Source organism: Tenrec ecaudatus, chromosome 1 (genome assembly GCF_050624435.1).
Source record: "Tenrec ecaudatus isolate mTenEca1 chromosome 1, mTenEca1.hap1, whole genome shotgun sequence".
In the NCBI taxonomy this organism is placed as follows: Eukaryota; Metazoa; Chordata; class Mammalia; order Afrosoricida; family Tenrecidae; genus Tenrec; species Tenrec ecaudatus.
In genome coordinates, this window is record NC_134530.1 from 248,262,737 (window position 1) to 248,551,094 (window position 288,358).

Below are 288,358 nucleotides of genomic sequence, written 5' to 3' on the forward strand. Positions count from 1 at the left end.
AAAATTCCAACTGCATAAACGAATTTCAGTAGGAGACTATATGATGGAGAGCAAAATGGAGTAACCTTTTATCATTCCCTTAACGTCAGGATGAGACACTGCATGTAGATCAAGCTGGGCCGAGAGGAAATAAGCACAACACAGAACATACTCGAGGTCATTTCAGAGAAGGCATTAGATTGTCACGCACTCCTTTTGTGTATATTACTTATTCTTCTTGAGTTTTATGAAATATTTCGTTAAAGAATCATAAACCTTAGGAAGTAGTGAAGTTATGGAGCATTAGTGTTTGTACTTTATATTTAAATCCAACAAAACCTTTTTAGAACCAGTAAGATTATCTAAGGAGACTAGCTACGTGTCACAAACAAGCCACGTGTATATACTGCAATTTTATTTCAATCGCACAAATGAAGTTAGCGTGTAGGAAATTTAAATGAAACAGTATGGTAAAAATAGCAGAGAAATGAAAAAGAAAAACCTAAAAAGGAGGTACAATCTAGAGCATGAAAATGCAACATTCATTAGTGTTTCATCTTCAGTTTTGATTGACAACACTTGATGCTTACAAATTTTAAACAGACTTTTAAATCATGATGACTATTCTGAAGAGATTCCAGCACCAGCACTCAGAGTTGTACATTCAGTGTGTTTGCAATGGACTTGTCAGCCATTTACAGAGTGGACAGTACAGATTCGTCACAGATCGGATCACAGTGTTGAGGAAAGCGGTACCTTCCTGTAATCAGGAAGGAGCCCCTGAACTGGACTCAGCTTAAGACATCCAATGTACAAAAGCACAAAAACCATCATACTTGTGTGGCTCCACGAAACAAGAGCTTTGATAATAAGGAAAATAACTTAAGTTTCTGCTTCCCATTTCAATCACTGAAATCTCTAACAATAGCACAACTGCCACGGTGACAACAAATGTGTACAGGAAATCAATCTAACGTCTTGGGAAGAACACATTTAGCAATCTGGGTTTACTTAATGCAAAATGATGGAAAATATAGTGTGATTCAACACTGGTTCTTTTTTGTCATTTCACACAGACATCAGGTTAATATTAGACCAAGGCACGAAACGTTTAGTGCAGAAACCAGTTTTGTTGTTGTTTTTTTAAAGATCTAGCATTTTATTTGAGTCTTTTCTCTTACTTTGGACCACTTGTACCCAGTATTCTATCCTACTATAGACTATCTCACTTGACCAACAAAATCAAAAGTGATTTCGGACCAGATTCAGAGGGGACATAAATGTTGGTATTGTCAGTTTGTCTGCATAAATAAAAGGACACTAAAGATGGAAATGCCTCCTAGTTCTTCTAGGAAACAGTCCTTTGTAAGCCGGCGGCATCTTTAATTCTTTTACTACTATTGCATGACAATGAATAGTTGCTAGAAAAAAGAACTGCATACTTGGATTACGATAGATAGCTCATCCATCACAGTTTAGTCTTAAAATGAAGTTTCTACAGAAATAGGAACTATTTCAACAAGGAAAAAAAAAAAACCCCATTCCTTCATTCTAATCTCCTTGAAGTGGTAACAGCTGCAGTACTGCAGCTTTTAGAACACTACACGATCAGCAAGCTTCCACCTAACGAACCAAGATGTGGGAGATCTAGAAAGCCAACGAAGACAAATTAATTCTCCAAATATTTAGTAAAACGTTGATAACCAAAGATTTCAAAGCAAATATGGCACTCACGACTCCTTCAGCATAAATCAAGGTGGAGAGCCTAGAGGGCTTCTGATTTGCTAGACTTTCCAAAACGCCAGCAATGCAACAGAGTATTTCAATCTTATCAGTTTCAAAGAAAAGAGAGTGGCTCACACACGTGTGTACATGTGTACACACACACACACACACACACGGTGGTAAGTAGAGTATCTAATTCCTTCTTCCTATCACATAACCCTTGCACACTTTATTCATTAAAAAAAAGTATGCAGAAATATTTATCGGTTTCCTTTTACTTAATGATTTCTGTGACTTTAATTGCTACCATCGCTGTTATTTCTTGTATCTCAACAGAAAAACATTCAAAAACAGCAGCTTGGGTCAGGAGCCTGTGCCTGACCGCCAGTGTCACTACAGGGGCACTCAGGTCACCAAACCCGCCAAATCCCAGGACCAAACTTTAATGTTCCACAACAAGGTGAAGCTGGGAATCGTGTTCTGGGCTACTGAGATTACAGAAGTTAAAACACAAACAGCTGACAGCGTGATGTGAAAGATTAAGTACTTGTTTCTGTTAGCATATTTACCAATTAAAGTCACGAAATAGTCCTCTTTATTAGTCATGCAGGTAACTGAGAAAAAGATAGTGCAGAAATTAAAAATAAAAAGTTATTCCTTCCCATCCCTCCCCGCCACCCCCCTTCCCTAGACTACAAAATGTTTTCCCTGGGACCAGGCCTTGAAAAGCCCACTCCCTATTAGTGTGTCATGCATTACGGCCTGCAATTAAAAAAGCTAACTTTGTGGTGGCTGTAATTACATTATAAAAATGTCCACATGCATAAATCTAAAAAAGATTGAAAACCTACAGTCAATCTACAATATACTGTTTTACATTTGAGCACTGGTTTGTTATGTAAGAGTCATAGATTTGGTAAAGCATTGTAACAATCGAGGAAGGCATCTAAATCTTTAAATTCTGGATGAATTGTATGTTTTAATCTACAAAATTGCATGAAGGCTAACTCGAGAGACTTCCTATCATTCTAAAATTCCTCAAGCTGAACATATCATTTTCAGGATGCTTTGTTATAAATACCACCCCATTGGAAATACACACAAATTCCATTTGTTCCACATTTACGATCTTAACCTAGACAGGCTGAGCAATTATTCATGGAATATCAAATATGATAGGAAGACAAACCTGAGAGAAACATTTACAATACAATTAGTGTAACTTGCTAACTTCTTCATCAGCACTCTCTGGGTGGGGGATCCTGAAGCCTTTCTCCGCTTTATGTTAGCAATGGATTATAGGAAATATGCGGTGTTTATCTGGACATGAAAATATTTCTGTGTACTGTGATCTTGCCTGGCGAGTGTAATATTTTCTGAATAACTGTTACAGGAACTCTGATACGACGACTCTCCTCCATCTTGTAAGGGTCAGGGAAAGAAAACAAAAGCAGCAAACTAGAAGGGAGCTAGCTTATGGCCGGAGTGAAGGCTTTCGGGAACGGCTGGTTCTTCCTTCCTTCCAGCTGTTTGTCTCCGTCCTCTTCTCCCAGCTCACGAAACGCAGGGGTTGGTTGGTGCTGTCAACAGTTTTGTTTCTGGGTATTTCTTTTCTCCAGAGTAAAGTCTTCTCCGCCTTAGTGTGTTTCTCTATGTAGTGTTTGACTTGCTCAGTTCCTGCCTGATTGCTAGTTAGAAAAGGCACAAACATTTGAAAGTCAGTGTCATGATCAGGTAAAACAATGAGTGGATCATTCCTAAGTAATCCTAAGGCCTGTACACACACTCCAACACTGCTTTCGCATCTCGCACAACCTAGTAGCATTGTTTTCTTATGACAAAGGGACATTATTTCCATGAGACTTTGTCTCGTGCGCTTTGGATATGTTATCAGAAGACCCAGTCCCCAAAGACGGCCGTCAGGGTTGGTGAAGTGGAGGGTCAGGGAAAAAGAGGGAGATGGTCAAGCAGGGGGATTAACACAGTGGCTGCAACAACGGACTCAACTGGCACAACGGCTGTGAGGACAGGGCAGGACTGGGCAGACTTGTGTTCCGATGGGCATGGGGCTGCCATGAGTTAGAACCGACCCGATGGTACGAACAACATTTCCATGCACACGGAGTCATGAGAGCAGCCCTCTGGTACAAGGTGATGCCATGAAATCCATGGCCTAAATCACAGAAGTGCAGTGGGAGGGCTGTGCGGGGGAACCTTCAGATGGGTGCTCATCGGGTCCCCTCTAGTGCTGTTCCATTTCTGCAACTGGAGAGTGTTGCTTTTCCTACAAATAGCACGTTTTTGTTTTTGTTTGGGGGGGGGGTTGCAAAAGGGAAAGCAAACTGCGCAAGTCCCTTGTATGCATGCATGCACGTATGTGTTGTTACATGCAAAGCTATGTAACACGAGACTGTCTTCTGACAAAAAAGTGAATTGTACACAGGACACTATAGAAAAGAAATTGCTTTAAGCCCACAGATAAGAAACTAAGTTTTTCTTAAGGACATTTTCTTTATATGGTTTTTTTTTAAAAAATACATGAAACAGAAGTAAAATGGTCTTTCTTGAACATTATTTTAAAGGAGTGGTAAATCTAATTTGATACTCACCATCAATGAGCTCTTCTTTTAGTTTTGTTAATTCTTTTCTCATTTCATCTAAAATATCCTAAAATACCAAGAAGAAATCAGAAATGTAGAAAAGCGAATTGCCACTAAAATATCCCTGCAAATATATTTGAAGAATGTATGAAATATAGTGTGTGGCTTTGCTTCCACAGTCACAATTCTATTTCTTTACTCTTTTTACTTAAAAAACTTTTAAATCCTTTTATTTATTATTCTTTTTTAACAAACGGCCCCAGGGATGGGGAAGCAGGGGAGGGGGAACGAAGGGAAGCGAGGCCCCAGCCCCACAGGCCCTCCCCAGCCAACAATTCTTTCTTAAAAGACTAGCCTTCACCTACGGATGAGGGGGCTGTAAAATGGTGCACCCACTATGGAAATGGGCATGGCGCTTCCTTAGAACGCTGGAACTAGAGATACTGTATGACACGGCAACCCCACTGTGAGCTGCGTGTCCTGAAACAAGAGCCTGGACACAGACAAACAGACGCACCCACATGCATTGCAGCATTCGTCACAACAGAAATGCCTATCAGTGGAGGAATGGATAAACCAATTATGACACATGCTACCCAACACTGAGGATGAGGAATCTAGGAAAAACCTTATGGCATAGATGAAACTAAGTCGATCACAAGAGGAAGGGTAGAAAGGACTATAAAGGACAAGTTCTCTCTCTCTCTCTCTCCTTCCACTTGACATTAACCTAAGACTGCCAAGATAGCCGACAGACCGCTTTTTGAACAAGCCACTCACAACCAGTGAAAGGTGAGACACAGGTACTTTTTCCTTCACTCAATCTGACTTTACAAATCTTTTGATAGCATGAAAACTAGGTTTCTCTGAAATTATTGCTAGTATTCCGCTCTTTAGTTTCTTCGTAACTTTGATTTTGAACTCACATTGTGAGTTCCACGAAAACATTTGCTAGCATAAAAATATAAAAAAAAAAGAGTATGGGAACGGAAAAAGCAGGGGCTTGGGAAGTAGTACTGGGTTTCCTTCTGACTCAGCTCCAACTGAGGCACAGGGCTCGAGGGCCTATGTGGAGGCCTCTGAACTGCAGACAGACCATGAGGAGGAGGGACCGGTGACATGCTAAGGAACTTACTTAGCAAATGCCTGCAACAGACTCTATCACAGTCAACTGAGTGTTTAACTACCAATGAAAAACACTCATGTGTTGTATTTACTTTTTGAGACCATCCTGAAGTACAAAGTCAGAAGATGAAGATTAAAATTTTTATTGCAATCCCATCTACATGGCTCAATAATAGTTTTTCCTACCACACATTGATTTCAATCTTTGACTTTATTTTTACCAAATAAAAAAGTCATCACCTTTTTAAAGAATTAATTTTTTTTAAGTACACAATCTCATCCCTAATGCCCGTTTTACTCCTTGTAGGTATCACCCAGAAGGCATGTGCACTCAAAATAAGGGCAGTAATCTTATCCTTTTGAATTTGAGCTAACTGTACATAATGTTTTGTTATCCATCTGATTCACCTAATGTGGCCAAGTGCTCACAAATCACTGCCACGTCTTTATTCTAAGTTATAATTTCAGGGTGGCTACTGTACAGCTGTGGGTGGTGGTGGTGACTTGCTTATTCTAACTCATGGTGACCTTGTGTGTACACAGAACTGCTTCACAGACTATCAACCCTGCCTTCCGAGGTGCCTTTGAGTGGGGTTGATCCACCAACCTTTTAGCTAGTAGTCAAGGGCTAAACTATTTGCACCACTCAGGGGCTCTTTTTTTAAGTGTGTACTTTTATAGAATTTTCTTAGCATCAAGTCCTGCAAGTGAAATTGCTGGGTTCAGGTAATAACATTTATCTGAGAATTTTGATTCGTTTCCCAAACGCCCCCTTCAGAAAGCATTAGAAATAGACATGAGTGCCAGTGAAAAGCAGTGAAGCCCTTTGTTTTTTCTTTCCCAAAGTAATTGCTAAGCAGACACCAGAGTTAAATTTTTACACAATGACCCCCCTGCCCTCCACCTATGTTGTAAAAACAGAGTTGCAAAAATAACATACAACTAATGTGAGTGCTCAATTTGTATAAAAATACCTAAACTTTGGGTTCAAGTACAGCCAAGTCAAAAATATGGCTACGAGATTTTAAAAAAAGAAACCAGTATACATGGAGGCAAGCTGTCACTGAACGCATACCTGCTTCAATCTGTCGTAGTCTAGTCCCTCTGGCTGGACTCCGTTGGCACTGGGCTGTGATGAGGGGGCAGACTTTGGTCTGTACAAGGAAATTCCAGGAGAGAGTAAGCAGCACTTTAGAATATTTAATGAGCTTTTAAGTGAGTTTTCCCAACACCAGAATTAAGCACACTTGGTAAACAGAACACACTGTGTTAAAAAGTTAATTTGTAGGCAGGGCTGGTTAGAACATAAAGCAAAATATTTTTCACTTTTCTCAGGATTTCCAGTTATATTTATAAAGAAACTAGAAAAAAGTGACGGGATGAGAAACTTCTCTGGGAAAGAGGAGGAGATATGAAGCAGGTAGGCGGTGAGCAGCCTGGTGACCAAGGCACAGATGCAAAGGCCAGCGGGAACAACCAAGGCCCAGGAAACGCAGCTTGCTTTTTCTTCTCGCAAAATCTTACATTATCTACCCAATACCTGGTACACCAATAGAAGGGAAAACATAAAGAACTTGAACATTTTACTCAAATATTAGTTAGTTCACAAATGTCTCAGTTTGAGAATAAGAGGCCAACAAAGCATTTTAAGAAGATTTTTTTGGTTCTATTTCAAGCATCAAAATAAACAAGAATTTTGGAAAAATGACTATTATGTTAGAATTTAGATTCAGATTCCATCAGCAATGTATTTCACTGTGGAGTTTGATGGAGCTGTTTATGGAATGGCATATTTTTGTAGGAGGACTACTTTCAAACACTTATTTTATAAAAGCAGGAAATGCCGGAGAGATGCATGCTGTCAATCATCGCTGGACTCTTCATAGTTAAGTTGAAGTTTATTAAATTTTTTACATGAAGAAACAAGTTTTACAAATTAGGTATGATTTAAACAAAAGTTTCAATACCAAATAAATTAGTCATGATTCCCTCCCTCTCCAATTCTGGCACCAAGTCCTCCATGAAAATCCTAATGCTTTTGTTGGGTTATTTTCTATTTTCTGGCTTAGCACACAATATAGTTTAGTGGTCACTCACTAGGGTCCAGAAATCAATGCAAGGTGAAACCATTCATCAACTCATGTCTTTCCAACTTTGCAGAGTACTAGATAAGACTGGAAACTCGAACTCAATAGATATAACAACTTTTTGTTATAATTAAGATTTCAGTTTTTATAAGACATATTGTATCCAACCATAGGACCTGTTGTGAAGATGCAATAGTGAGCTAATTTATTATTAAACATATGTATATTGCAGTTTAAAATTGTTATGAAGTTGGTCAACCAATTTTTGACTTATCTGTTTCTACAACTTAGATGAACGAAGAAAATATTAACTTTCAGAAGGTTAATTCTTACACTAAGTGAGCACTCGTCTAGGCCCAGTGGGGGATACAGACTTTTACATGACTAATTTCCTGTCCTGTTTACTTTAAGGAGCCCTGGTCTTGTAGTGGTTATGCTCTGGGCTGCTATCTGCAAGGCCAGTAGTTCAAAACCACCAGCGGCTCAGAGGCAGAAAGATGTCCATAGTAAGTTACTGTCTCAGAAAAGCCTGGGCAGTTCTACCCTGCCTTAGAAGGTCGCCATGAGTCAGAATTGACTTGAAGGCAATGAGTTTGGTTTGGGTTATTATTGACTTTGCTGAGGTGACTCGATCCTTTACTCACATGAAAGCTGCTGAGCTCTTTGTGGAGTTGGGCTAGAAGCATTATTGAAGAACAGGCACACTGTGGATTTCACATACCCATGCCATCGCTTTCTGCTCGCTAGAATTAAGGAACTACTAAATAGTGTGCCTTCTTTCACATTTTACAGTCGAGTGGTGCAATTGTTAGTTATCTTCTCCCAAGTTATACAATGAATACCTCTTACACCAATTCAAATGAACAAACGTAGCCTGATACTTAACCTGAAATATTATTAATATGTCCATATTTATTAAACAATGGCAAAAATCTTACTGTTGTTATATAATAAGCAATTGTGGAAACATGCATTACAATTTTTTTGATTCATGCTAACATGCAGTCCACCACCATCACCACCACCAAGGTAATTAGCTAAAGGGGGGAACTTTTCATACTGAAGGAAAGAAGTAATCACCACTTTTCTTTTTTCGTGAAAGGATTATCAACGTCTCCCCAAAGGGCACTGCGTACAAAGCTGCCCAGCTTCCTGCAGCCTCGCTGCCCCATGCTATCAACTCCATGTCCAGCACTGTCAGAGTCTTCAGTCAGAACATGGGGGTGGGGGGGAGACTAGGGAAACTGATTTTTCACTACTACCATAAACATTTTATGGCAATTTAAGCCACTAACAAAATAAATTTATGAATGGTTTTAATCATCATTGGTGTGAAAACAATTCTGGCAAAAAAGGGATACAGTCTCTTTATAAAGCCCCTAGTGATCATGGCGGGTACTGCGCCTGCACCATGTTATGTGTATTCCGGCAGACGCAGTCCTTGAAAATCAGACACAGGCAGGACCATGGTGACAGTATTTACTGTCAGCAGTGCTGCAGTAAGAGGGCTTACAGAGGTTTTCATCGCTTTCTAAGTGTTGTCTCTTAAGCACCTTCCTAAAAATGTACAATAGTTAAGTCCTATTCCGCCACATTAATTCTAAAAGTACTTTAAGTATTTGAGGATTTGTCACCTTTTTTTAAGTTAAAAAAGAAATATATGGTTCATATCTTAAGCCTTTTATATACTGTTTTAAGGCATACTCAGGCTGCTCGTCCTGGAGAACCACAATCTGCTGACGCAGATTCTAGAAGCTGGCTGTTAAGAATTCGCAAGCTGTTATAAAGCATCCAGGGAACAAGAAGTCCTGAGGGAAAACCCCCGAATTACCCAAATGTAATTATGTACATTGTCCTGTGTTCTGACAAAGGGGCCCACGTGAGTAGTAGTGACAAGTTGGGCTGTGAACCAAGCATAAGCTAAGCAGTTCAAAACCACCAGCTGCTCCTCAGGAGAAAGACTGGGCTTTTTACTCTGCGCTAGAAGATCGCTATGAATCGGGATCAACTTGATGGCAGTTAACTTGTTTTGTTTTTTGGTTTGAAAGCCATATAGTCTAGATAGTACAAGTCTTAGGTTCTCATCCATTATCCTACTCAAACCATAAGGGATGGCAAGAAAATGGATACTGTTTAAATTTTTCTAATTAAAGCTACAAATCCAGGATAAAAAAACAAAGCCTTCTACATAAAGCTACAATGGAAAGTTTCAGGCTCCCGCCTATTGTCCTTGTGGTGATTACCAATCCAGGTAGAAAAAGCTCAGCCCTATCCTGATCAAGTCATTGAAGTCTCAAATCACAAAGGCACAGCAGGGGATACCTGTGTAATGAATCATAGGACCTGTTGTCAAAAACAATCTGATTTTTCCTTGGAGAATCCCGTCTATGAAGGGGAAAAGCCATTTAAAGGAGCATACAATAGACCTTTCAGAAATCAATGTTACGATTTTACAGGGTTCTTAGTCATATAGCACTCAACATTTAAAGGAGACCATTAACCTTAGTGGTTTTTTCTTTCAAAAATCAAGAAATATTTTGAGACTAAAGCTAGTTTTATGAAAATCGCTAACAATTATAATAAAGTAAAAAAAATTATCACACAGTAGCTACTTTTATAGCAATAAAACCAACCACACAGATTTAGCAAATGCCAGAACACAGCCAAAGACCTTTCTAGGAAATTGCGTATGAAGCTACAGCCAAGGAGAAGCACCAAAGGCATTCACTGCAGCTGAAAGTACCCAGAACTCGCTCCTCTCAGGAGGCACCAACAGGGCCTTTTCCCCCACGTGGGGTAAGCTCCTAATTAAACCACAGGAAGGTTCCATAAACGTGCCCAGATGCTGCATTCCAGACATAATGCAAGGCACGCCGAACGAAGATATTCTGTCTTTATTCCACTATGTGACATCTTGATGCAATAAACACAGTATAATGCAGTATCTCCTACATTTTAAGATATGAATCTACCTTCCACTAATGTACCTTTGATGACTATTCAGGAGAGAAAGAGGCTCTTTTACACAGTGCAATGATCGGACATACTGAAACTTGGGAAGAAAAGCCTTTTAAGCACATTTGTCTTATTGATAGTTGGTGTAAGACTGTTTTCAGTGACCTCCCAAAAGTTTTATGACTGGTCAGAAAGCAAAGCTGGAAAGGATTTCTAGTTTGTGAAAGGAGCAAGATACAATCTACCATAGAGTGTGATTATAAGGAACTAGTGGACAACAAGGAGGCCTGGTGGGGAGTGGTTTCGAGTTGCGCTGTTAACCACGAGGTCAGCAGTTTGAAACTACTGGCTGCTCCCCAGAAGAAAGATGAAGCTTTCTACTTCCCTGAAGAGTTGGTCTGGGGAACCCATGACGGCAGAGCATTTGCTTTTTTGGTTTTGGATAATAAGGGGCCCGGGTTGTGTAGTGGATTACTTGCTGGGCTTTTAATCACCAGGTGGGCAGTTAAGCACCACCTGCTCTTTAGGAGAAAAATAAGGCTTTCTACAATCTTAGAATCAAGGTTAGACTAATCTCCACAATATATATATAAATATAATGCTGAACATTTAGTGAACTTCATTTAGAAGGCTGAACTATCATTCCATCAACAAACTATCTCTCATGTTCTTTCTGAGACAGACTTTTGGCTTTATGAAAGTTCATCAGGGATGAAGGGTCATGGCAAACTGGAGAAGGAATTCTTGCTCACCACCATTCACGGCTGCAGAGGCCAAGCAGCACAGTTCTGAGCACTGGGAGGCCCGGAATAACCAGGCCTTAGAATGTGCCCTTTCCCTATTCGACTGTAAAAAGATGACTATGACGAACAAATCCCCAATTTTCTTCTAAAATCAAATAATTTTCTTTCAAAAAAAAAAATCAAAAAAATTTTTTTCTGTCAACTAAAGAAAGAAAGTAAGTTTCTTTGGATCACCATCAAATTTTCTCTGCTACCAGACCCATACGAACTCCAAACCCAGATATAGTTGCAGGCTCCTACAGAACAAAGGTTCGTCCTTATTTTGGGTTTTTTTCCTTATTAGGTTTCTGTGATTACAGGCAAGGTAGTTTTTATGAAGCATAATAAAAATAACAGTTAAAGCAAAAATACCTGTTTTAAAAGTCTCTAAATACATATTTCTTTCCTGGGAACAAGAATTTTAAACTTTCGCAATAACCAAGGATGTTTCACCTAGCCTCAGTATCTAAATGTGATACACATTTAGTCATAACACGGTATATTCCTACCTCAGGAATGCTGCACCTGCTTGGCCACGTCCACACGACCATGCGCAGATGTGCACCAGTATTAATCAGTCTATTGTGAATGCTAGCGTTTCTACATCCGACAAGGTCAGAGTTTAGTTTGCTCTCCACCTACCATCCTTGCAAAGAACACGCCATGAAGGATGTTACTGAGGCCACCAGAGAAATCTGGATATGTTGGATACATTTTAATAAGCCGCTCTGGTAGCAGAGCGGTGTACGCAATGACAGTGGCTTCAGCAGTTTGAAACCACCACCTGCTGTACAGGAGAAAGAGGTCTTCTACTCCCATGGTGCTGTCCTCTCAAAACCCCACAAGGGTTCTGCTCCGTCTTCTGGGGTTGCTGTGAGTCAGAATGGACGCGATGGCTATGAGTTTGGGTTTTTGAGGTATTATTTGTTCAGTGTTAAGATTCTTGAAAGTGGAAATAGTATTATGGTTACGTAGGAACATGTCGTGGTTTTTGCGATAAATCCACAAGTACTTGGGGCGAAGCAGGATTGTGTCCGTAACTTACTTTCAAACTGTTGGAGTGGGGCAGTGTAAGTATGTATACGAGAAATTTTTTTTTAATTGCTACTAGGTCTAGTTCATACATAAACAGATTTATTCCAAACACAATGAGCTGAAATGTGTCTCCATAGTACATGGATGCAATACACCTGGTCTAAGTCTTGCTAGGATATCTTAAAAAACAACAAATAAGAGGCCCACCGAACAGCGGCTTCCCAGTGGATCTGGTGATAGTTTCTTTTATTCCAAAAGGGTAACCCTGATTAGATTTTCTTGAAGGACACAGACCTGTCATGGGAGTTCTTTAGGAAGAAGTTTTAAGAAAATTGACAACTGGTGGTGGTAAGAAAAAAGGCCGGAAAAATGTGGTGAGGAATTTCTTCCCCATCACAATGCACCTGCTTATTCTTCGACAGTTAATAAGCAAGGGCCGTCCCAAGACAATTCCACTGGGAAACCTTACCCTGTCTGCCCTACAGCCCTGACCTTGCCTCTTCTGAGTTCTTTCCGCTCCCTAGACTCAAACAACACTGAAGAGGAGCACAGTTTCAGACCCTCAGTGATGTGAAAGCTGTCTTTCAAAGTGGCAAAACTCAAAGCAGCAGAGACTTCTTTGGGAAAAGGTTAGCGAGATGGAAACACACCCTTCGGAAGTGCACAGAGCTAGGTGGAGGCAAGGCTGAGGAACAAGAGCTTGGTATTTTTCTTTAATAAAAGTTTCTACGGTTTTGACGAGCAATAGTTTTAACTTTCTCTCGTGTGTGTGTGTGCGCGCACGTGCATGGGTGTGTATAGAGGGAAAGGTGGAGGGGAGTGGAAAAATAAGTATTAAGGATTTGTGAATAAAAATTAAAGAAAGTTTTTCCTTTACTTTATTTGTAGTCTTGAATTTACCAGACATCAGGAGATATAAAAAAATTCCAGACAATTTAACTAATAAGGATATAGAGCACTACTTATCAGACAGTCACCACTAGTAAAAATATGAGCCCATGAATGAGAAACAAGAAGCTATTGCTTAAGGGGTATAGGGGACAAAATCTGGAAATGGACAGTGGCGATGGCTGCACACATGATGAATGTAATTAATGCCAATGAACTGTACATGAAAAAAAGGGTTTATGTGTTTAGTTATATATATTTAGCTACAATAAAACGCACACATGTATCTTTAAATTGCCTAACATGAGTGGAAATCTGGGTATCTTATTTGCTCTTCTGTATAATTTTAAAATCTATAACTTGACAATTCCTATAATAAAAATTTACTTAATTCTTGTCAGATACAAAGAGGTAATATTAAACTTAGGGGGAAAAAATGGATACCTGGAGATAACAGGAGACTTGCTGCCATTCATGGTATTTGTTCTTTCCCAAGGTTTTCTTGTTGGTTCTTGAAAAATAAAGGACACCAGTTACTAAATACCACCCAAGTGCCGAGTTACTATAACGTCAACAGCTAAAGCCATCAGACAGGCTTGTATGGGAATATGAATAACTCCTCTAAATAAAGTGAAATCCTCAAGCATGACAATTTCCCTTAGAAAACACTCAGATGATTACATTCAAAACACTGTCATCTACCTCTTGTTGCTTTCCTGGAATGGCCTGTTTTTGCGTGTAATAATAAACTAATAAAAACCTTAATGACAGTGTAGTAATGAGGTCAAGGGAGGTCATTTTTACTTAGAATAGAAGCATACAAGCTATTGATTTACATCAGTTTAAATAATTTTCAAATCACAATCTTTGCAGTATTTATGTACATCAACATCTTTTCCAAATTCAAACAGCCCTCTTGGAGAAAAAGTCAAGTAAGTGAAAAACCCAGAAGAGAACCTATTGTAATTCCTTGCTTCTCAAACCAGCAGCCCTGGGACTTGGCAGACAATTCTGTTAAATGTCAGTTTGCTCTATGTTCTTAGGAGGAGTTTGAGTGGCAGGAGCACCCAGCATGCCATGGAAGCAAGGCTTGGTGATCTGCTTCCATGGAGATTCCAGAAAACCCCTGGAGCAGCGGGCCTCTGAGATACAGAGGGTCACTGGGAGTTGAGAATCGACTCACTGGCAGCTAAAAACAATCACAAACTTTTATTATAAAAGACACGTATGCTGACAATTGCTTTGAATTGTTTTCCAATTTGGGCTGAGTCACTGGTGTCCTCATAGGCCTCAGGGGATGGTTGGGTGAAAGCAGAAGTAGAATCTTGCTGTGAAAGAGGGCCCCTGAGCGCATTGTGGAAAGTCTTTAAGTAGGACCCTTTGCCCAGTTTCCATGTAGCACACCCCACCCCAAGGGCTTCTGTACACACTCATTTGGTCACTAGCTTGTTTGCACTTCAAATTTGCATAAGCAAATTCTCCAGTGAAAGCTTGTTTTTGTTCTGATTTCTATTGCATCTAGGAATTTCTGAGTAATCTTGCTTTGTTCTCATTAACCAATCAATTCCTTCCCTTTCAGTTATACAAGGACTTTTTTATTCGTCCTTTTGTTTTCTAACACATTCTCTCAAGAACCAACACAGTGGGGGCAGGTTCCATTTGGGCAGGAGAAACCAAATAATCAGATCAAAGGTCTAGGATAATGCTCACAAGCCCAGTGCATGAAAAGGAGGAGAGCCCTGGATGATAAAGTAGAACACGGCAGGTAAAGGAATGGTCAGTGGGATGGACGTTTTCAAAAAGGAGGAAGGTAGAAAGCTGAGGAAGTAATTTCAAAATTGCTAAAACATAAACAAAGGGCACAAGAAAAAGGCAATGCTGTCCACAGTGTGATCAAACAGAGAAGTCACTAGGTCCAATCAGGAAAGCAGGGTAGTTTTAATTGAAGAGTACTGATATCTAGTGTCCTCAATGTTATATATGTTGGGCTGTTAACCACAAGGCCAGCAGTTCGGAACCACCAGGTGCTCCTTGGGAGAAAGATGAAGCTTTCCACTATTATAAAGAATTACCCTCTCAGAAACCCACAGGGGCAGTTCTACCCTGTCCTATAGGGTCACTACAAATGAGAATCAACTCGACAGCAGTGAGGGTTTTTGGTTTAGTTTTTTGATATCTAGTGAAAATTTGCACACATTAAAAAATATTTCTTATAACTTACCAGGTGTACTTGTGGATGCCTTAGAAGTTACAGGCTCTGAATCTTCCTAAATATATATAAATAGATGTTAACAATATTATACCCATATAGACAGATAATCCATGTCTTAACATTCCCATTTCTAATATTCTCTTCATGCTACGTCCCACTTTTCCCCTTCATCTATCTTTTCTCCCATCCACCAGCTTTCTTTATTCACTGTCCAAGTATTCCTATTGACTTCCCCCAAAGCTTCTTTCTTCCTATGGTCTGAGCGAGAACGGCAGGAGGTCGAGATGTAATAGGCTCACACCACCCCTTTCTTTGCTGACTCCCAATTCTAGGAGAGCTGGCCTAGGAAGAGGGCATGGAGGATGCACATCTTTGAACCTAGGAAGAGCACATGGAGGGTGCACATCTTCTAAGGAAAACAGTTAGAAATGGCTGGTTCAGTTTAATTCCCTCATTTTAAATGGAAAAGTTTTGGGTCCCCAAGCGATGAATGACACAGTTATAGTCTCATTAGTAAAAGGCAAGATCCTTACTCTGTGTGAGGCAGGGTTCGATAGAGAGTTAAGATCTACAAATCTAACATTCACGGCTGGATTTCCCCACAGCCCCACACATTCAACCCATTTTACAAGGAATGCCATTAAAAATTTCCACACACCACTCAAAGCAAGCCCTTTCTCATATCGGAAGGCTTAGAAACACACACATGTGAGGCCACAACAGTCATTGTGCTCACACAACTTCTTGAGTAAGCTCTGCTCTGACGGCAAATTGTGAGGTGTGGCAGTTCACTGTGCTAGACTTACATTTCTGTCCTCTTTCTGTTCTGCTTCCACGGTGGATCCCTTTTCTGCAATCCTTCTCCTGGAAAAAGGCAAACCATGTTTTTAAAAACAAATCCATCTATCTCAATATTGAACTATTCTGTGCTGAGGGAAGAGGTGCATCTAGTTAAATTGCATCTAGAATAAAATGAACAAACCCCTCTCAGAATCCTGGGTGCAGTCATGATAATGAAATCTCCCACTCACCTCCGGGCCAGCAGGGCACTCATTTCTTCCATTAAACCACTCCCTCCTAAGGGAAGGGGTCCATTTCCACGACCCGTTTCTGCTTTAGACGAGGCTGAATTCACACCAATGGTATTCCCTCCACTTGGGCAAGAGGCATCCTCCATCTTAACGAGAACACACACACTTAATAAGCCCACGTAGTACCGCGGCCATGCCGTTTACCAACACTCAGCACGTCCACAGAAGGACACGTCAGCAATAATGCTGATGCAACACCAAAGGGGTTTCTGTTCGTTTAACCTTTTTTTAAGAGCCCAGGGAGTGTGAATAGCATTAACTTCATATATCAATGGGAGGCTTATCAAAGTTAGCTACAGCAAAACGGGACAATAACACAAGCTAATTCAGTAGTATTCTTGCTTCCTACTTGCCCTCCAAGAAAACATAACCAGACCCTCGTCTTCAGCTAACCTCAAACTGAGGAATAATCTAGAAAATGACTTATAGTTTTCCAAAACTGTCAAAACCATAAGAGAAAAGTTGAGGGAGGGTTACACATTAAAGAGATGTGACAAATAGGTGTGACTAGCAGGTAGGCTTGGGCAAGAGAAGCACATTTGCCATAAGATGGCATTTGCAGAAGGTCTGTGGATCACAGCACTCTAGCAATATTTGTTCTCCTGGTCTTTGATAATTCACTGTGCTCCCATAGGGAAATGACTTTGTTCTTACAAAGCAAGCACTGATCACTATGGATGTGTGTGTGGAGTGTGAGAAGAGTAGTACGAGCCCCCAATAAAATGATTTTAAAAACAAACAACACTCCCACCCTGACACACTTAGAAAAGCAAGGGCACAACAGCTCTGACTTACTTGTAAATAGGAGAGAGCAGCGTGTGCAGAAAGAAACTTATACACAGAAAGAGTAATAAAGCCAATCTGAGTCATGGGTTCACAGGAATGTATACTGTTCTTTCAACTGTTTTTAAAATGTGATTTTAATTTTTTAAAATTTCAAATTAGTGACATAGGGTTCATGAAATCAGAGCACAAAGAATCCGTTATTTGAAGTACATTAAAAGCTAAAAGACATACCTGCGAGACACAGGGAATTAGAAATGTACCTACCCGCGACACTTTTCTCAGTTTTGCTCCGGCAATTGCAGCTGCAAGTCCAGTTAAAGGGCGATTGTCTTCTGACATGGATCCCACAAAAAATCCGGATGCAGGGAGGGGAGGGGCAGGCGGTGGGGGGGGTGGAGGGGGGACTTGGTTAGGAAGAGGGGGTGGAGGAGGTGGGGGTGGAGGCCCAGAGGATGGAAGTGGAGGTGGTGGAGGGGGCCCTGGAGGAGGGGGGAGTGCTACAGAAGCCTGGGCAGGGCCTGGTGGGAGTGGTGGAGGGGGTGGAGGTGCAGGTGGTCCCAAGACAATGCCTAAGGAAAAGCAATGTTACATAAGACCATCAATAAGAGAGCTAAGTGGTATTGTTACACGTACAAAGGAATGTAAGAAAGTCATGATAGACTGATACTTACTAAATTTACCAAATACTAATAGTGCAATTTACTAAAACGCCTGAAGTGGAGATCAGTATTTTTAAAAAGGTATTCTAAGATTAAAACAAACCCAAGTGTACAGCCACTCACTGTCGTATTAAGAGTTTTATTAGAACTGTACAACAAATCATCAAATTAAGATTTTTGTTCTGCATGGTGAAATAGTAAATAAAGTAAAAGCTTATGGGAGTGGGCAGGGAGGGAACCATCCCTGAAAAAACCAAACGAGGGTACACGGATGCCTACAGGTCCTGTCTGAAATAAGAGAACCGAACGATCCACGTCAACCTTCAGTTCTGGGGCGGTAAATTCTAAATGGCAAAGATATGCAGTTAGTTAGGTTATGCACTTATCGAGAGCCAAAGTGGCTGGATTAAGAATATAAAAAAGGAATGGGTCCCAGGCTGAAGTATTTAAACAATAGCTCTCATTTTAAAGGCAGGGTAGACAACCACTGAAGCAAAGAGCCTACTGGTAACAAAGCAAAATCTCAAAATACCTCTCAGAATTAAACAGCATAGCATTTGCTGTAGAGCTTGCTTTCAGCTTGGAGACAGGGCAAGAAGAGAAATGCCCAAATCTTGGCGAGTCACAAAGGGAATGAAAACAAGAGCTGATTTAGCGCCAGAATTCGGAACCAGTCTACTCCGCCTTCCTTATGGCTTTAAAGGGGTATTTGAGAACAGCTAAAAGGCTATTTGCACACTGGACGGTAACATTTGAAATCGCTCACTTTGAGGAGTTGTGCAAGTTGAAGACATCATTTGCTTAAAGGAGAAAGAGTTAATGGACTGTCGATCTTCCATGAACTGTTACTTGCTAAGGAGACAGCAGGTAGATCTTTCGATCTTGCCAGGCTGGCGGCCTCTTCCAGTGTCCCTGTCCCAGGGACACTCAAAATACTGGAGTTACTGACTCAACTTCTAAGAATATTAAGTCAATGACAAAGTATACATACACACAGCAATAACAAACATTGTTATTTTAACTTAGAAACTAAGAATTTTTAAGAGGCATGCAGGTTCAAATCCCGACTATCACACTTGGTCCTTTGTTAGTGTAAATTGTGTCAGAATTCTTCACGTAGTCTTCTCTAAATACTACTTAACAAAAAAGAGCGAATTAATTACTCACAAAATCAGTTCCTTTGCTACTTTAGAAATAATCCAAACTTAAAAATTCTTCTTTCCCCCTTCTCTTCAAACTAAGGTGTGTGTGCCCGCACATGCGTGTACACATGGGTGGGAACTGGGGATGAGTGAACAGGATGCTAATTCATTCTCTATTCACTCTCTCCTATGGTTTCTTGTAACTTTGGACCACAGAGACCTTTGTGGAATACACTAAGCCTACCAGTTACTTTACACACCCCGCAAAGTCAGGCTGCTCCACAGGATTTAGAGTGCTAAGTCAAAACAGAATGCCGTTCCAGATCAAGACGATTCCAGATGAAACTCTGATCTAGCCAATGGCTGCAGCTGGGCACTAAATAGATCTCTATGTTTTCCAGAAATGAAAGGAAAATGAGTTCCTCACAGGTCTTTCTTGTGAGGTAGGTCCAAAAGTGTGTTCAGTGGGATGCGTAAGAAACATATTATGGATTGAAAAACATCTTCAACTACAGAAGACACCCAAACCTAGTTCATTATAGAAATTTTAAAAATTGATCCTCCAATTGTAATTAAAACAACAGGGTAATGAGATTGTTTTCTATTTTAGTTTAAAATTATATATATATATATATATATATATATAATCTCCCCCAGAGATGTTCAACAATTAAAACCAGGCTACCCATCCTTATAGGCAAGTAAAGCTGATGCTACATATTGCATTTTCCAGTGGCTCGTGGTTAGTGGCAATATGGAAGCCTTACCCTGTGGGGCTGGTGTCTCGGCCGGCTGAGAGGCTGCCTGCAAGCCTGGCTCAGAAGCAGAGGAGTCTCCCAGCACAGAGTTTAGAGGAGTCTCAACAGAGGCAGGGGCAGCTGCAGAGGGAGAAGGGAGAACACTAGGCTTGGATGAGGGAGTTGAGGCGACAGGGGTGCTCGGAGGAGGAGCTGCTTGAGGTCCACAGTGTGTGAGTGATGCGAGGGAAGGCAGTGGAGGCGGCGGTGGCGGCGGCGGCGGCGGCAGAGCTGCAGGCCCTGAGGTAGGCGGTGGAGACACTGGATATGTTACAGAGTCAAGCAGCCCATTGGGTGCTGTTGGTGATGGAGGCATTTGGGGCACAGGAGAAGAAACACAAACAGGGAGGACAGGCCTTGGACCAGTAGCTTTGCCTGGGGGGCTGCTAATCATTACTGGTGGAGACGGAGGGAGGGGTGAAAAATTGGAAGTAGACCAGGCACAGGATTTTGCAGTTGGAGGCTGAGAAGAGGGTGTGCTCACAGGAGAAGAAGGTCGAGAGTTTTTGTTCAGCGGACGCGGAACTGTAGCATAATGGGGAAGAACAGGGTGGAAGGCTGAACCTAACGATGTTGCAAAACGTGTCGCTGAGTGTCGCAGTGGTGGTGTAGGGGGTGTGGAAGTAGGTGGCAAAGTGGTCACTACAGCGTAATCAGGAGTGGCATCTGACACTGGAGCAGAGATGACTTTAGCGTATGATGGAGGAGGTGCTGAAGGAGGCTGGCAACTGGAATACTCAGGAAGTGGAGCGTTATACAGGGAGCTGTCTGAAGATGGAGCTGGACAGAAGGTAGAAAGCAGCAGCAAAAGACAGGATAAAAAAGGAGAGAGAAAAAGGGAGCTAGTGAAGCCACAAAACCAGCAATCAGACAAAATGTATAAATGTAGACTAAAGTTAGCACCAGAGAGTCAGGCACATGTGCACATAAGTACTTTTACCTGAGAACATTTTAATTAACAAATGCATTTTAAGACCCTAGAGATCTTATTCAATAAGAAGATTAATTAAATTGATTACTTTATCCTGTGTGATGAGCAAACCGTTTCTAAATCCTAACACATTACGTATGTAGTCCACTAAAAGGACATTCGAATTACATGACTAGAGCTATAAACAGAATACGTTGTTTTACTCAAAGCAATACATGGCAAAACATTTAGTATAAAAAACTAAGAACCCTTATTCAAAGCTTATTTGTGAAAAAGTTTCATTCTTGTTGGCCATAACCCCAGCAAACACTTATTAAGTATCATATATACTCAAGTATTAGCTGACCCAACTACCACCTGAGGCACCTAATTTTATCACAAAACTGCATTAAAAATGTGCTGGAAAACTCAGCTTATACACAAGTATAATCAGTACTTAAAAACAGATAAATTAATTCAAACAGCTTAAACAACACCTCCCCCCAATGCTTAATCAATATATACTGAGGGTTTTAATATATAGGCCATATATACAAGAAAACCTTAAATCTTGTAATAAATGCTAATTTGAAGGAAATGTCAAAACACATAAAACGTTTAGCAATATTTCAACTCTCAGGTATTTCAATAAATTCTATCAAAACCAGTCCTTTTCACAATGGAAAATATTTATACTTAATTAACTATTTTAGAGAGGACATTTTAAAATTTGGTTTTAAATTATCCTTTATAAATTAAGAATACAATAAAGCAAATTGCTGCTTGTAGCATGGTAATATAAGATCACATATTGGTGAAGAGTTAAGCAACCTCACGAGGGAAATATATTCCAAGTTCATCCAATTTTAAAAATCCCCCATAAAAACACACTTGCTAACATTAGTGCCAATTTGTGGGGAGATGGGCAAATGAGAATGCCACAATAAAAACTTCCAAGAGCTCTCTCTAGGTCTCCGAGCAATAAAAGCAATAGAGAGATAAAAAGGAAATGCTGAAATAATCATTGCTGCTTATTTTTAATAGTTTCAAAAGCAAAATAGCCTAATATTCAACTACAATAAAACAAACAAACCGCCCTAGTTCAGCACTATCAACAACAGGGAGTGTCAACTTCTTACCAGCATTTGATATTCTCCGCTCTCTCTCCCATTCCAACTGCTCCCTTTCTAACTGTTCCTGCCTTTCCCGGTCAAGTCTCTCCAGTCGCTCCCGTTCTTGCCTCTCCCGCTCCAGGCGTTCTTGCCGCTCCCTCTCTTGTCTCTCTCTCTCCAGCTGCTCCTGTTCCAGTCGCTCCCTCTCCAGCCTTTCCCTTTCTACCCTCTCTCTCTCCAGCCTCTCCCTGTCCATTCTCTCTCGCTCCAGTCTTTCCCGTTCCAATTCCTTTTGCCGTTGCTGCTCTTGCAGTTGCCTGAAATGAAAACAGAATAAAAGAAAGCATTATGGTTCAGTCATGATAAAGCCAGTATACTTTCCCACCAACACATGACTGGCTGACTCCTGGTTCAAGTTCAAAGCAAGCAGAGCATGCAATCAACCCATCTATCTTCTCACATGAAGGAAAGCTATCTCAGAGATGACACTTTCATAATAACAATGTTGGTTATTGGGATTCTTGCAGGCTTACTGTCTCGGCACACTTACACTACGTAATGCCTCAGTTGAGTCTACACTTTTCATGAAAAAAGTACTCAGAACAAGTGAATTTTCCAAGTAACTAGATATAATAATTTAAGAACTGAATCTTTTTAGTAAGTCATGAAAAATACTTCTAAATTGTAACTGCCTTCCTAAAATATAAAACATCAATGTTTAATTGTACAAGAAGCATACTGTCATCTAAAAAGACAAAAGCAAAAACCAGGGTTGGACTTATCAATAACTCAAAAGATGTGTGGCAAATAAAGAACAAAATTAAGAAAGAAATGAACATGAATCGTGTGAAATAAGAAAAAAACATGGCATCATCTGAAATATAATATCTAGAAGCAGAACAAAAATCATATCATTGTGTGCTCATCTCCCTGATATGATCACTGAAGACACATGGGTGCATAGCAAGTGTGGTGAAGAAAGCTGATGGTGCCCGGCTATCAAAAAGATAGAGTGTCTGGGGTCTTAAAGGCTTGAAGGTAAACAAGCGGCCATCTAGCTCAGAAGCAGCAAAGCCCACATGGAAGAAGCACACCAGCCTGAGTGATCACAAGGTGTCAAAGGGATCAGGTATCAGGCATGATCAGAACAAAAAATCTTACCATAGTGAATGAGGCAGGGAGTGTGGGGTGGAGACCCAAAGCCCATCTGTAGGCCACTGGACATCCCTTACAGAAGGGTTTCGGGAAGGAGACGAGCCAGTCAGGGTGCGATGTAGCACCGATGAAACACACAACTTTCCTCTAGTTCCCAAATGCTTCCTTCCCCCCACTACCATGATCCCAATTCTACCTTGCAAGTCTGGCTAGACCAGAGGATGTACACTGGTACAGATAGGAACTGGAAATGCAGGGAATCCAGGGCAGTTGATCCCTTTAGGACCAGTGCTGAGAGTGGCAGGCAATGCTGGGAGGGTGGGTTGGAAAGGAGGAATGGATTACAAGGATCTGCATGTGTCCTGGGGGACGGACAACATAAAAGTGGGTGAAGGGAGATGCCGGACAGGGCAAGATATGACAAAATAATAATTTATAAATTATCATGGGTTCATGAGGGAGGGGGAAGCGGGGGAGGGAGGTGAAAAAAACTGAGGAGCTGATGCCAGGGGCTTAGGTGGAGAGCAAATGTTTTGAGAATGATGAGGGCAATGAATGTACAAATGTGCTTTACACAATTGATGTATGTGTGGATTAGGATAAGAGTTGTATGAGCCCCTAATAAAACGATTAAAACAAAAACAGACAAAAATATCCAAACTATCAATAATAAAAAAAGAAACGGGATCATACACTATTTGCCTGGTGATGTATTTCTCTTAGCATAATGCTTTCAAGGTTTAGCCATGTTGTAGCATGTATCAAAACCTCATTTCCCTTTCTTGGTGAATAATAGGCCATTTTAAGCATAAAAACAAAATAAAACAAAGTATCTAAAGGCAACTACATTTAATATTTTGGAGATATATATGGATAGGCTACAAAACAGTATTACTACCAGGGTTTCCAGTTCATACACACAGCGTTTACTTCAAAGAACACATGTTCGAGTGTGCTGCTGTTCAGTGGATGGCTACAGACAAGTTCTCTTGTAAGAAACCCATCTGACTCGCAAGTAGGATGCCATCAAAAAGAGTTTTAAAAAGTCTCATCCAAACTGTAGTTTCTGCAGGGCCAGTTAAAATCAAGGGAGACAGGACAACTCAGCAGGTTATGGTGATTTTTGGGGGTGGGGGTGGGGACTCTGAAGAGGATTTTTGATACAGCTTCTCAAAGGACATAAAACTGGTTCTTTTTAGAAAGAAATGATAAGAAAATGGGTCACTGCACTGGTGAGGAAAAGGCCAGAAAAGTCGCACTGAGGAAATTCCTCCCCATCCTGACACACACTGACTGGTACCCATTCCTTGAAGGGCGTTCCTAGGAGAACATCATGGAGAAGCTTATTCTACCCACTCTACAGCCCTGATCCTGTCTCTTCCTTCAAGATTTCCTTCTGTTTGTTTTTTTGCTCCCCAAACTGAAAGAACATTTCAAAGAAACAACTGAAGTTCCTAGAGGACATCAAAACTCCTATTTTGACATGATGTGAATAGATGAGCACAGAATTCTTTGGAGAAGAGTTAGAGAGATGGAAACCGTCTTCAGTTTATAAACTCAGAAAATATGCTGCAAAACAACAACCTCACATTTTGATTTGTCTGTTTGATAAAAGTTTCTACATTTTTATACTATAGCTAGTATTTTTAGAGCATTACTTTTTGACTCAACTGTCAGATTTTTTCTCATGTAAAAATGCACTTAAAGGTTAAATAAAATTAAATAAAACCACAATGAAATGAATTACTACTTCCAGACCACTCTGAAATCTGCTTTATTCCCTTCCACTTAATATATTATGCAAATTATTCTAGTAAAAACCGCTCTGTATCATTACTTTAACTTATAAATAATTTGACTGGGGGCTCTTACAGCTCTTATAACAATCCATACATACATTCACTGTATCAAGCACATTTGTACATATGTTGCCATCATCATTTTCTTTCTACTTGAGTCCTTGGTATCAGCTTCTCCCTCCCACCCTCACCCTTGTGAATCCTTAACAAATTATAAATGATTATTTTCGTATTTTACACTGTCTGCCGTCCCCTTCATCTTTGACTTTTTGATGACAGAGGATTAATTCTGTCATACCACTATCCATCGTTCAAGCATTCTCTATGGTAGACATACACCATCTTAAAGCTATTATTAGCACTGCAAGGCAAACTGCCTTCAACTGTCTTTGAAGCCCTAACTAGGAAGTAGTTAATAGATCCATATAATGGCACAGATTTGCTAGGTGGAAGGTATAAAATTTTGAAGTTTCCTAATATATGGTTCCAATTTATCCACAGGAAGAGTTGGACACTAAGTAACATCCCCAGCAGCCTTGCAGTATTTGATTAATGCCCACTTTCTTTCTCTCTCACCACCGTGGGCACAATCATTATCAGTTTTTGCTCGTGGAGACTGGCATCACCTAACAGTTTGCACTTCTTTGGCTAGTTCATGGGACCCGCCTTTGCTAGCTCTATCTTTTTTTTTTTTATCGTTACATAAATTAACCCATTTATTACAGGCCAGAGAGGTTTCAGATAGTGGAGCTTCTACTGGTCTTTCAATTCCTTCAGCCTTCTGATGGCAGACTTTACTATGACAGCAGAGAGGTCCAGGCCCCACCGGCGACTGTCTTCATGCAAGAACCGCAGTGCCAGATGCCCACGGCGCATCTCTTCATCTTGGTTTTGCCGCAGGAGCAAGTGTACTTGGCATGTTGGCTGATTTCAATTTTCTTCACCATTCTCCTGAGGGAGGCGCCGTAACGGGTCCCATATTTGCCCACGATCCCGACCTTCTTGGTGCGTTCCGCCATCTTGCCGCAAACTAGTCCCGAGCCAGAGAGCGCTAGCTCTATCTTTTACGTAGCCCTTTCCTACAGTAAGATTGCTTGATGGCCCACACGTCCTTTGGATACTTTTATGGTTTTATTTACCTGAAATGTATAAAGTTTGCAAAGAGGTCAACACCTCTTGCCACTTCTAAATGACAGTGTTTATTGAATAATTGATGGCTTTAAGATATTATCTTTATATGTGTTGGTGGTTTGGGAACTTCTAGAACATTCTAGTTCTAGACCTGTTTTGTTTTGTATGACAACAGTATACTGACGTTTTTATAATATACTTTAATATAGAATAAGCTGTATCCATCCTTATTACTTTTTTTTCAATTAAATTGTTGCCATGAATGGGTTTAATCTCTACCGCCCCCCCTCTTTTGACAGCAATGATCAAAGAATGTTTTAATGTGAAAACCTTTTCTTGACTTTTGTGGTAATAATTTATTTTAGAAGAATTAATATCAAACTACTCCTAGGGAGGTAGGGATTAAATTTGTCACAATTGTCAAACTTTCTCAAGATATCATACAGCTTCATTTTTCCCACTCCTCCCCGTTAACATAGTCCCTCGCGTCCCTAGGTTCTATAATGTGCTGCAGGATCTTGCAGAACTCACGAAGCTTTCGAGAAGATGCTGCCCATGGCTATGTGTGCCGGTAAATGTCCAGTCTAAAGGTCAGGTGTCTGCCTGGAGGCTCTGCCTCATGCACAAGGCTTCAGAAACTGGTAAAATCAGGCCAGGGGATAGACCACAGCACAGTTCCACGAACCAGAGGTCACATAGAGGCAAGCCAGATGCATGTCCAGAGACAGAATCAAAGAGGTCTAAAAGTTGAAACAAGTCTTTCTGCTTCTACCTAGGAAGCTTTGTTTCATCTAGGTAGCCAAAAACCAAAGTCACAGCCTTTGAGTAGATTCCAGGCACAGCAGAAGTCACAAACACAGTAGTTATCTCCAGATAACTTCAGATGTAGTTATCTCACAGCAGACCATACTCCAAGGGAACACAGGGAGTGACTTGAGTTACACCCTGAGCATAGCAGAGAACCCCCTCCACAGTGGGAGAATGGCCACAAGAGAGGTTAGCATTTGCAATACATCACAAAAGGGCTAGAAAGGCCATAACAACTGACCAGTTCCCAACTTACTACAATTGAGACTTCATACCGCATTTGTCCTTTTGTGGTATGCTGATTTTACCCAACAGAATGCCGTCTAGGTTCATCTATGTTCTAAGGTGTTTCACAGATTCATCTATTATTTTTTAATGTTGGATAGTATTTCACTGTGTGTACATGACAAGGTTTATTTATCCATCCTTAACAGATGGGCATTTATGTGGCTATTGTGACTAGTGCTGCCTTGAACATGAGGGTGCAAGTATATTCCTGTCTTGGCCCTTACTTCTCTACAATAGATACCAAGTAGAGACACTGCTAGGTCATATGCTACTTCTATTCCCATTTTTGTAGGAGGCATCGTACCACGTTTCAGTGGTTGCGCCATTTTATAGTCTACCAGCAGAATGTGAGGCTTCAATCTCAATCCTCTCACATCCTAATGGGCAGTGTTGCTTCCTGGTTATTCTTTTTAACTTGCATATCAATGCTGGGGTCAAGTGCTATCTCACTGCTGATTTGATTACACCTTTCTCATGGCACACAAGTATTTATTCATGTTTGCTGGCCACCTAAATGCCCTCTTTGGTGAAGTGTCTGTTCATGTCTTCTGCCTATTTTTCAACTGGATTAAAATGTTTTTCATGGTGAAAAGTTTCCTAAAATTTTTTAGATCATTCCCTTGTCTAATAAGTCATTTTCCCCAGTTTTGTGGGCGTGTTTACTCCTCTGGGACCATGTCTAACTATGAGTTTCCAGCCATCCATTTTATCTCCTGTTGTTTGTGTGTTTTGTTTTGCTTTTAAATCATTCTATTGGGGGCTCGGACAATTCTTATCACAATCCATCCATCCATCCATCCATCCATCCATCCATCCATCCATCCATCCATCCATCGTGTCCAGCACATTTGTACATTTGTTGTCATCATCATTCTCAAAACATTTGCTTTCTACCTGAGCCCTTGGTATCATCTCTTCTCCCCCACTCTCCTCTCTGTTTATGTGTTTTATGTTTGATAGTGAGTCTTTGCCATCAAACAGGGTTAAGTTTGACCGTCTTTCTACTGATGATTTTTAGAGATCTAGGTTTTACATTTAGGTCTTTTATCCATCTTGAACGTGTGTATATGAAGTGAGATATAGGTCCTGTTTTCATTCTTCTACCAATGGACAGCCAGTCTTACCAACAATAGTCGTCAGACTATTCACATCCCCACTGAGCTGTGTTCTGGCCCTCTGTCAAGGATCAATGGTCAATGTTGTTAGGCGACATCGAGTTGGTTCCCCTATTGCAACCAAATGCACAACACTACACTGCCCAGTCCTGCACCATCCTCACAATTGTTCCTATGCTTAAACCCATTGTTGCAGACACTGTTGACAGGCAGATGGATGGATTTACTTCTAGGTTTGGAATTCTCTTCCATTGGTCTATGTGTTTGCCATTTTTCTAGATAATTCTCATACACTTCTCTATACAAAGTTAGGACCATTTTGTTACATTCAATTAAGACTTTATGCTATCACCTTAGCTTCTCAATTCTAGGATATTTTATTAATTATGAAGATTAACTAGAAAAAATATGCATACCTTTTTTCCCGTATATGAGAAAGTGTGGTATATCTTGATATTTATTTATCTATCTATTCTTTTATGCCATAACGGTTTCCTTTTTCAGACTTCCAACTTCAAAAGCTAATTATAGAATCTTTTTAACATTTTTATCTGCCATTAGTGGACTATTCTCTTATTTTTAAACTCCATCTTTAGCACTAACATTTTAAAGTCCCCTGTAATTCAAAGCATTGTGGGGAAGATTAAATGAGGGAAAAACACTAAAAGCTCTTAAAGTACTGGGTACATAAAAACAACAAGTATGAGGGAGGGAGGGGGGAAAATGAGGAGCTGATACCAAGGGCACATGTTCAAAGCAAATGCTTTGAGAATGATGAAGGCAACAAATGTACAAATGTGCTGGACACAATGGTTGAATGTATGGATTGTGATAAGAATTGTATGAGTCCCCAGTAAGATTATTTTTTTAAAAAGGTGACAAGTATGAGCCAGGACAACTCAACCCCAACCAAATTAACCCAACCCAAGTCACTGCCAAAGTCAACTCTGACTCATAACAACCCTGTAAGACAGAACAGAATTGCCCCAGTAGGTTTCTGGGACTAAACATGCTTGCTGGGGCAGACACAGACAGACTCATCATTCTCTTGTGAAATGGCTGGTGGGTTGGAACCATCGAATTAGGTTAACTGTCAGATGAGTAATACATGGTACCAGCAGGGGTTCTCGAGCTATGATGATGAAGAATTATGAAATTGGGGCCTTCTGTAGATTAGCTGATAAACTCACCGCCATCAAGTTGATGTAGACTCACAGTGGCTCTATAGGACAAGGAAGAACTGCTGTGGGTTTCTGAGATTAAATTTTTACAGGAGTAGAAAGCCCCATCTTTCTACCAGCTGATAACCTGGTTGAGCTCTAATTAGAGACAGAGCTGAATGACAGAGTATGATATTTCTGTCCCTTTTAGTAGTATTAGTATTTTTCACTGATCTTTCAAACAATTTCTTGCTGTTATGTTTTCTAAGCTGGCAATAAAATGAAGGAAAGGCTCATTTGGACCAGTAAGTTAATTTTCCTTCTCTCACAAAAAGACACAGTCTCTTTCTCTGGACATAATATCACCATATCTAACAAAGACTGCAAGAGAAAACAGAATTACAGCAGTACTAATTATAGCTAATAGTTATTTAAGACACCAATTACTATATGATTAAATTCAATTCTCAGCATATTACGCCAACTTCATTGACCACGTGACCAAATGCTTGCTACCAATTTTTGGAGAGTATCCCTGCAGGGATGAGGACAATCAAATGGCAGTATTAAGAAGGCTGTTTTTAATAACAAATGAAACAAAAAAAGTTCAGTTATCATTTTCTGAATAACCTGCATCTAAGAGCTCTGGTGCATACTGGGTGGCAAACTGGCTTATAACCTCAAGGCCCATTCTACTCTTTCCTACAAAGTCTCGATGAGTTAGAATGAACTTGATAGCGAGTTTGCGATGGATGAGTTTTGGGATTAACAAACTTACTCAGCTGAGGTGCATATTAAACTAAAAATTAAATTTAAAACACACAACAGGATTTTTTAAAAGGGATCACTAAAGTGTAATATTGTATCAGTTTGGCACAGAGGGCAAAAATAACACTGATAATAAATATAATCATAATATACATAATAAAGTACCAAAGGCAAGGGAAGGAATTTAACTTTAGAGCATGGAGGCTATACCAAGAAATCCAAGTTATTGGGTTTTATAAAGGTACTTTTATATTTCTAGGTGGCTTTAAAATAAAATAAAAATATACATGCTTATAGTTTTAAAAACTTTTTTTTAGAAATAATCAAAATGTTATTTAATCAAAGCGTAATTTTTACTTATTTCTGTTATTATTGGTTTTCACCATTATCAACATCATTTACCAATTTTTAAACTATCTTTCTCTAAATTAAAAACTAATTTTATTTTTGTTGTTGTTTTTTTTTGTTTTGGGGGTATAGTTTTAAAAACTTTTAACAAAACCAGTAGCTCACTGCTCTAAACCTTTCCCCGTTTCCTATACTTCAGAAGCAATTATTGCTAACTCCGGCTATTTTTAATTTTCCTACATTTATACTTTAGATACTAGCTAGTGACTTTCTGATAGGAAATGTGGCTCTCAAGTCCCTCACCACACACAACCGTTCCCCCCATTTTATCACAGGAGCACATTATTTTCTTTGTTTAAAATCAACATTTCAGATTTGTATTTTCAATGTAACATGTCCAGACTGTTTGCAAGATTAACCACAGAGTACTCTGTCACAGAAGGAGCCCTCATGGCAGAGGGGCTGGGCTGCTGAACACAGTTGGAAACCAGCAGCAGCTCCACAGGAGAAAGACGGGGCTTTCTACTCCCATGCAGAGTTCTAGTCTCAGAAACCCACAGGGGCAGTTCTAGCCGGCCTGTCCTACAGGGTCATGATGAGTCAGCATTGACTAGACAGTGAGTTTGGATTTGGGATCCTGTGACGGAATTTCTTTTCTAATCGAAGCGATTAGTTTATTTAACCCGCAACTTCAAGGTTGCTTCACTAAGCAATACAATGCTCTTAATATTAAAAAAAAAAAAAAAGTTACTGTGAGAAAGTCAGATTTGATGAGGTGAGGTGACCCTGAAAGAATTGTTACAGTAAAACAAGAGTTGTTCTATAAGTCCTGATTTCCCAGGTTCTCTGTTTTTAAGAGTAGGCAGCAGCACAATGCCAGGGAGATCCTGCCAGTGCCAGGGTTCAGGCAGTCCACACGGCTGGAAGAGGAACTACTGCCTGTATCTTGTTTTGATGGTAGGACAAACAACGGAAATCTGCCTTTTAGTCTGCTCAAAGAAAAGCTGCCCATCTACCGAGTGCAACAGACCATTTCTGCCTTGGCTGTTTTAGTTGTTACGGAGATGATCCCGACTCACGGCGCCCTCAGGAGTACCAAGAAGAACTGCTCCACAGAGTCTTCAAGGGCGGCCCCCCTGCAAGCACACCGCCAAGCCTCTCTTCCACAGCACCTCTGGGCAGGTTCTAACCGCCACCTTACGGCTACATTCGCAAACACGGCACCACCGAGCCGATTCCAACTCCTAGCACGCAACTACTACTGGCATTCACACTAGAAGTGCACGGGTCTCTTCTTCCCAGAGTTCTGGCTACAATTGATTGGTCTCTTCATTTTTAAAAAGAATCAACCTAAAGACTTTTTCAAAGTATAAATGCCGGAATTCCTAACTAGGAAATTTTTCATACTGTTTTTCCCAATTAAGATTATGAATATTTAGGAACATTTAAGCAGCTGAAGAAAAAACTTGTTCAGAAACAGTTATAGTGCAACTGCCAAAGACTATAAGCATGTACAGCATTTAATGAGCATCACAATGATTCCCATCTCTAAAGTATCTGTTTCTTTCCCCAAATAGTAGAGGCATATGAAGCAGAGCCCCACAATGAGATTATGAACGTAAAAAATAAAAATTAAACATGTAGCTTACACTGACTCAAAGATTTTTTTAAATCAAGCAATAACAAAAACATAAGATACATTTAATTCAGCCTTATCTCTAATGAACAGAATTTGGGAAATAAGGAGTGACTTAAATTTTGACATAATAAAGTAGGAGGGAATACCAGGAAAAATATTCGATAATTACTAACCCCTTGGTGGTACTGACATGTGTCAGGAAAGAAAAACTAGATAAGTGTTTTGATTGAAAATGTGGGCAGTTAATTCTTCTATATTTAAACAAATGAAACTGGATAAACATTAATAAGATCAGTTCAATTCAGAATTGTAGAATCCTGGAACAAGAGGCCATACTTACAAAAGAAGGCGGTCAACTCTTGGTCCATCCTGTCTCTGAAGACTAAATGGTGGGCTATACACTTTCATTGTTTCAGCTCTCTGTTCTGTGTCAGGTTAGAATCACCCCCTTTTATAACTCTAATGTAGGAACAGTGATTTGTGAACTATTTATAGATATTAACTAAGTTAGGTTCTGTGTTGAAACTAAAAGGACTGACTCATGCTTCTTAGAATACATTGCTTTCATTACAGTTAAGCCGAGGAAGTAAAAAATTACTAATGAGTAGGAACCCCAAAATGGTATCAACAATGAGATACACATGAATAGATAACTATACTATCATGTTAATCCAGTAAAGCTATTAGACCACTAACATTTAAATCATTGTTTTATTCGACTTTGTGCTCATTAAAATATTATGTTTTTAGGTACAAGGATTATATTAAAACTGTAATCCCCTTCTACCCGTCACCCCAAACCTTTCCTTTCCAGTTCTCCCAATAAGATCGTAACGTCACTTTAGACACAAGCCAATTATAGTACACATTAACTTTCCATAACAGCTTCTTTCTCACACTATTATCTTGGGATCCTCCCCAGGTTTCATCACCTTTGCTTTCCTCTCATTTGAATGGGAAACACTATGCAGTATTTTTGCATAAAGGAGTACAGAGGTGGTTTTGGATGAGAAGATAAGACTGGAAATCATTTCTCTGAAGATTCCATCAAATCAATGACCCTTTGTATACAAGCTATTTCTTCCTCAAGCATTTAATAATTTTAGAATTCCCATGTTCTGAAATTCCAGTGCTATATGTCTTAGTAGGTGTCCTGGTGGTGAATGGTTTACACATTGGGCTGCTAACTGCAAGGCCAGTAGTTTGAAACCACTAGCTGTTCCATGGGAGAAAGATGGGGCTTTCTAATCTTGTAAAGAGTTACAGTCTTGGAAACTCACAGGAGCCGTTCTCCATGTCCTACAGGGTTGGTGAGTTGACATCAACCCCTTGGAGGTGAGTTTGATTGTTTTGGGATTATGCCTTAGTGATGATGGATCTTTTCTTGTTTTCTTACTTATTGGATTGGGCACCTGGTGAGACTTCCCTATCTAGATCAGCAAACTACAGTCAGAGGGTCAGGCAAGGCCACAGCCATCCATCTAAACAATGTTTATGGTAAACTCCATAGGAAGAGGAGCCCTGGAGGCTCAATGAGTTAAGCAATAGGCTGCTGGTCTCAAAGCCGGCTATTCAAACCCAACAGCCACATATTGTGGCAAAGATGAGACAGTGCACTCTTGTAAAGAGTTACAGTCTCAGAACTCCACAGGGTAGTTCTACGCTGGGCTTTTGGATAATTCACTACATCAGAATCAACTAAATGGCAGAGGCTTTGGTTTTTACAAAGGAGGAGTTGAGCTAAGGAGATACTATGGCGCCCACAAAGCCTAACATATTTATGATCTAACAGTTTGGAATGAGCTCTGGTGACAATGTTAGGCAAGCATTAGATTGCTAATCACAAGGTTGGTAGTTCAAACCCACCTTAGGAGAATGATGAGGCTATCTTGCTCCCATAAAAATCGACAGCCTTAGACATTCTATCAGGTGTTACTGTGTGTGGCAATGGACTCCATGGCAGTATTTTATTTTTTTAACAAGAAAAAATATGTAGACCCTTGATTTAGAAAGTCAAGCCATTAAGTTCCAGGAAATTTCCTTATGTTATCTATTTGAATGTTATAGCTTACAAAATAACCAATATCAGTTAACATCACATGCCTCACCAAAGAGAAGCAGTTCCAGCTATCATATTAGGGGTGAGTTAATTAAATGTTTGACCAGTATGGCCCTTGAATGATGTTATAAATGGCCCTTGGCTAAAAAAGGTTCCCCTGCTGTAGAGATCCAAACTGAACTGAGAAAGGTTTTCTGTGAAAGACCAGTCAGCATCCTATTGCATATTCTTTTCTTCCTTTTAAACAAAACTTTCAAAAATGTAAAAGCCAATCTCAGCTTGCAGTTGTATTGCACAGGTATCAAGGCCAAATTTGGTCATGAGTTATCGATTGATGCCCCTGGTCAAACTGGTATTGTTTTGTTGTCCAATAGAGTAGATACCAGTAACATAGCTTACCTTTAAGCACTTGAAGTATGGCTAGATGGAATTAAGATGCACTCTATTCCACAAAAATACAAACCTAATTAAAAAATGAAGTCTACTAAGAAGAATATAAAATCTCTAAAATGCTTGTATCGATTACCAGTTGAAGTAATATGGTAGGGTACCCAAAAAGGCTGGAACACCCCCCCCCCAAAGCTAAGTATTTAAAATTTTTTAAAAACTAAAAAACCACAGCGTCTTCAAAGTACTCTCCATTATTCTTAACACATTTGTCAAATCTGCGATGCCATGCTTGGAAACATTTTTCAACCACATCTGTTTAGATGGCTGACAGCATCTCCTTCATTTTTTTCTTCACCTCTTCCATGTCATTAAATCGCTGCCCTTTCATGTTCTTCTTCATTCGCAGAAACAAAAAGAAGTCGCACAGAGCGAGGTCAAGTGAGTAAGGTGCATGGAGCAAGACAAAAACTGACAGAGATGATGGCTATATGAGTAGGTACTTTGTCGTGGTGGCAAAACCAGTCCCGTCTGCCACAAATTTACCCTATCTTTTCAGAACCTCTAAATAGAAAGCTTGATTAGCAGTCTGACCTGGTGGAACAGACTCCAAATGAACTATTCCCCTCACAAGGAAAAAACAAATGCGCATCGTCTTGATCTTTGATTTCACTTGATGAGTTTTTGGGTGAAGTGACAATGGCGTCTTCTACTAGCTTGACTGATGCTTGCTTTCAGGGTTGTAGGAATAGCGCCATGTCTCAGCACCAATAATGACCTTGGGAAACAAGTCTGGGTTGCTTTGGAGCTGTTCTTTCAAAGTGCGACATGTTTCTATTCAGTGCTCTTCTTCCTGGTCAGTCAGACCCTAGGCACAAATTTCACAGCAACTCCTCTCACTCCCACATCCTCATTTAAACTTCGTTGAACTGATCTCCAAGACAGTCCAGACAGCTCCCACATCTCTTCAATGGTCCATGTCGGTCCTCGAGCATAAGTGCAAGAATTCTGTTGACATTTTTGTCTGTTCCAGAAGTTGACAGACATCCAAAACAAGGTCTGTCATCAATCGACATTTGACCTTTTTTGAAACGAGAAAACCACTCATTCATTTGAGTTTTCCCCACAGTGCTATCCCTGTAAGTGGTGTTCAACATAACAATAGCTTCTGTGGCATTTTTCCGAAGCAGGAAACAAAATTTCACAGCTGCACTGTTCTCTATAGTCCGCCCTCCATCTCTCTCTCTCTCTCTCTCTCTCTCTCTCTCTCACACACACACACACACACGGTTTGATTAAAACTGCTTTTATGAAAAAAAAATTCACTGTGACCAGAGAAAACCTTTCCGGATGACACTACTGGGTGTCATCGAGTGAGTTGCTCGATGCTCGCCTAGTGGGAAAAATGCATACTATGAAAGCTCCGCTCTGCGGAGCTTTGTTCTTTTTTTTTTGGGGGGGGGTACTCCCTCATATTTTAGGTACAATCAAACATATTATTAAAAGAAAATTCATGTATCTTTTCTATTTAAAAAAGATGTAATTAATAAAAAATTTCAAAACCACATATGGTCAGCCCTCTATTTGTTAGGGAGCACAGGTGTAGCGCTTCTCGAGAGTAACATGCAAGTCTTTTGTTTGGGTGTGGTGGGAAATCTCAGTACCTACACACTCCTCAGGAGCCCTGATGGTGTAGTGGTTGGACCCAAAGGTTGGCACTTCAAACCCAGCAGCTGCTCTGAATGACAAAGGTGTGGCAGCCTGTCTGAAGAACAGCTGCACCAGTCATTCACCAACTCTTGGCTCCTTCCTGAATTTTAACACAGAGAACTATTTTGTGGTGAAACTGAACAAGGTGCCCAGGCTCCTGAGCCTAATTGCTCCCCGTCCTTACACGGTAAAGAAACTCGGGCCAGCCTGCCAACTCTGGCCACTGACACAGCCCTCTCATCCAGGGAAGAAGAACCCACCTGCACAGTGCGTGAGGGATCTATGCCCAAGGCTGGTAGCATTCAGGAATGGCATTCTTTTTAGAATAAATGGACCACTCAAGATCACGGATATTTAAAGAAAACCAACAAGACAAACAAAGAAACTCTAACTCTATAGGAGGGAAACAATTCCAGCAAAGAATGAGAAACCGGAGATTTAGAATGCAGCCATGAATTTAGAATAAGCTGTTATGAAAGGGGAGTAATTAAAAAATGAGAAAAAAACTCTTAGAGATTAAAATGAAAATTTCAATAGAAAATCTACTACTGTGCTGTCTAAGTAGGTAGGCATGAATGAGCCCCTTGCGGCTTACTGACCACTTAACTACTTGAAATGATACTAGTCTGAACAAAAACAAAGTCCTACAACAATAAAGTAGATATCAAATTTTGAAAAATTACTACAAAAAATAGAATGTAAGATAGTTTACAACTTTATTGATTCCATGTTGAAGCAGTATCGTAATATGTTAGATATTTAGGCAAAATAAAATGCATTATTAAAATCCATTCTACTTCTCTCTTTTTTTTAATACCACCACTATAAAAGTCTTAATTACTGTGGTGGTGCTGCTGTTGGGTAAGCACTGCACTGCTGTCTGAGAGAAAGGTGTGGCTCTCTGCATCTCAGCATATTCATCACAGCAAAAAGATGCACAAACATCCATCAGTGGGAGAACGGGTAAACTTTGGCCCAGACACACATGGACTACTACACACAGAGAATACTGATGAAATCATGAAGCATGCACGGTGTTGACAGAGCTGGAGAAAGTCAGTCACAAAAGGACAAACATTGTATAAGACCACAGTTAAAAATTCAAACTAAAGATTTCATACCAAAACAAAGAGGCTTTGATGGTTACAAAATGGGAGGGAGAGGAAGGGAGGACAGCAATGAGCTAGATGGCAAAGCAGTGTTTTAACTTGGTAAAGGGAGGATAGTGTTCTACAAGAAGGAGGAGAGAGAAAAACAAAATGGGAGGTGGGCAGGCAAGTTATTGGGAGATTTGATAAATAACTTACGTTGTTGAATACAACTTGGCAAGAATCGCCCCGCCACCCCCCCTTGATGATTATCGAAAGTCAACAGCTATTTGCTAGGAGTTGGCAATGGGATATGGGTCCAGGAGGTATAGTAATTGCCAACAGCAAGGTAGGAGGTGTGAACCCACCGCCTGCTTCTCCAGAAGAAAAGCTGACAGTCTAGAAACCCCGAGAGGCCGTCCTACACGGTCCTGTGGGATCTCCACGAGCCAGCATTTGTGTAGACTTGTCAAGACACAACATGATTCATTGAGAATTAAGAACAGATTATTTAGCCACCCAAACCCAAGTATCAAAAGTAGAAAATGTTTATGGAAACACAGGGAATCCAGGACAGATGAACCTCTCAGGACCAGTGGTGAGAGTGGTGATACCGGGAGGGTGGAGAAAGGGTGGGGTAGAAAGGGGGAACAGATTACAAGGATCTACATATAACCTCCTCCCTGGGGGACAGACAACAGAAAGGTGGGTGAAGGGAAACGTCGGGCAGTGTAAGAGACGACAAAATAATAAACATTTATAAATTATCAAGGTTTGATGAGGGAGTGTGGGAGCTGGGAGGGAGGGGGGGGGAATGAGGAACTGATCCCAAGGGCTCAAGCAGAAAGCAAATGTTTTGAGAATGATGAGGGTGACAGGTGTACAAATGTGCTTGACACAATGGATATATATATGGATTGTGATAAGAGTTGTATGAGTCCCCAATAAGATGATTAAAAAAAAAATAAAAGCAGAAAAAATTTTAAATGATTAATTTTGGAAATAAGAGGAAAAGCACAATTGTGTAGGAGCCCCCTTTCCCCACCAACCTCAACTTTAATACCCTTCTGTATGGTCTGAGGTTTTCTTTGTCACATGCACAGGAATTTTAAAAAAAAATTAAACTGGCAGCAATAAAGTGGGGAATCGGCTATCAAAAGATAGAGCATCCGGAATCCTAAAGTAAGGTGACCAGACTTCCCGATTTTTAATAATTTGCCCCGTAACCCGCGGCATTTTAAAAAAGTCCCGATTTTTGGAAAGAATGCACAACAAGCTAGGGAATGGCGGAAGAACGGAAAGGGAATATAGTTTTCGGCTCCATGTGACCATTTTGCCAGGATATGAGTTTTATATTATTTTTGTTAATTTTATAATGTTAACTTTAATAATAACAAATATTTTTGAGAACTGATTATCGAGAACTGCTTATCAAAGTTCACATTGTTGATCAGTTGTTAGAATTAGACCACCGTTGTTTGGACTTAAGGACCAAGGGCATTTTTTGGCACTGGCAACGACGAAAACATTTTGTAACTGTCTCAGATGACACACACCGTACTGAGTGCTAGTGTGAATTAAACAAGTGCTGTCAACCAATCAGCTATAATGCTGTCTTTTTTTTCGTCTCCATAAGTTGCTTTCTGAAAAAATTCCTGTATTTTGGAGGAAGATGCAGCAGTATTTAAATATCTTTTGTTTCTGTGTCTCCAAGTGCTTTGAAATATCATTCTTAAAATGAGCAGCAGATATGAAGGGCTAAAGTAGAAGGCAAATGTTTTGAGAATGGTGATGGCAACAGATGTACATATGTTCTCGACACACTGGATGTATGTATGGTGATAAGAATTGTACAAGCCCCCAATAAAATGATTAAAAAATAAAAAAAGAAATATCATTCTTCCCACTATGCAACAAACATTAGCTCATATTTCTTAAAATTTCCCATATAGTAATACTTCTGAAAAATGCTCTTTTTAATGAGGTATCATTATTAAAAAAATATTGATAAGGAAAGGTTAAATCTTGGACATCAGCAATAATCACAATAGAGAACAAATGGTTAGAAATATTTCATCATTTTGAAACAAACCATGTTCCATACAATAATGCACTATAAATTGTGGAATACACGCTGCCCTTACAGGAACTATTGCTGCGACTGAATGCATTTTTTCTATGGTAAATAAAGTGTGGACATCAGAAAAATCACAATAAGTGTTCAGACTTTGAAAGCCATTTTATGTGTGAAATATAATTGAACAAATTCTTGTGAAAAATCTTATGACCTTTTAAACAATGACAGAAATCTGCTAAAAAAAATCCACTCAAATGAGAAATATGCCAAAGAATAAAATAATACTATATATAAATTTTAATGTATATTTATAAATTGAACTAATGCTTAACTTAAAAATATATATTACAATATTATTTTTGCATTCTTTTTTGTTGCTCCATATAAACCAAATTTTTAATCAAGAACACCCCCACCCCCGGTCAATGGTGTCCCACTTTACCAATGTTAAAATCTAGTCACCTATCCTAAAGGCTTGAACCTAAGTAAACAAGCGGCCATCTAGCTCAGAAGCAACAAAATCCACCAGTCTGTGTGATCATGAGGTGCTGAAGGGATCAGGTATCAGGTATCAAAGAACAAAAAATCATATTATTGTGAGGGAGGGAGAGTTTGGAGAGGGACCAAAAGCCCATCTGTAGGCCACTGGACATCCCCTTACATCTGATCGTGGGGAGGGGACGAGCCAGTCAGGGTGCAGTGTAGCAACAATAAAACATACAACTTTCCTCTAGTTCTTGAAAGGAACTGGAAACACAAGGAATCCAGGACAGATGATCTCTTCAGGACCAGTGCTGAGTGTAGCAATACCAGGAGGGTGGAGGAAAGGTGGGGTGGAAAGGGGGAACCGATTATATAAGGATCTACATATAACCTCCTCCCTGGGGGATGGACAACAGAAAAGTGGGTGAAGGGAGACGTCAAAATAATAATTTATAAATTATCAAGGGTTCGTGAGGGATAGGAGGTTGGGAGGGGGTAAAATGAGGAGCTGATATTAAGGGATCAAGTAGAAAGCAAATGTTTTGAGAATGATGAGGGCAACGGATGTACAAATGTGCCTGACACAATGGATGGATGTATGGATTGTGATAAGAGTTGTACAAGTCCCCAATAAAATGATTTAAAAAAAATAAGAAAGTGGAGAATTGAAAGGATCTATGGTAACACACAGAAAATTCAATGAGGAAACTACAAGAATGATAAATGTATGAGATTAAGTAGCAAAGAAAGCTATTAGGAATGGAAACATCAGAACAGGGACTCCACCAGGCTTTTAGAGAAAGAAATAACAAAAGCGTACTTGAGATATTGTGAACGAACACATTTAGACCTTCAAAGCTAGAATTTTGGGAGAAAAATGAAAGGATGGAAGGTACATGAAAAATTAGGTCAAACATTTTAAATGGAGGCATCAGAGGATGTCCAAATCTATGAGGTCGGCACCAGGGATTCTCATTGAGGACCACTACTGGAATGCAGGAATATGTGTGCCATCAAAATCACAAGCAAATGTTCATGTGTCACGTGCATCCCTGCGGTTGAAGAGAGGGACAGTTTAGGCTAGGTGGTAGCCTAAATTCAAAAGAGGCCATCAGTGTCCAAACTCTTTTAAAGGATCTGCATACATACAAATAGAAAAACCTCAGATTCAGATGAGCATTGCTGGGGCTAGCATTTTGATATGAGAATAAATCTAAATGAAGCATGTTTCTCATTAACAATTACTAGAATTTACTAAGTACCCACAATCCAATGATAACAGTGAGCTGCTAGGTGCTGACAATCGTCTATGCTGGGGCCTAATTGTGTGACACTAAATAGCCACCATTAAAGGCATAAAGGTATCCTTGTTGCAGACTCGTTTATATCTACTAGTCAAATAGTTGGCAGTTCGAAACCAACCAGAGGATCTTCAGAAGACAGGCCTGGCAATCTGCATCAGAAAGGTCACTGCCTTGAAAAGCCGATGGTGTTCAGTTTTATACTGGTACACATGGGACTGCCACGAGGTGGAATTAGCTCAAAAGCAACCAACATCAGCAAAAAAAGTAAAATGTATGCTAATAAGCACATCTTAAAACAAAACAAACAAAAAACCCAAACTCACTGCTGAGTCGAAGATTCTGATGCTCAGTGACCTGATAGAACAGGGTGGAACAGCCCTGGGAATTTCCAAGGCAGTAACTCTTTCTGTGGGTAGAAAGCCCTGCCTTTCTCTGGGGGAGCAGCTGGTGGCTTCAACCGCTGACCTTGCAGTGAACAGTCCAATTCAAAACCACCCCGCCACCAGGGCTCTTTAAAAACATCTACAATAGTTTAATTCACCACGAATGTGATTTTTACAAGAGAGCAGATCAGGAATCTCAACATTTTTGGACTAGTATTAACAAGTACCTACTTATACTGTTTATTCTAAACAGTAATATAAGAATAAATGCTATGGCTTTTCTATGGCTGACAAAACACAATCTACTTTCAATATTAGGATGTTTATTGTTCAGTCTTGTGCCCTACAAAGAAAAGGTGCAAACAGTAATATACACTTACCTTCTTTGAATTTCCAATTCTTCTTGTGATGGGCCATTCTGAACTTGGGCAGGTAGCTGTGAGTTCTGCCTAGGCAATGTTGGCCCTACACAGGGAAAGGGGAGACATTACAGATGCCCATTAGCTTTACACTTAACTGGACAGAGGGGGGAAAACCATGAGAATAACACAAAAGTCACATATTTACAACAAATGCACCTTCTTTTCATCTAGCAAAATAAAATATAAGCTTTACAGAACACACAGCAAATGAAAAGACTGCAACATAATACTGTCATCATCCCCATAGGCTTACTTGAAACAAATGGAAAAACATCAACAATAAGGAAAAAAGAAACATTTATATATGAAGAGCTTGAGTAAAACAAGTGTTTAATGAGCATCTGAATAGGCACCTAAGCTTGGCATTTTCTAAGACAATGACACATTCTTGTTGGGGTAATTACTCATGGAGTGGAGAGGGAAGTTAATGAAAAATCAGAATTCAAAAACTCACCTAAATAGAACACTGGAAATGAAAAACAGGAGAGAGAAAGCATGAGAACCTTATTACTGGACTGAAGTATGCTACTGCATTTATCAAACTTGCTCAATTTAAGGTGCAATTTTTGTTTAATGGGCTGGCATTTCCAGGACTGGTGAAAACAAGCATTTGCTCAACTTCTATCAAATAATTAACAACCTACTTAGCTGATGCAATAGGGCTGATCTTAATTTTCCATTCGGGACAAGGAAAAACAGCTACATTACATCAACACGGTTCTATCATGAGAAAACAATGCCCAATCACTGCCATGTAATCATACAGTGCTAACCCACTGACAGCATCTGAGAGGATCACTAACTTAAAGTCCCCAGTTTTAAGAATGAAGTGTGTCATACAATAGGGTAAAGACATTTTGGGCCTAATAAACAATTGCTCGGGTGTAAGTAAAACAATCCAGAAATCTAATCCAGTAAACAACAAAGAAACACTAATGAGTGTCCACCCATGGGGAAGAGTGTGAGCAATGACAGACTGCACTGAATTCTGAATTCTAATGTGGCTGCAAATGTTCTTAGCAGATACTTACAGACTACTAGTATTTGAATCAATAGATAAATGTAGTAAACAAAGAATTGCTATATACTAAAGCAAATTCTTGTCATTTTAGAGAGACAACAGCACAAAATACCTAGTTTTCACTACTGAGGTGACTTTAAAACCAGAACACCAAGATTCCTTAGTCTGGAATGTGGTACCGTACGTCCCAAGCGCAGAATATCAGAAATAATTTGCTCTAAACTTACCTAAACATCTTTTCCTCATCCCTTTCCTAATGTTTTTAGATTAACAATTTAAAGTGTCCTCTAAAGACAACTGAGACGACAACCAGTGCTGGATGTCAGTATATTTTCTAAAAGAGCCTGCTATTTTAAGTAAGCAAATAAAAGAAATAGAAACATATACTAACCCCAGGTAATCAGTCGTTAAAAAAAACTTTAAAAATAAAGTATACATTTAAATGTTTGCATAAATGAAAATATACAACCGTTACCAAAGTAAGATTGTAATCCTTTCCTTAGGAAATAAACATAATGATATAATGACAGACTGTCATTTGAAGCCAAAAACTAGTTCCTAATACTTTACAGGGGAAAGCGGTCTCTTCTAGCAGGAAGAGGGAGCGTGACAAAATAAACCTGAGAAAATGAAAAATATTTAGAGGGGAGCACTTCACGTATTTGAAGTTATTAAAAAATGGTTAATGCAAACATTTAGCATGGGCAACTCATTAGACTATTTGGCCTATTTTTAAAAATAGTTTTGAGTACTTTAATGAAAATCTTATTATTAGCTGAATGGCAGCAAGTCTGATTTGTTGTTTTAACAATTATCTAAGAGAAAAATGAATCTTACTATTTTATCAATTAAGAATATAATGCTACTTTCTAGGACAGGCATCCTATCAATAATTATTCTAATTACTATTAAACTTGTAAGTTTTCATTTTAAAAAGATGTCAACATTTTCAACCCAACCCTACTGCTTTTATTAAATAGACTTTTTAAGACATATAACATTTTTGATATGTAAATGAATTTTGAAAGTAAATGAGAAAGTATTGTTTAGCAATTTATGCAAACCTTTGAATTTTTATTTTACTTAAGGTAAAAGCTTTTCAGCAAACTTTTTCATGAAGGTGGTTTTAAAATGTGGGTAATTATTTTATGAGTAACATCATTATAAAACAGGAGTTATCTTATTCATAGAGCAGAGAAAGAAACTTCAAAGATCCTTTTTAAATGGGGAGGAATTTTTATCCAAAAACAACTGTAATTATTATCTAGCTGGTTCTTTGGATAATGGGTTCTGTTCTTCCATAAATAAATATATTTTAAACTGAGGATGGAGGGGGAGCATTTTCTCACAGCTTTATTTAATCTTGGTGATTTATTTGTTTCTTTTTTATTATTATTGTCAAATTACAATAGTAATAAAATCACATAAAAACTGTGCATTTGAAAAATAATATAAACACACTTGAAGTATGAAAGCTCCAAGTACACTCTGGAACTTGAAGCACACAGTTACATCTTTTCTACCCTGCAGAATATGTTAATAAACTGTAAAAGGGGAAATAATACCAAAGGCAACACAAGTTACCATAAACCCGCAACTGAAACGGAGTGAGGCGAAGTTGTCTGTTGCCACTCTATTTGCTGAAACACATTACTTCACACAGGTCATATTCCTAAATGAGTAGGGTATCTGTTTTCCCACAAGATATCAAAAAGGGTACTTTCCAAACAATTCCAGTGGGCAAATGACATTATTTTTGTAAGTATCGCATGGTTATCAGTAATGTTTATTAAAAAGAAAAAATAACGCTTATTTAGAATAAAGAAAAAAAGAGACCAACTAACCAACCAAATTTAAGAAATGTGTGAACCTGTCTTTTTCCTACTAAAGCACAATAGCTGTTTGGGGACTTAACGTTTTCTCCCTGTGCCAAAGACAGTGATTGATCTTAATTTGAACTGGTTAGAAGAAAAAGATGCACACACATACCTTATAGAAAAGCATGTGAATTACTTTACTGTTTCTAATATAGAATGAATGGCCATGGGACTGAGATTAGATCCTACAAATGATAGAAATAAGATTAGAATAACTACACCAAGCACGGCATTTCCTTTTGCCTTGAATGCTGAGTCTTGGCTAGAGCCCATTTCATTTATGTCATATTGACAATGTCACAAATAAGCCTAGTTTCACAGTTAACCACGGATTAAGTAAAAACACAGGTCTAGATGGCAAATAGGGGTGTTAAAAAATATACACAACGCAATCAAGTTTAAACTTAGCAAGGTGGAAACATCTTTAAATCCACTAAGGTAATATTGGTGATTAAGGATTTATTGGCAAAAATATTAAATCAATTAAGACCATACATTATTTTGCAGGTTTAAGCTTTCACTTTTATTAAAGTCAAAGCAATCTTTCCCCGGCAATAGGGTAATTGAGGAAATCTTCAAAATGAGAAACAAAAGCACAAATACAAACACAATCGCTGGTGACTGGCGCTGACTTAGGAGAACCTCTGGGAAGAGGCAGAAAACTCAGACATAAAAGTCAATGATTAAATACCTTCTCTACAAAGCTTAATTGTGGAATTATGAGGAAACAGCTATTTATAAAGAACCACACAAGAGTCTGACCAGCTGTTCATTGTTGTTACCCGGATTGATCATACAACTTAAGGCAGATTTTAAAATACATTAAGATTTTTAATTTGGGGAGAAAATTACCATACAAATTTGCCTAAGCCAGTAACTGAGTATGTATACACATTTTGAAACATGTAATTCTCTTTGAAGGTAAAGAAACCTTATCAGCAATATTGAGAGTCAAAGTTCCAAATCACATGGACAAAAATTAATAAACAGCAGCATTCTTCACTATTCACATAAAATTTGAGCAGTACATGACGTTGTAACACTGTCTCTCAAGTAAAGTAACCTGGCTCATCAAAGTACACAAAAGCAAAAAGGAAAAAAACAAACTCAGAAAATCAGAAGTTGTTTTTTTGGAACTTGGATTTTAAAAACAGAAAATTTTCAGACAAAATTGGGGTACAGGTGCAACGTTAAAGTCAAAGATTAATGCTTGCTAGTTTGGAGTGGGTAAGTGCTGAATCAACTTGAAGGCAGTGAGTTTTCTGTTTCAATTTTAAAAGGTGGATTTAGTTTGTCCATGCAAAAAATATGCACATGTGCACACATGTGTGATGAAGGTGAGAGAAAAGACTTGAGAGCCTAATTTCTTTCCCAACCACAGGCATCTAACCTTGTGAATAAAGGAGGCTGACAACCCCAGATCAACCTATAAACAAAAGTAAGCTTACAGCTGCCTCATGACATGCACACCTAAAATTATTTCAAGTTAAACAAAACGGTTCTGTAATGCAATACAAATGAGTCATGCGCACATTTTTCCAAATCACATTAAGATAAACAGACAAAACTTAAAAAAATTAAAAATTTAAGTGTTTTGCTTCCAAGTAAGAGTTGAAACTAACTACAAATAAACCTCCCCTTCCCTTTTGTGTTTGGGTGGGTGGATAATAATTAATTAGAAAGCCTTCATTCTAACTTAATCCTCACTAATAAGCCAATTCCAAAGCTGACCAAATCACCTACAGGAACCACAACAAAAATCACAACATTAAAAACAGGAGCTTGGCTCTATCTCCCCCAATCCCACAGATCAAGCTACGGCCTAAGGAAACAAAAGTTATGGAAATGTGCAAGTATGTACCACAGCTTGAAAAAGTAATGTAAACATGTTGCTTACCACAGAAAATACATCGCAAATTAGTGCTGTCCTGGGTAGCAGTAACCTTGCTCTGGGCTGCAACAGACACCTTGGTGTTAGAAGCTTCAAAGGACAAACGGGGGCCATCTGAAGAACTTCACACAAACTAAAAGGTGCTTTGAAATGTTCAAAATGTATTTATACATATGTTCTAACTAGATCCTCATCCTGGAAAGCTCTGTAGCCTACTATTAAACATTTCTCCTGTAACATAGCTTTTAAAGAAATGTTGTACACATAATATTATTTTTGGAAAAACTTGTAAGCCAAAAATCAAATGATGCATTAATGTAATTAATGTAATTGCTTCCTAAGTTATAAAATTAAAGTGTGCAATCCACATTTTATGATGACATATTTGTAAAAGTAAGGGAGGATGAAGTATGAGAAGTCAAGCTCTATGGCCATTAAAGTTAATCTCATTAATTCTAATCACATTAGGGTTAATTCAAGTTAAGGACTACTCATGTAGATAAGTTTAATTTTGAAAAATATTTGTAGGGGGAAATGTTTGGCATTAATTTGAGAATAACTGATTTCTAACTGACTAAAAAAAGATCAAAGTCACTTAAGAAATATAGATGACAGCAACTAAGAACTTTTTATTCATTAATGAAAAAATGAGCCTACAGCCTCATTTGCTTTGCACTTTGAAAAATTAAAGCTATTCCATATTTTTCCAAGCCACATTTGATTCTTTAATATGCGTGCATGTATATATATATACACATATTGGAAAAATACCATTTAAAAATGTATGGTAAATCAAATAGCTGCTTAACAATTCAGGTTATTTGCATTAATATTTATCTTACAAGTTAATAAAGTATATTCTCTTTAGGAGGACAAAAAACAAAAACAAAAAAAGAACAACTCTATAAGAAGGCAGTAACTTATGAAAAATTAGTTTGTCCAAAATCAGGGTCACAGTAAAAATTGAGTTTGGAAAAAATCAAAAGTAAAATATTTTAAAATAAGTATAGTAATAGTGACAGCCAAATATCACATCAATAATTTTCTATAAAATCCCAAGAAACTTCTTTTCAGCATTAGAAAGATTTTTTTCCATTGACATTAACCAAGAAACAGGTAATAGGTTCAAAATACACTAGCTAAGAAAGACCATATCAAGGCAAAGGCAGTCTTTTGACTCCTGATCTCACAACTGTATTCTTTAAGCAATACAAGTTTATGCTAACTAAAATTTCCCACAAAATCAGACCCAATTTATATTTTTGAAAATGCACATCTGAAAACAGTAGTAAATCTTAGTAAGTTTTGAAAGAAATTAGATTTAATACAAACTACCAAATTTATCTTCATTTAAAAAATATTACACACAGCAGATATTTTCAAATTAGCAAAATAATTAAAATTTATAAGCATCATTTTTGCTAAGTACTTCTGGCTCCCAATCTATTACTATATTACTAAAATTGCATGCACAAAATATTTACAGCAACAATACAAGATATAGCAAGACTGGAGGCATATATAAAACTTTTACACTATTAGGAGAGAAACAACTTATAATAAACTAAATATTTTTAAGTTACAAGATCCCTAAAAAAATCTGTTTTAATAATAACTATTGTCAAATATTTACTAACTAAAAAGAAAAAAAGGCCCAATCTTCAGGTTTTACCCTACAGTTCTTTTAATCCATTATTTAATGAAAAATACAAAACTTACAAGAAAAATCTGAGAAATGTTCTCGTCTCTGGCAGCAAAGAAACTGCCACATGACATTACCAATCATTGTGGCAGAAAGTCATCAGTGGCCTCCTGACAATTGTCAGAATGCAGAGAACGCATCATTACTGCGTAAGACAAAACCGTTCCAAACCAAACCACCCGCCCTCCTCACAAACTATGATAAACATTGAACCATTACACAACAAGCTCACACTTGGTATCTGCAAAAGCTGGCTCTTTCTACTGCCTTTCCCTTCACACTGCCAGGTAAAATATTGATTCAAATTCTGATAAGGTTGCTTGAATTCTACTGCAGTATGCATTTCCTGACGATACTAAATTATTCATTCCATCATATGCATAAGGCAAACAAGCACTTCCTGTTTAATACTGGTGCAATTAACCCTTCCAGCACTTAGCTGGGGCAGGAGGAAGGAAGGTGAGAAAGAATATTCAGTGTGGAAGTTTGGGTAACATTCAGTAATATGGTGGTCTCACCACATTTTGCTTTAGGACTAAGCACATACACATCCCATATGCCTTTATAAAATACCCCCCCACTGTTTTTTTTTTAATTTTAACAATTTATTGGGGCTCATACAATTCTTTTCACAGTTCATATATATACATACATCAATTGTATAAAGCATATCTGTACAGTCTTTGCCCTAATCATTTTTTTCTCTTTTCTTCTTTTACATTTTATTAGGGACTCATACAACTCTTACCACAATCCATACATATACATACATCAATTGTATAAAGCACATCCATACATTCCCTGCCCCAATCATTCTCAAGGCATTTGCTCTCCACTTAAGCCCCTTGCATCAGGTCCTCTTTTTTTTCCCCTCCTCCCTCCCCATTCCCCCCTCCCTCATATGCCCTTGGTAATTTATACATCGTTGTTTTGTCATATCTTGCCCTATCCGGAGTCTACCTTCCCCCCTTCTCTGCTGTCCCTCTCCCAGGGAAGAGGTCACATGTGGATCCTTCCCCCCACTGTTTTACTGACACATAATCCACATCACACAATTCAACCGTTCAATCACGTCAAGAATTGTACAATCATTACCACAATCATTTTTTCTTCCCCCCCCCCATGATTAAACCACCTTTAAAATGAATGTGTAATCCCATTCAGTTCTAGTGCTCCCTCCCCCTCCTGCCGTCACTGTTTACTCCCCAAATCCCTCACCCTTTCTATCTCCCCACTATCCACAACTACATCCCTTACAAATCCTTGAGTTATTATCTCTATGCATCCACTCCTGTGCTTCACAAACTGATAAACCCAACAGAAACAATAGTAATATAAAGATAAAAATACCAAAATGAACAAGAAAGAAAAGACCTCCACCAGTCTTTAAAAAGCCAGGGAAGGAATTTATCTCATGGAACAAGCAAGATCCTTGTACCTAAAATAAATTCAGATTGGGTCTAGAGCAGTGGTTCTCAACCTTCTTAATGCCGCGACCCTTTAATGCAGTTCCTCATGTTGTGGTGATGCCCCCCCCCAGCCATAAATTTATTTTTGTTGTTACTTCATAACTGTCAGTTTGCTACTGTTATGAATCGTAATGTAAATATCTGATATGCAGGGTATATTAGGCAACCCCTGTGAAAGAGTCGTTCCACCCCCAAAGGGGTCATGACCTACAGGTTGAGAACCGCTGTCTAGAGGGAGGTCAACTGGCCAAGTATCAAGTTAGATCCAGCATAATCAGGCTGACAATGATCTATGTTTGATAGTAAGGCTATTCCAGACCCTGTCTGTAGCTAGAGGGGACCTGCCAGTGGCTTAATCTGACTAGATACTCTGCAGATGGGTTTGGGGCTCCCACTTTCCACTACAGCCTGCAGCAAATTGGGTGTTCACAATTTTAGCTCTGATTCTTTTCCCTTTGTCATATTTGAATTTTGTTATCCTTGTCTTTGGATCACACACGCTGGTGTGCTTCTTCCAGGTGGATCTATCTGACTCCTCACTTAGATGGTTGTTGTTTGAATACAAGTCTTTAAGACCCCGACACTACTCAGATTGATAGCGGGACCTCATCTGCTTTCTGAATCACCACACTTTGCTGTGGCACCCTGATCTTCAGTGCCATATGTCTTACAGTTTACCCATGAAAGGACACTTCTCTTTAAGTAACAAACCAAACCTCTCGCCTTAGAGGCGACTGACACTCACAGTGAGGGACTCCGGCAGGCCAAGTAGAAATGGTTTCCTCTGGGAGTTTCCGAGGCTGCCCATCTTTATGCAGGTGGACTGCCGCATCTTTCCGCCGGAAAGTGGCTGTAGGTTCACAGCAGTAACCTTCTGGATAGAGGCCAAGTGCTAAAATCCTGCCAAATCATGGCTCCATCCCAAACAAAACTCCAAACTCACTGCTTTCGGGTCAATTCCGACAATCGGCAGCCCTATCAAACAGGGCAGAGCTGCTCCCTGCGGATTTTTGAAGCTGTACGCCTTTTCATAAGCAGAAAGCCTCATCTTGCCCCTTAGGAGCAGGCCTGCTGGTTTCCAACTGCTGGTCCTTTGGTTAGCAGTTCAACATAGAACCATGCCCCAGGGATCCCTCTCGGTAAAAAGTTAGGCTTGAGATATTCAAAAAATATTTAATTTAGCATCTACATCAGATGTTCAGAGAAGAAAAATAGCCATTCCCACCAGCTCCTCTGATCACAACTATTCAACTTCTTTCTCACTGTTTGACAAGTAAGAGATTCTCCAGGCTCTCCCCCTTTCTTTGACTATCGGGGCTTTGTATGAACGAGAGAATATCGCGATCGCAGGGGGGATTATAAGTAGTACAAAGTGACAGATCTTCCCAGCATTGGATAATTACCATAGTCGACCCTTTCAACATTAGTGGCTCCCACTATGGGCAGTTAGTCCCAGTGCAGTTTGTATTGGGGCTATTAGCCATTACAGTGTTTGTTTAAAGACTGGTTTGGATTGGATTTGCACTCTCTGGGAAGCTGGACTACTAAGTGGTTGAGTGCAGCAAGCATCAGTCCGTGTTCACCCTTCCGACCATTAAGAAGGCCCACAGGTATTGCAAACGTTTACTGTTCACATTTTAGACCATGCCGAACACATCTGTGCTGTTTTCCTCTAAGGTGTGTGGAATGGAGTGGAGGAAGATACTGCGGCTGCATGATTGCCTGCACTTAAAACACACCATACTGTAAGGAACCGAGCAAGATATGAAAATTGCAAAATTTAAATGCTATTCCTGGTGCTGGCATATTTGAAGCAGCATTTTGAAACATTAAAAAAAGTATTATTTCAATTTATATTTTAACATACGAGGTGTCTTCAAAAGGTTCATGGAAAAATCCAATTATCTTTCAAGTCCATTCTTCCACACACTTTTTGAAGCTCTTTCAAAGGTAAATGAAAGGTACTAAGAGATGTAGAAATCTTTACCGAACAAAAATATTGAAATGTGAAGCTATTGTTTCTCAACAAATGCTCCACCTGGGTCCATATCCTTTAAAGGCAGTGTCTGCCTCCTCAAGGGACTCAAATCATGTTCCTTTGAACATTCTTTGAATTTTGCAAACAGAAAGAATTCTGATGGGGCAGGAGGTGATGGGGTAAGATCACCTAACAAAAATACTATGACAACCCTTTCAATCCTCCACATGTACACTGTCTTGCTAGAAAGCATTTCTCAGCACAACTTTCCTGGTCTTTCCTCATCAGTGCAGTTTCAGTTTTCTCAAAGTGTCTTTATATAAACCCTCAGGAGCATACTGTGTTCCTCAGGTAAACACATCAGGATAATTCCTTTGGAATCCCCCCCAAACAGTCACCATCACTTCGGCTAACCTCTCGGCCTTAATTTTCTCGTCCAGTAGATTACTTTGGAGGCCACTGTTTGCAGTGGAACCTTCTTTTGATGGCACCCTGAGGGTAAGACAAGTGTTACTACTGAGAGAACCTGTCTGCAGCCGTCCACTGATCCCAAAGACATGTTTATACATTTTATTTGAAATAAGCACGTGTAATTAAGAACTGGAAACTTAGTAGCAATACTTTTTGGCTTTACTCTCACATTGATATAATTTTAATAAGAAAACCCTTTATATAATCTTAGGAAATAGAGTTGCATATATAAACCTCATATTAGAAATGTAATATAGCACTTGAAAAATAAATGACAAGAAACACTCGATCTTAGGCAGCACTGTAGAGAGTACTTCCAAAGGCTTCTTCCCAGTCTAGTAAGGCCAATAAAATGAAACTGCTAAGGATTCACGTATGAACACTGTGGTGACCATTCGCAATAACCACCGCAGAAAAAATGATGTGTCTGAACCGTGCTAGAAACTTACTTTTTCTCTTAGAAAACAAGGTGTGAAAAATGAAAACAAGGGAACTGATTACAAGGACCCACATGTGACCTCCTTCCTGGGAGAGGGGCAGCAGGGAAGGGGGGGAAGGGAGACTCCGGATAGGGCAAGATATGACAAAATAACGATGTATAAATTACCAAGGGCACATGAGGGAGGGGGGAGCGGGGAGGGAGGGAAAAAAAAAAAGAGGACCTGATGCAAAGGGTTTAAGTGGAGATCAAATGCTCTGAGAATGATTGGGGCAGGGAATGTATGGATGTGCTTTATACAATTGATGTATGTATATGTATGGATTGTGATAAGAGTTGTATGAGCCCCTAATAAAATGTAAAAAAAATGATTAGGGCAAAGAATGTATAGATGTGCTTTATACAACTGATATATGTATATGTATGGATTGTGATAAGAGTTGTATGAGCCCCTAATAAAATGTTTAAAAATAAATAAATAAAATTATAATAATAATTAAAAAAGAAAATGATTAGGGCAAAGAATGTACAGATGTGCTTCATACAATTGATGTATGTATATGTATGGATTGTGATAAGAGCTGTATGAGCCCCTAATAAAATGTTTAATTAAAAAAAAAGAAAAATGAAAACACGGTGTGTTGTGTTATTGTTGATCTTGCCAAGCAGCTAAATCTCCTAAACAGAGTTAGAAACACGGATGCCCTTTTCAAAGACCATGGCCAATCATGCTGATTTCAATGTGTGTCACTTCCCACAGCCCTGGCAATAATTCAGTCCTCCACACCAAGCATCTGCAAGTCTACCATTCCAGGGATTTGCCTCATTATTTTTCCTATTCCAATTATTGTTCTGCTTAATCCAAATTTTAAAATTCAGGTCTTCGATTTTACCTCATTAGCCATGACTGAACCAGCTCACATGGCCATCAAATCCTTGCTTTACATTACTTAGTGCCATATTCCAATGCTTCGTGCCCATAATCTGACTGCTGCCTAGCACACCCAATTCAAGTTTTCACTCTCTGTGAAACAGGCATACGGGTCTTCCAATTTCTCAAATGTGCTCTATGATCTGCCCCTCTCCACCCCCTTTCTTACACAAACACATGGCCTTGTGCCCATGATACTGCTCTCTTGCTCAACTAGTATACTTACTTTTTCATGAATTAGAATGTTCTGTCAGGCAACTCTCAATCGCAGTTGCTATCTGTCCCTATATAACTAAGATGGGCATGTCTCCCTCCGTTGCTGGAAATTCTTATTTTGTACTTCAACAGTTTCATTTATGTGTGTGCACATATCTATATATATGTACATTTCCTCTATTAGCCATTTCAAAAAATCTTAAAAGATTAAGCATAATATAAAATTAAGCAATATTAAATTTCTTAAAAAGTGTAAGGAACCAGTCTAAAGACACAAGAGGGAAGTTTTAATATTAAAATTAGGCAGAGATTCAAGCTTAAATGTGTGTGGGCAAGTATAAAAGGGGGAGTTTATTTTGGTTTCTTTTTGCCATGAATGGGCATGCGAGGCAGAAAATTAGGATGCTACAGTCCACAAATGGAGGTTTAGGGGAAAAATGATAAAGATGCCCAATTCTCGGGGCAAGGCTCACTGTGTGTGTGTGTGTGTGTGTGTGTGTGTGTGTGTGTGTGTACCCTCAAAGAGCTGGCTGCCTCAGACCACTGGGACAGAGGAAGTATAAAACTTGGTCATATATGGGGCAGGGAATGTATGGATGTGCTTTATACAATTGATGTATGTATATGTATGGATTGTGGTAAGAGTTGTATGAGCCCCTAATAAAATGTAAAAAAAGAAAAGAGGAGAAGAAAAAAGAAAATGATTAGGGCAAAGAATGTACAGATGTGCTTTATACAATTGACGTATGTATATGTATGGACTGTGATAAGAGTTGTATGATCACAATGGCAGGCATGACACATCCTACGGGATGTATGTATCCTGACAACGTTATGTTAAAGCAGCCATTTGCTAAAGAGCACCTAGTGAGTGACTGGATGGAGATGAAAGAGCCAGAACCAGTACATACATAGGTAGGAAGTAGATTCAAGGATGCCTGTGAGGCTACAGGGTATGAGGGGAGGGGAGGGAAGTGGTTATGGGTTGGCAGCTAACAAATTCCTTTTGGATGATGAAAATAGTCTAAATCTGATTGCAGTGGTTGTCACACTATTCTGGAAACTAGAAAAAGACTGCATTGTAAATCTTAAGGTAGTGAATAATAAAGTATTACTCTATAGAGTTGTTAGGTTAGGGGGGCTGACGGAGGGAATGTATACTTGCATTCCTCATCTCAGACTATTTTATAACACAAAATAGGGAGGGGAAAAAGCTCAATGCCTATCACTTTTTCACTATTAATAATATTAAAGCAGATTATTTCTGAGTAGTTTTAAGGATGTTCATTTCCGCCTTTATGCTTTTTTCTATTGCATTCATTTTTTTATTAGTAAACATACACCTTCATATTCAGGGGAGAAAGGTATTTTCATTTGAGAAGCAAAATGCCGGGGCTGTCAATCAGAGTTCTAATAACAAAAAGGGCTTCTTGACAGGCAGTGCTCTAACTGTTTCTAGTTTCTGACAGCGAACTGGCCATAAAAAAAGCTGGAAGTGACACCACTAATAAAACCAGTTTGACCTGGAGCATCTGGAAGGGCCGCAGACCAGAACCTGAATGCCCTTTCCAGTCCCAGGGCGCCCAGCGGCTCTTCAGCCATCCACGGGCTGCTTTCCAACAGCAATCAAAACCAAAGGCAGCTCTCAGGTCATGATCTCTGGGTACATATCCACTTAGAATGGTACATGGAAAACCAGGACTGTCCTAGTTAAACCAGGGCAGCCGTCTCTTTTTCCATGAGCACCCTATTGTCTTTTTCCTTCTCGGTTTCTCTGCATAATGATTCATGAAGTTTCATCTGCAAAACCAAGATGCAACCTCTATTTAAAACACCATGGGACGGTCTGGAAGGCTGGCCCCAGCACCAATAATTTAAGTGGATTCCTGCCCCTCCCCCAAAAAGAATTTGTTCCAAAGGACGACATTGACTCTGCAGCTCCGGGAGATGGAGATATCTGATCAGAGCACACGGGAACAGATGAAGGGGCAGGAGAAGAGAGTGGAACACAGCCTGGCCCTCCAGGCCGTGAGGATGATGTTCCTGAGTAGAGCAGCCAGTCCACAGAGAGAACAACATGGCTGGCCCCACGATGAGAAATGATGCCAATCAGTGACTAAGGGCAATACAGGGGACAGCACCGGAGACACAGTGTGGGAATTGCACCTGACCTGATCCCACCACACCGAGGCAAATCACTGGGGGAGTGCGCGGAACAGCAAGGGAATGGAGTGACAAGGTCCCCAGGGAATGCTGAAAGTGGACTTTGGGGCCAGGGCGTGGTGCCCCAACAGACTGGACTGGAAAAAGCTCCTAAGGGCCAGCAAACGATCCCTGAACTAACTAAGAGCTTTTCTCTTGTGAAGTGTTTTGTATTGTTCTTTGTCAATGGTTTGTTTTTGTTGTTTGGTTGTCTGGTTGTATACTGTTGCTTTGTTTTCCTCTGTCTTGTTTTCGTGCATGTTAGTGTCTCCACAGGTCTGTCTGAATAGGACAGGCTGGATGAACTATCTGGAGGAAAAACAACGGGACCGACAGTTCCGGGGGGGGGGGGGGGACTTGGGGTGTGGAGGGGTAAAGGGGTAAGGAAGTGGTGTTAACAAACACAGGGACAAGGGAACAACATGGGACCCAAAATGGTAGAGAGGGGGGAGTGGCAGGCATGGTGGGGAATGATCAAGGGTAAGGTTGCGTAGAGAAGAGGTATACTCTAGCCCAGGTGGTGACGAAGCATGGTAGTAGGGCAGGAGGAAAGTCAAAGGAGATGGAGGAAAAAGCTAGGAGTCAAAGGGCATTTATGGAGGTCTAGACAAAGACATGTACATGCAATTATATATAGGAGGATAGGGAAATAGATCTATGTGTCTATATTTATAGGTTAAGTATTAAGGTGGCGGAAGGACCTTGGGCCTCTACTCAGACACTCCCTCAATGCATGAATACTTTCTTTTATTAAATTGGAACTCTATGATGCTCACTCTCCTGACACAACTGCTGGAGCCAAAGTGGGTGAACAAGTAAATGTGGTGAAGAAAGCTGATGGTGCCCGGCTATCAAAAGAGATAATGACTGGGGTCTTAAAGGCTTGAAGATAAACAAGCGGCCATCTAGCTCAGAAGCAACAAAGTCCACATGGAAGAACACACCAGCCTGTGTGATCGAGTGGTCCCGAAGGGATCAGTTATCAGGCATCAAAGAACAAAAAATCATATCATTGACTGCACACCTCCATGATAGGATCGCTGAAGACAAATGGGTGCATAAGCAAATGTGGTGAAGAAAGCTGATGGTGCCCGGCTATCAAAAGAGATAGTGTCTGGGTTCTTAAAGGCTTGAAGGTGAACAAGCGGCCATCTAGCTCAGAAGCAAAAAAGCCCCCATGGAAGAAGCTCACAGGCCAGTGCGATCACGAGGTGCCAAAGGGACCAGGTATAAGGCATCATGCAAAAAAAAAAAAAAGATAAATGTGTGTATGTATGTGTGTGTATATATGTATATATATGTATGTATATATATATACCATAGTGAATGAAGGGGGAAGTGCAGAGTGGAGACCCGAGGCCCAAGTGTCGACCACTGGAGATCCCCTCACAGAGGGGTTTAGGAAAGGAGACGGGTCAGTCAGGGTGCGACATAGTACCGATGAAGAACACAGCTTTCCCCCAGATCCTGGATGCTTCCTCCCCCCAACTACCATGATCCGAATTCTACCTTGCAGGACTGGATAGGGCATATGGGAGCTGGAGGCACAGGGAATCCAGGGTGGACGATACCTTCAGGACCAGGGGTGTGAGGGGCGAGGCTGGGGGTGTGGAGGGTGAGTGGGTTGGAAAGGGGGAACTGATTACAAGGATCCACATGTGACCTCCTCCCTGGAAGATGGACGGCAGAGAAGGGGGGCAAGGGAGACTCCGGATAGGGCAAGATATGACAAAATAACAATCTGTGGATTATCAAGGGCTCATGAGGGAGGGGGGAGCGGGGGTGGGGAGGGGGATAAAAAGAAGAAAAAAAAAGAGGACCTGGTGGCTTAAGTGGAGAGCAAATGCTTTGAGAGTGATTAGGGCAAAGAATGTACGGATGTGCTTTATACAATTGATGTATGTATATGCATGGATTGTGATAAGAGTTGTATGAGCCCCTAATAAAATGTTTTTAAAAAAAACAACACCATGGGACAACCAATATCTAAATGACAAAGACATCCACATTTACTTTTGGAACTGTAAAACAAATTTAATATTTATTTTTAAAACATTGTGTTGAATCCAGATATAAACACACACATACATATATATATATTAATAAACTGGACTTGTTTAGCTCACATGGGGTTTATGATTAGATCTAAAAATAAATGCTATACAAATTGAACATCATTAACTTCAGTATCTGAAATGTACTTATACCCAAACAATATTTACCCTTCCTGCATTACTCCTTTAACAATGGATTGATCGCCTAATAACCAAAACTAAAGAAAACAAAAATAGTTCATGGCCATCAATTCAATTCTAACTCACAGTAACCTGACAGTACCATGTAAGTTTCCAAGACAGTGTCTGTTTCTCGCAGTAGAAAGCCTTATCTTTCTCTCACAGAGCTGGCTGGTGGTTTCAAACGACTGACCTTGTTAGGTTTGTAGCCCAGTGTACAACCACTACATTACCAGGGCCCCTGGCTTTATGACCAGCAGGATGTAAATTGTAGCATGCAATTTCAGCCAATGATGGTATGCTTCTTCAGGAAACACTAGTATATTTACATGGAGAGGAAAAAATGGAGGAGGGGGAAAAAGCACCTATGTTGCCAAACTTACAAATAATTATAAACTATTAAAATAGGAGTGTCATGTTTCCGCTTTTATTTAGAAGCAATAAATATTTCCTAAAGTTATTCTTTTTTTAAAAAAAGGTGTATAAAAGCTTATTAAAAGTTACATTTTTAGTTCAATCTACAGGCTTATTCTAGTTTCTTCCTAAGACATTTTCCATGTTAAATTACTTTTTTACTGCAAACTCTCAAAGATAACGGAGCACCAGTAAGCAATTTATTTTTATTAAAAACCAAAACAGTAAGTGGGAGGGTGGCTGTCAATATCAGCTAAAGTCTAAAAGGAAACACAACATAAAGTCCCAGTACTAAATGGTAACTGGTAGAAACTAAGCTAGTTTCCCATTGAACATATGACTGCTAAATTATTACTTTATATCAGGGTATCCACTGATCAGCTGTTTGCCTTGCTGAGCACAAAGGTAGTCAGGAAGTACCTTATGAATCTGCTCTCCTGAACAGTTGGTTTTGGGGGTGCTTTAAAAAAACCAGAATTGATGCAACACAAGGGTATACTATCTGGTAGCTGTATTCCAGGTACCTAAACCAATCCACTTACATAGTGCAAATGAGGATGGAGGGGAGAAGAGAGAATACATAAGCCAATGAATAATTTAAATATTACAGGGTGTAGTGAGTTATGCATTGAGTTGCTAACCAAAAGGTTCATAGTTGGAAACCACCAGCCATTCTGTGGAAAATCAGCTGCTACTTTAAAGATTTATAGCCTCGAAAACCTTTATAGGGTCACTATGAGTCACAGTCAACTCAAGGGATTTGGTTTTAGTTTGTTCATATACATAATACTAATTACTGCATTAAAGATGTTTGAGAGCTACTTCTGCATCACAAGATTCTTAGTCTAGATTAATGGGATTGTCGGCTGACTGCATTTTAAATGTTTAATGTTATATGTTTCTGTCTTTTGGTCCACAGAGATACTTCATGTAATTTCATCTTTATGCACAAATGAAATCTGCCAATTTAGTGCCACAGGAGCACAGTGGCGCTGCCCGGGAAGTACTGCGCTGGACCCTAACTTCAAGGATGGAGGTTTGTAAATGCCACCATAGGAGCCTTGGAGGAGTAGTGGTTACGCATTGGACTGCTAACCCCAACGGGAGCAGTTCGAAACCACCAGAAGATCTGCAGGAAAGAGACAAAGCTTTCTATTCCCTTAAAGAGTTACAGTCTTGGAAACCCACAGAGGCAATCTCCTATTGGATCACTCACTATGAGTCAGAATCAACTCAATAGCATCATCATTAACTTGATTTTGGTAAATTTATTTATACAATCTAGGAATTTACAGCTTAGGAATTGTGAGAAAAAATTAAGGAATAGAAAGCCTTAGATTCATCTAAAAAACTCACTACCAAACCTAGATTCCTCACTAAACTAGTATCTGACTTTTTAGTCACTTACCATTTCTACTTTAGAGTAAGACAAGATAGCCTAAGTCCCAGCTCTTAGGAGCAAAGTCATGCTCACCAAAGTACACTGTTCAAGGTGAGCTAGCTATGTTCAAACTACAGTGGGTTTTTCCAAACAGCCAGTGACCAGGGGTTTAAGAATTTAAAAATCTACCTGCACGATATAGATACTATGGCCTAATTGTCAAAATCACAAATGCACCCAAGGAACTAGAATCCAGAGGAACCAGGGTACAGCAATCAAGTGTTTGCCTAGTTACTGGGTAATTTTCCTATTTTCAGCATGAAAGAGGTCACTAAGCCTACATTTTTTCCCTTTCAGTGATAAAAAGGTGAAATTATGAATAACCTCTGCCCATTTCTGTGACTAGCTATCCTAAACGGCACCCCTAGATGAATTCTTCATGGAAAGCCAATGAAAAGCATGAGGAAGTTTTTTTAAGCAAGAAGGAAGGTTTCACTGTACAGTCAGACAATGCTGAGCATGCCCATCTCCATAAAAAGGATAGAAAAACATAAAACAATTAATTCCCCTCCCATAGCCAACCTTCACGTTTCTTTTCTAGGATGGAAAAGAGCAAGGTACAAAACAGAAATTGATATCAGCTCTCGTGATGGGTTTCAGCAGACACAGCAGAGGTTGAAAAGCATGTTGGGATGTCAAACACTGAAGATCCTGAAGAACTTTTCCTTATGCAGATTAGGCCTATTAGAATTTACTATATTAAATGCTGTAATATAAAAATTCCTGTCTTGGTTTCTATTACTCCAATTGAAGAATAACAATTTTTTTAAACTAGGGGGAAATTTTTAAAATAAAACTAGATTCTGCAGATCTCTTTAATGTTTGGCTTAACAGAGGCAATTGGATGGTTTGTTTCTGCATTCAAAATATCACAGTATCTTTTCTTATTCTTTCACAGGATCTTTTAAAATTGAAATATATGGAGCACAGAGAGGATCTTGCAGACCTTCTGAAAGAATCTCGAAGGAGTTCCTCAACCTTGGACCTGAGTGTCTCTGAGTTAGGATTTTAAGACTCCTGATTCCGTATCTAGTTTGGCCCAAAAGAAAATCAAGAGTACAGAGAGCAAGCAAGTACACTGTAATCCAGGCATGAATACCTCTAAAATAAAGAAGTTTGTAAATTTAATAGTAGCAGCTAATAATAACTATTTGTAGGCCTCTTATGTCTGCTTGTGATTAAGAATTAGATGTAGAATTTTTGCCAATGTGAAGTGTTAATCAATATGAATATTAGAAGATTAGGCTAGACTGGACAAATGAGAAAGATCTGAGATCCAGGGAATTCTTACTTAAAGCTCACTATGGACATATCCACAACTACTTTCTTAGATAAATCTCCACGCAACAGTATCTCTATAACCAAAAGCAAACTCACTGGCATCAAGTTGATTCTGATTTGTAGTGCCCCAAAATGACAGGGTAAAACCACCCCTCTGGGTTTCTCAGGCTGGGAATCTTTATGGGAGTAGGAACAGAAAGCCTATCTTTCTTCCACAGTGCAGCAGCTGATAGCTTCAAACTGCTGGCCTTGAGGTTAGCAGCCCAATGCGTAACCACTACTCCTCTAGGGCGCCTTGTACACACATTGCTTCCAAAAATTATCTCAGACCTGCTGTAGAAGTTTTGTGGGTACCAAGTGGAAATCACAGCTCTAAACTGAACTATCTCCCAAGGAAAAGGAAGGCCACACATGGTAAGCATGATTACTGTTAATTAGTTACTAGGCTTATAATTAATTTTACTTTAATTGATAATTAAGACATTAATTCTCTTGGGTGAAAACGCAGGGGGAAAAAAAGAGTTAAGCAGGATTTGGGGTTTTCCATCAGTGATAACCAAAGGGTGGGTGTTGCCAACTTCCCCAAGAGTGAATCTGCCCTAAGATGAGCCTATGTTCCCATAAAATAAAATGTTAAACAATTATAATTATGGCATTAATGGAGTGTCCTTTAATACACTATGAGCTATTTAAAGCCTAAGTGTGTCTTTTTTCCTAAAGTCTAAATCAGGTTTCACAGTAAAAATGCAAACATAAATTTAAAAATGAACTTCATTTTCACTTTTCATCTATTCTCAACTGTAAATTTCCTCGATAACGCACACATCATTGTAAGTATCACATAATCTATAAAACCACTCTGATACTTTCCTACAGAGTCCTGAAGCCAAGGGGATTGAGGACAACCAAGACAATATTGGTTTCTATTCAACCTCATCTGATTCTATCACTGTACTCTTCTGTATTTGAACTTTAGTCTTAATATTTCTGCTTCCATTCAGGAACTTAAGGCTCCTCTCTACTACCCATAGTTCCCGAAAGCCCCTTTAAAAAATAATTTTATTTGGGGCGCATACAACTCTTATCACAATCCATACGTACACCAATTGTGTAAAGCACAGTTGTACATTCGTTGCCCTCATCATTCCCAGAATGTTTGCTCTCCACCTAAGCCCCTGGGATCAGCTCCTCATTTCCCCCCTCCCTTCCCTTTCCCTCATGAACCCTTGATAATTTATAAAGTATTATTGTGTCATATCTTGCACTGTCCGACGTCTCCCTTTACCCACTTTTCTGTTGTCTGTCCCCCGGGGAAGAGGTTATATGTAGATCCTTGTAACCGGTTCCCCCTTTCCAACCCACCTTCCCTCTACCCTCCCAGTATTGCCACTCACACCACTGGTCCTGAAGGGGATCATCCACCCTGGATTCCCTGCGTTTCCAGTTCCTATCTGTACCAGTGAACATCCTCTGGTAAGCCAGATTTGTAAGGTAGAATTGGGATCATGATGGGGGGCGGGGGGAGGGGAGAGAAAGCATTTAGAAACTAGAGGAAAGTTGTATGTTTCATTGTTGCTACATCACACCCTGACTGGCTCATCTCCTCCCCTAGACCCTTCTTTAAGGGGATGTCCAGCGGCCTACAGATGGGCTTTGGGTCTCGAGTCCACACACACCCTCATTCACAGTGACATGATTTTTTTTTGTTCTTTGATGCCTGATACCTTCTGATCCAAGCAACACCTCATGATCACACAGGCTGATGTACTTCTGTGTGGGCTTTGCTGCTTCTCAGCTAGATGGCCACTTGTTTATCTTCAAGTCTTTAAGACCCCATATTCTATATCTTTTGATAGCCGGGCAGCATCAGCTTTCTTCACCACATTTGCCTATTCACCCGCTTTGTCTTCAACGATTGTGTCGGGAAGATAAGCATCATAGAATGCCAGTTTAATAGAACAAAGTATTCTTGCATTGAGGGTCAAAGGCTCTTCTTAATTAGACATATCTTGTGACTTTATCCCACCACCAAACAACTCTTGCTCTAGAAACACATTCTACTCACTGGACAACCCCCCCCCCCGCGCCTCACTTTGGAACACATATGCTATCTTCCCCAGCCCAGTATCTTTCTCATCTCCCCATGCCTCTATTTTATCCATCTTTCAAGATACAGCTCAAAAAGCTATCTACCTCATTGTTTAAACTTGCTCCTATTAGAAGAAATCTCAGCCCTTTGAAACCCACATGGTATTTTTATCTGTACTTCTGATGACCTTTCCTCTTCTATTATATTATAGCTGTGTTTTATTTCCACTAGAAGAGCAAAAGATCCATAAGTGCGAGAATCATGTCTAATTCCCCATGTATATGAGGAGGTAGCCCTACCCCCCCGCAAAATCCAGAATTTTTTCCCTAAAGCTATGTAATTTTTTTCAGAAAGCCACCTTGTCACCTTCAATATACTCTCCATTACACCTAATGTCAAATCTGTGATTCCATTGTTGGAAACATTTTTCAAACACATCTGTTTGGATGGCTGACAGCACCTCCCTCGTTTTTTTCTTCACCTCTTCTAAATCGTCAAATCACAGTCCTTTCATGTCCCTCATCATTTGCAGAAACAAAAAGAAATCTCCTGGAGTGAGCGAGGTCAGGTGAGTAAGGTGTGTGGGGCAAGAGAGACATGTTGTGTTTTTTTTGTCAAAAACATTGGCTGTGTGAGCAGGTACATTGTCGTGGTAGCAAAACCAGGCCCCTGAGTGCCACAAATCAGGCTTTTTTGGTCACAACGCTGTTACACTATCTCTTCAGAGCCTCTAAACAGAAAGCTTGATAAACAGTCTGACCTGGTGGTACGAACCCCAAATGCAGTGTCACCTTCACATCAAAAAACAAATGAGCATTGGGTTTTTTGGGGGTACCCCCTTGACTATGCCCAAAGCCTACCGTTATTAAGTTGTTTCTCACTCATGGTGAGCAGAACTGCCCAGCAGACTTTGAGATCTTACAGGCTCAAACAGCCTCATCTTTCTCTTGAGGAAGCAGTTGGAAGGTTTGAACCAACCGCCTGCTATTAGCAGCCCAATGCTTCCCCTACTATGTCACTCTGGCTCCTGACACCAAGGCCCATGTCCCCACTGATCAATTTTCTATAGAAAAGATAAATATACCTTTACCTGTTAGTAAAGACATTTTAAGAAAATGTGAAAATAGACTACATTTTCCGCTAGTTAATACACACTCACCCTCAAATTCACTGCCATCGAGTTGATGCTGACATAGGAACCCGACAGGACAGAGTAAAACTGCCCCAGTGAGTTTCCAAGGCTGTAACTTTTTAGAGGAGTAGAAAGCCCATCTTTTTTCTGTAGAGCAGCCGGTGGTTTCGAACTGCAGACATTTCAGATCGCAGCCCAAAATGTAACCATATGCTACCAGGACTCCTCGGTCAATCCACACAGGAGCAGGGAAAAGAAAACACACAAAACCCAATCCCATTGTTCTAAAATCAATTCCATTTCTGGAAAATCATACTACAGTCACCGGTGGCTAAAACTGGCATTCACGGAAATTATCTTAAAACTGTACTTTCTCTTTCCTTATCAGCACATCAAATCTCACTGACAGCTGGAAGAGGTTGAATTCTTAAAACAGATCCAGATACAAATTTAAACCATTGCCATTCATACCAAACCCTGACCTAGGTCCCAATTTCATCCAAAGAATAGGATAATACTATCAATCTCATAGGATTGGCTTAGAGATGTTCAGTAATCTCCATCCAAGGTGAGACCTGGCACACAGCAGGTACCCAACAAATAAAACTGGTCACCATCACACATGAACTCTCATCCTGGCAGCCTCAGGCGGGTCAGAGCACAGCTGTGCTCCATAGGGTTTTCCAGCATGAATTCCCAGGCCTTTCTTCCAAGTCATCTCTGGGCATGCAAATCTTCATTCAACACGTCACACTGGTCCTAAAGCATCTAATCATGTAAACACTCACTCGATGTCTCTCCACCACTTAAGTGATAATGGCCACACTCCTCAGTGAGAACAAAGGGCCTCCCCCAAAGGTTTTGCGCTCTCTTTTGCCATTTCCCGCCAAATAAATTCTCATGTTCGGACCACAAGATGACAGGACTTCCATTTTAGAACTGTTGTAATTCTCATGACTATCTAGAACAGCGGTTCTCAATCTATGGGTCACGACCCCTTTGGGGATCAAACAACCCTTTCACAGAGGTCACCTGATTCCTAACAGTAGCAAAATTAGTTATGAAGTAGCAACAAAAATAATTTTATGGTTGGGGGTGGGGGGTCACCACAACATGAGGAACTGTATGCAAGGGTCGCAGCATTAGGAAGGTTGGGAACCACTGATCTAGAACGTTCTGTGATCACTGATGAAGCCTACACATTGATCCAAACATAGCTCAAGTACCACTGCCTCTTTTACCTGGACCCTAGAGTTTACTGTGGTAGGCCAAAGGACTTTCTGCATACACCAGTCCCTAAAATTCATAGTTCATTCTCATTTTCCAGAAAGGCAAGAGACAGATTTCATGCTGTCTTATTTTCAGTATACAGCACAGCATCTATGCTCAAAGTATGTTTATCTGATGACAATTTGGTGCTATAAGCCTAATATTGCTCCCCAAAACATACGTAAGCTGGAGGACTGAAAAGTTAAAAGTGTCACAATAAAATCTTTTTTTTAAATAAAATCTTTATAGATACTTTTTGACATATTTTGGCTCCACTAATCCTAAAATATAAATCACAAAGAGATTTTAAATTGCTGGTAAGGTTTATAAACAAATGTTTACACTGGAAGTCAAGCCAGGTCAACTTTTCATTAAAAAAAGAAAAAGAATGAATGAAACATCAATCCAAATGAAACTCATGGCAAATGAGTCAATTCTGACCCATAGCAACCCTGTGGACAGGATAGAACTGCCCCTGTGGATTTTTCAAGATTGTAAATCTTGACAGGTTCAGAAACAGTTTTCCTGCAGTGGCTGCTGGGTTCAACCTGCCAACTTTGTGGTTACCAGTTCAATTTATAACCCACTGACTGCACTATCAGGGCTTCTAGAAACATCAATACTAACTATAAAATCTGATGAAAATATGGAACGTAATGTGGATTCCTTTGAGTATGTTCTCATATTCAATCGATAAGGTCTAGAGAAAGAAGATTCAATGATCTGAGGTTGACTGACTGTTTCTCTTGGAATGAGATGCTTAATCTTGGTTAAGCAGAACAAAATCAGCAAAATGACCTTTCTGGTTCTACAGATTATTTTCTTTGGGAAGTAGGGTAGAGAAATAAATAATTTCCTACTTTCAAATAACTATTGAGTCTTTTCCAAAGTAAGTTAGGTTTATCTCCACCAATCATCATAAGGCATGACTTTGTATTTTGTATAATCCATAATTACAATCTATAAAAATGCTATAAATGTACATGGCAAATACAGAACCAAAAATATCAGTCCTGATAATGCATACTGAATGTACTCAACTCAAATCAAGTGAATTTCTATTTATACTGTACATGGTAGTATTTGGTATGAAAGGAAGAAAACTAAGCCAACTTTTAAAAAATGTAAGAATATGTGAATATTTTTAAAATTCCAAATATAACTCACTGTTTTTAGCACCTTCTGTACTCTACAGTATATTAGATAATTGCACAAGTTAAAAACAAAATAAAGGAAAACATTCCTGCCTCCCACACCCTTTACATAAAAGATACATACAGAAACCTAATTAATTTTTTAAAGCTTTGAAGATTGGAGGGGCTTGAGGGGTGAGGGAGAGAAAAGGGAATTGCCTGTCCACTCATTGTGGCCATTTGCAATTCCTACTCAGGAGTCATGGAAGTGCCCCAGGGGTTCTGTCCTCCCAATCCCCACTTTCACCACGGAAGCTTGATTTTTCTTGTTTATGCGGAGCTTCTGTCAATGTTTCGTTTGCTTTGAACAAAGGTGTCCATAATTTTAAAACATTCGAAAATCACTGAGACACATTAACTGATGGCATTCAATGGACAATATTGACATTAACACCTAGTAAAAATCGGAACAAAAATTTTCAACATGGAAAAACCATAATTCAGTAGTAACCTGTTAAGAAATAGTCAAAACTAGTATCTGTAGTTAGTTTATCTGTACAAAAAAGTGTGTTTCTTTTACTTCTGATAAGAGTTACACTGGGTATATTGTATGCTAAGGGAGAGGACAAAGAGGTTAAGTTTTGGCACAGATATTACATGGTTTTGCGCAGGGAACTTGGCTGGGAGCCTAAAGCAAGCCATCTTGGCACAGGAACATGTGTATAAACTGAAAAACTACATCGGGGCTGGGTGTTTGTTTATGTGAATTGAGAAAAGGCTCACAAAATAATTCCTGAGTGAAGTACACCTGACCTACTTTGACAGGTGTACCCGTTCCTTGGCATCTACTTCCTTCTCATGCCTCCGCTTCCAAGCCAGTTCATGGCATCAAAAATCAGAAATGAATAACCACAAAATTTATTTAAAAATATTATTTCCTTTTAGAAATTGCATAATTTAGAACATCAGTTTTTGCATGCTTTGCTTATTCCAATGGAAAAACTACAGTGCCTTGATCGCTGGCAATCAGTAGGCTGCTAGTATGGCCCAGCGACACTTCCCTGTCCTCAGTCTAGAGGATTACTGTTTGAGATTCTTTAAGAAAAGAAAGTTTCAAAACCATGCCACTGGGTTATTGCCTCAAATTAAAGTATAATTATGTGTTCAAGTTGTTTATAGAGATCCCAAATTTCTCAAAAGAAGGTCTAATATTAAACATGTATTGGTATATAGTATTTCTATAAGGCCCAAAATTTCTTGCTCTAATAGTTTATGCTTAAAAAATAGACTATGTTTGAGCCAGCTGCGCCAAACTCTTTTTGGAATGAAACAAGGCACAAATATAATTTTATTTTATAACAGGTTTTGAAATTCTACACCTTCATCAAAATATCAAATTTTAATCTGACAATATCTTTTCCCTCTTAAAATATGTAAGTTTTGTTTATGTCACATATCAGGATAAATACTAAACACAAGACATTATCAAGGGTAATAATACTTGTATGTTATTTTAAATCCTAATTTACTTGTGGGTTTTTTTAAGTTAATTACTTTTACATATCATCTTTCAAACCAACATGCAAAAATACCAGGAGATGCAATTCACAGCTTGTACCACCTGAGGGCACCCCTTTTCAACAACTTCCTAGACTCCATTTCTACCCACTGCATCTTCTCTGGACTTCAAAAGTCCTTGCCACAAAAGTTGTTTCTGGTGTAAAATGAACACTATTCAGTGATTTCAAATGAGAGGGTTAGACAATTACTAGACTACTCAAACTCAGAGAATTATCCTTTCCGATTTATATGTTTACTATCAACAAATACAAGTCTACATTTTTGCAGCCAACAATAAATTCAATTACTTTAGATATGTATATGACTTAAAAGTTGGTCAAAAAGACTATAAATGACACTTCAGGAGCAGAGTAAACCATGGCTAACTTACCTGTTTCTTGCGAATTTAACACTTCTAAGGCATGCATCATGGCACTTGCGAAGACATTGGCATCCTCTTTACTGCCAAAGTTGAGACCATACACCTGTCTAGCATCTCGCCATTGGTGGAAGGTCTGGGTAGCTTGATTGTACTTCAATCCTTTGGGAATGGCACAATTTATCACGACCTAAGAGACAGTAATTCTTTGTAAAGTCAACTAATAGATGGCAATCAAGTCAACAAATCCTGACTGGACATATTCATTTAAACTTGTTCCTGACTCAAAAAGAATTCACTGCCATTGAACTGAGTACAACTCATATTGACCCAGTAGGGCTGGGCAGAACTGCCTCAGTGGGTTTCAGACACACTAACTTTTTATGGGAGTAGAAAGCCTCATCTGTCTCCTGAGGAGCAGCTGATAGTTTTGAGCTAGTTGACTCTGATGTTGGCAAAAAACGGCTACCACAATTATCCAGAATAAAAATCAATCTACAGAAAAATTTCAGAAATGTTTCCATGTAGCTGATACCTTGATTAAAAAATAGAACATTAGCAAAACAAGGCCTTCTCATACATCCTAGTGACATATATTAATTTTTGCCATTCTCTGTATTTTAATTAATAGTTACACAATATGCATTAATAATGTATCTATTCCCTTTCCATCAAAACTGTATGTATGAGAAACATCCCATTTATTGCATGTGGTTATCGCTGGTTCATTTCCATTTCACTATGCTATTGTACAGCAAAAAAAAAAGGTTGCCCTTGACTTACTATAAATATTTTAGCAATTCCGACAAGTATAAATACTATATAGGAATAAATAAATACTGTTTATTAATTCTAATAGTTTACTTGCATATTAATACTGTCAGTTTCAAATGACCGCTTTATCCTCCAGTTCAATCCTTGCACATTTGATTCCTTTTTATTACCTTAACACTGTGGCTTAGAACTGCAATACAATACCTTTAAGAAAACAAAGGTGGTGAAACCAGATCTCTCGCTCTTTTTTTCTGCTCCTAAAGGAGAAAGCTCCATTTACAATTAAACACGATTGTCCATGTACTTTTCAATGTAACCACATTGTTCCCACTCCTTACCTGTGCTTATCATTTCTACTGTCCTTCTTTCCTTCCTATCCCTCCCCGGCCTTCTAAGCTTTATCCATCCTTGGGAAAATGTTGCCCTTTTCATCTCAAATGGCTGATTGTTCTCATGAATGCATACTTCCCTGGTGTTATTGTTCAACATTTTAAGTCTGTGTCATTTGGCTGAAAGTTGAGCCTGAGGGTCAAGTTCTGTTCCAGGCTTAAAAGGATCTAGTCCTAGGGGTCCCACTGGCTTTTGTAAGACTTTTGTATGATTTTGAGTTTTATTCCACATTTTTCTCCCACTCTAGCCAGGACCTTCCACGGTTCCCTTTTACAGCAGTCAGAAGGGGAAGCCGAGCCCGATCTAGTCCATTTGGTCTAGGGTCACGGAGGCTGGGGTTTGGGTCTACCTATCCTTTGGACTGTCTCCATGCACCTTTCATTTTCTTTACTCAATACTCCAGCCAGAGAGGACTAATAGCTACACCCGGGAGTTGTTTTTTTGAATCACTTCTTGGGAAGAGTTAGGAGTCCGGCGCGTTATCCATTGCGCCAGAGCCCGGCTAAGGGAGCTGTTTTGTTTTTAATCATTTTTGGGGGGACTCTTACAAATCTTATGACAATCCATCATCCAATTGTATTAAGCACACTTGTACATATGTTGCCATCAACATGTCCAAAACAATTTCTTTCTACTTGAGCCCTTGGTAGCAGCTCTTTTCCCACCACCCTCCCTCGTGAATCCTGGATGAATTATATATTATTGTTGTCACTTCGTGTCTTACACTGTCCATTGCTTGTGAGCTTTTTAAGACCTCCCAAGGCTACTCACTGAAGCAGGATGCCCAGCAGTGTTTTGATCCAGGGGGTCTGTAAAAGCAGATACCTACAACTTTATCCTGGATTATGGGTTGTAGTACATCTTTTAAATTACCAGGACATTGTTTTTCTTTCAGGGCTTTACATATGTCATCATATGCCTTCCTGCCTGCACAGTTTCTCTCAATACACCCGCATTTAGTACCACTGGTTTTCCTTTGTAGGTGATTTCTCCTGCCCCTTAACTGCTTTCCGGATTCTTTCTGTCTTTGTTCTTGGAAAGGCTGATGATTAGTCTCAGTGATTTCCTTTTGGGGTCTGTAGTATTTGAGGTGCATTGAGCTTTTTGAATACACAGCTTCTCATCTTTCATAATATTTTCTTCCAGCTAATCTTCAACTATTTCCTCAGTGCTTTACGGTTTCTTCCTTTCTGGAATTCCAATCACAAGACACATGTAAATTACTACTCTTTAAGGGTGTTTCACATAGTTCTTAGGCTTTCTTATTTTTTTAAAATTGTTCCTCTAAGGAAATCAGTATGAAGAGCCTTGTCTTCCATCTCACTAATTCCATCTTTCCTTTCTTCAATTCTTTCTTTGTCCTTTCCCTGCCTTACCCATTTCTGAAATTATACTATCTTATAGACATCTACTTGTCATTTGGTGTAGTTTCTAACTTGATCTTTTCTTTCTTTAAATTCTTCTAGCATTTTAGTTTTGTGTGTTTTACTTGATTTTCTCTGAGGTCTCAAGCCTGCCCTCGAATCTTTTGAGTACCTAATTAGGTAGTTCCAATAGCAATTTTACCCATGGGAAATTTCTGGCTCTGTATTTTGGTCACATGGTTGAGCCATCTTGTCCCAGTTTACTGGTTTGTTTTGGTGACTGAAAGTTATGTTACCTCTGAGACATTTTGGTATTATTGTATTAATTTGTTGAATTGTATGTTGGTATGCTTCACCCTGATATTTTGCTTCATTTTTCTTTAAATACATCCAAGCATTAGGCAGGTGTGTTACTCTGGTCACACTACTTTGGCAGCCCTAAGGTGCTGATTACCAAACTGGGTGGACTTAGCAACAGTTAGGAGCCTGGGCACAATCTCTGAATTCTGATCATGCAGAACAGCTGAGGGTGGGTGGGTGTTGGCTACGATATGTTGTCTGTCCAGTGGGGGGGGGGGGCGCGCAACAGGGACAAAGAGTAAGACTCGGCAGGGTCACAGTCGTTTGCGCACGCTGAGGGTACACGTCACCGCTCTCTGGTCACTGAGCACTGATGCAAATGCTGGTGCAGCTCTGTGCAAGTGGTGCCAGTTTTGGGTTCCTGGTGTGATTAGAACACTAGTTGAAATAAATCATGACCATGTTGGGTTGGTTGGCAAGTTTACTTTCATTTAGTCTCTTCTCCTCATTGGTATTTAATCTCTCTTTATTATTTGAAGCTTTCAGTTCCTGAGTTGCCTGTAATTATTTTACTTGATGTCGTATGTCTTTGTTATATAATGTCTGAATAAAAATCTCACACCCTGAATGATGAAGTAAGCATTTCATCATTATGAAATGTCCAAATTTTCTTAACAACATTTAAGGATACTTGGTGCTAAACAATATAGCAGAACTGGGTCTCTATAGTGAATCTCACTGATCCACCATCTTGAATCCTGCCTCGTGTAATGTTTTTATAGATAGTGATTATCACTTAAGGAAGTATCCCTGTACTGCTTGATAGTTTAGGACTTTTATTATAACTGGTTAAATCTCATTATCAAGTGTTTTTTGGTATCTATGGCTATGATTGTTTAGCTCTTGTCTTTAATGTGAATTACATTAAAGGATTTCTCTAATACTAAAATAACCATGTGTTCTAGGATAAATAGCTTTGCACCTGTGAATTGTAAATTTTTCTGCATTCCTGGATTTCCATCTGCTCTTACTTGGTTTTAAGATTTTAAAATAGTCGTGGATGAGATGAAATCTATAATTTCCTTTGTATTATATCAGATTTTGGTATCAAAACTATTCTGGACTCAAAATTAACTTAAAATGCATCTTCACTGCATTCTCTTGGAGTATTTATCTAATGTTGATGTTAGTTCATTAAAGTATTGGTGTAAATTACAGATTTAATTTCTTTAGTAATAGTATGATCACTCAAGCTGGTTCTTCTACAAATTTCTTCTCTTCAGTTTTGGCAAGTTGTATTTTCCTAAGAAACTATGTATTTTATTTAAATTACCACGATTATTGGCATAAAGTTGTTCCTTTAATCACTTTACTGTCTGTAGATCTGACACTGATTACGTGTTTTGTTTCTCGAGCAGCCCCTGTAGAGTCTTTTCAAAGAATCAACCCTCTTTTTTGTTTGTTTGCTTTCCATTGTATTCATTTCTGCTCTTTATTAATGTTTTCCTTATATTTTATTTGGTTTTAATCTATTCTTCAACCTCTTGAGATGAAAGCTTCAGTTGAAAAGTCAAGGATATTTCTTTTCTAATATGCACATTAAGTACAATTTTAAGATGCCTGAGTCCTAGTGGTGTAGTGGTTATGATTTGGGCTGCGATCCATGTGGTCGGCAGTTCAAAACCACCAGCAGTTCCACGGGAGAAAGACTGGCCTTTCTGTTCTTGAGAATAGCTAGTTTCGGAAACCCACAGGGGTCGCTAAGAATCAGTATTGACGCCATGTGGATTCTTTTGTTTTGTCATCAATTTTAAAATGTCATAATTCATAATCATTCGGCTCAACCTATTTTCCTAAGATCATCATGGTTTTTGTTTTCACATGAGCTAGCTAGAAATTAAATCCTAACTTCTAAACTTAGGGGGCTTGTTTCCATAGTTATCTTTTTGTTACTGGTTGCCAGATTAATTCTACTGTGGCCAGAAAATTTTGTAATCTTACCCTTGTGAAATTTGTGGATATTTACTTTATCGTTTCAAAATAGGTGTTATGTATTTTAAAGGTATGTATATTACATGTAGGTGAATTAGGTTAATTATGGCAATTTTGTTCAAATCTACATCTTACTGCCTTTTAAAAAACTGTTGTCAGTTACAGAGAAACGATTTAAAATATCACATCCTTGTACAACCGTTTTTGAGGAAGGTGCTACCTCAAACAAATGGGAATAGAAACTCCATGACCCCAGCCAGACTTCTGCTGGAAATATCCTAAAGAAGTCAGACCCATAATGTTAACAGACATAATGCAGTTCCATGTTCACAGCAGCACTGTGCACAAGAGCAAGGAACAGTCCTAATGCCCACCAGCGGGAGAATAGATCAAGAAATTCCAGTATAAATACACCATGGAATACTACATATCCCTACGAAACAATGACGGAGCCACAAAACACCTTAAGACACGGATGCACCTGGAGAACACTATGCCGAGTGAAGTTCGTTAATCGCAAAAGGGCAAATATTACATGACACCACTACTGTAAGGATAAAAAACAAGACAATGACTACAGACCAAAGGAAAGAGCTTTAGAGATTCTCACGGGAGGGAAGGAAAGGCAAGCAAGCGTGGGAAGATGAAGCAATGAACTAGGTTGATAGGTACTAACAGGCGAAAAAGGCTAGGACGGAGGCCCGTAACAGGGAGAAGAGAAGGCAGGGGAAGGAAGGTGAGATAGAAGAGTAAAGAAAGCTATAGGTATAAGTGGTTTAACAGCTGAACGCAAAGTTGATGCATTATAAGCTCCCATCCAGTACTAAATCCACAAGAAAATTTTCATTAAGAAAAAAATCTCATACCCTGATTGAAGTATTTCATCATGAAACATTCACATGTTCTTATTAACATATTTTGCCTTAAAAACTACTTTATGCAATACAACAGCAGAACCAGTTCTTTAAAAAAATTATTTTCCTTAAGGTGTCTAAGTTCATCTGTTAAAGAGATATGAAGAGCATTTTAAGAAGTTCAACTTCTGAAAAATATATCAAGTTCTGATGAACTATTAGAGCATACTGGTTATGTTTGTGAATAAACTTAATATATTACTCAAATTATTTTCTGTTGGTTAGTATTTTCAGTGTATTTAACATTTTATTTTCAGCATTTCTATATGCTTATAATGAGGATACATCTACTGTAAACAGCAAAAGCAAATTTTCTGTTGTTTATCCAGTAAGCCAGTCTCTACTTTTCACTGGAATGTGCGGTCTATTTATATTTTATCTAATGTAAAATTTGGGCTTAAACCTGTAACACTTTACTATTTGCTTTATATCAGACCAGTCTACTCCAAATTGTTTTTCTGGCCTTGTTTTAGAGTTTATCATAATTATCCCATCCTTTAGCTTGCTATTTATACATTGTTTCATTAATCTTTGACTAATTAAGGGGCCCTGGTGGTACCCTGGGTTAATCACTGGGTTACCAAACAAAAGGGTTGGCAGTGTGAATCTAACAACTGCTCCACAGGAGAAAACCGAGGCAGCCTGCCTCTGTAAAAATATACATCCTAGGAATCGCTAGAGTAACTACAGGTTGAGGTCAACTAGTCAGCTGTGGGCTACGACAGGCATCTTAGACTTCAATAGAGACAAAGATGAGTCTGCGCTTTTACCTTTTCCTCAGTAATTCAAAGCTCCTCCAGTAACACTTCCTCCCTTGTGTCCATTCCTGAATCCCTATATATTCTTTGATGCATATTTCTCTATAGTAAACACAATTAACCACTTGTCCCTGTATATTCTTACCAAGTATTCTAATCCTATATAAAATTCATATGTCAATAAAACATTTTTGGCTTTATACAATCGATGTTCACTAAGGTGTAACTACTATTTACCCTTTTGATTCTTTTAATTCCATTGGCCTTTCCAAGTTTCTGCTGGGATCATTTTGCTAAAACTTGAAGAACGTATTTTAGAATTTCTTTCCATATAGATATCCATTTTTATTCATCAGAAATGTCTTTATTTCAGCTCTACTTTTAAATATCTTTGGTTTCTTTTTCTTTGATATCTACTGTTCTAGATTTTGTTCATTCTAAGGCAGCTGATAATTTATTGTTGCTTCTTTAAAATCATCTTTCCTTTTTTAAGTGTGACAACTGCTCCTAAGATTTTCTTTATATTTAATTTAGCTATTTTTATTTAACATAATAGGCTTAAATATGGATTTCTTTGCATTTACCTTGCTTATGGATCATGGCATTTCTAAATTGCTAACTTAGGGAAAATTCTTGTTCAGTATCTTCAGTTATAGCTTCTGCTCAATTCTTTCCTTTCCTTCTTGAACTCCCAATTATTTTAAAATCCTATTTTCCCACTGTACTGTTTCTTTAAAACTCTTTTTTACAGAGAGGCTTCAAATTGTTTGTGGGAAAAAATGGAATTAAAAAGGAATGGAATCTTCCAAAATATTTTTTGAAGCCCCTTATATGTGGGTCTTAATTTATTATTCTATTATTTTCTCTCAGGGCGTCAGCCTCTGTCTATATATATTTTCTGTCCATATTCCAGAATTTACTACTTAATTCTTTTTCAGCTCTAATCACTTATAAAACTTATCTGTCACAGAATGAGTTGCTAACAGTACTTACTTTCTTTTTTAATCCTAGCACTTCCATTTGGTTCATTTTCAAATTTCCAGTTTTCTGCTGAAATTCTCAATACATGAAATATATACATAATAAGCCATTGAAGTCCATCTAATAATCTTATTAACTGAATTCCCCAGTGAGTCCATTACTCTTTTTCTCACATGCCTAGGTGTTCTGATTTAGTGCCAGATATTATGTAGGGGCTGCTGTGGTAAAGTGTTGGTGTTTTTATTATTACAAAGAAGACTCACAACCAACCAGGAAAATGAACAGTTCCAATGCAAATAAGTGACTGCAATGATTAGGGGCTAGATTTCAGTTCCCATAAATGCCTGTCCAATTCTGAATCAAGATTCCTCCCAGGGGGCAGAGTTTCTGGATCCCAACTGGCCTGGAAGACTACCAAGTCATTCTTCCTTCCCAAGCCCCACTGCCTTTGACTCAATTCCAACTCATACGGATGCTACAGAGCAGAGTAGTACTGCTCCATAGGGCTGCTTACGCTGTAAATCCTGACAGACGTGAACTGCCTCATCTTTTTCCTGTGGAGCAGCTGCTGGGTTTGCTGCCAAGCGCTCACCCATGTGCCACAGGACCCCCTCTCCTTCATCAGCAAGCCCGGAACTGTGTTTCTAGCAGCGTCTCAAGAGTAGCTTCACTCAGCTTTTTGGTCCCTCTCTCAAAGTAGATACCTACTGCTTGGTAAGAAAAAGGTCCAAAAGGCTCTGTTCTTCGCTCCCAAATCACAGGCCCATATCCTTCACTGCCACAGAAGTTCACCAACTAAATGTTTTAAAAAATATATTCTGTCCAGCTGTTTTACTAGTTCTAATGAGACTTTATTTAAGTTACCCAGTCTACCATTCCTAACTCCCCGCCACCTTCAAAATACGATGGCTTCTAAAACACTAGAAACCCAAAGCCACTAAATTTTAACATAATCAGAAAATTATAAAGCCTACTTGAAGGTAAACATGTATTCCTGCTTGGCAAAAAATTGATTAAAATGGCAAACAAGAAAAGATGTTTTTCAGTTTAGTCGTAGGGTGTTAGTGTGTTGAGGAAAATACTACTATGTTCAAAATGATAGTATTTAAATGACTGGGTTTTCCAAAAGAAAAACATTTTTAATGTGAATAAATTATCTCATTCACTTCTCACATCATTGCCAATAATCCTAACAAGCTTAAAAAGGAAGGAGGATGGACACATTTTCATTTAATAATTAGTTAGGGGAATGTCCATTAAATGTTATCAGGATTGGGCTTTATCACAGTCCTAAATTCTATACTTAAAACTCGTGTCTATCTTGCTGTTAAGGGACAGTGAGTTGAAGCCAATGTACAATGACCCCAATATAACAAAGTAGACCTATCCCACAGGGTTTTCTTAGCTGTGATCCATATATATAAGATCATCAGACCATTCACTCATAGCAGCTGGGTGGATGTGAATCTTAATCTTTCCGTTCGTAACTGAGCACATGATAAATAATTGCACCACTGGGGCCCCTTTATGTTTACATGAGTGGGGATGCTCTATCCTAACTGTCCATCTATCATGAGCCTCATTCTATCAGTGAACGTACACTCTCTCTATGTGACATGGCTCAAGATCCTCTATTGTATGTCCCATGAGCTGCATGCGTCCAAGTGCCACCGTGTTTTAATAAAATCTAGAATAAATATTGCAATATGCAACAAGATAGACACACATATTCATTTCAATTTGTTATTTTAGAACTTATTCGTGTCATTTTTGTTCACTTTTTATTTATTGTATTTTATTTTTCTCCAGTTTTAAAAAATATATCAAGTTCTCTGTTATTGTGTATATCTACTAGAAATAAAACTATTAAAATGTTTTTTCTTTTTAAAAGAATCCTATTTTGTCTATGAAGTTACCCTGGACCATTTTCTCATTTTTCTCAACAAAGTATTGATTTGTTTATCTTTCGTGTTATGTTTTTAAACTTATCAGACTAATTAAAATACTGTAATGTCGTTTTTTTACATACTTATAATCTCCTTTCATTCTTACAGCTCTCATTTGAAGTAAGGAATGGCACAGTACCTAGAACTTAATAAATGTCAAGCAGAGAAAAGGAATCTTTTGGTATAACTTGCTTCAATGTATAAGAAAGGTCTGCCAATCTACTTCCAAAAGATCAGTCAATGGAAACCATATAGAGTGCAGTTCTATATATGAGGGGATTGAAAAAAAACCTGGAGTCCCCCCACCCCAAGCTATGTTTTGCTTTTGTTTTTAACAAAACAACCTCCAAAGTACTTGGTTAAATCTGTGATTCCATTCTTGGAAACATTTTTCAAACTCATGTGTTTGGATACCTGACAGCACTTCCGTCGTTTTTTATCGTCACCTCTTCTATGTTGTCAAATCGCTTTCCTTTCATGTCCCTCTTCATTAATGGAAACAAAGAGGAGTCACCCAGAGCTAGGTTAGGAGTGTAAAGTACATGAGGTACAAGAGACATGCTGTTTTTTGCAAAAATTAGAGCACACTGAGATGGATGCACAAGCAGGTGCATTGTCATGGTGGCAAAACCAGGCCCCCGTCTGCCACAAATCAGGCCTTTTTCTGGCTGCACAGTTATGCAATCTCTTCAAAATCTCTAAATAGAAAGTTTGATAACAGTCTGACCTGGTGGAACGAACTCCAAATGCACTGAGTCAACATTTTCATCCCTTTGGGAAAGTGACAAATGTCCAGAATGCAGTTTGTCATCAATCAACATTTCATCTTTTTTTAAACAAGAAAAGCACTCTTACACTTGAGGGTTTTTTCTCCCATAACGCTGTCCTTTTAAACTATGTTCAACATCACAACAGTTTTGGCAGCATTTTTCCTGAGCAGGACACACAATCTCACAGCTGCCTGCTGTTCTCTTAAGTTGGCTATCATAAAATACGAAGTTCGAGCAAAACTGCTTTTATGAAAAAATTAACTGTGACCAGAGAGAACCTTCCCAGGTGATGCCACTGATGCACTAACTCAGAGAGACCTAGGAGGAGAATGTGTTCTACAAAAGCTCCACTGGTTATGGATCTACTATGTTTCTATTTTGTCAGGTTTGAAAAATTACTGTATCCACTCAAGTACAAGCTGCGTTTTTCAGCAGATTTTTAATGCCGATTTTGTGGTCAAATTAGGTGCCTCGCTTGGGTCAGCTTCTACTCAAATATATACGGTTTATGTATCTGTAAAATGGTCATAATCTTGTTAAAATTTTATTTCCTTACTACAACTATATCTCTTTTTAATTCCTAAGATTTGTGCCTTATCTTTTTGCTTCATTGCCTATTTTGTTAGTCTACAGACATTTTCAATGAAGTTGCTTTTCTGTTAATGACCTAAATTTATTTTGGATAACTGATTTCTTTCTCTTCTTTTTGGGTTAAGTTTATTAATTTTATTCTATCATTTTTCCTACTATCCACATAGGTTCACCCTATAAATATGTCATATAAGCAGTATCTTATCACTCAGATATGAGTATTTTCTAGTCTCCGGGTGATTTTTTTGAAAGTGGATATTTAAATTTCCAAACATTTTAAGAAACTCCATTGTGTCAAAAAATGAGGGAAGACTTAATTTTCTTACTAATAAAAAAATCAGTGCTTTATATAGGAATTTCTTGGCCTATACAAGTTCCTTTCTCATTATTTTTAATTATCACTTTCTTTTTGCTAACATTTAGATACTTTTAGATGTTCATCAATACACTCAAATGGTCAATTTGCTACCAAAATTTCATGTACTTAACTTACAGGTATTTGTTTGTTCAGCAAAACCTACATCAAAGTTTTAGCCGTCCAGCTTTCTTCTTTGTTTTTAACAGTATCTTAGGGACTATTTGGTTTGTCTGTGGCCTAGTACAGCAAGGGGACACTGCTGAAGGAAAGACAAGAGGAGAGAATGTACTCAGCATTCAGTTCGGAGATGGGGACACCTGATAATGGCTGGGCAGCCAGGAAGCAGTGGAGGCCCGTGGGAAGAGGAGAGACTGGGAGTGAAGTGTCAGGGAACAGGGACAGGCAGAGAGAGAAAGGAATCTCAGAAGGCACAAAGAGCAGCAGACGGGAACTGTTTTTATCATCAAACCAATAGATTTGGTAAGATCAATAAATTGCTCTGTTGACTGTTTTTGCTGCATGTCCTAGGAGACTCCTGGCCTGGGGTTGGTTTCTGTTAATTTCTTGTTTCGAGCTGTACAAATGAACGAGAGGGCTCCATTCCTCAGGAAACCAGCTCATACAGGAAGACACTCCTTTGCATCACTGTACTGATAGGTACGACACCTGTGAGAGGTCCAGTTATGTGCAGAGATAGCAGTTACAACCTTGTCGCCCATGTTAGCTATGACTCCTCCCAGGCGATAACCTCTCCCACCCCAAAACTCAGGGTCGCTGCACCATCTGTTCACACACTGTACCATCACTGTTTCCCAGTGTAAATCCAGGGGCCATCCTTCCCTTCGTAAAAGCTCAGATAAGCATTGAAAATAAAATTAACATACACCTTTCCTACAACTTATAGCAGTATAGTTTTATAATGGTTGATACTTACATCTTATCCAAACCATACTTTCATAAATCTATACATTTTATAAAAGTTCTTGCTGCTGTTTAGCATATGCAATAAAGACTGCAGAAGGAAAATTCAAGTATTTTCCGCAGAGAAAAGCTGTAAAACTGTACTCTAACTCTGCTGGTAGCCTTAACAGCTACTATTTTTCTATCAAATGTGCATTTTACAATATTTTCTGATTATTATTTACCCTTTTAACTCCTTCAAACCCCATACCAATATTATCATATTCGACCACTATTTAAGTAGTATTGTGGATTGAATTGTGTCCTCTGAAAATATGGGCTGTAGTTCTTAATCTCTATACCTGTGGTCAAAATCCTGTTGGGAATGGGATGTCTTTGTTCTGTTCATGATACAGATTTGAGGAGTGTCTGGAGTCAATCTCTTACAAAATATTAAAAGAACAGATCAGATGGGCAGAGATGAGGGGAAACGGGTGCCCAGCACATAATACAGACTGCACAGGAGGAAAACTCAGAACAGACCAGGGAGTTCCAGAAGCAGCAGCAGCAGAGAGAAGGAAAGTCTTCACTCTGACTAGTAGCCTTCCTTCCAATTCTAGCGTCCTGAACTTTGAAAAACACATTGCTGTTTGTGAAAGCCACCCACTGGTGATATTTGGCTAGAGGAGCAGTAGAAAACGAAAACAGTGAGGTGCTACTCTGACAGCTACAGTGTGAAATGAGTTTAGAACTGGCTAACGAGTAGATGCCTTATAGTAAAGGTTCTGATTGCATGAAAAAAAACTTGGTAGAATTGTGGGTGTCAAAGGGAATTCTGGGGAGGATTCAGAGGAAAAAGTGCAAACCTACAGACAAGTCTCTGTCTTAAGAGAACCGATAAGAAGCCAGCAATAGAATGTTGCTACAAATATACTTCTGGTGAGGCTTTAAGAGAAAATGATGAACACGTGACTAGACAATCAAAGAAAGATGATGTTTTTATATACAGTGGCTAAAACCTTGTCTGAAATGGCCAGAAGAGAGGAACTTACATCTTTGGGTGGTGTTTTTTCTAAGCATTAAGAAAAAGATGGGCTTAAGAAAGAACTGGGCAAAGTGAAAGCAACACTTAAACAGCGGGGAAAATCTCTTGTACAAACTAAGAACATGTAACCTAAAATTTTCACCCATGATTTGTCTAAACAATCTTTTATTTTTAATTAAAAGATCATTTTATTGGGAACTCTTATAACTCTTATTACAATCCATACACCGATTGTGTCAAGTGAATTTGTACATATGTTGCCTTCATTCTTTCCTAGACATTTACTTTCTATTGAGCCCTTGTTATAAGCTCCTCCTTTTTTCCCCTCCCTCCCCCATATCCCATGCTCACAACTCCTTGATAAGATTATAAATTGTTACTATTTTCTTATCTCACACCAACTGCTATCTCCCTTCCAGGTTTTGTGTTGTTCTTCCCCCCTGAAGAGGGGTGTATGGTTATGTGTCAATCATTGTGATTGGTTCCTCCTTTCTCTCCCCCCACTTTCCTCTACCCTTCTGGTATCACTATTCCTACTCCAGTTCCTGAATTCCATGTGTCATGAGCCCCCATACCCTTTCTATACCTATGTACATGTTCTGATCTGGTTCAAATTAAGAATCAACACAAGGGCCATGATAGTGGGAGGTGAGGAAGCCTCAAGGAACCAGAGGAATATTGTGTGTTTCATCGGTGCTCTACTGCACTCTGGTTGACTCAACCACTCCCTGTGGACCCTCTGTGTGGGGATTGATCCATTGTCTACAGCTGGGCTTGGGATCTCTGCTCTAATCCCCCTCGTTTTCAATAATATGTTTTTGTTTGTTTGTTGTGTCTTCTATGTCCATTACCTCTATTTTTGTGGATTAATGTATTGACTTATGTACACCACTATGCTTATACCTCTATCCACTGCTTTGCTTACACAATCTTTTGTTAAAGAGATTCGGCCTAGAATAAATGGATATAACCAACTAACACAGCCAAAAATCCATCAGCTCAATATCATCAGCCTGAACTAGGCCAGGAACAAACCATCAATTGTTCTTAAGTAAATTGAAGTTGAAAAACTGTGCAAGTGCACTAGAGTCCAAATATGACCTAGAATACATCCCATTTGAATTTGGAGAACATCTCAAGAGTAGATGGAATATTAATAACATGATGAGTTATGGGAAGTTATCAATAACTGCATGCATTAAGAAAAGTATACTTTAAAAGTAAAGAAATGGTCAATATGGATGTCAGAAGCGACTCTCAAACTTGTTCTTGATCATGGAGTAACTATGGTAAATAGAAGAAATATTAATTAAAAAAATTAAACAGAAAATTTTAAGATATTAAAATGAAATGTATATAGGATTGGAGTTTTGAAAGCCAAAAAGGAAGAATACACTCAACACATCTCTAGCTGAAATGGCTGAAGAAAAAAATTGAACTCCAATTTACAACATCACAAGAAGATGGAGACAATACACAAATTGACTGTATCAAAACTAGTCAATTTTCAAATACTTCTAAAGGTAGCATAAAATCAAAGATTGATGGTAGTAAGGTTCCAGGAATTAATGGAATACCAATTGATAATGTTTCAATAAGCTGGAAGTATTTATTTATTTATGCCAAGAAATGTAGAGATCACCTACCTGGCCAACCAACTGGAAGTGATCCATATTTGTGCCCATTTATCTTAACAGTATAATTGATATCACATTCAAAGAAGTTTTACTGAAGACAGTTCAAATTTGCAAAGTACATCAACAGATAGTTTACCAGCAAGAATGCTCCTTGGAAATATGGATAGCAAGATTGCATCTCACTTACTTTGGACGGGCTATTAGGAGAGACCAGTATCAGAGAAAATGAGGAACACTCGTAACAAGATGGACTGACAGAGTGGCTGTAATAATGGCTGAACTATAATAATCGTAAGGTTGACAGGTTTGTGCAATGTCTCACTCTGCTATACATAGGGACAACAGGAGTTGAACTGACTGAAATGCACCTAGCACCACCACCACCACCACCACCCACGCCACAAGGGTACCATGCCCTTTATTTACATTATTAATGAGCTATCCAGTCCTTTTGATAAGTTACAGGTGCCACATATTTGCACAGAGAACTAGGGATATCACTGCTGATGTAGAGAATACCACAAAGATGGCTGCTTATGTTTTATTGATAATGCAAACACGTTTGACTGTGTGGATCTTAACACACTATGGATAACCCTGAGAAGAATGAGAATTCCAGATCACTTCACTGTGCTTGTGAGGAACTTGTACATGGATCAAGAGGCAGTTGTGCACACAGAACAAGGGAATACTACATGATTAAAATCAGGAAAGGTGTGCCACAGTGTTGTATCCTCTCACCATTCTTAATCTGTATGCTGGGCAAATCATTTGAGAAGCTGGATTGTAAGAAGAATGTGGCATCAGGATTATTGGAAGGCTTATTAACCACCTGTGTTGTGCAGGTGGCAATCAATACCTTGCTTGCTGAAAGTAAAGAGGACTTGAAGCACTTGCTGATGAAGATCAAGGATTGCGGCCTTCAGTGTGGATTACAAGTAAAAGAAGACCCAAATCCTCACAACTGGACCAATAGGTAACATGATGAATGGAGAAAAGGCTGAAGTTGTCAAGGATTTTGTCTTGCTTAGATTCACAACAAGTGCTCATGGAAGCAGCAGCAAGAGATCAAAAAGGCGTATTGCATTGGGTAAATCTACTGTACAAGATCTCTTTAAAGCACTGAAGAACAAAGATGTCACATTGGGGACTGTGGTGTGCCTGATCCAAACCATGGTATTCTCCATTGCCTCACTGAAAATCGACACATTTGTATTATGGTGCTGGAGAAGAATATTGAAATTTAGCAGTACCATGAACTGACAAAGGAGAAACAGATATGCAAACAGATATGGTAAAAGGAGAAACAGATATAAGAAGTAAGAACAGAGTGCTCAGTAAAGGCAAGGATGTCAAAACTTCCACTTAGATACTTTGTCAAGAAAGACCAATTCCTGGAGGACATCCTGTTTGGTACAGTAGAAGGGCAGTGCAGAAGGTCCTCAAAGAGATGGGCTGACCCAGTGGCTGTAACCATCGGCTCAGGCACAGAAACAATCGTGAGGATGGCACAGGACTGGGCAGTACTTCATTCTGCTGTGCACAGATCACTATGAGCAAGAACGGATTTGATGACCCCTAACAACACCATCTAATAATTTGGTGGGAATTACAAACAGTATGCAGTAGTCACTGCAGCACTGAAACCCTTTATTTGCTTGTGGTTTTAATCCCATTTGAGAATAAGGTGTCTTTATTGTGTTGGTGAGACATGATTGGTGTGGGTGTATTTTGAGTCAATCTGTGCAGACTAGATGAGCGTATATTGGAGAAGAGCAGTCAAGCACATGAAGACTGCACAGAGCGAAAAGCTGGAAAGAGATCTTTCTCCACAGCAAAGAAAGCTTTGCTCATACCTGTTACCCTATATTCAGATTCTAGCCTCCAAAGTGTGAAAATTCATTTCTGTTTGTTACAGCCATCATTAAGGGTGTTTCTATTACAGCAACTCAGATAACTAAGACAACAGTACTTTATTTTTGTCTTAAATTACTTTAGATTCTGGAAAGTACCTAAATGGGAAGTCAGAGGTTATAAGAAGAATCATAATAGAAAACGGGGAGCATTTATGTTTTTTTGAATAAATTAGGTCTAAGCTTTCATCTAAAAGCATGCTTCCTAAAAGATGGAGAGGGGTACAATAAAAAACGGAAAATCTACATTTCGTTTTTCCATGGAGGCTATTTTGATGTAAGTTTTATTTTAGTGAACATACCAAGACCTCTTTTAATTGTTAAGTAATTTTAAAATAAGAACTTTTAACAGGCCCTTACCTGATGGTCCTGAATCTTCCTGCCCACCACTCTGAATGTGTTGTTGCCCGTATGGTGATATATATGAACTCTGCTGAACCCAGTTGAGCCACCAGCTGGCACCCACTTCTTATTGGCATCATCATAAACCATCACAGCAGCTCTTGCCTGACAGATACTCTGTTCACTGTGAAAATAAAATGTATATATTTAAAACTTAAGATCTGAAGATTGCAGTGAGTACCTTAGATAGCCACGTAGAAAGCAGGGAAGGTAAACCTAGCAGTCAATCACTAATGGCCGCTGTTACAGTTGCTGGAAACAACAGAGAACAAGACCAAGGCTTTCTGCCTTTATAAGGAGAATCTATAATGGACAATGAGCTAAAACTTGAAGGGTAATGAGAGATCAGAGGAAGAGATCAAGAGTCACATAAATGGTTATTCCAAAATTGTGTATCTACTTCACTCTATTAAGCTTACAGGTACATATTTAAACCCACCACACCATGTTAAATTCCATATACTATTACAACGGTGAACTTGTTTTTGATTTTCCCTCTGTATTGGCAAAATATTTTTATTTTCAGTCTTGCTTCAAAGTCTGTATAATAAAGTTTTAGATGCTCTATTGCCCCCTTGAGGTACTGGGTGTGGCTACCAACAACGAAGACCTATGACCATTTCTTTGACACACACACACTATTCATCTACGTAACAGTGCTGTAGTACAAGCTCCAGACAAGATGCTTAATATCCTATACTGACTATTAGCTTAATTAAAGAACTCAACCTCATCTGATACACAAACAGTACTGAGTGGAGAGGGTCCTGACTAGCTCAGAGTGTTGCTCATACTATTTTATCTTCAAAGATTTCAAATAGTACATAAAGCAGGTTCTCGCCATATACGTCCAAAGGCAAAAAGTGATTTTCTTACTCTCCCCTTTTACTCAAGCCTCTGTTCCATCTCTCAGCACATGTAGGACAGGTAAAGGAACTTTGGGCAGGTGTTAAGTGTTTTATTCTTGTAGTCTGCCTTGATGGAAAAAGACCATTGAAGGGCTAAAGAGTTCAGCGCATCAAGCAATAAAATTTTTTTAGAACTAAAAAGGGGAGGTTTCCCTTTTCCATTAGAGCATTTTACAAAAGCTAATTTGTATTAGTTATTTATACAACACAAATATGGAAATAAGTCAAGTGGCGTCTACATTTTTATACTATTTAAATAATTTGGTAAAATATTTCTGGGAATGATAATAAGCTACAGCAAAACGACTCAGCTTAATTTCAAGAAACAAATTTACTGACTATAAATAGAAAGTCAAATAAGCAGATCTGTAAATTAATATAAAACTTTAATTTCTAGTTTTCAAAATGAAAACAATTGGACTTATAAAACATTTCCCAGGGTTCAAGAAATAACATCTATTCCAGAAGTCCCAATATCTTGTACAGTAAAGTGATAGTTAAAAGCCCATTTTATAAAACTTGGTCACTCCATGACTTGAGGTGACAAGATGGATGGGCACAGTGGCTGCAACAATGGGCCCAAACATAAGAACAACTGTGAGGATGGTACAGGACAGGGCAGTGTTTCTTTCTGCTGTACACAGGGCACCTAACAACACATCTTGGGAGTGTGTGTGTGTGTGTGTGTGTGTGTGTGTGTGTGTGTGTGTAGGGGGCATTTTAAAAGGGAAAACATATGAATACAGAATGGGAGATCAAAAACTAGTTTTGCATAAGGTATCTCAAAATTTCCCTTCATCTTTTTCTCCGCTGTTGCTGTTCAATGGGTTACTGGACACATCACCAAAATTAAAACGTGGTTAATCATCAGATGGTTTTAACTTAAACTCCAAAAACTATACTGATGGCCCTCAAGTTAATTCTGACTCATATAGGATAAGGTAGAGCTGTGCCTATGGGTTTCTGAGACGGCAACTCTTAACAAAAGTAGACAGCCTCATCTTTTCCCCATGGAGCAGCTGGTTGGTAGTTCCAAACTACTGATCTTGTGGTTAGCAGCCCAAAGCATAACCAACCCACTCTATCACCAGGGATCCTTAACTGATAAGTATAAAAACCACTTAGCCCACAATCAAGTGTCTGGTCAGGTCTCCTTGGGAAAGCTATAACCTTAGAAGCAAAAACATCTCCAAATGAACACATTCATGTAATCAAGAAAGGCCAAAGATATAAAAATTAATTTATTAGTTTTCTAATGAAAACCAAATGCCAAGACCATAATCCTGCACTTAAAAAATGTCAAGAAGTCTCAGGAGAGGCCAACAATTAAGAAAGAAAAAAAAAGAAACGTGTAAGAGCTAAGTTGTGCTACAGGAGAAGTAGTAACAGTGCCATGGATCTGTGGTGGGATGGCTAATTCCAAAACTCTGTAGTTCTAGAGAGACAGCCAGTCCTCAGAGAAGCCATGGAAAGGCCCAGCCAAGAAGGGATGGCACTGCCCACAGAGGTTCCCGGTGACAAAGGCAAATGAAGCCCTTCTGTCCCTTCTCACAGCTTCTAAGGAGATCTTCTCAACTAGGACATCAATTCCTATCTTGCGTGTGGTGCACAAAATAAGCCAATAGAACCCAGTTTGGGATTTCACAGAATTATAAACAACAAAAATAGATGGAACGATTTCAAAATTGACTGTGGTAATGATCGTATAACTCTCTTTGATATATTTGAACCACTGACGTGTGTATGATTTTACAAAGCCACACACACACACACACACCCCTGGAACTAATCAATACAGAATTGGTGGCAAATATTTTCCCTTACCAGGAAGGCCATTTAAGAAGAGGTAGGGGTAGGGGTGGGAGGCTATTTTGGCCAACTAAAAATAGGAATAAAATCTCAAGGAAAAATCGTTCAATATAATCACTTTGGCTGCTTGTACAATTCTCTATACTATCCCCACCCCCACCCCCATCTCTCTGCTCCAGTAAGAAAAACTTAAATCCAGGCCTGCTTTAAGTGGACTTAGCTACAACCACAAAAGAATTACAGCCTGTATGTTAGTGTAAATACAAACTAAAAAAGAAATTACATTCTTTCAGTTCAGACCCCAGCTATTCTGTGCAGCTCTCCTCTCCCTCTCACCTCACCTCCACATACCACACCAACACCCCCCTCCCCAATACGCACACCCCAGGAGCAGAGTCTGAGAGCACTGACTGAAAGCTTGGGGACCACATAGCTCTTTCCACTGCAAACCAGTTAGCTCCTCCTGGTCCTTTGAGTGTAACGGTTTTCTGGAAAAATTCGGGCAGCTCACCAAACCTGATAGCAACTTTAATATATACAAATGAGACACATGGGCAACATCTATTCATGTGTTATAAACTAAACTGTTCACGGGGAATGCCATTTTTAAGGACTCCAAATTTTAACTGATTCTTTCATTTAACCAATCATTCTCTCTTGTAAGCATCACATTAGACACGAGTTGCTACTATCACATCCATTTATTATTAAATACCGGATCCTTTTGAATTTATTTCATTGAGAAAATGGTTAAGAATCAGAAAAAAAAGAGGAGCTCCTACTTGCTACTATCAACCCAACAAAGCACTGTGACTGCCACGGACAAACATCAAATGAAGGCAGCCAACAGAAATATTTTCTGTAAGGCAAGAAAGCCATGTTCTCTGACAGACAGCAGAAGGAGACACACAATCGGGCAACAGCAATCACCTCCGGGTGACCAGACACTCAAGGTGAACAGGTGTGGGAAGGAGAACGGGACTATGCCCACGAGTATACAGGGGCTTCAAATGAATTTGCGGAAATGTTTCATTATCTCTTAATTCCATTTTTCTGTGAAAGTTTTTCATCTCCTTCATGTATACATGAACTTAGTAGGGCACACAGTGGGCAAAGTTATGGAAAGGTCTCAGCTATAACCAAAGAAGGAAGAAGGCACTGGGCCTTGGGGCTCGGGACCATAGTCTCGGGGCATACAGGTCAATTGGGTAACACAGTCCACAATGAAAATGTTTTATGAATCCTACTTTGGTGAGTAGTGACTGGGATTTTTAGAGCTTGTGAGCAGCTTGTGAGTAGTAAAGTGTTACTACTGCTCCTGTTCTGAGCAAAGAGTGAAGAAAACCAAAGACACTGAGAAACTGTCTGTCCAATGGACTAATTTCTAGACCACTCCAACCTAAGCTTCCAGGACCCTGAGACCAGACGAATCAGATGGTGCCCGGCTAGCACTCTTGGTTGTTGCGACAGAGACCACATTACAAAGTCCTAGGCAGAGTGGGGGAAAAATGACTCGGCCCTTTGTCACCCTGTAGGCTTGGAACTGAATTTGGAAGCCTTCCACTTCCATCCACCTCATCTCCCTCAATTTTCTGCTAAACAACAGACAGGTCTCTAAGGGGGACAGTACCCTCAGTGAGGTAAGCACTGCATAGAATAATTAACCATTTGAGATTAAAAGAGTAGCATTTGTTCGAGACCAAAGTTCAGAAGGCAGAAAGGGTTAGAAAAGAAAGAAATGAAACCAGGAAAGAGTGGATTAGATGTTATGTGTGAGGGTTGTAATCAATGACATAAAAGCAAATGTACGTGAATGGAAACCTGGCTCCCTCTATAAGCCTTCACCCAATTCACAATAAAAAGTTAAAAATAAACTATAAGAAAAAACCATCTGAGAACCAACAGCTCCAAATATGCACAAAGGAAAAATTTCTCCTTAAAGAGAGCACAGTTGTATATCACTCAACCTCTGAAAAATACTAAAGTTCTATAAAATGGGGTAAAAAGGGGCCTTTCCAATGTCATTACTAAACTCTTTATCTCTCATCTATATTCATGTGCTAACCACAAAGGCAATCCACTAAAATAACATCCAGAATCACCAAAAATGTTAACATGATTAGGAAACCTAAAGTAAGATCTCATGTTTTAGAAAACATTCCAACAACTGTTGGAGCATACTACCCAGAATAAAACTTTCTTGAAATTGGGAGAAATAACTAAGCAATATGCAGACACGGATCAGAGATATTGTGAGTTTGGTTCCAGACCACTGAAAAAAAGCACATCACAATAAAATGAGTCACATACGTTTTCTGGTCTCCCAGTACATATAAAAATTCACATTTACACCATTGTTGTTGCTGTTGTTAGGTGTCATTGAGCCAGTTCTAATTACGTATGTTCTAAAGCATACTGTATGTACAACAGAACAAAACATCACCGGTCCTGCACCATCCTCACAATTATTTTTGTGTTTGAACCCATTGTTGTAGCTACTGTGTCAATCTGTCTTGTTGAGGGCCATCCTCTTTTTCGTTGCCCCTCCACTTTATCAAGCACGATGTCATTTTCCAGGGACTGGTCTTTCTATAAATATACAACTGCATTATGAAAAAGGCTGAACTATTATGAAATTACCAAAATGTGACTCAGTCATGAAATGAGCATGCGTTTTGGGGACAACGACACTGCTACATTTGTTCAATGTAGGGTGAACAAAACCTGGAACTTGGGGTTTTGTTTTTATATCTGCAAATTACAACCACACAAGGTATGCCTGTATAGGAAAGCACTTCAGTGGCGATGATTCAAACTCACAGTAATTCAACAGGACCAAGCACAGCTATTCTATAAGTTTCCTGACACTTCTAAGTCTTGTACAGGAGCAGACCACCTTCTCTTTCTCCATTAGAGCAGCTCACTCCCTCACAGCTGACTCCCAGTGACCCTCTAGGGTTGTGTGGAACGTCCCCCTGTGGATTTCCGAGACTCTAACTCTTTGTTGGACCAAGAGGACCTCGTCTTGGTCCCTTGGGGTGGTTGGTGGGTTCAAACTCCTGGCCTTCCAGGTTTACAGTCAAGTACTTTTGCCACGTCATCAGGAGGACTTCTACTGGAATGGATTTATAAGAGTTTGAGTAACTATTGTGGAGTTAATTGTGACTGTTGGTGGGTGAAGTGAAAGATGTAGTCACGCAGGGCAGGAAGTAGGAGATAAAATAAGCTTGTAATAGTAAGAATGTTTTGGATCGAAACCTGCCTCAAGTGCACAGCTCTAGTTGAGCACGCACTAAAGGACACCTGGCCTACTGCTAAGACACCAGATGTCAGGTTCTCACACGCTCCTGTAAAACTAACAAAAACAAGGCAAGCATTACTTTAAAAAAAATGCCTTGAGACTCTACGATAAATATTTTCAGAACCTATGTTCCAAAGCATTATATTACTACAGGCAGAAAAATCCCAAGAAAAGGATTGGATTCAATGAGGGGAAAAAAAGTGTATGTACACACACACACACACACACACACACACACACACACAAAGACCCCAAATCTCTTGGCTTACATTATGAAAGACCTAAAACCCAAAGACATTAAGTGATATAAGGTAATTCGTTACTGAGGCAGAAATGCAATGCTAATGAAACTGAAAATAAACACTAATGTTTACAGCTTACTGTGTGCTTTACCCTTATTAATTCATTTATCTCTTCAGCAGCTTGTTTGGTACTCACTGTCATTATCCCACAGAGTCACGGAGAGTTTGGGTTTGTCACCTTGTTTGAGTTTTCTTTGTTTTAGCTTTGTTTGGTTAACATTCCCCAGTTTAAAGATGGGAAATTGGGAACCCAAGAAGTAATTTGACCAAAAAAGAAATACAAGGAAAGGCCAAAAAACAGGGTTCAAACTAGCAAGGAAGCTAGAGCATCTGGACTTGTGAGTTTCATTTTAATGAGAGTTAGATTCTACCAAACTACCAATTGTATGACTACTCATTGCCATCCATCAAGTTGATGGTACCTCATAGAGACCCACAGGGAAGGGAAAAGCTGCCCCTGTGGGTTTCTGACACGAACCTTGCCCTGTCCTGCTCCCCTCGAGTAGCTGGTGCTTTCAAACTACTGAAACCACCAACAGCAGCCCAACAAGTAACCACTACGTCACCAGGGCTCCTCTCAATTATATTAGTTCCACAAAATCACTTCCTAATAGGTTTCTTTACCTCCATAATGTGTTTCATCTTATATTTAATTTGAAGCTAAGAGAAGGGTTGGGGAAGAAGGGCTGAGATCATTGATGTTAGTGTTTTATAAAACAAGAGGGTTTTTTGGAGAGACCACTATTGAATATGTTAACAATGGATAACAAAAACATGTCTAAAAAATAAATAAATAAAGCATGTCTAGAATATAAAAATGTAAGGCAGTAGTAAAAAAATTATTCAAAAAAGTAATACTCCAGGGCAAGTGTCCTTCAAATGAAATCTCAACTTTCTTCAAAAAATGCGAGAGATAAAAATCTGTCAGAAATATTTTAGGCAAACTATAGTTATACATACATAAAAATATAAAAAACAATATGGCTTTTGAAACAAGTCATAAAATTGCATACCTAAGCTCAAGCCCACTGCTATTAAGTCCATTCTGGTTCATAGCAACCCTATATGCGATTTCCAACACTTTATTTTTATATGAGCAGATAGCTTCCTGTCTTCCTCAGACTAGCTGGTAGGTTTCAACTGCCCAACGTGTGGTTAGTAGACCAATCACTAATCCAAAGAACCACCAAAGCATCATAAAGTAGAAGAGTAACCACCAATCCATTATATCTCTGACTTTGTAACTATCCAATGGATGGGTATAATGTTACAAGGGATATATATACTTTAAAATATTATTAGCCCATTTAAACAATATGACCCCTTTTTCCAAAAAGGACGTAATTTTAAAATATATGATACTTTCAGTCAATTTCATCAGAATCGGTACTGGCTAAATTATATCTTAATAATATGTATATTTTATCTTAAAAGTTTCAACCTAAGATTATAGGGGGGAGGGGCAAAGGACCTTGAATAAATCAAAACAAAATGAGTTTTTGCTTATGGATACAGGATCAACTACAATATGTTATATATTAATTTCTTACCAGCTAGATAGGGACATGCGGAACCATGTACTATTTTTATACTAGGTGAGTGCCTAACAATAGGAGTGCATTGAATCTCTGTTTAATCAAGTGCTTAGTGTAGGCCAGAATGATTATTTTAAGAGTACAGTATAAGAAACCTTCAGTTTATGGCCAAGGGTAAATTGCCAGAACTCTCACTTCTAAAACAATGTGGCTATTTTACTGTCAGTTTTCCCTAAAATTAGAATAGCCTCTCTTACAACCTGAATCCAAAATGAATGTGGAAAATATGACAGGTTGAAAGACAGTGTAATCTGGTAGGGTGCATCTATGTATTTTCAAGTCTTTTTAAAAATAACAAAACCTCCCTGTGTCTTAAATTACAATCCTGCATTAGAATTAACCTTTAAACCAATCTTTGAGAGATGTTTTATGAAAGGTTGGTCTTTCAGAGAAAAGAAAAAAAACAAAGACAAGTTTATAACTTGGTAAAATTTAATAAAGCAATGAACTATTTAGCTATCTATTATCAGTAGGGACTTCTAAATTAGGAGAAATCTCTCATGTGGGATACCAGCCCCCACAATTGAATAGGGCCATGGGACGGTTGTGTAAATTGAGGAGTAAAATTAAAGAGACATCAGACAAGATAAGGCATGTAAGGGCTCACCTCTGGGACCAACCATGACTTCAGGAGCCAGGTCTGCACAGAGAGAATATATATCCAACCAAGGGTTATATAGTTGGTGTGTGGGGGTGGGGTTGCATGCAAGTCCTCCTAATTGCAGGTAATCACTTATGTAATAGTGTCTGTACCCTACTCCTAAAGGCGCCTGAGTACATTGGAGGAGTAACCTAACACCAGTGCCCAGGGCAGGTAAGGGGGCGTGGCTGTCTTCAGAGTCTAGAGAGCAATAGGACTTGTCTGCTCCTACAGTTACACAGCAATCAGCCACATGCTTGAAATAGGTAAGCTTAACGCAGCATTATTAAGGGAGGATATAGTGGAGGACAATATTAATTATGAGAATATGACTGGGACTCACCTCCAACTCACAAGGATAAAGGCCTCCCTCCACCCCAGAAACCCAGTGTGGCAGGCTACTTTATATATGAGAATAAGGAATTCATCCATATGCACTGTCCCCATTCTCTGCTTCCCACATCTGCTGAGCTTTCTTTTACTAAAAATTAAACTAAGGACGATTTATTCCCATTTATACCTGTGGTTCCCAATGAGCCCTCAATTGCTGTTGGGGTGCCATCCAGTTGAATTTCAACTCAGCAATCCCATATGACAGAGTAGATCTGCCCCATTGGATTTTCAAGGCTATAATCTTAGAAAGATCTGAAGATCCACCAGGGCTCAAATGATCTCTACTCTACTGATCCTCACACCTTTGTGAAATCCTCACCCCACACCCTGGCCTGGTGTGTGAGCCAGGCCTAGTGACTTGCTTCTATCAGAGAAAGGCAAAAGATATAGAATGTTAATTTCAGGATTAATTTATAAAGACTCTGGTTTCCATCTTGCTTGCTGGCTTGTAGAAAACCCCCAACAAAGCAATCTACCAACCATGTACTTAAGCAACCGTTACCTCAGATTTCATATACCCTGTAGCTTTAAGAGAAGCTCTGGTGGATTAGTGGTTATGAGTTGGGCTGCTAACCTCGAGGCTGGCAGTTTGAAATCACCTACCACTCTCTGGGGAAAAGATGAGGCTTTCTACTCCTGTAAAGCGTTATAATCTTGGAAACCTACAGGGGCCGTTCTACCCTGTCCTATAGAGTTGCCATGAGTCAGAATCATCTCAATGGCGATGAGTCTGATTTTTGATAGGACTGAACGCATATATAAGGTGTGTAGAGGTCCATCTCACCATCAATCATTGCTAAACTGGACCTGCAATTTCCAATTCATCCACCCACCACCCGCAGCCACTGAGTTGATTCCAACTCACAGGGACACCATAACAGAGTAGAACTGTTCCCTGGGGTTTCCAAGGCTGTAAGTCCTTACAGGTACAGACAATCTCACATTTCTCCCTCGGAGTACACAGTGGGTTCAAACTGCTGACCACCACGCCCCCACAGTTCTTTCCCAATGCACCAGAGCAAACATAAACCTTCAATTAATAGCAAGACAATGGTGAATGCATTTACATCTAAAAATGGTCACAGAAAGAAAAAATATATAGAAACACTTCACTTGGCCACACAGATCATAGTTAAGCCCTCCCATTAACAAACTTCCTCAAAGCAAACAAATAGAAACCATTTCATCTCTAGATAACTATTTCATCTTCCAAGGTTTTTGCTTCACTTTATTTTTATCAGGCAGCAAAGCAACCCCAATAGCTTCCAAGCACTGCTCAGTTAAAAATACTGAGTTTGGCTAATTTTAGCTATAAAGACATAAGACAGGCCAGGTTAGGACAAATTGGGAAGTGGAAACCAGTGAGGGGGTGGACGAGAGGGGACATCATTTTCTTTACATTCTTACTTTTCAAGATTATTAATTTTCTAAATTAAAATTAATTAAACACATGTAAAAGGTAAAAGACAGGTGCCGTATAAGAGCAAGAAAGAAAAACTGAAGCAAGGTATTGTAGGCTCTCAAAACCCTTTTCTGGAAAATTATGCTTAAAACAGACGAACTAACTAAACAGAAGGGCTCACTTTTGCCCAAGTAATATAGTGAAGTAAGCATCTTCCAGAATGGTCCTCCCATAGATACACCAATAAACTCTGGACTAAACAGATCAAACAAGACAACATCAGAGACTGGAAAGGAGTCATCTCAGCAGAGAAATTTAAAAGAAAAAAACCTGAAGACATGATTATGTAAAAATACTGTCTAAAGTTTAAAATTCTGTGGATTGTCTTAATCTCAGAGTGGAGATAGGAAGTAGGCGAGAACTGGTGAACTACATGACACATCTACTGAAATTATCCAATCTGAAGATGCACGGGGAAAACAGATCAAAAGATGAATGAATGGTCAATGAACTCCAAGATTTGTGGGACACTAAAAAAGCTAATGTACAAGTAGAAAGAGGACTGAAGGGTGGGACACAAAGCATGATCAATAGGTAGCAATAGTAGGTTTATTGTGCCAACCTGGCCAATGAACACATGTGACATTAATTCATTATTTTCTTGTCTCTTGCTCTTTGATGACTGCCAGTGGTTGGTTTGCCTTAGCTGGTTCTCTGCCTCAACTTGCAAACTACACTACCTTTGGTACACCTAACACATGGACTGTGTTGCTGTAGTTGAGGTTCTTTCAAGACCTGCTTCACCATGCTACTGAAGTATACATCACTTGAGCTGGGGAATGCGGGACCCGGTCATCTGGCTGACTGTTGGTGACCTGTAATGCTGTTTGCTGCCTATGGTCAGATAGCCAGAATTGCTCTACAGAGGACTCATCTGTCTGCTTCCTTGACTTGGCTTCCAGCCGCCCTCAAGACTTGAAAGACTACCTTACCTCTTTACTAGCTGTCACACGGAAGTGAGTTGCACTGAACCATTTGTACTGTTCTGTAGACTAATTAGCTGTTTACTTCCTATATTGTATAGTCATAAGTATCCTGGTTTTGTTTTCTCTAGAGCACCCTAACATACTACATACAAAAAGAAACATTACATACAGGAAAGCAACACTTTGAATGATCAAAGAGTGCTTCTTATTCTTTCTACATTAGTTAATTAAGTGATGAAACGCTAAGGATATAAACCCTAAAAAAATGACTAAGGGAAAAATAATAGAAAGAGGTAAAGACAAAAAGCCAATAGGACCTGTAATCCAGATGTTGTTGAGGTGACTCAAGATTCATGGTGAGACAAATTAAAATGGAATTCAAAAACATTTATATTCAATGTATCCAAAATAAGAGAGGGAAAGAAGTAAAATTCTAAATATGAAGAGAAACCAAGGATATCAATAAAAATATGAAACATGAATGACAAAACACTGATTAAAAGTAGAGGTTTTGATAATCAGTTTGTTTTTTAAGTTCCAATTACATGCTGTCTATAAGATTTAAACTTTAAATATAGGGACACGGGTTAAAAGTAAATGTACCCTGTGGGATGTGAAAAAAATTACTTTAATCAAAAGAATTTGGTCTTTGTCCATATTTTAGGATCTTTAGTGACTGTACTCAGTTATGCTAATGAGTTGGCTGAATAAGTAGGGCTCAGAAGACGAATCAACCAGCCTCAAGAAAGAGTTCTACCTCATGGGCAAATGATTCAAGGATGCATGCTTATTCAATGAAGCGCTGATAAAAACTGCGGACACTGAAATGAAGGTGAACACCTGGTTGTGAGAGCTATCAATGAATAGGAAGGTGACGTGTCTCTGAGGTATCAGGAACTTTCACAGGCCCTGTTCTATATTATCTTCATTTGCATCCTTTTTGCTCCTTCTCCTCGACAGTAGACAAAACAAAGTACATAGAAGATGCAAACAATACTATTATCCAGTTTGACTTCATTGCTATTCAAGTCACTATACCCAACAACTGAAGACTATGCATTCTTTCCAAGTCCACAAAGTGTGATCAATTTAAAACTCTCAAAACCAAACTCACTGCTATCAAGTCCATTTTGACTCACAGGACCCTACAGGGCAAGGTAGAGAACTGCCCCTGTAGGTTTCCAAGAGTGTAACTATGTATGGGAGTACAGTGCCTCCTCTTTCTCCCATAGAACTGGTCTCAAAACACTGATCTTTCTGTTAGCGGTCCAATGCGTAACTACTAGGCCACCGGGTTCCTTAGTATGATCAATAATCCTCAATAAGTGTTTTTAAAGTGAAAACCTTATAAATTGTGTACAGAGTTGTACTGTTTACTTCTAGCCACCTTACTGACCACTGTTGGAGTTACCACACAATATGGCTTTACACAACAAAGTGTGAGTGTGTGTTTCTCCCAGTATTGATGCTCCCATGTCTAAATAAAGCTATTAGTAAAACTGAAAGAAAATAGAATTTTTCCATGAACTTTCTGAATGCCCCTCTCATTTGAGAGAAATCAGTGTATTATTTAAAATGAAATCATAAAAAGGGCAAATCAGAGGATTCATGAATTAGTAGAAATTTCTAAGCACTGTTTAAAGCCGTGTTTAGCTCCTAAAGGGCAACCACCAGATCTTGAACTATTTACAGCCTTTTCTCTCTTTTTTTGTAGTTGGTTTTTGTTGTTTTGTTTTCTTTTGCTGTTTTGTTTTTTGTGCATATTATTATCTCTGCAGGTCTATCTAGATAAGATAGGCAGAATAAACAATCTGGAGGAGAAAACAATGGGACTGACAGTTCCAGGGGGACTAAGAGAGGAGGTGGGGGAAAATGAAGTGGGGTTAACAAACCCAGGGACAAGAGAACAAGTGATCTAAAATCGATGGTGAAGGGGGTGTAGGAGGCCTGGTAGGGTTTGATCAAGGGACTTATAACTGATAGGAATTACTGAAACCCAAATGAAGGTTGAACAAGAGGAAAGTAAAAGGAAGTAGAGGAAAGAACTAGGAGGCAAAGGGCATTTATAGAGGTCTAAATATATAGGCATGTACATATGTAACTATATTTATATAGGATGATGGGGAAATAGCTCTAGGTGTATGTATTTATAGTTTTACTATTAAGGTAGCAGATGGATATCGGACCTTCACTCAAGTACTCCCTCAATGCAAGAACACTTTGTTCTATTAACCTGGCACTCTGTGATGTTCACCTTCCCCACACCATCACTGAAGACAAAGTGGGTGCATAAGCAAATGTGGTGAAGAAAGCTGATGATGCCTGGCTATCAAAAGATTAAGTGCCTGGGGTCTTAAAAGCTTGAAGATAAACAAGCAGCTATTTAGCTGAGAAGCAACAAAGCCCACATGGAAGAAGCATACCAGCCTATGTGATCACGAGGTGTCAATAGGATCAGGCATCAAAGAACAAAAAATCCTATCATTGTGAATGAGGACGGAGTGTGGAGTGGAGACCCAAAGCCCAGCTGTAAGCAACTGGACATCCCCTTACATAAGGGTTGCAGGGAGGAGACAAGTCAGTCAGGGTGCAGTGTAGCACTGGCGAAACAACTTTTCTCTAGTTCTTGAATGCTTCCTTCTGCCCACTATCATGATCCCAATTCTACCTTACAAATCCAGCTAGACCAGAGGATGTACACAGGTACAGATAGGAACTGGAAACAGAATCCAGGACAGATAAAACCCTCAGGACCAATAATGAGAGTAGCAATACCAGGAAGGTAAGGGAAAGGTGTTGGGGGGGGGGGGGGAGGGAACTGATCATAATGATCTACATATAACTCCCTCCCTGGGGGACAGATAACAGAAAAGTGGGTGAAGGAAGACATCGGACAGTGTAAGACATGAAAAATAGTAATTTATAAATTATCAAGGGTTTGTGAGGGAAGGGAAAAATGAGGAGCTGATATCAAGGGCTGAAGTAGAAAGAAAATGTTTTGAGAATGATGATGGCAGCAAATGTACACATGTGCTTGACACAATGGATGGATGGATAGATTTTGATAAAAGCTGTATGAGCCCCCAATAAAATGCTTCTACTAAATAAATAAAAGTGTTTAGTAAGAAATTTATAGTTGCAAGTAGTTATACCAGGGGGATTTTAAAAGTTTGTGGGAAATTGAAGCGGAAAGAAAATGGAGTTTTCCCATGAACTTTTGGAATTTCCCTCATATTAGGAAAGAAATAAAGCCAATTATATTTTTCAAACTAAAAGAGAAAACCCTACGCAAATAAAAAGAAGCACTAAAGAGCCTTGGTGGCGTAGTGGTTACACATTGGACTGCTCACAACAAGGCCAGCAGTTTGAAACCACCAGTTGCTCTTTGGGAGAATGAGGAGACTTTCTCCTCCCAGAGTTAAGAGTTTCAGAAACCTATAGAGGCAGTTCTACCCTGAATCAGGTCAATGATACTAAGATCGACAGCAGTGGAAATCCAAAATCTATTTGCAGGGTCCCCACATGGATGAAGCCTCTAACGAACCCCCTCTTAGGATAGTCCAGGGATGTGAGCAGCCTTGCTGTCACACGGAACTCTCACTGGCATCAAGTCAATGCTGACTCAGTGATTCCAAAGGACAGGACAGAACTGTCCTCTAAGTTTCTGAGACTGTCATTGTTAATAGGCGTAGAAAGCCCCATCTTTCTCCTGTGGAGCGGCTGATGGTTTCAAACTGCTGGCCTTTGGATTGTAGCCCAAGTATAAGCCCTAGGCCAGTCAATTATGGTAGCTGCAGTTAGGTTAAAATATGTAATATCTAATCATTTAATTTCCCTTTGGACCCATTTTAAATTTGTTCCTATTTTTAGTATTTGCTTTCTTTTCTATTAAGATTTTTGTTATTTTGACATTGTTTCTAGGGTTTGCCTCTTGTTTTTGTTTTCTATGTTTTTCAGTATATGAAACCCAGGGTGTATAAATCTATAGAGGCAGTGACTGGATTAATTACCTAGGAGGATGGCCACAAATTTATCAAACTAAATGAAATGGGGAAAACACCTTGAAAAATAAACTAGCAAGTGAATATTTGAATAATTATGTTTAAAAATATATAGAGTTTCCCAAAAAGAAATCTCCAGGCCCCGCTCAACTGTTATTGAACATTCAAGGAAAAAATACAATTTTCATACAAATTTTAAAATCTACTTCCTTTTTAAAAAAAGTCTTCTGGGATTTTGATTGGAATTGCATTCAATCCAATGGTTAATCTGGATGAGACCTGACAGAATTTTAAACAAACTCTCAGAAAAATAAAGGAAAGACCATTTCTAGCTTACTTTATAAGGTTAGCATGACTCTGATATAAAAAAAACCCAAAACAACGAATTACAAATAAAGACCATTTAAACCAATATCCCTCAATAATATAGGCCCTTAATAAAATATTATCAAATCAGAGGGCATCTACTAAAAACTCTACAACTAACATCAGACTTATCAAATATGGTGTGCTATTTCCCGTTAAAATCAAGAGGAAGGTAAGGAAGACTATGTTTACCGCTTCTGCTCATCATTATATTGGCAGTCCTAGCCTTCACACTAAAACAGAAAAATAATAGAAAGATTGGAATGGAATAAACCCATCTCTTGTACAGAATATTTCAAGACTTATTATAAAGTTTCCCGAAACCACCCACTGCCATTGAGGTGATTTCGGCTCACAGCAACCATCTACCCTGCTTCATCTGTTCTGTTCGCTGTACATAGGTTTACCATTTGTGGGAGCTGACTTGGTGGCGCCTAACAATAGAACAACAACAATGCTTAGCATAGTGTTCATTATGGATTCTCATTTTTGACAACTTCCAGTTTTCCTAGAGATATGTTTTATGCACTCCATGTCTGATTATTAATGTATATTTACAGCTGTCTCTTCTCATTTTGAGTCATGTATTTTCATTTTGAACCCTCATTAATGATATACATACCAAAATACTTAATAACCAATAACTGCAATTTACTTTTATGAAATGCGCACACATATCTACAAAAGAATAAAAGTTCAATAGAATGGTAGGTAACTATGCTGTTTAAACAAGGATAGTAGAATATTAATGACAGACTCTAAACTCTGGGAATGCAGGCAGTCACTGTACAATCCTTTCAATGGTTTTGTTTGTTGTTTTGGTTTTGCTTCTTTTCCCCCCAAAGTAAAATTCTGAGAGAAAAACTAATTACACATTCATTCCTGTGCAGCCTTATCCAAAAAGCATATAATTATGGAGTCTTCAAAACCATAACAATAATGTAATACAGTACAGTTTTGTCTTCATTAAAAAAAGACTGGCAAAAAAGATGTTATATTCATTCAAATGAGAATTCTAAAAAATTAATTGAATGGGTTATAGAAATAATATGAAGATGAAAATAACCAAAGCTGAGTCGACAATATGGTTCTAAATCCTCTATTTTTTTCATTCTGTTTCTTACACACACCACCTCCATGACCAAGGCTTAATTAAATTAAACAGAGTCCCATGGTCACAGTCTCCACGAACACCTATTAAGAGCCAAACGGCTTTTACAACCCATACTTCTCTCTTAAGTTCTAAACCCACAAAGACAACTGCCTAATGTGTATTTCTACCTAGACATCACATATTTGCATCACAACTCACTCACTCTCTTCCCTCTCCCTGTCTGCTCCTTCCTCCTATTTCCCACCCAGAGTGAAGGGTAGCAGTAACTCTATCATCCGGCCTCCACAAAAAACCTTTGTGCACACTAGGATACCTCCCCTGTCCTCCTCACATTGGTCACCCAGTCCTGTCAATTTCAACAACCAAGAGTTGCCACTAATCCCTCTTCTGTCCCACGGCCACGGCCTCACTGCAATTGTTTCTTCCCTGGACCACTCTAGGTCTCCTGGCTAGCATTTCCTATCTCCAGCCGTTAGGAGAAGGCCACCAGCACTTTCTGAACAAGACAAACATCTTTAACATTGCCTGGAACCAAGTCTGATTACTTCTACATAGGCAAGTCTGTTAAAATATAGTATAATTCAGACTTTAGCAAAATGGATTTACATTTCTGGTTTTACTAATCACACTTTCAGATCAGCTTTTATCACATTACCACATCACTCTTGTATTCAAGATTTTATGACAATAGTGACCTTTGATTGTTTCAGAGCTGTTATTACGCTATATATGACACCGCACATTCTCAAAAGCACTGACAAAGGGATTATATTTCTTACCTTGTATGACCTGTCATTTATTGAGGCTTTAAATTTTCTGATATTTTCCCCCACCAGTAGATTCTACAGTACAGAGAGATGCACTAGACCAGTGGGGAACGTCAAGGCGATCTTGAGCTGCCAGTCTACTCATTTGCTAGCATGTGGCCTTGGAAGGTTATCAGCCTCTCTAAGCCTCAGTTTCCTATTTCTAATAGAATACACCTACATCTCATGAGCTGCAGTGGGAATAAGGCCATGTACAGAAAACTTATACTACCTGGCACACAGCAGGTGCTCAATAAATGTTAGCCATATTACTATTAGATTAACAACAGTATTTTGGTAAAAGAGGAAAGCAAATAATAAAAAGATCTGAAGTGCTGAAGAACAAACCTTAAGACCCACAGCACGTATTTCTCCTACAAGTGAGAGAACATACAAATATAATGTTTAGGTACGTTGGATGCTCAAGACAATTGGGGATTCTTGTGCTTAGATTGAAGAAAGCTTGGTTTTCCTATTATTGTAAAGAAACCCTTACTTTAAAAAAAACTGTTTCTTGGACAACCACAGTTCCAGGCAGATATTTATATAGTTTGGCAAAGATACTCAACATCCACCAACTGCCAACTCCTGCTCAAAACTACTTTATAAAATTATGACATTCTGCCCTGAGAAGTCTGTCCATGACAGCTGAGAAAGCACGTTCCTCTCGTCTTCCTCCTCAGAGTTCCTCCACAAAGAACAGGAATCCAGCCCTAACCCTCAGAGATCACCCTTGGTGCATGACACGTAGTAAGTAGGTCTTCAACACACAAACCCTGAAGAAATTGTAGGAGCCCTGAAGAGACTACAGCAAACAAACTTATTAATAAGTCACAGTCCACTCCATTAGAAGCTGTTTAACATAATGTTCTCCCAAGAGATCTTACAGTAAAACCGACTCTCCAAGTCATTGAGACATTTGTCATACGGTCAGCATACCACAGCGATAGAAGTACCCCAACATGAGAAAATTTAAGTATCAGAGGGTGTTAGCAATGCTCTAGGAGGAAGCCTGAATGTGTAAATGAATACCAGAACTTTCCAGAGGACCAGACAATTTGTCCTTAACACAGCAGTTCTTTCTCAATATTCAAAAAATCATTTATTCACTTTTATCCATTATCTATAATCATCTCTCCATAGGAGGCACAGTAATGTACTGAGCAGCCATGAGCCACCTCATTAGAAAAAAGATGAGGCTTTCTACTCCCGTAAAGGGTTCACAGTCTTAAAAACTCAGAGGGGCAGTTCTACCTTTTCCTAGCAGTTCACTATGAGTTCTAATTTTCTCAACGGCGGTAGAATTTGTTTGTTTTTTTATTATCTCCAAATCTTCCATTACTGTGCTCTGATCAACATTTACACATTTCCAGCAAGCTGATTACAACTCGTGGCAACCCTATATAGGGTTTTCCAAAACTAGACACCTTTATGGCAACAAATAACCACATCCTCTGTCTCCCAAGAAGCGGCGAGTTTGAACCTCCAACCTTGGGATTAGCTGTGCACCTGCTGACCAAAGATGGATCAGCCTCCCTGGAAACTTCAAGCACCATCATTTTCTAAAAAGGGCCCTGGTGACATGAGTTCTAATTTGGGCTGCTGACTACAACCTAAGGCTTCCTATACCTGTCAAGAGTTTACGGTCTCAGAAACCAACAGAGGCTGTTCTGCTCCATCCTATGAGGTCAGTATGAGTTGAAATTCACTCGCTGCCAGTGAGTTGAGTAAGTGTTGAACTAACCGAAAGGTCGGTGGATGGTTTAAAAACCACCAATTGCTCCCATGGAGAGGGAGAAAAATTAGCCTATTTACTCCCCATAAATATTTACGGCCTCAGAAACCTTTATTGGGGTTGCTCTGAGTCCAAATTCACTCAATGGTAGTAGTTTGGTTTTGTTTTTATCTTTATTTACAACGAATCAAGCGTGGAGGTTACATGTTGGCTGCTAACCACAGGGTTAGTAGTTCAAACACACCAGCTGCTCTGTGGGGAAATGGTGAGGCTTTCTGCTCCATAAACATTTACAGCCTCAGAAATCCACAGGGGCAGCTCTATTCTGACCTACAGGATCCCTATGGGTCAGAATTGACTCAATGGCAATGAGTTAGCTTGTTTTGGGTTATGAACCAAACACGGTGCTAATGGCAGAGTTTGAGCCAAAAACAAGACAAGACACAGAATATCCCCTGCGCTTATGGAATTTTTTTCTTCTGAAACGGGTAACGGGAGAGAGGGGGAGCATATAACAAGGTCGGTCAAAAAATTTTGCTGCTGAGGCTCCAGTTCACACATGAAAACATTTATTCCAAATAAAGCCTGCTTAAACATGTCTGTGTTCTCTTGGCAATAATCTGGTCTTCATTTAACTACGATGCCCTCAAAAAGCAAACAGATACTTTTTGGGGCATCAGGAAAAGAAAATGATCTTGAAGTCAGGGCTAATATCAAATTTTAAACAATACTCAAACGGACATTTTCCCTAATCACTGAACCTTTGCAGCAAACTTATGGGACTGCTGCCCAAATTGAGTTTTAGCTGGGTAAAGCATTTTAAGGAATGTTGGGAATACCTCAAATAAGACTTCAACAAAGAAGAAACTGACTAAAGTCTAGAAACTGGTGGAGGAAGATGGTAGAGTCACCACTGAATGATAGCTACTGAAGTTGGGGTTTCAATTTTAAGGCGCATCTGGGCCTCAGCAAGCCAAAGTGATAAGCCAAAAGAGCTGATCGTTCCATCCATCTTTTACGGAAGTATCAAAGCTAATGAAGACAATTTTATGGAATGAATCATAACCGGAGATGTTCTATCAATTAGATTTACCAATATGACCCAGAAAACAAGTCTAATCAAAACCAGTGGCTTCCAAAGGGATCAGCTGGGTCAGTTAAATTCAAGGCAGTGCCGTCAGCTAGGGAATCTGTGTCAAAGCACAAATAATGATCACTGGGGCTCATTTATGAAGAAGTTTTAAGTCAATGGAAAACGGCATTGGTAAGACAAAGGCCAAAAAAGGGGCCTTTTATTTCAATCGGCAACAGCAAGGGCTGTTGGACTTGTGCTTTACTTTGAGAAACCACCCTTCACCCATGGTCTTGCCCCTTCAGACTTTGGCCCCCAAATTCAAAGAACACTGAAAAGGAGCACAATTTGAGAATCTCAAGGGTGTCAAAATTGCTGTTTTGACATGGTATAAATCAAAGGAATGCCGGATTCTGCTGGGAAGGATGGAGAAATGGAAACACTTCCTTGGAAATATGTAGACTGCAACTTAGAACCTGCCAAGAAACAAAAGATTCACAGTTTGACATTTTTGCTTCATAAAAGTTTCTGTGATTTTACACCAGGGGTCCTCAAACTTTTTAAACAGGCGGCCAGGTCACTGTCCCTCAGACCCGTTGGAGGGCCGGACTATAGTTAAGAAAAAAACAAACTATGAACAAATTCCTATGCACACTGCACATACCTTATTTTGAAGTAAAAAAACAAACGGCAAAAACACCCGCTGGGCTGGATAAATGTCCTCGCGGCCCGCAGGCCATATTTTGAGGACGCCTGTTTTATACCAATACTTTTTGACTTACTGTTAGATAGCCTCATTGTAACATAACATCAGATGGAAAGATGAGGTTGTTATTTCAACAATAGCCAGAGCAGAAAAAGCCTCCAGAGGGAGACGGTATCTGGACTAAGGCTTGATTTAGGAGCGGGGGAGAGCTCATAAAGCCTGAGGTAGAACACGTTCCCAGCCAAAAGAATACTAAGCATAACCACCCTGAGAGGGATGAGGAGTGCAGGCTCAAGAACAAGAAAGTGACTTGGGCCCACAGAGTGATCCATTTAACTTTGCTCCCACACTCTGCTGAGTGTTGAATACACCTGGTAGCGAATCTGCAAAATCATCGGACACAAAATCTATGTGATGTTTAATGATCAAAACCCATCCTCTTATCTTTAGATAACAGTGTCTGTAGTCTTTATCTCCCCCTTCCCTCTCTAATTTTTCCACTGTGACCTCTGCATTTCAGTTATTTTTCTAAATCCTCACCCTTTTCATGGAACCATACTTCATATCCTTGCCTTGAATGGCTCCCCTATACGAACACTTACCCTGCAAACTCTGCCAAGACTTAGTGCAGAGTAGGGCATGCTTACCACTGGCAGCACCCCTCATGTCAATTAATCTTGTGTAAAAACACTCTTATTTCCCATTCTCCATAGAATTCCAGACATTCTCAACTTTCTTCCACACTCCCTAAGCAGGTCCCCACTTACTGAGAAAATACTAGTCACTAGAGAAGAGCCCCCTCACTTTCATTTCTACCCATTCTCTTGCCACAGCAGAAGCAGGACTGCGCTCTCTTTCTATGTTCTACGAAGGCCTTGGAAGGCCTCCTAGTGTTAAATTTTCTCTTTCCTGGATCTTCAAATTCTCTGACGCCTTTTACCAACATTAAATCCCCTCAAAGTTTCTCCCACCTAAGATAAATTTTCTTCTTTACTCCCATGTCCTCTCTAACTGAAAATGGCATGGCTTCATCCTGTCTTAGACGAAGCTCTGGAAAGAACCAGTGGCTCAAAAACGATTTTAAAACCTTACCCTTCATAAGAATTTGGAAACTTTATACTTTTAATCAAGGGCATTAAAAAAAAGAAGAAAGCTAAGCTAACCACTTTAAAACAGAAAGTAAAATATAAGATCAACAATAAGGAAATTGGTGGAGGGAAGGGAAAACAAAGGCGCTATGGACACCAAGAGCTCAAATAGAAAGAAAATGTTTTGAAACTGATGATGGCAACATATGTATACGTGTGTTTAATACCAGATTTATGGGTTGTTATAAGATCTGTAAGAGCCCCCGATAAAATGATTAATAAAAAATAAATAAGGGAATTACCACAGAATAAAGAATAGCCTTCGCCAAGAAAGGATACAAGGAGTTTTGGGTGGCACTGAAAGGTGCCCTGGTGGCATAGCAGGTTATGGGGTTGGGTTGCTGGCCCCAAATCAACTCAGTGAGTCTGATTTGGAGTTAAACAGCCACCTTACACAGATACATTTTTAATACACACAAACAAAGGAGAAGCAGCGTTTGCCAGAAACTGCCAGTCATCTTTAGCTGCAGTCTAAGTCTTTAGAAAGTTAGATAGTTAAAATCCTACTTTGTTTTCATTTCCTAGCTAGTATCCTGCATCAGAGCACCAACATCGGTTATGTAAGTGTCTTGGAAGTGCATCCAAGGGATAAGGGGGGGGAGACCCAATTTACAAATTGTCTGATTCTGTATGTAGTCTTATGCAAAACCGACTTACCTGAGATAAACTTTAAATGAATAATAGCCTTCTCCCACATTACCAAAGGAAAGTGCATCTTCACCCATCCCAATTCTTAACATGGTGGATTGCCCAAGCCAAAATGAGGAAAACTCTCTAAAATTAATGAGGGACTCCAGAGGTCATAATTATAAGTTCTCTCTGTTGCATACATATTTTTGTCATGGATGAAGCTGCTCCTGCTAGAACTATAAAGAAACCAAAGACCAAACTTACTGCCATCAAGTAGACTACAATTCATGGCAACCCTACAGGACAGGGCAGAACTGCCCCGGTGGGTTTCTGAGACTGTAACTCTTCACGGGAGTAGAAAGCCTCCTCTTTGGTCTACAACATTTTAGCCTACTTAAATGTTCACAATTCAAATTGTATCCAGTCAGCTTTACCTCTTCTTTCTCCCCAACCTTGGCCCCCAAACGCCATTATGAGAGACTCTTCAATTACATGCTTAAAGAAACACTAAAAGCTAGAAATCAATTTTTGCGAAGTACGTAATCATAAACAATTCCATTCAGGACATAGCAAAGAAGAGCAACTCTAAATAGATGAAGCAGTGTAAGTTTTAATGTTCATTGTGTGTTTTGTTTTAATTATTTATGTATTTACTGTGAAATGCAGGAGTTGCCTGTTTTATTTTGTGTGTTTTCCCCTCAAAATTATCAGGATACATGGATAAAATGTACATATAACTTTTATGTACACATTATTGAGTTTATCAGATTTTATCAAATCACAGAATTATAATTACCACTAGCAGTCATCTTTTTATCTTGAATAATACCACTATATTACCAGGAAAATAAATGGTCAAAATAATCATGATATCAGCAATATGTACCTTCCCTTTTATTAAAGGCATAGTGTATGTAATCACGACTTATGAGATGTACTTCACCAAAATATTAATTTTCTATGCAATAATTATTTTTTAATTTTAATTCGTTTTTAAAGATCATTTTATTGGGGGCTCTTACAGCTTTTATAACAATCCATCCATCAATTGTATCAAGCATATTTGTATATATATTACCATCATTATTTTATAAACATTTACTTTCTATTTGAGCCCTTGGTATCAGCTCTTTTTTCCCTCCCTCTCCCCCAGTATATGCAATAATTATTTATCACATTTTGTAATATGCTTATGTTATTAAGAGTTTAGACCAACGGCAATGAAACTCAATCCAGAGAATTTTCTTTCCCTCTTGGAGATTTACAGTCATAAGAAATTTAAAGAGAGATCAATTCATATACCAATTTATGTAGTAAGCATCATCAGTAACAATTTATTCTTTTTTTATCATTTTATTAGGGGCTCATATAACTCTTACCACAATCCATACATACATCAATTATGTAAAGCACATTTGTGCATTCGTTGCCCTCATCATTCTCAAAACATTTGCTCGCCACGTGGGCCCCAACCCACCCGCCTCCCTTTACCCTCCCAGTTTCACCACTCACACCCACTGGTCCTGAAGGGATCATATTCGTCCTGGGTTCCCTGTGTTCTCAGTTCCTATCTGTACCAGTGTACATCCTCTGGTCTAACCAGACTTGCAAGGTAGAATTGGGGACCATGATAGTGGGGGGCGGGGGAGGGGTAAGCATTTAGGAACTAGAAGAAAGTTGTATTTTTCATTGTTGCTACATCGCACCCTAACTGGCTCATCTCCTCCCCAGACCCTTCTGTAAGGGGATATCCAGTGGCCTACTAATGGGCTTTGGGTCTCCACTCCGCACTACGCCCCCCTCCCTCACTCACTATGGTAAGATTTTTTTGTTCTGATGATACCTGATACCTTCGACACCTTGTGATCACACAGGCTGGTGTGCTTCTTTCATGAGGGCTTTGTTGCTTCTGAGCTAGATGGCCGCTTGTTTACCTTCAAGCCTTTAAGACCCCAGACGCTATACCTTTTGATAGCTGGGCACCATCAGCTTTCTTCGCCACATTTGCTTATGCACCCATTTGTCTCACAATATGATTTTTTGTTCTTTGATGCCTGATAACTGATCCCTTCTACACCTCATGATCACACAGGCTGGTGTGCTTCTTCCATGTGGGCTTTGTTGCTTCTGAGCTAGAAGGCTGCTTGTTTACCTTCAAAACAATTTATTTTCAACTAAAGCATTTGAAATATATTTTGTACAGATGGAAAGCAACTGACAAGTTACAACAAATATTAAGAGTACTTTTAGCAGCACGTTATCCTTTTTGACCCCACAAAAACATCATTTCACTTTTTAATAAACAAGATAGTATATTTCTTATCTTCGGAGAACTATTCATGCATTATCACAGCATTAAATGGTAAAGCCTTTAGGAACTCAACAAGCCCTAGAATATCTCAAGCAAAATATCGGTTTGATGACTGAGGACAAATTAAAAAGCAAACTGTCAGCTTTGGTACATATTTCAAAATTTTACAAGGCAGAAGAGAAAATCCAAACCCATGTACAACAATAACCATGGCAATGAGGTTAATTATGAGAACATGCTACAGAAAAATGAAGCATCAAAAAGCTGCCTTGTCCTTAATAATTAAGAGGACTTTTATCACTGTTAAGGAAATTTCTTAAAGATATAAATCTATAAATCAAGACATAAAAATCCCCTAGGGAAAAGTATATATTGTTGCAAAGCCTTTGTCTAAATCGTATTTTTCTATGTAAAAAAAAAAAAAGCCAGTGGTAATTTTAAAGTTGTTCCTTATCATGCATCATATGGAAATAATCAGCAGCCTTTGCCAAGCCTGACAGCACAGTGTCTTAATGATGATTACTCATACTCTGCTTTACATGCCTGCACAGAGAATTTTGAGTCTCATACAAGGGGCAAGGGACTTCAAAAAGTCTGTGGAAACCTGAGATTAAGAGAAAATGGGATTTTACCACGTATTTTTGAAACTCCCTTGTTCAAAAACAGCATACTAACTCTTTTTCTGAAGAATTCATGGACCTTCTATTGTCACTAACAAGAGAATGTGCATGATGAAAGCTGAGTGATTTAGGAATCACCAGCATATGATGTTTTGTTCACACACTTCAGCAGTGTGTTCAGAAAGTAATTATAGCACAGAATAACTGGAGGGAGTTACTGGTCATAAAATGAAAAATAGCAGCCCACTTTTTATCATTCATGTTCAGACAAATACAAGTGGCATGGCATTCATCCATGCTTCAGAGGACAGGAGTATTTTCGAGGCTTAGGGGCCAGTGTAGTTTGTTTTGCAGTGTTGGGATTTGCTTGGTGCCTATGGTTTCTTCTTTCCCTACAATTACTTCCCCATTTTAATGGTTAATACATCTACCTTGTAATTGTATCCCAAATTCCAAAGTGTACTGTATACTGTATCCCAAATTCCAAAGGTTCACAGATGAAGAGGAATTTTGCCTAAATATCTCGCTTAGAGTTGTTGATGATTCAGAAGATAATTCTTTAGACTTGATTATTTAAGAATCTTTTGGATGATATGATACAATTTTAACATGTTTGTATGTTGAATGAACAAGAACTGGAAGTAGGGGGGTCAAAAAGGGCAGAATATTATGAATTTAACTAACTGTATCACCCAAGAATATGTGTTATAAATCCTAAGCCCCATAACTGGCCCATCACTTCCTGTCAGTTTGTATGCTGCTGCAATGCTAGAAGTGATGTCATCAGTATTTCAAAGACCTGCAGGAAAGCCTAAGGTAGACAAGTTTCAGTGGAATTTCCAGACTACGAAGAAGGTTGTGGCAACCTAGTTCGAAATAAGTTGGCCACTGAAAACTGTATGGCCAGCAGCAGAACACTGGAGGTACGATGCCCATCTGGCTGCAGAACACTCAATAGTCAACCAGGAAAGGCCGCTGCCTCTTCAAATTAGAGCTGCCCTTAAGGCCTAGATGGAGTAAAGCTTTCAGGATCGGCATTTTCTAAGATGACGTGACTCAAAATGAGAAGAAATTGCTGCAGACATCCATGAAAAAGCAAAACATAGAGTATACTAAATAAGAATTTAAGGAAACTAGATGTTGTCAAAATGAAGTAAAATACTAGAAGATCAGTATCGTAGGCATAAGTGAGTTGAAATAGAGTGGTGCTGGACATTTTGAATCATATAGTCTACTATGAAGGGAAGGACAATCATCACAGTCGTCATCAAAAAGAAGACCTAGCCTAAGTACAAGGCTGCAAGTGAGGATAATATCCACAAATCTACATGGAAGTCAGGTTAATACATCCCTTTCAAATTTACACACAAACCGCTAATGCTACACGTGAAATCAAAGACGTTTACCGACTTCTGCAGTTTCCAATTGACCAAACGTGCAATTAAGATACACCTATGTTTATAAGAAATAGGAAATAAAAAAAGGATTAAAAGTTAAAAAAAACATGGCCTTGGTGACAACAGAACCAACAAATTCTGAAGATCGCATGGTAGGATTTTGCAAGATCAACCTCACTGCATGTACTTTTTTCAACAGCATACACAGCAACTACACAAATGGACACCACCTACGCAATGCACAGAAATCAAATCGACTACTTCTAAGAGACAATGGAGACGTGCAATATCATGAAGGAGGGTAGGAGCCAAAGAAATCTGCTGCAAAAGGCCTCAAAGTGTCAAAGAAGATGCTCTTTAAGTACTCTAACTCAACATGAACTGACCATATTTGTTTAATCACAGTCCTAAATGTTAGGACCCTGGTTCTCAACCTTCCTAATGCCGCCACCACCCTTGAATACAGTTCTTCATGTTGTGGTGACCTCCCAACCATAGAATTATTTTTGCTGCTACTTCACAACTGCAATTTTGCCACTGTTATGAATCAGGCGACCCCTGTGAAGGGGTCGTTCAACCCCCAAAGGGGTCATGACCCACAGGTTGTGAACTGCTGCATTATAACAAAGAACTACAGTATGTCAGACCCGAACTTGGTATTTTCAATTGCCTCATTTGCTGGACAATGAAAAAGGTAGTGTTGATACCTTTGAATTAAGGTGTTGGTAAAGAGTATTAAATGGGCCACAGACTGCTAGAAGAACAGACAAATCTGTCTTGGAGTTAAGAACAGCCGGGATGGGATGCTCCAGAGTGGCCCAAATGGTGAGCCTTTATCTCAAGCAATTTGAACATGTTATGAGGAAGGACCAATCCTGGAGACGGGCATCTTGTTAAAATATGGATAAGCAAAAAAAGATGATGATCCTCAACCAGGTGGATTGACTCAATGGCTGCAACAATAGGTTCAAAGGTGGCAAGGTTGTGAAGATCGCAGAGGGCGAGGCAGCGTTTTGTCTTGTTGTACATAAGGTCACTATGAGTTTGGAAAAACTTGGCCGCACCAAACAACACAGCTGTGGCTATAATTCCACTGAGGAATGAGGTTTCTTTATTGGTAATGAGGCAGTGCTCCAACAGGTTGGAAAGGTAATTAATATAGTTTCTAACGGTACTTAACTAGGACACCTTCAAGTAATGCTGTGCTTTTTATATCATATGAATCAATGGTTGCTTGCAGAGAAAATTGTTATAACTTCTGGCTCAAAAGACTCACTGCCCTCAAGTCAATGCTGACTCATAGCAACTCTACATGACCAGGTGAGTTTGAGATTGTAACTCTTTACGGGAATAAAAAGCCCAGTCTGTCTGTCTGTCTGTCTGTCTGTCTGTCTGTCTCTCTCTCTCTCTCTGTATGGCTAGTGGTTTTGAACTGCTAACACTGTATTTAGCAGCCCAACAGGTAACTATTATGTCACCAAGGCTGAAGAAGTAATCAAAGCTATGTGCCTTGGGAGTTCCTGCATTATTCTTACAGGAGATCAGCTATAAACATTCTCTTTTCAATCTAATTTTAGAAAGAAGCTCAAGTTGGTGTGTACACAATAAAAGTTGAGGTGAGGCTAGATAAACTTATCTTTAGATCCAGATATACTGCTCTTCTGGCAAACTGCTAGATTCAAAATTTAAGGATTCTTAGCCAGTTATTAAATGGTCATAAGCAGTGACAAGCACATGAAAAATTTTATTATTTCTGATTTAGTGACGATATTTTCTTCAAGTATTGCACAAAGCCTCAGTTTAGGGGACTGCTTCAAAGAAATTGCATTAGCACAATCTACTAATCCTATGGTCCTCATGAGGACCAGTAACAGCCATCTCTCCATTCCTTTAACCATGCGAGGCAAGCCTGTCCAGAAAAACCTTCCTTTTCCCCACCCCACCTTATCAATTGTTACAGCTCAATTGCTCTCTATGGCTCATGTACCCACAGAACTATATCTGTACTCCTATCACAGTATGATTCTCACTACAATTTGCTTATCGAACAATAAGCTTATATTAGCATCTCTATAGTGCTAACAATTGAAGTGTATTCAGATATTTGCCGAATGGATGAGTAAATGTACCACAATGACCTACATAAAACGTGGTCAGTCATTATTTGAATATTTATTAGAGACTCTTCCTATGGAAAAAATAATGCAATTTAAGGTTAGTGGGAAATTTTCTCACTATAAACATTTTTCTATGGGCATCTTTCCTGAAAGAACAATTAATGAAGGTTAGAAACTACACGTACCATATGTTTTAAATAAACACAAAAGAATTAACGCCACTAAGGAAAAACAGGCACAGAGAAAACTCAATACATACTTGTTCAGACCTACTTAAACGAGGCTGAAGTTGGGAGCAAGTGAATTAGCAAGTTAACCAAAACACAAAGATTCAACCTAAATATTTGTACTAAACAATTTTAACCACACAGAATGTGGACATTGAAGCTTATTTGATAAACTATATTTTGAATGCATAGCTTGTCGCACTTACTGTCATCCCTAATGAAATTAGGAAATACTCTTAAGCTTTCCAGGCACAAAACCAAAAGCCGGTCTCTGTGTTTTGTCACAACCAACAGGAAGGTGACCAAGACATGGTCGGCTGGCCAGCACGACACGGAACATTTGGAAGGGTGATGTCCACACCCTTTGAAGAATTTTTATTTTTGTGTATTGGCTTCTTTTAATTTTGTAGCAGCTGACGATCAGCTGGCTTAGGAGCTAAATCACATCCTATTGCTCAAAGTAATTCACAAGCAGCTCTAACCAACAGCTGTGTAGTTTTTATAGCATGCTGTATCTAAAAATATAAGGTTCAAAACATTAAGTGAATTTCATCTAACATTCAGGAGTATGACTAAACAAAATACAGTCAACTCAATCCATGGTAAAGGAGTAATTTAGCAGAAGGCAAGATGCAAAATGATGAATAATCCAATTCATAAAAAATAAATTATGGACTGCATTAATTTTAGAAGTTTCTTCCTTTCCCCCCAAGGTATGCAATGCCTGCAACTGTGCATAAACCATATTTTTATTTTTCTTAAAAGAGGATATTCTTTTCAGCTTCAGTTTGGAAGCTGAAGACCAGTTTTAGCAGTAGATTGGCATGTTCATATGTTCTCCTATAGCTTTTGCTTTTGAGAAGACTTTCCAGAAGCTAGCTGATCCTGTCTTTCCGGGCTGGCCCATAACTACCCACTGCCTCCATGGGAAAAAAACCTGGTTATTATCTCCTGCCCTCAAAAATACAGCCAAGAAAACCCTATGGGAGCATTCTACTATGCCACGTGGGTTCTACGAAAGCCTCTAACCACAGTCCCCAAACCCACTGCCAATGAGTCCATTTAGACTACAACCTTACAAGGCAGAGGAGACCTGCTCCTTAGGGTTTCAGATATTCAATTTTCATGGAAGCAAACAGTCTCATCTTTCTCCCAAGGAGTAGCAATGGGCTTGAACGGCTAGCCTTGCAGTTAGCAAGTTGGTGCTTAGCCTGCTGCTCCACCAGGACACCTTTAACAACAACCTCTTACATAATGGACACACAGGAAAACTATGAATATACTTCAATTAACACAAACAAACAAAATCACTGCTAGCAAGTGGATATGTACTCATAGCGACCCAATAGGACAGGGCAGAACTGCCCCTGTGAGTTTCCAAGACTAACTCTTTAAAGGAGTAGAAAGCCCAGTTTCTCTCCCAAGGAGCGTCTGGTGGTTTCAAATTTCTGACCTAGCAAATCACAGCCCAAGGCAAAACGAACTATGACGGTAGGGCTCCTTCTTGAATTAAACATTCTAAAAGGAATGATTTAGCAGGCATCATTCTAATTCAATTAATCACTTTAAGGAAATTTGTTCTAGAAAAAACGTTGAAAACCTGGTGTTACAAAGGTCTCATTTCAAAAGCCATGAAATAAACCATCATAATCAGGGGCTACAAACACAAGTTGGCACAGCAAAGGGTTAAACATTACCAATTATCTTGAAGTTGTCTCAAATGAGAGACTATTCTCAAACACAGCTGTCATCCTAAGACTTCAATCTTTGTCTAGATGCTCAAATGAAAACGTAAACATCTGACCAATGAGATAAAAATGGTAAATAACTTGCCCAAATGGTCACAGCTGTTAAGAATCCTCTTTTCTGTCATCCTGATAAGAGGTTTGGAAGACATAGTTATCCAATTTTTTCCCCTTTCTCCTCTCATCCACATTCTCCTAACAGACAACAGAAAAATGTTCCCACATATGGGACATATACCCAAAGTAACTAGGTATTTATGTTTCTGTTCTGGCAAGAAAAAATTCTGCCAGCGAGAAAGTGTAACTACTTAAACATTAAAGTCATGTTAAATCATTATCCACGGCTTTTCTGTCTTTTGTAATGGCATTATGTTAACCAAACCAAACTCACTGTGATCAAGTCAATTCTGACTCAAAGCCACCCTACAGGAGAAAAGAGAGCTGCCCCTTTGGGTTTCTTAGGCTGTAAATCTTTACAGGAGCAGAAAGCCTCATCCCTCTCTTACAGAGCAGCTAGCTGGTGGTTACAAACTGCTGACCTTGTGGTCAGCCCAATGCACAATCTACTCCACCTCCAAGTAGTATCTTAGACTAAGGCTAATAATGAAGCAAGATGCTGATTTGGTGAACGTCATTGAAAAATAAATATGGTCTTTTCCCATCAGAAATGTCAAGGTTATGAAAGGCAAAGTCTGAGGAATTGTACTATATTAAGACACGAAAGAACGAAATCCTGACTGAATCCTGGACCAGAAAATTTAGAGAGAGAAAAAAAGCAGCACTTGTTTTTCTTTTGTTACTCTAAAAATGAACAACATTTTAGCAGATAATGTATAATGCTCTGCTGTTGGTATTTGGTCCACCGAGCTAATTCTGACTCCTTTCTGCTTGATGTTTACTAGAATTATTATATTATTAAATAGTTATGTTTCTACTACACTTCTATCATTATAAAACCTCTACAAGGTCAATCATGTTGATTCTTTTTAAACCCTTTCATGAACCCCACCCAGGGCAAATGAAGGAGTTTCAAAAAATTCTTGGGAAAATTCTTTTGGCATGTGGAGTCTTTTTCTGGAGGGTATGCATAACTGAATCTAAGGAAATCGGCCTCCTCCCACCACACCAGCCCCAGTACCAGAGAACCCTCAAGTCACATGTGGCCACGCCAACTATCAAAATCCGTATTACCTCAAATCGAAACAATTTTTTAAAGTCTCGTTCAAAATGCCTTCCATAACTGAAAACTCATGGTTCCAATATAAAATTCAAAGCAGAAAATATGATCTTGAAAGGGTTAGATAAAGAACAGCTGTGAAGAATTAAAGGAGTCTAAGCATAGCCAGATGGGCCGAAACCCCTTAACCAGTAAATATCGTTTCCTCATGGATGCGGTAAAGTTAAAACAAACAAGAACAAGAGTATTCTTAAACTTTTATACCTGAGTTTCAAAACTTACTCTTTACTTGGGACAGTTATCATTTGAAAAGAGAACATAAAGTCAAATGTCTGTCCTGTCACTTGTAATAGAGAAAACCGAACAACAGGAACAACAGACACAACAAAAACAAAAACCAGAAAATGATGGGGACAGTAGGGAGAGATGGGGGGAGGGAAAGAGGGTAGGAGGAGAAAAAAAGAGGGGAGGGGGAGGGGGGAAAAAGAGAATAATTATATTAAAATGAACAAAAGAAATCCTAGATAATATCAGTTTGATTGGAGAGACCTCACCTAAGAACATAAGAGTGCTTGTCTTATGAAACACTTATCTTATTAAAAAGAAGATACAGACATTGGTAAATTTTGAAATGATCAGGAGCCAGACGTATACATGCATGTACATGTTAAGTTAAAGGAAAATGGTCAGGAGCACACCTATACAAAGGAAAGTATAAATTTACAACCAATAGAGAAAAGGCCCATCTAGCCAACAGAAAGTGGTTTTATTAGGCTGGGTTATCTAAAGAAACAAAGCCAATTAACTCACATATGTACACAAAAAGAACTTTGTACCAAGAAGAAATTTTGTCATCCCAACTCAAGTCCATAGGTTCAATGCTAACAGGAGCCTTCTTCAGATTCAGGCAGCTTCGGGCCAATGACACAAAGGTGTTGCTGGACGCAAAATCACAGGTCAGTGGGTGTAGAATCACGAGGATCCAAAGCTGGTGGAAACATGGCAGGGTATGGATAGCTCTCCACAGGTCAGCAGCCAACATGCTGAAGACCCGCCCCTCGGGCAGACACAAGAGACCCAGCAAGGGTGAAGGTGAAGGTCAAGAGAAGTTCCCAGTATCTCTCATATAAAAGGTCACACCCCTGGTTGATAGACTGAACTCCCCACCTACACTTTCACACAGGTACAAGTTGACAAAATAGTCTAACTCCCAAAGTGGTGATAAGGAAGGTCAAATGAAAATAAAAGGTGGGGAAAGATGAAAAACATGGAAGCTGGAGAAGCAATCTTAACAGCCAATGAAATATAAATTAAGGCAAAATTAGTTAGGTAAGAATGAAGGCTAGCAAAATAATTGAAATGGAAAATCATTTTTAACTATTGTAATGAAATGTGATTCCAGCAAAAACCAACAGATTCTAAAACACGGAGTTAAAAATTTACTGATTACTCACTTAGGCCAAATACATCATTCCACAAATCACAAAGAAGCTACAAAGAGACAATGATGCCTTTACATAGGAGAGATTTGGTGGGCACCAAATCTTAACATAATCATCAAATATCCCAATATTATGAAAATGTGTCATCCTGGGCTCCAGATGGGCTGAAAACAAAATTACTCTGTAATACTCCTGCCCACAAATGTTTCACTTTAATCTATTCATGAAGAAAAGAATCAAACGTCCCAAATAGTGGATATTCTGCAAAGCAACAAGCCTAGACTCCCTAAAAGTGGCAACCTTAAGAAATGAAAAAAGACTAAAGAACTATTCTAGAATATAGATCAAAGGAGACTATAAAGCGTATCAAATATAACTGATAAAATCCTGAATGGGAGAGGAAGAGAGAGAACAGTAATAAAGAACATTAATGGGAAATCTTACAAAACCCGAATACCGACAGTACAAGGTAAGTATGGTCATTAAATTTCCCAGAGCAAACGATGCTACTATGCTTATATAGGACAGTATCCATGTTGTTTATGTTTACAGTTAAAGTGCTGTGTGCAACTTAAATAGTTCAGTAAAATACACACAGATGGGGGAACCAACTACAACTATCTACATATAACCTCCACCCTGAAGAATGGACAACAGAAGCATGGGTGAAGGGAGACATCGGAAAGTGTAAGATATGACAATAATTTATAAATTATCAAGGGTTCGTGAGGGAGGGGGAGGGAGGGGGAATGAGAAGCTGATACCAAGGGCTCAAGCAGATAGCAAATATTTTGAGAAGGATGGCAGCAAATGTACAAATGTGCTTGACACAATGGATGGATGTATGGATTGTGATCAGAGTTGTGTGAGCTCGCAATAAAATGATTTTAAAAAAATACACACAGACCCATTGCCATCAAGTCAATTTCAATTTAGAGCATAGAAAATTTAGTAAATATTATATTCTAGAACCACTCCACAGGGTGTCCAGACTATAAACTTTCACAGCAGCAGACTGCCCCACCTTTCTCCCAAAGAGTGAATCTCTTACTTTCACTGCCATCAAGTCAATGTTGACTCAAAAGCGACCCTGGAGGGCAGAGTACAACTGCCCTGTGTGGTTTTTAAGACTAACTCTATGGGAGTAGAAAGCCTCCTCGTTTCTCCTTTGAACAGCTGGAGGTTTCCAACTGCTGAGCTTGCGTAACTCACGACACCACCAGGCTGCTAAAAAGTGAATGATGGGTTCAAATCTCCAAACTTTTATTTAGCTATGAAGGCTTAACCCACTGCGCCACCAGGGCAAGGGTACCATATGGAGCGACGGTGAGGGTAACTAATTGCTTAATCAATAGTTCAAGAGTGTTAAAAAAAAGGGAACACATTTCAATTTTAAAAATAAAGTTAATTTCATAATTAGTTTCCTAAAAAATATTTAAATTACAACTTGACCTTGTGTTCTATTAAAAAAAATTACTGCTATCAAATCGAGTCTGACTCATAGTGACCCAATAGGACAAGGAACAACTACTGCTGCAAGTTTCTAACGCTAACTCTTTACAGAAACAAAGTCTAGTCTTTGTCCCAGAGCAACTGGTGGTTTCAAACATCTGATCGGGTGGTTAGCAGCCCTATCTATGTAACTGCAAGGACACCCAAGGTCCACAGAATTCTATCATAAACTAAAAATGTTTTGATTTTTTTCTTAAAATACAGATAGTTCTTTCATTGGAGTTTAAGGTACATACATAAAAGGTGTGTATTATAAAATAAGTAATTTGAGACATGATCATTTGTGACTCCTATAAAATGATTTATTAAATTGACGTGGAAAATTAGAAAAAGTGTACCTTAAAACATAATCCCACTTTTCTTTTTCTCCAAACTGTGGTTCAAATTTAACATTACTATCAAGCTTCCAAAAGGGAAAGGATTGCTATGTTTACTCTACCACAGCCTCAAAACGTCCAGAAAGGCATTCATTACAGGCACGTTCCGGCTGTAAGTGTTATGAGTCATACAGCTATTTTCAAAGATAACAGTTATGCAGTATCAATCAGAAAACACCACAGCTAAAGTACATTAAGAAAACATTTGTTTTATTTTAAGACACTGGATATTTACCAATGTAAAGTTTTAAAAAGTAGAACATGAGCTAGCATATGAAAGCGTAAAACAGAAATCATTTTCTATAAAATTTCACAAGTTGTAGCTCCGTATGATTATGGGCTTGCATGGTCAAAATTAAAACTGCTGATCTCTCGGAGATGGTAAAGAGCAAAGGATTTTGGTCAAATCGGAGAGGTCTTATATAAAGTAAATTGATATACTCCCCACAGAACTTCACATATCATGTTTTTGAGAAGCCATTCTTATTATCAATCATATTCATTCAACTATAATACATTGTAAAAAACTTTCTGTGAGGACTATCATTTCTGTTAAAAGCTTGGAATGAACAAAAGCTTGCAGTTATGCAAAAAATTGGTAATAGCATAGGCTTTTTGTAATATATATTTATATATATATATATATATATATATATATACTGACTAAACAAGCTCAGAAACAGGCTATTTTTAGTGACAGACATAAAAACTCAAATTCCTTCTTATTTAAAAAAAACACGGTCGTATTCTAGACATCATTAAATTCTATAATGTTTCAGTTTTTGACCAGTGAAATTATTGCTGTTTATTTTTACTTTGGCTAATGTGTGAGACATATTCAGAAAGAATGGGCAAACAGAATTAAGGCTTTCACAGAAAAGGGACATGTAACTGATGGGAAAACGTGCGAGAGAACCTCCTACCAAATGACTTATTCACCAAGAATAAGAAGCAGGTTTAAAAACAACATAAGACACTGGAATCTATTAATAACAATAGGTAAAAGGCCAACTTTTACTACCCCTCCTCCTTTATTCAATAAATATGACAACACTTATTTTTAAATGAGGAAAACTGAATTTGAAAATAAGTATAATTTAGATTGCTTAGCACACCCCCAAAGAGAAAAGTGTATGTGCTATTTTCAAGCTGTAAGGGATTAAACATTTAATAGGGATGATGTAATCTATTAAGGTTGATTTCTCACACTGCTTATAAATAAATAAAGCTTAAGACAGATGCTGAACAGAAATATTACACCTGCCTTTTGAAACACTTAGTCTTGCTATGCCATAAAAAGTACTAAGAATGACAAACCAAGTAATGGGTGTATTACAATCTAATTTTTAAACAGTGGCTACCATATATACTCATGCATAAGTCGAGTTTTTAGCACAGTTTTAATGCCGTTTTTGTGGTAAAACTGGGTGCCTTGGCTGATACTCGGGTCGGCTTATACTCGAGTTTATAAGTAACTTTTAAAACCTTATTGCTAAAAAAAATAAAAATTAAAAATTTAATACTGCCAATTATTTTATAAACCAGGCAACATGATTATCACTTAAATTTATGTCAACTAAGTCTCGTGATTTGCAAGCTTGAACTGGGTTGTATTGTAATGTAATCAAAAGCAGAGAGAAAAACTCATGCACTTTCATTGGTCAAATTACTGATCTATACTAAAATCCAATGCTGACTTACAATAGAAACTCCTCTTATTAAGGTATATAATATTGCATATTACTTTAAAATATCACTAGAAAAGCACAAGCAACTAAATAAATGTATTCAAGCGATCTTCTCAAGACTAATTATGATTACCTGGAAAAGCACACTCTGTCTAGAAATTTTAAAATGGCCAATCCAATTTAGGGTAAATACTTTCTGTCTGAAATGCTGATGAGATTTCTAGAGAAGAGTTATGACTGCCAAGAACAAAGGGCACTGAGCGGAGGTTCTATTCCCACAGCCATTAACTAATCGTATTACTGACAGTGGTCCTTCAAATGAGTATTAAGTGCCATGCTAGAAGCATTACAGCCACTGTCTCCTTCAATTCTAATAATCATATGAAATGAGTACTGCTATTATTCCTACTTTGCTGATGAAGAAATTGAGGCTTAACAGTTAAACATCTTGCTCGGGGATATAAAGCTACTAAGCCATAAAAGTAAGATTCGAACTCAAGCAATCTGCCCCTAGAATGCTTCTCTAACTGCATTTGAACGCACCTTGGTCTTTTCTCCTCTCAACTTCTTTATCCAAGAAATCAAAGATTCCATCCCATTAATTTAATCAGCAAATGGCAGCAACAGACCTTTCAACTTATAAATGAGAAAGCTATGTGTAAGAGATCTTTCAAACCATTGAACACACAAACACTCCAAGACTGAAATAGGCAACTCACACAAATGTTTATGGAAGGCTGATTTAACTATAACCAATACTCAAGCCCACTACTAAGCAGAGAAATCCAAGTTCAAACAAAATATCCTTCTAAACTTGAATTTGAGGAGAAAACAACTTGCTGATAAAACTGAAATGGCAAAAAATAAAAATAATTTTTTAAGACCTGAAACGGCATAAACTTTGAAGAGCTGTTTGTCTTCATACATCAAAAACCTTTGAAATATAGATAGCCAATAACTTAAGAAAGCATAAATCTATAGAGTTCATACAAATCTGATGTGTATATAAACATGTTGAAGCAAGAACTATTCACAATGATAAAAGGTTCCAATAATAATAAAAAGGATAAGCACATTTTAAGTAAAACCTTATAAAACTATCACGAGTCAATCACTTGTAAACAGGAAAAAACCTGCAATAATTTTATGATCAGATCTACATTTAAAATGCTATTTTTATATAAACTGGATGAAAATACAATTACCAAAAAAATTTTTAGAATAAAAAATTCCAAAGAACAGTAATATTAAAATATTTGAATGTCAAGTCTATGTCAGGCAACTGAATCAGAAATAAACTGATAAAGTTGCCCCACAGGGTTTCCAAATCTTTATGGAAGCAGACTGCCTCATCTTTCTCTCACAGAAGGGCTAGTGGGTTCAAACACCCAGCCTTCCAATTCGTTTACATAGCCAAGCACTTAACAACCGGGCCACCAGAGGACTCCTTAACATAATTGCTGACATCACCCTGTACGGGTCTGCTAATCCCAGCTCACAGAATTAGAAACAAGGCTCAGAGAGGTTAAATAATCCAGGGATTCGTTTCACCAGGCCACACAATACACTTCCTGAAGTTTATTAGAAAAAGCATAAAATAGATCATATACACTCAAGTATAAGCTGACCCGAATATCAGCCTAGGCACCTAATTTTACCACAAAACTGCATTAAAAATGTGCTGAAACACCAGCCTGTGAGATCACAAGGCATCGAAGAGATCAGGTATCAGGAATCAAAGACCAAAAAACAAACCAACCATAGCCTTGTGAATGAGCGGGAGTGGAGTGGGGACCCAGCGCCCATCTGTAGGAAATTGGATATCCCCTTGCAGAAGGGCTGCTCGGAGGAGAGGAGCCAGTCAGGGTACTGCGTAGCAATAATGAAATATACAATTTTCCTCTAGTTCTTGAATGCTTCCTAGCCCCCACTATCATGATCGCAATTCTACCTTGGACCGGAGGATGTACACTGGCACAGACAGGAACTGGAAACACAGGGAATTCAGGACAGATGAACCCCTCAGGACCAGTGGTGAGAGTGGTGATACAGGGAGGGTGGAGGGAAGGTGGGGTAGAAATGGGGAACAGATTCCCAGGATCTACATATAACTTCCTGGGGAGCAGACAGCAGAGAAGTGGGTGAAGGGAGACATTGGATGGTGTAAGTTATGACAAAATAATAAAAATTTATAAATTATCAAGGGTTCATGGGGGAGGGGAGAGCTGGAAGGGCGGGGTAAAATGAGGAGCTGATGTCAAGGGCTCAAGTAGAAGCAAGTGTTTAGGGACTGATGATGGCAACATGTACAAATGTGCTTGACAAAATGGATGGATGGGTGGATTGTGATAAGAGTTGTAAGAGCCCCCAATAAAATGATTTTTTAATGTGAAAAAACTTGGCTTATACTCGAGTATGTTTAGTACTACAAATACTTTGTATCTTAGAAACCTAAGTTTCACATTATTATTTGATCCATACATGTATACGAAATGTCCACAACAGGGAAACCACTGTCAGAAAGCAATTACTGGTTCCCAGGAACTGAAGGGAGCAGGAAATAGAAACTGACTAAATTAATGGATACCAACTGGGTTTCCATTTGGTGTGATGAAAAACTTCTGGAACTAGAGCATGGCAATGACTAGACAATATTATGACTGTACTTAAAATACCGTTAAAGTGTTAACGGTGAATTTTATGTTGTATGTATTTGACTACAATTAAATAAAAAGGTAATACTCATGCTGACCAGGATACAGTAAAAAGTACTCACTCTCCATATATTAGTAATTAGAATATAATCTAAAAACAACCAAATTTTACAAAGTATTTTAGCAATAAATAAGAATTAAAGCATAGGCCTTTGTCCTAGTTCATATTTATCATCCCGAGACACAATCCTAAAAGTCAGAAATTATTTTTTGAATAAACTTTAGATCCAAAAGTGCTCAATTTTTAAAAATCATTTTATTGGAGGCTCATACAACTCATCACAATCCATACATACATCCATGTGTCGAGCACATTTGTACATTTGTTGCCATCCTCATTCTCAAAACATTTGCTCTCCACTTAAGTCCCTGGCATCAGTTCATTTTCCCCCTCCCTCTCCACGCCCCACCATGAACCCTTGATAATTTATACATTACTATTTTGTCATGTCTTACACTGTCCGCCATGTCCCTTCACGCCCTTTTCTGTTGTCCGTCCCCCCAGGGAGGAGGTTATATGTAGATCCTTGTAATCAGTTCCCCCTTTCTACCCAAGTGTTCATTTTAACAATCTTTATAATGTAAGGAAAAAACAAGACCCTATGTCACCCTCCAGTATAGACATGAACTAACTGCCATGATTCAATTTTCAGCCAAACAATAGGCACTCAGGAGGTAGCACATCTTAGATCAAGCATTAAGATCAAAAGGGCAGCGTTTACTCAAGAACAGAGTTCAGACAATTAGGAGAGGGGGAGGAATAGAAACAGAGACATGAGGGGGAAGTGGGGCGTGTGAAGTTATATTATGGGATTGCAATCAATAACATGAAGCAAATGTGTATGCATTACTGAACGGTAAAACTGATCTGTTTACCTTCATCCAATTCAACAATAAAGTCAAAAATAAAGACACTCATTATCTAATAAATGCGCTTCTGTTATGAAACAAATGTGGGGGGGAAATGACATAATACAAGTTCTATATAAACAGAAGCCAAATAAATTATGCATCAAAAAAGAGTCAAACGTTTTTGTTATGATTTTGCCTATGGACAATTGATTTCCTTCCTGCTTTATGTCCCCTAAACAAAAATAAGCTCAAGGCCTTTAGACCTGTTATTCTTCTCTTCGGAGTGCCCTACCTCCTGATCTCCACATGACTGCCTCTTCATCTTTCAGGCCAACTCAAGTACCAACCCCTAAAAAATGCCTTCCCAAATCACCCAAAACAGAAAAGAGCTGACTTATTGTTTTGTACATCTTTCTCTCACATACCTTACTAGGAATAGAAGCTCCCTGGAACGGGGCCTCTTGATTAGTTTAACCCCATAACCTCAGCTCAGAGAACAGTCCCTGCCACTAATGATGAATATGCAATGCTAACCACATGGTCTCAGATTCAAACCCACCAGCCATTCCTCACGAGAGATGAAACTCTTTGCTCCTGTAACTGACAGTATTGGAAACCCTGTGATCCCTAGAAAAGGTCACTGTGAGTCAGAATAAACTAGATGGCAGTGGGTAGTCAATATTGGTTGACTGGCTAATCTGTTCCTAATTTTCGAAACTTTGTAAATTTCCTATCTAAGCACATCATTCTATTGTAAAATATGAAACCAATTCAAGGGACACATAGTGCTTTTATCAAAGCATAGAAAATATGTAACTTTGCTGGCTATCTCCTCTCGATAAGGCAACCACATCTCAACCACAACAAAAATAACTGTAACTGCAAACCTTTCCCAATAAAGGAGAGTCCTCTAGGGTACCTTATAGAATATTTTAACTATTTCCAGAAACATAAGAGGGCTGCTCAAATGACTGACTCCATCGGTACTTTAATAACTTTTCTTCCTCCACAAACCCTACCTCTACTCTACCAGCCAACCTCAGTCCCTGTACCACTCAAACCCTGAGCAATACTTGAAAAGTCATTCATTAGATATTTTTTTCCAATCAAAGAAGTTCACATTAAAATACACCATTAAAAGATTGATGTTTTCTGCTTAACTACATCTCCTCTTCTATATTGATTTGTAGTTGAAATATAGTTTCACAAGTATACATTTATATATGGCTTTTGTAACTCTATACTGTATCCAGATTTTTAAAATAAAGGGGAAAATAACATTTTCTGAAGGAAAAACCTAGTTGATGTTCAAAAATCCGAAGTCACTGCAAAAATTCAACCTAAATTTTGAATACAAGCATTGAAAATTTACTTCTAACTAATAATGACTGAAAAATTGCACCCAACCACTAAATCCAACAGTCAATGACACCTAGACTAAATGTGGAACATCCACTGAGCACAACCAAAGACAACTTTGAAGATCAGAAAAATAATACTTCCATTCATCATTGTATGAGTTTGAAATACTGTACCAGTCTGCTACCAGCTGTGATAAATTCTAAAGTGAACTTTATTTCTAGTCACAATGGAACATCCAAACCACATGACAAACATTATCTCCAAACCCTTGTACAAATACCTTTCTAGGCTCAGAGAACATTGAGATACCACAAAAGCCCTTCCAGTGGTAGGTCAAGCCTGAAGATTGGGTTATTATTAAGATCCTGGCTCAAAATCTAGATGTTACCTGATATACTGTGAAACATTATAACAGCTGAAACTTGATGGGATTGCCCTGTTTTCCTAGCTCTATCAAGTTTTCCACCTTTATCAGGATACAGTCTTACCACTTTTCTATTCCCCATTTTAGTGGAAAATAGTTTGGTTTTCCTTCTCTGGTAGGTTTCCACCTCATGCAGGTTTAGTTTCCAGAAGCTTTACTGTATAAAAGTCAGTACATACCCAAGTAAATTGTGTCCACTGCAAATTCTTTTTTTCTGTAGTATTATGTAAGCATTCACTCATATAACCAATAGGATCTGGCCAAACAATGTGAAGTAGGCAATGGTCATTGGCTAGCAATGAATGTCTTGTCCGCATTATTAAGACCATTAGTCTCATCACAACTAGTCAGATTATCAACTGCTCTGAAGGGAAAGTTCTGGATAAAGTGTGAAACAAAACTTAGTCATAGAAAAGACCGGGGTTACTGGCCAGTGTTGGTGGAACCCCTGAGTCTATGGTATGGCTCTAAAGTCATCCTTCAGGTCTGGAAATGGTCTATCATCAGCCAAACAATAGACAGGTCTCCCCAGGGAACAATAAGATAGTGAGGTAAGCACACCTAAGAATAATCAATCAGCTGAGATCAAAAGGGCAGTAGCATTTACCCAAGGACAAAGTTCCAATGAGTTAGGAAAGAAATAGAAATGGAAACAGGAGAAAGTGGGGTACATGGTGGGCATTCCAATGAATGACATGAAACAAAGTAAGTATGAACTGCTGAATGGAAAACTGATCTGCTCTGTAAATCTTGACACAATTTACAATCTAAAATAAAAAATAACTAAAAAGAGCTAGCTAATACGACCTGTGTATACAGCCCAACCCACCAGACTGTGAGCCAGCTTCTAAAAGCTTTTCAAGCTTCAATACAAATTATAGATTAATTTTGTTTGATATTGCCACGCAAATAATCAGAAGGACTCTTCAGTCTCTGCCGTTACTAAACTGGTTGATAACAGGCAGCTTAACCTTTTAATTCAAATGTTCTGATACCATCAACTTAAAAAGGCTAGCAAAAACTAAGTGAAGATAGGATCAACATTTTAAAATTGCATCTAAAACTCCACGGCTTCCACGTTGACTCTAAGTCACTGTGACCCCACATAAAACTACTCCATTGGGTTTCCAAGACTCTAAATCTTTAAGGAATCAGACAGCCTCATCTTTCTCCTGAGAAGTGGCTGTTGAGTTTGAACTGCTGGTCCTGTGGTTAGAAGTCCAATGTTTAAAGCCACTGAGTCACCAACTATCAAATACTCTTTCAAGGAAGTTCCTTTAAAGAAAAGGACTATCAATTAGAAACACTAACAGCCAGAACTAAGTGAATGTAACTGGAGTGAGCAGGAGAACATTTATCCTTGAGGCAAACAAACATAATTTTAGGAAACAGGAGGCAGATTTCGACTACATACCAAGTTGCACCTAATCCCCACACAGAATGCTCAGCAACTGTGGCCCTTGCCAAAGTAGCCTCCGTTCTCATCCAAATATCCCCCTGGAGGAAAATGACAACTCCCCCAAAGCAATCAGCTTTTGCAACAATCAACTTCTCCAATAACTAGGGAAAAAGACAGAGTGAACCATGAGCCAGTATCCCTAAAAACAAAAACCACCAGCAGCAGCTCCAATTCTGCAGCTCTTTATCTAAATAGCTTCCCAAAGTCTCTTAAAAGAGAAAGGCCATCCAGATACAAAACAGGCCACGGGGACTTCTTATAACCACCACGTTGCCAATTTGGGATTCCCTTTTTATTCTTTTTCTTTCCCCTTCCAAGAGAGTCTAGTAAACAAATATGGTAAAGGAAATCACCTCTCCAACCATCACTTCTGTTTCACTGTTCACTAGAAGTAGCTCAAAACTGTCTCCGTTGGTCCATCCGTTCATTTGTTCCATAAACATAAATGCAGTGCCTACAAAAAGTCAGGTACTATTCTATCTTGCCTTCCTAAGAAATCGAAAAATCTTCACTAATCTCTGTATAAACACCCAATTCAGTAAGTTTGACTGTACCTGCAATACTGAAGTAAAAAAAAGAGCTCAAGTTGACTTTTTTAGTTTTGGGTTTTTTTCTTTTTATCTTCTTTCCAGGATTAACAAATCAATCTTAGAATATAGTAAGATATTTGTACATTATGTGCATTTACCTTTGCTATAAATATACCCATGAATGTGGTAGAGTATCCAGGAATGGGGGGGGGGGGACAAAGTTATGAAAACTTCTAAACACAGTAAGGGACTGAGGCGCCAGGTCTGGAGGATCGGGACATTAGTCTAAGCCAGGGTCAACTGGCATAACATGGTCCACAAGACAATGTTCTACATCCTACTTTGAAGAGCAGCAAGTGAGGCTTTCAAAGCTTGTGAAAAGTCAAAGTGCAGCCACTGGCTTCTCCCCATCTGGAGGTAAAGGAGATTGAAGCAAAACGCATGGAAACAATTTGTCAAAAGACTAATGGACCACAAGGACATTAGCCTCCACAACCATTAGGCCCAAACTAGATGGTGTGGGATTACCACTACCAACTGTTCTGAAAGGGGTCATAGTCAAAGGTCCTAGGTAGAATGGGAGAAAAATCACAGGACAAAACTCAAAATCATAAAAATGATCGGCCTTACTTGTCAGGTAGAGACTGACAAGTCTCCTCCCCTTCGCCACTCTTCAGGTCAGCACTTAACCTCACGCCAGTGACTCAATTTTCAGCCAAACTATAGACAGGACTAACAGGAACAAAACATTCGGGAGGTACGCATGCCTTAAAACAATGAAAACCAAAAGGGCAGCACTGACCAAAAGACAAGGTCCAGAAGGGTTAGGAAGGAGGGATGAAACAAGCACAGGGAAGAAGGGGGTAGTGGCGTTACATTGCAGGGATCACAATCAATGACATGACACAGAATGTACATGAATTGTTGAATGGAAAACTGATTTGTTCTGTAAGCCTGCACTTGGTTCACATAAGTTGAAAGATAGAAATGAGGGAGTTTCCAAAAGTTGGTGGAAAAGTAGAATTGAAAGCCAACGGAATTTTTCACCAACTTTTTGAAGTCTTCTCGTACAACCAGAATGTTCTTTAGAAGCAAAGATGGTGAAACATCAGCTTACTTGCTTTAGACATGCTATTTTAAAAGACATTCCCTAGAAAAGTAATGGTTCAGCAAAAATGAGAGAAGTCCTCAGCAAATGGGCTGATACACTAATTAAAGCAAGACTCCAACACAGCAGCAACTACAAAGATAGCAAGGGACCAGGTGATATTCATTCCGATACACTGGTCACTGGGAACCAAACTGACTTGACAGCAATGAACAACATACTAGCAACAAGCAGAAACCCATTTTTAAAAAGCTTCCAAATGGTTCTGTCTTGCAAAAGACTCCTTTATTACCCACCAGGAGAAGGAAGACTATGTGCTGTACTTTAGAGGAAGAGCTTGCGGGTACAAGTGAAAAAGAAGAAGCTATCATTCTGGCTTATGTAGATTGAAAACAAGAAAGGGTCAGTCAGAAATCCCCAAACCACTACAATGACTTAACCTCCCTCCACCCTTAGAATGCTCACCCACTCAATTCATTTACTTACCACTCATACAAAAACTCAAAGCCATGAAGTCAATTCTGACTCATAGTGACACTACAAAACAGGGTATAACTGTCTCCGTGGATTTCCAAGACTGTCACAGTTTAAGGGAATAGAATCCCTCATCTTTCTCCCGCTTACTAACCACAGTATCTCTCAAATTTTTAAGAGTAGCAATAAACACACTATATAAAGCAAGGATGTTACTTTGAGGACAAGGGTGCATCTGACCCAAGCCATGGCATGTTCAATCACCTCATGTGCATGTGAAGGTTGGGCATTGCAAAAAGAAGACCAAAGTAAGATCAATGCATTTTAAGTATGGTGTTGGCAAAGAATATTCAAAGTACCATCAACTGCCAAAAGAACAAACAAATCTATCTTGGAAGAAGTATAGCCAGAATGCTCCTTAGAGGCAAGGATGTTGAGACTTCCTCTCACAAACCTTAGTCATGTGATCGGGAGAGACCAATCCCCAGAAAAAGGCATGGTAAAGTGGAGGGGCAGTGAAAAAGAGAAATACCCTTAGGGAGATGGATTGGCAGAGCGGCTCCAACAATGGGTTCAATCATAAGAACAATTGTGAGGATGGTGCGGGCAGTGTTCCATTCAGCTGTACATAGGGTCGCCAAGAGCCAGAACCTAGCAACATGTACACAGGCACACATATACAACTAAGCGAACTAAAACAGCTTCACAAAAAAATGTTTTTATGAAGCAATACTTGCCCTCACCATGTACATGTGTAGTGATAGTATTTCTACTCTTTCTCATTTAAAAAAATGTCATTAAGAACTCAGTTTGAAAATCATTCCTCTAAAATACTTCCTCCTTCTCCCCACTCTCTGGTTTTATTTGAGGTAACGGGAGATAACTGTTAGAGAAAAGACCCATCAGAATTGTGGGAGGAAGAAAATCCCTGGTCCCTGAGCAGGTGAGAGAAAAACAGAACATCAAAGGGAAAGGGGGAACCCTCCACCTTGGCCATCCCAATTCAAAACTAAATCTATGGTTCCTGAGAAATATTTTTAAGACATGCATGTCAGGTCAATTTTATTGTCCCATTCTGTAACATGAGGCCTGGCAAAAATAAATCCTGTCCTAAATACGTACATGAAAAATGTCTGTTGATAAGACTAGCCCTGGTGGCATAGTGGCTTACCCGCTGGGCTGTTAAACCACAAGGTCAGCAGTTTGAAACCACAAGCCACTCGTCAGGAGAAAGATGAGGCTTTCTACTCCCATATAAATGTACAGTTCTCAGAAACCCTCCGTAGTTCTACTCTGTTCTATAGGGTCACTGTGCGTTCAAATCTACTTGATGGCAGTGAGCTTGTTTGTTACAATTTTATAAATAAATTCCCATTTATTTCACTGGTTTTGAGTTCTAAAAACAGTAGTTTCATATGGATCAACCTAACAGTGTAATCAATACTTCAGGACATGTGTTAAATTACCTTGTACAAACTAGTTTAAGAAGCTAATCAACCTTCATTATGATCATTTCCGCAGAGATGTGTTCTAAGTTCTTCCCCAAAGCACTGATTTCAAAAGCTGAGACTCTGGAGTAAAGCTAGCACGTGATCGAATGACTCGGAATACTTGCTCAAAGCAATCACAGTCGGTTTCTCTTCTTACCCACCACCAAAGTGCCAGGTGTCTATGGAAAGTCCCTTACTTTTCCATGCAATTTAGGATACTTGATTCCTTCTGGAGCCCCAAATCCTGCCCTCTACTTCTTACGATCTCATCTTATTGTCTGAAGATATAGTCAACTCCAAATAATAGATTGTAAGCTCTTTGAGGGTGGACACAGTCCTTTTTAATCTTTGAAAACCCACTTCCTTGAGGAATCTTGCAGATCAGACAATGTGTGTCCTTAGCTCAAACAGGTCTCCAGAAAAGCCTTGCCTCATTCAATTTGCCTTGGATCTTTTCAGAAAATAATTCTATCATTCTACTCATGACCCAGTGCCAGACCTTACTATACCTAAACACACTGGAGTCGTTACTACATCAATGCTAGTTTATCTACACCCAAAAAATAAGCTTCCCATTACCACCATTCTTCTACACTCCTGGCTGTGAGGACTACCTCTTTAAACCTTTTAATCAAACACTAAAATTACTTTACACATAGGTAAGCAGTGAGGATTTCCTGTACACTTCCACCTTCCAAACTCTATTACTTATTGCCATCAAGTTGATTTCAACTTGAATGAACTAAACTAAATGAATCAAATTCAAACTCCTTCCACCTGCTACAAGTGCCTTCCACAACGGAATACATCTCAACCATCTTACCATTTACCTCAGCCCACAGCTTCAGTCTGACTTAATGAAAACTCACTAGCTCTCTGCAGCACACCTGTCCTCCCTCTCAGAGCTCTTCTAACAGCCCTGGGAGACAGGCGTGTTTGCTCTCGGAGGGAGGGTGCCATTCAGAGGCACTAAGCTCTCCTTTATTCTCTCCTTGCCTCCCTCTTCATCTCTTACTACCAACCAGTTCCCACCCCAACATGAACAAAATCGGGTACTATTAACAAGAGATCTACCAAGACGCCGTTGTTCAACTTTTATTTTATTTTTTTAATTAGGGCTCATACAACTCTTATCACAATCCATGCATACATCAATTGTGTAAAGCACATTTGTACATTCAATGCCCTTTTCATTCTCACAACATTTGCTCTCCACTTAAGTCCCTGGCATCAGCTCCTCATTTTTCCCCTCCCTCTCTGTTCCTCCCTCCCTCATGAACCCTTGATAACTTATAAATTATTTTTTTGTCATAGCTTGCTCTTCACCCACTTTTCTGTTGTCTGTCCCCTAGGGAGGAGGTCATATGTAGATCCTTGAAATCGGTTCCCCCTTTCGAATCTGCCCTCCCAGTATCGCCACTCACATCACTGATCCTGAAGGGATCATTTGCCCTGGATTCCCTGTGTTTCCAGTTCCTATCTGTACCAGTGTACATCCTCTGGTCTAGCCAGACTTGCAAGGTAGGATTCAGATCATGACAGCGTTTGTGTGTGGGGGGTGTGGGGGGGGGAGAGGGGGAGCTCGTCTCCTCCCCAAGACCCTTCTGTAAAGGGATGTCCAGTGGCCTACAAATGGGCTTTGGGTCTCCACTCCGCACTACGCCCCTCATTTACTATAAGAATTTTTGTTCTGATGATGCCTGATACCTGATCCCTTTGGCACCTCGTGACCGCACAGGCTGGTGTGCTTCTTCCATGTGGGCTTTGTAGCTTCTTTTCAACTTTTATTAAGGCCATATAACAACATGGTAATTTGCCCATGGTAGCATGTCAAGTGGAAAAATATATCAAAGGGTATGCAAATCAAGTATTAGGCTTAAGGATGACCCTCCACATTTTCTTCCTTCCAAGTTTTTATTGACATGCTTAAATTAATTATCTTTAAAACTGGGATGATTGGTATGTTTACTATATTGAGTATAATGATGGTTTCAGACACATATGCATGTGACTAAAGTTATCAAATTGTACATCTCTAATATAGGGCATTTATTGTATCTCAATTATATCTCAATAAAGTTACTAAAACGTTAGTCATACTTAATGTTGAACTAACTGTAGTAGAATGAAATTAGAACAAGCTCCAAGCACATAGGAAAGAGCTGGCATGGGGAGTTGTTCAGAGACATATTTGCTCCAGAAAATCACTCAAAAAGTGAATTTCAAAAGGAAGAAACTAAAAACCAAACCATGAGAGACATGCTGCTAACAAGAAATTTTCTGCTCAGTTTTCAGAATTTTCTTCTACCTGAATCAAAAGCTTTTACATTAAAATTTCAGAAGAACTTATGTATTGTCGGAAAAAGTCTCATTACTCTAAAATCCAAAAGGAAAGGAAAGTCGCTAAGAACTTTCAAGCTATTAGGGTTCTTTCCATGGACTTAGAATCTCCACACATACGTCATCATTTTTTTCTGAAAGGATATATGCTTAGCTTTTAGAGTCTGTTTTCCTTTTTGGTATTCTATGTATAATTAGCAAAATAAATCAGTATTTTTGTTTACTACTTATCCCAGTTTTTGTTCTAGTATTTGCAAAATGCTTCCTCAACAACTCTCATATTAAAAGCTAACCCTTTCTTCTTTGTTGGTTTCTTACCGCCATGGAGTCAATACTGTCCCTATAGGACAGTGTAGAACTGCACTTGTGAGTTTCTAAGACTGTAGCTGTTTATAGGAAGAAAAAGTCCAGTCTTTCTTCCAAGGAGCAGCTTGGTGGTTTTCAACTGCTAACCCTGAGGATCACAGTTCAATGTGTAACAACCACTTTGCCACCAGGGTTCCCTCTATGTAGTTTAACAATTGCTAAATAAAAACGTCTTTATTAACTGTGACAGAAATGAAAAATGTCTTTTTTTTAAAGGAAATGTTTACTTTTTAATCAGAAACCTTTAATTTCATATGTAAATTTAAAAGTACAATATTTCCATGAACAAATTTCTTGGAAAATACAGAAATTTTAAATGTTAAAAGGTTCAGAATTGATGATGCAGTGCGTCATGCATTAGACTAACTGCAAGGTCAGCAGTTCAAACCCCATTTTGGTTGCTCCTTGGGAGAAAGATGAGGCTTTCTGCTCCTGGTAAGATTTACAGTCTCAGAAACCCAAAGAGGTAGCAGCTCTGCTCTAGCCTTTAGGGCCACAGAGTTGGAATCTTGATGACAGTGGGTTTGGTTTTTGGTTTTTTGGGGTTTTTTTTTTGGGGGGGGGGGTTAGGCAATAAAATGTTTGGCCTGCAAGGGATGAGGAAGCGATGATTAAGGCCAACACTATACTCCCAGGATCCTGATGTTTGCATTAATGGCCTGTCACCACAGGGTAGATGCTTCCCAAGCTATAATCATATGCAATCTCTGTCCCTAATCACCAAAATAAGTGGGAAAGCTAACAAACAAGTATCCGCCTAGGCTGGAGAGATAGGAAATGGCTCCTTTCGCTGACTGAGATCTGGTGGTCAAGGACCATGGTCAACATGGCAGAATGCCCAGTCATGGAATTGGAGTATCCCTACTCTCAGACAGAAGCCTTTCCTAAGAAGCATGTGAACACAGCGTGTGTAACAGGTGAGTAATAGCCTTAAACTGGGTTTTCACAAAGATAAACATTATGCTAGGAAATAATCTGGGAAAAAGGAAACATATTGTGCAATTCCATTTACACAAAGTATCTAAAATAGATCATACATAGAAGCCAATACTTATGAGTGGTTGTGAGGTGTGCTGGTGACAGTGTGGGTTATCCATTGAGCTGCTAACCATAAGGTAAGCAGTTTGAAACCACCAGCGGGTCTTTGAGATAAAGATGGGCTTTCTAATACCTTAAAGAATTACTGTCTCAGGAGCCCACAGGGGCAGTTCTACTCTGTCCTACATGGTAACTATGAGTTGGAATCAACGTGATAGCCATGAGTTTCGTTCTTTTGTCCTGGGGCAAGAGGGAGTACGTTCCTGGTGAGGATGATGAAAAATTCTGAAACAGTGATGATGGTTGCACATGTTGAATATAATTCATACCCCTAAATTATACATGTAAAAATATTGAAATGACAAATGTTTTATTCTATATAAATTTCTAACGCAAATAAAAAATTTTAAATACAGATTTTCATTCCAAGAGTTAAAAAAAATCCAATCCTAGTTAGGAAATGATTATTTATTTTTAAAGACTAATATATAGACAACCACTTTAAAGGAGATAAAATTAACTCAAAATACAGATAAAATTAGTTTCTTACTTGATATTCTAGTGGGCTTTTTTCTTTTTTCCCCTTGCTTACTTATAGCAAATGTTAATAGACAGAAATTATTTTAAACAAAAATAACTACTTGCTCAGAGATTTCATAAAGAAATGAGATATATTACCAATTTTCTTTAAAAATTCTTCTCAGGGTAAAACTTCTAGTCTCTCTTCTTCTGGTAAGTAAAAGGCATATTGAAAACAATGCTTTTTATCAATCTCTATGACCTTAAAAATCTAGGAGCTCACTAAAATATGAATCTTGGTTTTTTTTCCATCACAAGACTTTACTTGTTAAAAATGTTTCCTATATTTTCTTGTGCATGCCTTAATTTCATTATGGTCCCTTCACTGAATAGTCTCATCCTGATGGTCACCTGCTGTTGCCAGCATTGCTTCTATCACTCTGTTTAAAGGAATTGTCCATTGGACTTTATCTTCAAATACATTTTCTTTAAAAAAACAAAACACTTTCTGCAGAGATAAAAAAATATCAGCATTGGGCAATCCAATTATACAAAAATATACTATATCTAGTCTGGAGTAGGTATGTTTTCAGTGACAAACATTACCTATCACTATAAGGTAACTAACATGAAACCACAGAACTGTAACTTCGATAAGGGCCTTTCTGGCTGAGTATGTTCTCAAAAAGTTGGATGTCCACTTCAGAACTATGCCCATGAAGCCCATTTAGTAGGAGAGTTTAAGTGGTGACTCGCCAGAGATCTTGCACCTGACAGGTAAGAGGCAGGACATGCTAGTTATAAAAAAAAAAAAAAAAAAAGAAGAAGACCTGATGCAAAGGGCTTAAGTGGAGAACAAATGCTTTGAAAATGATTAGGACAAAGAATGTACGGATGTGCTTCATACAATTGATGTATGTATATGTATGGATTGTGATAAGAGTTGTATGAGCCCCTAATAAAATGTGAAAAAAAATGCTGAATGCTTTCTTGGTGTAATGGTACTGTCTGCTTAAAAATAATTAAGTCTGGATGCAATGAAACAAACACTACTGAGACATGAAGTTATTATTAAGCCTTTGCATTTGAGTAGTCTTAACAATTGAAAGGGATCTGCTTGTATTCGAGTGATAAAACTTCTGTAAAGTGCATGTGTAATTAGTATTAAACGATCTGTCTGCTATTACCTCTTTTAAAAAAAAGGAGCCTAATTCACTAAAGTTACCAACTTTCCTCTTTCTAGAAACAAGTTCAGAAATGCCTTGGATTAGCTACTGCGTGTCTTGGGTGGGAGTGCAGAGGAGGCTGTTAATGTGTGTCAGAGGGCCCTGGTGGGCCAGAGGGGTTGGACATCATTAATAATTCTGGTTGGCTTCTATAATACTGGTAGCAAGAGGACTTTTCATCTGTAATCTTAAGTTATAGATATGTGAAGAAGGCCAGTAATCATACACTGAGATAAATAAACAGTGCTTCTATCCCTTAGAACACGGCTTCTCCCGGCCATCCTACTGGTGCTCATCACAGTACCCCAACCCCTACTGGAAAGAAGGAGCAGCGACCCAGGTAAGGCTTGTCACCTGTCTTATGCATTTTAAGAGGGGGGAGGTGAGGGGGTGGATGTTGTTTATCTTTTAACTGAAAACATTACAGCAAACATCCTTTGACTTTCAACTCACAAAGCTGGGAAAATGGGAGCCTGAAAAAACCCTGCCGAGGAAAAACCGCAAGGACAAAGAATAAAAGGCAAGCAAAAATACTCGAGAGTGACTCCGATTCCATCAAAACCGCCAGTTGTTGCAGCCCTTGAGCTCCTACAGTCGACTGGCTCCAGCCAACCTGGCTCTACTAGGTCCTTCTGAAACTAATTTCAGCCAAGTTCCTGTCAGGGAAGGTCACCGGGGAGCACAAAGGAGCTGCACTGGCCCTGGTGGCGTAGTGATTCTGCACTGGGCTACTAACTGCAAGGCAGAATTCCAAAACCACAGGAGAAAGATGGGGCTTTTGTACTCCCCTAAGAATTACAGTCTCGGACACCCAGACAGAAGCAGTTCGGCATTGGCCTATAGGGTTACTATGAGTCAGAACAGACTCAACGGATGAGAGTTCAGTTTGAGGATTTGCACTAACCTAAAGGGTTGGCAGTCTGAACCTACCCCCTACTGCCTGGTGACTGCTCTGTAGACTGCTGTCTAGAAAACATTATGGAACTCAGCTGGGCTACGTAACATATGGTATTACTACGATCAAAGGGCAACGAGTGTGGTCCTTAGTTTGGTTTTTCTTTTTTGTTTTGTTTTAGTTTTCTGACCACGACAACGAATCACATCTGATACACAGATTCTGACTACCATTGTGACAAGTTGGTCTGAGTTGGTATATGACTGCTTCTTGATATAAATGTGTTTCTTCTATGTAGATGAGTGTCACTGGATGTTTCTCTAGACAACCCGGCCTAACAAACTTATGAAATGCCAGACTGGGAAAAAAGGAATAGTGTATTTAATGGTATAAGCATACAGCATAAGAAAGCTCACATCAATTGAAGACTATACCTGGAATGAGAATTTTTGCGGCCAGTAATTAAGAAAGAAATGGTAATTTCTTGTGCCCCACCATAAGAAAAATTATGGGCTCTAACGCTTACAAAACAAGAGAAGACAACATTCATTTTTGTATTACAAATCTTGTATTTGTATCAAATTATACTTTAGCTCCCTCTGCTATTTTAATAGTTGAAAAGTATGAAGAAAAAGATAGTGAAATACCTGTTGATCAGTAAAGATGTGAACATCTCACACATTTCAACACTGGTCATTTAAGTTACCTATTTGTTTTAGAAAAGGATAGATTATTATGTGGAATTCAGGGTAGAGTTAGCTGAAAAAGAGAATTTGGGAATTGGTCTAACAAAGATATAGCAAAGTCCAGGGGCAAAAAATAAAATTGGTGGGGTGGGAGGGATGTGGCAGAGTGAAAGAGAGCCAACGTGTAGGGGTGGAGCAGAAAGAGGGTCTAAATGTGGTCAACAAGGTAAAGAGCGAGCTGAAAGAACTTAGAATCCCTGCCATCAAGCATGGTTCTGCTGTATAGAATACTGTTATGGGAGGCCATGTTTTTCCTTCCAGTGGTGAGAGGGGGCATGGAAGGGCTCTATTAGTACTTACTGTTGGAGTCAGCTGCCAAGGAGTTAGCCAACCTCATGGAGACTTTTATTGGGATCACGAGACCACACTCGGGAGACCCACAAAGAGACTTTTTGGGAGTAAGATAAGCCTAGCTTTTCTTTCTAGTCTATCTTAGTCTGGAACCTCCACTGAAACCTGTTTATCATCATAGCAACATGTAAGCCTCCACTGATGGATGAGTTGTGCCTAAACATGAGGTTGGTATACTAGTCAGGAAATGAAACGGAGACGCCTGCACTGAAGGTGAGAATTCTACTCCTGAATCGCCAATGCCCCCTCGTCAGCACTTAGTACTTCTGAGTTCTGTTTTTCAAGTTTAGGGAAGTCACTTTACCTCAGAGTTTTTGATTTTTGAAGTAAAGACATAATTCAATGGCACAAGGACTGGGTGTCCCTGAATGTGATTCCAGGTGTCTCTACTGAACCACAGAGTGCACACTGGCAGGGTGGGAGTGCCGAATCTGTCCCTGCCCCAGCTTTCAAAGGAAATATAATTTCAAACACACATTGCTTGTCTCTATCACCTAACCTTACTAAAATAGTAAAATAACAAAAAATGTTAAACTCACTGCCATCGAATTAATGCTGATTCATAGCAACCTCTGTGGGTTTCAGAAGCTGTCAACTGTTTATGGGAGTATAAAGCTTGTCTTTTTGCCAAGGGGCTGCTGCTGATGGTTTCAAACTGCTGACCAGGCAGATCGCAACCCAACTAGTAACCAACTCTATCACAAGGCTCCTAAATAATAACATGAGGGGTAAAAAGTAGAAACCCGGGGGTCTCATGCATCCAAAAGGATGCAACACGAAAAGACACTAACCAGGCTATGACAGCATCAAAACCAACCAGAAAAGGCAAGGAGATGAACCTGGCAGTCAAGTTCCTCTCCCCACCACAATTCTAACTCTAGAATAATTCAGGACAAAAAGCCCGACAGAGCTATAAATCAACTCTTCTTATATCTAAAGGTCAGCATCAAAACAGTCTCTGTTGCTGCTGATGATGTTGGTTATCGTGAAATGGCCCTCCAGATATTTTACCAGCAGGCACGAAAACTGGTACACTCTTTTGGGAAGCATTGTGGCAGTATGGATGAAAAGCTTTTAAAAACTGTTTCAACTTTTTCAGAGACAAACTTTTCTGGAAATCTATCTAAAGAAATTAGTCTGCAATTAGAAAGGGGGAAAAAACTTGGGCCCATAAAAGTATTAATCATTACAAAAATTACTTTAACCCATGTAAAAGGAAATTGATGAACCTATTGAGACAGCAAGTTGAATAAGGCTTCCTGGGGGGTCAAGTAGGGGACTGGGAGATAAAAAGTTTTTGATGTCAAGAAGGAAGATAAAGTTTTGAAAATGATTGTGGTAGCAATTGTATTTAATACTGCTTGATGTGATTGAACTATGGAATGATATGATATATGCATTAGCTCCCAGTAAAATGGTTTTGGGGAAAAAATAAAATAAAATTGTGAACAATTTTTTTAAGTCACAGAAAATACAAAGACTATCAAGTAAAAAATTACATTGCAGAATACAATCATAAGTATATCTGAATACACAAAATAAGAGGAGGAACTTTCGTAAAAGGTGATACAATACAAACACAAGAAAACCAATCTGACAAAAAAATGTATCTAGTTAAGCAAGACGGGTAATATATAAATTCCAGAAAGGTCGAAGTCCAGACTTATCAAGGTAGTCGGGGGCTTGGGGGATCAAAGAGGAAAAGAATGGTCCTTGAAGAATGGGAACAGAAATATGCCACCCAGCTGAAGAAGGCAGTGTTGGCAAATGCCTGTTTGTTTGTATCAATGGAAAACTCCAGTGACTCTTTGCAATGCTATCTCTTTTTCAGTCTTGCCTACTGCTTACAATTAACTAGATTATCCATGTGAAAGTATAGATTTGAAAAATATTACAAAGCAAATGATACAAAGGCCATTTGGCTTCAGACTTTGGATGGGATCATACTGAATTATCAAATAATTAAGTGAATCTTATTTTTGTTTGTATCAAGCTACTAGAAAGTTATCTGTACTCTCTATACAATCAGAATGATTGTCCAGAAAAAGAATTAAAGCTCTCTCATCTAGTTCACCACAAAATACAAGCATCCCTGGGTGGCTCAAATGGTTAAGCCGTGGACTGCTAACCAAAAGGCTGGAAGTTCAACCTTACCCAGGTGTGCCTCAGAAGACCTACAGATCTGCATCCAAAAGGTGATAGATACCCTATGGAGAATTCTTCGCTGCACATATGAAGTTGTCATTAGTCAGAATCAACCAGACGTCAAGTAACAATGACATTAATACAGCCTGCATCCTTTTAAAATATTTAGGAATAATAATGTTCAAATGATTACAGAGAATTTAAAGACAAACTAAATTTGTCAATTGCCAAAAAATGTTGCTAAAGCATATTCTACTTGAAAAGGTTGCAAAAAAGCAGTTTAAAAAGCAATCATTGTTCCAAGACTAGGAAAGCAGGGATTCCCAGAGAGGGTGACATCAGAGTGACTGAGAGCACAGCTGAGTCAGGTGGCTTGGCTCTGAATCCTGGCTCCACTGCTACAAGGTGTGTGTTTCTGGAGATTAACTTGACTCCTCTGGGCCTCAGCTTGCCCCATGGAAGATAACAGCAGTACTTACAGGGTTAAGGAGACTAAGTGGATTAATTTATTTAAAAGCATTTAGAAGACAAAGTTGCTAACTGGGACCAAAAGGCTATTATAATATAATTATCAATCATCTACTTGCTATTAAAACATTTTAATCACTCAAGAAAAAAGTAAAGCTACCAGACTCTACATAACCCTCCACAAAATTCAGAATTTCTATACTATTATTATCAATTAAGGTATTTTTAGAATGGTAATTATCAACTTCTAGGCCACACTTTTCCAAGGAAATTTCAAAATAATATGCTGTGAATATATAACTTGAGCTATCAAGTTATATGTGAGGTTATATAACTTGCACTTACTTTTACAATAACAAACACATGCTGATTTAGATTGAAATAATTTAGAAATATATATAAATCCTTTCTCTGAACAGAAACATTTTAGTGTATCTCCTACAGAAGAACAGAAAGACTTCACAAACCTTAAAAATAACCAATTACGAATAGCAACAAAAATTCTTAAATGCCTGTTTTAAAATAAAACCTTGCAAAATAGCCCCAAACCACTTCTCTCAGATTACAAAATGAGCATGTGGTGAAAAGGGACATTGAGAATACCAATTTACTATACTCTATACTGACTGACAATGTTTGCTGCATAGCAACCAGATTCTGCAGTCTGAAAACAGAACTCCTTTTCTTGAATTGCCAAGCCACGATTAACTCCATCACTTCTGATTAAAATATGCAAAAACAAATTTCCATAAGCTTCTACCAATATTAGACAGCTCACTCACTGCCATCAAGTCGATTCTGACTCACAGCAACCCTATAGACAACTCGTGATAGAAACTAAAACTCTAAAACCGCAACTCGAATGCTAATCTATTTATAATTTCAAAGTGCTGGCATGCCTTCACTCTCAGTGTTTCTATATGTACTGGGGAAGGGGGTGGGGCTCCAAAAGTTCATTTTTGGATCCCATTTCTTCTTAAAGCAGCGTCTTAGAAAGTAACCTACCCACACATCTCGTGTCTTAATTTTCTTTTTTAAATAATACTTTAGAGACAGGGACTATAATCTTTTTTAATCATTGTATTGGGGGCTGGTACAACTATTGTCACAATCCATACGTACATACATAGTGTCGAGTGCATTTTTACATTTATTACCATCACATTCTCAGGGACTATAATCTAACACTGTTTTTCTCTTAAAATTTGTTTAAACTAGTTTTATGGACAATCTACACAGGTGACTAACATATCACAAAACTTTTTTCTTTCTTAAACAGAACACTACTTCATTCAAAGAACAAAAAAATAAAAGATTGCAATCTCCTGGCAATAGTCTTAAACATATTCATTGTTCTGAGATTTCCCCTTGTATTTTGAGGAAGTTCAATGACTTCAACACTCACCTAAAAAAATCCAGTCAACACTAGTTATTCATTGCAGCTATGTTCTCTAAAGCCACTGTCAATACTGATTCAAGGAACACAGATCCACAGCTTTGAGGCTCTGGTCACAAAGCCTTCTCAACGGTGCCTGTATGTTTCTGTTTAAAGCCACCATGTTTTATAGATATATGTATTAGTGATACACTAATATTGGACCCATGGCCAACAGCCCTGTAACTCATGCAGCAAAGGCATTCATCTGACACGTCTTTCCTCCTAAAGCACAACAAATCCTTCTTGAATTCAGCAGTAGACAGCAATTTACTGGGTGTTCCAAAAGCTAAATTACAAAAAAATATTAAAAAGTAAGAAAAGTATGGTACTAAATAACAGCAAACAGGATACTTGCTTACAGCCTGAGAGCTGAAACAAGAAGACAGCATCACCTTGCTCTACGTCAGGAGGGAACGTGCACACAGGCACGTTCTGTTCATGGGCTGCCCAAAAAACAGCCAGAATGCCCCTTGAGACAAGAATGGCAAGACTTACCTCAAATACTTTGGACATGTTGCAGGAGAGACTAATCCCTGGAGAAGGACATCATGTTTGGTAAAGTAGAGGGGTAATGAAAAAGAGGAAAGCCCACAATGAGATGGACTGACATAGTGGCTACAACAATGGGTTCAAGCAAGGACCTGTGACTATGGTGAGGGACTGGGCAGTGTTTGGTTCAGCCGTACATCGGGCCATTATGAGACTGAACTGGCCAATTAGACAACACCCAACAACTGTTCATGACTGCCGAAGTGTTGGTTTTACAGTCCCAAAATCATTCTAGCAAGGTAAACTTGCAAACATGGATCCAAGGAATTACAATAGCTTATGTAGATTAAATACATTTAAGATCAACTACAATGGTGGTTACTTCTCAAAACTTTTTTGAAGATCCCTTAACTTCATGATAGTTCTACCTTAAATTTAAAAGCCCTTTGAATTTACTTTTAAATGGATCGAGACATAACCATGGCATCCTTGGATGATGCAAGAAATGTAATGCACTCAATAGCTAACGGACAGGCTAGAAGTTTCACTTCCATCAGAGATGCCTCATAGGAAAAGCCTGTCAATCCATTGTGCAGGTGCTGTTAGGATCGGGCAGCTGCTGCGGAGATGGAGACGGTTCTAATTCATATTTGAAATAGAATGCATATGAAGGGTGGCGTCTGGATTACAGACACTTGGTGAAGCCAGGGGTTCACCAGGCGCTAGAGCTGCCTCCAGGGCCCACAAATTCTAAGTCAATCGCCTGGAAAGAAGCCCCTTTGTGACACAAGTGATTAAACAAGGCCGGTGATTCAGACCCAATTGGATGTGCCAGCAACAAAAAGCTGGCAATCTGCTTCCAAAAGAGCCAAGTCTTGAAAAACACGGAGAGGGAGGGAAAAAAAAAAAAAAAAGAGGACCTGATGCAAAGGGCTTAAGTGGAGAGCAAATGCTTTGAAAATGATTAGGGCAAAGAATGTACAGCTGTGCTTTATACAATTGATGTATGTATATGTATGGATTGTGATAAGAGTTGTATGAGCCCCTAATAAAAATGTTTTTAAAAAAAGAAAAGAAAAACATGGAGAACTCAATTCCACTCTGCCACACTGTAACACATCGGGTGGCAATGGGTCACGACCGACTCAGCACTACCTGGGTTGGCTTTTGGTTAGTCTACTGCAAAAGTTTCAAACATTTTGAAGACAAGACCAGTGAAAGTACCTACAGCCTTAGACATGAGACAAGGTTGGGTTCAGGTCCAGGCTCTTCCACGTGCCCTCATGCAAGTTGAGGAAGGAAGTTAATGTCTACCCTGTAGTGTAGTCTAGCCCATATGTGAAATGCATGACCTTCAGTTTAAGGACTTGGGAAGTACTTCCTCCATTTACCTGTCACTCAACAACTCATACAACCAAGTGCCCATCAGCCTTATTTTCCACTACTTTTGGGGCAAACTCCAAGCCAAGAGTTCAGACATGATTTTAAGGATGGAAAACTGCAATCGTGAGATACAAACAGCACTCGACAATTATAGGCCATAGAAAGTATTGGGAGTAAGATCTTTGTGGTTATGCATGACTTTGGTTTGACTCTCCGCCATCATTTCCCACTAGTTTGACTTTTAACCAAGACACGCATTCTCAGTGAGTCACTGAAACATTTTAGCGGTTAGAGGTCAGGAGTGCTGTTAAACACCCTACAATGGACAAAATAGCCCCTGCAACACAGAATTGTCTAGCCCCAAATGTCAATAGTGTTGAGGTGAGAAACCCAAACATTGATGGGGGGTAGGCAGCAGGGTGGAATATTAATGACTTAGGAACTTGAGTGCACAGCTCTTTTTAATATAGTCAAACCAATGCATTGCATGATACATGAATTATTATATCAATAAACTGTTAAAAAAAAAACCTCTATTAAAAAAAAAGACCTAGACCTAGGACCTAAAATTTACTTGATAACTCCTGCTATGTTGTCTTTTCTTCATATAGGAAGATTTAGGATAAGTAAATCTGTATCTGGGAATGAAATTATGACTTAATTTAGCACAGGGTCATATAAATAAGGAGCTCAGTAAACTTAAGGTGACGATCTAAAAAAAACAAACACTGCCACTGAGCACACGCTGACTCATGGCGACCCTGAACAGAGCAGAACTGTTCCCTGGGGATTTCCACGACAGTAAATCTTTACGACAAAGGCTAGTGGTTTCAAACTACTGACCTTGAGGTTAGCAGTCCAATAACCCATTTCACCACGAGGACACTTAGTGTCAGGAAAACTGGTGGCTGGTTTAGAAATGATGAGAGCATTTGGGAAAGAAATCTGGAGGCCAAAAAAAAATTAAACTACCTCTCTATAATTACGTCCCAGCTTTATGTATGCTATTGTCATAAATTTTCATTTTATAAAGTTTACTGAATGCGTTTTTAATTTTAATACTTTTTACAGACTACAAGAACTGGGAAAGCTAAACTGTTAAAGGGAAACAGGATTTCTGGTTGAATAGTAGGACGGGAGCTTCATATAAGATTTCCAGGCAGGAAAAAAAAAGTACATTGTTAGCCATGCCATCTCCACTTGCCACTGATTAATAACATTAAGAAACTTTATTAAAAGAATATCAAAGCATCTTGTGCTTTGCATGAAATTGCTCAAAGTACTGTTCCAATATCTTTATGAAAATCAGATGTGCCATCAAAAGAATTAAAATGAGAAGGCCTAAAATGGGTTTAGTTTTTTAATGTATTCAAAAGTTACTGGAAGTCCCTGTTTTGCATCCAGCATAAAGCACAGAGCTTAGGGAAATATGCCCCAAGTAAAATGAGCTTACACTTCATTTTTGGAGGGAAAGTTTACATCTGGAGTGCCAAATAAGTTGAAGGCCAACAGATGCTATGAATTCAAGAAGGAAGAGCAACTTGGCCAGAAGTGATCAATCACACAGGAAACTGAAGCAAGGGTAAGGCTGAGGTGAGCACAGGAGAGAAATGAGAAAACACAAGGAAATTAGAGGCAAACCCCGTTGGTGTGTTTGAGCAACAGCAGAGGCCTAGCCAGAGTGAATCCCCAAGGGCGCCATGGCCAGTTCTGTGGAGAGCTCTGAACACAACCTGCGACACCTTCTCTCCTGTGAGTATCACAGAGGCAGGAAACACATTCTGAAAACGTTCAGGAGAAAATATGAGGATTCTAAAGAGTTCATAGAATAACGGAATTGTAAGATAAAAGAGCTGTCCCCCCACAAACTGTTTGAAGTCCCCTCCTAGATGACCCATTGGAGGTCAGGTATTGCAAGGCAAGGGAGGGATCTGAGGGGGCCATCATTGGAGAAAGGACACTGAATTCCTAGTGACCCAAATAACACTTCTACAGTTCAGGGGGCCCTTTCTAATCTAACAAATCATCTTACATTTTAAAACATTAGAAAATATAGTAATTCTTTAGAATATAACTGGCTCCATACTTTTCTAAAAGCATTTTTTAAAAAGGCATATTAAAAGCAAAAGACAAAAAGAACATCCAGAAACCTGAATTTGCTATTTTTTAAGTAATACATAGAACACACTAACCCTATTCATCCTCTAAATAAATTATGGTTTCACACAAGTCACAATAGAAAGTTTAGATTCTTCTTTTAAAATAGACAATGAATTATGAAGCCCATTGTGCAGATAAAGCAATTCAGACACAGACCAGCCAAGGCCTGAGTCAGTACACTGAAGAATGTTAAAGCCATACTGCCACTGCTAAAAGTGACTATCTCCCAACAAGATGAAAACATATTGAGAAGCTTCTGCATTCATAAGAATAAAGTAAAAAGATGCTATTCGGAGGGATTTCTCTTGAATTAGACCAAGACAAGGCATTACTGGGGCAATACAAAATGATACAGGCAAAGTACTATAAGGCATAAATACTAGGGGATAGTTCAGCTAACATTAGCTAGAAAGGCAATGTCCAAAATTATAATGGCCCCTATCCTCATGCTGCTGCTCTCAACTCATGAAAATGAATGCCTCCCCCCCACCCAGTGAACAATAAGCATGCTATGGAACAGGCTGTGTCTAAGCACATCGCTTACATTGTGATTTCTGAGAATTCACCTTATTGGGCCATTTGGCTGACTTAGGGATCAGAGAGCAAGGGGGAATCCTATAGGGGGCTTAGATCATGGTGAGGAAGAGTCTGCTTATAATTTTAAGAACAGGAGACCATTAAAAGTAGATTAGACATGAGGTTGGACTGATCCGATCAATTTCAGAAGCTCCCTTTAACTACTGCTTAGATCATAGGATGAAAAGGTATCATAGAATGAAACAAGAGTACAGAAATAACATACATGTAAATAAGAAATGAAGGATAAAATCCTATTATGAGTGCTCATTTGACAGACACCCTGTCAGAAGCTGACCGCTTGCCCATGAAGCAATGTAATCCTCACTCAAAATAACCACTCATGAACAAGAACCACTTCTATAGTCACCACCCTCAAACATTCCGCCCAAGACAGTATTCAACTCTATGGTCCATTTGCCTGTTAAGCCCTCCCTGGAAGTCTCAGTAACTCTCAGATATTTCAATTATAACCAATTGAGCAGCAAGCCTTTCAAAAGATAAAGGTCTTTATGATGTCACTGAAATGATAAAATTTATCCAGGCACTAGCAAGGCCACTGACAAATTGAAATCTGAGAGGACTACTGACTGGGAAGAGACACCAGGAGGCCTTCTGGAGGTGAAGGGTAAGTATGTTCTGTGTCCTGTTCTGTTTGGTGGTGAGCTTTATGTACACGAGGATGAATTTCTACAAAACCATAGAAACCTTTAGTAAACCACGTTAGTGTAGTTTTCAGACATATACTCCATCTAGGGTTATATGCTTCAGATGGCATGTTTCCACCTCTCTAACCCTTCCCCACAGAATCTGTTCTGTGCCAGTCACACCACATTAACGCTATTTTGGCATCCTTGAGGGGCTCCAAATGGGCTCCTTTTAAACGTTCTTTGAGTTTGGGGAACAAAAAGAATTCTGAAGGAGCAAGATCATGGCTGGAGGGTGGATGGGGTAAGGTCTCCCAAGAAAATTCTTGTAGACAGCCTTTGCTACCTTCAAACAATGAGCAGTTAGTTACACAGGCACAGTGGGGACAGAGGGGGGGGGGATCCGTAACACAACTTTTCGTGTCTTTTTCTTCACCAATGCAATTTTTCCATTTTCTTGAAACTTCTTCATAATCCTGTGATCATCCTGTGTCGTTCCAGAAAAACTCACAAAGATTATCCCTCTGGAATACCACACAGCAGTCGGCATAATCTTCCAAGCTGACCGCTCTGCCTTGATTTTAACTGGTCCTCGGAAAATAGTTTTTATTGGACTTTTTTTTTAAAAAACATCCTAGTAACAAGTGTATTAAGGCATGTAAAAAGTGGAACCCTGGTATCAATATATTTTTCTAAGAATAAAAATTCACTAAGCAGTATGTACACTTAGGACTTGAGCGTTTACCTATATGTAAATTAGAGCTTAAGAAAATGTTTTAAAGCACAAGTAGACATGATCTTCCTGCCCCCAAGAATTACTGGGCCTGAATGTTACACCTGTGAAGATAAAGCCAACAACAAAGACTCAAAGATAATGTGAGCCATGCCTACAGCCCACCCAACCTCCGGACGTCCAATTCCATCGGGTGAACTGTCTTCATGTCTAAGCACTTCATTCTGTTTACTACTTGCTGCTAGCTGAAAAACACTTTATATAATCATTTCATAATTGGAAAAATTAAGGTTAAAAAAATAATGTGAAGGTCAAAATGAGACCCTCTAGGGAAACTAATAAAACTTTGCTCTTGAAATTCAGGCAAAGATGGTTTCTTTATGATCATACAGAAAGTCTATCATAATGTAGAGTATAATTCCATACTATCTTGTCATTTTGATTCTAAAGTTATGCAAAAATAAATTCATTCTTCCATTCTAAGAGGTTAACATAGTTGCAACCACAATGTGTGTATTTTCATAATTTTGTTTCATTTATCAAGATTAAATCCAAATGAGGTCTTTTTTCAAGCCTGTTCTGTAGTATTATCTCTAAAATGTTGCTTCTATTCTAGGTCAATTTACTCTACAATGGCCTTACTCTTGTACCACTTATTTTCAGAAAATAAAAATCTCTTGTATAACCAACTCATAGGAAAAAAATTACTCACTGACATCAATAATTAGAAAATCTTAATACAGACCCCAATTCATCTGGACTATTCCGGACGCCCCACGTTGTACTGGTGAAAAGGATGGCTTGGAGGGAGACACCCTGGGACTCACTCTCAGACTCCAGTTTTCTTACTAGCTAGATGGCAAAGGGCACGCCACTTAACCCTCTCTGCCTCCTTCCTCGTCTCCAAAAGAGGCTGAATGGCAGCAGTTCATAATTTATAAGAAATGTTAAATGAGTTACTGTGAAAAGCATTTCAGGCAGCAAATACTGTTCAGACAGTATATTTCTAAATAGTGTCTAAAGCTCCCAAGAAAACTGAAGCAAGTCAAATTAGAATTGAGCTAACTAGCGAAGGAAAAGTTGGAATACAGAGATTTATATGCTTTAAACCTAAGTGAATACATATTAAAGAAAAATAAGAATATATGTATATCAAAAATGAGCTTCAAAGTTTAAGCTCTCTTTTAAAAACATGCAATAAGATTAATAAACCTCTACGAATATATGCAAAAAATATGTACAATAACACCTAAGGGACAAAATGACCACCAGATTAGGGTAGAAATAGTTCATTAGAGAAAACATATTAAATCAAATTTGAACATTGATCTTCACTAAATGTTAGCAAATTAAAGTTTTTAAAAGGTACCATATCAAACCTTTTAAACTAGGAACTGTGTGTGCACACCACGGTACTTTCTTTAATAAAGATAAAATAAACATCTATACAGAGGAGGGAAAAGGGAAAGATTCAGTCACATTTTTAAGACAGTCAATCCTCTCCCTTACATTAACACAATTTTGATTAAAACCCAGTAGATTTGGGAGTTATTTTTCTTATTTATATCAATTAATGGTGATTCTAAACTAATCTAGAAATCTATGAGACTAGCACAAAAAGCTTTGAAAGAAAATAAATGTCTTAAGAAAAAACAAGTTATGGAAGTTAAAAGTGAGGTACAAATACAGAATGATAGCTATATAAAAAATAAGTTCCAGGATCAAGCTAAGTATTTATGGGAATTTGGTACACTGTGAAAGTGATGTTCCACATTAAGTGATCTAAAATCGATGGCAAGGAGGGTATAGGAGGCCTGGTGGGACTTGATCAAGGGCAATGTAGCCGAGAGGAATTACTGAAACCCAAATGAAGGCCAAACCTGACAGTGGGACAAGAGCAAAGCAAAAGAAAATATGGGAAAGAACTAGGAGGCAAAGGACACATATAGGTCTAAATACAGGCATGTACATGTTAAGTATTAAGGTAGCAGAAAGACATTGGGCCTCTACTGAAGTACTTCCTTAACACAAAAACATTTTGTTTTAACAACCTGGCATTCCTTAATGGTCATCTTCCCAACAAGATCCCTGAAGATAAAATGGGTGTATAAGTAAATGTGGTGAAGAAAGCTGATGGTGCCTGACTATCAGAAAATAGAGCGTCTGGGGTCTTAAAGACTTGAAGATAAACAACTGGCCATCTAGCTGAGAAGCAACAAAGTTCACATGGAAGAAGCACACCAGCCTGTGTGATCATGGAGTTGATGGAGTCAGGTATCAGACATCAAAGACCCAAAACAAAAAATCCTATCAATTTGAATGAGGGGAAGTGCAGAGTGGAGACCCAAAGCTTATCTGTTGACAATTGGACATCCCCTTACAGAAGAGTCACAAGGAAGAGACGAGCCAGTTAGGGTGCAGTATAGCACTGATGAAACACACAACTTTCCTCTGGTTATTGAATGCTTCCTCTCCCCGCTATCATGATGCCAATCCTACCTTACAAATCCGGCTAGACCAGAGCAAGTACAGGATACATATATGAGCTCTCAACACAGATAAACCCCTCAGGACCAATAATGAGAGTAGCAATATCAGGAGGGGCAGGGGAAGATGAGAGGAGAAAAGGGGAACTGATTACAGGGTCTACATATAACCCCCTCCCTGGGGGATACACAACAGAAAAGTAGGTGAAGGGAGACATGGGTCAGTATAAGACATGACAAAATATTAATAATTTACAAAGTATCAGGGGTTCATGAGGGAGGCGGGGCAGGGAGGGAGGGGGGAAAATGAGTTGATACCAAAGGCTCAAGTAGAAAGAAAATGTTTTGAGAATGATGATGGCAACATATGTACAAATGTGCTTGACACAATGGATGTAATGTATGGACTGTGATAAAGAGCTGTATGAGCCCCCAATAAAATGAAAAAAAAAAAAAAAGCAAGTGATGTTCCAAATTAATTGTAAACAGATTATTCAACAATTAATGTTGAGAGATTACTATATTTGATGGTTACTTACATACTTACATGCGATCAAAATAAATTTCAAAATAAGCTACCAAAATAAACTTCAGCTAGATTAAATTTTAATGTGAAGTCACAAGTGTAACAATAAAAAATGTAGGTACATATGTATGTAATTTTAGGTTGAACAAGGCATGATACCAAAGAAAGAACGGTAAAAGGAGTCTGACAAAATATTTTGTTTTTTGCTCTTTAACACTTTCTTTTTCAAAACTTTTTACCATAAAGTGGGAGAAGGCTTATGTAAGATTTTTTCCATTCAACAATTCATACACAGTTATTTCATCTCAGTGATTTCAATATCGAAAATGTAGCATCAGTTATCCCACACTGGCTTTCTGTTCCCATGCCTTCTTTCATAACACTTCTAAAGTTTAACCTTGGGCAAAACACTACTTTTAAAAATTCTTCAAGTGGTTAATTATTCTAAGATGTGTATATTACCCAGTGCTGTTCCTCCTTGTCTATAATTCAGTTGAAAATTGAGGCAACAGGGGTGAGTTTGAGTTCATTCATTTCGAGACCTGAAAGGCCATGGTCTCAGGAGTCCATCAGTAAGCCTGGTTTCTTTTATGATTTTGACTTTTGTTGAGCCTTTTTCTCCCACCCTATCCAGGGCACAATGGATGGATGTATGGATTGTGAAAAGAGTTGTACGAGCCCCCAATAAAGTGATTTTAACAAGAAAAAAAGGGGGGAGGGCAGTTGGTAATAGAAGCTGGGTATCATCTCCTTCTCCTGATCCTGAAGTCATGCATGAATTGTTTCCGTGTGCCTTTGCATCATTCTTCTTCCCTTCGAACAGAGAAAGATCAATATTTGCACCTTAAGATTGCCACTCCAGATTGTAAGGTCCCTGTAAGACCGCCAAAGGAAGACAGAGACCACCTTTGTGGACTTTATATATTATGCCGATGGACCTTGGTGTACCAAGTCTATAATCCTGATCCCCCAGGCCCAGCAACTTATTCCCTCAAAGTATCTGGTTATTTCAAAGTTTTCCTAACTCTGCCCCTTAATCTCCTCCACATTTATGGGTATATCTTTAATAAAGATAAATACCTATCTACAAATATCCTGTGATGTATAAACTCTCTCACACACACACAGACTGACATAAAAATTTAAAACATCTGTACTAAAATCAGGATTTTCCAATTCCATCATGGCTCGCAAAGTGAAGCCAGGACAGACTGGAATTCACAGTGGTAGCCAGAATAGGAAATACAACGGCCAATGGCCTGCTATAAACTTAAAGAAGATTGCTTTCTCACTGCACAGCAACCAAAACGCTTGACCACGAGTCTGAAACTACTATGTGCCCTGCACAAAAATGGCAGCCAACCACACCACTTGAATGTGTGCCACTCTCTGGAGTCCTGGCAATAATCCAGTCTCTCACATCAGGCTCATGAAAGAGTTCACTGTGCCTTTTCGAAGTCTCTCATGTCAGGATTTCATCCTCTAATTTTCCTGATTCTGACTACTGTTCTAGGCGCCCACATTTGACAAATTCTAAGTTATTCCAACTTCACTCCATCTTCCATGATTGAACCACTTCAAAGCCCTGATCAAAACAAACAATTAGCAGTCAAGTAACAAACTAAAATATTATGGAGGTAGTTTTTAACATGTGCCTTCCAATGAATCACACTGGCTCTGGCCTTGACCATGTCACTTGTTTTGCCCAAGCAGACAGAAGCCAAGCAGGACACAAGCAGAGGTATAATAGGTATGTGAATTAGGGTGCAATGGGAGATGTTCTCAGGGAAGGTTGCTATTCACCAAGTTAAGAAATCTGGCGTCGAACAGCCAACCCTGAGGATCACAGGCCAACACATCACCACTACACCACCAGGAACCCTTAAAAAATAAAAGAAATCTGGCCTAGTTTCCTTAAAGTGAGAATAACTGCACACAAGCAAGGAGAAAGACCCACCCTACAGATGAGCCCAACTTCTAAGCAAACCTACTAAGTGTCCTTGTAAAAGTTCAGGTTGAAACCAGCAGAAGAGTTGGCCAGCCCAGCCCACAGAATCACACAAAGTAACAGTTATATATATACAAAACATATATATGTTTTACTAGGGGTTCAAGTGTTATGCAGCAGTATATTACTACCTTTTCTGCACTCCGAAGGTTTAACATCCTCATTAAAGACATTCTAAATCATTAAGAAAACAAAAAAAACCTCGAGACTTACACAAAATCTTGTACACAAAAGGCATATAAAACATGCAATTTACACCCAAAAAATAAGTTGATAATGTCATGCTTTGGCCAGAGTGTGGGGACAGTGGCAGAAAAGCAAGTCAACTCCCATGGCATATGCAGTAATGTCTATCAGAAACTGATAAAATTCTCTCCCGGCCCCAGACCCTGGATGCTTCCTCCCCCCAACTACCATGATCCGAATCCTACCTTGCAGGGCTGGATAGGGCAGAGGCTGTACACTGGTACATATGAGGGCTGGAGGCACAGGGAATCCAGGGTGGATGATACCTTCAGGACCAAGGGTGTGAGGGACGATGCTGGGAGAGTGGAGGGTGAGTGGGTTGGAAAGGGGGAACTGATTACAAGGATCCACATGTGACCTCTTCCCTGGGAGAGGGACAGCAGAGAAGGGGGGAAGGGAGACTCCGGATAGGGCAAGATATGACAAAATAACGAGGTATAAATTACCAAGGGCACATGAGGGAGAGGGGAAAGGGGAGGGAGGGGAAAAAAAAAAAAGAGGACCTGATGCAAGGGGCTTAAGTGGAGAGCAAATGCCTTGAGAATGATTGGGGCAGGGAATGTATGGATGTGCTTTATACAATTGATGTATGTATATGTACGGATGGTGATAAGAGTTGTATGAGTCCCTAATAAAATGTAAAAAAAGAAAAGAGGAGAAAAAAATGATTAGGGCAAAGACCGTACAGATGTGCTTTATACAATTGATGTATGTATATGTATGAACTGCGATAAGAATTGTATGAGCCCCTAATAAATTGTTAAAATTTAAAAAAAAAAATTCTCTCCCGGCATGGTCATTTTGTTTTTGTTATTCAAATACTGATTGCTTCTTGAGCAAATGTTTTGAGAATGATGAGGGCAACAAATGTACAAATGTACTTTACACAACTGATGTATGGATGGATGTGATGTTTTATGAGCCCCCAATAAAATGATTTTTAAAAAATACTGATTTCTTCTCAGAGGCTTATGCAACATCTAGAGATAGAGCCAGGTCAAGCAGGACCATAATTCTGTTTTCATTATTAGTTTGGAGCTTATTCTGAGAGCAGTAAACTGCCATTAAAAGCATTAGCAGGAAAATAAAATTTTAAAAATTCAGTTCTGACTCACAGCGACCCTATAGGAGAGCAGAGCTGTGCCTGAGTTTCCGACATTGTAACTCTTCTACAAGTAGTAGAAACACTCGTCAGTCTCCCCAGGAGCTGGCTGATGGTTTCAAACTCATCCTGAAGCTACAAACTCAATGTTTAACTATTAAGACATCAGGGAAATAAGAGTTTCCAATTTCCAGTCAGAGTTATAAATGATTCAATAGCACCTAAGTACAATTTTTAGTTTAATATTCTGGGAGATTCATCGAAAGAACTGGGGTCAAGAACAGAAACCCGGAGATCAATGGATCAACAGTCGCCTAGACTTGAGTGGTGAAGCGTGTGCTGGGCTCCTCACCGCATCAGCTCAAACCCATTCACAGGTGGTAGGAAGAAAAGACAGATTACACCCAAGAAAACTCTGTAGCTCAGTTCTTCTCTGTAACACAGGGGTCACCATGAGTCGGAACCCATTTCACAGTAATGTGCTTGGCTTTGGGAGCTGAGTGGTGTGGGAAATACGGAGAGAAGCAGAGCACGAGAAAACGGGTAAAACTTGCTGACAGACTACATATGGAAAAGGGTATTATCAAATATTACTAGAGGATTTTATTTCTAAACTGACCCTCAAACATAGTCGGATACAGGTACAAAGACACGTGGGCGGATCTCATTGCACAGTGCTTCACTGACGTGCTTACTAGTTTCTAACTGAAGGTTTGTGGCTACTTGGTGTCAAGCAAGTCTATTGGCACCATTCTTCCAACAGCATGTGCCCACTTCCTATCTCTGTCACATTCTACTAAGTCTCACAATTATCTCAAGCGTGTTCAAATGCTGTTGCACATTTAAGAGACTATCCCAAGCCCATTGCCATCAAGTAAATTCCGATTCACAGCAACCCTCTCCGAGGTTTACATGGGCAGGTAACTATCTTTCTCCCCAAGAGTGGCTTGCAGGGAGCAGTCCATCACTGCCCAGCAGCACCTCCAGGGCTCTTGTTAATAGACGATGGTATTGTGTAAACAGAACTTTTATATGCACTGAGAAACCAAAAAAAGTGCGACTTGCGATACTGACAGTATTGCACTGATCTGAAATGGGACCGGCAACATCTCCAGGGTTTATCTGTATCTAAGATGTTCAGAGCATTGTTGGTTTGTAACAAAAATAGTGTGTGTGGGGGGGGGGGGAGAATCTAAACATTTATCTCTAAATAATTAAGTAGATTATGGTCATCCAAAGCAATGAAAGATTATGCAGTCACTTAAAATTATATACATCCAAAAAAAATTATATACATCTATATTTGGTGACAAGAATTAGGGGCAGGGAGGGGGGCGGTAAGAAAGTAAAAGGGAGCCGATGCCAAGGAGCCCAGGAAGGAAGAGAATGCTTGGAAGCTGAATGTGGTCGCAACTGTACAACTGCTTGACGTGATGGAACTATGGAATGATGTATGTACTAACTCCCAATTAGTAATAATTTTTTTAAAGAATTATGTAGAAAGGGGCCAATCACAAAATATATAATTCCATTTTTAAATAGACCATCTTACATTTATTTAAAACGTATTCATACACACTAAGAACATTTGTGGTTACAAACCCACTTTTTTTTAAAAGCCCCCAATAAAATGATCTCTAAGAAATAATATATATATATATATATATATAATTTTACAAATCAGAGAGGTATATACATAAAAATAGTATATTTTTGATGGTTTGGATTTGAGTGATTAACATCTTGATACTTTCCATACTTTGAAATGTTTGCAAAATCTGTTCAGCTTTATAATAAAAGGAAAAGTCATTTTCTAAAAACAGCAGCCAGACATGTATTAGGACAATAGAACTTGGTTGTTGCCCATAAAAGAGACTGCAGAAGCAAAGAGACTACAAAGAAATAACTAACTTTTCCTTGAAAACAACATTTTTACACTCACAATTGTACTTGCTATATTATTTTAAGATGTAATAAGGATTTGGTGAGCAGGGGACATCTCCGGATTGAAGAACAAAGGTGGCATTCAAATATAAACAATATTTAACTATAAAACATGCATAGAAATATAATTTCACTGTAAAACAAAGCAATTGGGTTTCTTTAATATTTAACCTAAAAAATTTTTAATAAATAAAAGGAAAAAAAGAATTTAACCTAAATAGCTCTTTATTTTTTTACAAACCATCTCCCGTCCCAGGTTGAATTATGTAATAGATAGCCCAAAAAGAGTAGGCAAAAGTGAGCAATTTCAAAGAGTAGTTAGTAATTTTGACTTCATGTTTTTTGGGGTTTTTTTAAAAATACTTTTATCTATTTCTTTATTTTTTTGTCATTGGTTTTTTCTTTTGTTTTCATTTTGTTTTCTTGTGTCCTTTGTTTTTCTATGTCTTTTTTGTGCATGTTATTATCTCTGCAGGTCTGTCTAGCTAAGAGAGGCTAGATGAAAAGTCTGGTGGAGAAAACAAGGAGACTGATGGTTCCAGGGGGACATGGGAGGCGGGGGGAGGGGGGAAAGGAGGTGATGTTGACCAACCCAGGGACAAGGGAACTGTAACAAGTGATCCAAAATCAGTGGCAAGGAGGGTGTGAGAAGCCTGGTAGAGACGGATCGAGGGCAATATAACAGAGAATTACTGAAACCCAACTGAAGGCTGAGCATGATAGTGGGACAAGAGGAAAGTATAAGTAATAGAGAAATAAATAAGGGGCAAAGGGCATTTATATAGGTCTAAATACAGGCATGTACATATGTAAACATATGTGATGATGGGGAAATAAATCTATATGCACATATTTATAGGTTTAGTATTAAGGCAGCAGATGGACATTGAGTCTCCACTCAAGTACTTCCTCAATGCAAGAACACTTTGTTCTATTAAATTGACATTCCATGATGCACACCTTCCAGACACAATCGCTGAAGACAAAGCAGGTGCATAAGCAAATGTGAAGTAAGCTGGTGGTGCCCGGGCTATCAAAAGACATAGCATCTGGCATCTTAAAGGCTTGAAGGTAAACAAGCGGTCAACTAGCTAAGAAGCAAACAAATCCCACATGGAAGAAGCACACCAGCCTATGTGACCACGAGGTGTCGATAGGATCAAGTATCAGGCATCAAAGAACCAAAAATCTTATCATTGTGTGCCCACCTTCCCGATAAGATCGCTGAAGACAAATGGGTGCATAAGCAAATGTGGTGAAGGAAGCTGATGGTGCCCAGTTATCAAAAGATATAATGTCTGGGGTCTTAAAAGGCTTGAAGGTAAACAAGAAGCCACCCAACTCAGAAGCAACAAAGTCCACATGGAAGAAGCACATCAGCCTGTGTGACCACAAGGTGTCAAAGGAATCAGGTAACAGGCATCAAAGAATTAAAAAAAAATCGTATCACTGTAAATTAGGGGGAATGCAGATTAGGGACCCGAAGCCCATCTGTAGGCAACTGGACATCCCCTTACGGAAGGGTCGTGGGGAGGAGAGGAGCCAGTCAGGGAGCAGTGTAACACCCTATTTCTTAAATGCTTCCTCCACCCCCACCCCCACTATCATGATCCCAATTCTACCTTACAAACCCAGCTGAACCAGATGATGTACACTGGTACAGATAGGAACCAAAACACAGGAAATCCAGGACAGATGATCCCTTCAGGACCAGGGGTGAGAGTGTTGATTCCGGAGGGTGGAGAGAAAGGAAAGGTAGAAAGGGGAAACTGATTATAAGGATCTACATGTAACCTCCTCCCTGGGGGACAGACAACAGGGAAGTAGGTGATGGGAGACATCGGACAGCATAAGATATGACAAAATAATAATAATTTATAAATTATCAAGAGTTCATGAGAGAGGCGGGGAGGGGAGGGAGGGGGGAAAAACAAGCTAATACCAAGGGCTTAAGTAGAAGGCAAATGTTTTGAGAATGAGGGCAACAAATGTACAAATGTGCTTGACATACAATGGATGGATATATGGACTGTGATAAGAGTTGCATGAGCCCCCAATAAGATGATTTTAAAAAAATTAATCATCAAGGCTACCTCATTCCCCAAAGACAAACCCTTCTCTAGTGTGTAAACTATATTATAAATGAACCCCCCCAAAAAATCATTAGTGGATTAAACAGTTTTAAAATTCTGACAGATTTGTTTCATTACATTTTATTGGTGACCTTAGCCACCCTTATCCCACCAACTAATAACTAAGAGGGACCGTAAAAAGGGATAAAAATATAACAAGACTAGGTTAAGTGATGGTGGCTGTCTTAGAAAAGATACAGCTCTCCAAAAGCTCTGTGGGCCTTTCAAAGGCACAGCTATCAACACTGCCACTTCACCACTGACCTGCCTCGTGCCCTGCAGAGAAAAGGGCAGTTGGTGGTTTTGTCGCTGAGTTAGAAAGCTTGAAGATGTCAATTTAAAATATTAGTCCATTATATGTTGTTATTGGGGTCATCAAGTCATTTCTGACCCATAGCGACCCTGTGCACAGCAGAAGGACACACTGTCCAGTCCTGTGCCATCCTCACAACCGTTCCTGTGCTTGAACCCACTGTTGCAGCCATGGTGTCCGTCCATCTCCTCCCGGCCTCCTCTTTGTCGCTGCCCATTTGCCTGTCAGTTTCTTATACTGTGGTGGTTTGTGTGTTGCTATGATGCTGGAAGCTATGTCACTGGTGTTTCAAACGCCGGCAGGATCACCCAAAGTAAACAGTTTTTGGAGGAGCTTCAGACTAAGAACAGACAGCAACAACAGACAACAGACTTCCTCCACTTAGGAGGAAGTCGTCACTGAAAACCTTACGTATAGTTTAATCTCACATAAGGGCCAGAAACGACGTCAAACAAGTGAAAAAGGATTGTACTGAAAACTCAATAGAATTCAGTTCTATTCTGAAACATATGGGGTCACCGGCAGTCAAAAGCAACTGCATAGGATCAGGTTTGGTTTGGTCTGTTATTATCTATTGAGTAAGTAAATGAGAATAACCCAAGGATTGGGAAGGTGTAATAAAAGATGGGTTTCTTGTGGAGATATGCAAAGGTGCACACTAAAACTCTCACACCATCAAGTTAATTCTGACTCATAGTGACACTATCATAGGACAAGATAGAACTGTCCCTGTGGATTTCTGAGACTAACTCTTTACAGGAGTAGAAAGCCTCATCTTTTCCCCAGAGTGTGCTAGTGGTTCGAACTTCTGCCCTTGCAATTAATAGCCCAACTGGTAACCATGACGTCATCAGGCCTTCTTAGAAGTGTATGGGCCTTCTTTAAATAGAATCCACATGTCATAAATTTCACTGTTTTAAAATGTAGAACTATGGGTTTTAGTATATTCACAAAATTGTGCAATCATCGCCACTACCTAATTTCAGACCATTGACAGCACCATATGAAGAAGCCTCATTCCACTCCAGCACTGGCAGTCACTAAACCATTTTCTTTGTCTAACTAATCACCTATTCCAGACCTTTCATATAAATGAAGCATACAATATATGGTCTCTGTCTACTTTGTTAACCTGGCTGTCACATCTTATGTTTCCAAGTCTATCTATGTTACTGTGTTATCCCTTTTTCTGGCCAAATAATTTTCCATTGATTAACACATATTTTGTATGTCCATTCATCAGCAGGAGTATCTGGGTCATTTCTCCTTTTTTACTACTTTATGAATAGTACTGCTATGAACAATTTGGGTACAAGTTTTTGCATGAACATGTGTTTTCATTTAGCTTGGGTAATATACCTAGAAGCAAAATTATTGAAATTGCTGGATTATACTGTAATTATGTTTATTTAACTTTCTGGGGAACAGCCAAACTGTCTTTCAAACGAGGCTGTACCATTTTGCATGGTTTCTCACATTCTTAACACAATCACTAAGGAGCCAGTCAGGCTGTTACCCAAATGATCAGCAGTTTAAACTCACCAAGTGCTTTCCTGGAGAAATATAAAGCTATCTGCTCCCACAAAAATTTAGACTCTCAGAAATCTGACATAAGGTCACTAGGAGCTGAAATCAATTCAAAGGCAAGTGGAACACAACCTTAAGGTATCAATTTTATGTAAGAAATTTACTCAGGTTCATTTTATGTACCTACCACACATTATGTATGCCAACGTTTTATATAATTCCTGATTTAATTTCCCCAACAACTCTATTATTCAGAAATTATCTCCATTTTGAAGAAGCAGCTCAAAGCACAGAAAATGGTTGTAACCTACTCAAAAATAAAATTGGGCTGCTAACCACAACATCAGCAGTTCGAACCACCAGCCTCTCCGCAGGAGAAAAATGAGACTTTCTACTCCCATAAAGAGTTACAGCCACAGAAACTCACTTCACAGTTCTACCCTGCCCCACAGGGTCATCATGAGTCAGACTGACTCAATGGCAGTGAGTTGGAGTTTTTGTTTTTGTTTGGGGGGGGTTTCTGGCTTTTTTGGTGGATACTGCTGAATCAACTTCAATGCATAATGACCCCGATCCCCTACAGGGTTTCCTGAGTCTATAAGGAGGGTGCAGATTATCCAGTCCCACAGGTGCTGTAGACCAAAATGGATTCTTCAGAAAAGTTGCACATAAATTAAGTTTATTAGAACCATAAACTTTTAGAAAGGTTATTTCCAGAAAAGATCAATGATCCTTTGCATAAATCAGCCCTGTTACCAAATTTTCTTTAGTAAATTATTTCTACATATATCCAGTTCTCCAAAAGCTGATTATAACTCATAGTGGCCCCATGTGTGTGGCCCACAGGTTTCCATGGCCAGCTTTTCAGTAGTTCACCAGGCCTTTCCTCGGAGGTGCCAGGATGGAACCTCCAACCCTTTGGTTAGTACAAAAAGATGTTAAGCATTTGTAACATCCATAAAGTTACGTAAAACCTATCTCAAATTCACCTAAGCTTTTATAGGTTGTATGCACTGATAAAAAATCTGGACGGCCTCCCTCAAGACGACCCATTCAATGGGATTTCAGCACTATTAAGAATCAAAATAAAATAGGCATTAAATGGAGTTAAGAAAAGCTAAACCAATTGCCTTGAATAAGCTTGCAGCTCAAAAACATTTACATGTTCTAAGATTAAAGAGACCACGATAGAATTACTAATTCGAGATTTAATGAAAAAGTCAAGGAAGCAAGGAGTCCTCAAAAGGGTTTTGGGTTTGAAGTTAGGAAACCTAGGCTTGACACTCTGGCCACTCAAATGCTGGGATGCTAGCTTTTGCTTTTTAACCCACTATTAAATAACATTTACTATATGCCCTGGTGGCTTGCTGGTTGGTTACACATCAGGCTGCTAATCATAGAAGTCAGCAGCCAGAAACCACCTATTCCTCCAGGGAGAAAGACAAGGCTTTCTACTCCCTCTAGAGTTATAGTCTCGGAAGTGCACAGAGACAGTTCTGCCCTGTCTTAGGGTTGCTATGAGTCAGAATGAATTTACTGGCAGAAGATTTTTTTTCATATGCCAAATACTATACTACCCCCACACTACACACTACAGATTCTAGAATATTATAACTCCAAAAACGTGGTCACTGTTGTTAGTGAGTAGATTCTGGAAAAGAAAACCACAGTAGTCTGGGGTCTTAAAGGCTTGAAGGTAAACAAGTGGCCATCTAGCTCAGAAGCAACAAAACCCATATGGAAGAAGCACACCCAGCCTGTGTGACCACGAGGTGCTGAAGGGATCAGGTATCAGGCATCATCAGAACAAAAAATCTTATCATTGTGTGCTCACCTCCCCGATACGATCGCTGAAGACAAATGGGTGCATAAGCAAATGTGGTGAAGAAAGCTGATGGTGCCCAGCTATCAAAAGGCAAACATGCAGCCAACTAGCTCAGAAGCAACAAAGCCCACATGGAAGCAACACACCAGCCTGTGCGATCACCAGGTGTTGAAGGCATCAGGTATCAGGCATCATCAGAACAAAAAATCTTATCATAATGAACAAGAGGGGGAGTGTGGAGTAGAGACCCAAAGCCCATCTGTAGGCCACTGGGCATCCCCTTACAGAAGGGTCTCGGGGAGGAGACGAGCCAGTCAGGGTGCAATGTAGCAACGATGAAACATACAACTTTCCTCTAGTTCCTAAATGCTTCCTCCTCTCCCACTACCATGATCCCAATTCTATCTTACAAATCTGGCTAGACCAGAGGATATACACTGGTACAGATAGGAACTAGAAATGCATGGAATCCCTTCTGAACCAGTGATGTGAGTGGCCATACTGGGAGGGTAGAGGGAGGGTGGGTTGGAAAGGGGGAACCAATTACAAGGATCTACATGTGACCTCCTCCCTGGGGGACGAACAACAGAAAAGTGGGTGAAGGAAGACACCGGACAGGTCAAGATATGACAAAATAATAACTGATAAATTATCAAGGGTTCATGAGGGAGGAGGGAGGGGGAAGGGGGAAAAATGAGGAGCTGATGTCAGGGGCTTAGGTGGAGAGCAAATGTTTTGAGAATGATGAGGGCAATAAATGTACAAAAGTGCTTTACACAATTGATGTATGCATAGATTGTGATAAGTGTTGTATGAGCCCCTAATAAAACGATTAAAAAAAGAAAATGTTTTGGAAATGATGACGGTGACATATGTACAAATATGCTTGATACAATTGATGTATGAAGTTATAAGAGCTGTAAAATCCCCCAATAAAAAGATTTTTTTAATGTTCTAAAACATTGTGGTAATGACTGAACTGTTTTGATGTGACTGAACTACTGAATTGTATATGTGAATTATATGCCAATAAAACTGTTATCAAGTGCATGGTCCGAGATGGAGGGTATGGTGAGAAACAATAGTTTCACATTGTTATATTGTTTAATAAAGGTGTATGTGATTTTGTAGTGAAAAAAAAAGACGACCACAACATTTATATAAGCAACCACTGTTGACAAGCCTTGTGCTGACACCATGAAGATAAAAATGCAGTCCTTGCCTTCAAGGAGCTTACAATAATAAAGAGGGACAGAGACATACAGAAAACTAGAGTTATTAAATGCAAAAACCAAGGATATACAATGTGTACAAAAACTCCGAGGACTAGAGGGTCATTACGTCTAGGACTACTTCCTAGATGATCTGAAAAGAAATTAATTCCCTTCCTGTTTTCTATTCCAGAAAATTCCATCAGCCTCTAATGGAAGAAGCAGTTAGTGAGCTCAGCTCAGAGTCTCTCTTTAACTTGTGTTACTGTTGCTCTTCACCTTCTCTCACTGTTGTGAGATACTGTCAGGTCCTCCAACTCAGGGAGATGTCACAGACCATGGAACAGTTCAGGATCAACCATGGTAATCCACAAGGTTTTCATTAGCTGATTTTCAAAGTAGATCTCCACACCATTCGTTCTACACTATCTCAGTATGGAGATCCTGCTGGAACCATTCAGCATCACAGCGACAACAAAGCCCATCACTAAGAGACAGGAGACTGCACATGAGAAGCAGCACTGTCTGGAAATCAAACCCTGGTCTCCTGACAGAGGGCTTGAACTCTACCACTGGACCACCAATATTATTTCCACTCAATTCTGCCCACCAATTTCAACAAAAGGGGAGAAAGCAAAGAGGCAAAGACAACTTAAGCTGGCAGAGAAAAGAAGTATCCATTTCCTCCCTCTTAATACCATAAAAATGGAATCACATTTTCCAAGTCCTTCTTACACTCAGATAAAGACCAGGTCGGTATATTTCATACATCACCCCAGTTCATTAAACTGCTTCTACAGTAAATTACCGAATCCCACCAGTCCAGTATGTCATTGATGCTACACTAGTCAAATAGGAAATACCCGGTTATCTCACTTATTCCAAGAAAGCTAAACAAGTATCAAAAACCGTAAATACCGTACAAGCATCAGTAAACGTTCTGTCTTGATGCTATCCATTGGGACTTCAGTGTCCTGCTGTCCACTTTTGAGGAATTAGCCACTGAAGCCCCTATGAATCGCATCAAAACAGAACATTTACTGATGTTCATGTAGTATTTAGGGTTTTTGACATTTGTTTGGCTCTCTTGGAAAGACAGCCCGGTCCTCTTCAGAGTCTGTTCTTCGTCTGGACGCTCGGCTGAGACCTATTCACTTCATCGGAAATTCCAGAGACAAAGCTCAACTAGAAGAACAATGGTGGGGATGGCATAGGACCAGGTGCTGTTTCGTTCTGTTGTAGCTGGAGTGGCTAGGAATGGGAACTAACTCAACAGCAGCACATGGCAACAAATTTTCTGTTGATTCATACTCTTCAAGATTTATTCACTTAATAAATATGTATTAAAATACCCATCAGATCCAGATAAAAGGGACTGACAGAGAAAAATGAAACTGTGGCTCCTGCTCGTAGACTAATAAACCGCTGTGGGAAAGTCGCACATCCAACAGCTATAACAGATACAAATGAAGACCCATGGGAGCAAAGAGACTATTTGTATCCTCCTTTCATGAGTATCTCACTTGACACAACGAGCCTATGAAATAATAGAATTATTGCCACTTTGCTCATTTAACAATGAGCTTGCACATAAAACTTGGATCTCTGACCATTCATTGTATAATATTCTAATTTGTTTATCAAGACCACAAATGATGATAACAAAATCACTTACAATAAGATTGTCAAATAGAATGATGGCTGAACATGGTAGTGGGACGGGAGGAAAGTGAAAGGAAACGGAGGAAAGGAGTAGGAGGCAAAGTACATACAGAGAAGTCTAAATACAGACATGTACATATGTAAGTATATTTATGATTACGGGGGAAATAGACTTATGTGCATATATTTACAGGTTCAGGAGTAGGGTAGCAGATGGACACTGGGCCTCCTCACGCACCCTCCTCCAATACAATAGCACCTCACCCAGCTAAACGGTTATTGCATGATACCCACCTTCCCGACATGATCACTGAAGACAGACATGTGCACAACCAAACGTGGTAAAGAAAGCTGATGGTGCCCGGCTACTGAGAGATATAGCGTCTGGGGACTTAAAGGCTTGAAAGCAAACAAGCGGCTATCTAGCCCAGAAGCAACAAAGCCCACATGGAAGCAGCACACCAACATGGGTGATTGTGAAGGGCAGAGGAGACCAGGTCTCAAACAACAAAGGCGGGGGGGGGGGGGATCACATCACCTATCACCATGAATGAGGGGGAGTGCGTGATGGGGACCCAATGCCCATCTGTAGACAGCTGGACATCCCTTGCAGTGGGGTAGTGGGGAGAAGAGGAGTCACTCAGGGTTCAGTGTAGCAACAATGAAACTCAAAACCTTCCTCTAGTTCCTGAACGCTTCCTCCCCTCCCAACTATCATGACCCCAATTCTACCTTGCGGACCTGGTTATACCAGAGGATGTACAGCGGTGCAGTAGGGATCTGGAAACACAGGTAATCTAGGACAGACGAACCCCTCAACACCCGCGGTAGGAGTGGCGACACCAGAATGGAAGGGGGTGTAGAAAGGGGGAACCGATCTTGGAGATCTATGTGTAACCTCCTCTCTGGGATATGGGCAATGGGAAGGTGGGTGAGGGGAGACGCCAGGCAGTGTAAGATAAGATAAAATAATTATTTATAAACTATTACGGGAGCAGGGGGAAGGGGGGAGCGGCGAGGAAGGGGAGGGGGAAGGAAACCGAGCTGATTCCAAGAACCCAAGTGGAAGGCGAATTTTGAGAATGACAAGTGTAATGAATGTATAAGGGTGCTTTGCTCAAATGATGTATGTATGTATTGTGATAAGAGTTGTATGAGCCCCAATAAAAAGATTTATTAAATTTTTTTTTTTAAGATTGTCAAATGGTCAATATACCTGCAGGGAGAAACCTCAAAGGCTGCTCTCCTCACCTATAAAAAAAAAAGGCTGGGCTAGATCACAGATGGCAAGTTAGCCCCATTTCACCAAATAACCTCCAATGTGAGACCCATATACCAAACAATACTACACCTCTCACCAAGCCCCCAAACCGTGCATTGGTCCTTAACTACCAAACAGAACAACCAAAAACCTAACTCACGGCCATCAAGTCAATTCAGACTCACAGGGACCCTTATCGAAGAGAGTAGAACTGCCCCTGTGGGTTTTAGAGACTAAGCTCTTTATGGGAGTAGAAAGCCCCTTCTTTCTCCCTCGGAGTAGCTGGTGTTTTCAACTGCTGACCTTGTGGTTAGCAGCCCAACAAGTAACTCACTACACCACCAGGGCTACAGTCTATTTGCCATACTTACACGAAGGCCAGGAAGGTGGAAAAAATTGCCCCAAATTTTCACAATTAGTTCTAAAGCAGAACTAGACCTGGAAACAAGAGGATTACTATAACTCTCTATTGCTTACAAACCCACAAAGCACTTCTCTTGTTATACTCTCAGGATCCCGTACAGAAGGCCTGGTGGCCCAGCGCTTCAGCACTAGCCTGCTAACCAGTCAGCTGTTGGAACCCACCGGCAGCTCCGAGAAAGGAAGATGTGACCTAACTGGCTTCTGTCAAGATTTACAACCTGGGAAATCCTATGTGGTAGTTCTCTGTCCTACAAGGTCACTGAGTCACTATCAACTTAATGCCAATGACTTTAATGTTGGGGTGGACCTAGTAAAGAATTAGCCTTATCTGATATATATACCCTACATTATGTGATTAGCTCAAAGTCATCCAATAGTAGATGGCTTGGGCAAATGATCACAGCCGTATTATGCTTTTTTACATAAGGAAGCAAAACCTTAGCAAAGTCATAGTGATTGGAAGTCTAGATTATATGATAATCAATCCACAATCTCCTGGGCCCTTCTTTGCCACTAGGATACATCCAACTATTTTAGATCAAGCAAACTCCTTTCTTTAAAAATATAAATAAAACTTAATTAACCAACTAATAAAAACTGCACTTTTGGGGGAATTTTTTAAATGTCATGGCTGTTATCAAGTTACTTTATTTCTGCTACAAAATTCACCAGGAAAACATACTGCAACAATCTAGTAATAAAGCAAATCTTTACCCAAACAACATCATATAGACCTTTTAAAAATATTCATAATTTATCACAAAAACTGCACTCAGTTAAAAGGCATATACTATGTTATTTTATATACATTAACCAACCGCAAATCACAAAACATCTCATACGTATGAAACCTTACATAAACAAAAACAGTAGTTTGATTTTTGCGGGGGGGGGGGGGCGGGGGGAGTCCTCAACCCTTCCAAAGACAAGTAACGAAATACTCTTTTTCAATTCCTTATTTCTCATAGTTATGCAAAGTATTAGCGAGTACTTCCATATATACCACTCTACATGTGTCAAAAAGTCTTTCTGACAGTTTCAGGAACATAAAGTAGTATTTGGTTTTCTTCTGTATAAGAATTACTTCCATGATACCAGTAACCATGCTAATCTCAATATTAAAGTCATTTGAGAGTGCTGAACACATACACTTAAGTCACAACATATTCATCCTGTCCTCTTCAGAATTCTGACCACTGTAAGAAGGAATTCCTGCCCAGGCATTCCAATTTCTGACTGGCCTCCTAAACATCAGAACTATTCCTTAGCATACCCAAAAAAGGCACACAATTAAACAGACTGGCATGCATGGTGTGTAGTACCTGAAAACATCACCGAGATTAATAAAAAACTCATTAATATAGTTTGAAAAGTCTTCACTAAGCACTCAAATATCCCCAAAGCTTTTGCAATCAGCCGCTAAACTTTTACCCCTATCACCAGGCCCCCGACTTTATATGTACCTAAGCAGATATGTATACAGCCGAGTCACACAAACTAATCATCCAATGCCTTCCAAAGTGAAAAGCTGATCCTCGTTTCTGCTTATCAATTATTCAAAATTAGCCCACAAAGAATTACTGTCCACTGCCTACAAACTTTTCAGACCTGTGCACCGACCAAGCTCTGCACTGAAAAGCCTAGGTGTGACCCCTCCTCCCTCCTCCCTCCCTCTCCACACTAAGGACTAGAGCAAAGAGCTGGGAAAGCAGAAGATAATTTTTATGGGGGGGGGGGGGAATTTCTAAGTGAAGATTTCATGTACCAGTGACACACGGACAACTCTATACGACAGTTTAAACTTCTCTGAATACCAAAATCTCTAACTTTCGTATTTCGTTCACAACCTCTGAATTGGGCAATTTTACACAAGCACTTTTCTTGAGCTGTCCCATTTTCACTGTTTTTACAGTTCTTAATGTTAAGATAACATTAAAAGTGGGGGTGAGGGGATGACTTTAACCTCTGGCTGTTTAACCTACCAGTACCTCGCTAAAGCAGCAATCAACCGTGTGTGTAAAAGAAACATACATGTATGTGTGTATATATATACACATACAAATATATAGGTTATATAAGAAATTATTAGAGTATATCTTGTTATTAATTCCTGAGTTCTCAAGGACATCAGTAACTTGAGGAGCACCATGTGCGAGCATTTCAAACTAGCTCAGAAAGACTGTTTTCTGGAATCAACGTGATGGCAACAAGTATGCCGTCATTTTAAACTGATCCATTACATTTGAAAATCTGTGTGAAATCCCCAAGGAAAAGGGTTCACTGAGCACTAAAAACAGAGCGTCATAGAGCTCTGTAACTTGGAGTAAGAAGAAAATATTTAAACTCACAGTAAGCTGAAGTGAAAACTCAACACAGGCAGAGGTTAAAAATACCAAATAGGAAAAATGGTCATCCTTGAGAAAAAAAACACCATGAAAACTAAAGTTTACAATGGAAATTTCTCAAATTAAGTGAGAATTCCAATGACATGACATTTTCTTGCCAAAGCAAAGGAATTTGTACATCCTTCAAACCTCACTGTCTTCCTTTATAAAGGTCTTGGCAACTGTGGGCCATTAATCTTTAACACAAAGGAGATTCAAATCCAAATGAACTGTAAGACTCTCTTCCCAGAGACATGGAAATGGAATAATGTGCTTATCCCCAATTGTCGAACCTAAAGGGAGGCCTATACAGATGATAACGCACACAGAAGAGATCAGCATGCAGTGTACCAAGTCCCATTTCTCACGAAGTCTTGCACCAATCCGAAGAGAAGGTTACGGGCAACAAACAGGCTTAGGAAAGGCTTTGGGGGGGGGGGGGGCGAAGGGAGGGGGGGAGTAGATACTCCAATGAATGACACGCCACATCACGGTTTATTCTCTCACACAATTGGAGAAACAAAAGAGAAAAAGATCACACCATATGTTTCATCGTTGCAATTAAAAAATGTTTTACGACGGTCCGTTCAATTCTTTCCTTTGGAGCTAAAAAAAGAACGTGGCTTCTGTTTTATTGATTACACAGAGAAAAGGGGAGATGCTGCTGCAATGCAACACAGGCTGCTGCTGCTGCTGCTGCTGCTACCGAGAAAGGGGGCTCGGGCTTTTCCAAACAAACCCCGGCCCCCCTCCCGTGTCCGCCCCCCCACCAACTTCCTCCGTCCTACCTTTGACAGTCCCCCTGCGAAAACAAAACAAAACAGCAACAGAAACGTGTCGGAAGCTGATCGATCGCCTCCCCGCCGTCTCCGCATCGTGAGATTTCACCTTTGCCGGCGCCTTCCCTACCTTACCTGGGGACTTTCATTACCGCAGGGGGGTCAGGGCTCTCAAACTTTTCTTCTCTTCGTTACACGCGAGAGGTTCGTAATTAAAAGGAGAAGGACGTTTCTACGGCTATCCCGGAAAAATACCTGTTTGCCAGCAACGTGCTCGCTCCGGTTCGCGAGCCCCTCCCCATCACCCGGGGCGGCCGGCGGAGGCGAGGCTGGGGGAGGGGGCCGGCCGCGGACGAGAGGGCAGAAGGGAAACCCGGGGCCGGAGGGGAGGTCTGAGGGACCCCGAAGGGAGCGCCGCGCGGCCCCCCGAACGAGCGGGGTGAGGAGGGTGACCGGGAAGAAAGAGAGATGAAGGGACAAAAGGGGGAGGGGGAGGAGAGACCGGGAAGACCCGCCGGGAGGGGGAAGGCGGGGTCCGGGGAAAGCGGGGTCGCAGCTCCGGCGGCACAATGGCCTGCCTGGCCCCCGCCCCGCGCGCCCCGCGCGCCCCTCACCTCATGGTGCCGGCGGCGCCCAGGCTTCCCCAGCAGCCGGGAGACGCGGGAGCCGAGGGGGGGTCTGTCCTCCAGGGGCGGGGACGCAGCTCGGAGACGGCAGACTCGGCTCCGGCTCCTCCTTCGGGCGGCGAGGGCGCTACACCATCTCGTCGCCCCGCACAAAGCGCCGAGGCCCCGGCCGGAGTGTGAGAGGAGGGCGAGGGGAGGGCTGGGGAGGGGGCCGCGAGGCCGACGCGCGGAGCAGGTCCCCGGCGGCCGCCGCTGCCGCCTGCGCTCGGAGCTTCCTCGGCCGCCCGCGGAGGGGTGCCCGCCGGGGCCGCGCTCGCCGCCGCCTCGAGCAGCCCGCGTCCGTCGCGCCCGCCGCCGCCGCCGCCGCCGCCGCCGAGGCCGTGTGCAACCGGCAGCTGCAGCAGCCGCGGGAGAGTCGGGATCGCCGCGAGGAGCCCGGGAGGGGGCGGGGCGCGCGGCGGAGGAGCACGCAGGCGCCGCCCTCCTCCCCTCCCTCCCCGGGGGCGAGGGGGCGGCGCGGAGCGAGGAGGCGGGGGTGGGGCTCCCCCCCTCGGCCGCCCGGAGGCCCCCTCCGGACTGCGGAGAACCTGGCGGGGCGGGAGCCGGCTCGCGACGTGGGATCGGCGAGGGCTCTTTGTTGTGCCCCGCCCCGCCCCCTCCAGCCCCTAGGGATCCGGGCCGCCCTCCCCGCGGCCTGGGGTTCCGCGCCGTGTTGTCCTTGGAGATCGGCCCCCCAGCTAGCCGCGCGCTCCCTCGCCGCCCCTCCCCGCCCCCCGGGACGGGCCCGACTCAGGCTGGAGGAGCTCGCGGGCCTCGCTGCCCACGGTCCGAGTGCGGAGGCTGCGGCGCCAGGACCTCCGGGACGTGGGAAGCCGGGGTGCGTGGCCAGGCACCGCACTTGGCTGGTCCGCAGCTCACCCTGTTGCTCTCCGAGCACCGGGAAGGAGGAGCCCTCGGTAGGCAGCCTGGCCCGCCGCGCTGCCGGTGCGGGAGATTCCCGCCCCCCCCAGCAGGGAGCCCCAAGAATGTACAGTGTGGACATTCATTGTTCGCGTCTCCCCTTTCCTTCCCAAGGAATCCCGGCGTGCGGTGCCCGTCTCACGCGCTGGTGTGCACAGTGTGCACAGGGATGACCTCATCCCCCAACGCTCGCAGCCAGACTTGCGGGGAGACGCGTGCGGAGCCGTGACCGCGTCACTACCAAGAAGGGAATTCCGGGTCGGGAGCGGGCAATGTGAACTAATGATATTGTCACATTTCCCATCGTTCCCCTGGTCCTTAAATCGCCGCCTTTGAGCGGTAGCTGAAGACTTTGGGCGAAGCAAACTCATTTAAAGTTCATTGATCTGGGGTCATTTCCGAGGCTGAATTTGTCGGTGTGGAGATTTTTCGGCATCCCCAAATAAGCCCAACAGTCCAATTAAAATTCAAACGGAGTAAGTTGTAGCTCTTTCAAATCCCATTTAGAGAGGACGCCTTTTTCTATGAGGAAACTGTCTTGAATGGACAAGATGTACTGAGTTCCTATTACTGAATGATCGAATCCAAAATGGAGGACAGAACGGTGACTCCAGGAATCCATTCAAAAGTTTTTTTGGGGGGGGAGGGGTTTAAGAGGGTGGGGGACGGGGGTGCAACTCTAATGATAAGGATCGAGATAATTGACACTTTAAAAAAAGGTCAGCAATTTACAGTCATCCTCGGTCAATTACCGCTTGTCTGTAATAGAACTATGAGGTCCAATTTTAACTATCAAAGGCTTGGTTTCAAAGCTCTGCACAGAGCTATTTTCCTTTTCAGACCTGCAGCCTCAGCCTCAATAGCCCTTATAGAAGCAATGACCTGGAGCGATGGCTCAGGACCAGGGTGGCCTCTGATAGTAAAAAGCAGGATGCCTCTGCCTTATACAGCGTGTACTTTAAGAACACTAATTTCCACCCACAGAGCTAATTACAGTTTACCATCACAGAGAGCATTTTATTCAAGGATCTCCAAACCCTGGAGAGAAAACACCCTTGCCAGTCAAATGTCCTCGTTGCCACATTACACGTAGAGACAGAGACGGAATTACAACAGCTCATGTAACTGAATGAGTTCATAAATAGGCATGATTAAAAACCCTAACTGCTAATTTGGAAGCACATTGCCTTAATATAAATTACTCTCTGTAGGTGAAAACCCGTGCATCTCAAATTTTATTCTTCAAAATTAACCAAAGAACATTTGCCAGGGAGGTGGGTATTTTTCTTGGAAAAATATTCAAAAGATGCAAGTATTAATAAGATATAGTCTTCCACAAAGTATTAATGATATAGTCTCCCACAAAGAAGTAGACCCATTTGCCTTAATCCATTCATAGCAATACAATAAACCCAGCAGAGCTGATGTTTCAGGGAAACCTCTTACCAAGGGCCAAAAGGGGTGGAGGTTTACTGTGATGACTCAAACTATCTCCTGCCAGAGACAAGAGGCAGGGGGAAAAATTCCTTACAGATGATTTCATAACCTACTTCCCACTTATGAAAGTTATCTGTGCTGCGCTAAATACGTGGTATATCACATCATCTTGATCCTAACAGCAAATGTTCCGATGGTATGGCCGCCAAATTAAGCCATCCAAGTGGAAATGCTGTTCTTGTTTTCTATGTTTATTAAAAATGTACCAGCCAAGAATTTTGGCTGCCTACAATCATTTCCATCCTTTGGGATGGCAGCCTGCCAGCTCGCGAGTTGGTCATACCATTGCCTTTGGATTGAGATACTGTAATGGGTGGCCTGACCTCTAAAGGTTATTCTGAAGAAGGGCAATTGTTGGCGATGACAAAATGTTATTGTTACTTGTGCATATTTGGTTTAACCATCAGGGAGGGCAAAGGAGAAACTTGAGCTAGAAAATATAAAGACTAATTATGGTCACAAAGGAAACTCTGTGGAATGTGTTATCAGCTAGAATGAGAGTTTTTAGAGATGGGAGTGATCTTACCAATCAAGTCCACCAACCCAGTCCTTTATACAAAGGCCCAAAGAAATTTCACACCTGCCCCCCAGGGTACTCAGTTCCATACTGGTAGAACTGGAACTCAAACCCAGGATTTTCCATTGTTGGGCCATTGCTCCTTTCACTGCCTACGACATAAGTGAGAGTGGGCTTAGGACAGCAAATGTAAAGCTGATTCTGATCCTATGAACCCTGATTCAAAAATTAACTGGATAGTGGGAATTATTTGAACCCCCTTTTTTGAAATAGTACACAGTCCAAATGCCTGGCCCACTGAGGTACTAGATGTTTTCAAGGAAAGAAACAATTGAATGAATGCTGTAATCTGATAAATTATTCATCCAAGGAAATATACTCTTCTTAACATCAAGCGCACGGACCTCAACTTTCTCCCAAAGGACCCCTGCTCCACGCCCACGGTGTGCCTGGCCACCCGGAGTAGGTTTATACGACGGTTACAGCAGTGTGCCTCCAAGCGTAAGAAGGAACAAACATGCTTCTGTTAAAGTGGGGTATGTTGCAGGAGCACCTCAGTCTGGCTCTGAGGAGTCTATCAGAACATGTCTTATTTAAATCCTTCTGATAGCATCAGTGTCGGCTGGCCCTCCATTTATGGGCATAAGGAGGATGCATGACTAATGCCACTCAGCAGTTAGGAAATCAGAGCTGGGGATTGTAGGCTCAGTTTCCCCCTCCCGCCAAAAAAGGCCCTCCTTTTAAAAATAGCTGTTACATGGGGGTGGGAGAGAGAAAAAAAGCGAAAAGGTAGCTGGGAGTAAACTTGATAGTACACGTGCTATTTGTACATCACAGTAAGGTAGTGGTGTTTATGGGGGGTTAGTCCAATTAGTTCATAGTGTAATTTCATCTCCTCCAAAAGAGAAAAAATATAATGTAGAACATGATAAGTCCAACAGGATTCCAGATATTTTTATTACTCATCTTTTAGCTTTAGTTGTCATATACTCATATAATCTCAGTTCTAAAACATTATCAGGCAACATAGACATTAAAGAAATTTTCCCTGTGGGCCGTTTGCATTTTTTCTTCTGTCCTTTTTTTTCCTCTTCCAAATTGGGTTTTATTCCATTAGTTTCATATCCTCTTCCCTGGAATCTCTTTTTTTTCTTAGGTGTATGCTATTTAAACCCAACAGAAGATTCCCAAAGCCTAAATGGTTTTGGATTGAGAGTAATCGGTAGGGGTCATACCCTCTAAAATGCAATGAATCGCTTCCACCAAATTCTGTCATGTCTGCCATGTAAGAATAAGGCAGATGGGTTCTGTTTCTAGATAAGATCCAGATCATAGTGCTTTAGAAACTGGATCGAAAGGAAATGAAGTCCTAATCTAATTCTGACCATTTATCTCTTATTTTATAGAATCTATCTGGCAGTATGTGAAGAAAAAACAGTGATTGCCCCTTTTGTGCATTGAATTGGTTTACTTGTCCCAGTTGCTGGTATCAAACTTGAGAAAACAAGTCAATTTTCTTACTGACATTATGATCAACTCACAACTGACCTTGGAGTATTTCCTCAAAGGTGATCAGAAGAAAAAGTTAATAAAAAGGTTATTAATGAAGAAAGATACTACCACCACAAGGTATCCTGAACACGGTGTCTGAAATTAATTCACACTGCTGAACACTACATCTTTTGTAGCGTTTATCTAACCAGGTAAATTTCAAAGCTCATTAAAACTCCTAATTATCTTTCTCTTTCAAAACTGTTGCTAAGCACAGTGACTTGACCTAATGCTAGTTTGAGAAATTATTTACAAATCTTCAGTCTCCTGAGTTGAGTGTGAAATCTTCCTAAAGTCAAAAGAAAAGAGCAACCATTATAACTTATAATCATGCCGTGTCATTAGTCTTAATCCTTGGCCTCCAAACATGTTAACACCCTTACCTTATTTATCATTATTACTGACTCATGATGCAGCAAAATGGCATGGTATGTTGCACTTCTATTTTACGTAGCGAATTGAGTCTTTTAATCAACGTAACCAGTGGCTAACTACGAAATTTGGTAGTAAATTGGTTGGCATGTTAAGGAAACTTTAAAGCCATGGAGGGCAAGATTTAGACTCATTCCCAACCCCTCTCTGGATGGGGATCGGCTTCAGAGGAACGTGACATATACACAGTTTGCATTTGAAGAAATTACATTCTTGGCGGGAACAAGAACTGTAAGAAAACTTCCAAAACGTTCATGGGAAAAGCCCATGACCTTTCAATTCCATGATTTCACAAACTTCCCAGCCCCTTTGTAGGAGGAGTGAATAGAGCTTAAAGCACAGGTACACTTGTGAGGATGGAGCAGGATATGGAAGTGTTTCTTCTGCTGGGTGTAAGGCCAGTGCGGTTGGAACTGACTTGATGGCGTCCACACAGCAATAGCTAAAACCGAGTGGCTGGTCAATAGTTATTGCTACCAGAGTAAACCCTTCATGCTGTCGACTGGGCTAAGCTTCATGACATTCCTATGACATGGCTGCCATTATGGTTACCCTTGCTCTTGAAGGTGAGTCACAGAAGGGCTAAGAGAATTGCCCAAGCTCCGTCAGCAAGGAAATCTAGGGGCCACGGGCGCCGCACTTAACCTTTGGCCAATACTGCACTTTCTTCTATTTACTTTTACTTTCTCTCGTTTAAAAAAGAAACCACTAAAGGTCCCTGTAGGAAGTCATAGTTTAAAACATAGGAATAAAAACGGTCAAGTCCCTTACCTCTTCATTCTGCCAAAGGAAGATTAATGAATTCCTCTGTTAGGCAGCGATTTGTATCCGTGGTGCCTAGATTTCTGTCTTAGAAGCTTAGTAAATGAGTTGAGTCTCCAAATGAGAGAACTTCAAAGTGAGCTAGACCTTGTATTTCTAGAATCTTCATGCTATTGCAAAGGACCCAAGATAATTAATTCATCAGCCCTTCAGTTTAGATAGCCCAGGAATATAGCGCGTAAAGGCTTATCGAATTTTATATTTTCTTAAATCCCCTCAGTTATCCAACGACTTTCATAGAGTGTATTGGCTAACACTTTTTGTTGAAGGAATATAAAGTAATAAATAAAATGAATCCAAGCCTATGCATGTTTTAAAAGGCGGTTAGAAGAGTATCTACATTTGCTTGAGATGCTAACTAATATCAGAGCTGAATATTACCAATTCTAGCTTGCTGTTTGGCTGTGTGCTCAGCAGTTAGGTGTAAGTCTTAGTCGAGGATTAAACTTATTTCTTGACTTTAGAATGTCACTAAAATCTTTGAAAATGACTCAGCCATTTCTTCATTTACCCTCTTGTGGAAGAAAAACACATTATTTTTTAAGTCTTGAATTGTATTTGCATTTAAAAGTAGCACCAATGCACATGGTTATAATGTTTCCAGGAAAGACCCTGAGACCCTGCATAGGATGCTACCACTTTAGCTTCCCATTCAGGTGGCATCTCACAGTTTCCTTTGAAGGAGCTGTTCCTTTTGATGTGTGTGTTCTGCAACTGCCTTTACTGAGAATCTTATTGGACTTGATTTTATTTGGTGTCTCTCACTTATAAATAATATTTCCCTTCAAGTCTTCACAGTTTGAGTTTTTTCCTTGTAATTTTTCACTTGATTTCCTCTCCTACTACTAATGAGATGGTGATTCTTCATTTGTTTTATTTTTAAGTTATTTATATCTTCAGGCCTCTGTTTAGTACCAAGTCTGGTTTAGTGTTCTTTTCCTGCTGAGTGATGGCCAAATTAAGTTAAGAAACCATTCCTAAGAATGCTAGCTTGTGATTCATGTTCTTCTGGTGTCCCAAGCACTGGGCAGCCTGTTTAATGTTGAAAGCTGATGTAGCTAGCCAAGTTCATAGTTTATGTTAGGCTTAGCTAAATAGATGCTTCCCAGTATAACCTTGTTCTAAGATTGGATGGAGGGGAGGGGGCAGAGGATACAGGTAGGAAAAAAAGAGTAAAAGGAGTGTAGTTGTTGTGATTGTTGGTTGTTGTTAGGTGCCAAGTTTGCTTTCAAATCGGATAGACCCCAAGTGACAGATTAGAACTGCCCTGTGGGACATTCTAAGATGAATGTTCATGACAGAGCCACTAGGTCTTTCTCCTGGAGAGCCCTGGGTAGGTTGAAACCACCAAAAATGCAGTTAGCTTCTAAGTGGCTTAATATTAATTATAAATACATAAAATGTATTTTCAAGGGGTAATTTGGTCTCTTAATTAACTCTCACTGATTTGGCAGCAATCCTAAGATATAAGGTATCTAATTTACCTTCCTTTTTTTAAAAATCATTTTATTGGGGCTCATACAACTCATCACAATCCATATATCAATTGAGTAAAGCACCCTTATGTATTCATTGCCCTCATCATTCTCAAAATTCGCCTTCTGCTTGGGTTCCTGGAATCGGCTCGTTTTCCTTTTTTCCTTTCCCCTCCCTTCCCGCTCCCTCATGAACCCTTAATAATTTATAAATTCTGATTTAACTTACCTTTCTTAATGGTGGAGTTCCTAGTGAGTGGTCAGAAACACCACTAGGCCCTAACACTAACTTCACTCCTCCCTCCATCATCATCACCTCATCAAAGAAGCTTTTCTGCTCTGGCCTTCTAGTAGGACCCGTTTGTTCGGCCCCTGGTTACAAGTGACAGGAAGTCCATTCAAAGGAGCGTAAGTGGAAAGAGGCGGTGGTTTGCTCACCGGTCTGTCTGTTTCAGGGGTTGTCTTCAGGCTAGCTGCATCTGGGGTTGCGTCAAGGTGGCCGGCTCCATCTCTTGGTCCTGCTTGTTTTGTATATGATTTGATCTTTTTCTCTCATACTTCACTGTTCTCCCAGAAATGTGACCTCAGAGGGACACAGTCTAGCCCGTGGGCTGGCCAAGGGCGGTTATCAAGGCATCTGGGGCCCTTTCAGTAAATACATGTGGCTCTGAAGTAAAATTGAACATTTTTAAAGGATATTATTCAGATAATAGTGATTTCACTTATTTGTAAAAATACTCAATTAATTTTTAAATTGTTGTGGAGGCCGGGACTGGCTCATCTGTCTCAAAAGTTTGCCAACCTCTGGACTCTAGCCAAACAGTTTTAACAAAATCAGTGCTGGAGAGGACTCTGATTGACCTAGCTTGAGTCACATAGGCATCCTGAGCCAATCACTATGGCCAGTGGGAAGAGGCTCCCTCATTGGCCAGGAGCAGGTCATGGATGCACCCTGGGGGAAGAACTCTATTATTCCAAGGGCCTGGGAAGGAAAATAACATCCTGAGTAAATAAATCCAAAGCTACTCACTCACGTAAGAGTTCTGGGTGAGTGGGAGAGTGTATTCTTAAAGAAACAAGTACACATTCTTAACTTGCATGGGGGGAACGGGTAAGAGGATGTTGAAAGCCAGTTTGCAAAGACTAGAAGCACAAACCTTTACAGGTCATGTTTCTTTGGGCACAAATAAAACATAGCTGTTTCCACAGATGCCCTCAGCTACTGGGAAAGCCAACTTTTGCCAGCGGCATATGAAGAATTACACAAGAATATGAGAGACTTCAAATAGTGGGGAAACGGAATGAAAAGATAATGAGATTTTCCACCAAGTTTTTGTAGCCTCTCCTAGGCCAGAGTAACAGAGGGTACAATCCCAGAGCCCATCTCTCTCTCTCTTCCTTTAATGTATGTACCCTTCCACACAACTATCATAGTGTGTGTGTGTGTGTGTGTGTGTGTGTGTGTGTAAAAATGGTCATAGTGACTATCCTCAATATCCATGTCACTGCGTTGGCTTTTCCAACATGGCCTCTGAACTTGACTGTGTGACCTGCTTTGGTCAACGGGACAGTAGAAAATGTGACCTACACAGACACTTGTAAAAAGCTTGTGTAGTGGGATCTGCCCTTTGAGCACCTAAACTGGTCATGGGAAAAAGCTTAGGCCAGTTTGCTAAAGAGAGACCACATGGAATAAAAATAACTCCTCTAAGCTGGGTCCCAGCCATCTTAAACTACCCGTCCCAGCTGAGGTGATCCAGAGCAGGTCACAGCCCAGTCAACTGGCAGAATCATGAGAAACAGTGTCGGCTGTTTGAAGATCACTAAGGTCCTAGGTTAGTTTGTTATACAGCCATAGTTCATTGGTCTACCAACTATCTTCTTCAAAAATTTCCCACACGTCTTTGAGTAAAATAATGGCGGCTTCCCTTGCGATTGATGCTCTTTCTCCAGTAGGAAGTTGTTTGCTTTTGTCCAGGATCTTATAGAAGATGATGCTCCAATTACTTCCCAGAGTCCAAAGTGCATGATACGATACGACTCACTACATCAGGTCAGTTGGTTGATGCACTCTGGAGTTCTCCCTCCGGAAGGAGACATGAAATTCAAGATGGAGAAGCATGGGCGGACAGTGTTATTTTTTTTAAAAAAGCTTTTGGGGGTTTCAAATTACCTGCAGTTAAGGCAAGAGCTCCTGGAGCCAAGTGCTTGAGCTGTCAAAAGCAGGCGTGTTTGTCTGGATCGCTATTTCTCTATTTATTTTGCTTTTATTGTTCATAAATCTTTGGTGTTTGAATTTCTCAAACTGCTCTCAGTTAACCCACAGGATACTAAAGGACCTTTGGGATCCCTGGGTGGTCAAAGGATTTATGCTTGAATACTAATGTAACAGTTGGCAGTTCAAACCCACTCATCAGCAGTGCCGAAGAAAGGCATAAGAATTACGGCCAAGAAAACCCTATGGAGTAGTTCTACTCCGTAATGCAGGGCGTCACCATAAGACGGAATCAGCTCCATGGTAACATCTGTTTTCTCTCCAGCAAGCATTTAAGCAACAACTTCTACTCAGCTGTAGCTGGCAAAGATCTCCGCGTGGGACCATGGTCTGTGTGTCATGCCACTGGGGCCAGATAGAGTTGGAATGGAACCCATGTTTCTCTCCAATTTGATTTTTGGAAAAAAACAGAAACACATCAAAGTTATCCTGCAGGAGAGTTCAAGAAGCCCATTTCTCTCGAAAAAAGAAGAAAGAAGGAAAAACGTCTCGTTCAAAGTCTTTGGAGCAATATTTTAAATCTTTTTTTTTTATCTTTTTTTTAAACAATTTATTGGGGCTTATACAATTCTTTTCACAGTTCATACATATACATACATCAATTGTATAAAGCACATCTGTACGGTCTTTGCCCTAATCATTTTTTTCTCCTCTTTTCTTTTTTTACATTTTATTAGGGACTCATACAACTCTTATCACCATCCATACATATACATACATCAATTGTATAAAGCACATCCATACATTCCCTGCCCCAATCATTCTCAAGGCATTTGCTCTCCACTTAAGCCCCTTGCATCAGGTCCTCTTTTTTTTTCCTCTCCCTCCCCATTCCCCCCTCCCTCATATGCCCTTGGTAATTTATACCTCGTTATTTTGTCATATCTTGCCCTATCCGGAGTCTCCCTTCCCCCCTTCTCTGCTGTCCCTCTCCCAGGGAGGAGGTCACATGTGGATCCTTGTAATCAGTTCCCCCTTTCCAACCCACTCACCCTCCACTCTCCCAGCATCGTCCCTCACACCCTTGGTCCTGAAGGTATCATCCACCCTGGATTCCCTGTGCCTCCAGCCCTCATATGCACCAGTGTACAGCCTCTGTCCTATCCAGCCCTGCAAGGTAGAATTAGGATCATGGTAGTTGGGGGGAGGAAGCATCCAGGATCTGGGGGAAAGCTGTGTTCTTCATCGATACTACCTCACACCCTAATTAACCCATCTCCTCTCCTAAACCCCTCTATGAGGGGATCTCCATTGGTCGACATTAAATCTTGACTTACTAAACACTACTTCCAACAGAATGATTGCAGAGAAGCTAGGGTATGTGAGAGATCCAAGAAGGTTGGAAGAACAGAACTAAGAAACCTCAAGACACTTAGGTCTGAATGGTAGCCAACATCTGAGTCAGAACGAGGAATGATGGGAGGAGGAGAAGGAGGAGGAGGAGAAATCTGGTACAAATGCCTGGGGTGCAGGGGCCTGGAAGGGGACAGTCCAAATATATTGTATATCAATATATCTCTGTCCTTGCTGAAGGAGCCCTCAAGCCACTGTGAGAGAACACATGGAATACAATCAGTACGTACAAAAAGGATGTGCTGGAAATGTCGGTTGGATTGTCATTGCCAGGGGAGGGTAGAGATCTACATTAATCACAAATCTTGTGTGTGTGTGTGTAATCACATCTTTTTTAAAAGGTTGCAATGAATAGAAAATCAGCTTGAATTAAGGGAATTATATCCATATAATAAAACCTCAGGATGACTAGCATCTCAAGCCCGGTCTGCACTCTTCTCTGGCTTTCATTTTTACCTCTCTGTGCGTATTAGTTTTCTCTCTCGGCATTACTGCAGAACAAAGCTGTATCCACAGCTGTCAGCAGTGCCTGGCTCTTACCAGAGAAAGGGACAGGCTCCTATCCAATAAACCAGTTGCCCTGGAGTTGATTCCAACTCATCGTGGCCCATATGTGTCGGAGTAGACGATTTTTTGATGGCTGATATTTAGAAAGTGGATTGCCAGATCTTTCCTCCAAGGCACCTCTGGGTAAATTCAAATTTCCAATCTTTCACTTAGCAATTGAGTGACCTTTCCGGTTGTACCATACAGGGCTCTTCAAGAATGTAGAGAGACTCTGATTGACTTCTTGGGTTGTGTTCTCATATCTGACCCAAACATTGGACAAAGGGTGGAAGCACTTTCTTTAACTGGCCCAGTTTGGATCTCATGTCCTGTTGGAGAGCATGCTTGCGGAGGAAGGAAAGGATGCCGCGAGGTTTCTCAAAAAGTGGGACAGGCTATTACCTGAAGCTGGTGAGAAAAGCTTTCTCTGTTTCTTACCAAGTTCCCAGTGCGTCATCTACGGAATAAGGTGGAAAAGATGGAAGACAATAGACAAAATGCTACATCATGTCCTTGGAATGAGATCTGAGCAATCTCTCTCTCTCTTTTCACTTTATCTCTTCTCATGTTTCTCTTTCTTCCCCCATGAATGTGTTGTAAGCATTGAAATTAAAGATCCTAAAGAGTAAAGAAATTGTGAAAAACTAAACCAAACCAATATTAAATATCACCCAGTCTCATCCATCCTGACAGCAGAGGCTAGAGGAACTCGGGAGATACTCTTTAAACTGTGAGCTGAATTTACTTCTGGGGGTCAGCTTCCAGTGACACAACAGATTGATTCATAAAATAAACCGTATCACCTGTGAGCAATATGCTCCTTCAAAATAATTTTTTTTAATTTGAAATCTCGATATGAGATCAATAGTCAATATTGACTCTAAAGCAAGGGAGCAAGGAAGCTAGAACACTGGAAAGGGAACAGAAATAATGAGAATGTGGACCCAATGTGGAAAATGTACATAATATCACAACAATATATTCAGGAATTTTCCAATTAGAGCCTAATTTGCTGTGTAAACTTGCACCCCAAACTCAATAAGACAGTTTTTTTAAAAAAAGGATAACCCACTCATTTTATAATACCTAAATACATAAAATAGCGATGCATTTAAAATATAGAAAAAATATTAAAACAATGTTCTTACTGCCAAATTGCTTCCCCATTGATGGATCGAATGGTGCTTGTTAGATGATGCTGGATTACATTGCCACCAGCAGTGGAGGAGAGTTCCAGCTGGTCCACATTTTTGCCATCCCAGTGCGTACGTAGTGGGGTCCCCCTGTGGTTTCAATTTGCACTTCCCTGTTGACTAACGATGTAGAACATCTTTTCATGTACTTTTTGGCCATCCATGGATCTTCTTTGTTCCACATGATCTGCTGTCTGGGGTATCCATTGCTAGCTCATCTGCAGTGTAAGCCAGGCTCTGATCCCTATTTGATTATTTTTTAAATTTTAATAATTTAAAATTCCTTATTCATTTTAAGGAAATAAAAGTAATAGATCAATGGATGTAAAATATGTAAAGAAAACTTTTCTTTCCCAATGTTTATCCAAATTTACTCTCCTGAGGTAATCAAAATTGGTAAATGTAACACTCTTCAAAACTACTTTTAGATCCATGTTGTTCGCTACTGTCCAGCCAATTTCAAATCACCTTGACCTTATGGGAAAGAACTGCCTCATAGGATTTCCTAGGCTCTGATTTTAAAAAAATTAATAATTTCTTTCATATATAATCCATGTATCATACCATTCAATGTTTTCAATGTATTACAACGAGTTGTACACTCTTTACCACGATCAATTTTAGATCATTTCCTTCATTCTTGTAACGATTATTCCAGCTCCCCATTTTCCTCCTACTTCTCTTGTCATAACCCTAGGAAACTATTAATAGGCAAGGGAGGGGTAGAAATGGGGAGCTGATATCAGGGGCTCAAGTGGGAAGAGAATGCTTTGAAAATGTTGATGGCTACATATGTGCAAATGTTCTTGACATACTGGATGAATGTATGGATTGTGATAAGAGATGTAAGAGCCCCCAATAAAAGTATTTAGAAAAAGAAACTTAATCTACATACTGTCTCTCTAGATTTACCTATCCTGAGTTTCATGTGAAGAAAATAGCAAAAACAAACCCAGAAAATAAAACACAGGAAAAACATCTCAATTCAAAAGAAAGTAGAAAATAGCAAAAACTAGAACAAGTTGTAAAAGGTCAAAAAGGGAAGCAAAGAGTAAGATGTGAAATTTTAACCTAACTGCAGTGATCCACTTTCCAATGTACTCTGTCTGAGGATGAGACTATTCACATCCCGGAGCAATAATGATTCAAGGGAGCTCAGTGGAGCTTAATCCACTTGAGGACTGCAAATGAATTTGCGGCTTTCACGGTCACCCATAGCCTTCTGCATAGAGCTCTATTTTCTCAGAATGAAGTTCATTTTTCTTAATGGAATAGTCAGGGCTCTTACCAATAGACGCACACAAACCCGGAAAAGGCCAATTTCCGACCACTTCCTTCCCCACCTTGTCTTCCCTAACCCTGACAGCACCCACCACCTACTGCACCTGAGCCCGTTCAAAACCAACTCAAACTCTGCCATGGAGCAGATTCTGACGCACAGCCACTCTAGACCTGCCGGTGGGTTTCCAAGACTAACTCTACAGGAGTGGAGAGTCCAGTCTTTCTCCCTCAGAGCAGCTGGTGGTTTCAAACAGCTGACTTTAGCCCAGAGTGCAACCTCTAGGTCCCCAGGGCTCCTTTGCCCTTCGCTCATCTCTACGTGACAGAAAGCTTGTTCTCTGGCCTGCTTCAAAGGTCTCCTTCCCCCAGAAGCCTGGGCTGACCTCATCAGGTAGAATAAGCAGCCTTTGTGCTTGAAGGACTAGTCTACATGGCTAACAAGGTCGTCATCATGGTCTGCTGTGGTCATTGGCTGTGGAGCACTCTGCTTCTTGCTGAACTTAATGCCTTAACCCAGCCATGATACTCTACGCTTCAATCTGGGGGCCTCATACAGAATCAAGCAGTCCCGGTGACACAGTGGTTAAAGTGCTCGACTTCGGCAAGATCAACAATTCAAACCGGCCAGCCACTCTGCCAGGGGCGGGGAGGGGGGGGGCGATAAGGCAGTTTGTGTCTGTAAAAATTACAGCCTTGGAAACCCCGTACAGGACAGTGGTACTCTGCCCTGCAGGGTCACGCCAAGTCAGACTTGACCAGCGCAACACGCTTTTTGGGATTTTGCATTAACCCTGCTTCGTACACATTGGTGTCTCTCAGTGTGCACAAATGACTGGACAAGTTGTTTCCTCTCGCTAGACCTCTGTTTTCTCATTTACCCATTGAGAAAGTAAGGATAAAAAAAAAAGAAGAAGAAAGTAAGGATAGTTGATTTCTTTTTTTATTAAAAGACCATTTTATTGGGGACACTTACAGCTCTTATAGCAATCCATACATCAATTGTATCAAACATATTTGTACATATATTGCTCTCATTATTTCCTAAATATTAATGTTCTATTTGAGCCCCTGGTATCAGCTCCTCTTTTTCAGTCCCTGCCCCCCTCATGACTCCCTGGTCAATTATACATGATTAATTATTAGTATTTTCATATCTTACACAACCTCTGTTTCCCTTTCCCCATAGTTTCTGTTTGTTCGTTCCCTTGTGGTGGGTGGGGGGGAGAGTTGATTTCTAATATATTTCTGGTTCTAATATTTTTATTCTACACTTGATCTTAGACAAAAGGCCGAGAAGCGATCGAATGCTTTTATTGGATATTTATGTTTCTAAATCCAGAAAAGCAATCTGCTTAACATATTTCACAACTGCAATATGGTGGGTCAAGTGGTGCTCGTTAGCTCATGATACTTGGAGGAGCAGCCTCTTATTCACTACAAAGTGATAACATGAAAATAGAAAACTCTTTTCAAAATACAGTTTTGTTAACTTTGCTACCAGATGTGATCATGAACAGCTGCACCGTCTTTGTCTAAACCTACAACACAACGGCAGCACATTCTCACATATTCCTATACATATTCCTATACGTGTCTGTTTCTATATCTTGTGTGTGTGTGTTTCATTCACAGCTTCTAGGAAGATGAAAGAAGAATGAAAATACTTAGGAAAGCATGGTCTATCAATTTAGCTGGGCAGTCACACTTGAAGCAATCTAGTAATTGGTACTTAAATGTTTATAAGCTAAAATAAAGTTGTTTACTTCTGTGCATCAAGTTAAACATCAAGGATGAAGTTTTTCCTCTCCATATGAGATGTGACAAATATCATTTTAAATGATGAGAATGATCTCTTGTGTGGTCTGACATATAAATCCAGAAGTGTCTTTTGCACATGATAACTCTAGATAAAAGAGCCCTGGTGGCGGAGTGAGTTGTGCGTTGGGCTGGTAACCACAAGATCAGCAGTTCAAAACCACCATCTGCTTCTCGAGAAACAAAGGTTAGTCTCGGAAATCCACCAGGGCATTCTACCCTGCCCTAGAGGGTTGCTACTGACTTGGAATAAACTTGACAGCGGTGAGTGAGGAGTGACTCTGGATAAAGGAGCTCTGGTGGTCCAATGGCTAAAACACTCAGCTGTGAGCTGAAAGATTGGCTGGTCAACCCCCCCAGTGACTCCATCATAGAAAAGACCCATTAATCTGCTCCGATAAAGATTATCACCTGGGAAATCTTATGCGGCAATTCTCCTCTGTCCTATAGAGTTATTATGAGTCAGAATCGACTTGATGGCAGGCAACAACCACCCTAGATGTAGAAATATTCTAAAGAATCTATGACAGCTTCCTAACATCAGTCCAGTATTAAGCATTTGCTAGCAGGACAACCAGGGCCAAATCCTCATTTTGGATTTCAAATCTAGTAAGTGATAAATCATTTCTAAGACCCAAAATACACAAAGCTGCAGGAGTGACAATATCCTCCCCAATCATTTCAGGAGGCTTGAAGCACAACATTAATTAATTGCTCTATAGAAAGACAATACCCATGGAAGCAAACCAAAAAAACAAACGAAACTCACTGCCATTGAGTTGATTCCAACTCGTAGCGATCCATTAGGCCAGAGAAAAACTGCCCCTTTGGGTTTTCGAGGCTGTAAATCTTTATGAGAGCAGAAAGTGTTATGTTGTTCCCCAGGAACAGCTAGTGGTTTCTGACTTTGCAGTTAGCAGCCCAACACAGAACGCCACCAGGGCTCCCGACCCATGGAAGCAGCAGTCACGAACTCAACACATTGTATTGAGAAAATCTGCTGCAAAAGACCTCTTTAGAAGGTTAAAGGCCAAGATGTCACTCTGAGGACCACAGAGCACATAACCCAAGTCACGGTGTTCTCATATGCATGCCGACGGAAGACCAGAGGAGAAGGGCTGCCTTTGAACTATGGGCTGGGTAAAGAACAGTGACTATATCATGGGTTGCCAGGAGAATAAACAAACCTGTCTTGAAAGCACAGTCAGTGTGTTCCCTAGAAGGGAAAATGGTGAGCCTTCTGTCTTACATACTTTGGACATGTTACTAGGATGGACCAGTCTCTGGAGAGGGACACTGTGCTTGGTAGAGAGCCAGTAAAAAGGAGGAAGCCTTTCAAGAAGATGGACGGACATAGTGATTGCGACAATGGACTCAAAAATAGCATGCATAGATTTCCCCACAAGTCAACTGACTCCAGGCAACTGGCTTATATAAGCTAGACTGGTGTGTTAGGCAGGGTTCTCTAGAGAAGCAAAACCAGGACACTTCATTATAGATAGATAGGTAGATAGATAGATAGATAGATAGATAGATAGATAGATAGATAGATAGATAGATTTATACAGCAAGAAGGAGTATGATGACTGACTAGTCCACACAGCAGTACAGAGGACTCAGTTCAACTCACTTTCATGGGACAATTAATATACTGGAAGTCCTTCAACTCACATGGGCTGCTGGTTCCAAGTTCAAGGACGCAGACAGCAGAGTCTTCCCTCAGACAAGACAGATAAAGACTGCCTACAGACAGCAAGGTGGGTCAGCAACAATCAGAAACATGGGGGCGTAACAAAGCAGGCCTGGTGTGATCTTGAACTCAGGTGATGTACTGCCACAGACTGCACTAGCTTCAAGCTCAAGCAATGTGCGTACCAGCAGCATGGTGAAGCGGGTCTTGAAGGAGCCTCAAACTCTAGCAACACAATCCACGGGTTGGCTTGGCCCGCAGGTAGTGTAGCACACAAATTGAGGTAAAGAACTAGCTAAAGCAGCAGCACCACCCCAATCCAATCACCAGGGAGCACGAGAGATATGGGATGTGGCCATCTTCATTTATCTCAGTTGACCTCCAATCAAGCTGCGACCTAATCAAACTCCACCCACACGTTCCTATTGGCCTCGTTGGCATAATAAGCCTAACTATGACAAACGCTATTCGTCAAAATGTTAACTAAAATTATATTATTGACAACTTGTTACTTTCATTTTCCAAATGAACACATAAACCAAAAAATCAAAACCCATGCCATCACATTGACTCTGACTCATAGTGACCCTTGTTTCTTAGGGCTTCTGCGACAGTCGATTGTTACAGGAGCAGCCAGCCTTCTCTTTCTTTGGCAGTTAATAGCCCGTGCTTTCCAGATTGAGAGCTCCACACACTGAGCGGTCCAAGCAAGGAGCAGCAAGGGAGTCTCAGCAATAAGGACCAAGCGCTCAATTAAACTGCACTTAAAAGGGAATACATTAAGAACATTTCAGAAACAACAAGGTTTACATTTGCAGCTTAGGCTCCTTGACGAATAAATGCCAGTTGTCTAGAAATTTATTTGAGAAGTTAATTCTAGACAAACTATAGGACAGAGGAGAATTGCCGCTTTTGCCTCCTGGTGTAGCAGGTTACACGATGGGCAGCTAACGTCAAGATCAGTAGCTTGAAACCAGCAGTTGTTGAGGGGGCAAGATGAGGCTTCCCACTCCTGTAAAAAAGTTACAGTCTCAGAAAGCCACAGGGGCAGCTCTATTCTGTCTTATAGGGTGGCTATGGCTAAATCTACTTGATGGCAGTGAGCTAGGTTTTGTTTTGAGGGCATTGTGGGAGCTGCATAGGTCCAACCTACAGAAGGAAGCATATATGTGTTAGGTAGCTTAGCCTAGGGAATTGGGAAGTCCATTACACATGCCCAGGAGAGCCAGCAAAAGACAAAAGCTGGATTTTCCCGCCGGTGGGCTTGGATGGGCGTTACACCTGGAGCAGCCCACCTGGGCCGGGTGATTGCAATTCAGCCAATGGGATCGACCTGGGGTCGTTCACCACACCTCCCCCGGGAACCCCTGAAAAGGCAGGGACAAGAAAGGAGAGGCTCTAGGGGCTCTTGGTCTCTTGGTCTTGTCTTGCTTGGGTGGTCTGGTGGTCTTCGTGGGAGGGGAGAGATCCTTGCGTGACCCGGAGCAGTCTCTGCCAGGCTGCATGGTCAAAGGAATCCTATGGGTGCCGCGTAAAACCTGATGCTTCTTTGAACTTTCATTAAATTCACTTGGATCACGAGCCCGGCTTCGGCGTGAAATCTTTCTCGCGTGGAGCCAAGGACCGAGGCTGAGATTTAGGCCGGAGAGAGAAACCTAACATATGCACATGAGGTCACAAACCACACACACACCCTTCAGGAAATGGGAATCCTCTCTCCACTTGGGCCACAGATCACTAACTATGTATGTTCATGTCATTAAATGCCTGCAAGTCAGTTCTGATTAATAAAAATTCTTTAAACAACAGAACAAAACACAGCCTAGTTTGTGACAGCCTCATAATTGTTAGGTTTGAGTCCTTTGTTGCAGCCAATGTGTCAATCCATCTTTTTTTTTATAAATCATTTTATTGAGGCTCATACAACTCATTACAATCCATACATACATCAATTGTGTAAAGCACCCTTATACATTCGTTGTCCTCATCATTCTCAAAATACGTCTTCTGCTTGGGTTCCTGGAATCAGATCATTTTCCTTTTCCCCCTCCCCCTCCCTCCCCGCTTCTCCCTCCCTCATGAACCCTTAATCAGTTATAATTTTATCTTATCTTATTTTATCTTATCTTACACTGCCCAGCGTCTCCCTTCACCCACTTTCCTGTTGCCCATCCCCCAGAGAGGAGGTTATATGTAGATCCCCGAAATCGGTTCCCCCTTTCTACACCCCCCCTTCCCTCCCGGTGTCGCCACTCTCACCATTGGTCCTGAGGGGTTCATCTGTCCTAGATTCCCTGTGTTTCCAGATCCCAACTGTACTGCTATGCATCCTCTGGTCTAACCAGGTTTGCAAGGTAGAATTGAGATCATGATAGTTGGGGGGACAATCTATCCTGTAAGGGACTTCCTTTTTTAAACTGACCCTCTACCAAGCATGATATCCTCTTCCAAGGACTAGTCCCTCCTGATACCAGGTCCTAAGTATGTGAGACAATGTGTCACTCTCCGTGATTCTAGGGAGCATTCTGGCTGCACTTCTTCCAAGACAGATCTATTTGTTTTTCTGACAGTCCATGCCATAGTCGATGTTCTTTGTCAACAGCATAATTCAAATGCATCAGTTCTACTCCCGCCTTCCTTATTTTCTGTCTAGCTTTCACATGTATATGAAGTGATTGAAAATACCATCGCTTGGGTGAGGTACACATTAGTCCTCAAAATGATATTTTGTCCTTGAACACTCTAAGAGGTCTTTTGCAGCAGATGCGCCTCATGTAGTATGTTGTTTGATTTCTTGACTGCTGCTTTTGAAAAGCGAATAAGAGTGAAACATCGTCTGATTTACTGCCAGAGGATGAGCCACTCAGGTTGGAAGGTGCTCAAAATACAACTGGGAAGGAGCTGTCACCACAAAGCACAGTCCACCTTAATGACATGGGGGCCAAGTTTCCGGGATCCTCATTTGCTATTGAGGCACAACTCTAGATGGAAAGGAACAACTGTCAACATCCATTAATAATTGACATATGGGATTATGAAATTTAAATCTAGGAAAATTGGAAGTTATAAAACATGAAACAGAATGCATAAAGATCAATATCCTGGGTATTCATGAGCTGAAATGGACTTATACTGGCCATTTTGAATTGACAGTAATATGGTTTACTCTGCGGGGAATACAAAGTTGAAGAGGAATTTCATTGCAATCACTGTTGTGTTAAAAAAAAATAACATTTCAAGATCTAGCTGGAAGTACAGTGCTGTCCATGATGGGATAGTACCCACACACCGAGAAGGGAGACGAATGAGTACAGCTATTATTTAAAGATATGCACCAACCACTAAAGCTCATGAACAAGAAATTGAAGAATTCTACCAAGTTCTTCAATCTGAAGCTGATAAAGCATGGACTCGAGATGCGTTGATAATGGCTGGTAATTAGAGTGTGTAAAAGTGAGCCATGAGGAAGATGCACTCAGGCTGATGAAGACTTGTACACGCCCGTGTGGACAACGCCCCGCCCACCAGAGAGATGTTTTGATCCCCCTTCCATCTGAGGGTGTTTGTCTTGATTAGTTGTAGTTCAGAGGATATTTTTCTTCACAAATATAGAAACAGCATGCTTCTGCTTCTGCATTGGAAGTAAAGGTTGGGAATTCTTCAGACTGACTGCTTAGGTTAAATTCTGTGCTCACTAGCCCCTGGGCAAGGCTTGAGTCCTACTTCCTTAGGATAAATGATTGCGATGACACGTGATAACTCAGGTGGAACATTTAGCTCATTGCTTCACTTATATTTAATGCTCAATTAAAAAAAACCCCAAACTCTCTGCTGTCAAGTCAATTCCGACTCATAGCAACCCTATAGGATGGATTAGAACCGGTCCATAGGGTTATAAATCTTTACAGGGGCAGAGGGCCATATCTTTATCCCTTGAGCAGCTGGGGTGGGGCAGGTTGTTCAAACAGTTAATCTTTGGTTAACAACTTAAGTGGATTTACTGCACCGCTTGCATTCCTTAACTGCTCAATAGCCCATCCAAAAACCAAACTAAGCTCATGTCCATCGAATCAGTGCTGACTCATGGTGATTCTATAGGACAAAATAGAACTGTCCCTATGGGTTTCCAAGACTGTAACTCTTTACAATAGTAGAAAGCCTCATCTTTCTCCTTTGGAGCAGTTGGAGGTTTTGAACTAGTGATCCTGTGGTTAGCAGCCCAGCATGTAACCTACTATTTTCAATAGCCAGTAGTTTGTTGGGTTTTTTTAAGCTGAAAAACCATCACTTTAGTGTGTGAGGTATGAGAAGAATCCATATTGTATTAAAAATCAAATCATTGGTAGCAAAGCCAATGCTTACAACTTGCAAGTTATGAATATTTCACCCAGTCTATAGTGTGCCTCAGGAACCATGGGACCATAGTTGTTACTTGGGCTGTGAACCCCAAGGTCAGCAGTTCAAAACCACCAGCTCCATGGGAGAAAGACAAGGTCTAGTCTCTCTCATAAAAAGTTATTCTCTCAAAAGCCCACAGGGGCAGTTACACCCTATCCTATACAGTCACTATGGGTCAGAATCCACTCTGTGGCAATGAGTTGTTGAGTTGGAAGTACAATTCAGACTCTCTCTGCCTCTTTCTTCATGATTAAATACAGCTGATTTAAATAAAGGACATATAATTTAATCAGAAGGCCTGGTTTTCAATTCCAAAGTTGCCACTTCTTAAGTACTTAACCTTGTGTATGAGCATGAATAATTTCTTTCAGCAGGATCAGCACAAGGCTAGTCCACAAGGTGGAAGGTGTCCAACTTTTCCAAACTGTGGTACCACTCTGTCCATCATCTCTAACATCAACTACTCCTCAAAAAAACCCCACCCCAATCAAATTGATTCTGATTCATAAGACCCTATGCAGAGGCTGGAGATCTGTAAGCTAGCAGATACACTCAGCTTTCTTTTGGGTTGTGGCTGGTGGTTTTGAATTATGAATCGCACTGTTATCAGTCTAATGCTTACCTGACGATGCCCCCAGTCCCCCTCCTTTCCCAAGCTCAAAACTCAAAACCAACCTCACTAGTATCAAGTTGATTCAAAAAGAGTAGAACTGCCTCTTTGGGTTTCCAAAGCTGTAAATCTTCATGGGAGCTGACAGCCTCACTTTTGGCCTGGGAAGTGGCTGGTGGGTTTGAACGGCCAACTTTGTGGTTAGCAGCCCAGCGAGAAACTCCCTACACTGGGCCAATTCACTGCAATGTTTCGCAGAACTCACGGACCATCATAGTAACAGTTGACAAAGCTGTGGAGGCTAGCAAGTCCTAAACCCATGGGGGGGAGGGGAGAATTTGTTTCAGTCACGTGATTGCCTGAGCCGACAATCCAAATCAGCAGGCCAGATGATCAGGTGTTGACTCACAGGCTGTTGACCACACTGGTGAACCATTTCAGATACGCTGCTGTTGCAGGACCTGAAAACCAAACTCCAAATTTACTGCCATTGAGTCAATTCTGACTCATAGTAACCCCATAGGACAGGGCTGAACTGCCCCTGTGAGTTTCCAAGACAGAAACTCTTTAAAGGAGTAGAAAACCACATCTTTCTTGCATGGAGCAGCTGGTGGTTTCGACCTGCTAACCTTTCCGTTAACAGCCCAATGTGTAACCCACGACACTACCAGGGCTCCTTTCCAGGCCACAGGAACCCCAAATCATCAGCCAATTAAAAAAAAAAGCAAGTAGCTGATTCACAGAGCAATGGAAGCTGTCAGTTCAGACTACAGACTGCTGATTCACAGGCTGCCCAAGCTGGTGAATCAGATCTGACTATAGGCCACCGACTGCGGGGGCATCAAGGAAATGCCTCATGCAATATGGAGGCTGGTAAGTCCCAAATATGTGAGTCAAGCATCCCGCGGTCTTCTCCCGAGACATGTGGCTAAACTCGAATCAACAGGTCAGACGGTAGGCTGCTGGTTCAAGCCTCAAGAACTGGCAGTTAGATGAAGATGAGCCAGATGCAAAATCCAGAGCAAGAAAGTGAAGTCAGCCAGAGCATTCCTGTAGCTCGAACCCCACCCACACCTCCAAGGAAATTAAGAGTGGGAATTGAGTCACATCCTCTACCAAAATGGCAACTCGTGAGACAGCCCACCCTAATCCTGCTTCATTAGCATAACTAACAACTCAGAGTATGACCACCTACCTAAAGGCTAGGATTTACTTAAGACATCACCAAAAAGGAGAAAGGACCATATGTTTTAGAGTTCTGGGATTGAGTTTCCTCACATGTGAAAGGTTGGTATTAATTCCTGCCTTGATTTCTCATACCAGGCAGTTGTGAAAGTCAAATTAAGTGACATGGCTTGTGTTCATGCTTTTCCAATATCTAGGCTGAATATGTTGAAATACCAAGATTATGAACATTTTTACTTACAGCATGTCTTGCACCCTGAGCTGCCTAAGACCAAATGCTCTGAAACGCCTTGCCCTGCTTCCCTTTATTATTATTGTTAATTCAAGAAGAACTTGTAACAAGACCCCATTTCAGTCAAGCGGAAAACTCAGGTTAAGCATATTGCTGTTTAGAGGTAGTAGGGGAATTGAAGCTCATATTTCCTAACTACTCATCTGGTATGGATCAAGTGATCACACTGGGTTTCCCAATTCTGTCAAGTTATTTTTGGTAGACTTTATTGGAAATGTATTTAGAAATGTTAGTACAATTCCAGAGTCACGTGCCAGAGGCTGGGCCTGAATCTCCCTTTAAACCAAGATTCTAAACATGGAAATCAAAGACAACTACTACATGGAAGAACCGCTACTGGTAAAACTTTCTGGAAAATGTTGCCACGGTTTATGTGGCCTCTCCAGAGAGCACTGCCTGAAACAAGCTTGGCCTCTCTGCCTCACTCCTCACAGGCACTTGGCTGCACACGCTGCCTCTTCTTCGTCCCCTGTCACTTGTCTTACTTTCAGTACCTTCCTCTAGACTTCTTACCCAATGATCCACAGGTGTCAGAAAATGAAAAGTGAGGTCTGAGGGGCCAACCTCAATCCCATCTACATGGACAGCCCCCCGCTCCCCGCCAAAGAATTCACTTCAGAGGACAGCAAGGGGACCAGAGCAACAAAGTCCCAAAGGAAAACCAAAAACAAACTTTGGGGCCAGGGCATGGCACCCCATCAGACTCCACCAGGGACAAGGGAACAAGTGAGCCAAAAATCTATGGCAAGAGGGTCATAGGAGGCCTGGTAGGGCTTGATCAAGGGCAATGTAACTGAGAGGAATTACTGAAACCCAAATGAAGGCTTAGCATGATAGTGGGGCAAGAGGAAAGTAAAAGGAAATAGAGGAAAGAACTAGGAGGCAAAGGGCATTTATTGAGGTGTAATAAAGGCATGAACATATGTAAATATATGTATATATAAAGATGGAGAAATAGATCTATGTGCATATATTTATAGGTTTAGTATTAAGGTAGCAGATGGACATTGGGCCTCCACTCAAGTACTCCTTCAATGTCAGAACACTTTGTTCTATTAAACTGGCACTCCATGGTGCTCACCTGCCTGACTAGATCACTGAAGACAAAGCAGGTGCATAAGCAAATGTGGTGAAGAAAGCTGATGGTGCCCAGCTATCAAAAGATATAGCATCTGGGGTCTTAAAGGCTTGAAGATAAACAAGTGGCCATCTAGCTGAGAAGCAACAAAGCCCACATGGAAGAAGCACACCAGCCTTTGTGATAATGAGGTGTCAATGAGATCAGGTAACAGGCATCAAAGAACAAAAAAAATCATGTCATTGTGAATGAGAGGGAGTATGGAGTGGAGACCCAAAGTCCATCTGTAGGCAACTGGCCATCCCCTTACAGAGGGTCTCATGGAGGAGATGAGTTAGTCAGGGTACAGTATAGCACTGATGAAACATACAACTTCTCTGTAATTCTTCAATGCTTCACCCCCATCCCCAATATCATGATCCCAATTCTATCTTACAAATCCAGCTAAACCAGAGGATGTACAGTGGTACAGAGAGGAACTGGAAACACAGGGAATCCAGGACAGATAAACCCCTTAGGACCAATAATGAGAGTAGTGATACCAGGAAGGGCAGGGGAAGGTGGGCTAGAAAGGGGGAATCAATCACAAGGATCTACATATAACCCCCTCCCTGGGGGATGGACAACAAAAGTGGGTGAAGGGAGACATTGGACAGTGTAAGACATGAAAAAAAATTATAAATTATCCAGGGTTCATGAGGGAGAGAGGGGGAAAATGAGGAGCTGGTACCAAGGGCTCAAGTGGAAAGAAAACGTTTTGAGAATGATGATGGCAACAAATGTACAAATGTGCTTGACACAGTGGATGGATGTATGGATTGTAATAAGAGTTGTATAAATCCCCAATAAAATGATTTCTTTTAAAAAATGAAAATAAGAAGTAGCATCTCTTAATAGAAAATGTAAGGGCCTATGGTGACATTCCTCCCTCCAAAAAATAGATCTAACTGACAACCTATTTAAGTTTCCTGAACTGAACAGAATTATTAGAAATTAAATGAAGTGCTTATTATTTCTCCAGCATATCTTGTTTTGATCTGGCTTAGCCTGTAAATTATATCTGTATTTCTCACTCACAAATCAACAGGAAACATAAGAGTCTAAGGAGGACTTAGAGTCTAAGCTGAGGGTATAATTGCGCTGGTAACCTGAACTCAAGTAAACACTCTTAGCAATTCAGAAAACGGTTCGCTACTTTACCGCTTTTCGCAAGGTCATGAAGTTTTCAAAAATTTCAGTTGTTTGTGAACCCTGCAGAAAAGTAAAAGAGTATTGGTGTGCTTGACTGCATAGACCAAAAAACCGACTGCCATAGAGGTGATTCAGACTCTTAAGGACCCTGCAAAGCGTCTCTGAGGTTGTCAATTTTTACAGGAGCAGATAAATGCCACTTCCTTCCACGGAGCCACTGGTGGGTTTGAACTGCTGACCTGGAAGTTAGCAACCCATCACTTACCTGACATTGCCAAAAATGTATTTGTATTAAAAGCAAATGATTTTGATGGGATTCCCACACTTAGTTATTTGAAACATTTATACTCACTCTTGCACCACCAACATGCAGACAAGCGCTTGTCTTCAGTCTAGTGTTCCTAAGCTTGCTGGAAGGCAAGTCTTCACCCTTCCGTGGAATGGCTTCTTTAACAAGGAACCATTGAGTCACTGTGACTGAACCACAGGGAGAGAATGGCCAGTTCTCCAAAGCAGTTGTTTAAAGTACACAATTTGCATTTTGGGGCGTGAAGAGGGCTGGGAACAGCTCCGTAGGTGCTATCAAGTTCAACGCCAACTCACAGAGTTTTCTTCACATTGAGTTGTAATCCATACTGGCGGCTGGATATGATCCTTGATTTCCATCAGGAAGCGCTGTGAGTTCTCTCTGCGTTCAGCCAGGTTGTGCCATCTGCTTCTCACACGCGGTTGTTAATGAGTCTTCTTCCCATCATGATGCAGAGTTTTACTCCCTGGAGTTCCGCTTCTTGTTGTATTTGCTCAGTGTACAGACTTAGTAAGTAGAGTGAAATTATACTACCTTGATACACAATGCTTCATACAGGTTCTGTATGAGCATAATGAAATGTTCTAGAATTTCTATTCTTTGCAATGTTTATGATACACACAACCACCTTTGTATAATCAATAAAACATTAGTAAACACCATTCTAATATTCTCTGCTTCTAGTCAAGATCTACTGGCCATGAGCAATGACATCCCTCACTGCACATCCTCCTCACTACGGCCGAAGTTCTGGCAATCCCCCTGTGGATGAACTGCTGCAACCATTTAAAACTTATCTTCAGCAAAACTGTCCTTATATGTGATATTAATCATTCTGTTCCACATTCTGTTGGGTCACTTCGTTTTGGAAAGGGCATAAATATGGGCCTCTTCCAGTCCGCTGACCAGGTAGCTGTCTTCTAAATTTCTTGGCACCGAGCAGTGCTTCCAGAGCTGCGTTAGTTTGATGAAACATTTCAATGACTACTCCATCAATTCCTGGAGCCTTGTTTTTGCTCAGTGCCTTCAATGAAGCTTGGACTTCTTCCATCAATACCACCAGCTCTTGAGCATATGCTACTTCTTGCTTGCAATAATTGCTTATTTAATAATTCCTTTAAGTACAGTGATTCTGTCTGTTCCCACCATCCTCTTGAAGCGCCCTACATCGTTTAATATCTTGACAGGAAAGTCCTTCTATATTGTAAATCGAAGCTTGGATTCTTTCTTCAGTTCTTTCAGCTTGAGCTATGCGGTGTGATTCATAGTTTTCTAATTCCAGGTCTTTGCACACTCCATTATAATGCTTTACTTCGATTTCTTGAGCTGCCTTTTGAGGTTTTTTTCTTGAGCTCTTTTACTGAGGTATTTTTTCCAGTCCCCTTAACTAGTCTATATTCAAGCATAAGAGTCAGAGTCTACACTGACATCCACTTTGGTCTTTTCTTTCATTTAAATGACCCTTTGCTTTTTTCATATATGATGTTCCTATTATCCCACAGCTCATCTGGGTTTTGTGTTCCGTGTGTCCAATCCGTTCTTAAGACGGGCTCGGTATTCTAGTGGGATATAATCAAGAAAGTCAGGTGGGATATTCTCTAGGCTGTATGTAGGCTCTTGTCGGGCTGCAGTCTGCATGGTTGGCAGTTTGAAACCACCAGTAGCTTTACAGGTGAAAGACTGGGCTTCTTACTCCTGTAAACACTTAGAGTCTGGGGACCCCTCAGTGGGTCGCTTGATGAGTTTGGGTTTGTGCTCTTCCCACAGATATCGTCCATTTCATTTTTGTGTATTCCAACTGGTGAGGTCCATATGTACAAAAAAATACCTCCAAGGCCAAACTCTTCCATCAAGTCAATGCTAACTCATAGCGACCCTATAGGACAGAGTAGAACTGCCCCCTGTGGGTTTCTGAAACTGTAAATCTTCATGGAAGCAAAAGCCTCCTCTTTCTTCCTCAGAGGGGCTGGTGGTTTTGAACTTGTAACCAACTTGTAACCCACTACACCTCCAGGACTCCGTTTATGTTGTTGAAAAACTGTATTTGCAATGGAGTCGATGGTCTTGCAAAAATCTATCATTTGATCTCCAGTTTCAAGGCCATAGTTTCAAATGACTGATCTTTCCTTTTCGTTTCTAATTTTCAAATTTCAATTTCCAGTACTAGTCAAGGCATCCTAATTGCATGTCTGATCAATTCCAGACAAATGGATGTTTGCAACTTGTTTCTTCTCAGCTTGTGCTGTGCCACATTAGCCAATGTAGATCCGGAAAGGCCTTGCTCCGTTAAGTCATGAAGGTCCACTCGGCTTCCAGGAGGCACCTCTGCTCCAGTTAGATTTTGCATCTCTTCTCCATTTGTATTTTGAGTGCCTTCCTATGTGGCGGGCTCACTTTCCAGCACTGTCTCAGACAGTATCCCACAGCTCTTCATAAGGATTTCACTAGCTAATGTTTCAGTAGGGGGTTGCCTTCAAAAATAACTTCCTTTAGAAAGTTGAATTCAAGGTTGGTCCCAATGAAGTAGAAGTTAAAGATGTCCTAAATGTCTGATTTTTCCAAAATGTTATATCACTCCATTATCCTTCATATCAACCACCACTCTACCCTTCCATACATTCCCTCCATCCCCAGAGTCTACAGTTCCCTATAATATTTCACAGAATGTATCAGGCATTAATGAAATGATTCATGTGGGTGTGGAGGTTGGCAAATCCCAAATCTGAAGTTCTGACATCCATCTAGGGGATCCTCTCATTCACACCAAATCACAAGGCTGCAGACTCCTGAATCAGGTCATGTGATAGACTGTTAGGGGGAAGCAAGACAGACTAAGGATTCAGAGCAAGTGAGTAAACGTTACCAAAGATGCTCAGTACAACTGCATAGATGTGGAACATCTGAAAGTGGAAGAAGGCCTCATATGATTAGACAGGCACAGAACATGCTAGGACTCATGGCTACCCAAGTCCTTTTAGGGTGGTAAGGGCCCCTGATTGGTATTCATGAGCATGTTCAGTCAAGAAGTCGGGGATATTACAAAAATGGACTCCTGCCCAAATCTGGGCCTTTAATGGAGGTGTGGTTTTAACCTTTTGATGTCAAAAGGTTAGGTAGAGGACATGTTGATTACTTCTGCATATCTCAGGTAGGCCAGGTTTAGTCTCACCCAGTTCTATCACCTTCTGCTTTTCTCAATTAAAAGGGCAGTTTGATGATTAAGGAAACAGCTTAAAACTTGGAGTTAGTTCTTGTTTTAATACAGACTATAACCACAGGTGTAAAAGCCAGAATTTACAAAGCGGAGGACGGTGGCTAGAAAGGCCACTTGAGTAACTACATCATCAGACCTCTCGGCAGCTCTTCTGGCCATCGGTCCTTTCATGCTTGAGGCCGTAACTTCCCTTTCCCAGGCGTTTCACAAGACCCAGTCATTACAATTAGCCCTACAGCCCGGCAAAGGACGTGCACCATTCAGATCTAGCGTAGGTATCTATCTGATCTGGTCAGAAATCTGGAGAGTCAGAAATAAATAACTTTATTGTTCGCTATAAGAACTTCCAGTTCTTCAATAGAAAGCATTGACAGTTTATGCCTAACACTCTTGGAATCCCTCTCCCCAAATCCTTGCCAAACGATTTTTACCAATCCTAAATTGTTATATCATAATCCCTACCCAGTCCTAGGCAAGGTGAAGACTACCTTCAACTGAAGTCAAATCTTCAATAAATTCTGGCCTTCATTCTCCCTCTGAAACATTACCAAAACTCTGTTGACTTTGTGTTGCTACCATTTATTAGTGTTTGACATGCTAATACTCACTATACATTTGGAAGTTAGTTGATAACCACTAACAAAGACTCTCCCAAACCATGGAGACAATTCAGCCATCGTGACCCTATAGGACAGGGTATACCCATTCTTTGAGTTTCCAAGACTGTAAATCTTTACTGGAGCAGACAACCTCAGCTTTCCTTTGTAGAGTGGCTTGTGGGTTTGAACTACCATCCTGTCAGTGAGAAGCTAATGCTTAACCCACTGTGCAACCTGTATTGTTTTAATTGATGAAAAGTACCATCTCTTATACATTAATATGAAAGCCTCAAGCTCTCTGCCATTGAGTTGATTCCAACTCATAGCAACCCTCTGTAGGGTTTCTGAGGCTGTAAATATTTATGGGAGTAGGATAGTCTCACCTTTCTCCCAAGGAGTGCTTGGTGGGTTTGAAACGCTGATCTTGTGGTTAGCAGTCAAATGCTTACATGGCAGTGCCACCAGGGCTCCTGTACACAGTAATATAGCACCTTACTATTTTACTATTACTACTTACTATTTACAAAATACATTCCAATGTATTATCTTATTGGGCTCGTTCACTACTGTGACTGTACGTAGGGTAAATCTTAGAATCACCATTGTGCACATGAGACCACAAGCCCAAATTGGGTAGGTGATTCATTTGAGGTCAAAGAGTCATTAAAAGGCAGAACAGAATCATTATACCAAATCTCCTGATTTCAACACTGACTGTAATTTACAAAAGTGGTCATTACAATATTTAGTACATAGATAGTTGATTAAGCATTTTTCTAAATCTTTAAGAAGCAGAGAGTTTATTCCACCATTGTAAACCCCACAGTTTGCATTCAGTGTTTTTGTTCTAGAAAACCCTTGGGACTAGAAATATTTTTTTAATCATTTTATTGGGGACTCTTACAGCCCTTATCACAATACATACACACATATGTTGCCATTATCATTTTCAAAACATTTTCTTTCTACTTGAGCCCTTGATATCAGCTTCTCATTTCCCCCATCCCACACTTCCCCACCCCACCTCTCTCACGAACCCTCGACACACACACACACACACACACACACACATATTTTTCCATGTCTTACACCAACCACTATCCCCCTTCACCTACTTTTCAGTTGTCCATCCCCCTGGGAAGGGGTTATATGTAGATCATTGTGATCGGTTCCTCCTTTCTCACCCCCCTTCACCTTCCGCTCCTGGTATCGTTACTCTTATTGACCCTGAAGGATTTATCTGCTCTGGATTTCCTGTGTTTCCAGCTCTTATCTGTACCATGTACATGCTCTGGTCTAGCCATATTTGTAAGGTAGAACTGGGGTCGTGACGGTGGGAGAGGAAGCATTCAATAACTAGAGGACAGTTGCATGTTTCATCAGTGCTATACTGAGCCCTGACTGGCTTGTCTCTTCCTTGGGACCCTTCTGTAAGGGGATGTCCATTTGCCTACAGATGGGTCTCCACTCCACCCTCCCCCTCCTTCACAATGATAGGATTTTTTGTTCTGAGTCTTTGATGCCTGATACCTGATCCCATCGACACCTCATGATCACACAGGCTGGTGTGCTTCATCCATGTGGGCTTTGTTGCTTCTCAGCTAGATGGCTGCTTGTTTATCTTCAAGCCTTTAAAACCCCAGATAGCCAGGTCTGTCTTTTGATAGCCGGGTGCCATGAGCTTTCTTCACCACATTTACTTATGCACTCATTTTGTCTTTAGCGATCCAGTCAGGAAGGTGAGCATCACAGAATGCCAATTTATTAGAACAAAGTGTTCTTGCATTGAAGGAGTACTTGAGTATTGGCCCAATGTCCATCTGCTACCTTAATACCTAACATATAAGTATATGTTCATAGATCTATTTCTCTATCATTATATATAAATATATTTATATATGTGCATACTTAGACCTCTATAAATGTCCTTAGACCTCTAAATGTATTTAGACCTCTATAAATGTCCTTTTCCTCCTAGTTCTTTTCTCTATTTCCTTTCACTTTCCTCTTGTCCCACTATCATGCTCAGACTTCATTTATGTTTCAGTAATTCTTCTTGGCTACATTGCCCTTGATCAAGTCCCCCCTCGCCCCCAGGTATCCTATGCCCTCCTTGTCATCAGTTTTAGATCACTTGTTCCCTTGTCCCTGAGTTTGTTAACACCCATTGTCTTTTGCGTGCCTCCCCTTCTCCCGAGTCCCCCAGGAACAGTTGGTCCAGTTGGTTTTTCCTCCAGATTATTTTTCCCACCTATCTTATCTAGATAGATGTGCAGAGACAATAATAAACATAAAAAAAGACAAAACAAAACAATGACAATGATTTTTTTAAAGCCTATAAATTGTTCCAGGTCTATTTGTTGACCCTTAGGAGTGTTTTCCAGTCGTCTGATGGGGTGCCATGCCCTGGCCCCAAAGTCTATTTTTGATATTCCTTGGAGATTTCATTGCTTTGCTCCCCTTGCTGCTCTGTTGCCCGTCCTTAGTGTTTTGCCCAGTGTTAGAAATGTTTTGTTAAAAATAAATAAATAAGTAAAATGTTTTGTTTTGTTCTTAATGTTAACAAGTATTTATTGAGGACCCGTTTTATGCCAGGTTCTTTTCTTCTTCTTTTTCTTTTTAAATCATTTTATTGGGGGCTCGTACAACACTTCTCACATTCCATACATATATCCCCTGTGTCAAGCACATTTGTACATTTGTTGCCATCATCATTCTCAAAACAGTTGCTTTCTACATGGGCTTTTGGTATCAGCTCCTCATTTTTCCCCTCCCTCCCTGATGCCCCTTCCCTCATGAACCTCTGATAATTTATAAATTATTATTATTATTTTGTCATACCTTACACTGAGAAATGTTTTTTAAAACAGTAAAGTTTGTCAAAGGAGACTTGCTGGCATAGTGGTTTAAAAGATCATCTGCTAGTTACAAGGTTGTTGGCTCACCCCGCCCAGTGGTTCTGCGGGAGAAAGACCCGGTGCTCTGCTTATGTAAGAATCACAGCTTCGAAAACCTGTGGGGCATTCGACTCTGTCACACAGGGCCGATCTAAGCCATGGTTGACTTGATAGCACCTAGCAACAACAAAATGTGTGATACTTATTGCCTTTGGGTAGATAGATGCATTTTCCTGGTTGGCTATAAGGTAGAGGGTAAAATATTCTATTCCAAAGGGATCTTAGCTGATTTATTGACCATGTATGAAAATGAGCACTGAGCCACATAGCCAGTGTCTTAAAATGACCTGTGAGGACAGGCTACAGGACTTCTTCTTCCATTTCTTTTTGTTGGTTTTGATAGAAATTTCTATTTGGAGGCGAGAAACTATATGCGTGTATTGCAAACTAGTTTGATTTTTGTTTTGAGACACTGTTTATGGAATCATTGACTTTGTTCTGTGTGACATCGTATGCTTTTAAAATGTTCATGAGACCTCTCTGTAAATTATAGTAATAAAGCAAACTCACGTGAAAGCTGCCAGCCTGCCGCTGAAGACCCAGCGCCCGCCACGTCTCTTCCTTTCCTTCTCCGCCGAGAAGCCACTCACCTCAATGTTGTTTTCATAAAGTCTTTGCTTTGACAACAGCATTTTACCACATAGCTAAAATACTGTTTTGATGTTCGACGGTTTTTATAAAATAACACATTATGTGTAGTCTTCCATGACCAGCTCTTTTCTCTCAAGGTTGAGCTTCCAAGATATATCCCTACCGTTGCCTTCAGCTAGAGCCTTTTCACTGCTGTGTATTACTCCACGGTGTTTCTATCCACAGTCACCTTGTCTGTTTTCTTAGCGTATGAACTTTTGTTTCCTCGGTAGCTTCCTGTTTTATGAGCAGTTCTGGATGTTTCATGGGTCTTCAGTGCACAGGTGGGGGAGCAGCCCAGGGCAATGGTCTTCATTGTTTTTCATGCAATATGTGCTATGGCATGGATATACCTGAACACATTATGTTGAGTGAAATAAGTCAGACAAAAGGACAAGTATTGTATGATCCCACTGATGCAGAATGCATAGACTTCATGTGTTAGGCGGGGTGAACTAGAGTAACAAATCCAAGGACACTCATGTACATATAAGAAAGAGCTTTATGAGAGCAAATGCCTTGAGAATGATTGGGGCAGGGAATGTGCGGATATGCTTTATACAAGTGATGTATGTATATGTATGGATTGTGGTAAGAGTTGTATGAGTCCCTAATAAAATGTAAAAGAAGAAAAGAGAAAAAAATGATTAGGGCAAAGACTGTACAGCTGTGCTTTATACAATTGATGTATGTATATGTATGAACTGTGAAAAGAATTGTATGAGCCCCAATAAATTGTTAAAATAAAAATAAATAAATTTTTTAAAAAAAAGAAAGAGCTTTATATCAAAGAGTAATTTTATATTAAGAAACCACCCCAGCCCAGTGCAGATTAACTCCATAAGTCCTTTATTAGCCCATAAGTCCAATACAAGTCCATAAATTCCTCTTCAGACTCATGCAGCACATGCCATGATGCTGAATGCAGCAAGATCACAGGCCGGCGGGTGAAAAGTCTTGTGGATCCAATGGTGGTGGAAGCATCTCAGCACTGGCGCAGGTCTCTATATGGCTCCTCCAGCTCTCTGAGTACCCCAACAGCAGGAAAGTGAAGCATAGAGAGAGGGTGTGTGGCCCAATTCCAGGGAGAAAGAACAAGAGGGAGTTCCCAGAATCCTCATGAGAAGACCACACCCTCAAGGAGGCATCATCAGGCAGTGGCCTGATTGACAGGAGAGACTCCAGCCCTGCACTTATTTATCGAATTGACATGAAATTACGTAACTATCACACTTCGTGTACATGAAGATCACAGTTTATTAGTGGTTTACAAAGGGTGGAGGAAGGGGCGGAAATGGAGAAATACTGAGTTTCTGTTTGGGGTGATGAGAACCTTTGGAAAGCTTTAGTGCAATCAATGATGCTCAATTGAACAAAGGGACCTGAAAAAGTTTGTGGAAAATTTAAATTGAAAAATAAGGGATTATTTCAAAGAATTTTCGAAGTCCTTTAAACATTTAAAAGTAACTGAGGAAAATATTTAGATGGAAAATTTCTTGTTATATGTTCTTACTACATACACACACACACCACAATATGAGCTATTCTGCTGTTCTTAGATATCAAAATCCTATATTGCTTAGAGAAACACCAAAATTAGTGGAAAATAACATATTTCTTGTGAGTAGGTGCAATGTGAACCAAGGAGCCCAAATATTGAGAAGACTTTACAAATAGAAGGCAACGGAAGCAGATTAGATAGGTCATTTTTATGTTAATTTTCAGAAGATGACATCATAATACCAGCAAAGCTTCATAGTTCATAAGCTATAGATATAGAATCACCTAGAACCTGCCATATATCCAAAAACACAGCCATGTACTCATGTGTAGACACACACATATATAATCATAAAACAGGCACAAACCATTTACAAAGCAATACTCACTACACGTAATGCCCTTAAAGTTTTCCTATGCTATGGTATTCTATTTCATTTGTTTACAATGTGGACTGTATGTGACGACAGTTAAGGTTTTGTTTCAATTTGGCCAAGCTAGAATTCTCAGTGGTTGATAGTTACGACCCCAAATGGACTCAGGCATAGGAACAGTTGTGAGGATGGCATAGGACTAAGCAGTGTTTCCTTCCGGTGTGCACATGGTTGCTATGGGTCGGAGCTAACTGGATGGTACCTAACAATAACACACACAAAAAATCACACACACCCCCATAATAAGATATAACATAATGTAATTGTTTCCATGATGGAATCTATTATGAGCGGCTAATACATTGAGAGGAACCTTCGTCAGGAGCGTGGCCTGCTTCCAATATAAGTAGATACGGTGAAAACACTTTCTGTCATTTTGCTGGGTCTGAATCCTGCATTTGGCTTGTCATCTGACCTTCAAGTCTTTGGACTTGAGCCAGCAGCCTGTTGTATTGCTTGCAAACCTTGGGAGTCATCAGCAGCCTGCCACCTTACCTGTCAACCTTGGATTCATTTGCCTGCGCAGTCAGAAGCCTGCCGTCTGAACTTCTGCTCTTGGGTTCATCAGCCCCTACTAGAGTCAAGAAAAGCCTGCGACCCACAGATTTGGAATTTGCTGCGCCTCTCCCCCCAACTGTGTGAGCCATTTCCTTGATATAAACCTCTCTTGAACATGTAAGCTTCACTGGTTTGACTTCTCTTGAAAACCCAGCCTAAGTCATGTAGCACTAATTGGTTTCAGAAGACATAATTAGGTCCATGTTTGAAAGAAAACGTTGGAGTGAAGCTGCCAAGTATTAGTTATATACATGTTCAGCTTTACAAAAAAATGCCAACTTGTTTTCCAAAGCGATTATGCCCATTACACTCTCATTAGGAATGTGAGTGAAGGAACACCTGTAGTTGGAGTTTCCTATTTTCTCCCACACTTGGTCTTATCAGAGTTCTTAATCATTGCTAACCTGGCAGGTGTGAATGGTGTTTCACAGTGGTCTTCATTTGCAGTTCCCCGAGGAATAAGAAATTTGGAAAAAAAGAAAAGAAATTGGGAAATTTTTTTATTATGTATTTACCTCCTCTGTGAAGAGCCGTTTTTTTTGGTTGTTGTTGTTGTTTTAATGTATTTGCCTCCTCTGTGAAGTGCCACCCCCAATTTTCTGCTGATTTTTTTTTTTACAGGAATCTGCCTACCCCTTCTCTCTCTTTGCCCTCCCTCGGCACAGCATGGACACGGGAGTGGCAGGAGTCCCTTGGAGGTCGGCCTCTATGATGCCAAGACGAACAGGGCAGATTGCTTGGAAGTGACATCATAGGAGGTCCAAGGGACCAATGAGTGACCAGCCAAAAGCCCAGTGTCTAGAAAAGAGCACAGTCTCTATTCTTGACCCTCGGAACCACATTATCCAAGCGAATGACTGTAGGGAAGGAACCGAGTGCTCTGCAAAGGACATGCCCTCCACTGCTCAGACATCTCTCCTGTCAACACCTTCCTGTTTGAAAAGCACTCAGGAAGCCGGCCTTCATTAAGCTCCACCTCTGCGCTGTTTGAGATCAAGTGGAATTCTCACATTCTTTCATTGCCTTCTGCATTTATGTCCCTTCTCCCTTTTTCTCTTTTGCAAGTTCGGATCATGTAACAGACAAGGGTCAGAGCTAAAAATAAATCATTTTCCTGAGCTACCTGTGATGTCATTTACTGTATGCTTAGGTCTCCAGAGCCAGCGCTCCAGACATGCACACACACACACACACACACACACACACACACACACACACACCCTTCAGCTCACACGAAACTTTCAGAAGCTTGTGGCCTGGCGCAGGCCCAAGACCTGCATCTTTACAGGGACGGTGCCTCCAGATTGTTGCTGCTTCTTATCTGAATGTGTAGCCAAGACTGAGCACTCAGAACTGCCCAACACACACACACACACACACACACACACACACACACACTACTGCCATCAAGTCAGCGCTAACTCATAGCGACTCCCTGTGGGTTTCTAAGACTGTAACTGTTTATGGGAATAAAGAGCCCCAGCTTCCTCCTATGGAGTTTCCGGTGGTTTCAAACCGGCAATCCTGTGGATCGCAGCCCAACACGTAACCACTGCAGCATCAGGACTCCTTCCCTCTTCTCTAGCAGGTAGCACTGCTTTTAAGAAAGGAAACTGAGGCCTAACTCTTTGAGGCAATTGACTGAAGAGGTAGGAAAATTTCCAACCAAGTCAGAAATAGAAGTTGTGTTTTAGGAAAACCCAGGAAATGTGCTTTTGTCTATTTCTCTTTGTTGGTTACCAAAAGATGGTCAACTCACAAAGGGTTAAACACATGGGGAGATAGACTCCGTGGTGTCAGCTCAGGACAGAACATATTGGGAATGAATAATAGAAAAACAGCTCTCTCACTAAGCTTCATAAGTCAGGCAAATGTGTGGATTTGGGTTAACCAAGGCTGGAATTCCAGAACTCAAGTTTCTCGAGTGAGGCAGACCAGGGGGATTTCTGGTGGCTGCGTGGGAAATCTTCAGTGTCAGCATTCATGTTTGTCTGGACTCAACATTTTCACCAGTGTGTAGGGAACTTTCTTTCCATGCTTGTGTTGAGAAGAAGCCCAGAGTCTGGAACAAGGAGGAAAAGTCTGTATCCACTTAAGACAAACAGTGACCATCAGGCTCAGAGAATGCTGACTGTGTCCATCCAACCCACCCCTGATGCTCGTGACTAAAGGCACCAGACGCCTGGGACAGTCAGGCAATGGCTCGTCCCTGGCAGGCTGTGTTAGAAGGCTTCTTCTCCAACAGGAGCTGGGGATGCTGTGCTAGTTCTTCTGCAGTTCCTATAGTCTACCCTGTCTGTTAGCTCACCAGCCAGAGTTCCTTCAACTGGGAACCAGAGCCACTGTAAATGTTAAAGGCCATTGTGAGAAAATGGGGGAAGGAAGAGTCCCAGCAGGGGAGATGAAGGCTCAGAGTCACTCACTGGTCCTCCTGAAACACTGGTGGGCCTGGAAAAGTCAGGGTTTGGGAGGAAAATGGGAAGCCAGGCCCACCCCAACTGCTGGAAGAAGACTAGTAAAGTAGAGATAGGTCTCCCTTATCTAGAGCGACTATGACAGAAATCTCACAAGGGGTTGGCCTTAACAAAAAGAAATTTATTTTCTCACAGAAATCCAAAGTCAGCGTGCTGGCTCTAGGGAAGCCGCTCTCTTTGTCGGTTCTTGGGAAAGGTCCTTGTCTCCTTTCAGCGTCTGTGCCTTGTTCCCTGGAGAGCTTCTTGTGGCCTGTATCTCCCCCTCCATTTGACTGGCCTGCTCTACAGGCCTTATCTGCTTCTTTTATATCTCAAAGGCGATTGGTTTAAAACACACCACTCACTGCCATGCCCTACTTCACATCACAAAGGGAGCCCTACTTCCAAATGGGATTCATCCCATTGGCCTCCTCAAGCTCCCTGCCACGGAGTCCATTCCGACACATGGCCACCTGAGAGCATCAGGTAGAAGTCCCTTGTGAGGGTCGCCAAGACTGTAACTCTTTACAGGAATGGACAGCCGGCCTCGGGGAGTGGCTTGAGGTTTTCAAAGGTTGGCCTTGTGGTTAGCAGACCAACGCAGAGCCACGATGCCACCACACACAATTCACAACAAGCGGGTAGTCAAGTCTAGGGAAAACTATTGCTTTGGGTCTGGAAGTGAGCCTGCGGCCACCGGTGATCGCCAAGGCGAGGAGACAGACACATGTGCTGGCCTAGGAAAGAGCAAACCCAAGCTGGAACCCACCAGCACCGCTGTGTCTTTCCCACCGCACCAAACTACAAGGACCCTCAGTGGGCCGTGGTTGTTGCTACACTTCAGCCTTCCGACGCTTGTGCAGATTGTGCGCAGATTTCCATTTTGCTGACTTTCGCTCAGGATGATGCAGAGGAATAAATTCTGAGAAACATAATGTAATCATAACCATAGTAATACAATACAAACCCAGTTGGTGATGGTTGCTATTGAGTCCGCTTGACTCATGTCAACTAGAGAAACATGGAGACTTTATGTGTTGCATAGAGAGAGATTTCTACCAAGAAATGACTCACACGGTTGTCGGAACAGGGAAGTCCAGCTTACTTCAATCCAGGCTTCCCCAGACTCACGGAAGCTGATGAACACGAAGCAGGATGATGAAGTAGAGGCAGCAGGAGGCTCAGGATGGTAGATGCAGAGGTCCAAAATCGGTAGAGTGAATCCACCATCAGCAGTCTGCTGACGGCTCTTGAGATTGGCGGACAATGCAACAGGAGATTGAGGAACCAGACGCAAAATCCAGCTCTGACAAGAGGAGCCAAGAGAAGTCGACTCACCTCAGTGGTTCTCTCTGATATAAAAAGGCATACGATCCCAAGGAGGTATCAGCAGGTTGGGACATAGTTCGTAGGTTGAACTCCACCCCTACCTGTGCCCTGGAGTGTTTGGTTGACATAATCCCTAACTATCACAGTCATGGTTCTACCATTAACTAAAAACCATGCCCTTGGGTAAATTGCTGAAGCTCTCTGGGCCCCAAGTCCTCAGAGAGAGAAAGCAAAGATTGCCTCTTTGATACGGTGTATACACTGTGAGCAACAAGCATAATGAACTGCTGTCTCCCGGTTCGAAAAGATACTAAGTTATAGGAGCATCTTTGGGAGAAAGAAGAGGCTTTCTACTGCGCTAACACTTCCGGTCTCAGAAACTCACGGGGCAGTTCCACACTGTCCTCTAGACATGCTGAGTCAGAATTGACTCGATGGCAGTGAGTTTGGTTTTGGGGTTTGGCAACAGCATTTCTCTCAAATTTTCTACATGCGAATTTGAGGCATGTTTATTTAGAGCCGGGTCTGCTGGCTACAGCCCGAGTTTGAAAATCAGAAATTCCAACTATTTTGTTGTTGTTGTTGACTAACTCTAATCCTGGTATGCTATAAAACTGGGAGCAAGCCAGGACACCATTTAGGGTCAACTTATATGCAGAATGGGGAGAATGGCATAAGCACAGTAGCTGCCCACTAGCGAAAGTCCTATTAAAGAAAAGCAGAGAAAAACGGATGGCCCGGGGTTTGCTGCACCAGGCACAGCAGAGCTATTGTGAGCCTCCCTGCTTCCCTGTTCTCTTTGCCTTGAGATAACAGATACGATGAAGACAGAATTTGGCCAACAAGCCTGCACCATTTCAAAAGCTGCAGGATCCGCTACCTTTTATGATGTGTCATCCAACACGGAAAAGCACCCCGTTGCCTAGTTCCAGTCAAACCTGCAAATCCATAGGGCAGTGGCTCTCAACCTTCCTCATGCTGCGCCCTTTCATACAGTTCCTCATGTGGTGGGGACCCCCAGCCATAAAATCATTTTCATTGTTACTTCATCACTGTCATTTTGCTGCTGTTATGAATCGGGCGACCCCTGTGAAAGGGTCATTCAACCCCCAGAGGGGTCGCGACCCACAGGTTGAGGACCGCTGCAAAAGAGGGATGTGCCTTCCTTGAAGGAGCAGTGTGGCTCAATGACAGACTTCTTGCTTTTCATGCCAGCCTCCTGGGTTCGAGTCTCCACCGGCGTACCTCAGGCACCCCCACCGCCTTGCCTGTCTGTGGCGGCCGGTGTTTGCGCCGATGCTGACAGGTTTCCCGGGAGCCTCCAGACTGGGAAGAAAGGCCCTGAGTCTCCTTCTAGAAATCACCATCGAGAGCCCCCTGGGTCACTAGGGCCCTTTCCTCAACCGATTGTGGCATCGGCACAGGACTGGAAGCCTTGTGTTCAGTTCCTAAGCCAGAGCCAACTCGAGGGCCTTCCTCGAGTCCCCTGGAGAAAGTGTGGAGCAGGTGGGTGCAGGACCAGGTGGAGGAAGCAGGGCCTAACCCAGGCAGCTGTTTCTTCCCGGGGCCCGGGGGAGGGGGGGGGGAGGGGGCTGGGCCAGCGGCCTGCTCCTCAGACTAAGGATATGTGTGTTCTGCAAATAGAAACCAGAAACCACACACACACACACACACACACACACACACACACACGCATCCCCAACCTTAGCCTCATCCTTTGGGTCTAGAGGATTAACTTCATGGCAAAGAGAGGGATCGGAAGATTAAGAAAAGAATATTTCTCCACCTCCGCCATTTTTCATTCACAACAAGGACCTTTGGCGTGCACCCTTAACACGAGTGGATTACTTAATAAATGAGCAAGCATCAGTTTACTTATGTTTACTTACGAACAATTTCATCACCGCAATTTTTTTCTACCACCAGTGAAAACAATTCACCATGAATCAGTGACTAAGCACAAGTCAACCGTGCTTCTCTTGATCTGGACCCTTAAGCCATTCATATTTGGATCATTAAAGGTTTCCACTCTTTTCAGGTGGCATTCGTAAGAGTCAACCGGAAGTCAGGAACAAATATAAACCCGGGACAGTCGGGTCTCTGGTCTTTGGCGGTAGGAGGCTGCGAGCCGCGTTTGTTCCTCCTCTGCCTCCCTCCGCGCCGCCGCTGTCCTCCCTTGGCGGCAGAAGAAAACTGGCTGACGGACAGGAAGGGAGAGCTGAGTATTTATAGGGAGTCAAGGGCAAACACATTGTGGTGCTTTCCAAGCCCCGCAACAAGAACAGCAGCACAAATTATTTCTTGATAAAAATAACCGTGTTCCCGAGGCCTTTCGTCCTTTCCCCCTTTCTTAATTGGGAATCTTTGCTAGGACTCGCAGCATTTGGGGCCAGTGTCGTCTGTGATGCTTTTATAGCAACCAGAGTCTCTGGGTAAATATTTATGTAGTTACAAAACTTTTAACAGGCCCCAAACGTAGAATAGTCCAGAAGGAAACAAAACACTCCATCTGAGGCCGTTGTGAAACCCTGGTTGGAAAGAAAGGAGTAAGCCTGAATGGCTGCCCTATGTTTGCCATGAGCAGCTTTGGGGGCGGGGGCGGGGCGGGAGGCGAGCGGAGGAAGGGGCTGCGGGCCTGCCTGGTGGAGTGTCCCAGCAGTCTGGGGACGTATGCGCAGAGTTTGCACTTGTCAGCTGTCGCTCGCGGATGCCTGTGTGATCAATGGCAGGGCTCCTCTTACACTAAAATATTCAGTGCACACGGTTCTCTGTCCCACCCTCTCTTTGGTCACTGTGGAAGCACATTGGTTCCCCAGGTGGTAGAAGGAAAAGTGGCCCGGCTTTTAGGAGCGATTTGGTAGGCCTGGTTCAGAGGGGCAGCCCTTAGGGGACATGATACAAAGAAATCCTATTTGGAACCTGAAGGAAGGGTTGTCTAGAAAAATACGCCGGGCCAAGGGAGGGGCTGTATGGAGAAAAGGGAAGAACACCGGGACAAGGGGGGTTCCCTTGAGTAAATCAAGACTCGAACCTGCACCTTTCAGGTGAGTAATCATGTGAAACGCTCAGCAAAGGACAGGCAGGGCTCTCACTCCTGGCTGGGGGTCGTGGGAGTCATCATGGTGGTTGGCTGCCCTGGACACAGTGCCGACTCTTGAACAACCCCTGTGTGCAGAGAACAACTGCCCTGTAGGGTTTGGGAAGCAGGGTATCAGGGCCATCTGCTGAGGCACTTGTGGGTGGGTCCAAGCCGCCAACCTTTTGGTGAGGACTCCAGCTCCTAACTGTGGCATCCAGGAACTCCTCGAAGACCAGTGCCTGGAGTCCTAGCTCCACTTGGCTCTATCGCTGAGGTTTAGGGTGATCTACTTCTGGACATCAGCCATTGAGAAGCCTGTGGGTCACAGTGATCCAACCTGGGCAGTTTTATGATTTACTGTGCCTGGGTTGCCATGAGTCGGGGGCTCACTTGATGACACCTAACACTCCCACGCACAACAACAACACGAAGCCATGGACTCTTGACCAGTCTCTGACCTGCAGAAAGATGTTCTTCTCCATCCAGGACCAAAATTCTCTCTCTATGGCTGAGTCAGCAGAAGGCTGGCCTCATAGAGAGGGAGGTCATCGTTGCCCCTAGTCCTTCAAAGCATTCTAACATCTTTGGTAGTGGGGCAAGGAACACTTAGTGAAATCTGAACTAGCCTCCAGGGCTGCTGGTCAACAGCTGCTGTGACCTAGGCCACCAACCCCAGGCATGAGGAACCTTGACACATATTTTATCTGTCTAGAAACTGATGGGAGATGAAGGAAATCTAGCTTCTCACCCCAAACAATAAATAGCTCCGGGTCAAAATGGTCCTATTCCCCTCTGTTATCTATCCCTCTCCTTGCCATGGAATCCATGGAATTTGGGGAAAATCTTAGAGATATTGTTGTTAGGTGCTATCGAGTTGATTCCATGTGCAACAGAAGGAAGCACTGCCTGGTCCTGTGCGACCCTCCCAATTGTTCTGCTGTTTGAGTGCATTGTTGCAGCCACTGTGTCAAACCACCTCATTAAAAAGCTTCTTTTTCAGGCATCAAAGAACAAAAAATCATATCATTGTGTGCTCACCTCCCCGATGCGATCACTGAAGACCAATGATTGCATAAGCAAATGTGGTGAAGAAAGCTGTTGGTGCCCGGCTATCAAAAAATATAGTGTCTGGGGTCTTCAAGGCTTGAAGGTAAACAAGCGGCCATCTAGCTTAGAAACAACAAAGCCCACATGGAAGAAGCACACCAGCCTGTGTGATCACGAGGTGTCAAAGGGATGAGGTATCAGCCATCAAAGATCCTATCAATGTGAATGAGGGGGAGTGCGGAGTGGAGACCCAAAGCCGATCTGTAGGTAACTAGACATCCCTTTATGGAAGGGTCGCGGGGAGGAGAGGAGCCAGTCAGGGTGCAGTGCAGAAACAATGAAACATACAACTTTCCTCTAGTTCCTAAATGCTTCTTCCCCAACCACTATCATGATCCCAATTCTACCTTACAAATCTGGCTGGACCGGAGGATGTACACTGGTACAGATAGGAACTGGAAACATAGGGAATCTAGGACGGATGATCCCTTCAGGACCAGTGTTGAGAGTGGTGATACTGGTAGGGTGGAGTAGAAAGGGGAAACCAATGATAAGGATCTACATATAACTTCTTCCCTGGGGGGACAGAAAACAGAAAAGTAGGTGAAGGGAGACGTTGGACAGTGCAAGATATGACAAAATAATAATTTATAAATTATCAAGGGTTCATGAGGGGATGGAATGAGGAGCTGATGCCAGGGGCTTATATGGAGAGCAAATGTTTTGAGAATGATGAGTGTAACAAATGTACAAATGTGCTTGACACAATGGATGTATGTATGGATTTTGATAAGAGTTGTATGAGCCCCCAATAAAATGATTTTTTTAAAAAAGAGAAAATCTTTTTCACTGGCTCTTTACTTTACCAAGCATGATGTCCTTCTCCAGGGACTAGTCTCTCCTGATCACATGTCTCTCCTGAAGTCTCACTATCTAAGGAGCATTCTGGCTGTACTTCTGAGACAGATTTGTCTGTTCTTTTGGCAGTCCGTGGTGCCGTCAATAGTCTTTGCTTTGGAGCGCGTACTCACTGCTGTCGAGTTGATTCTGACTCAGAGTGACCCCACACGGCAAGCTAGAACTAACCCTATGGGTTTCCGAGACTATATTATTTTACAGGAGTAGAAAGCTCTGACTTGCTCCTATAGAGTGGCTGGTGGTTTCGAACTGCAGACCTTTAGGTTAGCAACCCAACTGGTAACCACTAGACTCCTTACTTTAGAGCTAGGAGGGGACTCTTCTGCCCTGTCTTTGTTCATTTTACAAGTCAGGTAAATTTTTCTTCAACATAGAATTTTACATCTGAGGCCATCGGGTATGGCTCTGCACTGGGCATTTGAACAGCAATAAGGATGCAGTTGGGTCCAGTTGCCACCAGTTTGTCTTCAACAACTGGCATCACGGCACACAACAGAACGAAACGTCCCCTGGTGCTGCCTGGTATGTTTGATTCTACTTGTGACTGTGTATTAATGTTGGAATACTGTCTCAGTTCATAATTGAGACTCCTCATTCTCTCCAAACCCTTTATGCAATATGCCTTTCACGATTATAGGTGTTTCTGTGTATAATTTCATTTAGACGGATAAAAATGTCCCCTATCCAGGATAAACAGCTAATGAAGAGCAAAGGTGCACTCCAGCTCACCCCCTTCTTCCTCAGAGAATGCCGAGTGTTTCAAAGAAATGTCCTGGGCCATTTTTCTTCGAAACATGTTTATACTATTCTAAGACTCATGTGGACACCTACCAGAAAATTTGGAAAATGCATTAAAAGTAGTCATATTTTTTATTCCATGTATAACTGCTGGTAACCTTAAATATTTCTTCTTCTATAGTTTCCATTTATAGATTTGTAATATTCCTCCTCCCCCTGCCCACTCCCACACAAACTGAGATATTGAGACTTTATTTGCTTCCTTCCTCACATTAAAAAAAAGAAGAAGATGAAAGAAAGAAATCCTTGAAATACCAGGATGCCTGTTTCATTGTTTCAGTGAAGCAACTATGGACTTCGGAGGTTCAGATATAGTTCAGAAAACCGACCCCTGTGGTTTCTAAGAGGGGCTTAAATTTGGCGGAACACCTTTTCGTCCCGCTCCGACCAAGGCTTCAAGTGCCTGGCCATTTGTGTTTCTGGCAGCAGCAGGCCCACTTTCAGTGGTCACCAACGGCTATCAGTGTCATTGGAGGTGCTTAAACTCTTTAGGCATTCATCACACTCCAGATGTTACCAAAATGTAGCGGCCAAAAATGGACATACATTCAAGTCTTCAGCAGCTGCCTCAAGGTCATGGGGATTTCACCTTCGTTCTCTTAACTGAGAATTTCAACCAGAGCTCATCAGTGGCACCTCAACCTCTTTAGATGTCTAAGGCATCAGCAATTTCCAGTATGTTCTCTCTCCAGCTGGCTGCCCAACTCGGGCATGTATTCCCTACGTCAACTCTCCCGGGCTAGAGAGCCCTGCATGGACCTTCTGTGGGCCTGGAGACTGTCCTCGCACTCTCTTACTTTAATGCTCTTTTCCCTTCAAACACCCGCTAGGAGTGTGCTTTCCACTTTGCCTCATCTGTTGAAATTGTTCTTAGAAGCTGCTTTCCTTGAAACAGTTTGTTGTCTGGGGGGGTGGGGGGGGGAGACATACAAACCCCCCCCGCCCCGCTTTAAAATGTAGAAAGATGGGCTTCTTGTCAGGACACGTCCAGAATTGTACTGTCTTCTCTGCCTGGAAGAACTGCCCTTGAACTCACCCTTGCTTCTTACGTGTGTCCAAAGTGGGTCAGCGTCAGATTACCCAACGAGCAAGGTAAGTACAGCTTACTTGTGCTTAATTACTAATTTGTAATGAACCGTTTCACTTTTTTTTCTCCACCACATCAAAGATTCAGCTTCTAGATATGGCTGTCTCTCTCGCAGCCCCGCAGCCCCTTCCTCCAGAATCAAAAAGCCTCTTCAAATGTACAACCCTGAACAGGGACAGAGGATGCAATAAGCAGGGTAAGCATGGACTAATGTGTGCTTACTTCCTCATCTGTAGTGAACAATTGTAAGCAATCACTGTAAGTAATCACTACAGATGAGGAAGTAAACACAAGGCCATGCTTATCTTACTTATTATGTAATCTGCCCAAGGGTGTGTGGTGTGTGTGTGTGTGTGTGTACAGATAGGGGAGTGCTTTAGCACAGTAACTGTAGCTTGTGTGAATTTCAGCAACCACTTCCTGAACTTCATCCCTGAACGCTGTGCAGGTGTGATCCGCTCTCCACAGAGCTAGAGGGTGCTGAGACAAAGAAGCTCAGGCAGAGTCCGTGAGTGGAATGGATTGTCTGTCCATTCGCATGCCTTTCATATCCCTGCTCGGCCCTTCTCCACAATCACCTAGTGCATGGAATGCATGATCCCTTTCACTGGTCCCCTGTGGGGGAAGTATGGAAAAATGTGGGAAACGATGTCATGAGCCACAATGGTTTTGTGTTCTGTGTAATTGGAAGACAAGATTCTTTGGCTGTGTGTCACTCACCTCCTCTATTACCACTGTCGCCCAACATTTCGTAACCACCCATTCTTTGCCAGTGCCCACATGCAAAGACGGATTTGTATTAAAAATAGACGAGAGCAGCACATTCTGATGTGGTGTAGTGTATCGTTTTCCACCAGAATCCTTGGTGCTTGCTCTTCCTCTTTTAGGAAACAGCGGCCACATGGCAGAGCCTGCTCATCCCATTGCAGCTCCTGGGGAGAAGGGGTGTCATAGAAAAGACCGTTTCCTCTGACACATCTCAATGTCTGCTAACGGGGACAACGTGGAGGAAGGATACTATTCTTCCCAGGTTGATCTGATTTTGTGGGCCCTCCATGTGCAACAGAAAGACCCAGTTACGTTTAACTGTAAGAATCTGAGAACTAGCGCTCCCGTGGCTGCAACACAGAAGGATTTCTCATAATCACACCATGACAAGTTTGGGGGTGGGCGGTCTAGGCTGAGCCATCAGAGACGACGCAGGTTCTTCCTTCGTCTCTACTTAGCATGTTGGCTTTCATCTTCTGCTTGGCACCTCGTGGCTAAAAGATGGATGTGTACCTCTGGGACTCAGGACTGATTTCTAAATTCGGACGAAAGGGACAGGACCACACAGGTCCAACTGTCTGTTTCAGGTGGAAAGTAAAGGTGTTCCTGAATCCACAGGAGATGCTCTCGTCTTGTTGTCTGTTTCAACAGAGTCAAGAAGGTGTATGGTCGCCTTCTCACTGCCATTGAGTCAATTCTGCCTCATAGCAACTGTAAAGGACAGAGTAGAATTTCCCGGACTGCAACTGTGGGTTTCCCAGACTGCAACTCTTTATGGGAGTAGAAAGCCTCATCGCTCCCGCTCGGAGCAGCTGGTGGTTTCAAACTGCTGACCTCGGGTTAGCAGCCCAAAGCATAACCACTGCACCAGCAGGGCTCCTATAGAAGCATGGAAATTATTTTATGCTACAAAACAGCTCTCCTTAACTGTGTGTCCATATGTGGAGATTTGTGTAATGGATTTGTAATGTGTAATTCCACTTTAACAATTTTTTTTACTATTAATCCATTTATTTATAAAACATATATTTACCCAAGTTTTCCAAACCTCTGCTCTTTTTCTTTTCTCTGCTTAGAATAATCTTTTTCAAGATGTTTCACTTTAACAATTTTTATGAAGCCCATGAAGCTTATTTCAATATGAAAATAAAGAGGGTTATTTTTGCAAGGTAAATCTGGCTATTTCATTCCCCTGCTTAAATCTCTTTAGGACTATTCTCTAACTTTTAAAATATTTCAAATACTAGCAGAGTCGCCCCTGGTGGATATGTTTCAGTGGAGCTTCTAGATTAAGACACACTAGGACATGTGAAGTCCTTGGCATGATCTTCAGGGATCTGTAGGACAGAGTTCCTGTTTATTTCAGCAGACTGCTCTCTAACTCGGCCTCAAGGCCCTGGCATGTGCCCTTCCTTCTGCTCAGAAGTCTCTTTATCTGCTTTGGGCCTACTCATTCTTCAAAGCGAAGATTAAAATTTCCTCTGAGGAAACATCCTCCGATCTGTCAGGGTATCTTGGCACAACCTGATATGAACTCTGAGAATTATGATCTTCTCCATCTATTTGTCTAAAAAAACATCATGAATTTTCAGTGAATTGTTTCAAGTGTGTTTCACCTGCTGGAATCTTAGCTTTGAGGAAGACTCCCGCTGGGAATGTACTGCTCGGTGCCCAGCCCCTGGGTCACTGCCTGTCATGTAGTTAGAATTAAAAACTCTATGTGAATGAATGAAATGCAAAGAAAAATGTTTGTAGCTGGCCTGCACAGATTATTATCCGGCAACAAAGTCAGGGTAGACATTGAAAGTAAACTTTTAAAAACTGTTATAGCAATTATAAAAGCATTATGTTTTATAGCAACTATAAAAGCATTATAAAACAGTGGCTTAAAAACAAACAAACTTGTCCCTTACCCCACCACCACGCTGCCAGTTTCTCATATAGTTCCTCATACCGACGGTTCAAACAACACTGCTGATGTTTCAACTACAGGTCCAGGGAAAGTCCAGGGCAAGGTGAACTAGAAGCAGGTCCGGCAATCTACTTCTGAACATAAGTTAATGAAAACTAATGGATCACACAAAATAGTGTCCAACTTGCTTGCTCTGGGTATGTCATCAGGAAGAGTACTCGCTGGAAAAGGACCAGGTGTGATGAAGTAGAGGGCGAGCGACGGGCCATGGCCTCCAGGATGGACTGGAACATGCAGGGATCATGACACAGGACTGAGCCACATTCCATTCTGTTGGTATGAACTCAATGGCACCCCTCTATCTCTAAGTCCTTCACTACAGAGGGTGTGAGAAACACTGCTATCTATAGATGGCTGTTCTCTCTGTCATTGAGTGGGTTTGCAAATAGAACTGCTCCCTAGGGATTTCGAGGCTGCAATCTTGACAGGAGCAGATCGTCAGTAGAAAATGGGACATTGACCTTCCCGTAATAAAATATAAGCAGTTCTAAAGCAGCAGGAGTCCTGGTGCATAATGGTTAGACCTGGGGCTGCTAACTGCCCGGTCAGTGGTTCGAAACCATCAGCTGCTCCACAGGACACAGACTGAGGAGATTTCTATTGCTTGAAAGAATTACAGTCTGGGAAACTCACCGGGGCAGTTCTACCCTGTCCTACAGAGTCGGCTTCTACTCAATGGCAGTGAGTTTGGTTTTGGGTAGAAAACAGCAGGAACTTGGCAACAACTGTCAGTGGTCAGAAGCTGACAGGTCCGTGTGGATCACCCTGTGGGATACAAAAAAGGTTTTCCCCCAGGTGGCCGTGCTGTTTGCCAGCACATTGTGAGGTTCAGCTGTTTCGAAGTTTCCTCCCTGAAGACATTCAGCCATCCAGAGCAATCAGACACTATGGTTTATCCTACCGTAGGTGGAGCTTACACCCTACTCATAAGGATAGTGATCGGCTCCCTAGAGCAGTGGTTCTCAACCTGTGGGTCATGCGTGACCCCAGTGGGGGTCAAATGACCCTTTCATCAGGATCTCCTAAGACCATATTTCCAATGGTCTTAGGAACTGAGACACCGCACCTCTATCGTTTTCAGGCGGGTTTGCCCACATGCAGATACTCCCACATAGTACCTGGCAGGAAGACTTACCTTCAAGACAAAGTTTCATTTATTTTTAATTAGAAATAACTATTTCACAATATACAATTACATATTTTTTGTGATTAATCACTATGCTTTAATGATTTTCAACTTGTAACAATGAAAATACATCCTGCATATCAGATAGTTACATGACAATTCATAACAGTAGCAAAATTACAGTTATGAAGTAGCAATGAAAATAATTTTATGGGGTGACCAAGTAAATGTGGTGAAGAAAGCTGATGGTGCCCGGCTATCAAAAGAGATAGTGACTGGGGTCTTAAAGGCTTGAAGATAAACAAGCGGCCATCTAGCTCAGAAGCAACAAAGTCCACATGGAAGAACACACCAGCCTGTGTGATCGAGTGGTCCCAAAGGGATCAGTTACCAGGCATCAAAGAACAAAAAATCATATCATTGACTGCACACCTCCATGATAGGATCGCTGAAGACAAATGGGTGCATAAGCAAATGTGGTGAAGAAAGCTAATGGTGGCCGGCTATCAAAAGAGATAGTGTCTGGGGTCTTAAAGGCTTGAAGGTGAACAAGCGGCCATCTAGCTCAGAAGCAATAAAGCCCACATGGAAGAAGCACACCGGCCAGTGCGATCATGAGGTGCCAAGGGACCAGGTATAAGGCATCATGCAAAAAAAAAAGATATAAGTGTGTGTATGTATGTGTATATGTGTGTATATGTATATGTATATATGTATATATATACCATATTAAATGAAGGGGGAAGTGAGAGTGGAGACCCAAGGCCCAAGTGTTGGCCAATGGAGATCCCCTCATAGAGGGGTTTAGGAGAGGAGATGGGTTAATTAGGGTGCGAGGTAGTACTGATGAAGAACACAGCTTTCCCCCAGATCCTGGATGCTTCCTCCCCCCAACTACCATGATCCGAATTCTACCTTGCAGGGCTGGATAGGGCAGAGGCTGTACACTGGTACATATGAGGGCTGGAGGCACAGGGAATCCAGGGTGGATGATACCTTCAGGACGAAGGGTGTGAGGGACAATGCTGGGAGAGTGGAGGGTGAGTGGGTTGGAAAGGGGGAACTGATTACAAGGATCCACATGTGACCTCTTCCCTGGGAGAGGGACAGCAGAGAAGGGGGGGGAAGCGAGACTCCGGATAGGGCAAGATATGACAAAATAACGATGTATAAATTACCAAGGGCACATGAGGGAGGGGGAAAAGGGGAAGGAGGGGGGAAAAAAAGAGGACCTGATGCAAGGGGCTTAAGTGGAGAGCAAAAGCTTTGAGAATGATTGGGGCAGAGAATGTATGGATGTGCTTTATACAATTGATGTATGCATATGTATGGATTGTGATAAGAGTTGTATGAGTCCCTAATAAAATATTAAAAAAGAGGAGAAAAAATGATTAGGGCAAAGACTGTACAGATGTGCTTTATACAATTGATGTATGTATATGTATGAACTGTGATAAGAATTGTATGAGCCCCAATAAATTGTTAAAAAAAAAAAAAGAAAATAATTTTATGGTTGGGGGTCACCACAATATGAGGCACTGTCTTAAAGGGCACAGCATTTGGAAGGTTGAAAACCACTGCCCTAGAGAGCCCAGAGTAAAGTCAAGCACACTCAAGGACAGCTGAGGTTAGGCTGCTATCTTGAATCTAGGATCCACCCATCTTGTCACATGTGTACCCCTAATCCCTCCTCTTCCTATTGTGTGTACACTCCTAGATTGTCTCCTTCCCATTGCCATACTGCCTATGGTACAACCCCTTCCTGTGATGTATGGGGTTACCTGTAATCTGGGGGGCTTGCACCCCCCCAAGTATATATAAGCCTTGGTTAGAAATAAATCATCTCCTCTCTCCTCCTCCCATCTCCCACCTCCATGTAGACCACCAAGAGGGACTGAGGTGAGCATGCTATTATGAAATGTGTCTGACTCCTTTATTTTACCTTCTCATCTATCTTTCCTGTTCTCTATGACTTTATTGTGGTCTTATATATTACCGCCGTACAATCGCTCCTGTGGACCCGTGTTATTGTCAGAGGCTGGTTTACTCTGACACCGCCCAAAAGACGGAGGTTGTATTGCAAGTTCTCCTGAGAGAACCCTCGCTTCCTAGCTTCACCACAAGCTGCTTAGCTTGGGCAAGTTATTTAACTCATTGGAGCCCCAGTTTCCACATGTATAAATGGGAGGCGGAAGAGAACTTAGTGCCAGTTAATAGAGAAAGGCAATTGTAGACAAGGAACTTAGCACGGACTCGGGCACCAGGAAGCACTCTGCGTTTGCTACGTATTGCGATGACTTGCTGTGCATGGGAGAGCCACTTTGCACAAAATAAGAGAAGACTTTTTATTTTCTTAATAAGATAGATTTTGATTTAAATGACCCTAGGGATATAAAAGCACAGTGAAGGGCAAGATAGCTATCACTCTGCCGGGGAGAGCAAACAACTTGTGGAGAGGCTGCGAGGTTGCATGCACCTCCAGGCAGGCTGAGACCTGGCTCTGACCTCCCATAAAGGGAAATTTTTGCCCATTAGCGCCAGTGTACTTGTGCATGACTCTTACATGAAAACCTTTTCAGACCGAACAGCGGGGTGGGGGGGGGCAGGGAGGGATGAGCCATGCTTCCTTTCCTTAAAAATAATTTTTTAAAACAACAATAACCTTTTTCTCTTACCAATAGTTGTTCCTGAAATTCTGACTTTGAGGCTGTATCTCAGTTGAAGGCTTCAGTGTACAAGGCAAGCGCAACGTGGGTGACATTTTAAGCTCTTCTCTGTCCTTTATGTTTTAGTACGAAAGTACCACACACACACACAACACAGAAGCTTGAATGGGAGAACCCCTTGGTCATGTCTGACTCCAACCTAACACTTTCTCCCCCAGTGTGATGCTGGAAGCTACATTACGGGGATTTCAAATGCCAGCAGGCTCGCCCAAAACGAACAGTTTTCAGCTGAGCATCCAGATTAAGAACAGACAACAAAGAAGAACTGAGCGCCCCACTTTGAAGAAAAGAGCTGCTGAAAGCGCTAAAGTGAAAGCATAGGATCCCTATGGGTCAGAACCGATTAGCTGGAATTGAACAACAACAACAGCAAACAACAACAACAACCTCCCCCAGCAGAGGGCTGCACACAGGATTTTTTAAAGTTAGAAAGAGCCCAGTTGGTGCTGAGTGGATTTCAACTCATGGCAAACCCCTGTGTGTCAGGGCGGAGCTGCAGCTCATCAGAATGCAGCTTGAATGGTGGGGCGCTTGCATGGCTTCAGTGGCTGATGTTTGGAAGTAGATTGTCAGGTTTTTCTTTCAAGACACCTCTGTGTGGGCTTGAGCAGCCAACCTTTCCATTAGTAATGAAGCCAACCAGCTACTTGCACCACCCAGAGACGCTGCCCACAGTGTTGATGGCCCATAAACTCTTGGGTGGCAGAGGAGGTGAAGCAGAGCCCCTGAGGCAACGGGGTTGGTAGAGTGTTGGAGTAAGCTTTGGATTTGGGGAGAGAGGAGGCAATTTGTAGTCTTCAAGAGAGCATTCTCAGTGAAACGGGGAGGAATCCAAGTCATAGAGGATAAAAAAGGTGTACAAACAGTGGAGACAGAACATAGAGTTGAATGTCTTTTTTTAACGAGTTTGTCACTATAAGTAACTTGGGGGTGGTGGGCTGCCAGCCCATAAGGATGTGGTAGAAAGAAGTTTACAAGGCAGAAGAAACCCCAAACCAAACCCAATGCCACTGAGTCAATTCCGACTCGTAGCCACCCTATGAGGGTAGAATTGCTCCTGTGGGTTCCTGAGACTGTGACTCTTTCCAGAAATGGACACCCCAAGCCTGTGGAGCAGCGGGTGGTTTCCAACTGCTGCCCTTGCTGCCCTGCAGCCCAAAGTGGAACCACCGTGCCACCAAAGCTCCACCAGACGGAAAACACCTGAGCAGGAGCCCTCAGAGAAGAAGCAATCGTAGGTTTAAAGAAAAGGGAACGAGGGTCCCAACAGAGGGATTGACCTTGCTTATATAGAAAGGAAGGAAACGTGGGTAGGTGAGGACACAGCGAGGTTAAAAGGTGGGACAGACATTTAGAGGGAGGAAGCTGCCAGCCCTGATGCTCTTAGAAAGGAGAGAATCGGGTTCATTACTAGGCTAAGGCCTTCCCATCTCTGTATCCTTGCTCAGAGTTGGAGGCCCAGAAGGGAGAGAATGTTGGGAGGAAGTGCCTGAGTAGGTGCTGCGAAAGGTTACTTAGCAGCTCAGAGGACCCAGCTTCATCTGTGTAGTAGGGACACAAGCAGCGAGGCCTTCATTCATTCAGTGACAAGGCCTCAAGCATCTGCTTTGGCGAGGCACTACTTACAGGTTAAGAACACAGCCATGGACAAGAGCGCTTCCGTCCCTTGCTCAAGGAGTGTGTGCACTAGAGGCAACAGGCCTGGAGGACACCGCACAGGGAATGTTAAGATGAGGTAAGGACGACGGGGGTGGGAGGCAGCTGCGAGGACTTATCCAATCTTAATAAAGAACTAAGGATGCGACGGTTAGCCCAGTTCACAGAGTGGCAGGATCAAAGGCTCAGAGGCAAGAAAGAGACAGACATTTTTGGAAACATTCGGAAAGTGGCACAATGGAGCCGGAGCACAGGTTGGAGGTGATGTGAGGTAAAGGCTCGGACGCACAAGCAAGAACCAGCTCTCCATCTGCAGAACCTGCCCAGGCTCCCCACAGCCGGGTGCCATCTACCCTTCCCAGAGTCGGGGTTTTGTCCTCAGGGGAGGGAGGGAGGCAGAATGCAAACAAAGAGGCCAATTAGGAGAGAGCAGTAACAGTGGCAAACGAAGCGAGTGGATTTGAGAGATTTACTGGAGAAATAAGTAATGGCCTTAATTGATTGGACAAGTGAAAAATCATGAAAGAATCAAGTTTCTCATTCTGGTACCCGCGTATAGTGTCGTTCTCTGACGTGGGAAACAGAAGGAAAAAGTAGTCTGTGGGGGAAGATGATATGGAAGATGATATGCTTTTTATTATTATTTGAGTGTAAATGAAGCTGAAACACCTCAATTGATTTTTTGAAAAAATTAATTGGGATTAATACATATATCAAATCATCCCATAATTCAATCACGACCAGCAAAATTATACATTGACTACCACAATCAGTTTCCAAACATTCTTTTTCTATTGGATTCCTTGACGTCATCACCCCTTCACCCCACCACTTCCTCTGTACCCCCTCACCCCCAAACCCTTATACCACTTACTGATGCTATAGATCATCAGTCTTGGTTCTCTAAGCTTTTAAAATGTTTATTTATTTTTTTAAGCTTAATTTTTAACATGTCGGGTTTGAGGACAAAAAAGGCAAGTGGACAATTGGATTTGTGCATCTGGCGCACAGAGAAGAGATCTGAATGGGAGCACTGAAATGTGGGCCTTCAGTATTAGACGCTAACGGAAGCCATGAAGTCGTTGGACGAACCAGGGGAGAGAGAATAGTAATAATCTCCCTCTGCCTTCTGAGCCTATGCCAGGGGGTACAATCACCACCGCTCAGGAATGAGCAGAGACTGAAGAAATCGCAATGAAAGGAGACTCTTCAAAGGAGCCTGAGGAATAGAGCAGGGAAATCAACCACAAAGCAGAGTGATGTCACGGAAAGAAGTTCAAGGGAGGGGTCACCAACAATGTCCCCGTGGGGAGAAGTCCAGGAAAGAACTGGACAGTCCGTGTTGTTGCTAGGTGCTGTCAAATCAGATCGACTCCTACAGTCCCCTACGTGCCACAGAAACAGTACCTGGTCCTGCCCCATAACTGGTCTTATGTTTGCGCCCACTGCTGTAGCCACTGGGTCCATGCATCTTGCCGAGGGTCTTCCTCATTTTTGCTGCCCCTCCACTTTACCAAGAGTGATGCCCTTTTCCAGGGACTGGTGTCTCCTGATAAAATATCCAAAGTCTGGAAGACAGATGTCACCATTCTCGCTTCCAAGGAGCATGCTGGTTGCACCTCTCCCAAGGCAGATGTGTTTGTTCTGTTTACGCTCCGTGGTACTTCCAATATCCTTCCCCCGCACCATCCTTCAAATACACCTCTTCTTTTTGGTCTTCCTTGCTAAATGGAAAAAAGATAGAAGTTGTCCAGGTTTCATATTGTGTGGATCCACAATCAGTGCTCGTGCAAGCGGATCAAATGGCCGGTTACATTAGAGAAATGTTGTATCAGACCTCGCTAAAGTGTTGAAAAGCAAGGCTGTCCCTTTGAAGACCAAGATGCACCTGACCGAAAAGTATCCTTTGGATCTGACTGCAGGGAGGGTTTAGTGACCTTGATTAGACTGATTTCCAATGAGTGTTAGCTGGGTATAGGAAAGAAGAGAAAGAGGAGAAAAAACAAGGGCTAACTGCGCTTTTAGGAGAATTAAAGTAAAAGAGGAAAATGGGATACTGCAGAGAAAAATAGATCAAAGAAGTGTTGGTTTGTTTGGGGTTTTGTTGAGTGGGGAGCACTTTTCAATGGGAGCAAAGAAACTTGTAAGTGGTGATAAGTAGGGGCCTGTGGAAGAAAGGGTGAAGACACAAGAAAGAACAAAGAACTGACAAGGTGCCTCCTGAAGGGTTAGATGGGACCGGCTTTACAACAAGGAGGCCTTATCCTTCCACAGACATAATAGTAATGCTAAAAATTATAGAACGTTTCCTGGGCCAGCCTCTGTGCTGAGCCTTTTCTCTTGTTTCCTTTAATCTACACAACAAATAGGTACTAGTACCATCCCCCTTTTAAGTGTGGGACAATTTTCCTCCTAAATTTTATTAACTTTGCTGTTGTTGAGAAGATACAAAGCGAAAGGTGCACCAATTTAGCAGTTTCTACAAGTACAGTTTAGTGGCATTGACAACATACTTTCAGTGTCGCAGCAATTCCCACCTGTATTGGACGGGGTTCTCTAGAGAGACAAACCAGATTGCTAGTAATTATATATAAATATATGTATAAAGATAGATATATAATTCGAGAAATAAACCGTTAAATTATATACAGATAGATAATACAAGAAATTAACAGTTAAATTATAAAGCAGTGAGACACTAGCAGTCCTTTAAGGCTTGAGAGCCGCCAGTTGCCAGTCCCCTTCTGTAGAGAGAGCTGGGCTATATATACCCAGGCAGCAAACAGCAAGGCAGGTCCCCAACTGTCATCAACTGTCGGTCCCCAGCTCCAGAGATGAACATTCCAATTGTGTGAGCTTAAAGGGACCTCAACTTACAGTGACACAGTCCACAGGCTAGGCATCCCACAGGTAGTGTACCCCTTTAAACTGAGGCACAGAACAAGCAAGGTGAGGCTCACCGAGCCATTTATCCCTCTGCCCTTCAGTTAATCCTACTTGTGTTTATCGGCCAGGCTGGCACAATAAACTATAGCACCACCCTCCTTTTCTGAGCTGTTCCTCGGTCATGAACATGAACCCACTGGACCCTAAGGATGCTTTTTAACCTTTCCGGTTGCTGTTGTCAATTGGATCCCACATAGTTTTCAAAAAGCACAATTCTCAAGGTAGGCCTTGTTACAAAAATTAATCATTTTATTGGGAGCTGTGGCAGTTACATAATCTGTCAACTTGAATAAAGGGGTGGAGTCTAGCCTGTCAAGCACATCTGTACATCTATTGCCATCATCCTTTTCTTTTCTTTTTTAAAAATCATTTTATTGGGGGCTCGTAAAATTCTCATCACAATCCATACATCCATCCACTGTGTCAAGAACATAGGTACATTTGTTGCCATCATCATTCTCAAAACACTTGCTTTCTGCTTGAGCCCTTAATTTCTGCTGCTCATTTCCCCCTCCCTCCCCAACCATCATCCTTTTCAAAAGAGTTTCTTTCTATTTAAACCCTTGGTATCAGCTCCTCATTTTTCCCGTAATTCTTTTCCCTGTGCCTTGCAACCACTAATAAAATTTTATTTCCACACATTTGTCTTTTATTGTCTTTTTTAAAGGAGCTTTGGTGACATTGTGAATTGAGCAGTAACCTCAAACTCAGCAGTTTGAGCCCACCAGCTGCTCTGAGAGAGACAGATGAGGCTCTGAAAGCACAGCTAGCAATTCTATTGTTTTTCTTTCTGTCACTTCAGCATAAACTGTTTAATGTGGGAAAGGGGTCCGGGGGGTCCTCCACAGGTGAGTGCAAAGGAGCACCCCGGTGCTCCCCCCCACCCACTCGCTGGAGCAGAGACCTGCAGATCTGGTCCTGGGGTGGAGAGCCGGGATACCCTGAACCTGCCTGTGGAGTGTGAGGTGGGAAGGCCGGTTCACCTGCTCTGGGCTCCCACCCACACCCCGCACAGTGACCTGGGAGGGGATCCTGCTGCCAGGCCAGTGCTGGCAACAAGTTGGCTCCTCAGGCTGGGAGCAGTGCTCGGGTCCCCTGCCACCCTCTTGTGCCCCAGGGGCTGGGAGCGAGCAAGAGGGAATGCTGGGGCAGCCCTGGACCACCGCCACCTCCAGCCGAGATGACCCAGCCCTCTGCTCAGTTGAGGGGAACCTAGCTAATTCCAGTAGAGTGGAATCCCCAAGGCTGGGCGTGGGTGTGGGGGTGGAGGGTGTGGGACTACTGATCAACAGGCCTAGGCAGGAGCAGGGGAGCCCCCTCCCCAGGCAGGAAACACAGCTCTCGGGCCCTGGGCAGGGCAAGGAAGGGACCTCTTGTGGACTTACTGGCTCCCAGGTGGAGAGAGGGGACAGGGGTACCGGCGTCACAGCTGAACAAGGGGCCAGGTGTTACTGGACAAGCCCATCAAGTATGAAAGGCGTCCCTTAGGGGAGCGGCATCTAGCTTATGCCTTTTCCTCACACACCCCACCCTCGAGCCCCAGCGAGGGGGGCTGGGCCTTGCTTGTGTGATGTGAGTGGGGAGAGGCTCTGGGGGCAGGGCAAGAGAGCCAAGGCTGGGGTCTGTGAGGGCCCCAGGCTGGGGGGCAAAGGCCCAAGTATGAACTTCATCCGGGCCCCAGGGCAAAAGCGACCACCCTCGGCTCAGGTGGCCTGGATGGCTCCTATGTGTATCCTGAAGTATCAGGATGGGTCAGAATCGACTAGATGGCAGTATGTTACTTCCTTTCTTCCTCTCTCTCTCTCCTTTTTTTTTTTTTTTTTTAATATAAGTGAGGTTACAGTAATTGTCCTTTCATGATACCTTTACTTCCCTCAGGAGCCTTGGTGGCTCATTAGGTTAAGCATTGGACTGATAATCAAACGTAGTGGTTTGAAGGTAGGCAGTCCGCTTCCATCGAGACTTGCAGCCTCAGAAACCTTGTGGAGTCGGTCCACAGTCCTATGATAGCCTATGAGTCAGCATCGCCTTGATGACAGGAGGTTTGGGGCTTTATTTCACTCAATATAATTCATAGCTTCAAGCTCCATTTAAACGGCAGCATATAGCAAGGCTTCATGTTCCTGACTGGCTGAGGGATCCATTCTTCTGTTGCTTCTAGGGCATTTATGTTGCTTCTACCTTCGGGTCATTATGAACAATGCTGCAATGAAATTGGTATGCAAGTCTCTTTTGGGGTCTCTACTTTCAAATTTTTTGAATATATACCGAGGAGTAATGAGTCATAGGGTAAAGCATATTAAATATGTCACAGACTATCAGAAGAACCAATACATGTGTGTTGGAAAGACACAGCCAGACGTAGCTTAGACGTGAGGGTGGAAAAGTTTGCCTCGTGTATTTGGATAGGTCACCAGGAAGAACCGGCCCGGGAGAAGGACTTCGTCCTTGGTGAAGCAGCGCTGCGACAAAGGAAGAAGGCCTGGAGGGAGGCAGATTGACAGAGCGGCTGGGACCAGGCCTTCAGACGTAGGAACTCTGGGGAGGTGGGCTTGTTCTCTAGGCTTATGGTCTCTGTGAGCTAGAACCAACTCCACAGGACCTCACAACAACTTGGTAGTTGATTTTTAATTTCCCCACAAGGATGTACCATTTTATACTTCTACCAACAATTGATAATGGTTCCAATTTCCTCACATCCTTGACAACCTGTGCTGTTTCCTGTTTTCTGTTTTCATCTGAGTCACCCTAGTGGAAGTGTGCGGCATCGTATTGTAGTTTTGTTGTGGACGTCTCTGATGGTTTAATGATACGGAGTGTTTTTCGTGTGTCTGGTGGCCATTTGAGTGTCCTCCTTGGTGAAATGTCTGTTCATGTCCTTTGCCCATTTCATGATTGGGTGGCTGTTCTGTGACTAAGTTGCTGAAGTCATAGATACGTTGTTTATTAGATGTTTAACAGATATGTGGTTTCTGAAGATACGATCCCAATTTGTCTTTTCACTTTTTCTGGTAAAGTCTTTTGATGAGGAACATTTTTTAATTTTTATGATATCTCATTTAGAATCTTTTGCTCTTTGTAATTTTTTAAATTAAATAATCCATTATTGAAAGATGCACCTGACCCTGTTGCTTGGGATTTTCTTCTAATAATTTTATTGTTTTAGTTTGTACATTTGGGTCCTTAATCTATTTTGTATTTCTTTTTATGTCTGGTCTGAGGCATGGATCTTATTTCATTTTTCTGCATGTGAAAATTTGATTTTCCTAGCATTGTTTATCAAAGGCACTCTACTCTTCTTTCACCATGGAATGGAGTTAGAAATCTTATTTTAAAATTAGCCGGTCAAAATAATAATAAATAAAATTAGCTGACCATAGATGTGTGAGTCTACTGCCTTCTGAACGTTCAATCCTATTCCATTGCTCAATGTGTCTATTGTTATATCAGCCTCAGGCTGCTTTGCATACTGCAAGTGCATGCTATATTTTAAAATCTGGAATAGTAGGCATGTGAACAATCTACCAGAGAACCACTGTGAAGTGAATGACGGCAGATGTAGTTAGGTTAAAATATAATATCTTACCATTTGATCTTCCCTTTGGCCCATTTCAAGTTGATTCTGTTTTTAATATTTTCTGCTTTCTTTTCTGTTGAGGTTTTTCTACACGTTGTCTAGTCATTGTTGTCGTTTATTTGCTTCCGGTTGTGTTTCAGCTGGTTTTCTGTCTATGAAATCCAGGATAGGTGGATCTACAGAGACAGTAACTGGATTGATAACTGGCTCCAGATATGGTAGGGGAAGATGGTGGGGAATGGGTAGCTCACAATAATGAATATGCTAAAAGAATGTTCTGAAGTGAATTATGATGATGATTGAACAAATCTTAATAGGTTTACATGATTAAACTGTATGGCATGCGAAGTTCATACCAATAGAACTAATTTAAAATACATAAATAAAGATCCAAATTCTACCTTGCAAGTCTGGATAGAGCAGAGGTTGTACACTGGTGCATATGGGAGCTGGAGGCACAGGGAATCCAGGGTGGATGATACCTTCAGGACCAGGGGTGTGAGCGGCGATACTGGGAGAGTAGAGGGTGAGTGGGTTGGAAAGGGGGAACCGATTACAAGGATCTACATGTGACCTCCTCCCTGGGGGATGGACAACAGAAAAGGGGGTGAAGGGAGACGCCGGATAGGGCAAGATATGACAAAATAATAATCTATAAATTATCAAGGGCTCATGAGGGAGGGGGGAGCGAGGAGGGAGGGGGAAAAAAAGAGGACCTAATGCAAAGGGCTTAAGTGGAGAGCAAATGCTTTGAAAATGATTAGGGCAAAGAATGTACAGATGTGCTTTATACAATTGATGTATGTTATGTGTATGGATTGTGATAAGAGTTGTATGAGCCCCTAATAAAATGTAAAAAAAAGTTTTGAGAATGATGAGGGCAATGAATGTACAAATGTGTTTTACATAATTGATGTATGTATGGATTTTGATAGGAGTTGTATGAGCCCCTAATAAAATGATTTTAAAAAAAAGAAAATGATTAGGGCAAAGAATGTACAGATGTGCTTTATACAATTGATGTTTGGATTGTGATAAGAGTTGTATGAGCCCCTAATAAAATGTTTTTAAAAATGCTATACTGGAAAAAAAAAATACAAACCAAAAAAAAAAAAATAAAGTAAAATGTGGAAGTGTAAGTCCTACTTTGTCTTCTCTTTTAATGTTGCGTTAGGTATTCGCTGCCTCTTGTTCCATATACAATTGTTTGTTCTAGTTCTTTAAAGAAGATGATTGGATTGTGTTCAATCTATAGTCACTTGGTAATGTGGAGCCTCTCAATCCATGAAGGTGAAACACTTTGTCATTCATTTGTCTTCTTCAGTGTCTTAGAGCAGTGCTCTGTAGTTTTCCTTGGGGAAGTCTCTCACAGCTCTGGGTAGCTTTAGTCCTAGGCATTTTTTTTTCTCGTTGATGCTATTGTAAATGGAATTGTTTCCCCAATTTCCCTTTTAGATTTTTCATGGCTGGTGTTTAAAATTGGTTTTTGTTATTACTGAGTACCCTGCAACTTTGCTTAACTCCTCTATTAGCTGTAGAAGAATTCCTCTATTTGCTCCAGAAGTTTTCCTGTGGACTCAGAGGGCTTTTCTCTTTGGACCATGTTATCCATGGAGAGAGACTATTTTACCTCTCTCCATCTGGTACCTTTTATTTCTTTTTCTTGACTTACTGCTCTGTGTAGGACTTCTGGTTGAGAATGAGTGAGAGTGCTAGTCTCCACTGAAGGGAGACGCTCTCAGTCTTTCTCCATTAGGTATAATGTTTAATGTTGACTTTTCACACATGCCCTGAATCAGACTGAAGAATTTCCCTTCTATTACAATCTTCTTTAAGCCTTTCATCAAGAAAGGGTGTGGGATTTGTGAATTGCTTTTTTCCTGCATCCAAAGAGATAAATAACCACGGGGTTCTTTTGGTGTGTTCTATAGATATGGTGTATCATGAGGTTTGATTTCCTAATGTTAACCCACCCCTATATTCATAAGGCAAGTGGGGGTGGATTTTTAACTGAGGCCCACACAATTGCTGCAATGCCACACAGCTGACAAGTAGTGGAGCTGGAAATCCTTCCATCTTAATAGGAATGATGAACACAGGATGAACTTGAATGCAGGTAACTGCAGGTTTCAAGACACAGAACTGTGGGACTCATCATTTGATGGCTTCTCCATCTCCGTGAAATAGTAAGTGAGCAATGGAACAGTTGAAGTGTTAGATAGAGGAAAATGTGCCCATTATGGTGAATGATTACAACACGAGATCACCTGACCGGCCCACAGCTCAGCTGCTGCTAGCAGCCAGGAAGCAGAAACAGAGCAGAAGGGGGACCACAGGACTGGGGCCTGGCTTTTACCTGTCTCCCCCTGTTTTTCCCTTCACGCATGAGGAGCATTAACCTTCCTTGGAGGTATCCTAAACGGGTGCCAATTTAGTTCCGGAAAGGAGAACGACTCTCAGCTTACCTGGCAATCAATGTTAGTACATGTCAGAACAATGTATCACTGGGACCTGCAAACTGTGGGGCAATAGCTCACGTCATTAGCATTCTCACAATTTCTCATCGGCTTTTGTAAGGCCTTTTCATTTATATTGAATTTCTTTTTTGACATTACCAAATCTCAGTGCCATAAAGATTTTCAGTTCTGAAATGTTTCCTTCCTTCCTTCCTTCCTTCCTTCCTTCCTTCCTTCCTTCCTTCCTTCCTTCCTTCCTTCCTTCCTTCCATCATTCATTGCACAAGCATCTACTGAGAACCAGGCCGTACCACATAGCAGATAATACAGACATTGCACCTTTGCTCCGAAGCTAGGGGACACACCTATTGTAACCCGACTTAGAATGTAAGTTCTAAGAACTTGGCCTGTTTTGTTCATTGCTATATTCCTAGAGCCTGAACTAGTGCGTGGCTTGTGGCAGATGCTCCATAAGTGAGTGTTGGATGCGGGTGTGCATTTACATTTGGGAAGCAAGCATTGGAGTCGAAGTTTCAGGGCCTTCGTTTGCACCAGGGCCAGCCAACACTCTTCGAGGGCCCCTCCTATGTGCTTTCATAATGAAGTGTTCTTGCAAAGAAATTCCAAAGGAAGACCTTTTACCTAGTCAAGACCTACGTCCACCCCACCTTCCCCTTCATTATCTGCCCTTCCCACAGGCCACAGGCATTTATTTTCAGGATCCAACTAAGAGGAAGAGGCATCAGGAATACATCTAGCTGGGATGTAATATGTCTGCTTATATAGTTTGCTGCCACTTAAGTATACTTAAGTTATTGTCAGTTATACCATGAGATAAGTGAGTTCCAAGAATGCACCTCCTATGTGAAGACTCACTTAGGGTCAGGATGACACAACTGTACAGGGCCAGATGTAATGCACATCCTAGGCTCCTGGCGCTGGAGTTCATAGTGGTAAAGAAACAAGATCTTTCCTTTTCTTTCTTTCTACAAATGGATTTTGGGCGTCTACTATCATGGATAGCCTTCTGCAAACCAGGTGTTCACAATTTAAGCTCTGCTATTCCCACTTTCGGATTAGAATTTTATTATTTAAAATCCTGGGATCACACAGGCTGGTGTGCTTCTTCCAGGTGGATTTAGTTGACCCTGAAGCAAGACCTTTCTTAAAGAGAGCTTCCAAAATTGTTTTCAGCTTCAGGCCTCTCAAAATGAGACCCTGCTCTTGGTTACGTTGTTAGGGTCCGGTGAGTCCCTTTCCGCGCGATCCCGGGCCGCTGGGTTCTGGAAAGGAGCAGTGGCACAGCAGCAATGCAGAGACAGAACAAGCAGGTGGGAGGAGGCACACATGAGTGGATCTAAGTTCTCCCAGGGTTGGGGAATAATAAACAAGACCAGTTGCTATCAAGTAGTTCCCAGCCCACGGTGACTCCTGGGTGCCGGAACAGAACTGTGCTCCACAGGGTGTTCAATGGATAATTCTTTTCACGAGTAGATCATCAGACCTTTCTTCCCAGCTGGCTTTGGACGATGTGGTAGTTACACAATCTGGTGTCTACTTGAGAATATTAAGAGTGAAGGGGTGGGGTTTAGCCTGTCAATCAGTTCGCAGCTGGATGACCTCATTTGGAGGTGCTACGGAGATTAATAGCTCACTGGAGGGCCAGACCAACACTCTCTCCCTGCAAGACATTCCTATTGACAAGCCACATGGAGCTAAGCTGATGGAGCCAGAGCCCTGGAACTGGAGGAGCCACGTGGAGACCCCTGCCAGTGCTGAGATGCTTCCACTGCCACTGGATCCACTAGATTTTCAACCCACTGGCCTGTGATCTTCCTGTATTAGGTGTCATTGCATGTGTTGCATGAGTCTGAAGAGGAATTTATAGACTAGTGTTGGGCATATGGGCTAATATCAGACTTATGGACTTGATCTAGACTGGGCTGGGATGTTTTCTCAATATACCATTGCTCTTTGATATACAGCTCTTTCTTATGCACATAGGAGTGTCTATGAATTTGTTTCTCTAGTCCACCCAGACTCACACGCATGAACTCCACCCACCAACCTTTTTGTTCGCAGCCAAGCACTTTACCCAAAGACACCACCTAAGGGGCTGCTTGAGGAATAAGCAACGCATTCTTTTTCTTCAACATTTACAGACAACAGACTCTGGTTCAAACTTTGTCCTTGGTCTTTGGGGAACCCAGCAAACCTTTAGAAATGGTACTCATGAGTCTTGGCCAAAGAGCTGTTGGTTTCCAGTCAGATCTTCACAAGTGACATACCATTCAAATGCTAATTCCCTTCAGATACTATTTGCGCCAAATGCTATTCAAACACAATCATTGCACCTTTGACAGCATTGTGGGAACACATATTTGGTGGCATTCATTGCCCCCAACAAGTGCACTGCGTCCCTTTCATGTGCCAGGGACTAGGAGTAAAAAATTAAACACAACACAGCTTTGAGCCTAGTGGTGGGGTTGGGGGTGAGGTATTTACACAAGGGATGACGTGAGTTACCCTACCACGGGGGTGGTGATGAGCACATCGCTTTTTGGAGCAGTTGGGTGGAGCACCTGATTCAGTCATGGAATACACTTCTTGGAAAAGCTGAGTCAACTGCTTGGCAAGGACGCTGAAGCAGATTCAAGAAAGGGTGGGAGAGGGAACGGGATGAAAGGCTCCCAAATCTGCGGAATCATCAGAATCCCCTGGGAGAGCTCTGAGACCTCTTTGGGAGTCCCAGGAGCTCCCATGGAGTAGCCGGTTAGCTGGGACAATTGAACCATAGCGAGAGTCCCTAGGGCAACCTAGATTTAAAGCAAAATAAACCCACTGCCATGGCGCCAGCCAGTTACAGCTTATAGCAACGGGACATGGTGTTTCCAGACAGACAGACTCAGGGGAGACTGCTATTTTTGTGTAAAGCATCGCTGCACCCTTGGTGGTTTTCCTGACCAGGCAGATTGGGTGAAACGGATGACCTTCCTTTGTGATTCTGTGGGCACCTAGGGAGCCTGCGGGAGCCTGGGAGGCCTGGTACAGAAGGGGGGCAGAGTATGGTGACCTGGAGACATCCCAGGTAACAGGAACAAAAGCCGCTGTGCCTGCGAGCTGTTTGAACAGAGCAGGGGCCCTGTGGGGACACCCTGCGTAAGTAGCAGCCGCTCGCTGGCCTGTTGGCTAACTCGGGCCCTGAAAGCCACTTAGCAACCGAGTAGAGGGCACGGAGCCAGCTGCGTTACTATGGGAAACCGGGACTGTGGGAGCGGCAGGCCAGGGCTGCGTTGCTGCCCCGGGGACCAGCAGCAGCTCTCCAGCTCCAACACCCTCCGCTTCTAACGCAAGAGAGGCGCCCCGGGTCACTGTCGCTTTCTGTTACGACTGGTTTTTAAAGCGATGACTCCTGTATGATAAAACATAGCCTTTCAATGTAGTTATTTTGCATGCGCGCGCGTGCGTGCGTGCGTGCGTGCGTGTGTGTGAACTTAACAATCCTACCTGGTGGAATGAATTCCAAAGGCACTATCCCACTCACGTCAAATAAACAAATGAGCATCATCTTGATCTTTGATTTCACTTGACAAACAAACTTTTGGGGGGGTGAGAACTATAGTGTCTTCCACTGCTTTGGGGGGCTCATAAGAATAGCACCATGTTCATCACCAGTAATGACCTTGGAAAGAAAAGTCTGGGTCACTTCGGAGCTGTTCTTTCAAAGCACAGCATGTTTGCACTCGACGCTCTTCTTGCTGGTCAGCCAGAACCCAAGGCACACATTTCACAGCGACCCTTCTCATTCCTAAATCTTCCGTTAAAATTCGCTGAACCGAGCTCCAAGATAGTCCGGATAACTTCCCCATCTCTTCACTGGCCTATTGTTGGTCTTCGAGCACAAGTGCACGAATTTTGTGGGCATTTTTATCTGTTCAGGAAGCTGACCGACGTCCAGAACGAGGATTGTCACCAATCAACATTTTATCTTTTTCAAATGAGAAAACCGCTTGTACACTTGAGTTTTACCCATAGCGCTGTCCTTGTAGACTGTGTTCAACCTCACAACAGTTCTGTGGCATTTTTCCCAAGCAGGAAACAAAATTTCACAGCCCCACACTGTTCTCTGAAATTGGCCATCACAAAAAAACATGAGGTTCAAGTGCAACTTCTTTTACAAAAACTTCACTGTGACCATAGAGAACCTTCCCAGGTGACGCCACTGGGTGCACTAACTCAGAGTGAGTTGCTCAATGCTGGCCTAGTAGGGAAAATGCATATTCCAAAAACTCCACCCAGCGAAGCTTTTTCTGTTTGTTTGTGTGTTTTTTTTGGGGGGGGAGGAGTACCCTCTCATATAAGACGTAGCCTTTTGTATCTGTTTACTGCCACTTTGCATGTTTTCAAGGTTCATGCTGTAGCGTGTGTCAGATATCATTTCTTTTCATTGTCAAATATTGTTCCATTGTATGATATATGTCCATTTTATCTATTCTATTCTTCAGTTAATGGGCATTTGGATTGTTTCCACCTTTTGGCTGTGGATGGTTGAGGTAGTTTATTGTGCTAACCTGGCCAATAAACACATGTGGGGTTAGTTGAAAGGTGGCGGGATAAATAGCTCAGTGAGGCTCGCCTTTCGAGTTCTCGGGTCTCTTGCTTTCTGATGGTCAGACCAGCATGCAGCTGCCTTAGCCAGTTCCCTGTTTTAACTGGCAAGACTCATTTCCTGCAAGACCTCCCCAAGGAGAAGCCACATGAACCTACCCCGATGCAGCCCTGAGTGCTGGAGCAGCGGTGTGGAGACCCCTGCCAGCGCTGAGATGCTTACACATTCACTGATTGAGCTTTCCTCCTGCAGTCGGCACCGTTGTGTCTGTTTTGTGAGATAGAGGAGGACTTTGTGGATTGGTGTTGGACATATGGGTTAATGGGTTAATGTTGGACTTGTGGGCTTGGGCAGCACTGAGTTGGGATGTTTTCTTGATATGCGCTTAATATAAAATGCTCTCTTACACATATGAGTTCCTGTGGATTTGTTTCTCTAAAGTACCCAGACTAACACAATAGTACTGCTGTTGAAAATCTGTACACAAATTTTGTGTAAATCCATGGTTTCGATTCTCTTGGGTGTATGCTGAGGTGTGGGGTTGCTGGGTTATATGGTAACTATTTGAGGAGCAGCTAGTATGTTTTCAAAATGACTGCACCATTCTATATTCCTATCAGAAGTGTATAAGGATTCTAATTTCTCTACAGCCTTGTCAACACTTGGTATTTTTCTTTTTCATTTTGACAGTCTCAGTGAGTGAGAAGTATTATCCCATTATCATTTTGATTTGCACTTTCCTAAAGTTAGAAGGCCTGATGGTGTAGTGAGTTACAGGTTAGGGTCAGTGGCTTGACTCTCCAAGTCACTTCCTGGGAGAAAAGATGAGGCTGTCTGCTCCCATAGACTTCCAGCCTCAGAAACCCTGAGGGTAGTTCTGCTCTGTCTGCAGGGGTACTATGAGTCAGAAACAACTCCATAACAGTGAGTTTGGGGACTTTAAAAGCTCTTTATTATGAATTAAGTAAAAGCTTACAGAACAGATGATCAGTTTTACCTTTTGGTAGGGGTTGAGAGAAAGCCCAAATATCAAATATAATTTACAGAGATTCATTTATTAAGTTTTAAACAGGACAAAGACAAGACAAAGACAATTCATCTGGATGAGGGAACCCATCAGCATGAGGCCATCCAGGTGTCCAAAGAGACAGAGCCCCTTAAACAGGACTTTGGGAACTGCCACAAAAGCATGATTGGCAGTAGATCAATTCATCAAAGTTGTAGGTGAGACTGCAGTAATAGAAATGGAACCATAATTGAGACACTTACATTATTCTAGATAGAAAAGGTTATAAAATCAATTCAAAGGTTCTCCAACCTTTGACTCATGTCTATGTAACCCTAGTACCCCATTTTCGCCCAAAGCACATTCAGGCAAGTCCCTACATCTGACTGCCCCTCCCGGACCGGCTTGGGCAGAGGTGGTAACCGACTTTCCAATGTACTCTGCCTGAGGGCAAAGCTAAACTATCCACGTTGCCAGTTGAGTGTGGAATTCAATGGAGCTGAATTGTGTGAAGACTGATAATGGATTCCGGGCTTTCACTGTTACCTAGCCAGCTGCCCGGTCAGTGTCGAGAATGTAAACTGTAACACAGCAGTCAACAATCCGAGCCTACTTTGTGTCACCTCATCCATTCCAATCCCCAAGGCACCATTGCTTTTGTTTTCTAACTGATTAATGATGTTAAACAGCTATTTATATATCTATTGGTCATTTCTATGTCTTGTTTCAAGAAGTGTCTATGCAAATTCCATGTCCATTTTTAAATTGGGCTGTCTTTTATTGAGTTGTGAGCGTATATATTCTAGATTCAAGAATATCTCATGAACACATTTGATGCATCGAACACTGATGACAGAAGACCCAATGAGCCGTGGGAGGGGATTAAGACCATCATTCAAGAAGAAAGCAAAAGGTCATTTAAAAGATCAGAAAGGAAGGATTAAAATGGATGTCAGAAGGGACACTGAAACTTATTCTTAATCACAGAATAGTTAAAGCAAATGGAAGACCTGACAAAGTCAAAGACCTGAATAGACAATTTCAAAGGGCAGCTGAAGAAGACAAGGCCAAACATTACAATGAACTGTGCAAAGACCTAGAATGAGAAAACCAAAAGGGAAGAGCATGCTCAGCATATCTGAAACGGAAAGAATTCGAGAAAACCTTCAGCTTTGAGTTGCAATCTTAAAAGATTCTATGGACACTCTTCAACAAGACAGCCCGAGGGGCATAGGCAGCTATGCAGATCTTTGTGAAGACCCTGATGGGCAAGACCATCACCCCTGAAGTTGAGCCCAGCAACACCATCAAGAAAGTCAAAGCTAAAAGGAGGACATCCCCACCTCCCAACCAGCAGCATCTGATTTTTGCTGGTGAACAGCCGGAGGATGGCCACGCTCTCTCGGACTACAACACCCAGAAAGCGTCCACCCTGCACTTGGTGCTGCGTCCATGTGGTGACATCATCTAAGAGTCCCTGAGCCAGCTGGCCCAGCAGCACACCTGCAACAATATGATCTGGGCAAATGTTATGCTTGCCTTCACACGCCCACCCGCACCCCAACCCCGTGTGGTTAACTGCCGCAAGCAGTGCGGCTGCATCAACAACCTGCACCAAGAAGGTCAAATTAGAGTCTCTCTCTGCAGGCTCCCCTGCCTCCTCCTGGTGGGGTGCTCCTGAGCCCAAGGGCTCTGAGTTCTCAATATAGGCTCACTTCCACTTGAGGAAAGAAGGTTGCATGGACAGAATATCAAATGACGAAGAAGAATCAAGAGAAGGTGGAAAGAAAATACAAAATCCAAAGGAACTAGTTGATGGTCCACTGTTTCAGGACGTAGCCTCTGAGCAAGAACCAATGATGCCGAAGGAAGAAGTTCAACCTGCACCGAATGCACTAGCCCAAGACAAGGCTCCAGGAATCGATGGAATAGTCGTTGAAATGTCTCAGCATGCTGCAAAAGCTCTGGAACCACTCATACATGCCAGGATGTTTGGAAGATAGCTACCTGGCCAACGGATTCAAAGAGCTCCATATTTGTGCCCATTCCAAAGAAAAGTGACCCAACAGAATGCTCAAACTATAGAATGACATCATTGATATCACATGCAAGTAAAATTTTGCTTAAGATCGTCTGGCAATGGTTGCAGTAGTACATTGGCAAGGAACTCAAGTTCAGTTTGGATTCAGAAGAGGATGTGAACAAGGTATATTATTGCTGATGTCAGATAGCTCTTAGCTCAAAGAAGAGAAGACCAGAAAGATGTTTACTTGTGTTTCGTTGACTGTGCAAAGACATTTGACTGTGTGAACCCTAATAAACTGTGGATGACCTTGAGAAGAACGGGACTCCTGGAACGTTGCATTGTGCTACCATTGGACATGCTAGTTGTGCAAACCAACCCAGGTAATCAGCATGACTTAGTCATGAAAGATGTGCATCAGGGTTAGATCCTCTCATGATATTTCCTCAATCTGGAGGCTGAACAAATCATCAGAGAAGCTGGATCATATGAAGAATGTGGCATCAGGTTTGGAAGAAGGCTTATTAACAACCTGCGGTATGCAGGTGACACAACCTTGCTGAAAGTGAAGAGAATTTGAAGCACTGGCTGATGAAGATCCAGGATTGTAGCATTCAGCATGGATTACAACTCATTGTAAAGAAGAAGAAAAAAATCCTCATAACTGGACCAATAGGTCTTGCTGAATAAGACCTCTTTACAGTGTTGAAGAGCAAGGATGTGACTTGGGGACTATGGCGTGCCTGACACAGACATGGTATTCCCCATTACCTCATATACATGTGAAAGTTGGACATTGAATAAGGAAGACTGAAGAAGAGTAGATATAAAAATGCTGGTGCCAGAGAAGGATATTGAAAGGACCATGGACTGCCAAAAGGACAAACTGATCTGTGTTGGAAGAAGTAAGGCCAGAGTGCTCCTTAGAGACAAGGATGGCAAGACTTTGTCGGACATAGTTTGTGCATATTGTCAAGAGAGACCAGTCCCTGGGGAATAGCATCATGCTTGGTACGGTAGAAGGGAAATGCAAAAGAGGAAACTTGTCAAGGAGATGGATTGACACAGTGGCTGCCTCAGTGGGCTCACGCATTGGAACAACTGTGAGGATGGCGCAGGACCTGTGCTGTTTTTCACTCTGTTGTGCGTAGGGTCACTACGGGTTGCAGGCGACTGAATGGCACCTATCAACAATATTCTAGATCCGTGTCCCTTATCATATATATATATATATGTATATATATATATATATATATATATATATATATATATATATATATATATATATATATATTCTTGAAACTATTTTCTTCCATTCTGTGGTTTGTCTTTTCACACTTCCAAGGTTTAGCCTGCTTGCAATATAAGTGGACACCATGGGAAAACTTGCTTGCTTTTTGCTGTGACTGGATCCTGTATCTGGCTCAGTGACTTCCATTTCTTGGACTTGAGTCTATGGTCTGCCAATCCTAGGAGTCATCAGCAGCCTGCTATCCGGCTATGCCAACCTTGGATTAATTTGCCTTTGCAGCCACCAGCTTGTGACCTTCCTGTTGATCTTGGGTTCATCAGCCCTAACACCTACACAAATCAGGAGAAGCCTCCTGCCTAACAGCCCCAAGGACTTGAAGTCTAGCCAGACTTGGACTCAGCTGCTTCTACAACTATTTGAGCCCTTTTCTTGATATCAATTTCTCAATGAACCTTGGTGGTACTGTCAGGTATATGTGTTAGACTGTTGTCCACAAGCTTGGTGGTTCAAAACCACCAGCAACTATCCTGGAAAATATACAGTTATCTGCTCCAGTAAAGATTTACAGCCTTGAAAATCCTGCATGGCAGCTGTTCTCAACCTGTGAGTTGTGACCCCTTTGGGGGTCGAGTGACCCTTTTCATAGGGGTCACCCAATTCATGACAGGAGAAAAATTACAGTATGGAGCAGCAACTAAAATAATTTTATGGTTGGGGGTCACCACAACATGAGGAACTGTATTAAAGGGTCATGGCATTAGGAAGGTTGAGAACCCTGTAGAGTGTATAGGGTTGCTATGAATTGGAATTGACTTGATGGCAGTAACTACATATTCATATATAAGCTTCACTGTTTTTGCATCTCTAGAGAACCCATTTTAGGATAGTGACCTTTTGCTTTTTTCATGCACGAGTTTATGTTCTTTCTGTCATCTCACAACTCATCTACTCTTTGGTCAGTCATCTTAATGTGTAAAGTTGGTTCTTGACATGGTCTCTAAATTCAGGTGGGATATGTTCAAGGTCATATTTTGGCTCTTAGAGACTTGTTTTAATTCTCCTCAGATTAACTGGAATGTGTATATGAGGAACTGATTGTTTCTTCCAGAGTTGTCCCTTGATGTTGTTTTGCTTATGGTGTTGAGCTTCTCCATCATTTCTTCCCAGCAAAACTAACTGCCATTGAGTTGATGCCAACACCCTGAAACTTTATAGGTTCGGGTAGAACTGCCCTGTGGGTTTCTGTAACTCTTTACAGGAGTAGCAAGCAGAATCTTTCTCCCTCCAAGGGGCTGTGGTTTCAAACTGTGAACCTGACGGTTAGCAGCCCAACTTATAACCATTATGCCACCTGCGCTCCTTTCTCTTCCCATGGATGGAGTCAGCTTGATTCCTGTGTGTTCCATGTGTCGTCGCTGCTTCTGCTAGAAACTGCAGAATGCGGTTCCTGTGATCAGCAGCAATGTTGGAGTGGCAGCCAGTGGACGCTGATCCTCAGAGAGGTGGGGAGATAATGAATAGCTGACCGTCAAAATGAAGGGATAAACACGCACACCAAATTTCATAATAGCACTGTTCACAATAGCCAATAGGTGGAAACAACATAAATGTCCATTAAGAGGTGGCGGATAAACAAAATGTGGCACATGAACACAAAGGGATATTATTCTGTCGCATAGAGAAATGACATCCTGGCACATGCTATAATATAGAGGAGCCTTGAAAGTCTTGCGTGGGATGAAAGAAGGCAGGTACAAAAGGACAAATACTGTATGATCCCACTCTCGTCTGAAGCCTCTAGACCAGGCAACTGTGTAGAGACCAAGGTGTATGAATGGTTGCAAGAGGTGGAAAGGTGGGGACAAGAGGAGTTAGAGCTCGGGAACACTGAGTTTCTGCTAAATGGGGTGGGGATAATTTGGAATTTAATAGAGTGTAGTTGTGCGGCATGATGAATATACCTATATGCAGCTTCTTGGTAGAGCAATTCATTCCACAGTCCGGGCCACGCCCACCACGGGACTGGGTGGAGTACTGCGAACAAGGCATACAGGACGCTAAGAAGGGAATTGGTCAGTTTCACCATTCCACTGGGCATTGTTCTAGGGGAGGAAGAGACCTTGCATATTAAAACCAACTTGACAAAGACACGTTTATTAAGTGTTAAGCAGAAGCAAGCCAAATCATCTGGGTAGCGAAATCAGCAGCACCACCAGGCCACATGGAGCCCAAGAACTCCCAGAAATTCGGCCACTTCCCTGAGACGTGGAGAGCAAGGTCAACTGCTATCACAAAATCATTATTGGCAGTAGATCAGGCCATCAGAGTTCTAGGCAGAACTACAGATGTAGGAACAGGACTATGACTGGAATAGATACACTACTACAGCTAGAAGAGCGGACAAGATTGGTTCCGAGCCCTCCCACCCAGGCAGTCAGGGTATGTCACTCATGACCACGCTCTCACTCAAAACACTCTGCCCTTGAGTCACTCAGAGACCCACTGTGGGTTTCTAAGACTGTAACTGTTTAAAGGAATAAGAAGCCCAGTCTTTCTCTCTCATAGCTGCTGGTGGTTTTGAACTGCTGACCTTACAGATGGAAGCCCAACTGGTAACACTGCACCACAGTGTAGACTCTATTATCCCCAATTCCATGCAGGGTCACACCCAGGAAAGTCCCTGAGGCTAGGATCCCCTCCCTGAGCTGGCTAGGAGAGTGGTAGCAATTCACTTTCAAGCACACTCTGCCTGAGGGCAGAGCTGTTCACTTTGCTGGTTAATGATCCGAAGAAGTCCATGGAAGCTACGTAAAAAACGAATGAAGGGCTTTCATTACAAATCAATGTCTTCCACAAACCTGGCGCTCAGGATGTAATTTCTTGACCAGCAAGAAAGAGGAGCACCAAGACCATCAGATCGGGTGGTGGGCTTCCCACCCCACAGCTGCCGAATGCCTTTGGGAAGGAGGCTGACTTGCAGAGCAGGGTACCTTTGGGCACGGAAAGAGCTTTGTAATACATGTTCACTCAGGGCAGAGGCCAAGGGGCCAAGTGACTACAAGTTCGAGAGAGGTGGCCCTGAAGCATGGCTGAGAAGAAGCGTTTTGGACAAGGAAATGTTGTCTGTTAACATTTCTGATCATGACTTGTAACCTGTTAACATCCCTAATAAACCTCTAATCCTGAGGATTGCCTATGTGTTCTGAGTGTCCACTGCAATGGATTATCGAATCCAGCTAAGAGGCTATTGTCATGGGAGGGACCGTTGGTGTCCCAAGAGGGGAAAGAAGGTTGGAGGGCGGAGGGAGGCCTATCTGAACTCTCGAGACTTCACGGGAATCATTTTCTTCATTAATGCCGCTGAATTGTACGTGCAAACAAATGTTAGATCGGAAAATATTTTCTCATATCTATATGTCACAATAAACAATAAAAATGAAAATCTAATAAATGGGCAAAAGGGTTTTTCTTTGTCCAATAAAATCAAGTCAAGAATGTGCCATCAGAAAGTCACATTTCCTTGTCCTGTCTCGAGACTTCAACCCATTTTCAGGACCAGAACTCAGGGACTTAAAGAGAGGCCAGGCCCCCAGCAGGTAGTACCTTATAACACCTCAATGATTCATAGTGTTGTTTCCTGAGACCTTCTCTAAAGAGAATGCAGCCATTTATTTGAGTCACGGTACACTGGAGAAAGGGGACACCTTTCAAGGAAAGTTGGACATGAGACCCAGAGACCTGAACTATCATCATGAAGCCTCTGTTAGAGTGGGTGCAGATGCAGACCACTTAACAGGACTTGAAGGATGGGCTGAACTTGGCCACCAGGGAGCCCACAGGTCCACGGAATTACTAGGTGGTCATTTCCCTAATCTATGAATGTGTAATTAGAAGGGACTTTGTTTTCTTACCCTAGTGCAGAAGGTTAAATGAAGCCTCTTAAGCTGCTTCTCTTGAGGCAAGAAGGTAAATGACAACAAGTTAACTCAGGGACATGACAGGACTTTGTGAAAAAGATATTACAGTGTGACTCAGAAAGACTGGAAGGACGCAGACTTGGTGGTCCCCGCCATATCTCCATTTACCTGCCAACCTGGACCCGGCAGAAACCCAAGAACTCCTGAGCAATAACAAAGGAGTGCGTCACTCAATCAGGTAGTGGTTTCACCTCTATCTTCTGCGCTATCAAATATATCTTTGCTGTAACAAATGAACAGCCTCAGGTACCTCATAGAAGGGTAAGTAAAACATACATGCACGTGTTTATTGCAAACAAAACATGTTTCAACATATCTTTGCAATTAATGGGTGGCTGCAGACAAGTTCTCTTCAATTCGGTCCATTTCTGTGTAAGCGAAGAGCCGCTCTGTGCAAGGTGCCTGGTTTGTCTCCTCTAGGGTGAAGACAGCTCCGTCCGAGTCCTTGTTTTGGAGATGATAGAGAAAGGTGTGACACAGTTGTGCTAAGAACGGCCGCTGCTGAACTGCGCCCAAAGACAAATGCGCATAATGAGAAACACAGTGGAGGCCGCGGCCCTCAGAGACGTTTCTGAAACAAGTGTCTCCGATGCTTGCGTGCTTCCCAAGCTGGACGTGAAGCTGCATTACTGCACGAGTTGTGTCATCCACAGCAAGGTGGTCAGGAACCGGTCACGGGAAGCCCGGAAGGACCGAACCCCCCCACCTCGATTTAGACCTGCAGGCGCTGCCCCATGACTTTCTCCAAAGCCTATGTAAAGATTAGAAGCTGAAGAAAAACAAACCTGAAAGGAAATAAAATGGAAATTGTTCTTTTTTTTTTTTAAGAGGATGAAGACAAAGAAGGGATTCGACATTTTTCTCGGTTGCTGGCTGGTTGGATATGCAGCCAACAGTAGGCAGGAGAGTCTTGGTGAACTAACGCCCATGATGTTGGACGCCGGCATATCCTCCATCCATAGCCATCGTGGCTCTTTGCTCATGCACTCATTATGTCACTGCTGGAGTGGCCAATGCAGAGGCTGTTCCCCAAACTGTACAGGATGGTTATTGTTGTCCCCAAACTTACATGAAGAAGTAGATCCAATCAACACAAGGGGTAGACTGTAATGGACGCTGCTATGCACCGCATCAGGACTGATGGATTAATTTACCTAACTGCTTTGAGTGCCACCAACAGACAAACGTCTTCAGAAATTACCTTTCCTAAACAGTATCACTTAGCTCAAAGTCACTTCCCTTGCCTAGGGCTGCCCTCTTCCAATGACTGGTCAGATCACAAATATAATGGCGCGTCCCCTCCTGCTAACTCTGAAGGGCCTGCCATTCTTCCGAGGTCCTCAGGAGGTTGGCCGATAACTTGGTTGAGGTTGCTCAATTGTCCAATTCTGGCTTCTCTTTATATCCCCGGGAACTAATCACAAGAGCATCTCCTAACAAACTTCCCGCATGCTGGTCTCTATCTCAGAACTCAAACCTGTGATCATTGAACCACGATTCGAAGGAAGTAAGAAGGAATATCAATCTAGGCAAAGGGCAGTTATTCTAAAAGCCCTAAGGCTGACATGCATTTGTATGGCCAACAAATAGCAAAAGGCTGTAGTGGAGTAAGCGAAAGGAGAGCAGTGGAAATGAAATCAGAACAGCCATGGGGAATCAGGCCATGTTGGGCCTTGATACCCAGATTTAGGATTTAGCTTATTTAATTAAAAAAAACATTTTATTAAGAGTTCTTATACACACACACACAAAGAGTTCTTACACATATAATTATAATCTATAGGTCCACTAGATCAAGCATATTGCACAATTGCTGCTATCATCATTTTCAATACATTTTCTTTCTTCTTGAGCTCCTTGATATCTGTTCCCCATTATCCCCTCCCTCCCCATCCTACCACCCCCTGAACACTTAATGTATTATATATTATTATTATTATTATTTTGCCATAACGTATATCTTCCAATGATCCATTCACCTCAAATTCTGATGTCGTCCCCCTCCAGTGGGGTTATGCAGCCATCCTTGCTATCAGTCCCCCCTTCCTCCTCCCCACCCCCCTGGGATTTAGCTTTTTATCCCATGTGTGAAGCATTGCAGGAGTTTGATAAAGTTAGACATAATCTAGCATTAAAAGAATTGATCTGGTTGCTGCCTTAAGACAGTAGTTGTTGGGGGTGGACGAGGGAGAACAAAGGTGGTCCCAGGGTTACTGGCTAGGAGTTATTTCAGAGATCCAGCTAAGATGGGATAGAGCTAAGACCAGGCTGGTAGTGTGGATGGTGGTTAAAATGGGTGCCAGGTATATTCTGAAGGCAGAGCCAACAGGTTTCCAGAGGGTGATGTAGCTTATAACCGAGAGCCAAGGGCTGTTGTAAGGTTTTTGTGCTGAACAGCTGGAGAAAGGGAGATGGGAATTGCATGGGTAAAGTAGATAGGGTGGTGGTGGGAAGTAGGAAGTTTAGTCAGTAGCATCTTTAGGGGACTGTGGGTGGTGTGGACCACACTGGGTCACACTGTCAAGAAAAGTGATACCAAATGACTGCATCTAAGTGTTTGTTCAGTGTTTCAGCAGAAATTTATTATGCTTTGTAAAAATATCCTTGTAGTTAGTTATAACAACTAAAGCATTTTTCTTAAATGTGGCTTACATACGAAGGGGTACCCCCCAAAAAAACAGAATTTATTTTCAAAGCTATGTATTTAAATTTTTACAAAACAACCTTATCACCCTCAAAGTACTCTCCATTACACTTGATCTAGTTATCAAATCTGCAATTCCATTCTTGGAAGCATTATTCAAACTCATCTGTTTGGATGGCTGACAGCATCTCCCTCGTTTTTTCTTCACCTTTTCTATTTCGTCAAACCTCTGTCCTTTTATGTCACTCTGCATTCGCTGAAACAAAAAGAAGCATCACATTGAGTAAAGTCAGACAAGGTGCATGGGGCAAGAGAGGCATGCTGTTTTTTGCCTAAAGATGGTGTACTGAGATGGCTGCGTGAGCAGGTGCATTGTCATGGTGGCAAAACCAGTCCCCCATTTGCCACAAATAAGGCCTTTTTTGTTACACACTGTTGTGCAATCTTTCCAGAATCTGTAAATAGAAAGCTCGATAACAATCTGACCTGGTGGAACAAATGCACTATCCCCCTCACATCAAAAAACAAAAGAGCATCGTCTTGATCTTTGATTTCACATGATGGACAAGCTTTTGGGGGGCAAAGTGATGATGGCGTCTTCCACTGCTTGATTGATGTTTTCTTCAAGGGTCGTAAGAATAACACCATGTCTGTCACCAGTAATGACCGTGGGGAAAAGTCTGGGTTTGCTTTGGAGCTGTTCTTTTAAAGCACAGCATGTTTCCACTCGATGCTCTTTTTCCCGGTCAGTCAGAATCTGAGGCTCAAATTTCACAGTGATCCTTCTCATTCCCCCATCTTCCACTAAAATTCGCTGAAGTGAGCTCCAAGATAGTCCAGATATCTTCCCCATCTCTTCAATGGTCCTTCATTGTTGGTCTTCGAGCACAAGTGCATGGATTTTGTCAACTTTTTCACCCATTTGGGAAGGTGACAGACATCTAGAATGAGGTTTGTCATCAATCAACATTTCATCTTTTTTGAAACAAGAAAACCACTCGTACACTTGAGTTTTAGCGCTGTCTTTGTAAGCTGTGTTCAACATCACAACAGTTTCTGCGGCATTTTTCCCAAGCAGGAAACAAAATTTCACAGGCACATACTGTTCTCTTAAATAAACCATCACACCAAAAAAACTAGGTTCAAGCAAAACAGTTTTTATGAAAAAATTCACTATGACCAGAGAGAGCCTTCCCAGGTGACGCCACTGGGTGCACTAACTCAGAGTGAGTTGCTCAATGCTTGCCAAGTGGGGAAAATGTATACTATGAAAGCTCCACCTAACAGTCTTTTTTTTCCCTTTTCTTTGGGGGGTGGGGGTAGAGAGGAGGGGGAGGTGCTACCTTTTGTATATCAATACACCTACAGGCTGAAACTCTTACATTTTGAACCTGGAGCCCTGATGGCATAGTGGGCTACATGTTTAACTGCTAACCACACAAGGCCAGCAGTTCAAAACCACCAGCTGCTCCTTGGGGAAAAGGTGAGGCTTTCTACTCCTGTAAAGAGTTACCGTCTTAGAAACCCATGGGGGGGGCAATCCTACCCTGTCCTATGGGGTCACTACGGGTCAGAATTGACTCAGTGTCAGTGAGTTGGTTTTTTAATGTGTTCCAGTAAGGGCTGTCATTGCTACTCCATTACAGTGGCACTTAGTCTGTGCCCACTACACAGACGCGCTGTTGTCTTAGTTCCTGCTGGTATTTTTTTTCCTGCTAGTATTTATTTTCCTGCTAGTATTTTTATAGTTGCTGATTTTACTGAAATTTTTGGTGCTTTAGCTCCAATATTGTAGTAAGTAGTATTTGTGAACCTACATCATTATTTTCTTTGAGAATGAAATAGTAATTAAAAGAAAAGGAGAAACAATTTTTTAAAGTTACTAAGGATGTTGGAATTCAAGGTAGAAAGTTACAAAAAACAATTTTGTTGTTCATGGTCATACAAACTCAGAAGTCTTACATCTAAGCAATTTGCAGCCGTATGCGTGTTAGTCTGTGATTAAAATCGATAGCAAGTATTGCTAAGGAGCTCCCTGGGGGTGGGCAGGGCTGACAGTACGACTTATTGCCCTAACACCAAACACAGTGACACCACTGTTTTGCTTCAGTTGTCATCTTTGAAATGTCTATTATAAAGAGGGATAGTCTCAGAGACCCACAGGAGCAGTTAGTTCTTCCATGTCTGAAGGATCTCTGTGAGTCGGAATCAACTTGATGGCAGTGAGTCTATTAGATATCCAAATGAGCTCTTGGTGAGGCAGTAGATTTCAGGGGAGAGCTCCGGCCTGGAGGTGTACATTAGAATAATTTTCATTACGCACATTATTATAAGCAGCGAGACTGAATGACATCTCCAGGTGGGTGTTATATGGAGAAGAGAAAACCAAGACTTCTTGTTGCTGAGGAGGCCTAGTGGGGGTGGTGGTTAGGCACTCAGCGGCTACCTGAAGGTCAGAGGTTCAGACCCAGCAGCTGCTCAACGGAGAAGAATGTGACTATCTGCTCCCACGAAGTCTTGCAGCCTTAGAAACCCTTTGGTCGGGTTTACTGTTGCCTTCGAGTCCCTTCAAGCCAGCTTTTTGTTCCCAGTGACCCCATACAACAAAGCAGAACTGCTCTCTAAGGTCTTCTAGGGGACAATCTTCACAGGAGAAAATTGTCAGGTCTCTTTCCTACTGAGTCACCAGCTGGCTTCAAACCACTAGCCATTTGGTTAACCATCAAGCACTTACCAGGACTCCTTCTACCCGGTTACACACATCAAACCCAACCCACTGCCCTTGAGTTGACACCAACCCATAGCACCCCTGCGCGGGGCTTCTGCTGAGCAGCCTCACCGTTTTCTGTAGAATGGCTGCTGTGTTTGAATTGCTGACCTTGTGGTTCCTCGCCCAACATCTAACCCACTTAAATCAGTAACCATAATACCGCATCGTTTTGCATACGTATACTCCACCCCACACCCCCTAGCCCCTTTGTGTCTGTGAGTGTTTGCCACCCTCGGGCCTGATGACCCACACCTGACCCCGCTCATCATGAAGCCTCTTCTCTTGCTAAAACACGCCTGGTTTAGAAGGTAAACTGCACACGGATAGCTAGAACTTTCAAAAACAATCATTTTAGGATAAGAAATTCGATCTTGAATCATTTTTTATCTGAGAGATGGCGAAAGATTTTAGAAGCTAAGACACTGGAGAAAAGTTTGGGGGCAAGGTGAGGGCAAGAGGTGGATGTGAGATCACAGATACATCGGAATGTGTGATTCATATGTCACTGTGAGCAGAGGAGAGTGTCCAGTCCCCAGAGGGGCCTCACTTCGTTCCATGCATCCTCTGGGGCATTCTTTCTGTTCGTCTTTGCTTCGTGGAGCCAGGGTCCACGAAATCAGCTCACACACAGACCTGGAAGCTTTGAAAGAAATGTACGTGCTTATTTACACTGGGTGGGCATCATTGCAGAGACTAGAATATAAAGGAAAATCATTAAACCAATAGATTCCATCCATTGCCCTTTCATTTTGTTGACCTTGGTTCCTAGGGTTTTTCATTTAAAACTTTATGTTATCCATTTATACTGTCCATTTTTAAAGTGAATAAATCTTGAGCATCCTTTTACCTTTCATGTGGTTGTTGTGGGCTGCTCTGTCGTGGACCCCTGGGGACTCCCTGCACACTGGGACAGACCTTTGTAATTCATAGGGTTCCCATTGACCAATTACCAGGTGTTTCTTCCTACTCTGCCTTCATCTCCCAGCTCTGCTGAAACCTGCTCAGCTTCAGCCCACCCACTGCCACTGAAGGGATTCCAACCCACAGCAATCCTGTGTAGGGTTCCTGTAGCTATAAATCTTCTCGGGAGCAGGTAGCCTCAACTTTCTTCCCGGGAGGTGCTGTTGGGTTTGAACTTCCAACCTTGCAGTTAAAAATCCAGTGGTTACCCAACAATCCCATGAGGGACTTCCCCATCACACTGACAGAGTTGGAGCTGTGCATGAATGCAGTCAGCTGGGAATCAAACCACAGAGTATCCTGCACGAAAGGTGCGCGCATTCTATCGCCAAACCACCATAGCGGTGAAACTAGCTTTCTGAGAGTCAGTAAATACCGGTTCTATATTGTTGTTGGTAATTGTGGTAGTTACATAATCTGTTGTCAATTTGAAACTATTAAGAGTGAAGGGGTGGAGTCTGGCCTGTTAATCAGGTTGAAGCTTGATGACCTCACTTGGAGGTGCTATGGAGATAAATAGCTCCCTGGGGGTGGAACACATACACTATCCCTGCAAGACAAGCCTGAGGGAGAACTGGAAGAGCCACGTGGAGACCCACGCCAGCGCAGAGATCCTTCCGCCACCACTGGATCCACAAAACTTTCCACCCACTGGTCTGTGATCTTCCTGTATTCAGTGTCATTGCATGGCTGCATAAGTCTAAAGAGGAATTTAGGACGAGTATCGACATATGGGGTAATATTGGACTTATGGACTTGATCTGGACTGGGCTGTGATGTTTTCTTTTTAAAATCATTTTATTGGGGGCTCGTACAACTCTTGTCACAATCCACACATCCATCCATTGTGTCCAGCATATTTGTACATTTGTTGCCATCATCATTCTCAAAGCATTTGTTTTCTACTTGAGCCGTTGGTATCAGCTCCTCATTTTCCCCTCCTTCACTGCCTCCCCTTCCTCACGGACACTTGATAATTTATAAATTATTATTTTGTCATGTTTTATACTGGATGCTTTCTTGATGTACAATTGATCTTTTTATGTAAATGTCTTCTTTACACACACGAGTGTCTATAAATTTGTTTCTCTGGTCAAGCCAGAGTAACACAGTAATAAATTAACTTATTAAAAATTCCTTAAGAAATAGAGGAAGATTGTTGAGAATAGACAAGATAAAAAAAAGAAATAGAGGAAAGAACTAGGAGGCAAAAGGCATTTATAGAAGTATAAACATAGGCATGCACATATGTAAATATATTAATATGTAACAATAGGGATATAGGTCTATGTACATATTTTTATAGGTTAAGTATTAAGGTAGCAGACAGACATTGGGTCTCTACTCATGTCCCCCCTCAACGCAAGAATATTTTGTTCTAATAAACTTCCCGACGATTGCTGAAGCCAAAATGGATGCAGAAGCTAATGTGGTGAAGAAAGCTGATGGTGCCCAACTATTATAAGATATACCATCTGGAGTCTTAAAGGCTTGAAGGTAAACAAGTGGCCATCTAGCAGTGAAGCAACAATGCCCACATGGAATAAGCACACCAGCCTGTGTGATCACGAGTTGTCGATGTCATCAGGTATCAACCATCAGAAGATCCAAAACAAACAACAGTTTCGATGCGAATGAGAGGGGTTAGAATGGAGAACCAAAGCCCATCTGTAAACAATTGGACATCACCTCTCAGAAGGGTCACAAGGAAGGGACGAGACAGCTAAGGTGCAGTATAGCACCAACAAAACACACAACATTCCTATAGTTCTTTAATGCTTCCTGCCCCCACCATCAGAAGCCTAGATCTATCTTACAAATCTGTCTAGACTAGTGCATGTACACTGGTACAGATAAGAGCTCTCGACACACAGAATTCAGGACAGATAAACCCCTCAGGATCAATATTGAGAGTAGCGATGCCATGAGGGTGGGGGTGGGGGAGGGAGAAGGGGTATAAAAGGAGAAACAATCACCATGATTGACAACCACCCCTGGGTGGGGGGGAGTGAACAACAGAAATGTGGATGAAGAGAGACAGTGGATGGTGTAAAATATGAAAATAAAAATCATTTTTTCAAGGGGTCATGAGGGTGAGAGGGTGGAGGAAGGAGGGGAAAAGGGCTGAAATAGTAAATATTTTGGAAGTGATGATGGCAACATATGTACAAATGTACTTGATACAATTGATGTATGGATTGTTATAAGAGCTGTAAGAGCCCCCAATAAGATGATTTATTAAAATTAAAAATAAAATCCCTTTATGTGGATAACTAATCTGTTTAATGAATCCTTTTTGGGGAAACTTTTGAATTGTTTCTTAATTTTCTACTATGATAAACCAGGTCACAATCAATAGTACATGCATATGTGTGCACATGTACACTACTCTTCTATAATTAATTCTAAAAGTAGTAGTTAAGCCTAGAAAGAGGAAATGTGTGTCTAATTAGTACAAAGTACTCTGACGCATGTTCCCTGTCCTTGATGTATTTTCTAGTTCTTCTGCCTCTTCAACAAGACAGAGATGTGTCTCACTCATCCAGTAGTGCTTTTAAAGAAAATAATTTGTCAATTTTTTTATGAGCACAGAAAAAGAAAAAGAGTGGTTACTGGGTTCTGAGACCATGCACAGTGTTGGGGTTTTTGAGCTGTTGGCCTGATTGTGCAAACATCTCTTGAACTTGTTCAGCTCTACAACAGAACTTTTGTTCACAACTGAGCTTTGGTCTTCACTCAACAGCGTGCGTGCTGAAACAAGCAAGAAGAAAGTCAGGAGTTCTCTTGGTAAAGAATGATTAGTTTCCCAACCAAGAATATTGTTCGCGAAAGACAAGAGATTGGTTTAGGGAGGAGTGTTTGGCATCTAGAAAATGAAGAATCAGACTTGTACTCAAGAGGGATTGCAACTTCCAGAAGCTTCTACCTACCTTGGTCTCTGGTTATTGGTGGCAGGGCAGTTCCTGGACTTTTGTTTACACCTGGTCTACACTTGTTCCCTGTTGGATGACGAATGTATGATGTCACCAGAAGAAAAGCAGATAACCGATGGACCAATGACTAACATAGACACGCACTTGGTGTCCCTTTGATCTCAAGGGAACAGAAGATCCCTCTGCAGGAACAAAGCGATCGCGTCACCTCTGGTCTCTGAACTCAACAGGTCCCCAAACCAAACTCATTATGTCCCCCCATGAGCCCTTTCTCCTATACTCCTTACCTGCAATGTATGACGCTGTCTAACCAGAAGTCTCATTTGTCAACTCACGGCTTGTCCTTTTTCTTGTTAGAATTTTGTGTCCCTTTTCTTTACCTCCTACGTGTGTTTCTATTTGCTTCTGATTTGGTCTCAGAGTGCCTTCTCTGCTCCTGGCCCCAGAGGTGGCCTCCATTATTATCTCTTGCCTGAGAAAATGGAGTAGGCTCCTCTCCTGGATGTGTCTCTCAAGGTTTGAGAAACTTCCAATGGCCCCATACTGATGCCAGGGTCAAGTTTGCACTTGTCAGTTGCCATGGAAATCAATTCTGACTCTCCAACCCTGTTGGTCAGGATAGAGCTTCCCTGGAGGGTCTTCAAGGCGGAATCCTTATGGAAACAGGCTAGTATCGCCTGCTCTCATGGATCAGCTAGTGGGTTCAGACCACCACCTTTTGGTGTTAATCACAGTGGTACCAGGCTTCTTCAGACATTCAACGCCTTCCCAAAGTTTGTCCTCACTCTACTCTTCAGCCTCATCTCGGCTGCTCTTTGCCTCTCTTTGGACCTCTCCAAAGTGCCTCTCACCATGCTTTCTTTCCAGCAAGTTCCACCACCACCCCATTTGTCCCCACTCGGTTTTCCTTCCCCTCCCCTGCCTGCTTAAATCCTTCTTCTTCTTGAAAGCTCAATATGAATTTTCTATAACTTTCTTCAGACTGGATCAATCATCCAAGCGCCTTGTGTTCTATGCTCCCATAACATTGTGTCTACAATTTGGTGAAATAATTGATCATGGGATTAGATGGCACCTGATGGAATGTGTTTCATTCATCTTTGTGGTGTAGGGATTACGAATTGGGCTGCGAGCCTCATGGTTGGCAGTTTGAAACCACCAGCAGCTCCTTGGAAGAAAGACTAGGCTTTCCACTCCTATACACTTACAGTTTGTCCCACAGGATGTCGCTATGAGTTAGCACTGACGCTATGGGACTCTTTGAGAGTTTTGAGCCAATGAAGGCATATGATAAATGTTTTGTAAATATTAATTTAATTGGTTTGAGCAAGAAAAGGTTCAGGTCACCAGATTCTTATCCAGTGCATTTTATACTGCCCCAAAGTATAGACTTGTACATCCAGGGTGAACCTTACCAGCAAGTAGAACAGATCAATCTCCCAACTCTTCACCAATCACTCGAAATTCCAGTGGAAATTAATTTCTTAGGACATGAGATTATCTCTTGTTAAATTATTAATCTCCTTTAGTAGGAATAAATCCTTAAGGACCTAATCTCACTGTCATTCATACCATATGTGTTGTTAGGTGCCTGCCATTGAGTTAGTTCTGACTCACAAAACACCATGTACGACGGAACGAAACACCGCCCACTCCTGCACCATCCTCACAATGGTTCCTGAGTTCGAGCCCGCTGTTGCAGATGCTGTGTCAGGTCATCTTGTCCAGGGCCCTCCTCTTACCAAGTATGTGGTCCTTCTCCTGACAAAATTAACCATAGCTGACCTGACCAAAATTTTAGGGCTTGTTATAGATTCAATTCTGTCCCAGAAATGCATATGTTGGAATCCTAACTTCTATATTTGCAGAACTTGTCTATCAGCTTGTCACACCGGGGTGGCATGAATGTTACTGTGACGCTGGAAGCTACGCCACCAGCATTTCAATGACCAGCAAAGTCACCCATGTGGACAGGCTTGAACTTCCAAACCATGACGAACGAGGAATAAACAAAACCTGGAAATCGATATCGAGAAAAAAATTGATCCGTGCAACCCTCATGACTAGCAGTGTCATGTTGTCTGACATCTGCCCGAAGGTGGTCTCCTCAGGTGGGAGGCACCCAGAATATGACTGGGGAAGAGCTGCCTCCTCAGGGTCAAGTTGTCCTTAATGAGATTGATGAAGCTAAGTGTTTGGGACCTTCATTTGCTGATGTGGCATGACTCAAACTGAGAGAGGCCGCTGCAAGCATCTATTAACAATTTCCACATGGAATGTAAGAATATAAATCTAGATTATTTTTAAATGAAATGGAATGCATACATATTGATATCCTAGGCATTGGTGAGCAGAAATAGGCAGGTCCTACCCATTTTGAATTGGCCAATCGCATGGTCCACTCTGCCAGGAATGACAAAAAGAGGAGGAATGGCATTGCATTTGTCATCCAGAAGGACATCTTCAGATCTATCCTGGATTGCAACCCTGTGAGTGAGCCATGTGTCGATCATGAAGTGCAGTTAGTACAACTATTAGTCAAATTTACGACTAACATGAAGGCCAATGAGGAAGAAATTGAAGACTTTTACCAACTTCTGCATTCTTAAATCGATCAAACACGCAATCAAGATGCCTATTTGTGTTTCATTGACTATGCAATGGCATTTAACTATAGTACACAAATTATTGGTAACACTGCAAAACCGGGAATTGCAGAACAATTCGTTGTGCTCACATGCATACACCAAGAGACAGTTGTTTGAAAGGAATAAGGGATAACTAGACGGGTTAGCAAATCAGGAAAGGTATGTTTCAGGGCTATCCCCTGTCCCCATACTTACTCAGTGTGCACCCTGAGATGCAATCTGAGATGCTGAGTTATGCGACTAGAACGAGGCCTCGGGATTGGAGGGAAGCTCATTGACACCCTGCTTTATTTGAGCTCTTATTGTCACATAGTCCCACCTGTTATTTCCATGTTGTCTAATCAATGCAAGTTTCCAAACCCTTCAAACAACAACTTGCTACAGGCAGATGACATGACCTTGCTTGCTGAAAGTGAAGAGCACTTGAAACACTGATTACACCTCAATGTAAAGAAAACAACAAAACAAACAAAAACAACGCTCCCAACTGGATCAAAACAACACCATGATAAATAGAGAAAAGATTGGTGTCAAAGATTTCATTTGACTTAGATTCGCAATCAGCATCCGTGGGAGTTGGGACCAGCCGCTGGAGAAGGACATCATGCTTAATAAAATAGACAGAGAAGTAAAGGAAGATCTTCAGTGAGATGGATCGACCCAGTGGTTGCAACAAGCTCAAGCATGGCAGACATTGTGAGGTGGGCACCGGACCAGCGGTGCTTTGTCCTGGTGAGCAGAGGGTTCTATGAGGGTTGAGTCAAAGGCACCTAAGAACAGCCAACAATATCTATGCCCCATGTACTTTGCTCACCTGACCTCGCTCCGGGCGACTTCTTTTTGTTTCCAAGAATGAAGAGGGACATGAAAAGACAGCTATTTAGCGGCATAGAAGAGGGGACGGAAAAAACAAGGGAGGTTCTGTCAGCCATCCAAACAGATGAGTTTGAAAACTGTTTCCAAGAATGGAATCGCAGTGCTCGCTTCGGCAGCACATATACTAAAATTGGAACGATACAGAGAAGATTAGCATGGCCCCTGCGCAAGGATGACACACAAATTCGTGAAGCGTTCCATATTTAAAAAAAAAAAAGAATGGAATCGCAGACTTGACAAATGTATTCAGTGCAATGGAGAGTAATTTGAAGGGGATAACGATTGTTCGGGGTGGGGAATTCTGGGTTTTTTTGGGTAGCCTCTCGTCATTCCACTTGGGAATAGAGACTTCTTGCTTATGTTAAAGCAGTGTGGGATATGCTTAGACCTGATCACTTTTGAGACATGAGTAGAGCAGAATAAACACAGAGGCCAGTACAGATGGGAAGATGGTTGCTCAAAAGGAAGCCCCCGTAGGTAAGTCTAGGTAAGACCCCTCCTTACCTAGCAAAGGTCCCACTACAGATGCTGGGCCACATGATGAAAGGGCTAGGTTCTTCTCCCAGAGCCAACAGAGAGAGAATGTCTTCACTAGGGCTAGTATCCTAAATTTGACCTTTGGCCTTCTAAACCTCAAAAAAAGGAATGTCTGTTGTCTAAAGCCACCAACTTTGGGTATTTTTGCGACAGCAGTGCTAGCTAACTAAGACAGCGCTGGGAAGGAACTTAAAAGTTATCAGCTCCTTTGCAAAGCAGTGACTAGCTAGCAAGAGTCACCTGCAGAGAGTGGGATTTGCAGGGGGGCCGAGGGTGTGGGAATGTAATAGGAGCATTGGGAGGAGACATGTCCAGAGTAGGGGTCTATGAGGCTGGTAAGAGCCAGTCCTGTGTGGGGTAGCCTGGGGGGAGGTAGAGAGCAGCAGAGGGCACTGATGCCAGGGATGGGGATGAGGATCCTAAAGGTAGGTGGGGGGGGGGCACAGCTAAGGCGTTGATCTAACTTCATGATTTGATCTATTGCCTCTCCAATTTAGTAAACATAGTTCCTCGTTCTGCTTTCTAAACCCTGCTGGTAAATCTTCGTGAGTTAGAGTGCCAGGAAATTCTCAGGTAATTTTCCAATTTTAATTCACCTTCCTCTTAAAAATAAATACATGCCTCATTGCATTTTTAAAGAGGGGTGGGTGTTTGATGGAATAAGATGAATGACAATAGGGTGTCACAACTCCGGAGAGGTTTCACATCTTGGGTTTAAAGTTTCCCGATGAGTAGGAGTCTGATGAACTGAAAAGTGAAATGGCTCCCTGATGACGCTGCCCTGCTATTGCTGATCTGCAAACACATCCCTTCCTACACTGCTGAGAGCGCCCAGCCCTGGGGTGAACGAACCCTGCGAAGCTGCTCCCTGGCCTTCACCCAGCAGTCTGGAAAAGGCAGAGAAAGAAAGTGTTCACAGTCAATGGAGAGCAGCAGGACCCTGAGGGAGATAAAGCTGAGCGAGGGGACCAGCCAAGGCCATTTGGACTGGCATCCAGGTTACCACACAAAAGCCTGCCTGGGAACTCTGGACAATGCAAGCTGGAGCCCTGGCCTCACGTTTCGCTTTAAAAGAGGCCACCACCTAAATGGGCTGAGATTCCCTTATCTGGCTTTCTGCAGCCAGAGGTTCACACTGCCCAGGAGAAGAGCAAAAAGGGTAACCAGCCTTATTAATACCTACTTATTCTTGGGCTTGTCTCTAAGGCTGTTTGGGGTGTTGTTTTAGCTTTGGTTTGGTTTTTTGAGATGCTTTTAGGGACTGGAAACAGCTAGAAACATCTTTCAATGTTTGTGGGCAATTCTTGGCTTCATTTCACATGTTTCAGCCTCTGGGGCCTATAGGGTTCTTGTCTATGTGACTGTTACTGGGGCTAACACTTTCAGTGGAGATCTTTCTCTATCTCAAGAAAGAAAGCGGGAACAGTACGCTGAGCTGGGATTTGCTCTTTCACAGACAACCAAACCCGCTGTCACCAAGTTTCCAACTCAGGGCGACGCCCCCCCCCGCCCTCCCCAGTCTGTCAGAACAGAACTGTTAGGCTGTGTTGACTAGAGAAACAAGTTCATAGACACTCATCTATGTGTAAGAGAGAACTTATATCAAGAAGGAATTATGCACCAATAAAACATCCCAGCCGAGTCCCGATCAAGTCCATAAGTTCAATATAAGCCAATACATCTGATATTAGTCCACGTATTTCTCTTCAGACTCATGCAATGCATGCAACAATGTAGAATGCAAGAAGATCACAGGCCGGTGGCTGGAAAGTCCTGTGTGTCCAATGGCAGAGGACAGATCTCCAGGGCTCTGGCTGCCATCAGCTGTGGCTCCATGTGGCTTGTCAACAAGAATGCGTAGCAGAGGGAGAGTGGATCTGGCCTCCAGCGAGCTGTTTATCTCCATCGCATCTCCAAATGAGGTCATCAAGCTGCAACCTGAATGACAAGCTAAATGCCCCCCCCCTTGCTCCTGATACCCTCAAGTTGACAGGAGATTACATAACTACCACAAGCACTGTGGTCGGTGATTTTAGGGGCAAGTAGATCACCGGACCTTTCTTTTGAGATGTCTCTGGGTGGGCCCGAACTTCCAACCTTTAGGTTAGCACAAGCAGGCAGGTGATGTCGCTGATGTGAAGACACCTTCACAGAAGCCCTGCTGAGACCCAGCTCACATTGGCAGCCTTCCCTTATGCCAAAGGTGAATCTCTGATTTCCTTCTTTTGAAAGTCTGTATAGCTGCCAAAGTATGATGTAGGTCAGCGCTTTTTAAACATTTGTGAAGCAATGGGACCCTCTTCCAAATGAATGCTGTACCCAACCTCAGCAGGGAACACAAACATGAGTAGAGGGTTTTGGGTGAACTGGGATGACATCCTGGACCCCCCACCACCATGCACACCTCCTGAGCAAATCTGTCCATCCAGAATTCTACTATCATTCAAATCTAATTTCTCCATCTCGAGGGAAATGTTGGCATTGGCACTCCAGTGGCTATTGTCAGATGTTACAAATTGTATGCTGGAGTCCCAGCAGGAGGGGCAGGTCATGGACATCTGGGCTTGGGAGCTGACAGGTGCAGTGTCTGGGAGACTTGCATCCCGGGAAAAGCCTGATGTCAAACCAAAGAATGCCAGCAAGCAGAGATCCCACACCTCCCTCAGGTCGGGCGGCGAGTCTGCTTTCCCTTCCTCGCTGACTAAGGACGCCGCCCACCAAGCTACTTGCTTGCTGAGGCCTGTCCTGAAAGCGGCTGGTGTAGTCAGTGTGACTATGCAGATGTTTCCCTGCCCCCTGTCCCTCCACAATTAATGACCGTGCAGCGGGGAGCACATGTTACTCCTCAGAGCCACCACAAGGGATCCAGGTCAGATGGCCTCCCGGAGCCAGACCGCACAAGCAGTGTCTAGATCGAGCCAACCAGGTCACCCAGTCAGGCACTGGTTGCTCAGTGGTAAAATTCTCACCTTTCCTACAAGGTAACCAGGTTCATCCTGGGAGAGTGGACCTCGTGACATGCAAGCATCCCCATCAATGGAGGTGCGTGTGTTGCTGTGATCCTGAACCAGTTTCTCTGGAGCTTCTGGACCAAAAGAGACTAGGAAGAAAGGCCTGGCAACCCGCTCCTGAAAAACCAGCCGCTGGAAACCCCATGGATCACACAAGTGATCATGGGGCTGGTGCGGGACCAGGAAGTGTTGCATTCTGTTCTGCAAGGCTCAGTGAACTTCGTGGCCACGGACAACAACGTGGAACTGAAAGCGGTGACTCTCTGGGATGTTTCTGCCGGGAAAGGAGATCCGCTGCAGGGAACAGAAGAGAGATGCTTCAGCTCTGGGAACAAAGATAAGTGAACGGAATTCTTTTTGTTTTGTTTTGTTTGTTTTTTAAAAAAAAGGTTCTCCCAGGAGAGGAAAGGTGTATAGGCGTGGGATGAGGCCTGGGCTTTGGGGCATTTCAGGTGCCTCTGACTTTAGCAGATCAGTCTTGGCTTCCTACGTTTGCTCACTAATCAGGCCTGGTAGGGTCACCATGTTCTCTGCTCTGTCTGAGACAAGCTCACTAAGTGTCCTGCCCTCTGAAAAAGGACACTTCCAGAAGGGCACGTGTCTACTCCTTCTGGTAACTGGGACCGACTGCAAGGCTGAGGGACTCAAAGGGGGGTGGGCCGCCTGGCAATCGCCCTAGCAGGGTGGACTGCAGTCAATGTAGGCCAGCTTAGGCCTCCTCTGTGCAGAGTCCTGGTCTCCAAAGCCTGGCAAGGCATGGGCTCAGCACGCTCGCTCGGCATCCTTTGAGGCACACAACAGGAAGAGTGAGGATTCAGGAACAGACTGCACCAAGTTCCCCTGAGGCACCTTTGATTCATGGCCCCCCTGTGTGTGTCACAACTTAGCTCCCTAAAGTTTTCAACAGTTCACCTTTCAGAAGTAGAACACCAAAGTTTTTTCCAAGGCACCTTTGGGTAGATTTGAACCTCTACCCTTTCAGTTAGCAGCTGGTGGCATTAACCATTTGCAGGTCTCGAAACCGAGATACCATACTGGCTGTCATCGGGTCGATTTCAACGGACAGCCGCCCAATAGCACAGAGAAGAGCACTCCAACCGTTTCCGAGGCTGCAGCTCTTTATGGGAGCCGATGACCTCTTCTTTCTCCCGCAGGGTAGCTAGTGGGTTCGAACTGCAGCGCCTCCTTTGCAATTCCCTCACCCTGGGGGCGTAGTGGGTATGCATGAGTTCAAAACCACCCACTGCCCCTGGAGAGAAAGATGAGACTTCCTACTCTCAGAAAGAGTGACAGGCTCCGAAACGCACAGGAGGCAGTTCTACCCGGACCTGCAGGGCCACTATGAGTCAGAACCGCCTCGGTGGCCGTGACTTTGCTTCTGGTTTGGCACCTTTGTCAAAAGACGATCATGATCCTACTCACATGCCAGGGTCATTGTGAAGAAGAGATGAGCTACGAGACATTAAGTGCTTTCAGCAGCGCCGGGGAGTGCAGTAGGCGCCAAGGGGTGTGAGCTGCCCTTCTCGTTGCCCCTGGATCTGACTCTGTTCTGCACCTGTCCCTTCACCCCTGAACCTCACTGGGGCCATACTCCAGCCAGAACAGGTGGGACACACATGCGGCTACTCTGCCTGCCCCCTCCATCTTCACCACTGCTCCTAACCCTGGGGCGACGGCTGCCCTGGAAGAGTCCCGACATTCCTGCTCCTGGACTTGCTGGCAGGCAGATCCACTCAGGGTTTGGTTTAGGAATGTCGCTTTTCACCTCTTGTCTCAAGCTGCTAGGACAAACAGTCCTGCAGCCTCACTGTATGCGTCAGCGTGTCTCTGGGGATTACAAGTGACTGTTTTGAGCAAAAAGTTCATGACTGGAGATTCATGGAGAAGATTGTGGGAGCTTGCTTATCTCAGCAACATCCTAGACATGTGAGATCACAAACTGTTAACTCTTGCTGCTTGGCGGCATGAACTTCAACCAGTCCCTTCCTCCCCATGCTGCCCACTCCAATGCGCCTGTCATCTCCAGGATTGCTTGAAGAAGTTACCGGCTACCACTGAGTAGATTCCATCTGATGGTGACCCCACGGGTATCAGAGCAGAGCTGTGCTTCCTAAGGATTTTCAAAGCTGTGACCTTCTGCTAGATAGCCAGACCTTTCTTCCAGGGAAAGGGCCCCTGGTGGAGTAGTGGACTGCTAATCACATGGTCAGCAGTTTGAAATGACCAGCCAATTCTCAGGGAAAACAAGGGGTATGCTACTCCCATAGAGAGTTACAGTCTTGGAAACCCACAGAGGCAGGTTTGTCTTGTCCTGCAGGGTCACTGTGAGTTGGCATCAAATTGGTAACAGTGAGTTTTGCGGTTTTCTTCCAGGGCGCCTCTGGGTAGGTTAGAACTACTGACCTTTTGGTTAGTGATGAAACACTTAACCATGTGCACCACCCAGGGACTCAGTAGAAAGAGGGGGCTTTCTACTTCAGTCGAGAGTTACAGTCTCAGAAACTCACAGGACAGTTCTACCTTATCCTATAGGGTCGGAATGGACTTGATGTCAGAAACTTTGTTTGCGTTGGACCACCCAGAGACAACGTTCCAGTCGACTATGACTTCTAATGCATGGGACACGGAGGCAGCTGTGGAGTCATCCTAAAAGCAAACCAAACCAACAAGAACACTCTGAAGAAGAGACACTAATAAACACGATGCACAGTGCCTTTCCAGGTAGTGTGGTAGGCATAAGCGCAGTGTGTCCTGAACTTCAGGCTTTCTCCAGCCATCCAAGCCATGGGGCAATCATGTTTTCCAGGAGCCAGGTCCTCCTGACGAGATGGGGTCCGTTTCTGAGTGGGGCCTGCCTTTGGACCTCTGCAGTCTGGTTTCTCAGGCGGGCAGTGGGGGGCGGGGAGGCTGGCTTTGCTGCAGCAGGTAGCCCCCTTCCTGGGACTCCATCCAAGAAACCGGGGTTGCAAATGTCTCTCTTTCAGAGGAAGCTTTGCCTGAGGGGTTGAATCTTCACAATGGCCTTTGCTTTCTATCAGTCTCCATTCTGTTTTCTCAGATGTAAGCACTACTATCTCTCATTGAGAATCTATTATGCTCCAGGCACTCTGTTCCCTACAGTCACCTACATTCTCTGCCATTACCACTCCTAGTTTACCTGAAGCAAAGGACACTTGGGGAGTTAGACAGGGAACAAGGTAAGGAGGACAACAAGGCAGGCAGAGCCAGGATTCCTGCCCAGGGCTCATTGTTATCTCGTAGGTCCCCTTTATCATAGATGCCTTACATTCCGTTTCCAATGTAACAGAAAATCCCGCAGCACTTTGGGAAGGAAAGGTCTTGCTAGTCAGGCCATGGACAAGCTGCTCTATGCAGGGTTCACAGTTGCCGTTGTGTCGGCTCCACACATGACAGCCCCGGGGTGTACAGGGTAGGACTACACTCTGTAGGTTTTTTTAATGACTTTTATTTTTCTCCAGCTGACTGCCAGGCTTTTCTTTTGCGGTGCCTTTGGGTGGATTCGAACCAACAACCTTTCTTGTTAGCCACCAAGCTATTAACCATGTGCACCACACAGGGACTCGCTCAGTTATTTGCATGTGCTTTCTCACTGTCATTGAGTTGATTCTGATTCATAGCAACCTGATATAGGACAGGGTAGACCTGCTCCTGGGGGTTCCTGAGACTTTACTTCTTTACAGGAGTAAAAAGTCTCATCTTTCTCCGGTGGAGCTGTGGATAGCTTCAAACGGCTGACCTTGAGGTTAGCAGTCCAATGCCACCAGAGCTCCTTAGGGACTCAGTAGGAATGACTTAAAAAAAGACCAAATCTGTTGCCTTCAAGTTTTTTCTGATTCCTCGGGACCCATGGCTGGAATCATTATGACATTAGACGGCCACAAGTTTCTCCCATGGGGCGAATGGTGGATTCAAACTTTCAACTTTTGAGTTCACCACTGAGCACTTGACCACCGCACCACTAGAGTATCATTGCAGGCATGGCCACGGGGGATGAATTTGCCCTGGGTCATAAAGGGAAAGGACTGGATCTCTCCTCTTTGAGGCCTGGAGGTTGGTGCCCAGGCCTGCATGTCCTCTGAGTGTGTCCTGCGAGCTCTGAAGGCTGCCCAGAAGGCAGAGCTTCTGGGCTGTGGACCCAACAATGGGAGCTCGGATGTACTGAGACACGCTCAGTCTGCTTTTCAGCTGCCATTCAGTGACCAGAGAGATCCCACTGGCTGAGAGCCTTTCTCCAGCTCACTTCTGGAGTTACGTGGATGACTCCTGGAGTCCCATCTGTGGGACAAACCAGAAACAGTGGCAGCCATTTGTTCAGGCTCTGCTTTCATTTCTCCAGATAGAGCAAACAGTTCTCATCAGTAGCCCAGGAACCAAAGGGACCTGAGAGACAGTGCAAAGTGGAGCTCAATCAGAGAGAGAGAGAGCTCTTTCTGACCATTTTACTGGGAGCTTGTGGCAGAGACTGCAGTTTCCAGTGTAGTAACTGACTTTCTTCCTCCTTAATTATAGAAATCTTCATTTTGACTGCTGTTAGCTACCACTGAGTCAGCCCCACCTCGTGGCCACCCCAAGCACCGTAGAATGAGACACTGGTCAGTCCTGAGCCATCCCCACCATTGGTTGGAATTCTAGGATCCGTAGTCTGGAAGCAGCACCCAAGCTCCAGTGACCAAGGAGCGGTGGGTGTTCTTGATCTACATTGTCTGGGAAGTGGACCTGGGCCCCACATGGAAGGTGAGACTTCTACTACTAAGCCTTCACTCCCCCTAATAAGATATACCCATGGCGGTCAAGTTGACTCTGACTCACAGTGACAAAGTGTGGCCAAGTGAAACTGATGTGATAAAGCAGAACTAGTTTCTAAGACTGCTAAGATTGTCGTCTTTATAGACAGACTGCTACACTGTACAGCTCCCTCCCACGGAGCCACTGTGGGTTTGAGCCACTGCGCAGTAAGTACTGAACTTCTGTACCATCGGGGCTGCTGAGCTCTTGGGGATGGTATATTGGAATTTCCCGGAAGTTGGCTTGAAAGGGGCTGACTCAGCACGCAGGCAGATTCTCTTGTCACTCACCTGCTCCTCCCTTTGTCCTGCTGTCCTGCATGCAGATCTGACGGCTGAAGCTGCACAAGCCCCCCTGGAGCATGAGGTGACATGGGCACAGAAGACAGTGCTAAGGAAGATGGAGCAGGTTGGGGGTCCTACTAACTAACGTCAGGGAGCTGCCCTTCTTGACCCACTAATACTGACCACCAGCCACAATCTATAAGACAGTTCATCTTCTTTTCCCTTCATCTCAACCTTTACTTCCTTCCAGGGTCCAGCAGCCCTGGTGGTGCAGTGGTTACATATTGCTCTGCTAATTGCAAGGTCAGCCGTTCAAAATCACACCAGCTGCCTCACGGAAGAAAGACAAGGCTTTCTATTCTCGCACAGGATTAGAGTCTCTGAAACCCACAGGAGCAGTTCTACCTTGTCCTGTAGGGTAGACACGAGTCAGAATTGACCCCATGGGAGTGAGTTTCAGTTTTATGGCCAGGAAAAATAAAAACGTGTGTGGAGCAGAAAAATCTGGTTGGTACCAAGACTGGATCTGGGAGAAGGTTGGATGCAGATCGATATGCACAGACAGCTTGCCGTCTCTGGTCTTGGAAGTGAGATGTTGGCAGGGGCATCCGTTCCCACCTCCGAGGCCTTCAGAGCCTCTCCCCGTCTTCTGCTCCAAGTTCAATGCCTGCTTCCTCCTTCCAGAACCTCCAGCATGCGCTCTCCTCCACCCAGCAGACTGACAGTCAGGAGAAGTCTCCTTCCCTCCCAGAGACACTCCGCTCTCTCCTCCCCACTGCAAACCAAGGGGGCACAGTGGTTACGAGTTGGGATGGAATCCTTAAGGTCAGTAGTTCAAAACCACCAGCGGCTCCTCAGGAGACAGATGGGACTTTCTACTCCCTCCACGAGCGACAGTCTCGGACACCTCCAGGGGCAGTGCTCTCCTGTCCTGCGGGGTTGCAATGAGTCGGCATCGACTCGCTGGAAGTGAGTTTGGTTCTGGAGTAGCTCTAGTCAGCCTCACAGAGCAGGGCAGACCATCTGTGTTCGCAGGGCATCCCCATCGCCCTGTGACTCGCCTTCAGCAGCCAGAAACACAGCAGCCATCTAAACCAATGAAAGCAAGCGGGAGAAATTAAACAAGGGAGATGAGCAGTTTCCAAAGGCTATTAAGCGCTATTCAGGGACTCAGTCTCCAATCAAAACCATGACAAGGAGTGGTGGCCCCACAGGGACTGGCTGAAAGGCAGCCTGGTGGTGAGAGTGTTTCAGAACTGGCATCTCCCCGCTGGTCTCCCCGCTCCCCAGCAACAGCGCCCCCCCAATCCTTCCCCCGTCCCCCAGGGCTGGACAGCCCCCCCCCCCCAGCCCAGGGCATGGGCCTCCCTCCCAGCGCAGCTTCCTCTCCAACAGGACCTGGTCTCCCTCGAAAGGGAACCAGCAAGACCGTGCTTGGCTGACAGAATTCTTTGGCAGCAAACCGCTGTGTGAGTCAGCCCTGAGAAAGAAGAAATCTCACGCTAGTTCTTGGAGGATCGAAGCGGGCCAAAAGCTGAACCAAACGCAGGGGGGCTGAAGCAATCCAAGAGGAGAGAAGCCCTGGGAGGTCAGGCCTGCGGTGGTGGGAGGCCCGCAGCTGGCTGAGACCCGCTCTCGGGGCCTCAGGGTGGCTGTAGGGTAAGGTGGGCAGAGAGGAGGCCTTCTTCCCCTACAGCAATGGTTCTCAGCCTTCCCCATGCCGAGACCCCTTAAAACAGTTCCTCCTGTGGTGGTGACCCCCAACCATAACATTATTTTCCTTGCTACTTCCTGTCATTTTGCTACTGTTCTGAATCGTCATGTAAATATCTGATAGGCAGGATCTATTTTCCTTGTTACCAATTGAACATCATTAAACCTAATTAAAGCATAGTGATTAATCATGAAACAATATGTAATTAAATGCTGTGAAATATTTATGTGTTTTCCAATAGTCTTGGGCAACCCCTGTGAAAGGGTCGTTGGACTCCCAAAGGGGTCTCGACCCACAGGTTGAGAACCACTGCCCTAGAGCCTCTTGCTGGGGGCTTTTTTCCATGCAGGGCCTCTCAGCACGTGCGAGGCCGGCAGCAGCTGATGGGGAAGAGCCACTGTGTGCGGCCAAGTGCTCCACCACAGGCTCGGAGAATACTCAAATACAATATGAGACCCAGCCAGGGCTCGAGGAATTTACCACGGGGTTAGAGAGGTGAGACTTGGAAACCATTAAATGATATGTGTTCTGTTGGCCACGCGTTCCTATCCCAGTGAGAAAAGGGGAAAAGACGCTTCCTTCAGCCTAAACGGATCACGGGGCACAGAGACCAGCAGCTGCAATAATTCTCTTAAGAGAATAATGTTGCCTGTGATTCATGCTGGTTCTTCCTTCTAAGAAGTCTCCAGAGCTCTGTGCCAGTAGCTCGGTGCGCCTTGGTCAGATGGTGTTTGCCCTTCAGTCCATTCCAAGGCCCAAATGTATCATCCACATTTCGCAACACAGGCCACAAGTGGCCTGTCCAGCTACTGGCCCAGGCTTTCTTTCACACAGATTCAGGGACGCCGCCCAAGCTGGCCAAACCCCCATCTCCGCACCCAGAACACCCAGAAGGTCTGCTTTCCCTGGGAATGGCTCAGAGCACGTGGAGGAGGAAGAGCCGGCAAGCAGTGAGATCACCTGCGAGGAGCTGGTACTCATGACTAAGGCAGTGGCAATACGGATGCCGCATGGGGGCTGGGTTCCAAGTCCAGAAACGCCCTTCTGCCAAGGGCCAAATAGAAACTATCTTAGGCTTTGTCGGCCAAATACGGTCTCTGCCACATATTCTCTTCCTCCCCGCTCCCCACCCCACCCCCTCCTGCACTCCTTTACAAATGTGAAAGCCACTCTCAGAACACAGGCCAGACAAAAGCAGGCCAAGGCGGAATTTGGAGCACGGACCCTTGTCTGCTGAGCCCTGTGCTTGATCGTGATGCACAAGACCCAGCTTTGATCAAAGTCAGTCGTGCAGTTGCTAAGACAGAAGCCCAGGTAGGCTGCTAGCCCTGTCACCTGCTAGCCCTGTGATCCTAGCCCAGGTCCTTCCCCTCCAACTCTGCTAGCTCATCCGGAAGACCGGGTGGCTGACAGCACAGCTTTCCTTGCAGAGTTGTTAGAAGCATCGAGTGGAAGTAATGCCTACAAAGCACTTGGGATCGTGCCAGGCACAGAGGACAATCACCATCCACCGTGGCTTCGATGTATCCCTGGGGTGCACACTGAGCTGCCACTCAGAAGATCCGTGGTTCAAATGCACCAGTCACTGCATGTGAGAAGGAGGAGGTGGTCTACTTCCATAAAGACTTGCAGTCTCGGAAACCCACAGGGGCAGTCCTACCGTGTCCTCTGGGCTGCCCATCAGTTGGATTGGACCCAGTGGCAGTGAGTTTTGAGTAACCGGAAGCTTGACGATTCCAAGTTGCCCTGGGCTTTTAGCAAGATGGCAGCCAGCATGGCCCTGTTCAGAAACACCGAGGGTTGTCACCAAGTGGAATTAATTCAATGACAACCGCTGTGTGTGTGTGTGTGTGTGTGTGTGTGCGTGCGTATCTCGGGTGGGGTAGCAGGGGTGCGGGGGCTTGTTTTGTTGGTTTGGGGAAGGCATGTCAGGAATGAAGAAGCTCTGAGGACCATATGAACTGAACCACTCTCAAGGCGGAAACCGTCAGGAGCCCAGAATGAAGGAGCATGGGTCTGCGGTACTGTGGCTGACCAGAGAGGCTGACAGTTGTGCTGCCCATCTCCCTGGGGGAGAAGGCAGAATCCCTGGAGTAACTGACTGGTGGTGCTGCAAATCCTGCCCCAGGCTGCTTGGGACTTCAGTGCCGAGGAAGAGGTTGCCACCCATCAGATCGTATTTCCCCTTTAGGCAAGAGAACAGTCGGGTTGACCAGATGGCCTAGAGGAGCAGGTGATGGGATTACAAGAAAAGCTTGTGTTTAGACAGGTGGGGCTCAAATTGGCCCCAAAGCCTGGAGGCACCTGCTGTGTCCTCTCAGGCCAAACTCCTACACACACCCCACTGAGGGAAGCTCTCCTTTGCCCCACTGGGTGTGACAGTTGGCAGCCTCACAGAGAACAGAGCCTGCAAGCTGTACACATGGTGGCTCCTGGTAGGCTTTGGGAGGCCCTGATACCCCTTGTTGTAGATTGAACTGTGCTCCCCCAACGACAGACCGACCCAGTCCTAACCCCTGGTACCTGGGAGTGTAACCTTGATCTTTTCAGAGCAGTTCGCATGAGCTCATGCCGGAGTAGGGTGGGTCCTGATCCCAGAGGAGGCTGTCTTGAAAGAAGGAGAGGCACAGAGGGAAACTGGCCCTGTGTTGCTCCATTTGCAAGCCAAGGAGTGCCGGGGGGTGGGGGGTGGGTGGGGGGGTGGGGGGGGGCAGGGAGGGACTATCGGAACCTGGAAGAGACAGGAGGGGCCTTCCAAAAGGTAGAGGGCCTTTTTTGTGCTGAGGCTCATTTGGACATGCATGCCATCACTCAAGGGCCATAGTGATCAAACATTTTCCTTAAGTCACCTTGAATGTGATGCTGCCCAGGAGCCCCGGGTGGTCTGCAAAGACAGCCATTCTAAAGCACCAGCTGCTCCAAGAGAGAAGACGGTGGGCTTTCCCCGCCCACAGGCAGAGTCCCAGAAGCCCACAGCGGTAGTTCTGCCCCGTGCTAAGGGGCTGCGGTCAGTCGATATCGATGCAGGCGATGGCGATGGCTGGAACTGCTGCTCTGTGGTGAGGTGCATGAACGTGAGGTGCGTGAACGTGAGCTGGTCTTGGTGCTTTCAAGGGCCTTCTAGGCCACTTCTGCTCCAAGGGCCTTCTAGGCCACTTCTGCTTCTAGGCCACTTCTGCTCCAGAGAGGTCATGGCCTGGAACTCAGACTTCTAGCCACCAGAACTAGGAGACTACACATTTTTTTATAAGCCACTAACTTTCGGTGCTTTCTTATGGCAACGCCAAAAAGCAAATACACCCCTTAACAGAGGAAATGGAAACAGGCGTCCTGGGCTGTGAGGGGACCCTCAGTAAAGTGCACGGATGCACTAGCGGCGACAAGGGCCTTCGGCGTAGCTCCCACCATTGTGATGGGCAAGATCTTGCTCTGTGGTAGAGGCCACCGTGAGTCGGGGCTGACTTGATGCCAGCTAGCGACAACAACAACAGTTGCCAATCCTCCCCAAAGTCTGTCAGCAGCATCCCTGAAGGCCCATGGTACATGTGCAAGGCCTTATGGGAGTCAGATGGGGAATGGAAGACAGGGCCCTGCCATGGCTGTACACGCCTTATTTTGATCCCCAAGACACAGCCAGCACAGGAAGGGGTCACAAGGACGTGGCTCCCCACTGGCCCAAGGGTGCTTCCCTCAGCAGAGGAAAGTTGGAGCCTACACGAGCCCTTCCTAACCCACCCTTGGCAACAGCCCCTCCCAGATTCACTCTGCCCTGATGGGCAGGGGGGGCACCCATCAGGCCAGGTGGTGGGCTAGGATCCATTTGATTTTAGAGGCAAAAAAAATAACAACCACAGGATCCTATTACAAGGCATTGGGCTTCTCCAGCCCCTCCTCTCAATCCTGTCTCAATCGCTGCATTAATGGAGCTTGGGAGAGGGGCAGTGGTGTGGCAGGCACCCAGAGGGCCTCGCAGGAAGCGAGCTTGCCCCACACCCAGCCCCCCGCTGTCTGTGTGGGGGGAGCCCTGCCCGCCCTCGGTAGGAGGGAGGCAGTAGAGTCTGGGCGTCTCCAGGGTCAGGCAGGACCAAACCTGAGTGGTTCCAACAACAGAACAAAACACCTGTAGAATCCAAACTGGGAACTCAGCCAAGAGAGCAAAAAGAAGAATAAGCAAGATCCCTCGCTCCCTACTTGCCCCCATCTCCCCAGCACAGTAGCCAGAATTTTCCAAAGCCAAAGTCATGAATGTTCAAAGACATCTTTATTCTGTGCAGGGCCTGTGCCCCTTCCAGGAGCATTCTCCTCCCCCTCCTCCTGTGAAGAGGTTGAAGTCCCTGTCCTATTCCCATCTGTGTTGAGCTAGGTTCTCTAGAGACAGAGAGAGAGAGCGAGCGAGAGAGAGAAATTGGTATCAAGAAAACAACTCACACTGTTACAAAAGCAGTATATCCAGTCCCCAGTCCGTCCCAAGTCCCTGCATCAGACGTTAAGCTGAGGCTTCTCCTAACTTGCAAAGCTTCAGGGACTGATGAACTCGAGAAGATGGTCAGAAAGACCACAGGTTGGTGGCTGCAGAAGCAGATGGAGCTAAGGTCACTAGGTCCGATGGCTCCCAGAATTGGTAGGCAATATGGCAGACTGTTAGCTCAAGTCCAAAGAACTGGAGGTCAATGAACCAGATGCAGGATTCAGATGCAGCCAAGAGCAAGCAAGCTTTTCACAGTCACTCTGTATATAGGAAGTAAGCCACCCCCCACCAAGGAAACTTCCTTGCAATGGCTTCAGGGCTGTGATCTGAGTAAGAGGGCTGTGTTCCACCTGAATCTTACATCAGCTTGACTGCTCACTCACGGAGTTAATTACGTTATATTTGGTCACATCATGGGGGATTACTTGGCCTTAACTGCCAAACCCCTGAGACTCCTAGACCAGCCAAGTTGACAGAAAACCTAACTGTCACACCTTGTAAGTGCCTCTGAGGCAGCAGTTCCTGATGGCTTATGAATGACCTCTCCCAGGGTGGATGAAATTTAAAACTAGGGGTGGGGCTTGGGCTGAGAAGAACCTTAAAGACTTGTAGACCTTTAGAAGCTCTGAGTCACAAACCTCACGAATGAATAAAGCCTGGTCAGCTAAACAGAGGAGAGAGGCCTTTTTGGATGAGGGATCACACTTGAGACCGTCTTCCTGAGGCTAAGCCAATAGTACCTGTCGCACTCTGAGCTGCAGCCTTCCTGCCCTCCTTGGGTCCCGCCCAATGACAGGTCCCCAAGAGCAGCATCACACGGAGTCTTTCAGTCCAACGGACAGCAGGGGAGATCCAGTTGTCTCTGAGTCAATCCTGACTCACGAGGACCAGAGGAGATCTGTGCTCCACATTTTGCAAGTAGCTATCTAGGCCTTTAACCCGAGACACCTCTATGCAGGCGCTAACCTCTCAGTTAGCAGCTAAGCACCTTCATCCCCAGGTGGAACCCCCAAGAACTCACACCCAGGCGGTACTCAGATTTTCTCAGATGCTAAGGCCTGGAATCAAACCTTCTATGCAGGCTCCAGCTGGGGTGACCCCAAGCAACCTCAGCGAGCAGAAAGCAACTTCAGACATCCAGGAAGATGCATTTTAGGGCTCATGTCCCAAAGCCGGCTCCCCCTGATTGCTCCACCACTGACCAAAGCCAAGACAGAAATAAGCATTATTTTGCATGTTAAACAACCCTTGAGTCTTTCCGAGCGTATTGGTTGATGAGTAGCAATTAATAAGTAATCATTTGCAAATTTCCAACCATTTCAACCATTTCAAGTGCGTGGTATTTTCTGGTTTGGTTTTTATCGCACCCCACTCCTGCTGTTTTTGAAACCACACAAGGCCCTCTGCTATTTTTATAGCCAGTGAATATGTGTTGGCCTTCTAAAGGCAATGTTAGAGGTGCCCTGGCGGCACTGTGGTTATGTGTCGGGCTGCTAACTGCAGGGTCAGCGGTTCGAAACCACCAGATAAGGCCATCTCCGTCAGTAAAGGGTTTTGGTCTCAAAATCCTACAGGGGCGGTTCTACCCTGTCTTCTAGGGGCTCATGAGTAGGAGTTGACTGGATGGCAGTGGGATTTTGAGAGGTAAAGGACAGGCTAAGAGGTACGAAGGATAAAAAGAGACAGGGAGGAAGTACAGGCATGTAATGTCCTTTCAGGCAATGGCCACATCTATGCCTGTGGCTCTATAAGGTGTTTGGTTGATGTCTGATGTTGTGTTGCTTTTACAGTGAAAGCAGCTCTCCCTAACGGTTTTAAAGACCCCAGATCCCCCGAGTGAATGAGCAGTGGGGTCCCACGATGCATCCCGATCCCCACTGTGCGTCCGCCTCTGCCTTATTCCCCTCCCCCCGGCTTCATTCACCAACTCTGAGCCGGGAAGCCTTTTGCTCCTGGTTCTGGGAAGTGCCTATCATGGCCTCTCTGCTTGTTGGGAATGTTGGTGGCACTGGTTGGTCCAGGGAGCTCATGGGCTCCCGTGTGTTGGCAACAACAGGGCAGCAGCCGCCAGGGTCACTACCACCAACCACATGTCCAACCCATGCACATCTAGTCCCCTAGACCACCCCTCTGCACTCCCTCCTGCTCCTGGATCCAGCCACTAGCCTAGCCCCTGGCCAGCCCAACTCTGCGCCAGCGAGTCCCACCTCTTGCAGCCAGCATTGCCTCTTGGACGCCGTACTGTTTCAATAGAATGGGCTTTACAGTGGATGGTAGGGGGGCTGCCTATGTCTAATATGGTGTTTGCACAACGTCCAAATCAGATCACGTCTGATTTCACACTGTGTGGTGGACAGCCACGTGCCCGTATTTGCCTCTGAGAGACATTCACAGTTGAGCTGGGACACAAAGGGGAAAAAGGAACCAAATGTCGAGAGTGAGACGTGACAGGGCTGGTTCTGTGAAGGTGAAAGTAATCTTGGCTGTTGGGGGCATTTGATGGTTGTGAACCACTATTTCCAATGAAGTGCTTTTGTCTGCTTGGAAATCTATGAAATATTGTCACAGGTCTATGGAGGAAAAAAGTATTAAATGGCCCAAATCTGTGAGACACATTCAGCTTTTTCATCTAAAGCAGTGGTTCTCAACCTTCCTAATGTCGCAACCCTTTATGGTGGTGACCCCCAACCATAAATGATTTTTGTTGTTACTTCATAACTGTAATTTTGCTACTGTTATGAATTGTCATGTAAATATGTAATATGCAGGGTGTATTTTCATTGTTACAAATTGAACATAATTAAAGCATAGTGATTAATCACAAAACACTATGTAATGATATGTTGTGAACTATGTATTTCTAATTACAAGTAAATGAAATGTTATCTTGAAGCATGGTGTAGCATGGGTAACAGCTTCACGCCGGGTACTCGTCTGTGGGCGTATCTGCATGTGGGCGGACCCGCCTGGAGACAGGCGCCGTGTCTCAGTTCCTAAGACCATCAGAAATATGTGTTTTCTGATGCTCTTAGGCGACCCCTGTGAAAGGGTCATTGGACCCCCACAGGGGTCTCGACCCACAGGTTGAGAACAGGTGATCTAACGCATCACAGGGCCTTCACAAGATGCAGTGCCTTATGGATCGTACAAGGCAGGGTGTGCTGCACGTCCCACACTGAGCCTGAAAGAGGTTTTCCTTCGTGTGCTCTTTCCACCACCAGTCCCAGCTCAGCTCTTTCTAGAATCTGCAGTCGGTCAGCACCATCAGGAAAAGCCTCTGTTTGGGAGGCAGAAAACGAGAAAGCCCAAACCTCATCCTCTCTAGGAAGTTTTCCCCAATTCTCCAACTTACACTGATCTCTCTTCCCCTGTATCTACGAAAGCACTTGTGTGGGTGTCAGGGATTTTGCATCCATCCTCAGTCTGCGGCCTCTTTGCTGGGGGTGGTAGCTATCACCTGATCTGCTCCCATTCTTGGCGACCAAAATGCTGCCCAGCCCGGAGTCACTGGCATCCCCGGTCCACCGTTGTGCCTCTCCCTTGCCCAGGCTGCCCCTCTACCTCACCAAACATGTCTTCCTCTGTTGGCGACCGATCCCTCCTGGTGACGTGTCCAAAGCAAGCAAGCCGGACAACATGCCCGTTTATGTAGTTCCTGAGGAGAAGCCCAGGTGGGCTTCTGTCATGGGCTACACATTGGGCTGCTAACTTCAAGGTTAGCAGTCTAAAACTACCAGATGATCCACAAAAGCTCGGCAAGGCTTTCGGCTCTGTAAAGAGGGTCAGTTCTACCCCTGCCGTGGAGGACCACAGGGAGTCTGAATGGACTCCAGGGCAGTGAGTCTGTGTTTTGTGAGTTTGTGCCTCTCATACTAACCAGGTGAGCACAGGACACAGTTGAAAGACGCATTAACCAGGGACTTTCTGCTTGTGAAATACACTTCAATGCAGTAGTTGATAGTACAGACCCTGGACTCCAGAGAGCGGCATCCCAGTACTAGCTCTGGCTAACTGACTCTGGGACTTTGGGAAAGGTGTGCAGTCATCCTGCACCTCGTGTTCCTTTACCTCATGGGGTTCCTGGGAGCATCGAGGCACCAGCCAGCCCATAGTAAACATCTAATAAGTGTTGGCTTTCATGACTACTAATCCTGCAAAACAAAACAACACAAACTCCGTGCCACCGAGTCGGTTCCAACTCATCGTGACCTTGTGGGACAGGGTAGACTTGCCTCTGTAGGTCTCTGAGAGGATCGCTCTTTTTTTTTTTTTTAAGTATTCATTAATTTTTTTTTTACATTTTATTAGGGGCTCATACAACTCTTATCACAATCCATACATATACATACATCAATTGTATAAAGCACATCCTTACATTCTTTGCCCTAATCATTTTCAAAGCATTTGCTCTCCACTTAAGCCCTTGGCATCAGGTCCTCTTTTTTTTTGAGACGATCACTCTTGATGGGAGCCCTGTGACTGAGTGGGCTGCTCACGGCAAGGGCAGTGAAACCACCAGCAGCTGGGTGTGGTAAAGATGGAGCTTCCTGAAGATAAACAAGTAGCCATCTAGCTCAGAAGCAACAAAGCCCACATGGAAGAAGCACACCAGCCTGTGTGACCACAGGTGTTGAGGGGATCAGGTATCAGGCATCAAAACACAAAAAAATCATATCATTGAAAATGAGGGGGAGTGCAGAGTGGAGACCCAAAGCCCATCTGTAGGCGGCTGGGCACCCACTTACAGAAAGGTCGCAGGGAGGAGATGAGCCAGTCAGGGTGCAGGGTATCAACAATGAAACATACAACTTTCCTCTAGCTCTTAAATGCTTCCCACCCCACCACCACCACTATCACGATCCCAATTCTACCTTAAAAACCTGGCTAGACCAGAGGATGAAGACTGGTACAGATAGGAACTGGAAACACAGGGAATCCAGGACAGATGATCCCTTCAGGAGCAGTGGTGAGAGTGGCGATACCGGAGGATGGCGAGAAGGGGGAGTAGGAAGGGGGAACCGATTACAAGGATCTACACATAAACCCCTCCCTGGGGGGCAGACAACAGAAAAGGGGGTGAAGCGAGACATCGGACAGTGTAAGATATGACAAAATAACAATAATTTATAAATTATCAAGGGTTGATGAGGGAGGGGGGAGCTGGGTGGGAGGGGGGAAATGAGGAGCTGATACCAAGGGCTCAACTAGAAAGCAAACATTTTGAGAATGATGATGACAACAACTGTACAAATGTGCTTGACACAATCGATGTACATATGGATTGTGATAAGAGTTGTATCAGCCCCCAATAAAATGATTTTTTTAAAAGATGCAGCTTTCTACTCCTGTACAGAGTTGCAGTCTCTTAACCCCACAGGGGCAGTGCCAGCTGGCCTACAGGGTCACTCTGAGTCAGCATCGACTCCATAGCAGAGAGTGTGGCTGTTTTCGTCCATTATGGGAGTAGAAAGCCTCTTCTTTCTCCTGGTTCCCCAGCCTCGTGTGCTACTCCTTCTACACTTGATCACCAAGGGAAGGAGGAAACATTGGCCCCAGCGCTCAAGGGCAGCCCACACGGATGCTCCAAACGCACAGGGAGTGTGCATGTCTATCTCTTCCCAGATCTCTGAGCACTTGAAGCCTCAAGCGGTCAGTTTCCACAGGAGTTCCTTGGCAGAGGCTGGAATTCAAGACAAACACCGGGGGAGGGCTTGATGACCTGTTCAAGGTTACCCTCCAGGGTCCGTCAGAGGCTAGAAATAGAAGTTGGCTCCTCGCTCAGCGCTTTGTCTCACTAGCTTCCTCTCGGTGTGGTTTTGGCAAAGATGCAGCAAACTGGGGTGAAGGTCAGAGTGTGGCGCCTGGGTTGAATACAAGCATCACGGGAGCCTTTTTCCGTCGTCAGCCCACAAGCAGGCTTGAGCATCCAGCAGCCTGCCTGGCCCTCCCTGAGCACCCCAGAAGAGTCTTCCCCCACCTCTGTCCACCCAGCCTATACCAAAGAGAGGCGAGAGAGAATGCGTGTGGGGGGACACACTGACCTGCTCCTTTTTCCACCGGCATATCCTTCTCATCTCCTCATTGCTTTCCCCGCTCCTGCAGTCCCAGGTACCAGCTGTGGAAGTTGTCCGCAGCTCCCTCGCTGCTTCTTCCGTAAGCAGCAAAGGTCGCCTGTGTAGCTGTCCGGCCCCCACCCCCACCCCGTCCCATGTCCGGGCATCTGGGAACTGAGTCGGTGACAGTATCACTGGCTGCTGCAAAAGCAATCAAGAGAGAAAAAGCAAAACAAGAAGCCGTGTCACAAAGCCACTGTGCGTGCGTGCGTGCGTGTGTGTGTGTGCGCGCGCGTGCGCTCAGGTTCTTCTCTGCCCTCCTGTTCACAGCTCCTTCGTTGACACGGCAGTAAGCAATTGATGGAGTATCACCACACCCTATAGGACAGGGTAGAACTGTCTCTGTGAGTTTGTGAGGCTGTAGCTCTCTACGGGAGTAGGAGGCCCCGACACTGACTCAGTGGCAGTGAGATTGGGAGTTGGGGTGTCACACCACAGTCAGAGTCTCCATAAGCACACAGCTTGTCACTGTCCTGGAAGTGGAGAAGAAGTGACAGCTGTCTTAGTCATTTGGAGGGAAGGGTACAGGGCAGGTTAGAACCTTTCATTTAAGTAAGGTGGGGTGAGATGGGGGAGAGGCAGGTCTGCCTAACTCCCCCGCTGGTATTGATCTGGGAGCAGGTGGGCCGTTCTTAAAGAAAGTATGAGGAACAGCGAATCCTCCCCCAGGCTCTGGAGGTGATCTCTGGGGGCAGACCGGGCTGTCTGCCTGCGAACCCAAGCATCCAGCTCCAAGTTCACAGGAGGAAGCATCCTAAATAGATCGTGGTGAGCAGCTTGTCTGAGACTCTGGCACCATTCATCGGCCATTTCTCTCATCTCATTTCTTTTGAAAGTACTTTTGCTTATAAGGCTTCAGGTCAGTTCCTTGGTGCTCTTTATGATGAGGCTATCAAAATAGATCCTCTCCTAGATCTCTGCCCTCTAAGAGCTCACAAAGTAGAGCAGACAACGGCAAGGCGGAAGTGCTGGACTCCTGCTCTGGAACCATTTCCGCAAAACTAGGACAGTCTAGAACGGTGTTCCAGAGCCCATTTTAAACACTGAGCTCTCATACACATGTCCAATCAAATCTGTTTATTTGCATCTGGTGGGCATCTTAAATGACCTCGCTGTATACTTTATTTCACTAAATGTGTGATCTTAAAATAGAAGATGTACTTTGACTTTACTTCCAAGAGAGAAAACCTTCCTGATGGGTCTCGATGCCTCTGGAACACAAGAGAGAGAAGAAAACCCAGAAAGGATAGCACTGCAAGAGGAAGTGCCTCCGGGAAGCACCGCTTCCTCTACCTGAGAGCAGAAGATCGCGATGGTGTCTGGCTCCCACCAACGAGCATCCCGCCCAGGGGAGAAGGGTCCCGCTAGAAGGTCCTGCTAACAAGGGAGAGAATGTGGTACAGAACTTCAAGTTCTTAAGTACAGACTTAGGAGACCCATCGTGACTAGAGGAATCTCTGAGACAATTGTCCTGACATACTCTTGAAGGGAAACGCTCCCCCTGGAGTCACCTTTTAACTGCAGAGCAGATTAAGGAGCAACCTCCCAGGAATTGTCGTGGGTCATCGGGGGCCACAGGCTTTCTTTCGCAGAACCACGGCCCAATCTTCGCTAGCTGCACGTGCTGTAAATACTGTCATATCACACCGTTTACAGTGTACAGTGTCTGTGACTTGTGTATGGTGTATGTGGTCTGTGACTTGTGTATGGTGTATGTGGTCTGTGACTTGTGTATGGTGTATGTGGTCTGTGACTTGTGTATGGTGTATGTGGTCTGTGACTTGTGTGTGGTGAAAATGAGAAATCACATAGACCCGCTGCCTAGACTCAGCAACTAACAAAGTTTTGCCACCCTTGCCTTATCTGTCCCTTCCCTCTGTTTTAGATTTCTGCTGCTTTAAAGCTAACTTCAACCTTCACATCATTCCACCCTCAGAGACTCCGGCAGTCACGTGTAGGCCTGTGGACCCATGTCCCCTTCGTGCCATGACCACACCTGCCAAAATCAACAGCTTTTGATTAAACAATCGCTTAATCCATGGTGACTGATCCCTTGTGGCGCAATGTGCAGCTAATCTTAAGGTTGACGGTTTGAAACCACCAGCAGCTCTGCAGGAGAAAGATGAGGCTTTCCACAAATGTACAGCCTTGGAAACCAATAACGGTCCACTAGGGTCATTCTGAGTCAGAATGGCTCAATGGCAATGAGTGAATACACGGTGGTGCGGGGTAAACAGATGGTTTCAATGAAGTCTGAACTTGTCGGTTACAAAACGCAGATGCTTGCCAGCCTGGATGCCCGTAGTCTTTCTTCTACAGTAGGATGACCCACGGGGACTCTATCGCTGCCATGCTTGTAGGCCTTTCTTCAGCAAGCAGGTGGCCCTTTCTCCCCCCGGGGATCCTGGAGAAGCCTGCTGTAGCCTGGACCCGGGGAGCGGCTTACAAAGCCCGTAACCACACAAGTCACTGTCTTTCCAACACTGGAGCTAGAAAATAGCATCAGCTCCAGGCAATAGCATGCCAGTCTGGTGTGTCTGCTGCTAACAATTCCCACCAACCCTCATCGGTGCTTCCCTGTGAGGCCAGTAGGAGCTCACACCTCAAGCGCTTCGTAACCTTCAAGACCTGGTCAGAATCCGAGTGGTTTTGGGGGGTGGGCTGGGGTTCACGCTTCCCTTCTACAGGGACACTTAAGTACATGGCGTGGGGGATGTGTGTGTCACATCCAGCCTCCTCTGTCTACACAAGGATCAAGGAGAATCCCAGGGTGATGGCCACGAGGTCAGACAGGCCTCTCCCCTCCGTCCTTTGCTACACTGCTTAGATACCAACTTTCCTCCCTCAGCACTCTACTTTTCTGCTGCCACACAGAACTCACAGACAAAACTCACCCTTATAGGGGTTGATTAGGGCAGTTGACAGGTCACCACGAGGCAGGAACCATAGACAGCACGGATAGAGCTATTGCTCCATCCACAATAGCGCCTCTCCTAAGCCAGTAGCCAAGTCTCTCCCTGATCCTCAGCCTCTCAGCCACATGGTGCCTTGGTTTCTGTCTCACAGTCTCAGTCCTTTCTGCCCCTCTGTTCGCTCATGTCTCCTTGCCTAATCCTCTGGTCGCAGGGTGGCGTGGCATCTGCTGCCTCTGCCACTTCAGAGGGGGTTTTCAAGGTACTCTGCTGGGGGCTCTTCTTCCTTGATGTTCCTGAGAACCTTTCTGCTTTGGAGATGGCTACTATGCCAAGAGAAATGGCTTTGACTTTCAGCTGAGTGTACTCAAGCAAACAAAGGGCGCTGACTTGGTTCACACCTCTAACAAGGGGTAGATTCAGAATGCAT

General features: G+C 41.9%; 1 protein-coding gene and 1 non-coding gene across 13 annotated transcripts; one reads left to right on the forward strand and one right to left on the reverse strand.

Annotated features, from left to right (window-relative positions):
* Window positions 1-379: 379 nt before the first annotated feature.
* Window positions 380-174,738, reverse strand: ENAH (ENAH actin regulator). Of its 12 annotated transcripts, none has more exons than XM_075530821.1 (16): window positions 174,076-174,738; window positions 86,131-86,296; window positions 69,150-69,327; window positions 46,804-46,860; window positions 41,967-42,051; window positions 21,913-22,202; window positions 19,834-19,944; window positions 17,530-17,834; window positions 16,420-16,565; window positions 16,195-16,252; window positions 15,398-15,443; window positions 13,621-13,687; window positions 9,839-9,901; window positions 6,505-6,583; window positions 4,314-4,371; window positions 380-3,392 (listed from the first exon to the last, which is right to left on the reverse strand). In XM_075530821.1, exons 1-16 carry the CDS (start codon window positions 174,078-174,080, stop codon window positions 3,355-3,357), a joined length of 1,752 nt encoding a protein of 583 aa, XP_075386936.1. In that variant the 5' UTR covers window positions 174,081-174,738; the 3' UTR covers window positions 380-3,354. The 12 variants fall into 12 exon arrangements, with proteins under 12 accessions (XP_075386936.1, XP_075386889.1, XP_075386897.1 ...); XM_075530774.1 differs by having other exon boundaries at window positions 19,834-20,643; XM_075530782.1 differs by lacking the exon at window positions 174,076-174,738 and adding an exon at window positions 173,717-173,880 and having other exon boundaries at window positions 19,834-20,643.
* Window positions 174,739-264,183: 89,445 nt separating this feature from the next.
* LOC142438153 (U6 spliceosomal RNA) lies at window positions 264,184-264,290 on the forward strand. The gene has a single exon (XR_012782582.1). It is a non-coding gene; the product is annotated as a U6 spliceosomal RNA (small nuclear RNA).
* Window positions 264,291-288,358: the final 24,068 nt, after the last annotated feature.

Coding starts and splice junctions, on each gene's coding strand:
- ENAH (XM_075530782.1), bottom strand. CDS start 173,763: ATGGGGAGGGGCTCGCGAACCGGAGCGAGCACGTTGCTGGCAAACAG. Junction 16,566..17,529: donor AACTGAGAAAAGTGTCGCGG/GTAGGTACATTT, acceptor GTTCTCGTTAAG/ATGGAGGATGCCTCTTGCCC. Junction 4,372..6,504: donor ACTACGACAGATTGAAGCAG/GTATGCGTTCAG, acceptor TTGGTATTTTAG/GATATTTTAGATGAAATGAG.